A 271,246-nucleotide genomic window follows, 5' to 3' on the forward strand; every position below is an offset into this window, starting at 1 on the left:
CTTTTGATTTCATTGTTTACAACCACCTCAATCAGTCTATATCAAACTCAAATCACTAATGCAAAGTACCAAACTGTGATCTAAACATTACAGTTGCCAAAAATAAGCCAAATAAAGCTATGTTCTGAAAGTGAAATTTATGATAATAGTGACTACATGTACAAAAATTAGAAAACTCTTGCACCACTATGAAGAGATTGAAATTATACTCCAAATAAAAAATAAATTCCTCAAAGAAATGAGTTTGGGTGACTAAGATATTGTTGTTTGAAAATTGTCTGTGTAATTATGACTCCTAAATTGTTGTCGCACCCCCAAACTTCAAATGGCTCTAGATTCGGCCTTCAAAGTTGGATTTGGATAAAACAAAAGGCAATTCTGACTTTCTCAAACCTCTTGAATCCAATGGTAGCCTCAGATCTAACTGAGCAAGATCCAATTTTGACTTGCAACAAAAAAACCACAAATCCAAAACTCCAAAATGCTAAAAAATACTCTCCAATGGCAAACCAATGGCACTCTATTAGCTCTGATGCCATGTAAGAATTGGCTATGAAGGTAGCCATCCAAGATCTAGAGGCCAAATAGAAAGCACAACAACAAGAGAGATAGAATGTGACAAGAATAAATTGTATTCCTATCAATGATACAATACAAATTGGATTATTATTAAATAGGAGACCCTTGGTTATATAGCCAAGGTGATAACATAGGAGTGCATAATATTGTGACAAGTGTCATAATCTTATGACATGAGACAAAAAATGAAAAGTTGTCATCCCACCTAAAGTGAAAAAGTAATTGTGTGATAACACCACTAAAGGTCGATCACCTACCAAATGTGAAAAAGTGTAACCATGAAAGGTGGATATGATAATGTAATAAAGGCACTAAAGGTGGAGACACCATATAAAGTGGAAATGACAACATGATAAGTCCACCTAAAGTGGAGATGCTCCAACAAATCATATGTGGTTCCCTAAGTAAGCTTAAGTGATGTGTAATTAGGACCTAAGTGAGAAATAACCAAGGTAAAATACCTTAATTACACCAACACCAATAAATAAGTTGAAGAAAAATATGGGAGAAAAATAGACAAATGATTTGAAGAGGGATATACAATCAAAATTTGATGTGGTGTTGCAATGAGGTTCAATTCAAAAATCATAGGTGAACCTCAAAAAGTAGTTGTTGAAGTTTTAGTTGATTGTAATGGTATTGAAGGGAATAAGGAATTGTGGAGATATGAGGATGATCATAAAATATCTTTCATTAATATGATAAAAAAAATTGGTAAAAGTGACTGCCTAACTCAATATAAGAGTAGTGATGTGAAGTGTGATTGGGATGAAGGACACGATTTCAAGTCTACTAGTGATTATTTTGTGGATTCTACGTTAAAGAATTTGTATAGTTTTATTGTCCCAACTGAATGGTGGAATCAGCACTGGACTCCTCACTACAAGAAGACTAGGGTTGGAAATTTTGGTGATGACAAACTTATTTTAAGGAATCCAATAGACTATCTTGATGAGAAGCTTACTAATAGTCTTGTTCCCTCATGGTGGTGGGAATGTTGTCCAGTTCTTCTAAACCAAGAGATTTAAAAAAAAATAAAGATGGGAAAGATAATATAATCTAAGATTCTCCTCACTTGAATTTCCTTACATTAGTTTCCTACAATTTGTGATTTTTTACTTTGGGCTATTTTTGTTGCGCCTCTTTTCAATTGATGTAAGTTAGTTTGTGGTGTTATGTGCTTAGAGTTATGGTATTCTCCTTTATATAGGAAAATAAAGTATTTGTTTTAGTTAGGTAATAAGGGGCTATGAAATGAGATGAGAAACTTCACTATTATTTTTGTAATCAATTTTTATTTTCTGTTAAGTAAAATACAATGAATTTTTTTGTTTGGTTATTTTAATTGGTATGTTTTCTTAGATAGCAAGGTACCATTATCTTATTTTTTTGTCTCCTTATATATTAAATTAGTTCTTATTGAATTTTGCAACACAAGCCTAGAAGATCAGACAACAAACTAGAACACCTTCCACAAATGAGAGAAGCGAGAAAAATATGACATTTTCCTTAAAAGCAAAGATTACATGATAAAGTTACAATGCATAATTATATGATTATATAGAGAGCACGAGGATACCCTAAACTAAATTTAGGAGAACTAAAGAAAAGCATGGAGAGCTAAATAAAGCTCAACTACAACTAAACTAAAGTGAAGCTAATAATAGCCTAATTAAATAAAAACTAAAAAGAACCTAAGTTTAGCTTAAGTGAATAAAGTAATTAAAGGACCTAATTAATTAATAATTAGATATTTGTTGTAATTACTCCAACAACCTTCCTTATCATTAACTTAGGGAGTAGCTAAAGAGCTAATGGGAATGCATGCATGAATGATTCTTGACAACTAGGTTTGATTAGGTGCTCATGCACAAACCAATGCAAAACAAAACACATGCAAAACAATCATTTGCAAGCAAAACACCTGTCACACAAAAGAGACCAAGCAAAGGGAGTAGATAAAGAGCTAATGTGAATGCATACATGAATGATTCCTGACAACTAGGTTTGATTAGGTACTCATGCACAAACCAATGCAAAACAAAACACATGCAAAACAATTATTTGCAAGAAAAACAGCTGTCACATAAAAGAGACCAAGAAAAGATAATACTCCATAACAAGCTGGGAATTTTGTATTATTGCACACAAGAATCGAAGATACAATGAATGAAAGCTTGATTTTATAGAAAACAAGAGATGCCATAATCCTAAAATTAGTAGAACTAAAGAAAAGCAAAGAGAAGCTAAATAAAGCTCAACTAAACTAAAGCTATAAAAGCATAACTCTAGATGAAAAAAGCACCTAAGTTCAACTTAAGTGAAAATTAATCAAAGAACCTAATTAATAAATAATTAGATAAATGTCCTATTTACTCCAACACCCCCCTTAAGATTAAATTAGGGATAAGCTAAAGAGATAATGATGAATTCAAACTTCATGCATGAATGAGTTCCAACAGCGAAGGCCTGATCAAGTACTCAAATACAAACCAATGCAACTCTCACAAATGAATAAAGGGAGGAAAACCCAGTGGGAGAAAACTCTTCTCCAAAAGAGAAAATATAATAAATGTACTAGTGAAAGAAGGAAACTTGGAGGAGGACTCAATGTGACACCCCAAAGATTACTTCTATCACAATAGTATAATGAATATCCCCCCATAAGAGAGAAAATGAGGATAGGAATCCCCCAATAAAAAAGTAGCTCCTATACCAATCATAAATGTCTGAAGACATGACATGATCCACTACTTGCAAACAACATTTTTGCCCCTAGGAAGAAAAAAATCCACTAGAGATAGGAGAAGCCACTTTCATAAACTAGAAGATGTAGGAATCCAAATCCAAATATTTGTGACTTTGGAAATCACTCAAATGTTTCTATTTTCATGATAGATGATGATTCCTTAAATCAATAAGGTACATGCCCAATCGATGTAGGAGGTGAAAAATTAGGACTTTTCAAAAACTGATGAAGAACAAGCTCCATGGGCGATGAAGATGAGCCAACAACATTGAAGTGGCTATCAACAAATAGGATATGAATGTCCTCAAAATAGTTCTCCAAATCTGCAATACAAAACTCCATAAACAAGGATGGTATGTCTATAATATAAGAATCCCAAGTGGATGTGTCTGGAAGAACAATGGTCTTTTGCACTAAATCAATGGGGTTTATGCATAATCTAATTCCAATATGATTAAGAACAATAGAAGATGAAGATAATTGAGATGGGATCTCAATGTGAGGAGTAGAAACATGAAGATCGGCCTTTGATCCATCGGAACTTGCAAGACCTCTAATATACTCAAGGTCCTCCAAAGTATCATTATCCAAGGGTATGAAATCTGCATGTGCAAGGCGAAGAAGACAATCTACTACAAGATCCTCTAGGAATGGAGAGATATGAGGGTCTCCATGCATCTCCCAAAGTCTAGTCCAAAGTGCATGGGGACACTAAAGGCTTGATGTAGTACACATAGTGTCATAATCAACACTAGAACAAATCACACCTACATCATGGTTTGGAATATTACCCCAAGTTGCTTTACCTCTTGGAGTGACTGGTTCAGGTATAAGTCCATACAAATAAGGAAAAATATCTAGCCACCTGAGATGTGTCAAGATGCCATGACACTAAGATTCATAATTTCCCTTTGCTAGACCGATAACATAAGGGTGAACAAAAAAACCAATGATACCTGCTCAAATAAAATTATTATGCCCCAAAATCTCTAAGATATGTAAAGCACATCAAATCCAGTCCTCTCCAACAAATAGATCCCCAAGTGCCAAAACATCTGAGTAATTGACTAGATGGTGAAAATACAAAAATTTGAATAAAATGTAGTTGGGGCAAAATCTAGAAAAATAGACCTAATATTTGGATAAAGGACTCTGAATGCTAATTTCTAGTGAAATCTAACAATAAAAAACAAAGTTTGGATGTGCAAGATATGGCCTCATAAGCACAAAAGTAAACGCTAACTTTGGAAGCCTAGTATGAAAAATTGGTGTAGAATCTATCAAATCACCTACATATTTGGATTAGTATTGGAACCAGTTTTCCGATGATATCTTGTTTGCACAATTTCAACTTTGTATGAGCAACTTATGGCCAAAAAACCAATTGCATGTCAATTAGGGCTTGGAAGGCATGAAGGGTTTCCAAAATAAAAACTTTCCAATATGAAAAATTTATAGAAATAGAAAGATTTTGAAAATAGAAAGTTGTCAAAAATAGAAACTTTCTAAAAATGAAAATATTCTAAAATTTTTCATGCCCGTTTTTCTCCAAAAAATTGCCCACTTCCATATCCACACAAGAAGGCAAACCTAGTGACCCCACAATGCTTCTAAGAAAATAAACCCTCAAAGCTTGAGAAGTGGTTTGTCGAATCTATGATCTAATACCATGTTTGATTTTGCAACACAAAATTTTGCAATACGAGCTTGCAAGATCAAACAACAAACTAGAACACCTTCACAAATGAGAGAAGCAAGAAAAATATGCCATATTCCTCAAAAATAAGGATTATAGGTTTAAATTACAATGCATAATGATGTGCTTATATAGAGAGCACAAGGATGCCCTAAACTAAATTAAGTTGAACCAAAGAAAAAGCATGAGGAGCTAAATAAAGCTCAACTACAATTAAACTAAAGTGAGCTAATTTTAGCTTGACTAAATAAAAGATAAAAAACGCTTGTTTAGTTTAAGTGAATAAAATAATTAAAGGACCTAATTAATTAACAATTAGATAATTGTCCTAATTAGTCCAACAGGTCTTTGAGTTCTCTATTAGAGTTGACTTGTAGGTATGAAGGCATTTATTTGCATTATCAATTATATTAGTTAGATCCTCACAAATGAAGTTTTCTAGGGAGTGCAAATTAGTATCTACAATGGCTTCCCATATGGCAAGTGGAACTAGTGGTATTAATGGATCTCATTTTCCACATGGGAAATAACCTTGGTGGTTTTTGTGTAGCCATGTCAGGATTCACTTGAGTGGTTTGTTAACATGGTTGTGACATATTCGTGATCTTCTTCTTAGGATCAAGACAAGGGGTTGCATTAGATACTTGAGTTGGAATTTGTTGTAAATACTATAGAAGTTCTAAGGTTCATAGGCATCTAGGTTTACTCAAATAAAGTCACCAAATGATAAGAATGCTTAAACAATGAAAGATCAAGAACTCATATAGACTTGATCACTTGTGTGTTTAGGTTCCATCAAGTGTGCTAGAATCTATTAATAGGTCTAAGTGTTAGTTAAGGATGCATGCACAATGCAAGAACAATAATATGGAAAAACTTATAAAGTTTAAATAGAACATTGTTTCAATCTCTAGGATTGTAAGGTCAACTTCTTAACTTTTTTACTTAAGGCTGGTTCGTAGTTGGGGGAAGGGGAAAATATATAAAATAAATTAGCATATCCTCTTGATCAAAGAAAATTTTCACAACTCATAATGTAAAGTCAATAGAGAATATTAGAAATATGATATCCATGCATTAAACAACCCATACACATTAATAGGAATTGAAACTTCCAAAGTAGAAATGTTTATCAATACTTTTGAGAATCATGAATAGATACATACAATACTATATAACTAATTTTGGACACATACATAAATGTTCCCTTATAAAATTACAAAAGTAGTGAGATAGTGTTCCAACATTAGGATTAAAATCTTAGTTATGCCAAACAAAGTCTAAAATGTAAATATGCATGTAGACCCCTATTTATAACAAAATTTTCCAAGTCACATTCAATAATTTTCCTCCAAAAGTTTAAATTTTCATTTTTGAATTGTGAAGATTAAAAGGTCATCCTACAAAATCGACAACTTTAGTATTTTTATTAGTGGTAAGATCTTCTTGAAAGACTAACAGGTTCGTAGATCAAATCATTTAGTGCTATATTGGTTCTCTTTATGTTGGTAAACTTTCTATCTTATGCATTACATAGGATGAGGGCTATTATAAATGAATGATGGAAGGTAGCCATAGGGAGAATTTTGATTCTCTTGGATTACAATATATCACCCACGTGATTCTATATACAAAAATTTCCTAAAGGCATCATGAAGGATTTAAAGGTGTGAAAACCAATATACCAAGAGGTATCATGACAAGGACATGTTGAAGAATGACCACAACCCTTATGAATAGTAAAATTAAGTTTATGTTATTAGGTTGAATGGCATGTACTATCCCAAGAAGAGATTACCTCTTCATTTTTTTGAAAAAACCTAGGAGCTCACCACATGGAATTTTATTGGAAGCTTGTGGCCAAACAAAATACAAGATGGGTACCACTCCTAGTATGTATATTTTCAATATTGTAAATAAGACAAAGCCATATTAGGTGATGTGGACCTATTGTAAGAATTGGTAACAAAATATCTTCTAATTGCACTTCTTATTAGATAAGATCCATCACAAATATATTTGATAACATACATTTGTTTTAAGTCTTAGGAATTTTGTTGTATTACTCAAAGCATCATAAAAATCAAAATTTATAAAGAAAAATCTAATTTGTTAGTAGTCACGATTTATCTAAGAAAATGGATTCTACCGTCTATTGTGAAGAATTCACTATGTCTAGCTTAGCCAAGAATGACATCTCTTTTGAGAATATTTGAAAACCCTCGGCAAAAGTTCTCTAGCTTAAAACCAAAATTAAAATATCAGCAAGGAAAAATTTTGGTAGATTTTGGACAAGATTTGATCCCCAAAGATCTTCAGTGAGAAAGGTAAGTGCATATAATGGACAATAGTAAAAATAACTATAATAGGACACAACCTTAGAAAGGGATTTGAAATCAAATGCTATGTTCGTTGTTGCAACAAATAATTCAAATAATAAAATATAAAAAATATGTGCTACAAGTAAAACAAAAAGAGCAATATTATATTCAAATCATAAAATTATATTTTAAAATATCATGAACATCTTAGAGAGAGACCTACTTTGCATAAGGATCAATAAAAAATTCAATGGATGATCCTTCCTCTTGCTTGTGCCCTTTATTCAACTAATTATATTAAAAATAACTATCACTTCCCATACATGTGGGATAACCACAATTAATTAAAATGATGATTACAAAATATATATATGCATCCTATATTTTATTAATTATGTCTTATAATAAAGTAAATATTTAGGATGAAGGGTCCTAAATATTTATTTATCATGATTAATGTTCATCACATCCTTTATTCTTATATCACCTAAATGTGGAGAAATCGTTTTGATATGCACTCTCACAGTCATATTTTACATTGGTAAGCTCACATGACCTAAACATGTTTGAGGAGTCAACTTACCACATTGCGGGTATCATGTAGTATGCCTTCCCTATCACATTGTATGCCTATGTGATCTAACCATGTTCTAAGTATCATAAGTTAGGGACATTATAACCTCTCTTGCTTTTTTGATCGTTACATGTTATCTCATGTGTCAAGAGTTTCCTTACCACTAAGTTCTTATCACCTTACCTAATCCATTTGTAATCATACTCTTAAAAATCACATTTGAGGCATATGTTAGCCTAGTGTTAATTTGATTACATGGATGTTTCAATCCATTAAGGGCCACAACACCATTATTTATTTTTCCATGTTGGGAGCAACGTCATGCCTAAAGATTAATCTCTAGATGATTTGCTTACTAAACTTATTTTTTGAGATATTTGATTGCTTGTTACACAATATGATTATTATAGTTATCACTTTAAATAATTTACATGATTAGCTTACATTTATATTTTATATAATATTTTATCTCTCTTATAATCCTATTTATTTGTTGGATGCAACCAATTGAAAAGGGGCAATATTATATCACTTACACTCATATTGAGATTATGAACACATATAGATCCCTAAACGGAGACTTGTCATGATGTCTAGATAAAACATTATCATGAATCATGATACAACACCCAATGTGTCATCTCATCCCATGCCAATTGTATTAGGTGAAACATTACCACTTTCAATGTGAGCATAATTTTTCTATGCCTACTTTAGCTCTTACTTTCATGATCAATGATATTAAATTTTTTATTGCAATCATATTTATTTTTACTTGAGTAATAGAAGTAAATAGTTATATATTTTCCCTCTATTTTGTCCAAAATCTACCAAAATTTACTTTATTATTTTATATGGACCTATATATTCTTTTATATGGTCTATTTGTTGGGAGTGGTTGATGTTGCACCAAAACATCGACCTATCAATGCCCGATACAACCACTAGACTTATAGAATCCACAGGAGGTGGTTAAGTCATGTCGCAAACACACTGCTTTTGTTGTACAGAGACCAAGGGCGCACACCTTGCAACAATCCCCCCCTCAATACAAGTGGGGTTTGAACCTGTGACCCAGCTCTGATACCAATTGTTGGGAGTGGTTGTCGTTGCACCAAAAGATCAACCTGTCAATGCCCGATACAACCACTAGACTTATAGAATCCATAGGAGGCGGTTAAGTCATGTCACAAACACACCGCTTTTGTTGCACAAAGACCAAGGGCACACACCTTGCAACACTATTATGCACTTATGTGTCTATTATTTTATATGGACCTAGATATTCTTTTATAAGATCTTTGGTGAGCAAGGTAAGTGCATATTATGCGTTTTCATTCTTCGTTTTCATTCTTCGACATGTAACATCTAATAGGGTCTATTATTTTATATGGACCTAGATATTCTTTTATGTTTAAATATTTACTTTGCATGCATATTTGTGAGTGTTACATACTTGGAGATACATGATCATTCTATGATTCACATGTAACTCAAACTAGGGGAAAATGTAATGTTGAAATTTACACACTCATGTCAGTTGTTTAGTTTTGGTGTTAGAATTATTAGAGAGTGACCCAATTCAATTACATATCAATAAATAGTACAATCTTGTGTGAAGTTGAGCCATTTTACCATTGCTTATCCCTACTTACATATATTTTAATAGATTCATCTCCATTGTATTCATATACACAGATAATCAAATAAATTCAGCCTAATCATCCATTTATCCACTTCTTCCCAAATCTTCCATCTCCACCTCAATTCTAGCGCTTTCTTGCCCTAGGTCATCCTTCCAAGCATGTGACCAATCCCACTTCCATAAATTTGACCCTTAAAACTTTAAAATTTAAATTTAAATCCAATCAAATCCCACCTATTTTCATAGTCATTATGAGTCGAGTGAACTCATGTTTGCATAATTTATTGCTATGTCTTTGTATCTAAGATGGCATTCACTTTCATTAATATATCATCTTCTCACATTGAAAGTCATTAAATAAAAATTTTATTTAAGAAGGGAGCATGCTAGGAACATTTCAATTAGAATATTTACAAAGAATCTAATCTTGCATCATATCCTTCTACAATATCTACATGTGTGGAACTTGTTGTCTTCGATTATGTTCATGATTGTAAAGTTAGTCTTATCAAGGAAGTCAACCTAGGAAAATATGACCCTTACCATTTGGTGATCTCCCCTAGTTTGTTTTTTTCAAATGGTGCTAGTAATAACATCCATAGAGGAGTAGACTTCATGGTGGACTATAAAGTAGTGTGTCGACTTCAATTTCATCCTCAGAATGCTACCTGCAACATGTTAGTTTCACAAAATACAAAGGAAATGCTACACGAAATCCAAACTCAACCAATGAAACTACATGAAATTGATATAAAATAAAAACACCATTATTACCTTTATGATTTATGTCTCATTGTGTCCTAACTCCATTGTTCCTGGTTGCAGATGGTGTGCTCTTAGACAAGCACTGATAGCTTCCAAGATGGCATATGAAGAATGGACTGATAACTAGTAGTTAACTGATACTATGATATGCAATGGTAAATGATTATGCTAAAATAATTATGCTAAATGATTATGCTATTTGCTTCAAGATTAAAACTCACGGATGCATAAGTTTTACAAATGATTGGCTTGCAAATTCACTTGAAGTCTAACTCTCTCTCAACTCAAACTCTTGATTTTATAGACCTTGAGAGGATAAGATAATGTGGCTCAGATCAACGGTCATGATCAGATTTGCAGATTTGGATGGTTTTGAGCAAAGGTGAAGGTTGAGAAAAAGGGGGAAGCAGAAGACAAGTGTCACTCATCTCACCTTGACTGGGTTGCTGACTGAGGGAATCTAGGGATGGCTGGAGAAAATTTAGGCATGAGAGGACAAGTGGACTCAAGTCCTTCCTAAGATGTAGGGATGTTGGATAGAATATAAAAGGAGGTTATGAAATATGTGTACGTACACAATATTTCATTAAATTTGGAGGTTGAGGATAAGTGGCTAATAAATGATTTATTTATTTTAATTTGTTGAATTAATTTAGCCACATGATGAATGAGTTGGCAAAGGGAAGATGAAGTGGAGATGGAAGGTGAGTTGGATAAGGGATTAAATAATTTAGAAATTATTTAATATTTGAGACTATAGGATAGAAGAATAACCATTAAATATTAGATATTCGAATGATTGGAGGAGATAATTAAATATTAGATATTTAATTAATTGATCAGAAGAATAATTAAATATTAGGTATTTAATTAATTAGAGGAATATGATAGATGAATTAATTAATAAAATATTTTAATTAAATTAATTAATAGAAAGACACGAAATAAATTAAATAAATCAACTATTTAATAGAAGAATAAATATTAAATATTTATTTAATTGCTCATAGCCAATTTTTATGTGTATACATTTTGCCCCTCTTTGAAATGATATCAAGACAACATTGTTTCAAAGATTAAATTAAGTCTCGATAATCTACCTGATAGAGATAAAAATCCTGATTGTGTGCCCCAGATATTGATTTTTGGATATTGATTTGATGATGATGCCCCCTCGAGAGATCGTTTGTGCATTAAAGGCATGTATGATCTCTCGATAGAAGAAGAATGTTATATGAAAGATAGATGAGTGAATAGATTGCAGATTGATTAGATGAATTAGATTGATGAGATTGGTTAGATTGATGAGATTGATTAGATTGAGATCAAGTCTGGTTTTAGGAAGGACACGTCTCATATAAGACAAAAGATGATCAAAACATCTAGTTTCAAGAAAGATACATCCTGTATAAGACATGATAGATGATCAAAACGCCTAGTTTCAGGAAAGATGCATCCTGTATAAGACATGATAGATGATAGTTGAATGAATAATGAAGATATTAAATTGAAGAATGATTCCATTGGATGATGATGTTGGTGCAGGTGTTGCAGGTGATCCAGATGTTAGACCCATAGGCTCGAGAGGCAGTCATGATTCTTGACTTGATTTGTATTGATGGGACTTTGTAAATTATTGATTATTTTTGTGATATCATTGTATACTTGGACAATTTATTGTTTTATGATGATATGCAAACATGGACGATGATGATCTATATGCATTGATGATTCTTTTCTTTATTTTCCTTATGATTATGATCTATATGATGTAATGATAAAAAAATTTATTTTTGACTTTGATAACCTTGGATGCAACTGAAAATGATTACTTACTTCTAATGATGTGTAAATAAAATGATCTAAATGCAGTGATCTATATGCAAATGAATGATTATGCAATATGTTTTTGATGCACATGGATGCAAATGAAAATGATGTGAAAATGCAAATGTTCTATTTTATATGCAAATAACGATGAATGAATCTATGTGCAAAGATGCAACTAAATGAGCTTAAAATGGAACTAAAATGAGAATGATCTTAATGCAAATAATAATGATGATTACTAGATGATTAATGAAATGCAATTAATTGAATGCAAACTAAATGCAATTTTTGAAATGATTCTAAAAATGAATGCACCTATAATGATCAAATGCAAATTGTTTTTTTGTTTGTCCAAGTATACTCAATCTTTATTCATTGACCATTGATTTCTGAATGAAATGAGATGTTTATAATGCAACTGACAATGAATGCTTATAATGTAGACGAATAATGAACTAATCTAAAATGATCTAACTAAAAATTATACTGTCATTCTTCATATGTTATCTTGTAATAGTGCTTGATTTCATCATTGAGCTTTAAAATGTTGTAATAAAAATACAAGCAACTTGACATAATGATCCAAGATGACCTGAGTATTTCTTACATGGATTTTGATATAGCAAGTTAATACAAGCAACTTGATATAATGAATCAATCTGACCTGAGTATTGCTTGCAGAACAGACAAGGAATATCTCCTTTCACGCATGACTTGGAACATCCTCCTTGATCTTTTGTCGATCATATCCTGAGACAAGTACATACCTTAATAAGAGATAAACCATAGACAACAATCAAATAAAAAAAGCATGCCCCATCATAGTTTCTCTTGTCATGGACATCCTTGAGTCGCATAGAGTACATGATTAGCAATAAAATCAAGATATAAACATTGAATCTTGTATGTCATTCACATGTTATAATGGTCATTAACTGATATAATCATCTTGATGAATGATCTTTAATAATCATTTATTACTTGTTGTTTGATTCTTCATTTTCTAAATTTTACAATTCAATTGTCATAAGATGGCTTGATCTGCATTGCTTTGTGTCTCGTTATCTGTTTCAAAACCCTAGGTGTTTTTGGTTTTTCTAGGTTTTCCGAATGTTTTTTATTTTCAAAGATTCAAAAGACCACCTTAACAAAAGGAATTAGGATTTTTCCCCCAACGGAAACAAAAATTTATTATGGATGTATGAATTGATCAAGATCCAAACCATGGAGGGATACAAATGCAGATTGATTGATTCTGATAAAATCTAAGACAGTGACTACGACAAGTATGTCAAAGATTGATAACTGTTGGTAAGTTGCATACTAAATAGTTCAGAGCAATAGATGCGAAAGATGGAATGGATAAGCTAGGATAGATGAAAGTGATGGATGCGATAGGATGGAGTGGATAGGTGTGCAAAGCGATCTGATAGAGGGAAGAACTCACTTTTTAGATAGTGTCTGTTTACCAGGTTTTCACCACTTGTTTTTTATTTTTATTTTTTTGTCTTTCTTGATTTTTGAGAGATGAAACATGTCCTGCCATCAATTGATAAAGATAAGACTACCCAGAACATAATCCAGCAATCATACTAATCTATGTCATTATTTTGATTTATTCGATGATTGATAACAATGTCTGGTTTCAAAGAGTGAGTACCCAATATAAGACCGATCTGTTTGGTTTCGAGTGTACCTATCCCTATATAAGACACGTTGATGTTGATAGATTTCAAGTGATGAATTGATTAACAAGACATGTGATCAGTTTGATTACAGAATTCGATAATTTTCCTGTTGTTGATTTGATTTGATGGATGGGCCATGTGCTCATGCTTTGATTTTCAATTTTTTATTTTATTTTTTTAATTTTTAGTTTTTAAGACATTTTTGTGATTTTTTTTTTTTTTTTAATTATTTTTGGAGTTTTTTGGATTAGAAGAAGGATGTATTTGGTTGCCCCAATGTATAGCAAGCCAAGGAATGGATGAATAGATGACTGAACCATTGACGTGTAAATGGATAGGAGAAAGAAGAAAGTAGCTTATGAGGAGACACATCAAGAGCTTCTTAAAATCATTTTTTTGTCCTTAGTTTTGATCAAGATCAAGGATGGAAAAGGGGATATGGATAGAGATAGGATATGTATAGGAGAAACAAGATCATAGATAGTGATGGATGATGGAATAAATGAATAGTTAGGATATATGGTATAGATTAGCATGAAGCAAGATCGTAGATAGAACTGGATGTATTTAGATAGGGTAATGGATACTAGAGGAAGGATAATGGGAGATGTGGTATGAATAATAGAGTGGATAAAACTTTGACCCCAAGTATAGAGGTCTCCATTTGTAAAAAGGTGAAATGTAAGATTGTCACAGTATTTAGCACCACCTGAATAAGTGTTCCTGAACTTTTCAAAGATAGAGACCCAACGCACGCTTAGAACCTCCAGAAAAATTCAACCAAACATATCTAGCAACTAGGAAGTAGACTCAAAAGGGAAGAAGATCCCAAATTGGATCAAGGTACTGAGTCTTTGATTACCCATGTGTGTGTAATTGGGTTCATTCTGGCTCATATAATCATTGTAATCTTCAGAATCCAATGTGACTAGCTACATGAGTTACCCTGACTTCAAAAGCATCTTGGATAGAGCCTCGATGCCAACAAGCATCCATAGCTCCAACAAGGTTATCGTTGTAATATCACAAATATTGCTCCATTGCCTGCCAAGCATCCATAGCCCCGATGGAGTTACTCGCATATTCCCATAGCCAAGCTTTTGATATTTCATTTTTTCTTTTCTTTTCTTTTCTTTTCTAGATATTTCTTTTCCTGATCATGCTTTGGATCTTTTGATATTGTCTTTTTATTTTATTATTTTGATTGCATTGGCTTGTAAGTAATGAAACTTACATGGGTCTGATAATTACAGTGGCATTGAAGTAAGATTTTAGATTTTTCACTAGCCATGTCTTCGACTAAGAGATCACAATGATTTAGAGCAATTGATTAAATGTATGAGATATAATAATCAAAAGATGGCGGTACCAAAATACGATAAGTGGTTCTTTTCTGGATTGAGTGTGTATCCCGACCAAAAGATAATGTTAAAGAGGAACAACCTTGGATTCTGAAGTGTATCATGAATAGATATCTAGGAAAAGGACTGAACGTGAGATTTGAGCATGGGCAAGCATGTGACAAAATGACACAAAAGCCTATTTCACAAATGATGAATTTATGCAAAGGATTGAATGAAAGGGATGGAAGGATAGAAAAGAGGTGTTGGATAATAGATAGAATGTTTGAAGACTTGTGTGAGGATAGATGGAAATGTATTCAAGATGAGTGTTGGTACACAACTTAAGAAGTGATGAATAGATGGAGGAAAATTAAATTTTGGGACATAAGAACCCAAAATAGATAAAGAAAATGATGGAAGTATAGTTTTGAAAAGATGTTTAGATAGTTGTTTGAAATAAGTTCAAAGATGTGTGCCTTTGTTGATCTTTCTTATGGATCATTTGAGGTAATGGAATGGTGGATGGTGGGAAGTAGGGACCCAAGATGGATGGAAGGGATGGAGAGTTTGAATTTGGAATGAAAGGACCTAAAATGGATTTGGAGGATGAAGAGTTTGACTTTGGAATGAAAGGACCAAAAATGAATTTGGAGGATGAAGAGTTTGACTTTGGAACGAAAGGACCTAAAATGGATTTGGAGGATGAAGAGTTTGACTTTGGAACAAAAGGACCTAAAATGGATTTGGAGGATGAAACGTTTGACTTTGGAATGAAAGGACCTAAAATGGATTTGGAGGATGAAGAGTTTGACTTTGGAACAAAAGGACCTAAAATGGATTTGGAGGATGAAAGGATTCCTTGATCTTGATCTTGATCTTGACTTGGAGTAGGATCATTTGAGTTTGTGCTTTTCTCTTGATTCTGAATTAGATTAGTGAAGGAGATGGAAGGGATGTCATGCTCTTGCTTAGGAGGTAGATGTTTAATGGGACTCTGCTCTTAAGATAAAAGGGGATCATAGTGGATGGAATACCAAAATTTTAGGGGATCATCATAAGATTCTTGATAGGTAGGATCTTGATAAAAAATGGGATTAGATTGGAGAGCCATGATATCTTGATCTTGATTTAGGTTAGGACTCATTTCCTTTGAATAACCTTCTTCTTTTTCAAGTGACAAGGGATGGTTGCACGAGTGATCAATGTTTCAGTTTAGATAGGTTGATGTTGTTGACTTGATAGATACTTCATTTCGGATACTCAAGCTCACTAAGTCGAATAGAGGGTTTGTTCGATAGGCCCCTATGACAAAGTACATCAAATGATATGGATAAAGTCTCTTGATATGGAAACTTGATTTGACTAACTTGAATACCTATCTAGGTATTGTTTTCGTTGAGATAGTTGGATGATAAACTCTTGATCACTTAGTTTGATACTCCCCTAATTTTGTTGGATGAAAATCTTGCCTAAAGATAGTTGAAAAATTGATAACCACCTCTAAAAAGTGTTTTGTTGGATTTGGAAATTCTTTTCTCTCCAAGTTTGCTCTTTTCTCTTTGTTTTGATTTGATTGTTGTATTGGTTGATTTGCAAGATATTTCAAGGTTCATAACAAGAAGACATAGCACACATGAAAACAATGATCATCCATATGCTAAACATTGAGTGTATGTTTTTGTGAGGATATTTTCAAATCCCCGATGTTTTCACTGGTTTGATTTACAATAAATGACACATCAAATAGACACTTTATTCAAAGGTCATCAAAAATATCATAGCCCACTAGTCTCGAAACTCTATCAACTCAAACAGCCTTGTCACCCCCTAGAGGGCGCCCATTTTTTTGTCTTTTTCTAAAAATTAACCCAAAGAGAATTGCTCCTCAATTGAGTAGTTATCTTGGGAGATATATGGTGAGTAATCTTGGGGGCGCATTCTTCCCCACCCTTGCACTATGATATTGCCAATGTATGGCAACTAACTCGGCTCAAAGCTTCACTTCTATGGGTCGTAGTAAGGATTTTGTTCGGTGCGAAAAATGATAAACTCAATTAAGAGGCTTCCCAACCTGAACAAAGGCTTTTCACATCACAAGGATACTAGGGGAAGGCTATCAAATACACACTTCCGTTGGAGGGGATTTTCATCAGCCTCCACATTTGATTATAGTGGGTTGGTAAACTTGGCGATAAAGTTGTTGCCCACTTGGGTCGTACCCTTCTCACTAGCCCTTTTGAGGCTTCAAGAAGGTAGACCCTCTAAAGGATTTAATGCTTGATAGTAAAGAAAGCATAAAAGAGTGGGTTTGGCTTTTTGGTCATCCAATTAAGGGGAGAGCATATGCCTACCACTTTCAAGACACAAAGTATAAGTGTTCTTTTTAACATTTTCAAAGCAATTGTTGGTTGTCCTATTTGGAGATGTTGCTCCAACAAGCATGGTGTTTATTTTAGCCCCACATAGCAAATGATTTTCTAAACTAGGAATTGGAAATCCTGGTCAACAAAATGAAAATTGTTGCAAAAAGTAACTTGCTTTGTAAGAATGGACAAGTTGATTGTTCTTTTTAACTTGCAAAAAAATAAGATTGATTGTGTTTTTTACCTTTGCAAGAAAATGAAAGATTGTTGTTCTTTTTAGAGCCCAAAATCTGAGGTGTGAATCCCAACTTTGCAAGAAAGTAAATGTTTGATTTGTTGTTCTTTTTACCTTGCAAATGTGATTATTTTTAGAGACCAAAAACAACAAAGGTACTTTTTAGAACACCAAAGTGAAAAATGAAGTTCTCTTTACCCAAAAAGAAATATGAGTTCTTTTTAACCAACTTTGAAAAAGCTAGAAAAGAAATCACTAAATCCTAACTTAACTCCTCCAAATTTGCAAGAAACTATTAGAAACCTGCAATAAAAAAAGAAGTTAGTGAAAATCCAAAACCTTAGGTGGGCTTCCACAAGCCTAATTTCAAATCCTTGTTACAAATTTTTCACTCCTGATCCTGAAATGCCCTGAAATTTGACTGTTTGAAATTTGGAGGATCTTCCAAAAACTAGATTTTGCATTATAACTCCTAGAGTTCTGAAACCCCTCTCAAACATCTTGACAATATATATGGAATATAACTTAAAGTATAAGAAAGAGAACACTTATACTTAAATGTTATATTCCATATACATTGCTCTTCCACAAGCCTAATTTCAAAATTTGATTACAAATTTTGCACTTTGTTTCAAATGCACTATCTTAGAGAACATATGTGCTAAAACAATTGTCAAATGCGCTAAACCATCTGTCAAATACGCTAACCTACGTTACAAAAGCGTTAACCTGCGTTACAAAAGCGCTAATCTATGTGCAAGAATGCTAACCTGCATCACAAAAGCGCTAACCTGCATTACAGAAGCACTAACCAATGCTACAAAAGCGCTAACCTATTGTGTGAATGCATGGATTCATGATTAAAAATGTTATTCTATTGAAAATAGGCGCTAACCTAAGCAACAAAAGCGCTAACTTACTCAACATATGCGTTGTCAAATTTCACAGATGCGTGAAACTGACTTACAAAAGCGTTAAATTGATTTCACAAGAATAAGACAAGATATTAGAAAAGGTAAGTTCGAGGCCTGAGCCCCACGGTGGAAGCCAAAATGTGTCAACTTGAATTTCATCCTCGAAATGCTACCTGCAACATGTTAGTTTCACAAAATACAAATGAAATGCTACAGGAAATCCAAACTCAACCAATGAAACTACATGAAATTGATATAAAATAAAAACACTATTATTACCTTCATGATTTATGTCTCATTGTGTCCTAACTCCACTATTCCCAGTTGCAGATGGTGTGCTCTCAAACAAGCATTGATAGCTTCCAAGATGGCATATGAAGAATGGACCGATAACTAGTAGTTAACTGATAATATGATATGCAATGCTAAATGATTATGCTAAAATGATTATGTTATTTGCTTCAAGATTAAAACTCACGGATGCATAAGTTTTACAAATGATTGGCTTGCAAATTCACTTGAAGTCTAACTCTCTCTCAACTCAAACTCTTGATTTTATAGACCTTGAGAGGATAAGATGATGTGGCTCAGATCAACGGTCATGATCAGATCTGCAGTTTTGGATGGCTATGAGCAAAGGTGAAGGTTGAGAGAAAGGGGGAAGGAGAAGACAATTGTCACTCATCTCACCTTGACTGGGTTGCTGACTGAGGAAATCTAGGGATGGTTGGAGAAAATTTAGGCATGAGAGGACAAGTGGACTCAAGTCCTTCCTAAGATGTATGGATGTTGGATAGAATATAGAAGGAGGTTATGAAATATGTGTACATACACAATATTTCATTAAATTTGGAGGTTGAGGATAAGTGGCTAATAAATGATTTATTTATTTTAATTTGTTGAATTAATTTAGCCACATGATGAATGAGTTGGCAAAGGGAAGATGAAGTGGAGATGGAAGGTGAGTTGGATAAGGGATTAAATAATTTAGAAATTATTTAATATTTGAGACTATATGATAGAAGAATAATCATTAAATATTAGATATTCAAATGATTGGAGGAGATGATTAAAAATTAGATATTTAATTAATTAGAGGAATATGATAGACGAATTAATTAATAAAATATTTTAATTAAATTAATTAATAGAAAGACACAAAATGAATTAAATTAATTAATATTTTCAAATTAACTATTAAATAAAATAAATATTAAATATTTAGTTAATTGATCATAGCCAATATTTATGTGTATACAAGTAGAAGCATGCATTCAACAAAAATCAAAATTGTGTTACAAAATGGATCCATATATGTAGAAATGATCTATAGGTGCATTAAATGTAAGAAATAGTGACAATTTAGTACAAAATCCAAGACAATGAACACACTCAATTGGCTTTTTTTAATATTATAATAACAAGTTACATGCCTACCAAATTGTATTTGTCTTCATCAAACATATAACTTAGTGCCTCATCTATTGTATTTAGTTTCTTAACTTAGCTTCTACAACTTAAATAAATTGATCTAGGTTTACTTATACTTATTTATGTGCATTGTATTAGATTAGCCTAGATTAACCTTAGGTTATTTCTTTTATGCAACTTTTTTGTACCAAATTTCTAAAAAATATAATTATGTAGCCAAGTACCATAATATATATAACAACCATTATATCCACTCTTCTTTTATGTGTGATTCATACGTAAGGCTAAGTTTTTAGCAAATATTGAACCCTAAAAAAAAATGAAATGGATGAGCAAATGGAACACCAATTTGGATGAAATAACAATAAAAAGGCATTTGTTATGGATAAATTCAACAAATCTATGTGGGAAAAGCCATTAGAGAGAAAGAGGAAATATCATCTTGATAGAATTTAACCTAGGTATGATCAACACCAAAAGGCCGATATGGGAGCTTATATTCCTTAGAGAGCAAATATGTCCATAGCATAATTGAGGACTGATCCATATCGCCTTTAGTGTGAAACAAATCAATAAAAGATACCAAAAGAATAATGAAAGGAGAGAGCATGTGTCTTTTGCATAGCTAGAACAACTGGGTGAGAGAAGTCATTGAACTAGTTAATGTGGATTCTTTATTTTCTAATTTTGAGTAATGTTTTTTTCAAATATTTTATTTTTTATAATTGTAACAATTGAACTAGTTAATGTAGATTCTTTCGTTTCTGATTTTGAGTAATGTATTTTTCAAATATTTTATTTCTTATAATCATCAATGCTCTTCTAATTTTAACAATTTTCAACATTCCCCTATAAAAACTTGACTTGCTTGACCATCTTCACATATATAATTTTATTTAATATTATATTTTAATATTCACGATAAAATTTATTTTTGTTAATCTAAATGTTTTAAAGTTAACTAATTCACTCTTGCACTATTTAGAAATTATATTTTAATATATACCTTGAGATGATTCTTCACCTTTTAAAACACAAATTTATTGACAAAATAAGTAATAAAAAACAACAATACAAAAAACTAAAATAACTTTATACACGGTCTCTTGAAACTCTCTTTGACTGCATGAACGTTTAATATATTTTGTTCTATTCTCGGTCCTTTCATCGTTACTCAGATTCTGAAAGCCATATCACAACTTCAAAGCCTTTCATGGCGTCTTCAAACGTTGAAGAGCATAGAGTGTCTTAACCTGCTACACAGACATACTAACTTTAAACAAACTACGAAATCTAAGGGTAACAAGAAATAAAAAAGCATCTAATTGTAATGCAGGTATTGGACTGCACTTGAAAACCAAACCCTATAGCACAGAAATGTTAGGAAATGGCTGACAATTTCAATTTAAAATGCAGACTAAATTATCAGCATCAGCAACAGTTCACGCAACAGCAATGGCTAAGAACGAGGAAAAAACGGCCTGTATTCTAAAATTTCAAATTGCAAAAAATTCCCCTAGAAAATATCTTCATACAGAAACTCCTAATTACAATAAAAATCCCATGGATTTGAGCAGAGATGCAATGGCACTATATAAGCAGGGGCGATTGAATGAAGCATTGAGCAGTCTAGATAAAATAGATTCGAATGTATTCAAACCCAATTTATTTATAGGGAATACTCTTGTGAGTATGTATTCCAAGGGTGGGAGATTGAGAGATGCTCACAGAGTTCTGGAAGCAATGCCTATACGAAATGTGATCTCCTGGACTGCCATGATTGCAGCTTCTTGCAAGCATAGACATTATGACGAAGCCTTGAATTTGTTTTGTCAAATGCAGAGGGAGGGAATCGAACCCAATTACTTCACTTTTTCGAGTGTTCTCCCAGCCTTTGCAAACTTGGGGAATCTGAAACAGGGTAAAGCAATCCATGCAGACATAGTTAGGAGAGGATATGAGACAAATGTTTTCGTAGGGAGTGCGCTTGTAAATATGTATGTAAAATGCGGAAACGTGGAAGATGCACGCCAAGTGTTTGACAAAATGTCTGAACGAAATTCTGTATGCTGGACTGTGATGATTGCAGGTAATGAAATTCAGATATACCCAATTGGTGGTTTGTACATTTCTCTCGTTAATTTTTGATTTAGGTTATAGGCTGTTTATATGTATTGTAGGGCTTAGTTGCAAGAAATCTGGTTGAACATGTTTTTAGTTCACGAAGTTTTTCTGTGTTTACCAATTACTAGTTGAGTTACCGTTTGGCTGGTCGAAGCAAGGCCAATTCTCACATACTCTTTGGCTGGTTGAAACAAGGCCAACTCTGACTTATCTGATGTTTGTTTAACTATTAGCAGTGTGCATGATTGATGAACTCCATAAAAGAATTGTGAGCTTGGCAGCCATGTAAACAAGGGTTATGCTTAAATATACCCTAATTGTTGCCTGGTTCACAGGTCAGGGCAAGTTGTGGGCCACCTGATTAGTTCAGTGAGGGGATTTACTAAATTTTCTTATGAACTTGAGTGTCCTACCTACCATTACACTACAAATCCGTGGGTTTTTCGGATTTGTTTTAAGTTATTACCAAAATAAGTTGAGAATCCAATATGAAAATAAATTTTCGAGGAATTATGAAGTGGAAATATGTACGTCCATAATTTTTTTTTGGTAATTACAGGATATGCCCGGAATGGACTGCTTAACGAGGCGCGGAATCTCTTTGAGAAGATGGATGAACCCGATATTATTTCTCGAACTACCATGGTTGCTGCATATGCACAGAATGGGCGGATAGATGAGGCATTGGAGATTTTCAGGAAAATGACAGAACGGGATGTGGTGGCCTGGACTGCAATGATATCAGGGTATGTGCAGAATAGGAATTTTGACAGCGCTTTGAATCTCTTTCGTGAAATGCTACTGGCAGGTGCAGAGCCAAATTCAGAAACATTTTCAAGTTTGCTTCCAGCATGTGCAAATTTACGAGCTTTGGAACATGGCAAGGAGGTACATGAAAACTTGATTAGAAGTGGTTCGCAGTCTTGTGTTTTTGTGGGTAGTGCTCTTATTGATATGTATTATAAGTGTGGAAGGATAGAGGATGCGTGTAAGGTGTTTGACAAGATGGCCAAGCGAAATGTGGTCTCATGGAATTCAATGATTGTAGCATATGCACAGACTGGGCGCCTTGATGAAGCCCTGAAGCTCTTTGAATCCATGCCTGAACGAAACGTGGTCTCTTGGAATGCAATGATTTCAGGATATGCACAAAATGGGCAGGTTGATGAGGCAACAAAGTTATTTCAAGAAATGCCTGAGAAGGATGTGGTGTCATGGACTGCAATGATTGCAGCATTTATACAGAATGGGAAGGTTGATGAGGCAATAAAGCTTTTTGACAGAATGCCGTCAAGAAATATGTTTTCATGGAACACAATGATTGCAGGATATGCCCAGATTGGAAATATCGATGGAGGTATGACACTCTTTAAAAAAATGCCAGAGCGAGATTTAGTCTCTTGGAATACAATGGTTGCAGGACTTGTGCAAAATGGACTTGTTGATCAAGCCTTGAAACTCTTTCAGGAAATGCCAGAAAAAAATGTGGTCTCGTGGACGGCAATGATTGCTGGCTATGCACAGAATGGCCAGTTCTATGAGGCTCTGAAGCTCTTTCGAGAAATGCAATTAATAGATATAACACCAAACTCAGATACGTTTGCTAGTGTCATCCCAGCTTGTGCCAACTTGGCATCTCTGAATCATGGCAAGGAGATTCATAGTAGCATTCTTAGAAATGAATTTCTGCCTGATGTCTTTTTGGAAAGTGCCCTTGTTGACATGTATGCCAAATGCGGTACCATTGGCCATGCATGTACAGTGTTCCGTAAAATGTGTATACGGGATGTAGTCTCGTGGAATGCAATGATTATAGGATATGCAATTCATGGGTTTGGGATGGAAGCCATCCAACTGTTTGAAGAAATGCTTTTGTCTGGCTTAATCCCAGATGATGTCACTTTTGTGGGAGTTCTGTCCGCATGCTGCCATTCGGGCCTAGTGCAGGATGGTTTGCAATATTTTGATTGCATGAGGCAAATGTATCATATCACTCCAACAACAGAACACCTGTGCTGCATGGTTGATCTTCTAGGGCGTGCTGGTGCTCTGAATGAAGCAGAAAACTTCATCAAAGAAATGCCAATTGAACCTAGTGCGACAGTGTGGGTATCTTTGCTGGGATCCTGTAGAAACCATAATAACATAGAACTTGCAGAACGTGTTGCAGCCCGTCTTTTTCATTTAGACCCTAACAGTGCTACACCATATGTGCTACTATCAAACATTTATGCTGCAGCTGGCAAGTGGGATGATATTCAGAAGGTGCGAAAGATGATGAAAGACAATAATGTGGCAAAGAAGCCAGGATGCAGTTGGATTGAAATCAATAAAAAGACATATGCTTTTGTTGTAGCAGACAAATCAAACCCACACATGCAGAAAGGTTATGATAGTTTTCCCCAGAAACACATCCCAAAACTAGTACCTTCAGGAAATGACAATCGGGGAACAACTAGGAAATTATCCATAGCCATGCCTTTGGCCTGTGCTGCAGAGGAGACTCCTTCCTTGTCCACAAGTTGCCCCTTGGATTGGGGATTGCCAGCCTGGGGTATGTAGAAGAGCTCAGATCCCACAGGAGATGTCTAGAACTCTGGCGATTTTACAGGGAATGCCTAGAAGCCCACGGATCACATGGGTAATCTCTAGAAGTCTGCTGATGCCATATGGTACATCGAGAAGTCTTCTGATTCCATGAGGACTATCTATGGAGAATCCAATTCTACAAGGGACTGAAAGCTACAAATGACTAAAAATACCCTGATTCTGGAGGTGATTATGTGTTTTTCACTTAATGGTCTCATTGATAGGATTATATAGGTACGTGTAGACACGTATATTGACATTTCTATTCTTCTATTAGATAATGAATTGATAATTGTTAATTCATATATATATATATATATATATAGTACCATAACAATTCTTGATGTACAACTGTTTCCAGTGTTGTCCAGAAAGATGATGAATTTTCGCACTGCAAAGTTGTCCCCGAGTTTTCCTGTCCTCTTAGCCTGGGTACTTGAGGAAGCTTCGTGTTAGCAAGATTGGATAATTTTTTTGTCCAAATGGAGGAGGCAGGCTATATATTCAGCAGAATATTTGCACAAATAAGAAGCAGGGCAGAAAGAAAAACATTTCTGCTGGCATAGCAAGTACTTACACTGTTTACACCAACATACTGCCGGGAGACTTATCTGAGTCATTAAGAAACTTCAAGTGTGTAGAAACTGCCATTCCTTCATCAAGTTCATTTCCAACAATGTTGTGTGAGGACTTGATACGATGACAACCATTTACATCATTTCAGAGGTGGATGGTGTTCGTGTTGGAATTATTGGTGAAAAATATGAGCTTGTTTGAGAACAAATAATTGACTAAGGAAATTTGCAAGTAAGGACACAATTGAATCCGAGCTTGTTTCTTGTACTTTACATTATACGAGATCATGTTCGGAAGCATCAATCACATTCAAATCTCCCTAAGGATTTGGAGTTCAGTTTGATAGGGTTTCGTAAGATTAAAGACTCAAATACTCATATTCATATATATCTGTATCCATCTATTGTCATATCCTTGAAATGTTGCTTTAATACTTACGTTTATTAAATTCAGTGCCACTGTAATTTGGATAAGGGAAGTGCTTTATTATTTCTGTTATTCTAGATAATGATTCATTATATATATTTTTGTTCCTTATATACCCAAGGGTTGCTTAAAAAAGAGTATTGAAAAGCTCGGATTACTGATAAATGCAAGGCTCACCATACCCATTATGAAATTAAATGTACTTCTCCAAATCCTGAAAAGAAAGCCCCTTCTCAAAATATTTAAAAAGAAAAAGGCAAATCATTTTAAAAAACTCTCATACAATTGGCTATCACCCACTATGTCAGCTAAGAATTCTACCTCCAAAGTAGACGAAGCCATAAAAAAACCTTCAAAATTTTGATTAATCATTTTAATTATCAAGCCCAAGAAAAAAAAGTCAAAGCCATAATTTCTTGCAGCCCACCTGCCTTGTGGGATGAGACGATCTCCCCTACTCAGCTTTCGAGTCCTTATCTCAGCAGCACATTGGCATGTTGAAGCAAGACTCTTAAAATTTTTTTACCTTCAAGCCACTTGCCTCACTCAACCCATGAAATAAGCTTCTGCCTAGTTCTCCATACCACCAATATTCATGTGCAATAGATACATCCTCATAATGTAAATAACAATGATGCACAACTCAAAGCTTGAGCCATGTCAAAAACATTTGTTCTGCTCACCTATTAATTAGGATCTAATAATAGCATCCTAGCCATTGCTACAATGATGCACAACTCCCACCTATTAATTAGGATTTAATAACATCCTAGAGTAATTAGGACCTAATAACATCCTAGTCATTGCTACTTTGATGCCCACACAATGTTTCCCATCCATGTCCTTTGCTAGTTCCCAGATTGTTATCACCCATGGCCTTATGTCTAGATTTATTATTCTTTTCTTTAGGCGAGTTGTAAAGTTCTCCAGTATGTCTTTTGTGCTCACCTCCTTGTGCTTCCTCACACTAGTTATTATCTTACCCATAATACTTGAACCTCTCTTGCCCTTCTCACCCCTTGAAAATGAAGCCATTGTTGTAGCCTAAGGGGGAATAATGAATATAAATCTACTAAATATCTCCCTCAAGCCCAAAAGAGCTTAGATTAAATTTCTTGTTTAACATTTTTATTCAAGCTATCATTAATATAGAATGTACGGGCTAATGATATTGACCACAATCATTTTAGTAATTAAAATTTCACCACCTTTCTTCTACACCTCCTAGCACCTTCCTATCAATTCACATGCTTACTTATCATATCATCTCACTTAATCATTAAAGCACATCAACTCCACCCCTTATCAGGCATCTTTGCCCTTGAAGGTCTCCTACTAACAATAATCAAGCTTCCTTAAGTAACTTATTAATCCACATCTTTTTCAACCATTATATCTTCTATTCTAAATCCTCTTCTTAGTTAGCTACCAAATCTACTTGCAAGTCCCTCCTTACCTAATATATTTGAAGGAAATTTGATCCAGGTTTCTTTGCCATTTCCAACCAGTAAGAATAGAATCCAACAACCAACCCTTACACTTACTACTTCTCATGCATTCTACAATAATTCTATAATCCCCCCAACATCAACATGTTCACACCTTTTGTCTCTTGCTATGCTAACTCCCCTCACTAATGCCCTTGCCTCAGCCATATTATTTGTGATTGTTCCCAAATCAAAAGTTGCTACCAATAGGGATTGTCCTTCCTTGTCTCTAAAAAATACATCCCTTAGGTTCCTTTTGTCCGCCTCATCCTTTGAATCGTGGTTACTATTTCACTAAAGCATCCTTTGTGATCCCTACTCCATTCATATCTTTAATCATCCATTTAATCCTTGGCCAAACTTTAACCTATTAAGTTCTTCCTCCACATAAGACTTAATATATTTCCTTCCTATTTTCATCCAATTCTTCTAACCAAGATTCAATCTTATCCCAAAATCGCTCTACAGTAGCTTCCTAATCCATTAAAGACCCCTCATTCATTAGCAAACATAGATTCCAAATAGCTAGCAGAATAAATAACTCCTAGATCATCCTCAAACTAGGTGATTTAATTTTGAGCATCCAACTATTTAGTATATCCTTCACTCTCAATGGAAGGGGAGACACAATCCCCCATCTTTGAAAGAAACATATCCAAATCTTCCTAGCATACATGCAAGGAAGCACAATGTGCTCATTTGTCTCATCATCTTCCTTACATAGGCAACATCTTAAAGGGCCTCTAGCTTCTTCCTTGTTTTAACCAAATCTTAGGTGAGAGCCCTTCCTCTTATTGCCACCCATAAAAAAACACTTTCCTTTGGTAAATTATTGTCCAACTAAATTTTGTGACTTGCCCTTCCTCTTTGTGGTTGGTTACATTTTAGGCTTCCTTCACCATCATCTCACCATATTTCCCCTTACCCCACATTATTCTATCTTCTCCAATTTATTGACCACTTCTTAACAATCACTACCACCCTTTAACAAGCTTCCTCCAACTCCAAAATTAGAGTGTGAAGCATCTCCAAGAATTTGACTCTCACATTAACCACCATATAATCCTTAACCTCAATTCATATCATATCTTTGAAATGTGAAACCAAAGGTCTAAAACTATCATACTTCACTAGAGCATGCTTGTCTCCAAAATTCCACCTCATTTCCCTTACCTAATCTCCATCTAAGGTCCCTTGCAATTCAATTCTTGCATATTTGAAAGTTCTATGTCCCTAGCCCCCTCCGGACTAAATGTATAGAGAATGTCATCTACCAAGTATTTTCTTTGAAGAACTCTACTTTACAACCTACCTCTTTCTATTTACATTCTCCACATAAATTTCATTCTTTTCATCAACTTGCAATCCTAGAAAGATAAAACTCCCTCCCATAACTTTGCCAAACTTATCAAACTACATTTCTTATGGTCCCTCGTACCACTCCATAGAAAGGTGTGTTGCAAGTTTGAAATAGCATTTGCTACTTTCCCAAGGATGTGGAATATTGACATAAAATAGATAAGGATTGTTGAAAGTGACACTTTTATTAGTATAAATTCTTCCAACAATAGAGATTCATCTTCCCTTCCAAGAGGACAATTTCTTTTGTATCATGTCTATCACCACCTTGTGTTCTTCAAAAGAGGCATTTTTATCCACCAAAGGCATCCTAACATAAAATCTTGATAATTGCCCCTTATCATACTCAAGACTATCATGAATGCCCAATGAATCTTTGTCATGCTCTTTTATGGGAAAAAATGCTTGATTTCCTATAGTTAATTTTTTGTTTGGCTTTCTTTCATACATGATAAGAACTTTCTTGAAGACTTTGGCTTCCTTGGTGGTGGCTTCTTTGAACATCAAGGTGTCATCTAGACATTGTAGATGTGTAATATTATCCAATCTTGAAGATATCTTCAAACCAATGAGAATTTTATTATTGGCTTTTGGTTTTAAATTCTTCCTAGCACGTTAACTATTATGAGAAAAAAGAAAAGAGAGAGAGAATCCCCTTGTCTAATCTCCCTACCCATAGAGAAAAAAATTGTATAGACCCCATTAATTAATACTAAAAAGGAAGGAAACCAAAGCAAGTGTTAGTCCACTTACACCAATCTTTTCTAAAAGTACACTTCTTTAATATATTCATAAAAAACTTCATGAAACTCTATCATATGCCTTATTCATCTCTACTTTCAATATCATCCCATCCTTCGTCTTCTATTTAACCAAGTTGATATTTTCATTGGCTATGATTTTTCATCCAAAATCTATCACCTTTCTAGGAATCTACTTTACTCCTCTAATATAATCCTCAATAAGACCTTAAACCTAAAAGTCATTAGCTATCTTGTCTATTGTATTGCAAAACGTAATAAGTTTGTAATTATTAATGTACTTTGGGTTCTTTGCCTTTAAAGTGGATTTTAGAAAGGTGGGATTCCACCCTCTAAGCATCACTTACCTCCTATGACATTCTTCAACTACCTCTAGCATATTAGTTCCCACAATGTGCTAATTTTTTTGAAAAATTTGTCTTGAAATCCACCATGACTTAGAATTTTTTTAACTCACACAAAACACATAATTTCATCCATTGAGAATGGAGCCAACAATGCCTCATTATATTCCTAGGAGATCAAAGTTGGTATGTCTCTCAAAAGAGTATCCTACACAACATGATCCCTATCCTAACCATGCCGCAATAAAACCTAAAAAAAATTGTTCTTTTCAGCTCTTATTACCTCTATCTTCGTCAACTCTTCTCCTAAAGGTTGAGTGATCTTTCCAATTTCATTAATTAGCCTTATAATATTTGTGGACAAGTGGAAATTTTTTGTATTTTGTACAATTGACCTCTTTCAACCATTTCACTCTTAACTTTTAAAGCCAAAATGATTCTTCTAATCTTCAAATATTTTCAAACAATTTTGTAAAATGATTGATTTGGATTATTTTTTAACAAAAAATTTATATATAAATTAATAAATAATATATATATGTAACTTTGTATGATTAAAGAAATAGATTTTCCCAAATAAGATGCATGATTTAAGTGAATGAAACATGGAATTTTTTAGGGAAAAAATAAAAAACCAAGGAATATATAATGAAGAAGGAAAATAATTGGGAGGATGCAAATTAAGAGTTTCCATGTAGCACTAAATAAGGAGGATTGAATGGGTATTCAACTAGTTCAAATTTCTTAGATTGCAAGAAAATTGTGAGTTAAGAATAAAGAGGTTAAAAAAAAGGAAAAGAGGGGTTAAAAAATAATTCTCATTCTTATAGGAAAAAGAAGGAAGGAGAAAAAGAATAGAAATGAGCTAAGAGTAGGAAGAGATATAAGTGTTTTCAATAACATTGTTGACAATAAAGAGGGGTAAAAATTTATTCAAAATAGAAGAAATACATCAAAAGAAGGCTAAGAGCCCATCAAAGAGAGGATTACATAGACTTGTCCTGATTAACAAGTTGATCCTATTGGAGTTGGGGAAAAATCAACTCTACAGCTCCCAAAGATCACCTACATGCAAACTTGTCACAGAAAGAGAGAAGCAAAATAGCTATGGAGGTCAGAATTCAGAGATCCAAAAAAGAGGAGTCATATTGATTGTGCAACAAGAATGCAATTCAATAATTACAGTTGTTATGAAAATACAAAGAGGGGATCCTTATAAAAGGATACTCGAAACCCTTAAAGCAGAAAACCCTATAGAATTATAAGATTCCTAAGTTTATCTTAAGCATAGAGTAAAAAAAACATGTAAAAAAATGCAGGAAAGGAGCAATGGGTCCCGACAACTAGGGTCTGATGAGGTACCCAAGTACAACAAAATCTCTGTAAAGTGGAGAAAAGGAGAAAACCCTGTGGGAACAAAACTCCTCTTCAAGAAGAGATGAAAGCTCAAGTGAAGGACTAAGAAGCCTCCAAACAAGAGTGTTCTAGAAGATAGGAACAAAAAAAAGAGCAAGAAGAACACCACAGAAGCATGAAAATAGCTGCAAACATTGTCGAAGAGTAACTGATGATCTGAAGAACCTCCACTAAAATAGAACATGACCAAGTAGAGAAGATTGTAATCTACATGAGTGCCCTCAAATGACACTACTCGAATCAGATAGCAAACAAAGGCAAACAACTGAACTCGAAGATACAGATGACATGAAATACCAAAGCCTGAAGAGCTTATCAATCAAACCAAGGAAGCATTAGAACAACAGGACAAACCTCCCCATAACGCTGAAAAGGGAGAGGGACAAGTACACTAAAAAGAACAACCAACAAGAACTGCACGATGAAGAACCATGAGCATCGAAGGTGCGGAGAAAGTACATAGTATCGTGGAAGGAACACTCACTTGACACACATCATGAGGCTAATGTCGTAGAAGGAACACTCACTTGACAAAGGTAGATGACAAAGGCAAACATCAACCCCCCCATGGCACTTTATAAGTAGTGCATGTACAATAAGGCACAAGATGTGCAAGATCCCATGTATACAATGCATGGTGGCACTTTATCTCAGTGTGTTTGCATAAATAAAATTCTACAATGATCATAAGAGACAGAAGACTGGAAATAGAAAGAACAACCAAAGACGAGACATCCTACTCAAAGAAAGAGATCTCAGGACCTGAAACATCCAAGATATTCACCAGAGTGCTGAAATCAAAAAATTGAATAAAATATACCTGGAGAAGAATCTAGAAAGAAAACTCATATGAATGAAAAGAACATAGAATAATCTTTCCAACAATATAAAGTTTTCAAAAAGCGGAGTTCAGATGCTCAAGTTATGTCTCCCAGAGTGCAAAAAAGAACCTCTGGCTTTGACAGCAAAAAAACACCATCAAAAAAATAAAATCAAAACTTCAAACCTCTAGATCTGGATAGAGCTCAGAAAGAGTTTTCCGATGATATAAGGTTTTGCAAAAAATGACTCTGTTTGCCCAAGTTATGGCAAAAAGAAAAAAAACCCTCTTGCAGGGCATAAAGAGGGGCATTTTTTTTTTTGACGAAAATTTTTAGATGCATTTGCAGGTACAACCGTATGGATTTTTGTGCCTCGAAAAATGTGCCAATAAAAAATATGTCCCAGATGCCCCTATCACCGAAAATAGGCAAATTATATATCAAAATTCATGGAATCAGCCTTCTGAATCCAATTGTGAGGTCCTTTTGGCACCAAAATGTACCAAAAAAGAAGCTACCCCCAGAAATGAAAAAAACAACGGCACAGACCCCTGAATACATAGGTCTGAAAAACAAGGCCCAAAATCTCTCATGAAGAGAACAACAGCATGCATATCTAGAGCTTTGATACCATATTGGAGTTGAGAAAATACAACTTCAGAGATCCCAAGAACAATGAAAAAGCTCTGAAAAAAACTTGAAACCCTCCTCCAAAAAATCTTCTAAAAAATCAAGAACAAGTAGCAACAAATGTAAGCTCTGATACCATATTGGAGTTGAGGAAAAATCAACTCTACAGCTCCCAAAGATCACCTGCATGCGAACCTGTCACAAAAAGAGAGAAGCAAAATAGCTATGGAGGCTAGAATTCAGAGATCCAGAAAAGAGGAGTCATATTGATTGTGCAACAAGAATGCAATTCAATAATTATAGTTGTTATGAAAATACAAAGAGAGAATCCTTATAAAAGGATACCCGAAACCCTAAAGGAGAAAACCCTAAAGAATTATAAGATTCCTAAGTTTATCTTAAGCATAGAGTATAATAGACTAATAATTAAATAATTAATTATTAGCTAATAAAAGATTACTCTAATACCCCCCCCCCCTTATGAGACAATTCTGGAGAAAGTTGTCTCCTATCCTCAATAGACCAGCCCACCATAAAGACAAAAGCCCACTTAGCAAGACAATCTGATAAATAACCAACTGTAACTGCCAACTAACACCATCAAACTTATGCTAATTCAACAAAGTCACCACAGCCTGGGAGTTTGATTCAACAATAATCTGTTGCCAATGAAGATAACAACAACACCTCATTGCAACCAAAATAGCAAGAGCCTCCATATAATTATTCATGTGAAAACCTTTGTAGATATAAAATAGAAACTGGACTTGCCCCAAGCTATCATGCCCCACTCCACCGATACTAGCATGTCTAGGATTTCTCCTTGAAGAACCATCAGTAATAATTTTTGAAACACCAAGAGAAGGTGGGCTCCAATGGCCCACTCTAGAAATCCTTCGTAAAGGATGACACCACCTATTTCTCATAAGTTGCCGAGTCATCTGCACTCCCGGACCAGGAAGAGAAAAATAAAAGCTATTACATATGTCCATCTCCCTAGGAGCCACTCCCCCAGCAAGTTCACATTTCACCAAGACTGTCTCCCGAACAAAATGCAAAATTTTTTGACCACACATGTTGAGTAGCAAGCTTGACATCTTGGAAAATTTGGCGATTCCTCTCTAACCAAATGTGCCAAATAATAAAAGTGGGACCTAAGGACCAAGCAACCTAAAGAAAAGGAGTACCAACAGGAGCATGGCCCCAACAGTCCCAAAACTCAACTAGAGAAGAAACATGCCAACAAGTACGGTTCCAAGTGTCCCACCAAGAGTGACAAATACTCCTAGAAAATGAGCACTAAGAGAAAAAGTGGGAGACCGACTCCTCACTATTACAACAAAGAACACACATAAAGGGCCCACATAAACCCTACTTACACAAGTTATCCCAAGTAAGACATTGATTTTGAACCACCAACCATAGGAAAAAAATACATTTGGGCCAAGAGAAATGATTCCAAACATACTTCCACCAAGGCACCTCTTCACCTCCATAAATATGATGAACAAGCTTCATATAGCCAACAACAATTGAATATTTCTCAGATGACTCACTACCCCATGCTAAAATATCCAGTCCCTCTAAGGAATTACAATTTCGGGAAGCAAGAATATGGGCTAACTCTTGTCGAGACTCCTCAGAACCCCTAAGCGGCCACTCACTAGGACCCTTCCATCTGTAACCAAAAGAAGGTCCAAAATTTTGAATCGTATTATAATGTCATATTGAATTCCACCTAGCAACCAAAAAACTATCATAAAGAGGTTGTAAATGAGGATTCATAGAAAGAATGGGAGGATTACCATCCCAGGAATCCAACCAAAAAAGAGCCTCTGAGCCCTTGTTACATATCCAAAAGAGACCCTCTTTAATCAATTGTGCCCTAGTTTTTAGAGTATGCCAAATCACAAAGCCTTTCCCCCCCAGCTGGTATCAAGGAACATTCCAATCATGAATGGTACCCAAATACTTATGAGTAAGGATACGCGTCCACATTTGATGTTGATTGGTACACCACCTCCATTATAATTTTGTCATCAGATCCTGACTATTCAAAACGTTGAATGAAGACCAAGGCCACCCTTTGTTTTAGGTCGGCAAACAAACTCCCACTTAACCAAACTCCACTTAGAAGACTGCAAGTTACCACTCCAAAGGAATTGACAAGACAAGGCATCGAACTCCTTAAGGAAATACATTGGAGTAGCCCGAACAAAGCCCTTGTAAATAGGAAGATCTTGAATCACAGACTGAAGAAGAGGAACATGAGCAGTGGTAGAAAGCCACCTATGAGTCCAATGGTTAACCTTCTAACGTAGCTTATCCAACAAGTCTTGCCAAAAGGATCTAGTTTGTTGACCAACAACAATAGGAATACCCAGATAGATGAAAGGAAGAGAATCAATTTGGAACCACAAAATATTTTTAATTTGCCTCTAGATAGTATCAAGGGTATTGAAGAAATAGATTGAAGAATTATGCTCATTCACCCACTGCCTCGAAGAAACTAAATAGACATCCAACGACTTCCTAAATGACTCAGCCTCCTAAAGGAGAGCAACCCCAATAAGAGTCGTATCATCCACAGACTGAAGATGTGAAAGCTTAGTAAATCCAATACCCCAAGTACACCCCCTGATCAAAACCTGAGAAACCTGAGACTTGATGAAATGTCCCAAGCCCTCAACCATGATGATAAATAAATAAGGAGAAAGAGGGTCACCTTGTCACAAACCCCTTGAAGCACCAAATAACTGTTAAGGTTGGCCATTGACAATAACAGAGAAAAAGCGGAGCTCACATAGCTCATTACCCAACTGGCCCACTCTAAATGGAAGCCAAAAGCCAGGACAACCTTACTCAAAAAACTCCATTTAACCCTATCATAAGCTTTAGCCATATCCAATTTGATGAACATACCTCTCTCCCTCGACACAAACATAGAATGAATGGCTTCATAAGCTATAAAGTGGAAAATTTGAGCTTAGCAAATTCACCACATGGAAGGGAGAAATCACTAAGTCAATTTTCATTTAGAGGACTTTACATTCAAAAGAGGAGATGAATCCACTAGATCCAATCCTAAATGAGACAAGGACTAAATACTGAATAGATTGGATTAATTTGGGTTTTCCTCTTTTGTAAGTTGAATTGTTCAAATAAGTAGAATGTTGAAATTGAAGACAAATTATGCGAAAATAGTGAGCTACAGGTTCGGGATTTTGTCATGCACCTGGATTTGAGAAGTATGAGATGATTTAGAACTGCTCTACGTAAACTGCCAAAAGTAGCAGGAGCCAAGATGCCCCCTCTTGGTCCTTTGAGATTTCTAATTGCCGAAAAGGGTTTTTTCGTCTCCGTGTCTGAGGCTTATTTCTAGAAGTACAACCATGCACCTATTTCTTACACACAGAAGGAAAGGGAAACGTGTTGGGGATAGGGGTTTGCCTAAGTCAAACCCCAGTTGAGGAATTAACCTTGAATGAAATATTGCAAATACTGAACTAAATAATGGAAAGGTATACCTTAGATCTACAATGATTGATAATTATGCTTTACTTCTTGAATGTAACCACATATGTTGTATGAAATGGCATGAACATGACAAAACCCCAACACACACACATGCTTGCAAATGAATGATGTAATGTTGCTCCACAATGGATAGATGTAGAATATGAATCCTTGAAGACATCTAGAAATGCTTGATGATGAATGCTTCAATGCTTGATTGCTCGAATGTAATCTCCCTCCTATCCTCCTATATCCAAATGAGAGGGGAAGACCTCCTTATATACTTTCCTGTCATCAAACTTATTAATTTTCCAACATAGGCTGACATGAAGAGGAAATTCCCGCTCATATTTGAGGTAGGGCCTAAGGGCCAAAATGGGACCCATTTGGGGAGGACCAGGCCCTGGTCCTACCTCAAATTGGGCCAAGGTTAAGGGCCTATGCAAGGTGTAGGATGGGAAAATGAAGCGTGATTGCATCGGGGAGGCACAAATAGGTCCCAATAAAGCATGGGGATGAGACTACTAATATGAGGGCCCCAAATGCGATAAAAATTGAAAGGGTGCAATTTTTGGACACTACAAAAGCAATAACAACCCTATCCAAAAAAGTTTTGTCAGCCACAAAACCCCCTTGTTCATCAGAAATCAATGAAGGCAACCAAATTTTGAACCTTTCTACAATCAGTTTAGTGATAATCTTATACACAAAATTGCATAAAGCAATGGGTCTAAAGAAATCCAACAACTTAGTCCCCTCTTTCTTGGGGATAAGAAACAGGAAGGTAGAATTCAAGGCCCAAAGCATCTGCTTATTACTATGAGATTCTTCAACAACTTCAAATAGATCTAACTTAATAATTTCCCAAAATTATTGAAACAAATCAATTGGAAAACCATCTGGGCCAGACACTTTACCTTTAGCCATCCCAAACGCAATTTATTCAAGTTCAGAAATGGTCATTGGATGAATGAGAGACGCATTCATCATATGAGCAACTAAAGAAGGTATGCAAGCCAAAATATGATTCTCTTCCTCAAGAGCCGAGGGCATATCATCAGAAAAAAGGGTAGAATAAAATTGAGTTGCCTCATGCAACATCGCCTGAAGAGAGGTTAGGCGAATGCCATCTGAATTAACCAAAGAAGAAATAACACTCCTCTACCAACATGCCTGGACAAACTTATGGAAAAAAGTTGTATTACGGTCACCTTCCTGAAGCCAATCTATCCAAGCTTTCTGCTTCCAAAAGATCTCCTTACGAAGCTCCCACTCCTCCAAATCTTTCAAGGCCCGAGACTTAGCACAACCCAACACAACAATAAAACCATAATCTCAAATTTGGCAAGTAATACCATCTAGGCACTCTTGAGCTCTTCTTTTCCTATGGGAAAGGTTACCAAAACACAACCTGTTCCATTTTTAAGTTGGAATTTCACAAACTGCATCTTTTTGACAAAAGTATACATAGTTGTACCATAGGTAGGGCCCCCATCACACCACCATTGAGCCATGAGATCGTGAAGAGAATCATCCCAAAGCCACATGAGTTGAAACTTAAAGGGGGGATTCTTAGGACCATTAATAGAACCAGCCATTAACTTAATTGGCCAATGATCATATTCACACCAATCTAGGATCTCTGAAATAGAAAGCACCCTATCACCAACCCGATAGCATGAAACCAGAAAACTATCTAGTCGCTCAGAAATAGCATCCTCACCACACCGCCGCTTAGACCAAGTGAAGATCCCATTAGACGACTTCACAAGTCAAGAAAATCCACATTATCTTGAAAAAGAATAGAAGCAGGGCCCAATCTAGCAAGTTTGCCCCTCTTCTTTGCTAGGTGAAGAATAGAGTTAAAGTCACCAAATAGAGCCCAAGGTAAGTAAGGGGCACAAGACCTAACATACCTAAGATGGGACCAAAACTGGGCTATACCTCGGATATTAATGGGAGCATATACATTTGTAACGAAAATAATCTCACCAAATTCCAAACTAGAAGCAGCCAAAGAAAGAGAAGACTAGCTAGAAAGCCACCAAAAAGGAGCAATCTTGTGCAAGTCCAAAAAGAGAGCCAAACCACTTTAGCAGCCTAAGGAACCAATACACTGACACTGACCATTACCCTAAATAACGGAAGCATGCTGAAGCATAAGATTGATAGAAACCTTAGTCTCCTGGATACAAAAACTATCAGGAGAATGAGTACCCACCAAATCACGAATAGATTTTGCGAAGAGGGGATACTCAACCCTCGCACATTCCATGAAAGAATGATCATTTAAGGGGTTTTGAAAAGTGGGCATCAATGGGTTTAACCACCCCCGACTCCGCTAATAACTCCCTAGCTAAATGAAGTTTCTCCTGATCTTTTTTACACCCAACCTTAAAAAAATCCAGAGAGCCTTTCTTATGAGGTTGTTGGAGTAAACCTAAGGCCTAAGAAGAGCCCTGCCTTAACTAGATTTCAAAGCCTATTTGGTCAATTCTGCCAAATGAATATCATTTTGCATGATACCCGAAACCACCTCATTATGCACAGTTTGATTTGAAAAGTTTTCTTGGGGCAACTGAGGGCCCTGAGAACCTAGAACCTCAAAGCCAACCCCCTCAACCCAAACTATATCCATAGCTCCAGAATAAATATATATTGCTCCATTAGTTATGTCAACTGGGATGCCTTCCTCTAACACCAAAACCTCAAAATGGCTAAAATCTTCCTCATTCTGCCCTTCCTTGAAGGACGCCTTTTTCCCTCATCCCTTAGTACGAGGTTTAATTGGTAGAAAACCATCCCCGACAGAACCCCCATCCTCTAGAGGATCCCCATCCAAGACTGGATCTTTACCTTTAGTATGAGGTTTAATTGGTAGAAAACCATCCCCGACATAACCCCCATCCTCTAGAGGATCCCCATCCAAGACTAGATCTTTACCTTTGTCACCCTTGTCATTCACCACAAGCGAGGGAGAAAAGGAATTATTACCAGGGGCCAATCTGGAAAAGTGGGAGCACTGACGTTGAAGGTGACCATATTCATGACAAACTCTACATCTGAAGGGAAGAGACACACAATCTAGCTGTTGAACCCAGGAAGAGGATCCTAAACAAATTTTCAGTGAATCTGGAAGAGGATTATTCAGATTAACCTCAACACAGATACAAGTGAAGGAGATTACATTTTTGTCCAAGGTTTGTTGAGAAATGCCATCCGATTTACCAAGAAGCTTAGCAATCCGATCCAAAATATCCTCTCGCCAAAACTCCAATGGCAGTCATGGCAGACAAACCCAAACAGGAACCTACGAGAGCAGATCTTCAGCTGAATTAAAACCCATATGCCATGGTTTAATGAACAGACCAACCCGATTATAAAAATATGGACCCCCTTCAAAAACCCACTTCTTGTCTGCCATGGAAGAAAAAACTACCATGAAGTATCTATTGGTGGCCAACATGACCTCCATTTCCCCTTCAACCTTCCAAGTTTGACGAATCCATGAATCTAATGCTGTCAGAGATATGTGCATCCCAAGGAATTTGCATATCAAGGCATGATTACTCCAATATGAAACATCCTCCTCCACCAAATCAGGAGAAATAACCAGCATTGGCTGATCATTACTATGCTACAGACAACCATTCACTTTCTTAAGCTTGGAGCCCTCACCGACATAAAAGGAAGTTGAAGATAGCACATGCACACCTGAAGAGGAACCATTACGCCCCCCATTACCAACAATCATCAAGCTAGAAGACTTTGGTTTCTCTGCCATAACATGCAGCACAAAAAACCCCCACAAAAGACAAAACTCCTGAAAACCACACTCAACAAACCCCCAAACACCAAAGGCAGAAACAAACAAAAAAAACCCACATTGCACAACCCACACCAAACCAGGCACCACCCACACTACTCCTTGCAGACGACCCCACACCACCAACGCAACAAACACCCTCAAACAAAGAAAGAAAGGATGCACGGCTAGGGTAGAACCCTAGCTCGCACAACACACACCCACCAACCCATGGTGACAAATATCTTCGTGAGCATTATTTCAATAACGTTGTACAAAAAAAATTTGAATGCTGAGATTTGAAACATTGTGTGTGACATTTGAATTTGTTTTATATCTATGTGAATTTATGATTGTTGAAAACTAAAAAAAAAATCTTAGATTTGACGTTTCTAAAAAATTAGAATATATCATTTAAACAATGAAAAACGATATTACATACAATCATATTTGATTATAGGAAGTAGATTTGGGAAAATTCTAGGAAATAATATCTTAAGAATTTATGTATAAGAAGTTAGGAAATGAAAAAAGGATTGTGCTATTATCTATGATTATTACTAAAGGATAAGAGAGTTTTAGATTTTTATTATTATTTTAGAAAGATTTGTCAATTTCATGATAGAATGAATTTAGAAGTTTGATGACACGATTGTGTTTATAAATGATTTAAAAATAAATTATGTTTAGAAGAATTTAATAAGAATGAATTACCAAGAAAGATATGTGTTTTTGAATATTATAATTGAACATTTTCTATTTTTGAAGACATAAAGCTAATGTTCCATGGGAACACATCCTAAGGATTTGGATCAGGTCTTCTACATCCTAGACATCCTTAAGACTTGAACAGGACATCCATCTATTTATATCCAAACAACTTGTTTCAATTTCTGTATAAAATAGAAGATTTTTTTTAATAGAAAATGTTAAAAATCCTTAAAAATCTAAAAAGAGAAAGTATTATCATTGCAAGTACAATGCATCACATTCTTTTTTTAAATTATACTTTAGTTTAATATGTTTAAGTTGTAATAGTTGTCCCCTTGTTAGCCCTCGCCATCCTTAAAGATTTTGAAATTTCTTTACTATTTGTAAAAGCTCATCCCCATGTTCTTGCACTACTAGAAACTAAGAAAACCACTAGAGAAAACTATAAGAATTTTAAAAAACCATTAACATAAAATGGTCTACCTTTGAATCATTCACTATGGTATAGTTAGATTGGATTTTTTTTTTAACGATGTTGTTCTCAAATAAGTATAGAAAATGAATATATCATATAAAAGATTAATTAGAATACTTAAACTTAGATTTGGGAAATAATAATTAAGCTCTTGATAGTAATAATTCATCACATATGATAATATATGTCTCGAGAATTTTGAAGTGAACTTTATTAGTTAGTAATATTGTTATGATACATGTAGTATGTTTAACCATGGATTGTGTTTTATTACTAATACATTAGGAGGAAATAATTACTTGTTAATTTATTGATTTGATAGTATAGAAAATTATATTAAATTAAAAGCCACTACAAAGAAGTTAAGATAATCTTCTAGACAAAACTATTGAGAGACTGGAATTTGTTAAGGAAAGATAGGATTCCCTTAGATAATAGTTTAATAATTTTATGTTAATTCTTATTTAAAGAAATAAATTTTAGATTTGCATACATTTATAGAAATTATTCATGTATCTATCTCACCTTGCTTTTCAACATTTTGTATTAGAGCTAATAGTTATGCATGGAGAGGGATTTATTTTTCCTAAGTGTTGAATATTTTTTTGACAATAGTGAGATCTTTGGCATTGTGTAGTATTATATATTTGAATAAAAGATTGTAAACCACAACTTCTACTCCTCACATGTATATTGAAAAAATTAATGATATCAAGATGTAGAATTTAAAGATGAAATATTTCCTTGAAGAAAAAAACATTAGTTTATTGTTTCACAAGAAAATAAGGCATGTAATACTTTTGATGAAGATTGGTCAAAATTAGACAGGAAGACATGAGGAACCATCTGAATGTGTCTTGTAGATTATGTCCTCTATAATGTTTCTAAAGATACTATTGCATTCAAATTATAGAAGATAGGTAATATCTATCAAACCAAAAGTCCTATTAACAAGTTATATCTCAAAAGATGGTTATATTCATTAAAATTTAAAGATGGTGATTCTATTACAAACCATTTGAATGTTTTTTATTTTATTTTAATTCAACATGCTTTTGCAAATGTTAAGTTGGAAGAGCAAGATCAATCCATCTTATTGTTTTTCTCTTTACATGATACTTGGGAAATTCAAATCATTTCCTTTAATGGTAGTGGTGTGGAGTTGAAAAAGGACAATCTTATTGCTACTTTTCTTTAAGAGAAAATGAGAAGAAAATCTATGAAGAAAAGCTCAACGAGTTTTGTTTGTATGAGGAATGTTCAAAGAAAAATTGGGGCCTAAAGAGGATAAGAAAAAAGATAGACCTAATTCTAAAGGATATTTTGAAACCTCAAGAAAGATCAAAGTGATAAAATTGTGGAAAAAGGAGACATGTCAAGAAGTAATGCATAAACACGAGATGATTCAAATTCTTCTTCATAAAATTCATTTAATGATAATGAAAATGATGCTTTATTTTTTTTTATAACATTAGTGATGATGCTTCTCTGATTGATTCACGATGCTCCTAATATATAACTCCTCACAAGAAGTGGATTCTCCATATACAACAGATGATCGAGGAGAGGTTTTCCTTGGAGACAATAGTACCAAGAGGATTGTTGGTAGTGGAAAGGTACAATTATGTTTCATTGATGAAGGGTTAAAATCTTTGATCGTGTTTTACATATTCTAGATCTTGTAAGAAAATAAATTTCTATATGCAAGTTAAATAATTCTAGAGCGCATGTGGCATTTGGCAAGTCTAATTGCAAATTGGTAAGAGAGATTTTGGTGGTTTCTAAAAGATCTTAGATACAGACTCTATTTCAGCTAAAAGCCTCCATATTTTATAATTTTTCAACGTAACTAGCACTTAAAATGAATGTATATTATGACACCAACAATTGGATGACATAAGTGAAAATGTTCTTAAGACCAATGTTAATATAAATTTGGTTAACCATTTTTTTTTGTTGGTAAGGATGACTTCTATGGGAATTGTGTTTGGAAAATAGAAACCAATCTTCATTTCTCGTGTATTTCAAATCTATGAGATTAATATACATATTCATTCAAATGTATTTGGTCCATTGGATGTTGGTTCTATGGGTAAATTTTGTTAGTATGTTACATTCATTGATGATGTCTCCAAAAATATCTAGATTTATTTCATGTATTTTAAATTAATTTTTTCACCAAGTTTAATAAATTTAAAGCCTTATTGACAAACAAATATAGTAAAATAAGAAATTTTGAGATTTGATAATGGTCGAAATATTATTCCAGGAAATTTGATGAATTGTATAAGCATGCTTGCATTATTTTTTTTGTAAAAAACCACCTTATACTCACTAACAAAATGTGTTAGTAGAAAAGAATAACCAAAACCTTAATGGAAAGATATAGATATAGAAGTATGTTAAGTGGCATGTAGTTAGATTGGTGCTTTTGGATAAAGGTTATAAGTACTTTTTATTCAATTAATTGGTATTTCTATTTGTCTCTTCTTGATAAAACTTCATATGAAGTGTGGATAAAGAAAAAGCCTTCAGTTTCAAAATTGATCTAAATTGGACCCGCAAGCTCGAAAAATGCAGCTTTGTTGGTTATGGTAAAAAAATTAAAAGTTAAAATATTGGAAATCCTCTAGCTTAGAAAAATGATTTTTTTAAGAGGTGATTTCTAGTGAGTTTAAGATTGTTAAGTGAAGAACCAAAGGAAAAAGAACAAAAATAATATACTTGAAAACAAAAATATTATAAAAAAAAAATGCACTTGTGGAAGAGCACTTAGATGGATTAGAGGACACAAAAAAATATTTAGAGCCCCTTAATCTTACATTGAAGAGTTCCACAAAACAAAAAAAATAGTTAATCAATATAACCCTTTCAATTTTTATTGTTTATTACTAACTATAATCTTATATCTTTCAAGTAGGGTCTCTCTTTAGATGATAGTTTGTCATACTATAAGCCATGCAGAGGAGATGATGGCCTTGAATAGTTGTATGTGTGGGATCTTGTCAATTTTCTTAAGGAAAGAAATCACATTGGTTGCAAGTGGATGTACAAAAATAAATTTGGTCTAAATGGTCAATTAGAGTGGTATAATGCCAAAATAGAGGCCAATGGTTACTTCTAGGGAGAGGCAGTTGATTTTAATGAAAGTTGATTTTAATGAAATTTCCTTTCATGTTGTTAATTTATCTTTTATTAGATTTATTTCATCCATTATTGCACCTTATGATTTTGAGATTGAGAAAATCAATGTTTAGATCAAATTTCTTGCGTGGGGATCTTGAGGAGGATATTTATATGTGATAACTTAATGGTTTTATAGTGAAAACAAATGGTTGGTTTGTAAGTTGAAAATATTATTATATGATCTAAAATAGTCACTTGAGATATATGAAAATCTTGATGCCTTTGTATTGAAATTGTATTTTTTAGAGAATGAAATATCATTATGTTTGTATTAATATTATTAATAATTAGATACTAATCATTATCTTGTATGTGGATGATAAAAAAAAAAATTGGTAATAGTAAGATGATGATCAAGGAATTTTGGTACATTTGACATGAAGGACTTGGCAATTGTGAAATTTATTAATTGGGATAGAGATCAACAAGAATTGAGTTAAAAAAAATCTTTTGTTGAGTCAAAGTATGCAGATACCATTCTGTGACAATTTAGTATTCATGACCATCATCCAATGAGCATTCAATTTTGTATTGGTATTGTGATCACTTTAGACATTGATCCTAAATATAATCATGATTTTTATAGAATGTATATAATGTGACTCATGTTGGTGCTATTAATAGTTTGGTGTATACAATAGTTTTCACTAGACTAGATACTTTTCCATTAATAGGAGCTTTGTGTAGGTTTATGTCTAACCTTGGTAAAGAGCATAGGACTATTCTTAAGAGGGTATTTAGATATTTACATGGAACTTCTAATTATTGTTTATGTTATCATGGTATTGATGATATGGATAAGTAATTAGACATATAGGGATTTGTTGATACAAATTGGGTAGGTGACTTGGATAGTGAAAGATCCAACTAGTGGCTATGTTCCCTCTCTATTTGGAGATGTAGTGAGTTAGATGAAAAAAAGTAAACCCACTATTCCTTTGTTGACACTGAAGTAAAGTATGTGACTATTACACATGCCTCTAAGGAGGAGGTTTGGTTATAGAGACTCAACACAAGTATTGGTTTTGATTGCAAGATTGTTAGAGCTGGATGTGATGTTATTGTGTGATTTACTTGGCCTAAATATCCTATGGATCATGTTTGTACTAAAAAAATTTATGTTTAGTATCACTTTATTTGAGAAGTGGTTGAGAATTGAAAATCTTGACACTTTGGATAGTGTTATAGGTTCACTTATGAATCTAATGAACACAAATAAATTCGCTTGATGTAGAAAGGTTGTGGGCCTTAATACTTGTACTTAATTATATTTATATTTTATATGGGTGTATTTATAATGTGTAATGTAAATTGGGAGAATATTAGAACTAAGTTGCAACCCTTGTATTATTCATGTGTCTCCGACACTATTGGAAAATATTGGTTTAACTTAGATTTTTCAAGAACATTGGAATTAGTCACATGCATTCATGAAATAGGTGAAGTTGATAGTGATAATTATAAAACTATTTTAAGAAAATTTCGCAGCTTAGATATGAGAATTGAGTAGAGGAGCATCTTAAAAGTTGTTTGTGAGTCCCATATGAATTGGGATATGGGCTATTATAAAAGATTTGCAAGTCAAAGGTACAATCTATTATTGGTATGGAGGTCAGTACTTGATATCATTTATAAAGTTACTAATCGATAAATATTGATTATATTGAAATGAATGATAAAACATACTTTAAATTAACTTTTTACAATTTAAAATTAAATGTTATAACAATATTCACTTTCTACAGAGTTCAAAAAAAAATCATAACTTAATGGACGAATCTTCTTTATATAAAGGACCATTTTATAATCATAATTGATAACTAACAAGTTTCCACAATAGGAATTCATTCTCTAACTCTATCTATTACATATAATTAAAAAGAGGCAAAAATAGATATAAATTATATTTCAAAGATAAATTATAGTCATAAAAGAACTAACATCACATGAAAGTACTTTAAACAAACCAAATTTGAATAATTATAATAAAAAAATTATATGACAATAATCTGAACACTTCATAGGTGAAGCACACTAGTATCTATTATAGCTAACTTTGTGCAACCACAGATCCTAAACGATACATCAAATTTCAACATTTTTGGGGGTTGTCTCCATATGCAACTTAACTGCTTATAGCTATCATTTTGGCTTTTGGGTAGTAACAACGCACATTGTGGAATTTGTTATGTGCGCAAGGGTTGAAAAGTACACATTTCAAAGAGTTGACCAATACATACTTAAAGGTGCCCCAATAACCCTACACTTAAAATTGTCAATACTTATGAACAAATATCCTAGTAGTCATGCGCAAATGGGCCAATTATGATCCAAAAACGCTAAAAGGTGGGTGGCTATTGGTACATGTGAAAATTATTAATGGGCTTTTAATTATCATTCTTTAGATTTCTAAAAAGTTCGCAATCGAGAGGTTGGGAGCACAAAGAGTAAATAGTTATTGGAACCATAAAGACTAATGATGTTCTTCCCTTAGAAATGAAAAAAACTAGGAAAAACACGCATTCTATAATTTAAAGAAATAGTCCAATATTTTTTATTTGAGAATGAAAGAGAAATTTGTAAACAGTGATAACAATGATTCAAAAGGAACTTGAACTAATCCAGTTGCATTTCATTGTAATTATATTTTTATTTTGAGGTTCTTCACAAAACATACTACATTAACTTAATATAAATATTAACACCCCTTAAATATGTACATATTATAGTTAAAAAGCCACATATTTTGGCATCCATACTCAAATGAATGCCATAGGTCAAACGATAACTTTTGGGTTATGTTCAAAACTCACAAAATGTCCATTTAACCAAGGGTTATCATATGCCAATTATTTAATAAACCTAATATACATGAATAGATACATAACACTCATAGATATGTTGACGAAGAGAATTAGGAGACCTCCAAGTGCTGCTTAATATCTTTCTGCAATCAGAATAGAAGAGATTAATAAAGTTGTATTTGAAGAATACATCTCACCACTCGTCTAAGTTTTTAATGCTAAATGTATGTCCTGATGGGCAGGCATCGCTATGAATATGCAACCCAATTAAATATGTAAATTAATTGTAAATTGGGCGTACAAGTCAAAAGTTGAAAATAGGATGAATTCACATACACCAGTAAATTTACACATGCAATAAAAAATTTGAAAGGTTCAAAGAATTAGAGGGTGAAGATTGTAAAACCTCGATTTTGAGTGGAGAAGTTATTGGAGCATATCGGCTGACAACATTCCCATTTTTGTCAACTAGAAATTTAGTGAAGTTCCACTTTATTTTATTCCCCAAAAAGCCACCTTTACTTGCTTTCAAGAACTTGTAGATGGGTGCTGCATTATCACCATTGACTTCAATCTACATCAAATAATTGATTTCCAAGTGCTTATGAGATAACTTCTTCGAGAGTTATATATACGAGTTCCATTATATTAAAGATGGAAATCTAGATATCATCTAATAGGGACGTTTGGGAATACTCTGTGAGTGACGGACCTTATCAAATATAGGGAACTCGGATTTGAAGCGAGTGCAAGCTACTTCCTCAATCTGATCATTATTACCTGGCTCTTGTCCACCAAATTGGTTGCAAGGAAATGCAAGTATTTCAAATCCTGAAACAGTTATCGAGTGACAGATAAAATGTGTTAAAGTTGACAAAACACAACTATTAAAAACAACCCTCCAAATACACACCTTGAATGAGAAACTCAAGTTTGGAAGGCAACAAGAAATATTATTCCATTTGGAAGAAAGAGGAACAAGCACCACCACTGATGATGTGCAGAAGGAAGTAGGGGAAATGCTCCTGAAACCATACTGTGATGAAGACCCTGGGGTTAGGAGATGGGACTGCATATGGCCCTTTGGATATGAGATTTTTGTGTAAGGATTTTTCGCATTAAAGATATGATGGTTGAGGTTAAATAAAGATCTTTTGAACGATTTCGCTTCAAATTTCCTTGATTTTGGGTTGGTCCTTTGTTGAGTATTCTATTATCCCTTTAATCTGTTTTTAATTGTGATGTAATTTTACTGTCGATTTCTCATGGTTGCTCTTTCATGTTTTGTTGAGCTTTATTACTTTATTCCTTTCTGTACAAGGATCTGGATTCTTTCAAAATCCTTGTTTACCTTAATAAAAATTATATTCCTCATTTGTATCCATGCAATTAAGTGTTTTGCCTTGAACAATAGCTTCTACTACCCTCTTAAGGGAAACTAATACAACTCCAAATAGCTCATCTCTTCATTATTCAAAAATCTTCAAATATCAAATTACTATCTGACATACTGAAAAAGGTAAAGATGAATTCGGAATATAGCGATCCCCTTTTCTTGAGTTGGATGCTGCCAGAAAAGCAGTTTTAGAAAATATCACATAGCGAAAAACTACAACTTCTGTAGAGCCCGAAAATGTATTATGGATAAGTACCTTGATCTTTGTACTTTTCATATAACTGGTTCAGCTCTTTGTAGTTGGAATTAGTCAGCCCACTGCACGGTGCACAGACAATCAAAGAGTCAAATGGCAATTCGTTAAGACATGCTGAAAAAATGTAAACCATAAAGCGCAAGAAAACTGTACAGCGGGTGTTCACAATAATTAATCTAATTGAATTAAACGAACATAAAGTTTATGACCTGTCAAACACCCTCCAGATTTTCAAACGATGCAGAAAAGTGGACTGGCTAGTACTAGTGTTTATATCAGTGATAAAAACAATTGTTTTACATATATAATGCCTTCGACGGGATTTAATTTTCCCTCTTCTTTGTATCTTTGTTTGCGAGTTTGCATAAACACTCTTTTCTTAGTAGCCTCACTAAGTTCAACCTCAGATTCCATATGTATATACACATACATACATATATATGTATGTATGTATATATGTATATACACATACATACATATATATGTATGTATATATAATATACACATATATATACATACATACACTCACATATATATATATATATATATATACGCACGCACGCACACACAAGCAGAAATGAAGAAAACATAAAATGACTTAAACAAACTAAACGAAGCTGAATTTTTAAAACCATGAACATTTAAATATACCTTTTAAGTGTATAATTTTTTAATACTCATTTACAATTGAAAAGGAGCAACCTAGAAGTGTCTAAGTCAATGTCAATCAGAAATGAATTCAATTATGTCAGCAAATTTGACTTGCTATAAGTTTGAATGTTCTAAATATTTCCTCCAGGAAGCATAGGATCAGAATCTATGCGTGTGAGTGGCCTCCCATGCTTTAGCAGTTTACTGTTAGATTTACCTCCATCTAGAACAATGCTCTTAGCCGGCACTGGAATCAGATGAGATCACAAGTTTTCTTTCCATTCGACAGGTCCCTGTCTTTCATCAATGGCTCTGTTTTATTCGTTGCTTCTAACCAATAATGCCTTCCTGTCCATATTGGGTACCAAGGAATTGATTTTTGTCTTTGTGCATGGAGTTTGGTTCAACTGTATTTGTCTGAGGTAGGAAAAGCATTGATGTTGTTCAAGAATAAGCTTGGCAAAAAAACACTCAATTTGCTTACTTCAGGGAACAATTCTTCCCTGTTCTCTTGTGAATTGAATGGAATCACATAAGACAAACTCCACCAGTGATCACTATCAATTTCGCTTTCGCTATCTAGAAGGCTACCTATATTCTTCACTCTCCTCTCAACTCCATCTGAGAAGGCTTGATCTTTGTCAGGACAAAAAACCTTCCACATGTTTCTTTCATTGTACAAAAGTTGCAGGTACGGGAGACTGCTAGCTTTTTCCCAATTTTAGGAAAAAATAATGGGGCATTCTAGTCTCATACTAAAAGGGGAGCACACGTGACATCTACATATGCACAAAATTCAGCACACAAAACTTTTTGGGGTCAAGCCAAAGCACTGCAAGAAAATTAGACAGCAAAACTGTGTTTGGCCAGATATATTGTTTGGCAAGAAAGTTTGTTGTTTTTAAAATAATGCAAGATGACAGTTTTGTAATGACAAATTTAACAGGTTGCAGATTTACCCAAGGGGGGCTGCAAGTTGGCAGAAACTGGTGCAACTTATAATGCATGTTGACAAGTTTGCAAATATGGCAAGAAATGTGTAAGTTGTCCTTTGACAGGAGATGTTGAGTAAGATTGTTGTTGACAAGCTTTAACAGGTTATAAGTTTGTAAGTAAATATGCTGCAGGTTGACAGTTTGCAAGAAATATGTTGCTCACTTGACAGACTTTGAAAGACTCTTTTGATAAATTAGTTTGATGCAGTGGACAGCCAAAAGACTAGTTTATGTTTGCAATGCTTGACTGATTCACCGAAAAGATTTAACTAATGTTTGATATTTATAGCATAACAGTTTGAAAAAGAAAGTTTGCATAACAGGAAATGAACTTTGACAAAATTACTGCTAAATTGATCTAATTACACTAACACTAACTGCTGTGATTCTAAATTAAACTAATTAGTAATGAAATCTAGCTAAAAAACTAATCTAAACAGATTTTAAATGCAAAACTGACAAAAACCAATCCAAACCTGAAACCAAATGTTGCAGATTTAGAGCAAGAGTTTGAAGGGTTTTCTCCCCCAGACTGACACCTTGATTTGAATTTGCTGCAGTCAATTGACCATACAGAAATCCTGGACAAGGCAAGGGTATAGAATAAGAGATAGAATGACAAAACGAGGGGAAAATCAGCTGATTGTGGCTGTAGAGAAGGTCTGGTAGAGTTATGGACTGTTTTCTCCTCCTTTTCACCTATTGCAAGTCAAATTTAGATACCTAGATTGTTTGGATGCTATTCTAATGTGTATCAGACATGTGAAATGGAGGAGGTTGAGTTATGGGAGAAAGGGACATTTTTGGGAAAACAAAGCAAAAGGACGCAACAAATATGCATGTTTACAATAGAAGAGCCCAAGGCGCACAAAATGGGTTTCACAAGAAATGGAACAGCCAAAAGGAACAAAAACAGCACAACTGCAACCAGGTTGTTGGTCACAAGTACAACACAATAACCATGGATCTAGCCTAAGCAATGCCAAACCCAGATCTAGTCAACCACACACCGTTAACCATGGTGTGCGATTGAGAGGCGAACTTGGGAAGACCTTTCTTCTGTATTTAGACAACAATCCATGAAACATAGTTCTCCAAGTCCTCAAAACAAGGAGTGGGGAAACCACCGTAGATGGCCTAAGGTGGGACGCCATAAGGGGAGAAAAACACTTGAACAAAGATGCCGAATGTCAAGGAACTACAACAAGAACTGTCAGGCATCATGTCCAAGCAAAGGACAATCAAGAGCAATGGAATCAGCCCCTAGATCAGGAACTAGGAAGACACCTCAATGGGAACTATGGGAACCGTAGAAACCTCAACAAGCCCAATAGGGACTAATGGTAGGAGTTAGGGTGCCAAATGAGAACCAAAATGAGTTGATTCCCCTATTTTGGAGTCAAAGTCCTAGGGATACACAATAAGGTGGTGGGGGAGGGCATTCTGCCACCAAGTAGATGAAATTGACTGTGGATAGCAAAGAACAATCCAAAGCCAAATATCCTACAGCAAAGAAACGTTTGCAATAAAAGGGGATACCCTCGTAGTCGATAGATTAAGTCCAAGATTGACCACCTACAAGATAACTCCCCCAAGGGGAGCCTTAGATAAGTCGATGTACACCAAGATGAGAAAAGGTGTGCGAGTAGTCCAAAGTAGTTGCGTCAACCTTCAAAAAGCAACCCAACGCATTGTCAATGGCCTCAAAAGTAGTGTTGCACCAAAACTAGAGAAGCAAATAAGGCGATCTGATAATCTAACCCAAACCGGTGTAATATCAAGACTTGGTCAAATGGCAGCAAAAAGGATGGATACCAAGGCCAAAGCAAAAGAGAATTCTAGCCCCACAGCCAAACTTTAATATCCAACATAGTATCCATGTCCTTTGATGACTCAAATGTCACCACAAAAAAAACCCTAGCACAAGGGTAAATCTCCTCTCTATCCTCTTAGATAGGTGGCCAATGTTCTAAAATCCAATGATGCAAGTCTGAAAGGGAAGGCCACAATACTCTTATTGGCGAAGAAGACCTTGTTATTCACCACCCAAAAACACCATGGCAGCAAACAAAGCACAAAGGAAAAGAAATGACTTAGCCCAAGAATGAGGGCAAGAGGAAAGCACAATGGCATTATTGTTCACAACTACCAAATATGAACGAGGAGAAGGAATGCCCAGGCCACCACCAAAATTCCCAAGCATGATCCTACCTGGAAGAGATATTCCATCTTGAGAAAGTATTGCCTCCAAGGCTCCAACAGCACAAAACCCCCCTTCAACACCACTTGAATATCCTCCACTAGCACCAACAAAACCTTCTCACACATATAGATATGTATGTTATCATTTAATAATTTATTACATAACCTTAGGATGTGAATGTGTATGTATTAAGAGTTAGGTTATGTGCGAACTATATTATTATTTATTGTGAATAATGTTAAGATAAATTTTTGAATATTTATTACTAATTTATTGAATATATAACTAATATAATTATTTTTATTTATTCATATTGTTATTATAATTCTATGTTCCATAGAGTTACAACAATGGGAGACAAGGGGATCATACCCAAAATTTGGAAATCGTTCTTGGCAATAGAAATATATATATAGAACCAAATCTTTACTCTTTAGAGAAAAAAGAATGCTAGAGAACCTAACTTATCTAAATGATGAGATTTGCATAGTTGCAAATAGGAATATCACCGTTCTTGAATTTTTTTTATTTTTTTTTCTATGCTTTCTAGTAGATGAGTTTTTAAAAATCCATGGTTGCCAGGAGACCTGTCCTAGTTCTGGTACAAGAGACTATTATACCAGTATTGGTATGTCTATTTTTGGAAAATAGGAGACGAGGGTACTTGAAAACACCTTTTTTTTAATCTAATTTAATAATTTATAAACTTGTTTTATTAAAACTACTAATACATTCATTAACATCTACCAAGCATTTATTTCTTAAGGAAATGAAAATATGCAGCACCAGCATTGCCAAGAATTATCTAACTGCATATACATTCTCTGCAAAAGCCTTAAAATTTTCTTATTAGATATACTAGATTTCAACCAATAAACTCAAATGTTATTGATTACAATTTACATCTAGTTCCAATCATGAAGTTAGATTACATGGTCATTGTGATTTTTCTCTTTATTCTAAGGAATGACATTGTGTATCGGTATCCATAGCCAAGTTTTACAATATAGAATATCTAAATACCTGTTAGATTCCACACTAACTTGCTAAAAATACAAATGAAAGCAACCAGTCACTTGTGTCAACTCCAAATGCGTAAGCAGCTTTTCCCTCGCACTCCCCCAATAAATGCAACAACTATAGACACGTTGCAAGGAATTGTAGAAGCTTTATGAGTTGTTTTGTACTAGAAAACAAAGGAAATAGTCTGGTAAGTCAAAAAAGTGATTCCAGGAAAGTTTGGATAAAGAAAGTGAAAGAGCAGAAATCCGAAAAGTATTTGTCGTTCAAACTGCACTTCATACACAAAAGGAGAAGAATTTGTGGATTATTGATAGCGGATGCTTGAGACATATGACCGGAGATAAAAGCAAGTTCATAGATCTCAAAAAGTATGACGGAGGAGATGTTACGTTGGTAATAATTTGGTTGCCCAGATTGCCAGAAAAGGTACATTGAGTCTTGATAGTGACAAGACAAAAACCAATAATATTTTGTATATAGAAGGTTTGAAACATAATCTTCCGAGTGTAAGTCAAATGTGTGATAATGGATATAGTTTATATTTCAATGAGAAAGGTTGTGAAATCAGGAAGAAGGATACCTAAGAATTGGTTGCCGACGGAAGCAAAACTAACAGTCATGTATATCATCTAAGTGAAGTAAATGGACAAAATTGTTTTGTCATACAAAGAGAGGAAACCTGGGTTTGGCACAAAAGGATGGGACATATCGATTTTGGTGACCTTGTGAGAATTAGCTCAAAAGGAATGGTAAGAGACATGCCTAAGATAAAGAAGCTTCCATCATCTACAAGTTACAAACCATATCATGAAGGAAAGCGGACAAAGACCAGATTTCCTACTAAGGAATATTCTACCGCAAAGAAAGGAGTTCCAAAATGCTATGCAAAAGGAGTTTGAGATGTCAATGCTTGGTGAGTTTTATTTTTTTCTTGGTTTACAGATTTCTCAATCAGAAAAGGGTATATTCATTTTTAAGACCAAGTATATAAAGAAGATGTTGAACTAATTCAAGATGGAAGATTGCAAACCAATAGGAACACCTATGGTTACTAGATGTAAGTTGAGCAAGGATAATGATTCAGCTTCGGCAAATCAGACATTATATAGATCAGTGATTGGAAGCATGTTGTATGTGACTGCATCCAGACCAGATATCATGCAGGCAATCGGAATGGTGGCAAGATTTCAAGCAGTGGCAAAGGAGACTCATGTCAAAGCTACAAAGAGGATTTTCTGGTACCTAAAAGCTACAATGAAATTTGGTTTATGGTACCCTAAGAGTGCATTTCAATTTGATTGCATACACTGATGTAGATTGGGCCAAATGTATTGATGACTGGAAGAGTATAAGTGGAGGAGCATTATATCTTAGAGACAACCTAGTTTCATGGTTGAGTAAGAAGCAAAATTAAATATCCCTATCTACCGTAAAGCAAAATACATTGCAGCAATTTCCTATTTTATGGATGAAGGTGAAATTTGATGAACCTATTTCACTTTTGTGTGATAATACAACGCTATCAATAGTTACAAAAATCTAGTAATTCACTAAAAGACAAAACACATTGCAATTAAGTATCAATTCCTAAGAGAGAAAGTTGCAACGAGGTAAAGTTGGAGTATGTTGAGACTAAGGAACAAATTGCAGATATCTTCACAAAACCCCTTCCGAAGGTTACTTTTGAGTATCTCCAAAAGAAGTTGGGAGTTGTAGTTCCATCCTCTTAAATCAAGAGGAAATACAGGTGTAGGGGAAATGTTGACTCTCTGCTGCAAGAAGGCTTGGTGGTCTTGCAAATTGATAAAAATACATATCTCACCAAGATTATTGGTATATGGACTCAAGGGGAGTCTTTCTGTTGGATGAGCAAAAAAGAAGTGAACCGATTCATAAAGGGGAGAAATTGTTGGCCTTTGCCATTGATGTCAAAGGGGGAATAAATGGACTCAAAATGTTAAGAAGAATGGAGATAAGTTACTGAAGATAGGTAGGGTCACTCAGTCCTAACATATTAGATTTCTCTAACATATGTTGATGCACCAACAACATTTTGTTGTTTGCCATCAATGACAAAGGGGGAGATTGTTGAACAAAAGTTGTCATTGATGTCAAAAAGGGAGTTGTCTCAAAGAGAGAATGTGTTGCAGTCATGCCGCTTACTTCTATTGTATCTAGATGATTGGAAAAGTGTGTTACTGTCATTGTCATTTCAGAGCATTTTGAGTAGTGGCACACTTATGCAGTCCCATTGATTGATAGGACTACAAAATTGGTCAAGACATGTTTGTATTATCTTAGAGCATCCTTTCATGTTGATAGAAGTCTGTTTCAAAACGTTGGTTGTAGTTATCCAATTTGTATGCTTGCTCTGGTAACTTGCAAAGAGTTGCATTTGCTAATACTTGAGAATTGGGACGTGTGGTTTGAATGAAGAGTATGCCTACAAAAGTTTGACCTATATCCAGCATTTCTAGAATTCTGGTGTGGCAAAAGAGTGTGTTTGTTTCACCAGTTTGTTATTGTGTTGCTGACAAACTCAATTTGTGTTTAGGAATGGTGCGGTTGTTTTGAATGTGTGCTGCTGGAAATTAAAGGTGGATGTCCCTCATCATCAGTTTGATCCTCAATAGGATCCGCATGATGTGATTCCTTGTGTGGAACCATGTGTGAGCTTTTAAGTCAGACATATTGCACATTTGTTTTGGTCGACCTGTGGATGGAGTGTAGTGTGTGCTTCTACCAAAGATTCTACATGGACAATCTTTAGGACCTAATTAAGCTTCCTTGAGAAGTGTGTGGCATGTTCCTGTGTATTGATGTGTGTATGGGCTAATTAGGACCTAGCCTATTACACGTTTGATAAAGTAAATTTGTGTGGCCAACTTGTAATTGTAAATTGTAGTTGTGACACATATATATGAGTGTCCTGAATTTATTTCATCAATAGTTGTGATGATGTTGATGTACTTCTGAGGATACAAGTTCATACTACGTGAGTTGAAGAATGAGATAGAGCGTGATTTCTTGATTCAAGTGCACCATTATCAAAATATCTTAAAGTGTTAGAGGAGAGTGAGCTGAAGTTGATTAGAGGCAAGTTGTATGTTGAAGGTCCTAAAACTACATAATTCATATTGTTGAGATTGAGTTCCTAGCTACTGAGTTATTGCTCAGATCTAGGCATTTGAGATTGGTGTCTCGAGTGGCTCGGTGCTCACAATACATAACAGGGATTGTTGTCTCCAGTAGGTTGGTGCCTACTCTATCTATGTAAGTGATTCATTATTTGTGAGGCTGAATTTGGGCAGTAGATCCAAGCAGCTATTCTCACTGTGGTTTTTCCCATCCTGACTTTCCATGTATATCTGGTGCTCATTGTGTGAATGTGTGTTGATTTACATGTTGTTTGTTGTATTACTAGGATACTTAAGTGAATCTATTTTAGAGTATTGAATGACAAGTTATTTATGGTAATTAATGTTGAGCATTAATGTCGACCCATTCATCAAATCTTCATTACATTTATACCAAAAAGTGTGACGAGGCATTAATGTTGACCCATTCATCAAATCTTCATTACATTCATACCAAAAAGTGTGACAAGAGAAAACCCTAAGCTAGAACTTCCCAAAAGATCTACAAATGGAACTGTAAAGACATTCAGATACAAGAACTATTTACCTACAATAATCTCCTAGAGATTTACAAATGATGCTGCTCTAATGGGAATTGGATTTGCAAATGACTAACCTTTGATATTCCAAATGAACTCATACTTATAGAACTTTGTCTAGTTGCCTAAATCCTTGCAGGAAATCGACTCAAAGACGGATGTCATTAATGTTGCATGTTGAACAAGTTGAAATTTCAAGAAATCCATAGAAATAGCGGCCTAGAGCTTGTGTGGAAACCATTCTTGTTAGGAGTTCAACCATCACATTAACAATTGAATGGTCATCTTCATCTTTCATTGTTGGAAATGCGTATGAATTTGCATTCTTGAGATGAACAACAATTTCTAAGCAAGTAAACTCCTTTAGAGAAGTTGTAACGTCAAATTTAGTCATTAATGGTGACCTAGGTTGTGCAGTGAGGCAAGTAGGGAAGAACGATGCAAAGTGTGGGAGATGTGGAGCTTCGGGATTTGAGATTGAGGTTACCATAGTTTCATACAATTTGTTGGGGATCAAGGATCGAAAGTACCTTATAACCTATACCCAAAAGTATCATGTTGGAGATATTCTCTCATCCCAACTCTAAAAAATGTATATGAAGGGAAAAGTCAAAAGTCGAGGATTGGGGAAACCAAATAACCTATGTTACCCTGAGTTTCCGGGACAGGGATGGCAGGGGACAGGGGTACGCATTTCCAGGACAATGATTTTTTTTGCCAATTTTGGGGACGACTAGGGAACGGCAAAGGGGACGGCTATATAAAAGATAGCGAAAATTAAAATATATAGGGAAATTTAAAATATTCATATGAAATCATGGATAAAGCATGCACATATACATTATAGAACCTTAACATATAAGAACTAGCAGGGTTCTTATGCCAAATTTGTGTTAAATTGAGTGTCAAAATCAAATTGCTTCTAGAATTCATTGTCAATATGCAGAATTTATGGGGACGTCCTCTGTCTCCAGGACAGGGATGCCTACAAAAAATACTGGGGATGCATCCCTGGGTAACATAGCAAAGAACACATGCTACAAAGGATGCAGGAAAAGAGATGGCCAAAACTACGACTCAAAAAATAGCACAGTAAAGGATTGGGGATGACAAGGAACCTATCCTTCAAGGCATGCAAGCAAAAAGATGACCAAAACCATGACTCCAAAAGGTAATTTAGTGTAAAGCATCAGATTGTAGGGGTCCAAGGAAAAGCATGCCAATAAAAGAGATTTTGAAACTCCAACAAAGACAAGGGAAAAGGTGGCAATCGGAGGAATGATATGCTAGGCTAGAAAATTGCAAAACTCCAAAAATTTCCTCAAGCCCTAGGAAATGACCAGAAACACCCAAACTTATAATTTGAGGGAAACACGAGGAATGATGAAGGACAACACTTTGTGCAAATTTGATTGATGTAGACACAGTCAAGGATTTCTCAAATCGGTTATAACTTTTAAAGAAAAAAATCCATAAAGGGGCATGGATCATGCAAATTTAGGCACTACAAAGTTGGGCACCAACAAAAGCTACAATAACCAATGTTCCAAGACTTGTCTAGACTCAGCAAGTCCTAAGGTGAGCCACCCTGGGCAAGTTTGGGAGAGTTGATAGCCAAGTACTCACCAAAAATGCCATGTCTAGGCGAGTCTCAACTTAGAGACTCAACCATTTTAATTTATTTTTTCAAAACTTACAAAATTTCAATGCTTATTTGGTTTATGGCATACCCATCTAAGATTTAAAAAAAAAAGGAAAATAGCATGCACCATGATGGTCTGTGTGGTTTAGAAGGTCTTCATTTGGGCTTGGTGGCAAGGGCTCCACCCCTCAACCCTGCCCTGTAGCGCAACAAGGAACACGCCTAGGGCACTACCCCCAGATCCTGCAAGGGGTGTTGCCCCTTGACCATGCTGGAAGCACTACCCCCAGACCCCTGTGAGGGGCGCTACCACTCAACCATATTTTGGTATTGCCTCGAAACTCCCATCAAACTATAAGTCTAAGCAAGTAATAGGCCAAAACTTCATGATCATAAACATCTACAAAATACATATCCCTTGTTGTAAGATGCAAATCTCTGCATCTTCATAGTCAAAGCCACAATCAAGGATTATCTTGTTTCATACATTAGACAACTTGTTTAGTATACAAGGACACCATAGGCAAAGTTGGCGTGCCATAGTCATTGTACTATTAAATACAAGTCATAGTTGACAAGAAATGCCATTTTCATAATGCAAAATGTATCAATCATGCCTTGCATAGACAACTCATAGAACAATCCCATCTATTAGTATCCTAGCTAAGGTCAAAATAGAACATAACCATTTATATTTTACTTACCATTCCGCTTTGTTAATGAGCTTGTCACCAAAGCATGCAATCTTGAAGGCTTCAAGAAAAATTTAATAATGAATTCCTCACTTTGCACACCAATCACTGAGACAACCAAATATTGTGGCTACATCATCATAGAAGACCTGTCTTAGGCACCAATGCATGAATTGTCGCGATGTTGGGATGAGTAATGCAAGCTCCTCTAAGCCATAGACTTATAATTTTAGTTTTGATGCCATGGACATCATATTCCATAAGTTTTATATACAATTGACAATATTTATATATCTAAATATGTTTCCTTCAACTAAAATTTGTGTTCATAGTTATTTGATCGATGTATGCTTGTATATATGATCAAAGTATCTTCTATTTGATGAGGTGATTGTGTCTTTAAGGCTTATTTATTAAGGGGTACATGAAACAAGTTTTAAATCGTTAAATATCTCTGAGTTTCTTGGGTTTTTCAATTTGCCAAGTCTGGGCGCTGGGTCTAAGTCCGAGTCCAAAATCAGCTTGCCAAATTTGAGGCGAGTCTGAGGCTTGTAACTATGAAATTTTACAATTAAAAATAAGAAAATACAGATTTGAAGCTGAGATATTGTTCCTATTCTGCCAGCTTTTGCCTGGTACTTATAACTGACCTTGTCTGATAAAGCCCACATTATCACAGCTGCTTCCACTGGAAGCATGTCTTGTTGGTTCTTGGACAGGGATTATTGTCATGTCAATAAGCCTACCTTGACACCAGAAAATGGCCCTCTGGAGTATGACTAAAACTTTAATCCAATGTTTAGTGAATCAGAGACCATCAACTACCAGACATCAGTTATCCAATCACAATGAAAGGCTGGCTTACTTGGCCACAATAAAAGGGCAGGTACTGTAATTTGCTTCCCAATCTCTATGGGGATGGGAGGGATAGGTCCACGAGCTTGGGTTGTTATATTAAGAACTTATATGTAAGATAATAAGACGTCAAGAGGGGAATTTTCAGTTTCACTCTAGCACTAGAATGCTTTCATGTCCGAAAATTCTTAAAATATCTATCATTATCCACTCATAGGTATAATTCATGCTAGATCGAGACGCAACAAAAGGGAAATCAGGGCCTCAATCACCAAGGAAGTTCAATCTAGAACGTTTCATAGATTTCTTTTCCAGTATCTCTGTATAGTTGAATAGCTTAATAAAGACTACTAAATATTAATTCCAAAAATTTTCCAGAACTTCGTTCTTATGCCAAATACAGATCCATTACAGACAACCGGATTGGAAAAAGGAAAACAAATTCGCCAGAACATAGAGCTTACTACGAGGATAATTTGTGCATATAGCATGACTAGCAAAACTAAGAAACCAGAATCAAAACGACGTGGCAGGATCAATACCACTGAGAAGCAACATTGACAATAAGCAAAACCTTGCCCTTATACGCGCTCAGATCCACATCATTACCCTTTATGTCCTGTAATCCACCAACTATACCCACATAAGAAAAGGGAAAATGCAAACCTTTTGTTGATAAGTTTGATAGCAATTCATTTTAAGAGAACAAACAAAACGCACCTTAACAGTAAAGTTGTGAACAGTGTTTGCAGCCATGCTTGAAAATGAGAAAGGCAGATAGTGGGTAGATAGCAGCGCACAGGTAACAGCTATGGCTAATACAAGTAGCGATGCTATGTGCAATACAGACAAATGGGAAGGAATCAAATATCCCATTAAAAGATACAGGTCATGGAAGTATCTGTTTGACAATTAGACATGTTGAAGTTGCCATAAAACGTCCTCTATTTCGTTCAGACTAAGAGTTTAAAATGAATGAGGTGGTCTGGTGAGTTTTCGGGAGGTTTAACGTGGGTGTTTTTCTTGGTCCCATATGCTGTTCAGTCATGTGGACATCAATAAAATCATTCATTTTATTTTTTTATACTTTTGAAATTATAGAGATAATATGTTAAATAGTAATTAAAATGTGTGAGATGTTGTAGTTAGGTGAGTCATTAATTGGGGTCATAAGGTTCAATGGATATGGACACTTTTTAATATTTAATTTGACGCTGTTCTTAATAAGAATTTCATGGTTTGCTTATATATTCAAATAATATAAGTCAAATGTTTATTTCTTATTTTTAAATTTTAAATATTTTATTAATATTATAAAATTATTGATATTATTTTATCAATATTAAAAAATATAAAAATGATATGGATAAAAATATTTAATTTTATATGTACATTCATTTTATGTTACAATTTTATTTTATTTTTAATATATTTATTTCTATCTTTAAAAAGTTTTAAATTAGTAATTTTTATTTTTTTTGATTGGTAAAAGGCCGAAGCCAGATATTTTATTATTTATTTATGAAATTATACATAACTCCACTCATGCGGGCGCCGGTAGGAAAGAGTGGAGTCGAGAAAACTTCCGGCCTAGCCCGGGACCAAAGTCCGACATATTTCAAGATAAATTCCAGTTTTGATACATGAAAAAAAACCCCAGGCCAGGGTTATCAGGTGGGAAGGTTTTTAATATTTCCTTCCCTTACAAGCCCAGAAAGAAATGTTTTCATTAGCCAAATGCTCCCTCTCCTCTTTAATGTTGTAGTTGTTCTATAGTGATTCAGAGTTGCTCCAAGATTGCCCAAGATCACCTGGTAGCCTGCAATAATAGTTATTCATACACTCGGCAAATTTGTTAGTAACAACCTGTTTGACCTGCAATGTCAGTTGTTCCACAGCTTGACAATTATGTTAGTATTATTGCCTGATAAAACCTAAAATTATTTCCAAAAAAAATAGTAAGGGTAAAATCAGTCGATAGTTTATTGCCTGATAAAACCTAAAATTATTTCCAAAGAATACATATCTCCTAAATTTTTAGAAAATAGTAAATTTTAGAGACAGAATTTTAAGTACCAGATATGCTTAGGATAGAGCATAATTGCTAAGAGGTCCTTCCTACCATAAAACCTCAGTCCTCCGACTCTTGTTTATGCTCCTGGACATTATCCTTAGTAAGGGTAAAATCCAGGCTACAACAACAAGAGTGGGAGAGGGAGATTCATATAAACCATCCTCCCTTGCCCTGAAGTTTTATAGCATAAGGAGTTCACAGTTTGCTAGGTAGCCACGTAAAGTTGGCCAGCTTAAAATTGACATAGAGACATCAGAATATAGAAAACATCAACAGATGGCATTAAAACTCCAGCAGATGTCCCTCGAAATAAATCAAAGTGGATACCCGAAGTAGTATGCTATCTAGAAGATCTATTTAACTATTTTAATAGCAAGTTTGTGATGTATATCTATATAGTAGTTGTTCCTACATGTTCCTTTGGTAACAGTAATTTGTAAAATATCATACTAATTAAGTCTTTTTTATATGATGCTTAAGTTTGTCTGTTAAAACTACTATACTATTTGCTATCTCAAACATAATACAGATAACTATAATTGTAATATTACTTTAAGTCCACGTATATACCAGCCTCAGTAGTGCTATATCAAAAAAGGAAGCAAGCTCCCCCTGAAAGCAGAGTCACTTCACTCCTCCCTAGAGGACGGAGAAGAAGCCCTATCCTCCTCCAGAACTAGACCCTTAGCTCTGAGGTAGTCTTCAAACCATGTCGGCTTAGGAGGGAGTCGCACATGGAATAAGAAAAGCAAAAAGTTAACATTACGGCTAATTACCTCATACCTATCCGCGGATACTGGCTCTCCATCCATGGAGATAATGGGGAACCGAGGCACTAGCCTATTATTCCGAATGAGAATGTCGTAATTCCTTGGCCGCGGAATAGTCCCATCATTGTCAATATTAACTAAAACCCTCTCAAGGTCGCCCAGAATAGAGGCATCGAAGACCTCTCTGCACAAAGCACTAGTATCTTCACGGCTTTTGGTATAACTCATAGTGACAGCAAGAAACATGGCGGCCACGTCTATATTGGCCCTGGTTCCGAGTTGGTGAGGAAATCAGGGCCTAAGATATTCTCCATAGCATCAATTACCAAGGTGTGAGGGAGACGCATAATGCGCTTAAGGCGATCCCGAGTAATGGCACCTTCAAAGGCCATTTGTCTCTTTGAACTACACAGTTTAATTGGGGTGTCCATTATCTCAAGAATCACCACATGGTTTCGTAGGAAAATAGTAGCTTATCCGCTTGACAGACCTTAAGCTGAGGCTTGAGGTTAAATGTTTTAAACTCTCCGGAGAATCATAATCTGAAAATATGAATTACAAAAACTCCACTTTGGAAGGAAGTCATTGGTTTCCGAAAAAATACATAACCAAAAATGATACGATCACAGAGGTAAAATCATGAGAAGGAGCCCGAAATAATTTTGAACGTAGAGGCATTCGCATACTCTACAATCAAGATCTCTGATAGCTCATAATTAATAAGATAACAGGGGGATCTCGCATACTCTACATTTTAATATTATTTAATTCATAATTTTGGGTTGATTAATCCTTAATCTAGGGGACCCCGCCCTCCCCGATAATGATCGGCCATATTTTAAGTTATGGACCAATTATTCCCGTGACAGAGATCTTCGAGAATTTAAATGCAGGGCATAATCATCAGTGGTGACTGATACTATCTTTGTAATTTATTGTGGCAAAGATAGAGATCCGATTAATTATTGCTATTTGCTATGGGTGATGATCTCAATTATTATCTTATAAGAGTTTTTTTTTTCCGTCTTCTTTTTCCTTTTATATTTTTTAAAAAACTAAAGTCTCGTCATTGTTATATGATTGTCTGAAGATATTTGAGGAAATCTTTATAATTGGTCGGGGTTCATTTTATTCCTAATTTTGGATATTTGAGTTTATAAAGGTGGTGAATATATTTGTTTTTAAATGGATGGATTATATAGATACCTGTGTATATATATATAACCTTCCCCTTATATTTACACACAGGTATCTTTATATACCCAATTCATGAATTTTAGATGGATTGCTTGATTCACTGTGTAGTGAATAGATTTTATACTAGTATACGAATATATATATATATATATATATATATATATATATATATATATATATATATATATATATATATATATATATATATATATATATATATATATATATATATATATTTGTAAATGTATATGGTTATGTATAAGCATGTTTAAGGTATGGAAACAAGAGTCTAGGGTTTTAATTATGTATCTGAAGTATTAGTGTTTCTATATGAAATGAGGTAGGAGAGTTTTGAAGATTCGGTTTTAGTTATAGAGATTCATATGCAGAGTCATCTGTTATATCAGCTTATTGATTAAGGGTTGATTTTGGGAACAACATGAGTCAATGTCTTACCATCAGCTCCCAAATTGGCAAGGAAGTCAGCTCTCCTATTGCCCTCCCTGTAAATGTGGTTAAAGATGGTCTTATCAAATGTTTTCATGTTTGTCAGGATTTTTTCCAAAGAAGCATTAGGTTTCCAGTCAGGCATAGACCCCTTTCTGAGGGCATTGATGATAATAGCCGAATCACCTTCAATGACAATCTTCTTAATATTGAGTAACATGCTTAAGTTAATCCCTGCATCCAATGCTTTCATTTCGGCCATGTTATTGGTACTAGAACCACAGGGTAGAGCCATGAAGGCCACCTCTTCCCCATTTGAATTGTGGATGCTACAGCCAAGACCCGCCTGTCCAGGGTTACCTCGCGAGGCACCATCAAAGTTCAATTTAAACCATCCCTTGATAGGAGGGACCCATTCACAGTTCTTACGAGATAGCTCATTTGCTGGGGAACCCCTGCCCATGAAGGGAGGGATTTTTAGGCCTTTCCATCTGAGTCTCATTTTTTCATCCCAGTAAGACATGTTGATGTCTCTCTAGAGATTTAGGGTTTGGTTATTTACTAATTCAACTACTAAGGCTTCAATTTTATTGACCAGTTGATACCATTGCATTTTGTTGTTTTTGAAAATCCTCCTATTTCTCTCTTTCCATATTTCCCAAATCGTGATAGATGGGGTTATAACCCATAAATGTTCAAACATGCTACCAATGTTCCTGATTGGCCAGGCATAAAAAAGATCCAAAATGCTATTGGGGATGGGGGAGTAGTAAATCAACTGCTTTCTTAACCAACCTCAGCAATTATGAGCATAATCACAAGTCACCAGAAGATGATTAGAAGATTCTTCTGCCTTTTCACATAAAGGGCATCTACTTGGCCCTTCATATCTGAATTTCTTAAAAGTTTCAGAAGTGAGGATTCGGTTTTGAATAGCCAGCCAAGCAAACAGACAAGCTTTCGGAAGGCACCTTTTGTCCCAACATAACGATAAAGTTAGGTTGGAGCAAGGGGTATGTTTTTTGTTAAGAATATGTTTGTATCCCTCCTTTGATTCATATCTTCCCTTTTTAGAGCCAGCCCATATCAATTTGTCAGAATCATGAGTCAGGGCAATATTTCTTGAGGCCAAAATCTGGGATAAGGAGGAACTTTCCATGGCCACAATATCAGGAAGCATTACCGATTTCCATCTCCATTTTTTCAAATGTCCAATGCTAAATTCTTCAATGTAGTCTTTTACATGAGATCCCCACAGTCCTTCCAGGGTGGGAATAATTGACTTTAGGTTAGGAAGAGTGATGAGGGGCGGGAAAGCACCCCAAGAGTCTCTCCAAAATAGGGCATCCTGTCCATTGCCAATGGACCAAGTTAATTTATCAGAAATGATGCTTCTACAATCAAGCATAAAGTTCCAAATTATGGAGCCCTTAGGAGGGTGGGCAGTTCTGAAGATGCTAATTGGGTCTGGGTTGTGCATATACTTGTTGAAAAGGGTACGGGCCCATTTAGCATTGGGGTTAGAAAACATTCGCCATACTAACTTGGCCCCTAAAGCTTTGCTCTGAATAAGAAGGTCTTTGATGCCTAATCCACCCATTTCCTTGGGTAAGCAGATCTTGTTCCAGGCAATCAGCGGAAGTCTTGCTTTATCTTCCGAACCTTGCCAAAAAAAGGTCCTAATATGACTAGTTATTTCCTTCCTCTTGGAAGCGGGTAGGTCCATACATGACAGTTGATAAATAGGCATGGTCGAGAGGACCACCTTGATCAAAGTGGCCTTTCCAGCAGATGAAATCCATTTGCCTTTCCAAGAGGATATTCTGTTTGTAATCTTGGACACAACCTGGTTCCAGAGACTGGAGGATCTAGTACCTTTGTCTAAAGGGAGACCCAAATATTTACACAGTAGTTCTCCTTCATTAAATTTAAGGATTTTTAAGAATGCTTGTTCGAAGTTCTTTGTTTGTGTTAAAGAAAGTTATATTATACTTAATAGTGTTGATTTCTTGACCGGAGATATTAGTGTAGTTATTCAGAATATTTTTAATTCCATAAGCCTCCATATGGCCGCTTGAACCAAACAACATGGTGTCATCCACAAATTGTTGATGGGTGATAGGCTCCATGTTAGAGGTGATTTTTATTCCAACGAGCAGAGCCTTTTCTCTGGCCCTGTTGATCAACCTCCCAAGAGATTCAGCCATTATAAGAGGAAGGGGGGTCCCCTTGTCTGAGGCCTCTGGAAATTTTGAAGAAGCCCTCCGAGGCCCCATTGACAAGGATTGATATCCTTGGAGTTGCGATACATTCGAATACCAAATTGATCCATTTCTTATTAAACCCGAAAGCATCCAAACATTTGCATAGAAAGTACCAATCCACTTTGTCATATGCTTTCTTGATGTCAAGTTTTATCAGCATGCTCGGAGATTTGTTGTTTTGTATTGAGTGAATAGCCTCCTGGGCAATGATTATACCATCATAAATGGATCTGTTTGGCACAAATCCTGTTTGCTCCTCACTGATAATAATGGGGAGGAGGGTTAGTAATCTATTTTCCATTGTTTTAGTGAGTAATTTATATAGAGTATTACATAAAGCTATTGGGCGGAAGTCCTCAAAACTTTCCACGACCTCCTTTTTGGGGATAAGGGCGATGAAGGTATTATTAAGTTCTCTGAGGATTTTCCCAGAGTTTCTCATCCCTTCTAAGGCCTCAGTGATTTCCCCACCCATGAAGCTCCAGCATTTTTGATAGAAGAGAACCGGGAACCCATCGAGGCCAGGGGCCTTGTCTGGACCCATTTGAAATAAGGCTAATTCTACTTCTTCTTTTGTTAATTTTTTGTTGAGAATTAAATTGTTTTCCTCTGATATTAATTTCGGAATATTTTTTAAGAATTCACTCTCCTTGGCCCATTTAGAGCCCTCCCAATTATTAAGGATAGTCTCAAAATATCCCACAACAGTTTTAGCAATGATTTCCAGGTTGTCAGTAAAGTCCCCTGATGCCAATTTGATTTTGTTGATTATGTTTAATGCTCTACGGTGTTTAGTGCTATTGTGAAAGAAACTCGTGTTTCTATCACCAGCATCAAGCCAGTTATCCCTAGATTTCTATTTCCAGAAGATCTCTTCACGAGCTAAAATCTCCTCATAACGAGCCAGATTGCTTTTTTCCTACTGATATAAGAGGTCATTCATCCCATACTTTATCACTTCCTCATTAATAATCTCCATCTCCTTTTCAATCTCTGTTTTTTGTGAAAAGATATTTCCAAAGTGCTCTCTGTTCCACCTTGTTAATTGTTGCTTGATCTTTTTAAGTTTAGTTACTATTTTGAAGGTTTTGGAGCCAATGACGTTGGTATCGTTCCACCATTTTTCAGTGAGTTGTAATAGATTTTCATCTCTGAGCCACATTTTTTCAAAGCGAAAGGGGGTTTTAGTCGGTTTAAGAGCTTCTGTTATAGTTAATTGGACCGGGAAATGATCTAATTCGGAGATGGGAAGGACACTGGTATCAAAGGATTGTGATAGATTTCCAAATAGAAAAAATCTATCTAGTTTTTTTGCAATATTGCAGAAACCTCGTCTTCTGTTATTCCAGGTAAAGGCCTCACATTTGGCAGTTAAATCTAGCAAGTTGCATTTATGCATCCAGTTCCTAAAGTCTAAGCATGTTTGAGTCATCTTGTTGATACCCCCCCATTTTTCCTTGGGGTCCAGAATTGCATTGAAATCTCCACCAATGAGCATGTTTGATCACATTCATTAAGAAGGTAATTCTCAATTTCCTCCCAGACTCCCTTTTTTGCATGTGTTTGTGTAGGACCATACACATTAATTAGTGTGAAATTTAAGTTGCTTTTGAGGCTCACAACTCTACCACACATCCAGTTCGGGGTCTCACTTATTATGCTGAAGGAGACTAGCCTCGGATCCCAAATGATGGCTAGTCCACCAGATGCTCCAGAGGCAGGTTGCCCTTCAAGTTCTCTGATACCTATTTTTTTCTTTAAATTTGTTAATTCACTGCTATTGAGTTTGGTTTCTTGTATTAAGAATAATTCTGGATTGTATTTGGCAATGCATCGTTTTATGATACACTGTTTGTTAGGAGCATTCATGCCCCTAACATTCCATGTAAGGAGTTTCATGGTTCATTGGGAAGGATCTTCCCTTCCCTGCCTCAAAAATATTAGTGATTTTAGTCTGGCCAACTGCACATCAAGCCCTAGAGAGTAATTCAATCATAGTTTTCCTACCCCTCTTCTTATGGTCGGTGGCAAAGTCAGGGGGGGAACAATGCTCAATAGTGTTAGCTATTCCCAGGTCGTCCCCGACATCAATTGCCGCATTACCAGAGGGAGGGGTGATCATAACCTCAGAGAAGGGCGTACACAATTCTCTGGCTAGCAGAGATTTCTGTAGTGCAAGTTCTTCCTCATCAGTGATTTCATTAATAAATAGCTCCATAAGATCATTTGTAACAGAGTTGCCCACATAATCAAGTATACACTTATCTTCAAGGGCTCTTCTGTTATCATCATCCTTCATGATGATGCTCTCATCTGTTAATTGGTTTTTTTCCTTTTTATTCTTTCATTTTTTGTTTCTATCTTTGCTTTTTTTGTTCTTTTTCTTCTTCTTTTCTTTTTTCTTTTTGTTTTTATCCCTATTTTCTAAATTTAGGGTCAGATTGCTTGGAGAGCCATTCTCCCCCAAAGTATTCTTAATATGAGTTGATAGAGTTTCCTGGTGACTGGGGATGGTTTTGAGAATAAGGGGGGCTTTAGATACGTCTACAGTGTTCAAGTCATTAATAATTTTGTTGGCTGTAGGTATAAGGATCGGCGAGAGACTCTGTTCGTTCTCAGGGTTTCTCCTCCTAATATCCATTACAGGATCTTTGAGTGAGGTCTCTTTTCCCTTGCATTCTGATAACCTCGGTGTGTTGTTTGAAACCATTGATCCCAGATTTTGTCTATTTAACATGAAACCTCCCTTAGGGTTGAATTTAATGTCCAGAACCTCCCCCATTGGAGCTTTAATGCATGTTATTTTTGACCCATAATCAGAGGAGAAGCAAGTCCTAGGAATGAAATCATTCGCCTTGATCTCTGGATTGATTTCATAGATTGAGTGATTTGTAATAATTTTAATGGGAACAAATGTTGATTTACCTATCTCTATATTAGCTAAAATATTGATATCAGAGGATTCCAGGTAGTTATCCTCCAGACCCTCGAAGCCTCCTAAAAATTCTCCTAGTTTTTTAAGGATCTCTTTGTGGATTAATTCAATCGGCATGTTAGGGAGTCGAATCCACTTTGGAACCCTAATTTTCTCGACATCTTTAGGGGAGAAATTAGGTTTCCAATTGAAAAATTTAAAACAGTAACCCTTAAAAAATCTTAGATTATTTTTAAGTAAATTCTCTTTAAGATCCATCGTGTTGCAATTGATAAATAAAAAATCATTTTCTAAGTTCATGATACTTATCTGGTTCCCCGTGAGGGATTTCAACCATTGTTGAATCTCCGAGGACGGGACGCCATAACCAAACCATTTGCCAAAGAGCCCATGAGCGTTGTAACAATCCCATAATTCCTCGGTATGATTATTACTTATAATCATAATATTATCTGTATTGAAGACCGGCGGCTTCTGAAAGTTAGAAGGGCCATACTTGGGAAAGATCTCCTCCCCTGTTCTGGTAATAGAAACTGGATTAAATGAAGAGGTTTTCCTGACCCCAAGTGTGGTTCTGTTAGCCTCCGAAGCCATGTTTCCCTGGAACTTTGACAGAGTCACGGGGCGTAAGACAAGAGAACTTTTTTTGTAAGGGCCACCCATAGTTGATCTCTCTCTTGAGAGGAAGAGGGGCACATGCTTATTCTGAGCAAAAGTAGATTTCTGATTTATACAGGGCGACCCTGCCCTACTCATAGGGTAAGGCCAAGCATTCTTTGCCGAAGAAGCTGAGGGGGCTTCTGAAAAAGGTAGACAGTCGAACAACGCCCCCAAGGCTCGTCTGCTAATATTATTGAGCTTTAAAGAAGTTAGGTTAGCCCCTGTAGCTTCAGGGATTGGGGCCTTTAGATCATTCTCCAAGCGTGTGTCTATAAATTGTACTTCCAGAGGAGCAAAACTGTTCTTCCATCGCCCCAGATGCCTTCCAGACCCTGGAAAAAACCACTGAGGTTTCGCAGGAGGGTTTCTGCTTTTCGCAGTTTTGCCTGATATTTTCATATTCGCTTTTTTCATTTCAAATCTCATTTTAAATTGATTATTCCCTATTCTTCTATTAAATTAGTAATTTTTATAATAAATAATAGTGAAAAATTAAATATATGTTCCAAAATATATCTATGAGAGATGATACAAAAGTTGTGTAATTTTTAAATACTTTTGAATAAAAATTATTATGATAAAATTATGAAAATTTTCATTATGATCTACATATGTTAAATTATAAGTAAAATTTATATAAAAATAAATTTAAAGTTTATTATGAAGCAATAAAAAATATACAATTTTATTCACTTAGATAATATTTTATCAAATAATCCATAAAATTTATGTTTTTCTAAAATTAAGAAAATTTTCTCTATAGATAAAACTAAATTATAATTCCAAATCATTTCAAATTGAAATATAATAATTTAATTTCAAAAGGGATTTTTTATAGACATCTTTTTGAGATGGTTCTTTTCTTGCTTACAAAGTTGATGTAGACAATGTCCTTGACTACAAATTGCATGCTAGGTTCTAATAAATATAGAATAAAAAAATTAACCCAACAAAAGAAACATAAAATGGTGAATGAAGCAAATTTTCATTTTTTTTGGGTAGAAAATGAAACATATTTATTTCTTAGATTGAATACAACTCACAAGCCTTCTCATGGCTTCCTCTGCTCATTCCACAAACTATCTTCTACATACACACTCCCCTAATAAACATCAAAACTAAAATAAAAAAGGAAACACAAAATTGACCACCACAATAGAATAATTACAACCCAAAATTATAAAAATATCTTAGGGAAAGGAAATAAATGAATAGTGGAGGGCTCATCATAAAGAGCAATTACATCATCATCTCCATCTTTTACAAATTCTAAACCTCTAGGTCTAAAGGAATATGACTTTGTAAGCTTCTTCCAATAGTCTTGTTTTCAAAAATATTCTCTTAGGATTCCTTGACACAATTTGAGCTACCACTAAATCTTCCAACCTCTACCATTGTAAGGTCTAGGGGGGTCTAATGTTGATTCCACCATTCAATTTGGCAAGAAAAGCTAGTCAAAGTCTCTAATTGCAAATTAAATCATTTCATATTAAGTTGCTCATAGTACAAGTATTTACTATCCCTTTTTGTCCAATGAAAAGTATTTGTATGATCTTCTAGTGTTTCCTTCAAACGGAGTTCACAATCAATTGAAACTCCAATGCATGTCTCTTGGGATGCACCTTCAACCTTGCCAATTGAGTCTTGTTGCAACTCCACTACTTTCAAGTGTCATTGTCTATTATACTACACTCTTCATTTATTTGCACTTTTGGTTCATAGACATGCTTTTAGCTTACTTTGTTGCTTATCTAGGATGAGGTTTTTTTCTTCAAGATCAAATTTGGATTTTGTTAGAAGAGAATAAGTTGTCATTTCAAATGACCCTTCCACTTTTCATAGTTAAATCTAAGTGCACTATAAATACACCTTGTAGAAAGGATGTCACAATGGTGCTCATAATGCCTCACAATTTTATTGTAGACTTATTACATTATTGATAAGTTTGTTGAGCAATGAGAGATCACTTTCAGTGAAATTATCTTCTTTGTCCATAGATAGAAAGAGAGAGAAATGTTAAATTGGATCTCATACCAAGAATATTCATCCAATATATTTAGCAACTCATAGTGGGCCCTTGTCATGCCCTATTATTTATTTGCACCATGCATATGCCATTTCCTCCCCATTCCTACTAAAGGCACTCAAAATCGACAACTTGTCATTACACAAGTATTTCTTCTATAATTGATTGAATATAACCTCAGTTATTCAATTAATAATTTATTTTTCATCCCTTTATTAATTTATAATATTTAATTTTTTAATTAGTAAATTGGTGTTCATCAGTATTCACCTATATCCTATTACTAGCATAAATAACTTGATCATCCTTTTTCTATAGTCCCTCTTAGATAAATAAATTCAAATATTTATTTATCTAAATCCTTCATCCTCATCCCAAAAATTAAATAAATATCTTTTTTATTTGATTTCCTATTTTCTACAATTTTCATTAAGTGGACTAAAACCACTTAGCCTCTTAACCCCTCACTTGAACATTCCAAAACCTAGTCAAACCCCCACATTCTCTAATGTGTATAAAGTTACCAGGCCTTTAAACACAAGGCATTAACCTTCGTACATGTGGCATGGTCTTAGTACCATGTGATATGGGTCAAAGGACTTGCCCATCACTAAAGTGTATTCCAAACCACCCCTTCCATCTTGTCCATCCAATCTTACCAAGGAGAATCTTCTCCCTTGATTTTTCTCCTCTATCCATCTTTCTTTGTTTGCTCCAAGAAAATGAGGGTACTCATCCTCTCATCTCACCATTGCTCTCAACCATTATGCGTCATTAATATTGTCTTTTAATCCTACTCGTCCTTTGGTTTCTCTAAATATCTATAAATTAGAGACCACCACTAGCAATTTTAAGAAATTATCTCTTTAAGCAACCTTATAAGTTGTAAGAATGACCACTCGCATACAACCACCATTCCATGGCCCAACAAGGGTTAGTTTGGAGAGAACCTATTCTATTTTCATTTACATTTGCTAAACATTTTCTTAATTTGAATGGTACATCTAATTATGAATAAATTGGTTAAGTTAGTTCATTTACATGCTCATCTTTCATGTCGACACCTACATATTATGTCTTATTGTTGTATTTCACAATAGTTGTGCCATGATTTCCTTATTCTTATTCTTGTATTTTCTATCCTACCAAAAATGAACCAAAAAATCTATCTCATGCGACTATGCCTTTAATTTTATATTTTACAAGTTTCATAAATTTGAGAAGAGGTCAGCAATTCTAAAAGGAAGAGTTTGTTTAATAATCTTCTCATTTTTCTTATAATTAAATTACACAACCACAACACCTTTAAAATTTCATTTTCATATTTAATATTCTAAAATAATAGTGTTGGAATCATATTACATTCCGAATAATCTATAGAAATATTTAACTTAAATAAAATTATCTTAATAATCAATAAAATTAATTTTAATAATCATCCAAACAAACAAACAAAATGTGTTGAATGCATTATCATCCAATCTTCAAACCCTAAACCCTTAAAACATTGAAAAGTATGACTAACTAAATGGTTCATAACTTCATTGAAATTGTTTTGTTGCTTCCCTTTCCCCCTTCTCCATCTTAATTAGAAGTGAGCAACCAAAACCGTAACTCAAAGTTGTCATCATAAATAATATTTCTTGTATTTTTTTATAAATTTAAGAATGACACCAACATCTATATTTTGTCAATTTCTATTTCTTTTAGCATGCAAACAATCTTCCAATAATATTTTTAATTTAAATCGTTTGCCTATAAAAATGTAAAATAATATACCAAATGCTTTGGCAATAGTACAATGGTCTATTTATTAACAAAACAAGTTTTTCTATTGATTTTCTTGATCATAGAATAACCATACATACATTTTCCAATGGAAAGTCAAAACAAAACAAATAGAATAGAATGAAATGCCTCATATATTGTTTCTAATAGACTTACATATCATATATTGATATAAATTGTGGGTATTAATTGACATCATAACTTGACTCGATGCACTTTGTTTTGACATCATAATTTGCAAGCTCCTTTTTTATAACTTATATTATCCTCAACATGTATTGTATACTTTTATTTATTTTTAACATATAAGATCATAAACATTGATTTAGGTGACCAAAATACAATATTCATGTAGAAAAAATTAAAAATAAATAACTGGAATATTGAAAAAATGTCAATCCATATACATATTATTGATTTAGAAAACTTAATACATTCTTGATTTTTTAAAGATATTGCTAGCAAGAAAATTGAGAGATGCAGACCAGAGTTCTATACCCAAAGAATTTCTAATATATTGTAGTTTTATACCCCAGACTCAGTCCTATTAAGGCAACAAGGAAAGTATTTTGGATCCTATCCTAGTTGTAAATTAGAATAAAATCACACACACACACACACACAATAGATCAAGAATCAAAATTTTGTATTCATATATCAATGTATATCTATTATATTACTCTATGTATGTATATATGTATGTATGCATGTGTGTGTGTTTGTATGTATGTGTGTATGTACATATGTATGTATGTATATGTATATACATACATACATATGTACATACACACATACATACATACACACACACATACATACATATGTCTCGCATCTATCTCATCTATTCTTCTCTATTATTGTGAATAGATCCTCCCTATCTAGTGATATCTAATATGTATGTATGTATGTATGTATGTATGTATGTATGTATATGTATATGTATATGTATATGTGTATGTGTATGTGTATGTGTATGTGTATGTGTATGTATATGTATATGTATATATATACATATACATATACATTCATATATCAATGTATATCTATTATATTACTCTATGTATGTATATATGTATGTATGCATGTGTGTGTGTATGTATGTATGTGTGTATGTACATATGTATGTATGTATATGTATATACATACATACATATGTACATACACACATACATACATACACACACATACATACATATTTCTTGCATCTATCTCATCTATTCTTCTCTATTATTGTGAATAGATCATCCCTATCTAGTGATATCTAATATGTATGTATGTATGTATGTATGTATGTATGTATGTATGTATGTATATGTATATGTGTATGTGTATGTGTATGTGTATGTGTATGTGTATGTGTATGTGTATGTGTATGTGTATGTGTATGTGTATGTGTATGCGTATGTGTATGTATGTATATATGTATATGTATATGTATGTGTATGTATGTATGTATATGTATATCTATGTATGTTTGTATGTGTATATATACACATACAGACATACATACATATACATATACATATATATACATACACACATGTGTGTGTGTGTACAAACACATATACATATATACACATATATTCAAGTTTTCTAAATATTACATTTTAGCTATACTCCAAGTTTTTCGATATATAAAATGAAGAGAGTAGACGATAAGAGCACCCTTGTTTGACCCCAACGTCACTTATAAAACTTTTTGAAATGCATATCAAAATTCTGATTTTGATTTTAACCTCTTCATAAAGCCTATGATCATTTGCTCTTAAATGCATAAGAATTACAAGTTCTTTCATTCTACATCATAGATTATCCCTTGGGACTGTGTCAAAAGCCTTTTTGAAGTTATCAAAACAAAACAAGCATCTTCTTTTTCTTCCCAAACTTTTCAATGATGTGCCTCAAAGTGATTATGTGATCAACCATAAAGTGTCTAGGCCTAAAACTTGCTTGACCTTTTTGCCCATTTTTCTTTTTCTTCTCCCTATTTTTTTATTCTATTTTCAACCATACTGCCAAAAAATTTATGAACAAGGGGTTGATCATTATGGTCCTATAATTGGAATGGTTGTTAACATGACCACTCTTAAAAAGAGGTATCATTAGGTTGTTTGTTCAATTTCTCGGGAACCCTTGTAGAATGTTGTTTGAAATTCTCATAACATGTGATGCGAGAGATCTCATCCCTCATCTTAGAAAATCTTCTTGATGTTTGATCAAGTCCTTTGCTTGTCCATCCCCTAATTTTTTAATGCCAATCTCAACATCATCTAAGGTGAAACTATTTGTGGTGGTGCTAACCAAGGGAGAGAAATCCACTTCTGAATCATGCTCATAAATGTGTCTTGCATATTCAAACCACTATATAGCTGAAATGCTACTTCTAGTTTGTGTCTTTCTTGGTTGAATCTCATTTCAAAAAATCTTAGAGTTATTTTCTAAAGTAGATTAACTCTTCTCATCTTGTGCTCATGAATTCAAATTTTTTGTCTCTTTAAATTTTCTTGCACAACTTAATATGTATCTTCTTCTTAATTGTCTCTTTCAAAAATCACCTTGAAATTTTGTATTCCTCATCAAATCAAGCATTAACCAAAAAGAAATCAGCTTCTATTCTTATTTTTAAATTCTTTTTTGCATTCTCCAAGAGCTCCTTGAATTATATTTGTTAACTCATAATTGTTGTGGCCTTTTAGATGAATTTTATCCTTCTTAATTTACCTCTATAAGGTTGCCTTGAAATTCAAACAATTTTTCTTGTGTCAAAATAATTCTACCCTTCAGAGGATGTTGCCAAAGACATTGATTTTTCCTACCAAGTTGCCTCTTCTCATGTCAAGATAACTTTAAGTATATTGGACTAGGGTCTGATTTTAGATCCCAAATATGCTCGCCAATCATAACATCCTATCTTTTCAATCAAGCTTGCTAGAAAAACGCTTAATCAATGACACTTGCTCAATCAAGTATGTATTGCATGTAGAAATTCTAGACTTCTCCCATCCATCCAAATCATTACAAATAAAAAGTCAAAGGCATCACACAAAGAAAGAAAATCCTCCCCAAAGTGGTTGCTAACTTTATAGTCTTGCAAACATCTTATCCACTAGTGATATCTCTTTTATGTGAGCAAAATGGGATCACAATCATCAAAATACTAAAATTGAAATAAAAAAGCTAATATACCAATGATACTTTTGAGTAAAAAGGCTAACTAATTTAAACTAGTTTAAACAAGTTAACTTCCCAAGATGTGTCTCATTGTTTTCTATCTCATAGGATCCCTTAAGTCAATGTTTTGCTCTCAAATCATTAACCAAATGACTTAGGAATGACAACTCCAAGAACGAGTGATTAAATAATCTATGTGCATGAATGCATCTAAGATCTATATGATGTGTTTAAGATATGATACTAAGCTATGATTATGATGAAGCTATGATAAAGATATTAACAAACTATGTTAACATGATTCATGATTTAAAAGCTATACTATATGTTCCTAAGTGATTAAAATGCTATGATAACCAAAGAAAGGCAAAGTGCTTGATCGAATTAGACTATAGTGTAGATGCATAAAAGACTTGGATATGGATTATGAAAGAAATGAGTCCTATTTATAGATAAAATAGGGAAATGGATGGTTAAGATTGAGAAATCTTAACAAGGGCTAGGATTGAAAATCACTCAATCCATGTTTAGAATTCTCACCAATGAAATAGTAACAATTGTCAACAAGAGGTGGCTTGAGAGGAGATGTAAGAGGCATTAAATGCCTGAGAAGACATGGGGGTCACCCTAGGAGGGTGTGGTGAAGGTTAGGTTAGGGTTAACCAGTAGATAAAGCTTTTACCCAAAGGGTAAACTCTTGTGCAAGGGTTAATAGGATAGCTAGGGTCAAAGTAATGAGTGCTTGATGAGACCCCTGGGTTAAATGAGGGTTAAGTTAGAGAGGAAGTCTCTAAACATGAGTGAAGGTTGGATTAACCATTAATGGTTAGGAAGACTTTGAAGGCTAACTTGTTGAGGACACAAAGCCTTCAATGCATTTCAAAGACTTTGAGGTATTTTTTAGAAGCGACCCTTGTTTGGGAATGTGCAAATGTTTAAGAGATGGTTTAGGCTAATTAGGGTATTTAGAAGAATCTAGAAGAGTCTAGAAAGGGTTTATGCATGCAAGTAGCTTTGCTAGGAGAATGTAAGTGGGAAGTATTTTTTGATTTATTTTTGAAATAAAGTGATATATTCCAAAAAGGTGGATGATAACTTGCAATTTGGGGGATATTTAAATAAATTTGATTTATTTAAATTGGAAGGAGATTTTTAATTAAATGTGAATTTAATTAAAGGAAAAGGGGGTTTTAATTAAATAAAGTGATTTATTTAATTAAAAGCTAGAAAGTGGCTAGATGGATAAATTGAATAATCTATTTAACCAAATAGATGAAAGTGGGGGAATTAATTAAATATAATTTAATTAATAGAGGAATGTGGTTTAGATGAATTAAATAAATTTATTTAACTAGATGGTCAGATTTATACGTCTACATTTTGCCCCTCTTTGAAGTGGCATGTGTGCACATGTTGATTCAAAGAAAAATCACTTGATATGTCGTTAAAATTTCTGATTTTGTTGTCGTCACCAAAATTTTTGATATGATGCCCCAGATATGAATATTGTTATTGAAATAATGATGATGTCCTTGGGAGATAACTCAAGGGTTTTTAATTTTTTTTGAAAAAAAAAAACATGCAAAAAATTTCAAATTGTGTTGACTTTTCGATTATTGTTTTGGATATGATAATGTTGACGATGTTGCATTTCGGGTACGCACAATTTGATTCATCTCCCGAAAAATGATGTTGATAAGGTTAATCAATGAAAAAGTGGAAAATATTACATGCCCACTTATTAACCCTCTCGTTTACCCACTTAAAAGGTAAAAAGTGAAAATGGAAATTAATTTTACACTTGTCTTCTTGTGATTTGTGCATTTGGAGTTCTGATGATGATGTTGATTCCCTACCATGCTCACCATTTTGAGCGCATCAAGCAACACCGGAGACCCTATTGGGTCTCAAATCAACAGATTGGATAGATTCTAAGGAAATGCCAACTCCTATGATCAAACCCTCCAATTGACTTGGCCAACTTATAGAGTGAACTTATTTGGTTACTAACTCTCACACTTTAGGCTCTGCAGGACCTAGGCGGGTATACCTACTCACTAGCTGTTCCTTCAACTAATGCTTTTTATAGCAGATTTAGTTTCTTAATCTGATATCTCCTAGTCTCAGAATGGCATAAGTTCCTAGAATGGAGATACAGCAGATGAGTTCAAGATTGTTGTTGTAGAAGCTATTCGATCTATGTTTCCTAATTACTTCTGTTTGCTTTTAAAATAACAAATGGTGAAATATAGTGATGAGTGTAATCTGTTTTTGACCAGTGCCTTCTTTGCTATTTGGGCTACAGAGTCATTATACTTTCTTCAGGACTTATTATGCGAGCCTGTGAGACAGTTTTTTAATCCACCCTTGTATAGACCTGTCGGTTATTGTTTCTTTTGAGATCAATTTGAATGCTTATATCATATGTTGATTGAATGAATTTAACCCTACCTTTAAGGGACCAATCAATGAAGTACTGTGAGGAACAATTACAATTCGCAAGCAAAACTTTTGTTTCAACCTTATAACATGAAGCACAAATTTGATTTCAAGAATATGAATAACCTTATCACTTTAGATAATATCACAGACGATTGCCAAAACAAAGTGAAATAATCCACAACACATACGCAAAGAAAAACAACAGTTCATAGCATGTATTCCATCGAAGTTTGTAAAACTTACAGGCTGTCATACATCGCCATCTTCTTATTGTGTATTTTTTTTGTCCCCTCTTTTACTTTACAAAAACCATTCTCATATATATATGGGAATGAAAGCTATTCATGAAAAGACACGTCTTTTCGAAATGCTAATCATTAGTTTAAACGTTTCTAACAAACTTAAGCAAAAAGAGATTAAGAATTCCTAAATGATGAATATAATCATCATCTTTAAAGATTTTGATTTTAGCACTCTGTTTCTTCAATTCTTCTCCTTGTGACAGATATTTGAATATCATCTGGTTGACGGTAGGGGCCATGTCTTTACTTCGATCCATTTCTGACAAAGCCCAATCTTTGACGCTGATAAGCTCATTCCGCAAGTCCTCCAGGGATATTACATCTCCTTCTTTATAGACCGAGGGCATTCCAATAGGTCTCCCATCATCCAATTCCTTGAGATCTTTCCTTAGCGCATCTTCGAGTTTAACATGATTCTCCATGTACGCTATCCCTTCAGTCTTCTCCTCTGGCGTCATTGTATCGACACTATTCAGTACTTCATGTAGTCGTGCTTTTAATCTCTCATGCTCTGTTAATGCCTTTATAGTTCCATTATATACCTTCCAATATGGTTCGACATGCGAAAGCATGGTGTTAAACCGATGTCCGATGATATCATTGACCAGTTTATCCATCTTTTGTTGGATACTATTTGCATGTTTGGTGGCTTTATCTGCTTGATACTTCCAGTAACATCATCCAAGCTACGTCCTGTGGGATATGAGGTGTATTCGCTTATGGGAGTCCCTGTCTCAAGTTGCAATATTTTTGCTTGCAACTTTTGATTCTCCTCTTTGGATTTTTCATACAACCCCTTATATGTGACATTTTCTCTGACCAAAAATTTTGTCTGGTCCAGGTTTAATCTGGCAATATCCAAGTTCAATTTAGCAGTGACCCTAGGGTCAGTCTTTCCAACCTGATGAACCATGAGGTGTCCAAAGGTTTCTTCAATATCCACAATGATAGGCCTCTTCCCCTTTGGATATAATGCCCATTGTAGGAGAGCCTTTTTGTCAGGATCATATCCAGAGCCTAGGAATAATTTGTCTATCTCCTGAGGCAACACCTGTTGATTCAAATCTCGCTTTTTCAGGAACCCGTCAAACAGAAGTGCTGAGTTTATATCCCAACCAGAAAAGATGATTACACCGGCCTCTTTTAGTAATTTTCTCCCTTTCTCAGGGGTCATATCTTTCATGAGGATATCAATCTCATCCTGCAATTTCTTCATCTGTTCTTCTTCTGGTCTTCCAGCCATGCTTCGTTTAACATGTGCTCCTTTGTACTGGTACAAAAATGAAAGGAATTCCCTAGAAGAGGCGAATCCATCATCAGCAACAAAATCTTCATGTTCAGTCATCCTTATATCGGACATCCTTAATATTAATTTCACCAGTGTCCATATTCATCTCTGCTTCAAAACCAGGAGGATAATCTTCTCTAGGAGAATCAGCAAGGATACTACTAGCAGTTGATTTTGGTGACATGTGAGCTAGGGGTTGACTATCCTTCTCAGTATTAATAAAATGAAGGAATTGTGGGGGCACTCTATGCATGATCTCTGCTTCATGTTGAAGCAGCCTTTTAGCCACTTCCAAAGGATCTTGGAGATTTCCAATTAGATCTCCATCTATCATTCCCCTTGCCCTTTTCCATTTGTAGGCCTCCCAAGTCAATCCACTCTTTTCTCTCAAAACCCTGGCCTCTTCTCTTTCAAGATTTTTAATCAGGTCATCTAGCATTTTGGCTACATGTATTCCAGCTTTGAGTTTTTGTGACGCTCTGGCAGCTCTTATATACCCTTCAGGATCGAAGTTCTCTCTAGGCTCACCCAGAGTCATGCCATAGTAATCTAACTTATTCTGTAGTAACTGATAGCTTTTTGAACTTTTAACAATAAAGTCAGAAAAAACCAATAAACCTGGAACGATGGACTGCTTACCAGAATCTGTAAGGTGTTTGGCACTGACAATAGATAATTGTCTTACAATCTCCAGGCTAGCCACCCTGTTTGGTACTGTAATTGGAAGCATGTGTGGTTTTCCTTCATACCCAAATACCCTGATTTCTGTGTGATTATCATGGCAATACCAATCACCCCAATTATGATCAATTTGTGACTCTGGAGAGAAGTCCTTTGGCCTGAGGAATCTCTTAATTTCAGGGGACAAAGTATAATCCCTGTGTTGCCCAAAAGCTGCACTAAGAGGTTTCACAAAATATTCTTGAAAGTGCCAGTGCTGGTTGTTCATGAACCTCTGGTCCCATGCAGAAACCCATAACTGAACTGGCTTCTTCAAACCATTCTTATCATAAGATCTAATGCAAAAATCATCTGACCAGAAGTTAATCTCTTGTCCACAATAAAGAATAATATGCATTAACAAGGAGTACAACGAAAAATGAACATTCACAAGGTCCCCTTTCAACTTCTCCAACCCATGATTTAAGGCATCTGCAACATAAGTGGCAAAATCAAATGACCTAGGGTCTTTTGACTGTAAATCAGCACACAGAACCATAACCCCAATATCCATGAGTGGATGAGCCTCTAGGCCTAATACTTGGGCTGCAGCATAATATGTATATTTAAAATATGGATGGAAGTGGTTGACATCAAACGACACCTTGTCATCTTTACTGAACGGAACAAATGACCCACCCACTTTTGGCCGGTGAATAGGTAGTCTCCAAGTCCTGTAGATGTTTTCCAAGCTAAAGAATTCTTGTGAAAGTTTCTGCATATCGATTCTCTCCTCCACCTCCCAGTCTAAATCAAATACCATATCAATAGTTTGTTTGTTAATCACCACTAATGGATTCCCTCTGTAATCGCATATGGTTTTGGTTCTCGGATTATAACAATCTACCAGAGCTTTCATTAATTCAACATCTACAAACACGTTCGGGACTACCAATTTCCCTAAGTTTTTCTTCCATAGATTACTTATGGGCTCAGGAGCATCCCTTCTTTTGTAGCTAAATAAGAACAATTCATGTCCTCTGATTTCAGTCCAAATGTCTCCTAGATTTTCAAATCTATCGTCCAATCCTTCTTCTTCGCTTTTGATCTTTTTAGACCTTACACTAGATGTGGGACACTGGTCTAACAAATCCTGAGTCAGAGCTCTCCCTTCCTTCTTTTGTCTTTTGGGCTTCTCTTCAGGGTTTAGTTCTTTTCCTTTCCTACTCTTTTTAGAAGAAGAAGAAGAAGGTTCCATGATTACAGCAAATACGAGAGACAACACTTACTTGGAGAAATGCCCAGCTCTTCTGATTGTCGTTCACAAGTTTCCGCAAGTTCTTCGCAATTTTCAATCTTTTGGCATTGATTTGGCTCTTATGAAAATTCAATCAGTTCAACTGTAATCGTATGGGCAACTTGTGCACAGTTAATGTTCTGCGTCTACAACGGCTACTCAAGTGTTTAAACTTAATTGCAGATGTGACATTCTTGACTTGGGCCTTTAACTCTTTCATGGGAAGTACAGTTCGACCAGAATAATCGTAATTCAAGTTATCGATGAAACCCTTGTCTTCGGCCGAGTATTTAAATCTTTCATCGAAAGCCCATTCCCTTCGATATTATTCTTTCGGTGAGTAGCCCATGTCGAGAAGCCACTTTCAAGACTCATCAAAATCATTTTTTCATCGACAAACCTCTTTTTCGATAGGTCACTTGCAAGTTTCATCGAAATCATATTTCGATGAGTTCCTTTCTTCGGTGAAGGTTCATGTATGTTCATCGACAGTCCTTTTCCATCGATATCCTCCTTTATCGATAAAACACCTTTACTTTTGTTCGACATTATGTCATCGATGAGATTTTGCATTTCGATGAATGCTTTATGAGTTTCTTCGGTAGTTATATTTCTTCGAAATCACTTTTTGCCTTTTGCCTTTTGTTTTTCACTTTTTCGATGTAACTTGGAGTATCGATGAGCGGTTTTCTGTATTCATCGAAGGTGACTTTTTGCCGAAATACTTTTGTTTGGTGCTTTACATACTTTATTTCGATGAAATTACTCTTTCGATGAAGCTTCTTTTGAAATACTCGATACAATTTATTTGCCGAGAAATCTTGTAACCTTTACGCTTATGGAAATATATATTTTTTTTATTTCAAATATACTGTTCAACAGACCCGTCGCGTATGGACCACTAGTAAGTGTCAAAAATCCTTGTCTTTTTGTAAAATTTTTGCAAAGTTTTGTCACTTTTTTAATAATTTTTAGGGTTGGATTTTACGTTTTAGCACGTAGAACTAGGGATTTAGTACACACACAATGCATAATAGTGCATTCGAACCTAGGGTTAGGATTTAGCGCATAGCAATGATAAGTTAGCGCATAGACAAGTTTTAGCGCATACGCAAAACATAATAGTGCATTCGATCTAGAATTTAGCGTGTAGGATAGTTTAGCGCTTAGGTTGCCCAGTTTAGCACAGTGGATGGAAAGATTAGCGCATAGTTTCCCTTTAGCGCATTGATTGGGAAGATTAGCGCATATAGGGCAAGTTAGCACATTTACAGTTTGTTTTAGCGCATAAGGCTGAAAAGTGCAAAATGTTTGTTTGTTGAGACAATTTTTTATTTTGAATGAATTTAGATATGATGTGATGGGTATGTGTAGATTGTTTTAATGTTGATATGGGTCTAATGGAGTTATTTTTGCCTGATATGGGTCTTTGGATTGAATTTTCTAATATGTTGCTCTAATATGGTGCACTGATATGAGTCACGATATGGACTACTGATATGGATCTTTGTTTTGATATGCTGATATGAGTCACGATATGAATCATTGATATGTTTCTCTCTGATATGAAATCCTTGATATGAGATACTGATATGGGATATTGATATGTTATGCGTTATTGATATGGGGCACTGATATGGGATACTGATATGTTGTGTTGATATGGAATCACTGATATGTTGCTTGGTTAATATGGATATGATGCTCTCTGATTTGTTTGAGTTCCCTAATATGTTATTGATATGATGCTCTCTGATATGCATTATTGTTGATATGATGCTATATGATTCTTGATATGTTTATGATTTTGTTGATATGATGTTGATATGATTTCCGATATGATTTTGATTTTGTCGATATGATGTTGATTTTGATAGAGTTAATTTTATTGATGATTGATGATGGATCTGTTTTATTTGCAAGCAGAACTGGGTGTGCTACAGTCTCAGGAGATATTCCCGAAGACATGGAGACAGATCCCTCGACTTACACAGGCCGAGAGAGATATTATTGAGAGATGTGGATTATCATCTCTTTTGGGTATGCCCTGGTATACTATTAATCGGGGTATTATCATCTCTTTTGGGCATGCCCTGGTATACTATTAATCGGGGTATGCAGAGAGGTGGCACAACAACACCAATACCTTCCATCTAGCAACAGGGGAGATGACGATGATGCCTGAAGATTGCTACAAGATCCTGTGGATTTCGGTGGTAGGAAATTTATTTCCATATGAGCAGATTGAGGAAGGTGGTACAAAGGCTTTACGTTAGGTGTTTCAGGATGAGCATATCAACGAATATGAGATTGCATGGCAAGAGATAGCAGACACTTACGCTCCTCTACCGTCTGTACTGGCAAGTTTCATTGGTGCTTTCTTATGTCTCGACCGTCGGTTGAAGGGACTGGTTGTTGGATGGGGTTTGGTGCTAGAGGATATGGTGACACAGGGTAGGAGGTTTGCGTGGGGTTCATGTATGTTGGGCCACCTATATAGGGAGCTACACCAGGTCGTGTATCGAGGATACATGAGTTTATCAACAAGGGTCACATTGTTACAGGTGTGGGCTTGGGAGCATATAGCGGTAAAATGACCACTTGCAAATAGGGATAGACCAACACGTCGACCTTATGCATATAGATATACAGGTGTAGTTGTCTAGTGAAAGATGAGCAAACTAGAGTACTGGTGGAGAGTGTTGGATGATATAGACACGATCATCTAGAGGTCGCATATGGATTGTGAGGTATGGGCAGAGGATGGGCTAGAGATATCCTATGTATATATGTCTAGATATTTGATCGAGCAAACACCTTTTATCATTGAGAGATTTTTGCACAGTCAAGTTTATAGACAGTATGGGCGACAACAAGGGATACCACAGGGAGCGTGTTTATATGCTCGTCATCAACAGGACATACCCGAGTGGGGGCCTACCATTGATTGTGTTGCAGTTGTGGTTGAGTATATGAGTCTAGCCAACTAGATTTGGGATTACGGAGCCAGAGTGGTAGACACAGGTATGACTGAGGAGAACTTTGTGTACTGGATTGCACATGTTGTGGCCTATTTATTCGATCCAGCAGAGCCAATGTCGGTTTTTGATGATGAGGAGGATGAGCGTCCACAGAGTCAGGGAAGACAGAGGTGCAAAGAGGATGATGAGTGGGATGACGATGATGAGGGGGATGATGGGGGTGGTGGTGGAGGTAGTGGTAGAGGTGGTGGTCTTGTGTCAGGTGCAGTGGGAGGTAGGTGGGCTACACAGAGGAGGAGATCAGACATTCTCCCTCCACCGGCTCCTCGGATAGGGACAGGTACAGAAGGGACTTCCTCTCAGGTTCCTATTCACATTAGGGTACCTTCTCATCAACAAGATGCACATATTAGGGCTCCACAGATCTCAGTGCAACAGTTGCAGGCATAGGTTTTGGCATAGCAACGACAGATTACTTAGCTGCAGACTGAGAGAGATACTGCGATAGAGCAACAGGGATGAGCGGAGGCCCTTGCCGATAGATTAGATAGAGCAGTTGCAGGTACCCCACTCTGAGATACACTCAGGGAGATACAGTACTTGGCCAAGGAGGTCGAGTATTACCAGCGTTTAAACAAGGATTTGGTCCCTCGAGAGCGGAAAGCACCTAGCTACGCTGCAGTTGCATCCACCCGATTTGGATGTAGTCATACCAGGATGGAGCGCAAAGGCGTGATGGGACCTGTACGACGCGATCCTCCTAGTGGAGATCTAGGAGTGGGGACATCTACCGCGAGACCTTCTGCCTCTGGAGATAGTCATACTTGATTGTCCCATTTTGTGATATAGATAAACTTTGATGTACTCATATACAAACATGATATTTATTTATATATTTTGACCTTGTTTTGAGATTATATGAGATATGACAACGATTTTCCCTTGATCCACATTGTGATGTTCTATGATGATGATTAATGTGATGAGTTCTATCTTATGATGTTTTATGATGTTTTTATGATGATGTATTGAGCATATGTATGGATGCAAATGTTTTTCTTGATAGCGTTTTATATGCATGATTTGATGTATGGATGCAATGGATGTTATTTATATGATGATGGTTATCTATATGTTTTGAAGGTGATATATGCTTACATGATAAAAAACTATCGATATGATGATGATGATAATGATAAATGCATTTATGTGATGGGTATATGATATACATAGGATATGATGATAATGATGATGATAATGATGATGAATGCAACTAAATGCACCAATGATCAGTTTAATTGTGTCTCGTTGTCATTCCTTTTAGCCAATTGTTTGCGCCCTTTTTGTCATCATTGAGCTTTTGAAATGTTGAAAGTTAATACAAACATCAATGGTATAATTTAACCATGATAACCTGAGTATAACTTACATGATTTTAGATATTACAAAATGACACAAGCGTCAAGGTATAATTGAACCAAGATGACTTGAGTGTTGTTTCCATAAAACAGACAAGAGTTAACAATTTTTATGTGCAAAAATGTTAAATATCTTCAATGATATGTTTCCAATCACGTCTCGATACAAATTTGCATCATATGAATGATCGCCTCACAGATAGAAAACCAAATAAAATATCAGACTCCTTTGCTTCTCTAGCTCAGTGCATCCTTGAGTTGCTCAAGAGATCTAATAATTCAAAAATCAAGATACAAATAGTCAAACTTCATGCTAAGATTAAACAAATCATGATTCATAATAGATCATCCATCATGGTTTTCATATTGATTCTGAAAGTGATTTTGATTTTAAGTCTGACGGTTAGTTTTGACATTTGTCGTCGTGGTATGCCTTAATCCTTTATTGTTTTAATTTTGTTTGTGTGATGAAAACTTAAAGCGGAATGCCCTCACTTAGATCAAGATTTTTGCCCCTAGCTATGGACACCTCTTTTGATGTGGATATATACATTGATCACCAAGCCATGGTGAGAGATTTATGTGGATAGTTGTTCCGATAATCAAGGACAGTGCCTACGCTAAGTGTGTCCAAGATTTTGCTATGTGTTTACAAAAGCTTTGTGATGACCATAGGCTTAGTGTGAATGGATGCAAAAAGATATGATATGGGTACATGTAGATGAAAGAGCCGATTTATCACAAATAGCACCTATTGCTAGGTTTTCACTAGTTGTCTTTATTGCACCTTTTTTTTTTCTTTTTTTTCTTTTTTTTCGGTTTTTTCCCTTATCCATGCATTGGATAACTCAAGTGCAGAAATTTTAAAGATGCACACTTTTTGATAGGTTCGTCAAACAAGTTCCCTTTTGATGTAGATAACTGATATGCCCTTGATCCATATGTGGATATGATGACAAAAGGACCTAGCCAATTTGGTTCAAATTTGCCCTTCTTTTCCCCTTCCTGTTGATTGCGGGGGTTTTCTTTCTGTACTAAGTCACCAATTTGAAATGCTCTTGGTTTTACTTTGTGATTGTAGCTTCTGCACATGCATTGTTGATATGCTTTGAGATGATTAAAAGAACGTTGTCAACATTCATTTAGCAGTTCTAACTCTTGCAATTTGTTTACCCGATACTCCTCATCTAGAATGAGTCCCTTTAGTGATACTCTTGAGTGATGGAATTTCAACCTCAATAGCTAGAATAGCATCTAATCCATACACAAGTGAGGATGGTGTTGCTCCTAGAGGTGTGGGGATGCTAGTTTTGTAAGCCCATAATGTTGGGTTGAGTTGAACATGTCAATCATGACCAACCTCGTTCATTGTCTTTTTGAGGATTTTCAAGATGGTTTTGTTTGAGGCCTCTGCTTGGCGATTCCCTTGTGGATAATATGGAATGGAGAAACGATGATGGATATGTAATCGTTCACTCAACTCTTTCACATCTTGATTCTTGAAAGGTCTTCCATTGTCTATGAAAATGAAACTAGGGATGCCATACTGGGACAAATGAGATAATTCGGGATAAAAGAGGATATTTGCTTGCTGGTAATAGTAGTCAATGGGATAGCCTCTATCCACTTTGTAAAATACTCAATGGTCGCGATGATAAACTTATGTCCATTTGATGAGGAAGGATGAATCTTTCCCACTAGGTTGAGTCCCCATTGACAGAATGAACATAATGTGGTGAACGGTTGCAACTCTTGTGTTGGCGCATGTATAAGATTGCCATGAATTTGGCATTTTGGACATTTTCTGGCAAACTGATATGATTCTTTTTCCATGGTCGGCCAATAATAGCCCATCCTTAGAAGGCTTTTGGAGAGAGTAGGACCACTTGAATGTGTGCCACAAATACCTTTGTGAAGTTCATGCAAGGTGGTTTCAGATTCTTTATGATCAAGACACCGAAGAAAAGTACCATCAAGACCTCGGCGATAAAGTGTGTCAGCAGTTAGGGTATAACCGGCTTCTTGACGAACAAAGTTGTGTTTCTGGTTTCGAGATAGGTCTAGTGGAAGGATATTGTCTTTTAGGTATGTATAGATCTTTCCATAAACGAGTGAGTCGGAACCGACTATGTGGTATATGACTTGGCATTCAAAATTTTCATAGGCAGGAGAAAACAATTGTTCCACCAGGAACTCATAACGATTTTGTTGGTCTGGTATTTGCATGAGTGAGGCAATAGGTGCCATGGCGTCCACAACTTTGTTGTCTACCCTTGGAATCTGCTCAAATTTGATGTCAACAAAGTACTTCTTGAAATAATCTACCATGCGCTTGTAGGGCATCAACTTGTCATCCTTTGTCTAATAATCATCATTAACCTGATTAATGATCAATTGTGAGTCTCCAAAGACTTTCAACTCCGTGATTTTCCACTCTACGGCTATCTTGATGCCTGTGACTAGAACTTCATACTCAGCAATGTTATTTGTGCAAGGAAACATTAATCTGCAAGATTTAGGGATAGTGTGTCCTTCTAGTGTGATGAATAGAACATCGGCTCCTGATAAATGTTGTGTATACGATCCATCAAAATACAAGACCCATGGTTTTGTCGATATTGTGAGAATATATGTATCTGGAAATTCAACATGGATTGGATGACTGACTTGCAATGGTTCTGTTGGAACCCTAAAATTTGCAATTTTTAGAATTCCAAATTCCAAGACAAGGAGCAAGAAAATTTTTATATATATATATTGAATAGGTACAAGTAATATATTTTATATTTGTTGCACAATATGAAACCATAACATAAACACAATAATGGGCATAAAAAATGGAGTGTGAAGCACCAAAGGGGGTATTTATATCATTTAAAGACCATTTATCCATTATATACCCATAAAATAGCCTTAAAATACCTCTAATATGCCTAAACAACTTGTAAAGTGACAATTAATTACATAAACTAAGGCAATTTCGGGATTTGGAATTATTTTTATTTAAAAGGGGGGTGTCTTTTCACCCAAAGGGGTATGAAAACCATTCAAACACATATATATGTGTGATGTAAAATGTAAAGAGAGAAGAGGAGAGAATAGAGATAGAAGAGGTGGAGGCAATTTTGTACTTTTAAACTTTTTATCAAAAATAACCAGTTGCATTTTCTTTCTCATATGTGTTGAGAGTTAACATATTTTTAGAAGGCAGTTGCTTATGATATTATCTAAAAGTGGATAAGGCTATTCGTGTTCTTCCAGTAAAATTTTGTGTTTTATATTGTAGATTTGGATCAAAAAGATTTACTCGCGAATTGTAATTGTTCCTTGTATTTCTTCCTTGGATGGTCTCTTAAAAGTTAGGGTTAAATTCATTCAAGCAGTTTACAATATATACATTGAAGTAGAGCTCATAAGAAACAGTAACTGACAGACTCATCGAGAGGTGGTGGGATTAAAAACTGTCTCATAAGTTTACACAATAAGTCCTGAAGAAATATAAGACTCTGTAGCCCAAATAGGAGGAAAGGCACTGATCATTTGTAAACAAACCCTTTAACCATACCAATTACCCTTTACCTTTAAGCATTAGGATTAGTAGAGTAGGTATAGTAGGTAATTTAGCCAAAGTGTAACATATATACTTTTGTAAGATACATAGATCAATACACACATATGAAATCAGTCCGTTTAAGAAACTTATGCCATTCTGAGAATAGGAGATATCATATTAAGACACTAAATCTGCTATAAAAAGCATTAGTTGAAGGAACAACTAGTGAGTAGGTATACCCGCCTAGGTCCTGCAGAGCCTAAAGTGAGAGAGTTAGTAACCAAATAGGTTCACTCTATAAGTTGGCCAAGTCAATTGGAGGGTTTGATCATAGGAGTTGGCATTTCCTTAGAACCTATCCAATCTGTTGATTTGAGACCCAACAGGTTCTTCTGCTAGTTGATCAGTGATAGCTTGACCTTTGATAGCCTTTCTATCTGTGTAGTGAATGTCAAACTCACTTAGAACCATGACCCATTTAGCTAACCTTCCTGTGAGAGCGGCTTTGCTGAGTAGATATTTTAATGGATCAATCTTTGCTACCAGTTTGATCATGTGAGCTAGCATATAGTGGCAAAACTTTTGAGAAGCAAATACCACGACTAAACAAGCTTTTTCAATGAATGTGTAGTTGAGCTCGTATCCATTTAATGTCTTGTTGATGTAGTATATTGCCCTTTCCCTGCCTGTTGAATCCTCTTGTGCTAACAATTCTCCTAGTGATACCTATGTAGCTAATATGTAAAGAATGTGAGGTTTGTCTGCTATTGGTGGTATCAAGATAGGTGGATTCATCAGATATTGCTTGAATTGGTGGAATGATTCTGCACAACAATCTTCCCATCTAAAAGGAACATTCTTGTCAAGTAGATAAGTGAACGGAAGGCACTTGTCGATTAGTTGAGAGATGAATCTTCTTATGGATTGTAGTTGTCCTTGTAGAGACCTTAATTGACTGATATTTCTAGGAGGTGGCATCTCCATGATTGTTTGTACCTTTGAGGGGTCCACCTCAATTCCTTTTTCTGAAACTCTGTATCCTAAGAGTTTGTCAGATGTTACACCGAAGACACTTTTTAGGATTCAGTCGTACATTGAATTTCTCTAGCCTCTGAAAGATTTTATCCAAAATCTTCAAATGTCCTTCTCTTGTGAATGATTTAACCAATGGGTCATCTACATAGTCCTCCATGAATGTGTGCATCATGTCATGAAAGATTGTGATCATTTCCCTTTGATAGGTCGCTCATGCATTCTTCAAACCGAAAGGCATAACATTCTAGCAATAAGTACCCCATGAACAGGTAAATGTTGTTTTATCTTGGTCCTCTGATGCTATTTTGATTTGATTGTAGCTTGAGAAACCATCCATGAGTGATAAGATAGCATGTCCTGGTGTTAGATTTACAATTGTGTAGATGTTGGGTAAAGGAAAGTCATCCTTCAGACAAGCCTTGTTGAGATCCCTGAAGTCTGTACAAATCCTGATGCTTTTATCTGGTTTGGATACAACTACAATGTTAGAGATCCATTCTACATAATCTATGGGGAGAAACCATACATCAAGTAGCTTCTTCAGCTCTGCCTTAACCAATATGGCGACATGCGGGTTCATTTTTCGCAATTCCTGCTTGATTGGTTTAGCTCCAAGAGCTATAGATAAGTGATGCATGACCAAATCTGGATCTATCCTTGGCATATCTGCATAAGACCAAGCAAAATTGATTTGCTTTTCTTTGAAGAACTTTGTGAAATTGGGTCTTTCTTGTTCTATTAATGACTCTGCCAGGTTTATGGTCTTTGATGTTGCTTCAGTGCCGATATTGATTGATTAAGTTGGTCCAGTCAAGATTGGTGATCTCTCCTGATAATGTTCAGGAAGAGTGTCAAGTCTCTCATCCTCAGGCGCCTCAGAGAGGTTTTCACCATTGGATAAGTCCTTTGTTTTTACTTTTTTATGATCTAGTACTGCCATTAAATGCTTTTCACCATTAGATCAATTTTTTATTTTATTTATTTTGCGACTAAGAGACTTGGCATTTTCCTAATTAAGAACTTTGTTATGATATTCACTGGTGGAACACCCACTAAGATAACTTCTCCTTGTTGAAAATGCATTGTAATATCCTTTATTTAAGCCACAAATGGGTGTTTGTAATCTAACCCATTGTTTTAATATTTTTTTAAGACTTGTGGAGAAAAATAACACATTGTGTTTCATTTTGTATAACTTTTGTTTGTATCTTATCGTTCTAGCTAAATGATATGCCCTTCTTTTTCTTTCACTAAGATCATTATACCACCATAACCTATGTCATTCTTCGTTGCTTTATCCCAATCTAATAACTTCATGTAACCTTCAAAAGTAAGGGCCTTATAATCTTCATGTTCATGAGTTACGATAAGAAAAATTATATCTCTACTTTCTTGTTGTGGACGATATTGAGGATAAGACCAATCTCATAGCCAACTTAACTACTTTGATATTAAAACCTTGAACAATTGAATCTTATGACAACAAATTACATACATACCAACATCAAATTCTTTCAAACTGAAAACTATTACAATAATGAATTTAAACCTACTATTGAAAATGTATTTATGTTATTCTTTAGAGATTACACTCTTCCATTGAATTTTGTTTCTCTATTGCTTTTCCCACTCATATTTTCTTTTATTATGCACACTTATTCTCTTTTATATGATGCGCCACATGTCTTCTTATAAATTTGCACTATAAAATTCTTTCCTCACTACCTTTTCCTTTTAGTTTCTATGCATTATGTTGCTAACCACCACATGTCTACAAATTTAAAATATATCTTATTTTATTTACATTGAGCGCTCCAACTCTTCTCTTCATATTTTCCATGTCACTTCTCTATGCATATTTTCTCCTTTGTTGCGTAGCTTTTCTCTCCCCTACAACACCCACCTTGGAGGATTCTTCCTTTATGTTGTTTCTTCACACCTCCATTCAAATTGGCATTCATTCTCTTTTCCTATAGTTGCTGAGTTTTCCCCTTGGCGCTTCCTTTCTCTTCTTCTTCTGACAACCCCATCTCCTTTAATATGCAATCTATGACTTTTGATCTTCTTACACAAGAAGAAACCAATCTTGATGTCCTTCCAAATTCTCTTTTCTCTTTAAAGCAACTTAAATTGATATGATTAATATATGGATTTATTTGACTATTTTTGTTTTCATTTTAGGTTTGCAATTTTAATATTTCATCTTCCCTAATGTGAAGGAACCAAATATATCAAAAAGCTTTTCATCTTTTAGGTATCCTTACGCCTACCAAATGCAACTGCATCAAACACGCTAGGTAGGAAGTTTGTGAGCATAGCTCACAAATTGGAATTGAGTAGTTGAAGTACCCTTCCAAATTGAATGCAATTTGCAACTAACTCCTTCATTGAAACAATTACTGCAAATTCAATTTTTCATCCTCCTCTTTCAACACCTAGCTAGAACAAGTATTCTTCTCCTCCAATAATTGTTCTCCACATTCCTCTTTCTCAACATGGAATCAGTTCTGCCATAATCTGACCACCTCCACCAATTGTAACCCTCAATCCATTCTAATCTTGTGAGACCCAACCCACTATATACCAACTACCTCCACCAATATGAATTTGCACTATCATCATACAAAGTGTTCTCTACATACAAAATAAAATTCATTTGTGTCAATTTTTCTTAACACTCACTAATTTGTTCATCACAACATCTATATCATATTTCTTTACCTCTTTCTCCCATTCCTCTGTACTACCTTTTGTCCCTTCTACACACGAATCAACACTCAAGTCATCATCACAAGCATTAAGGAAATCAACAATTCCCATTTTCTTCCTTGCTCTCAACTACATAATTTTCTTTAGTATGCCCTCCAAAGGACAAACTATTGCTACAATACTATTTTCTTCGTCCTCCAACATGAAGATTTATTCTTCACTAGTGCCATCCATGACATGGTGCTCCAACTTCTTTGCTACCTACATTCACAAGAATGTTAATACAATAATGAAATTTATTTTCTACAATTTGCTCTTGTTTCCTCTTTTCATCTATCCTTTATTCTTCAATAAATTGGTCTATGGTTCTCATCTCTTCTTTTAATAGGGAATCATTCTCATCCTCCTCAACTTCCATATCAAAATTAGGACCCTCTAAGTCCACTTTTTGAACTTCTTCCTCTTCTACCTCAACCTGTGAGGTATTATCACCTCATTTACATTCTCTACTTTCATTAGATAACTGATGATTCACAATGACTGTTTTCTAATCTCTTTTCTCTTCATTTTATTTCTTCTCCTTACTTGTGCTATCTAAACTTATGTGGGTTGTTCACCTCTTTCTCCTTCCAATTTTCTTTTATCCAAGGGCTACAACTGTCCTCTTTTAAGGGGATTTTCTTTTTTCTCATATATCTCTCCCATTTCAATCACTCTTTCGAGTATGTCTAATGTAGCCTAGATCTCTCTCAATTCTTCATGGAGCTTGCTATTTCCTTCTTCCCAATATTGTGCCCAAAATGGAATTGTCACAAATCTCTTCATGACCCAACTAATCATCCCTAATCAAAGCCATCTTCTTCCTTAGAGACTCTTGCATCCTTCAGTAGCTAGATGACTCTACCTACAACAAAACTCACACAATCTTATCATCTACCCAACAGACAAGTTCTTAGAAGAAACACTTTTCTCTTGTGTACCTTCTACCCAACCTTAACCTCTATTGGAGGATAAATAACTTACACACATTCTACAAATTCCTTATTTGAGGATGTTTCAACTACTTTGCTCTTCTCCATTTTTCTAAGCAATAACTACAACTCTATCATTCCATGATTTTCTCCATGTCAATAATCTTCTCGCTTTGATACCATTTGACGTAGATGAGATTGGGGATAAGCCCAATCTCAACCAACTTAACTACTCTAATATTAAAACCCCAAATAATTGAATCTTATGACAACAAATTACATAGATACCAACACTTTCTCTATTAGTAAGGGATTATACTTTGCTGTTGAATTTTCTTTCTCTGTTGCTTTTCCCTCTCATACTTTCTTTTATTCTATACACACTTATTCTCTTTTCTGTAATGTGCTAGACCTCTTCTTATAAATTTGCAATATAAAATTATTTCTTCCTTACCTTGCCCTTTCACTTCCCATGCATTCTCTTCCTAACCCCATGTTTGCAAATTTAAAATATATCGTATTTTATTTACACTAAGCACTCCCCCTCTTCTCTCTATATTTTCCACGCCACTTCTTGATGGATATTTTCTCCTCTACTTTGTGGCTTTTCTCTCCCCTACAAGGCCCACCTTGGAGGATTCTTCCTTTATTTTGTTCATGCACACCTTTTTTCAAATTAAAATTCATTCTATTTTTTAAAACTCTAGCCTTTCCTCCTTTCTCCATGTGCACTTGCTAGATTTTTTTTAACTTCTCTTTTCCTACTATTACTGAGCTTTCCACTTAGTGCTTCCTTTCTCTTCTTCTTCTTGTAGCCCCATCTCCTTTAATTTGCAATGTAAGACTTTTGATCTTCTTGCACGAGAGAAGACCATTCTTAATGCTCCTCCAAATTCTCTTCTCTCTTCAACACATCTTAAATTAATATTATTAATATATGGATGTATTTGCTTATTTCCCTTTCCATTTCAAGTTTGCAATTATAATCTTTCATCTTCCAAGCATGTGAAGCATCAACTATGCCAAAAATCTTTTCATATGCTAGGTACCCTTACACCCCTCGAATGCCCTTGTATCACTTCTATGATAGGTCCTAACCCAAGTCCCCTCTTCCATGGATATACTCTATAATTCCAACAAACTAAAGCTAATTAAACTAGGGACATCCTTGATTGCTAGTCATTTTGACACATAAGACTCAAATTTTAGTTTTCACTCTTATTTGCCCAAAATGACCTTGTTGCTTTCCTTCCTGGTATCAAATCAAAAGCACTTTCTTGCTGTCCATTTGCTGCCCTGCCTTACTACGGGACACAAAATTAGCAATAACAGCTTTTCCATTGTAGAACCATGCTCATTTGCCTTCATCTCTTTTTGCTCTTAATTTTGACACTTCTTCCTTCTCTCTGCTTATTTCCTATTGGTTAAATCTTCATCTAAGAAGAAGTGAGTCCTTCAAGAGCTTATTTTTGCTTAAAAGGGGTTGCTTATTGTGTACACCCGTCAAGATGACTTTATAAGGCCCAACCCTTTCTTCACAAATCTTTCCCCCTTGGCAAATGTTTCCTCCCAAAACAAATTTTCTTTTAGAAAACCACTTCCAAGATTTAAAGTGATTTCATTTTTTCATAATCTCCTACTCTAATAATTATATTTGTTTCTCTAACTTGCCTTTCTTTGAACTCTATTGGTTGCATTTTTTCAACTTGTCTTTCCTTCCTCTTCAATGTTAGAAGGATTGTTATTGATTTGAGACCATGTTCTCCCTTCATTTGAAAAACCTCTTCTTCCATTTCCTTTTAAAAACACTCCTTAACAATTTGTTTGCTAGATTGCTTACACATCACCTTGGGTTGCTTTAGATTTTTCCCCATCATTACTAGCTATTGTTGAACATTTCATTTTTTTTCTACTTAAGCTTCCTTTCTAAAAGAGCTTATTGCAACATGGCCACATGTTTCTTTAAAAATTTACTATCTTCCACTAAACATTGGCTCGATACTATGATCTTGTGTGTTTTACAAATTTTTTTCCTACTCCTTGACTTCCAAAGCCACTAATGTTGCCTTGGTGTTTAAGAGCTCTTGCACATAGCGACCTAAATACTAGTTAAGGGGTGTAGAAGTGGGGCTATGAGTGTTTGAATCTTCTCTACTTTTGTTGTCCTTAAACCTTTTACTATTTGACAAAGATTTCAACTTATGACTAAAACAACGTTCTTTTCCTTAAGGGATATTTTTTCTTGTTGCTTGTTCCCATTTGAAGTGGATAGCTCTACACTTTAACATACCTTGAAACTGCTTTGCATTTACTCAAATCCATTTTTCACTTTTTTTGATGATTCAATTTTTACTTGACCTAAGTGATTTGTTTCAACAATCCATTATCTCCACCATTAACTACCTCCACCAAATGAACCTTGAAATATGTGCAACACTATTGACTATCTCTGCTCAAAGAACCCCGAAACCCTCACAACCTTATTAACTATATTATAGAATTTTGTATAGATATCATTAGAGCTCCTTCCAAAAAATTTAAAAAACTCTCAAAAAGTTACAAGGTCATATATAAAAATGCAAATTTTTGGGCCTTCTAAGTGAAAATATTCCATGTGGGAGCCGCCAATATCAACTTAAAAGATCAAACATTCCACAAACAAGAATATGCAAGATAAATATTATCATACAAGTGTGTTATAAAATGTACAAGTGTTAGGGTTTAGGCAGATCCGGAGCAAATACAAATTAACAATTATATGTAGATACAAACACAAAAGATGAAGAAAAATGCATAACACAAATAACATAGAGATTTAACGTGGTTCACCCAAGATGAGCTACATCCACCAAACACAGTCGTCCAATCTTTATTATCCAGTAAATCAGTACAACACAATTACAATGCCTTATGCATTCCAACTGCTTATAACATGTAATTTTAGGGCAAAATACAAAGTTGGCTAACAAATAATAACCCTAACCCTAAAGGAATATTCTCGTGATCTTCTTCCCGTACACGTACTCTCGTATTCTCGTATTCTCGTATTCTATCCACAAACAACAGTAAACAATAAATGCAGCAGATTTCATAATCAGTTTAATACACCCTTCTTGGATACTTCAAAAGATTTTAATGCCACCTCCAAACAAATTTAAACAGAGATTTCAATGCTTTAGCAGGTTTGAAATATCATTTCAGCATATACACACCCATTGAAGCAATCTCCAACGCCTTCGATTTACTCCAAGAATTCAACACCAAAATGCATTCATCAAGGTCAAAATACATTTAGCCACAAACTTTCAACACCCACCATGGTAAATCAGAACTTTTTAGAAACCTTTATGTCTCCCAACACCTCAGCAAATTTAGAAACAACAAATTCAATGCTTCAGCGACTCGAACAATGCCTATTCAGCAGAATTGCAATGTCATTGACAACAATATACAGCAGAAAAACAATGTTCATTTCAATACTTGAGAAATAGGTTTCAAATATATTTCAACCTCTCCAAAAATATTGTCCATACCCAGAAGCAAAGCCAACAATTCTTCGTCTTCATTGCTTCTCCACAAGCTTGATATCATGAAAACTCTGATACCGCTATTGGAACATAGGCAATGCCACAAAACCATGTTATGCAGAAATAGTTTATACCGCAGAATTTTATTAATCAGAAGTTTGGTTGCATCATTGCATCAAAACTTGCTAAGAGCATGTTGATAATAGAAAAGTAGGCCGTTATTTGCATGGGATTCAACTGCCTAGCTGTACAACTACCCACTTGACATTACTACTAAAAAGAGATAAATAATCTCATAGTACTAAATAAGGGTGGTTCTCATAACGAAGATGTATACCCCTTTAATTTTATTTCATTAGAAACTAAACTACATTACTTTGGATCACTAGCCTCAACATAATCTGATAATCATTGCGTCGTGCACATTCTTTGATGTGCTATGCTATGTTATTCACTGTTATATTATTTTGCTGCTACAAATCATATTTATATCAGATCTATTGCTGATTTGTAACAACCTCACATTGCTCCTCCATTAGATTATTTGTAATTTTGTAACATTATATACATTAACTTGGCAAAACTTGACAAGAATTGCCAAAAACTCAGCGAAACAAGTTAATGGGCAATTTAATCATTTTTTTAACTTGCAGCAAAAACTAACAAAGTTTTTTAACTAACTTAAAATAAACTCTGAAAAGTTGATATGTACGTAAACAATTATGCTTGAAAATAATGAATTCGGAAAAATCATGTTATAAATATTCAAAATGAAGAACCCTGTGCACCTGTCTTATGAATGTTTTGTAGGCTTTGCATAAAACTATATCTCTTTTGTGTGGGGTGGGGGGTCCCATCTTCCAAGGTGGAGCGTTAGAGAAAGGCAAGGTGAAACTTGTCAATAAGGATCCCCCAATCGTATTAGTTGATTTTGTCTTTTCACTTGTGGAGTGCAACTCCCTGTTTCACCTTTCGTTTAGAGGTGCAACTTCATGTTCATATTTTAGCTTAAGGGTTATTACTCTTCGTTTCTCCTTGACCTTAAAATTTGCAAATTCTTGTTTGTATTATAGCTTATGAGATGTAGCTTCTTGATCTTATCTTTACTTGGAATTGGGTGTTCAATTTCATAGACCCATAGGCACTTGTTTTGTAAAACCACTTTGGTTTTATATGAGTTTTGTGCTTATAAATACAAGCACATGGAATCATAAAATAAATGCTGTTGCCAGAGGACTAGCACAAGAGAAAGTTTACTGTATTGATAACATTATTTGTCAGTACAATGAGAAATTATTTTGCAGCCTTTTTATCACAAAACGGTTTCTCGGGTTAAACCATTGTAACCTTTGAATGTGCTATTGTTTATATTACATTTCAAATTTTGTTAGCACAGCTTCTCTTGTAGAAGTTTATCAATCTTTTCAATTTGACCTGTTGCTGTAAAAACTTAAATGTTAACTAGGCACATAGTTGTAATGTCAAAAGTAGGAACTCCATTGACTATAGTAACTCACCTCTGTAAATATCTTCTAATAGAAATTGCCAAAAATTGTGTGAACATCAACTTTTATTTAGGAATTTCAACACCCAACACTACTTGTTCAAACAGTGGTTTCTATTATAAACTATATATTTGACATTTATGGCATGACAAATAAATTACATGCTACCCACACTAAAAAAATAATTGTGGCTCATGTCGTTGTGACAATAATATATGGCTTTATGAGAATGCAAGTAAAAAATTTCATAAACCTCACATAGGATGGCCACAAAGTGAAGGTACCATGAAACCAATTGAATAAACAACAAAATAAATAGATAATCATTAATCAATAAACTAATTGCTAGATGGAATATGTCATAAATTGCTTTCAGCCTAAAATTTGCTCCATTAACGCTTGGCAGCCCTGCCAACATATAGCAAATATCGTCAATAACTGAAATCATCAGAAGTTAATGTGAAAATTTACATAGAATTTCCAAAAAAAAAATACAAATTCAAATCATTTTAACTTATCACTTACTTTTTGCAAGATGAGGTAGGTTAGGATACATATTTCCCAATCTCATAAAAAACAAATTGAAGCATTTAAGGAGTTTGAGGCTATGGCGAGGAACCATTGTAGCAAAAGAATAAAAAAAATTTACAACAGAACGAGTGGCCCTATAATACATTTTCTAAAAGCATGTGGCATCAAAGAGATGATGCAATCCATTTACTACTGTACATCAAAATGTAGTACAAAGAGAAAATGAACACTATGAAACTGGCTTGTTCACTTAAAATCTACCAAGAAAGCCTTTTTAAGAGATGCAATTATGCAAATTATGTAAGTTATATTTTAATATAATTGATAAGGAAGAAAACAAAAAAATATATTAATCTCCAAAATAACTTAAATTGCAACACGAAAAGCAAAAAAGTGCTATACTGAAGAGAACACCAGGTTTTGAATAGTAACAAAAAACTAAAAGACATAGTTATAAAGGGTAAAACTAAATCTAAAGCAATTAACTCCAAACCACATTAGAATTGAACACAAGTCTAAACAAGAGTGCAAGAGAAGACTCATCTAATAAAATTGAACAAAGAAATGAATAAAAATGAGGATAGAGGCCAAGGCTAGACGTTGGTGTTGTCACATCTGTAGCAAAGCTTGGGCTACAAGAACCAATGGCCTCATCATCCACCACAAAAGAGGACCAATATAAGACTAATGTCTAGAAGCATGCTTAGACGCTTAGAACATAAACACAAGTTGCTCAACTCAAGTGGCAATAGACTTACTCTTATTGCATCTAATATTCACATCAGCTCCATTGTATATCTTGACATCAAGTAGTACAGAATTTCATTGAGGGAAACAAACATGGGACATTTATCAAAGCTGAAAGCAGCCATTCCAGTTCTTACCTTACCCAGTTTAAGGGAAGCATTTGAAATAAAAGGCAGATGCATCGAGCTTTATTATACAGGCTGTTCTAGGGCAAGAAAGATCACAATTATATGCACTTGTCCTAGCTGTCAGGTGGTGGAAGCACTTTGTTTTGAGCAAATAAGTCGTCACACATATTGATTGTGAACTACTCCAATACCTACAAATATACAAAATAAAGGCTAGTAGAAAACAAGGCATTTCAAGTAGATAGAATTTCTACAATAGTTTCTCTTAATTTATCAATGTAATAAAGAGTCACTAACAAAGTTGTTGATATGTTGTCTAGGCCTGAACCAACAATTTCAGCTTCCATCACAGAACTTGAGCCATATGGGCATGGACCATACAAAGAAAAAAAAGAAGAAAAGATTTTAGTGAGAATTTTCAGATGTAAGAATGCACAAGGGAAAGGGCATGATGGGGCCCAGTTGAATTCTACATCAAAAAAATAGTTCTATATAAGATGGGTAAACCTTACAAAACAAAGGCAGAGGATGGACTTCATCTCTTGAGGGTAACACTTCCACAGTAGCTGATCACTGTCAAGTAGGGAAGACAACTGCCCATCTCCAAATGTAAGTTCGTTGGTCCAATATACCAAACAATGCTAGATTCAAAAGAGTTGCATACTACACACAACAACTACAAGTATGCCAAGAAATTGACAATGGGAATGCACTTGCAATTGCCAGTTCCACAAAGGCATTGGCAAAGCAGATCATTGGATTTTCTAGGAAGGCTACAAAGAGCAATGAATAGTAAAATACTATCTTCTTCTTGTCGATATATTTACTAAACTGTGCTTTATCAGATCATGAACAAAGAACATATATGATCAAGAAGCTACTATAAAGTTCTTGAATCATGTATGGGTTTGCTTTGGCTTCCCAAAATCCACCATTCCAGATAGAGACTCCTGATTCTTGAGCAAGCCTTGGATCACAATGTGGGAAAAATTGGACACTACATTGAAAGATCTATTGCCTTCTACCCACAAATGGATGGACAAAACAAAGTGGTAAGCCAAACATTGGTGAACATTTTTAAGAGATATACTAGAAGGAATCCAACAATTTGGGATGGGATTTTTGCTGACACTCAGCAAACATACAATATGGCAGTCCATACATCCACTCAATTGGCTCCATTTGAGGTATGCTATTGATACTTGCCACAAATTTCATTTGTTTAAGACACCACATGACAAAGAGTGCGGACAAGTAAGAATATAAGGTTGAAAGGTTCATTAAGGTAAAACAAATTCATCAAGATTTGCAAGAGCTAGAAAAAAAGAACATAGTATGCAGCACATATTTAAGTCGAGATATGATATGGATATATCTTTGCAAAACAAATCTCCAAGGTGAAGTTAAAGAGCTCAAACAATATTTTTTATGGTCCTTTCAAAATAAGTAATTAGTGGCGATGCTTTTGCAATTGAATTAGCTCCTTAAATGAAGATGGATTCAGTTATAAATGTGTAAAACTTACAGTTGTTAAGACATTCCACACTTGATAACATGTAAGGGAAGAGACAAGCACTTTCACCAATTGAACACCAGAAACCCAAAAACTACAAAGAAGTTATACACATCATCTTCAGCACAAGATAAGGCTTACAAACAAGGGTAATCAAGAGTATTGGCCAGTTTGTATGAAGGGTCAACATTTGAAAAAGACAACACAGCTGTTCACTTAACATCTTTCTGATTGATTTTTTGTGGCCAAACCTTGGAAATATAATTTATAAGAATCTATGTAAATATTGTAGTTAGTTTATATTCAGTGTTATAAATAAATGTAAAAGTTCAGTGACTGGGACAGACCTCTTGTTCCTAGGATATGAATAATATGTTTGTCTTCTATAATTTAATGGTTTCGTTTAGCTGTCCTTCTCCAAGGCAGCGAATAAGATAGTCTTGTAACTGTCCGCAATCTTCCACCCAAATTCATCAATCAGAGGTGATTCCTCAAGCCAAACAGCAGATGAAAGTATGACAATTGCAGAGCAACGAGCGAAAAGAAGTCTAGGAGGGATAAGGATTGAGTTCCAATAGTACTTGCTTGATATTGCTCATTCAAGAGCCATAGCCCCATTGTATCTTGTATGCTTGTGCTCAATTAAGAAAATAAAGCCCCATTCCTTCCAGTTCTCCAACACTGAGTTTAACCTAGGTAAATTCTGATGTTGATGTGTGACAAATAAATTTTTCTTATCTATTTTTTGTACACTTCATGTAGCTTGGAAGGACACGTTTTCACACTTTTAAAGGCAATTCTCAATGCAGAAGGTAACAATCTTCCATCTAACAATTTTATGTTCACAAATTAGGTCTGAAGTTATTTTTCTAGATCATATGTTGATGTGTGTGATGTTTATTTGCAGCAACAAATATAGAATTTGGAGCAACACTATGTATGGCATAAAGTACAGCTAATTGATTACCTCAATCAACTCTTATAACAAATACAACCTCCCTCTGACTCATCATTTCATCAACCAAGAAGCTGTTTGGCAGCCAAAAAGCATGTACTGTACAAGTAAATTAAGACATCCAAATGTTTGAAGGTAAAGTAGATGCTTATGCTTTAGCTATTTGGCTTAATCTTGTAGAATCCTAAAATACCATGAATTCCTTCTCTAATTAGGAAAGATTACCTCTGCCCTTCTGAGAGTTACCTAATCTCTATAAAAATAGTGGAAGAACTATTGTTCTGTAAAGATGTCCTTACCAGGTTATAGGAACCTCAAATGATTTTGTTGATGGTTCATAATTTGAAATGGTAAACCAGGGTTCAATTTGCTGAACATTTTCTACAGCTTCTAAATCACTTAACATGATGAGGATCATTTATATAGATAGGTAATAAATCTTTAACTTGAATACCCTTCAGATAGCAGGATTATGGTTGCTAGCTCAAAACCTCTTGAATCATAGTATGAGACTTGCAAAATCTTGAATAATATTATCACATTTTCCAGGTCACACGTGTTGTTCTCCTGTTTACCACTTAGGCACTCTCTTTTGCTATGATAATTGTTTTTATGAAATACAAATCATTTCAGTTCATAAATCATATTACATTAGAATCCCTTTTGATGTGTTATCCCCTGAGTCACTATTGGAACCTGAATCAATTGTGCAACCAAAAATAAATTTGACGCATATGTACATTCACATGACTGCAATAATATATACAGACAAGTAAATGCACCTAAATACTCTTGATAATTAAGAACATACATTTTCTGTTCTACATACCTTCATTTCATTTATAATCGACAATAATAATCATAATAAACTCATACAAGTTCAATAGGGTAATTCTATTTACCTTGATTTCATTCTTATCTTTCTTATGTTCTAGATTAGATAGAACATACAGCATCGTTTCCACATACAATATCCAAATTCAAATCAAATACATAATTTGGGGCCCAAGGAACCATTACCTTTCCAAGTAAGTTTCCTCGATTGTATTCACAACTATCTTATCACCAGCTTCCAAATATGTAGGTCCCTGCACAAATGATGTGAAAAATTATGTTATGGGATGTGTCGTTAGCATCAGTCAGCTTACAATAAAATGTAAATTAATTTTTAAATGAGATGCTGCATATAAACACACACATTAGGATGAGAAACTAAGATCTATCAAATCTATACAAATCTAACTACAAGACCTTTCCTCAGCAATAGAAATAAACTATCTGAGTTCCAATCAAAAACAATGTGCTATGCATGAAAAGCTAGGTTACCGGGTTCGCCTCTGGGCCCCCTGGTACGGGTCCGGTTCGACCTGGGTTCGAAAAACCCAGAGTGGGTTCGACCCTGGTCGAACCCAGTCGAACCCGGGCGGACCCAATCGAACCCGGGCGGCTGGGCAGCCCGTAAAGTCAAAAAAAATAATGCAAATTTAATTTTTTTTTCAATTCCGCCTTGTAAAAAAGGAGAAAATTGATGCACACCATGGAGTTCCGTGTGGGTTTGAAGGTTGTGATTTGGTGTTGGCGGCTGCCCTGGGACCCTGCGAGGGGCGCTGCCCTTCGACCCCGCAAGGGGCTCTGCCCCTTGACCCTGTTGGGGGCGCTGCCCCCAGACCCCTGCAAGGGGCACTACCCCTTGACCCCGTTGGGGGCGTTGCCCCAAACCCCCATTAGAGAATCCATTTAATGATCAAACTTTAAATTGTTGAAAGTTGAAACAATGATACTTGAATATTTTATCATTTTGATATTAAACTTGATGTATATGATGTTGTTATGGTATAATCATGATGCTATGATTACAAGTTTATGTTGGTTTTGTTGTTTATATGATGTTATGTGACATGCTAATCTTAATTCATGCTTATAGGTTGCATATATATATAATTTACATGTTTTTGTACTAACGAACCCAAACCCCTTTCCAAAATTTTGCCGTACCGGCATACCGGGTTCTTCGAACCCGAACCGGTGCCCGAACCCGAACCAATAACTTAGATGAAAAGTAGTACAAACTTCTAATTGCTCGACATAATAAACCAACATTTAAGCAGCCCTACATGCATTTAAAATGATTTTAGAAAGATTCCATTAAGACAATGAATTCCAAGTTCCATAGAAGCCCAATTGATCAACAATTTTACAGGTTTCCTATTCTAAACATACAATAAGCCCAACAACACAATTGAGTTACAATGAGAAATGTGAACAATGCAATACACAAAATAGAAAGCAATATAATATAAAAGCAACATTAATTGTATTATAATAAAGCAGAATACATCACAATAAGGAAAATTGGACACACAAAACCCCTCTCTCAATCAAAACTATGACCATATATACACTTAAGGCCGACAGATGTGGCAGTCAATATAGCCATCACCAATCACCAAAACCTAGGCTAACAATTTTTTTTGTAATAGCTGTTCAATCACATACTTAGACTTGACAAAAAAAACTAGTGTTTCTTTATTCCAAACACAAATTTATTTAATGCACATGGTCAACTTCATACTATTGTTGAGCCATCTACCACCCTCAACCCTCTTGTGGAAGCAGAAGCATAAACCCAAATAAATTAAATATTGCAGGACTAGAATTAGTTCCAAATACGTAATGAAGAAAATATACAGAATATCAAAGAAGACACCCTTGACAATATGCCAAGGAAACATCCACGGGACAAGGTATCGGTATTCTTATTGCTCAAAGAAAACAATTACAATCTTCACAGTGCTGCTATCACAATTGCTATTACAATTTACAATAACTTTGCCTTCGAGGCAATAGAGATATATAGAATGTCTTCAACATAACAACCACAACTAAACATAAAAAAAACCAGTTTTAATCATTGAAAGAAATTAGGAATTTCCTCTCAAAGATATGATTTGTTTGATTGTTTGATTGTTTTATTGTTGTCATAATCCAACAATCTCCACCTTGACAACAATTTACTTGATACATGCCTATGCCCATTCATCATCTTTTTTGCAAGCCAAGAGAGGCAAAACTTCACTTCAGTTTCTCTAAAAATACTAGTCTAGTAAACATATTTGACAATTTTCTGGTGTATGAACTTTTTCAAGAGTTACTCCCCCTCCATCAATAACCTATCTTACAAAATGGTACTTAATTTCGATATGCTTGGTCCTACTATAATAAGTTGGATTTTTAGCCAAATGGATAACACTTTGACCATCACAATATACAATGCCTTTGTCCTACACTTTTCCAAACTCATTCAAAAGATCCTTCAACCAAATTGCCTCTTTACATGCATGTGAAACAGCCATGTACTCTACCTAAGTTGTGGATAAAGAAATTGTTTCTTGAAGCTTTGACATCCAACAAATAGCTCCACCTGCAAGAGTAAAGACATAACTTGAAGTAGATTTCCTTTTGTCCAATTCACCCACAAAATCTGAATTAACATAACAACATACTAAATCACTACAACCATTATAGGTGATGCAATAATCACTTGTGCCTCTAAGATACCGGAGCACCCATTTCACTATTGTCCAATGCTCTTTACCTGGATTTGCCATGTATCTACTAACAACATGTGAAATATCCAATCTTGTACATGCCATCGCATAGATTAAACTGTTGAAATGGATAGCTAAGTTCGGATTATATTTTAATGTTGCCTAGTGGCAATTAAAATATTAATCATATTGTAATAGTTTAAGCGATTACATGTCTATTGGGGCTAGGCCCAAAATGAAACATGGTGTAACTTGTAAATTATGTAGGCCCCAAATTGAGCGCTAAAGGCAAACTCCAAAATTATGTAAAATGGCGGCAATCTTGTTAAAGCCGACTTGGGGGAAAACATGAACACGAATCTTGTATATAAACAAGATTCATTTCACACTTCAAGTACAATCATCTTCATCAAGCAAGTATACTATAAGCCTTATGCGAATTTAATCAGCAAACTTGGAAAGATAGTAGGTGATCTAAGTCTTCATACTGCTGCGAGCTTATCTGATCATTGAGCAAATCTATTGGGCAGCTTGCTGGGCAAATTGGTGTCCTTATACTTCAGCGATCTTCTTCTCCAAGTGATGTCGATATTTTGTCCCCTCTAAAAATTGATATACTGCAGCTACATATACTTGGTTTGAATCTGCCCTAGATTGACACTACAATCAGATAAATAATCTGATATATATACTGTTCATGTAATCTGATAATAAATAAAGGATCTGATCTGAATCTTTGATGCTAGGTTTTTTTCCTCCAAGAGGGAGGTTTTCCCAGGGTATTTGTGTCTTGTGTCTTGTGCTTTATTGTTATTACTGCTCATTCACAATCTGATTATAATTTAATTAGTTAGATTATCTGATTGCTTAAAGTTAACATGGTATAGGAGCTTTACGTTCATTCAAATAATCAGATTATTAGTTGCCCTTCCCTTTTAGTTTGTTGTTTTAGTTTTGCAAGATGGTTACAGGTCTGAAAGTAGAGGATAGACTTGAAGGCAGTGTTCCATGGGTGTCGGGGACGGGGGGACGCGGGGACGCGTCTCCGGGACGGGGGGACCAAGGGTCTAAATTTGGGGACGGCGGGGGGATGGCGGCGGGGGGGGTGGCGGGGTGGTGGTGCTCATATACTTATACATATACATATAGTACTTGAAAAACTAGTTTTGAAAAGATGTATAACAGTATAACAGTATAAGAATTAGATTTCAAATGAAACTATAGGAAATACCAAGATTACTTAGATTAGTGATACGTGACTAATTGCTAAAAGTAAATAAAATTTGACAAATGAAATTGTCAAATTGGAGATATCTCATTTCTATCATATGAATATCGAAAAAGGAAAACGAAAATACGAATATCTGATGCCATTGCAAAGTCTATAATAATAAAGATGATTACATGATTCATCATTACAATGAGTAGCCAAATACAAATACGTGTAACAATAGCATTACAAAAGAGACTAGAGTCAAATACAAAATGACAAAACTGAAAACTAAAACTGTAGCTAATGAAGGCCCCTAATCATCTGCGAACTCCTCCTCACTGGAACTGCTGGACTCCTGAGGATCAAGGTCCCTCAAGCTCACACCAACTAGCCCTGCATCTGAAGTGGTAGGATCATTCTCATCAATTTGTGAAGGCTCCTCTGCCTCTACATCCCATCGTGCCGCTGGACTCTTCTTGTACACAAGTGTCTTGCGGTCCATGAGACGCAAAGCACTGTGTACAGCCACAAGCTTCTTTGCTCTCTTAGAGGTAAGTCTGTTCCTCTTAAGAGAGTGGATGAAGCTATATGCAAACCAGTTCCTCTCAGCAGCTGAAGAACTGGAAACTTGGGATAGCAGACGGATGGCTAGAGTGGTGGTCAAAGATTTCGGGCCATGACAATTCTACCATAAAAGTGGGTCCTCCTGTGCCATTCTGTCTATATCCATCTTTGCCGCATCTGAATAACCTCTAAGAGTGGCAAATCTTCCCCACTCAATGCGCATTGTGCCGGCATCTCTAGAATCAAACATCTTCTCTATGCACCTAAAGAAACCCACCTTCACCTCATCATCCTGAATCGGTGTCAGTCTACCTGGTCTAGCCTTGTACCACTTAGGATTCAAGGCAAAGGCAGCCATATGCAAAGGAGTGTTCAACTTGTCCCATCTACGCTGAATGATAGGCTGGATTTGCTCATTGCAGAATGCTAAAGAGGGGTCCTTCACTCGCACAGCAGCCCTCATCTGGTCAAGCATAGAGTCAATGCACTCATACACCTCTCCAAGGTTAGGTGCATCCCCATCCCCATATCTGATCACCTGGAATACTGGAGAAATGATAGAGACAATGTATTTCGCATCAATCCAAAACACATCACTCTTCACTATCTCCTTCACCCTTCTCCCTTGCTCTTTCTTGGCCTCAGCCCACCTATTCCACTCATTAGTCATAACCATGAGTTGCAATGCCTCTTGCAACTCAATCATTCTCTCCAAGAGAATGAAATAGGATGCATATCTAGTCTCAACTGGTTTCAAGAACTCCTTCTTCGCGAAGGTCCTGAAGAGTGCATGTGAAGTGTGGTGGTTGCAGATAAACATCTGCACATCTCTCGCATCGATGACCACTCCTCTAATCCAGTCTATCTTCCCCATGTCCTTGAGTGCATTGTTCATGGTATGCACACAACATGGGGTCCACCAAATGTGTCTATAGGCTGCCTCAATGAGTCTCCTTGCTGCTCTACACACATGGGCTGCATTTGTCACTACTTGGACCACATTTTGTGGCCCAACCTCCTCAATAGCCTCCCTAAGGACCTGAAACTGGAAATCAGCATCTTTACGATGCCCTGTACAATCAACTGCTCTAAGGAAGTATGGGCCCTCTGCACATGTGACCATGACGTTGATGAGTGGACGATGGCTAATGTTCATCCACCCATCCATAACTATGTTGCACCCCGATGCCACCCAACATGCCTTCATCTTCTCCATCAAAATATTGATCTTGGAATAGCATTTATCCAAGATCGAGGTCCTCATTTTCGTCTCCCCTGGTGGCACATAAGATGGTTCTCCCTTGGCCACCATAGCCATAATCTCCCTATAATAAGGAGACCGTGTAACATGAAATGGAATGCCATTGGCAAAGAAGAACTTGCCAATGGATTCATCTATCTCATCTCTCAGCTGCACATTAAACATATCAGTAATGGGGTTGCTCTGTGGTGTCTGCAACTTACGTTTCCCAGCCCTGGCGGCAGTAGAAGTGGAAGTGGATGGAGATCCAAACATCATTCCTCCCGTCTGCGAAGCATGAGAAGTATGAAGTGCTGCCCTAACAGACAAAGTAGTAGGCATTGAAATATTTGTGTCATCTGGAACCCCCCAAAGCCTGTTAAACTCAATTTTGTACTGTACATTTTTGGCTTCCTCCAAAAACTTACAATGTTTCACGCCTTTTCCTCTCCAAAACAGAAAGTGTGCATTCACCCTACTAATGCTACCGAACCATTCTGTGTCACAAATATTGCACTTCCACTTCCTTGTTCCCCCACTTGAATGTGATGCAGTGCCTTGTACTGATATTCGTGAAGCAAACTATTTTAGAGGAGACTTAGGATCAAAATGACCCCTAGCATATGGTGCCAACAACTCTGAAGGGCAACATGTACTAGCTGGTGCACTTGCCATAGAGCTAGATTGGGCTCTAGGATCAGCCCCATGGTCACCCCCCTCATTTTCAGGTTCATATTCTGAATCATTCTCACTATGAGAATGGATTTCCATGTCATCTTCACTCATGCCTTGGGAGCTCATTGTGAAATTGACACTGCATTTCACAAAATAAAAATAAAAATAAAATCAGCCTAGTTTAACAATATATTTTTAAATTTTTTTCCTATTCATCTCAAAATGAGATTTGATGTTGAATCTTGAGGGCAAAATGATGCCCTCAAGATTCAACATCAAATCTCATTTTGAGTCTTGAGATGAATAGGGAAAAAAAATCCAAAAATGACATAGAACAATGAAAATCAGAAAATATTCAAAATAAAACAAAAAAAAAAACAAGAAAAAGTTGAAAAACCCTACCTTGTGCTTGAAAAATCTCTCCAAAATGTAGAAGAATCTTCTTCCTCCTCTTCTTCTTGCTTCTTCTAGCTCCTATCACACTTGCAATCAGCTTTTCTCACCCCTTCAATCAGTCTTCTTCAAGTTTTTCCTCCTCTTTAGCTTGCTGGAAAAAAAATCAGTTTACCAAAATGAGAGTTAAATCTAAAAGAAACATGCTTTTGTGTTGTTTTGGGGGGTTGGGTGGGGCCCACGTCCAATTAGGGTTACCCCTTAATCCCTCCAAAAGGCACATGTTTTTTAAAATGTGGCTTTTTCAGTTTGTTTAAACGTGCGGACGCGGGAGACGCCCAGACGTCTCCACGTCCCGGCGGCGATTGGGTGGCGGTGGCGGGACAGCGGGGGACGTCGCATCCCCGTCCCCCTGTCCCCGAGACGTCCCTGACGGGGGAACGCGCCCAAAAAGGGGGGGGACGCTTCCTCGTGGAACACTGCTTGAAGGTGCCCTAAACTTTACATCATGGAAGGTCCGTGTCCTCCTTGCACTTGAAGAATTAGAGTTGTTACAGTTTGTGGAAGATATGGATCTAGCTAAACCTTCGGATCCGGAAGAGCTAAAGCAATTCAAGAAAAATGCTCTCAAAGCAAAGAAGTTCCTTATTGATTCTGTGAAGGATCATCTTGTTCCAGTCATCTCCAAATTGAAGATAGCCCGAGAGATGTTCAAACATCTAGAAGGGATATATGAGATAAACAACGTTAGTCGGACACTCACATTGAGGCAACAACTTCTCCAAGTCAAAATGCGCAAAGGAGATTCAGTCATGTCCTTCATGAAGATTTCAGAATTGAAGGACCAACTCAGCGCCATTGGAAGCGAGGTTGTGGACAAGGATATTGTCATGATTGCCTTGAATGGTCTTCCTAACTCTTGGGATCCTTTCATTCAAAGCATAAGTGGAAGAGCTGAATTCCCTTCCTTCGATCGCCTCCGGTCAGATTGCATTCAAGAGGAGTCACGCCTTGCTGCCAGAGAAATGCATAAAGGCTCGCATGGAGGAGATCAACATGTGCTTGCATCTCAACATGTTAGAAGAAAGGGAGGCCATTGAAAAAAGAACTTCAAAAGAGATAGAGACTTCAGACCTCCTGCTTTCGATTCAAGGAAGAAGCCAAGGGATCTTTCACGTGTTCGTTGCTTCAGATGCGACAAGTTTGGACATTATGCTAAAGAATGTCAGAATCCGCCTATGCAAGGGGAGGCCAACCTGAATGAAGTTACAAACTCAGAAGACAATGAAGACTACCTCTTCGTTTCTGCCTTGTCCAACAATGTGCCAACTGATAGCAACACTTGGTTAATCGACAGTGGTGCATCTAGACACATCACGGGATATCGACAGCATCTCTCAGACTTGATGGAGAAAGAGTCCAACCTTCATGTGGTAATTGGTGATGATGCTCAATATTTGGTAAGAGGTTTTGGTAGCACTTCTTTAAATTTAGAATCTAGTATGTCTTTGCATCTTAGTGATATCTTATTTGTACCTGGAATTAAGAGGAATTTAATTTATATTTCTGCTCTGGAAGATAAAGGTTATCAAATAGCATTTTTTGAGGGTAAAGTACTTGCATGGCCTAAGAAATCTAGTATTAAATCTGCTCGTGTTATTGGAAATAGATATGATAGTTTGTATAAGCTTTCAGCTAACCCCATTCGAGCACTCATTCATGAAGCTCCTGAATCTAGAGAGCTATGGCATAGAAGGCTTGGTCATCTTCACTATCAGGCACTTCCTTCACTTGAAAAGATGGTTAAAGGTATGCCTAAACTTAATCAATCTCATGATGATGCTTGCAAAGGTTGTGCATTAGGTAAGAACACTAAAAGTCCATTTCATAAAAGTGAAAGTAGAGCTAAAGAAAAATTAGCACTTGTTCATTCCGATCTATGTGGACCTATGTATGTTTCTTCACCTAGCGGATTTCTATACCATGTTACATTTATAGATGATTTTTCTAGAAAGACTTGGATTTACTTTCTAAAATCTAAAGAATCTGATGAAGTGTTAAGTAGGTTTAAAGAATTTAAAGCTCTAGCTGAAAATATGTCTGGTAAAAGGATTAAAGTGTTAAGATCTGACAATGGAGGTGAATACACCTCAAGTAGCTTCAATGAATTTTATGTAGAAACAGGAATTAAGAGGGAGTTCTGCATTCCCTACAATCCTCAGCAAAATGTTGTAGCTGAACGAAAGAATAGAACCATCGTTGAAGCTACCAAAGCTACGATTCACAATCAGGACCTGCAGACCTTCTTATGGGCTGAAGCATCCAAGATTGATGTGTACATTCAGAATAGATGTCCTCACTGTGTCCTGAAGAGCATAACTCCCGAGGAAGCTTTCATAGGAGTCAAACCAGATATTAGCCACCTAAGGATCTTTCGGAGTCATGTCTATGTTCATGTGCCAAAGGAAAAGAGTACTAAGTTAGAGCCTTCCGGGAAGAAGGGTATCCTTGTTGGGTATAGTGAATCTTCCAAGGCATTTCACATCTACACTCCTGGTCAAAGGTACATTGAGGTAAGTAGGGATGTCATCTTTGAAGAAAATATTGCTTTCAAGAAATCTAAAGGTTCTCTTCTTGATAATGATAAAGAAAACGATAATCAAGATATGGATATTGATTCTAACCCTGAGATTCAGAGGGAGCCTATTGAGCCTCTTGAACCTATTGAGCATGATGATCCTCCTGAGCCTCCGGTTCCAACTGATGGACCTAGAGATATTGCAGTTAGCAAGAAAAGACCACTTTGGGTTAGAAGCACAATTCAAGATGCAGAAAAGTTTGCAGCTCCTAGTGGCACTTTCAGAGAAAGTAAGAGACCTCAGAAGCTCTCTACTATGTTGCAATGATGTGCAACATCATTGAGACTGAACCATCCAGCACAGAAGAAGCTATGAACCAGCAAGCTTGGAAGCTAGCTATGGACGAAGAGTATCAATCCATCATCAAGAATGATGTCTAGGATGTTGTGCCTAGACCTAAAGGTAAGTCTATTGTTTCTTCCAAATGGTTGCTTAAAATTAAACATGGTGCTGATGGTAGTATAGAGAAACATAAAGCTAGATTTGTAGCTCGTGGTTTTTCTCAAAAGGAAGGCATAGATTATGAAGAAACATTTGCTCCTGTTGCTAGATATACTTCTATTAGAACTGTTATAGCTATTGTTGCAGCCAAAGGTTGGAAATTACATCAAATGGATGTACAGACTGCCTTCATTAATGGTGTTATTGAGGAAGAAGTCTATATTGAACAACTTGAAGGTTATGAGATTCATAATAGAGAGACTCATGTGTATAGATTGAAGAAAGCTCTCTACGGTCTCAAGCAAGCCCCTAGAGCTTGGTATGAAAGAATTGATAAGTACCTAGTTAGTTTAGGATTTTATAAGAATGATGTTGACCCTAACATTTACTTTAAAGTATTTAATGGTGAAATGCTAATATTGGTTTTATATGTTGATTTATTTCTAAGTTTCAAACTGGTGAAGATAGTCTCATCATTAGGTGTAAGAAAGAATTAGCACTGAATTTGAAATGAAGGATCTAGGACTAATGCATTACTTTTTAGGGCTAGAAGTGTGGCAAAGACCTAATGAAATTATTCTAAGTCAAGGTAATATACTATTGATATATTGAAAAGATTTGGTATAATGGATTGTAAACCTATGTCTACTCCTATGGAGACTAACTTGAAGAAGTTGAGTATTTTTGTAGCTAACTCTAATTTTGCAGATCCTTTAGAGTATAGGCAGTTGATTGGATCCTTGATGTATCTAGTCAACACTAGACCAGATATTTGCTATGCAGTGAGTGCTCTTAGCCAATTCATGAACCAGCCAAAGCATCTTTACTTGGTGGCAGCCAAGCACATCCTGAGATACTTGCGTGGAACAATTGGCTATGGGTTGAAGTATCCAATCAACACCGTAATCAATTTGGAAGGCTACTCTGATTTTGATTGGGCTGGAAGTGTTACTGACAGGAAAAGCACTTCAGGAATCTGTTTCAGCTTGGGTTCCACTATGATCTCTTGGGCCAGTAGAAAACAGTCCTCAGTTGCACTAAGTACTGTAGAAGCTGAATACATTGCTTCAAGTGTAGCAACTAGAAAAGCAATTTGGCTTCGCAAGCTCCTTGCTGGGTTGTTTGGACCATAGATGAAAAACTCGGCGAGCAATTCAAAAACTCGCGAGTAATCGCGATCCATAATCCCGCGCGAGTTAATCGCGGAAATACTCGGGGCGATTTTTTTATATACTCGCCGCGATTTTTTGGGCAAATAATCTCCGTTAATGGCCAAAACCCGCCCGAAACGCGGCACAAAATGCGAGAAAAACGCGACTTAAGTCGCAGGCAAAAAAAAAACCGAAGTCTTTATTCCATTTCGCGGCTCGCGCGACTCCGGAAGGCAAAAAACGCCACGCGATTTGCATAGGGTTTGCATTTGCACGCACGACCAGGTATCTTTTTGTATTGTTTCATTTCGAATACACAGTCATTTTGACTGTGTAATACACAGTCATTTGAAATGACTGTGTATTACACAGTCAAAATGACTGTATTGTTTGCATTTGCACGCACGACCAGGTATCTTTTTGTATTCTTTTATTTCGAATACACAGTCATATTGACTGTGTAATACACAGTCATTTGAAATGACTGTGTATTACACAGTCAAAATGACTGTATTGTTTGCATTTGCACGCACGACCAGGTATCTTTTTGTATTGTTTTATTTCGAATACACAGTCATTTTGACTGTGTAATACACAGTCATTTGAAATGACTGTGTATTACACAGTCAAAATGACTGTATTGTTTGCATTTGCACGCACAACCAGGTATCTTTTTGTATTGTTTTATTTCGAATGACTAAGACTGTGTAATACACAGTCATTTGAAAATGACTGTGTATTACACAATCTTAGTCATTTCAAATGACTGTGTATTACACAGTCACAGTCATTTCAAATGACTGTGTAATACACAATCATTAGTAATTAGTAATTACAATTTACAGTCATTTCAAATGACTGTGTATTACACAGTCATCAGTCATTTGAAATGACTGTGTAATACACAGTCATTTGAAAATGACTGTGTAATACACAGTCATTTGAAAATGACTGTGTATTACACAGTCACAGTCATTTCAAATGACTGTGTAATACACAGTCATTTCAAATTTTCAAATGACTGTGTATTACACAGTCATCATTACACAATCACAGTCATTTCAATTTTCAAATGACTGTGTAATACACAGTCATTTCAAATTTTCAAATGACTGTGTATTACACAGTCATCATTACACAGTCACAGTCATTTCAAATGACTGTGTATTACACAGTCATCATTACACAGTCACAGTCATTTCAAATGACTGTGTATTACACAGTCATCATTACACAGTCACAGTCATTTGAAATGACTGTGTAATACACATTCATTTTCAAATGACTGTGTATTACACAGTCATCAGTCATTTGAAATGACTGTGTAATACACAGTCATTTCCAAATGACTGTGTATTACACAGTCATTTTCAAATGACTGTGTAATACACAGTCATTACAGTCATTTCAAATGAGAAATGACTGTGTATTACACAGTCATTTTCAAATGACTGTGTAATACACAGTCATTACAGTCATTTCAAAATTTCAAATGACTGATGACTGTGTAATACACAGTCATTTTCAAATGACTGATGACTGTGTAATACACGGTCATTTGAAATTTTGAAATGACTGTGTAATACATAGTCATTTTCAAATGACTGATGACTGTGTAATACATTAATCATTAATGTACATTGTAATTAATGACTGTGTATTACACAGTCAATTGTGAAATACTCATAGTCATTTGAAATGACTGTCAACTGTGTAATGTCAATGTGTATTAAAGTATTTCATTTAAATTTAAATTTGAAGTTAAAAACTTAAAAAAATACACAACCAATTAAAAATTTTAATTTTAGAGAGTCATCTATTTTGACTGTAAATAAAATACAGTTATACAGTCATTGTAATTTTTGGATGTTTGTGATTTTTTTTGGTAACAATGTTATTTATCTCTAAATGTTGCCTCTCTTTTGCTAGGTTCTTTTCCACATCTTTTTGAAAGAAAATGGATTCAGCTTCTACAGTTAAAGTTGGTGGCAAAAAGAGAGACCCTTGTTGGAAACATGGGAGACCAGGTCCAAAACGAGGAGATGTTTTTTGCAACCATTGCAAAAAAATTGTAAAAGGTGGCATTAATAGGTTCAAATATCACCTTGCAAAAATTCAATGCCGAGATACCACAAGCTGTACGGAATGTACTGAAGAGGCTACGAGAGATGCAATAGCAACGCTTGAAGCATATGATCAAAGGAAGGCAACAAAAAAGAGAACAGCAGAGGCAATGGCAGCCCCAAGGGCAGATTTGAGTTCCATGGGGTCACATACAGATGTGGGGACATCTGGTTCTTCCCTTGGGCCACGGATACGAGCAAAGGGAACTTTGGACAGCAACATGGAAAACTTCTTTATTCCACGTAACACTCCTGGTGCACAACCTGGATTGCTTGGCACTGCATGGAATAAAGAGGCTCACCAACAAGCCAAGGTGGCGTGTGCTAGATTTTTTATCTACAACGATGTTCCGTTCAATGCTATTTCTAGTCCATCTTGGGACCAATTGGTCACCGCGTTGACTGTGGCAGGTAAGGGGTTCAAATCCCCAAGCCGTTACGAGGTAAGTGGACCGTTATTGCAGGATGAGGTCCAAAACACTCATGCATTAGTGGAAGAGCAAAGGACTATTTGGGAAAAGAATGGCTGCACCATTCTTTCTGATGGATGGACAGATGGTAGGAACAGGACACTCATCAACTTTCTAGTTGCTTCAGGAGGACAGTTAGTATTTTTAAAATCAATTGATGCCTCCAATGAAGTGAAGAATGCGGAGACCTTGTGCAACATGTTGGATGAAGTGGTGATGGATGTGGGAGTGCAGAATGTCATCCAAGTTGTGACTGATAATGCAGCTGCATATGTGGCAGCCGGCAAACTTCTAATGGCTAGACATCCGACATTATTTTGGAGCCCTTGTGCTGCCCATTGTCTTGACTTGCTCCTTGAGGACATAGGGAAACTAAGTTGGGTAAAGAAAGTGGTTGAAGATGGAAGGAATATCACCAAATACATCTACAATCACACATGGGTCCTGAATCTTATGAGAGAACACACTGAAGGTAAGGATCTTGTGCGGTCGGGGGTCACACGCTTTGCTACCAATTTCCTCACCTTGCAGAGCATACTTGCTACATTGCCCAACCTGAAGCGGATGTTCGTGAGTGAAAGATGGTTGGGGAGTCCTTATGCTACAAAGCCTGAAGCAGAGAAGGTTGTGATTGCCATTTTTGATACTAATTTTGCCAAGATGGTGGAGGAGATCATCAATGTAAGTTTTGAAACTTTAATTGATGATTTATTATTTAATTTTCTAATATTTCAATCTGCTGATTTTGTTAGATTTTTTATATCTAGGTGTCGGAACCGTTGGTGAGGGTGCTACGAATGGTGGATGGGGATCATAACTCCATGGGGTATCTATATGAGGCCATGGATAAGGCCAAAGAGGCGATTCAACACTTGTATGGGTCAAACAAGACCAAGTATGAACCCATATGGCGCATAATTGATCGGAGGTGGAACCATCAACTCCACCAACATATTCATGCTGCTGCCTACTTCTTGAATCCCAAGTTTTTTTACTCTCCGAGTTTCAAAGCAGATGCAGAGGTTAGAATTGGCCTTGACACATGCATTCGGAGATTAGTTGATGATGAGATCCTTCGAGACCTGATACTTGATGAGTTGCAGAGTTATAAGAAGGCCTTAGGGGAATTGTTTTCTTCACCTGATTGCAAACGTAGGAGAGCCACCTTACGACCAGGTAAAAAAAAACATATGTTTAATTTTTACCATTTATTTCTCTCTTTAAGATTATTGAAATCTTTACAAGTTATAAATCACATTTTGTATCCTTGCAGATTTGTGGTGGGAAGATTATGGTGCCACAACGCCTAATCTTCAAAAGCTTGCCATCCGCATATTATCACAGCCTTGTAGTGCTTCTGGTTGTGAGCGCAACTGGAGTGTTTTTGAGAACATCCACACAAAAAAGCGCAATAGGTTGACTCAACAACGCTTGAATGATCTTGTCTATGTGCGGTACAACATTCGATTACATGAGAAGAAGGTGCTAGGGCAAGATTCACATGAAGCACTTGACTTGGATGACATTGATCCATATGCAGCAGAATGGGTTGCTTCTCCTGATGATGTTGATAATGATTTGGATCCATTCCTTACTAATGAGCAGCTGAGTGAGTTGGAGAGGGCAGGAGAGGAATGGGATGCGGAAGTGGCAGCACGTGAGGAGGAGCAGGAGGTTGATCATGCAGAAGAGGCACCTGTTAGTGTTGAGGATGTTGCCACTACTTCAGCACCACCCACCCAGCGGCCACAATCTATTTTGAGCTTTAGTCGTAGACGCAATTTATGATTTCTTATTTTCATAATTTCATTGATACCAAACTTTGAACTTGATATGTAATCAGAATTTCAGAGGTTCTTGTTTTGTGGTCTATGACTCTATAACTCTATGAGACTGTCACTATGATACGTTGATATGTATTGAACTCTTATACATATGTTGCACTTGGTTTTTGGTTTATGCTATGATACTTGCATTTGTTGCTATGTATTACCAAAAAAATTTGATTTATATATCATGGAAATCATATATGTTATACAAATTTCGTGTAAATGTGTGTTTTTGAATTATATATAAAAAAAAAATGTATTTTCAAATGTTCGATAAAGTTGCCGAGTTTTGCCGAGTTTTTTGCCGAGTTTTGGCGAGTCCCGAGTTTTTAAAATTTTTTGGCCTTGCCGAGTTATTGCAAAATCCGAGTTTTTCATCTATGGTTTGGACAACCTTGGGAATCCACTGTTATTTTCTGTGATAATCAGAGTTGTATTAAAATGTCTAACAATCCCGTGTTTCATGACAGGTCAAAACATGTGGAAACTCATTATCACTATGTTTGTGATATGGCACAAAGAGGTGCCATCCAACTGAAATATATCAGCACTGATGAACATGTTTCAGATGTTCTCACCAAGCCTCTAGCTCGAGTGAAGTTTGAGTACTTCAGAGAGAAGCTTGGAATTGTGGAGAACACATCATTGATTGAGAGGGAGTCTCAATCTCAGTAATGCAATTTAGCTTGCATCCTCCACACTCTTTTTGCAATGCAAGGTGACAGTATTTCCTTCTCTAGGAGAAGGTTGAGGTGAAAGACCTCTTCCACCCTCTGCGGGCAATGCAAGGTGGATCCATCCTTTGCGGGCAATGCAAGATGGGAAGTTTTGTTGGTTTCTTGCAGGTCACCCTTCATCCTCTGCGGGCAATGTAAGATGAAGAGGTTCGTGATGTATTATTACAATATGTGATTGCTTGTTATAATCCTCCCTAGCTAAGAGGGAGTGTTCAAATGGATAGCTAAGTTCAGATTATATTTTAATGTTGCCTAGTGGCAATTAAAATATTAATCATATTGTAATAGTTTAAGTGATTACATGTCTATTGGGGCTGGGCCCAAAATGAAACGTGGTGTAACTTGTAAATTATGTAGGCCCCAAATTGGGTGCTAAAAGGCAAACTCCAAAATTATGTAAAATGGCGGCAATCTTGTTAAAGCCGACTTGGGGGAAAACATGAACATATAAACAAGATTCATTTCACACTTCAAGTACAATCATCTTCATCAAGCAAGTATACTATAAGCCTTATGCAAATTTAATCAGCGAACTTGGAAAGATAGTAAGCGATCTAAGTCTTCATACTGCTGCGAGCTTATCTGATCATTGAGCGAATCTATTGGGCAGCTTGTTGGGCAAATTGGTGTCCTCATACTTCAGCGATCTTCTTCTCCAAGTGATGTCGATATTCTGGCCCCTCTAAAGATTGATATACTGCAGCTGCATATACTTGGTTTGAATCTGCCCTAGATTGACACTACAATCAGATAAGTAATCTGATATATAATGTTCATGTAATCTGCTTATAAATAAAGGATCTGATCTGAATCTTTGATGCTGGGTTTTTTTTCTTCCAAGAGGGAGGTTTTCCCAAGGTATTTGTGTCTTGTGTCTTGTGCTTTATTTTTATTACTGCTCATTCATAGTCTGATTATAATTTAATTAGTTAGATTAACATCTGATTGCTTAAAGTTAACATAAACTTCCTACTGCATTAGCATATAGTACATGAGACATATAATCCTTTTTATCTTTATTACTTAGACATAAACTTGAACAAAGCTTAAAATGGGAAGCTAAAGGGATATTTACTTGTTTCATATTTTGCATTACAAATCTTATAAGGATCTTCTCCACATATTTTTGTTGTGATGACCAAAGCTTACCATGTTCCCTATCTCCATGTATTTCTATGCCCAAAATTTGTTTTGCTGCTCCTAGATCATTCATATCAAACATTCTAGCCAACTGAGTCTTAGACTTATTAATTCTAGCCATGCTTTTGCTTGGTACAAGCATATCATCAACATATAACACCAAGATAATCAATAAACTATTTTTCAATATTTTAAAGTAAACACAATGGTCATACTCAATTCTTCTAAAGTTTTGATCCACCGTGAAGGAATCAAACTTTTTGTACCATTGCCTTAGTGACTGCTTTAGGCCATACAATGCTTCTTGAGTCTGCAAACAAATTTTGAGTCACAATCCTAAACAAACCCTTCCGATCGTTCCATATAACTCTCCTCATCCAAATCTCCATGTAAAAATGCAGTTTTAACATCTAGCTGTTCTAACTCAAGACCAAGTAATGCAATTAATGCTAATACAACCTGAATTGAAACAAGCTTAACAACTAGTGAAAAGAAATCATGAAAATCAATACCTTCCTTTTGAGAATATCCTTTTGCTAGTAGTCTTGCCTTGTACTTTTCAATTTTATCATCAACACCTTCAATTTGTAGACCTATTGTGACCTAATCACACATCACCCCATTCCAAATGGGGACCCCTACTTTTTAGGTCCTTTGAGTCTTTTGGTTTTGGTTCTTGGGGTCTTTTTACAACAATCTCTTCGGTCTCCACGGTTTGCAAGTGTTTTGGGTGAATTTGATCAAGTCTGCAAGTCGTTTGGGCAAATTTGGTTAAGTCTAGAACTCATTTGGTCCATTTTAGGGTTTCGCTCGTCTGACTTAGATTTGAGGTCTTTTCCCTAGGGTTTTGAAAAAATTGAACATTGCACTGGAATCATGACCCTTCAAGGAAGCTACCAGTGAAATTTGAGAGAATTCTGAGCAACTTTCTATTTTTAGAAAGTTCTTGTTTTTTATAAATTTCACCGCCTCCCGGATTATCTTTATTTCGACAAAAATCAAACTTACTATTTTTAGCAGTTTCTATTTTTAGTAAGTTTCTTTTTTTAGTAAGTGTCATCTCGTCATGATTTGCCCTAATTTTGACATTTTGAAGTGCTTACTATTTTTAGTAAGTCTATTTTTGGTAGGTTCAGCACAAGCAGGATGAAATATCCCCTGCAATGTATAGACTGAATTTGCAAGGAATATTTGGCTGACTGACTGTGTGTTATGCCGTTTAAGAAATTTGCGTGTTATGCTGTTCTGTCTGATGCAATACTTCAGACTAGTTTTGACACTATTCTGATATGAAAATCGCCTCAAGGAATATTGTCAAACACTTCATATGCAACTTCAAGTTTGCTGGTCTGATTATACAATCTGATAATACTATATTGAAAGGTGTTTGAGTGCTGCAATTGATGTTAGATCTGCTTCTAGAGATCGCGAGATTGATAATAGCAATGATATGCTAGCTGATTTCAACTCTTACATGCATATAAGTGACTGAGAATTAATAGCTACAGCTACTTGACGAAATATCAAACACTTAGCATAATCCCTAAGTGACTGAAAACACTTCAAGGAATAACTATAGACTATTGACATTCAAACAAACAGTTCATATGCAATCTTCATATGCCTATAATCACCTGTAGCTGCAAGGCATTTCAACAAACAATTGATATGCAAGACTTGCTTAATAACCTTCATTGCTGAAGTAAAATGGACTTGTTACAACTCTGATTACTATGCTAAACCAACATAATACAATGACTGTTTTCAATGCAATGAGATGTCAAACTCCTGGTTATGCAATCACTGAATGTTTGAGTACAATGGCAGTCATGAATGATGTTCAACAATCTGAAATGGATGCAAAACAACATGCCAAACCTGGTGGGAATAATCACCTATGCTGGGAGATTGGAAAGTCACCTAATGTCACCTCAAAGTCACCCTTAGCAAGCCAAATTGAACTCTTTCTTCTGCCGCCCTTGTCTGAAGTATTTTTCTGATGATAATAATGTGCAGTCCTTCACACCCTCTTCTAGCATGTGAACCAATGTAGAGACTTCAAGGATGGAGCGCCCTGACTTAGACAGTGAAATCGCTGCCCTTAGAAGCCTCCAAGATTTAAATCGACTTCCTCAATGTGTCTGATGTGAAGATTGAAAACTGTATCAGACCTGATGCTCTCCAAATTGACATGGAAACCATGATAAGAACCTGATTACAAAATTGCCCCAAGGGATAGCTGAAGAAGCAAGCAATATCTGAAAGAATGAGACCTCCTTAAGCCCAAATTGTGGCTTTTCCCAAACCGCCCCTGTTCTGAGGTATCTCAGACTTCAATAAATTAATAACAGCTGCCACAGTCTTCTTTTCACACCCAAAACCATCGACCTGTCCTTAGGATGAGACCACTCTAATCAGAAGATGAAATCGTGGCTTCAATGGGGTTTTATGTAAAAAATCGTGGTCCATCCTCAGCCATGGCAATGTCTGCAACACAACCAGCTTTCCTCCAAATTTACCTCCAAGAGATCTTCAAACAAATCGTCTTTCCTTTCCCAAAGTGCAGATTGCTGATGTAGGTCAAAGGGAGCCAAATCGTGGCTCTTCCCCAATCTATTGTAAATCTGAAAATTACTGAGAGTGGCACCAATCCTAATCTAATATAAACTTGAGAAATTACTGAGATAACTCAATGAATGGAAGTGCAATCAGCTCCAAATAGCAGAACTGTTGAAGACACTTGATGCTGTAAATGTCTCCAATATGAGCCCAAAAGAAACTGGCCTTTGGCCACCAATGAAGTCCAAGTGAGATGACTGAAATATCACCTCCTCAATGCAACCCCTCAAGATATCTTTCACTCCCTCAGTTATGCCATCTATGGGAGTTTTCGTTCCCAAAGACAAAATTCTGCAAACACCTCTCGGTTCCACAAAACCCAATCAATATCCAAATCAATAACCAAGCTGCCTTGAAGCTTCAATTAGATCCCTCTTTATACTTTTCTCATTCTATCTCTAGAAGCTTCTAGAAGTGACTTTATTATATAATTTTTAATTAGCCACTTTATTAAATTAATTAAATATAAAGTCATCTTTTATTTTATTTTTTTATTTTATTTATTTGATAACTTTATAAATAATTAACTTAATATAATTAATTAAAATAATTAATTAAGTTATCCATGAGAAATAATAATAATTTGGACAACTCAACTAATTAAATTAATTAATTCATTCCTCTCCAAAAAAGGGGACATTACACAGGACTGAGCATTCCTGAATATTTGCCTAAATCTGGAAAGTATTTTAAAAAAGCAGACAGTTGATCAAGAATGGCTAAGTGTGGAATCCATTCCAAAAGTGGAAAGGCATTGAAAAATCTCCAAAGGCACGAAATTCCACTTAAATCCAAGATGAAATCCCAAATCTGGAAAATGATCAAAAGTGGCTAAATCAAGGAAGAAATTCCCTAAGGCAATGAAATCCTAACCATGGCATTGGGTGCCAAAGAGACCTCATGGAGGAATTTTCCTCCTAAGCAAACAATCTTGCACACCATGAAATTGGCGCACATGCAAGGGAGTTGCATGCTAGATTAGGGTCATGGAGGAATTTTCCTCCATGACCAAAATTCCTGCAAGCTAGTAGTTTAGTGCCCAAGGTTAGGTGATGAGCGCCAAATGAAGGTTGTGGAATATTTTTCCTCCCCAAGTAGGAATCCTGCACACCATAATTCCAGTGCCCAGTCAGGGGTATAGGGCACCAAAACTAGGGTCCTGAAGGAATTCATTCCAAAGTCAACATTCCTCCACAACACCTAAATTTTGCCCAATCCAGGGGAGGGGCACCAAATGGAGGTCAAGAAAGAAAAGTTAACAAAAGTCAAAATCCTCCATGACAGTGAATTAGCGCCCAATCAAAGAATGGGGCCCCAAATGAAGGTGTGAAAGGAATTTTCCTTCCAAGGTGAAATTCCTCCACCACATGAAATTAACACCTGTAATGTCCCCTTCTCGTTGATGTACTTCCAGTGGTCCATTGTCCTATTCCTAAGACCCGTAGGCTATGTGGAATGAAGAATTAGGGTCAAACATTGATGAGGCGAGAACTTACTATTTTTAGTAAGTCAGGGGTTGGCTGTTTTGGTGATACTGTCCTATTGAGCTTTCCATGCTTTGTCACTGGGTGCGAAAATCATGCTTTTCGGAGCAGTAGTTCATGACTTACTATTTTTAGTAAGTGGCAGTATGGAGTGTTTCTATTTTTGGCAGTGGACAGGGTCTTGATCCTGCAGCAAATCAGTGGTCTTCCTTGCTCAGCTTCATCTTGGTTTTTGTTAATAATCAGTATTGGAGTCATAAGTGATGTAATTAAATATTATTTCCTTATCCTAAGGTTTAATATTTAATTAATTTGATTATTTTTACTATTGATTAATGACTTTGGAAATTGTGCAAAACATGATGTCTCCTAAGTGCTAGGCAAATTGTTTATGTCTAGAAGGGGGACGCCAATATTAAAATGGGAGATGTTATTTTATTCAACAAAGTATTTGCTAAGTCATAAATCGTGGTCCTTGCTTGCTTGGCATGATTTTTGACTTTAAGTATGGCGCCATCCTTGGGTCCACTTGGGTAAATGAAATGCAAATGGGAAAGATGAATTTGAGCATATTTGTGAGCATTTGCATTTGGATTTGGTGGAGTAAGAAGTTATAAATAAGAGCCTTGGGCTCTCATTTTGGTATCTTATGAAAATTGCATTGTTATGCTGTCGGTTTGACTGAAAATCTGAGCTTCGAAGTGTGACTCCCTAGCTAAGTCTTAGTTTTGTACTTGGAAGATAGTACCTAGTTGTGTCCTGGTGTTTCCAGTGTTGTTGGTGGGTGAGTTTTGCAGATTGTGGGTGTTTTGTGTGGGATTGGAGTGTTTTCTGGTTGCTGGTCGCGGAATTGCTGACACTGTATTTTGCTCATACCTCTTGGTAAGGCGATTCTATCATTCTGAGTACCGACTCATTCATCTTTCCTACTACTGGCGATACATTCTGTAAGTTTGTGGCCCATTTTATTGAGCATTGAATTTATTAGAGTAAATCGAAATTCTTTGGTTAGGCGTGGGGTTTAGGATGTGCATTGGGATGTGTGCCAAATAAATGAGGGTGTTTTGATGGCTCACCTTGGGTTTGTTTTCATCGTTGTTGGTATAGTGTTGGTTTAGAATTGTTTTGGGGTGAATTAGGTGTGAATTGAAAACAACAACTCTAGGTGTGACTGCAAACAAAAGACTAGTGCAAATGTTCGCACAACAACTCTAGGTGTGACTACAAACAGACTGCAGCAAAGTACAATTTTTGAGGAAAAAATCATAAACCCTCCCATGATTTTTTTTTTAGAGGGACCAAAAATATTTAAAAACCCAGAGACTTTTTTTAAGGGAAAAAAATATTAAAACCCATTAGAATTTTTTTTCAGGTAAAAAAATATTAAAAACCGAAACAAACATCGATGCCCATAAGCCATCTTCACGCTTTTCGAGGCACAAAAAACAAGGTACTGAGAAGATGCTAAGTGCACAAAACTTGACTGCCTTCCAACATCAAATTGGTCAATGACGCCATCTTGCACGTTTCCCAATGCACGAAAAACAAAAAAACTGAGAAGAGGCGCTGGCACGAGATTCAAAAAATTCGAATCCCAATGTAGAAATAGAGGCAGATGCAGGTACAGACTTCAAAAAATGAAGTACGACAGGCACGAATTTCAACCAAAAAAATTTCGGCTGACCCAAAAAAATCCGAAGACAACCCAGAAATCCTTGCGAAAAACCCAAAAAGAATCTACTGTCAGAATTTGGATCCACTGGCATGAAAATCGAGGCACCCAGAATTTTCTAACAACAACCCAGTTGAGATCTTGAAAAACCCACCACGAATCTATGCTCAAAAAAAAAATTCGACTGAATCTATAGGGTTAAAACCCTAGCCGAAAATGCAGATTTCCGTCCAAAAATGGCAGAAAAAAAATTGCATCGCGTGGTTGCGCGAAATGCAAGAGAGACGGGTTGCGGGAAAGGGTAGAAAATAGCCAGAAAACTCTAGTAGCTGCAACCAAAACCAACTGCCAAAGTAGTAATTTCGAATAAACAAAGAAATTTTTCAAAAAAAACTATTAAAAATTCATGACGAATTTTTAATTGAAAAATTATTTCAAAAATAATCAAGGCTCTGATACCATAATACAGATGCAAAAGCATATGGATTTCAAAGAATCGACGTTGTTCAATTAATCAAGGAGACAAAGCTCCTTTAAATAGAGTTACAAATACGATGTTTCTAAAAGAAACAATCGTTAACTAGAGGTGAAATTAGAAACAACTTAAATGACCATTAATAACACAAAGAGAAAGATATTATTCTAATAAACAAATTGTCTGATCATATTTCCAAATCTGCCAAAGACAAGAAGGCTCATGATTGTCCAAACTTTTCCAAATCCACCAAACACAAGGAGATGATTATCGGAACTCTTTCCAAGGCATAAAACAGATTAAGGCAAATTGAAGGATGATTGTCCAAGAACATTCCAAGTCCAAGGGCAAACAAATTGACACGAAGCATGCCAAGGCATGAAAGAAAGATTAAAGCATAAACAAAGGTTGGTTGGACTTCATCCAAGTCTGCCATGCCAGAAAGAAAGAAATTTGACAAGACAAGCACATGAATCAAATTCTTCTCCAAATTCAAGGCACCTAAAAGAGTCTCCAGGCATCAAGAAGGAAAAGTCTTCACACTTGGCGAAAGTATGGAAAGAAATTCCAGATTTCTTGAAGGATTTCATTTCTAAAGAGTCAAAGACAAGCTCCCACACGCAACATAAATTGGCGGCAAGAAGAGTATTCCAGCCAAATTTCAATACTTAGGCAAATTTTTCGGCACAAATTGGGGAATTCAAGTCAACATGTCCAGGTTCATTGAACACACAACTTCTTAGCAGAAGAAGGGGTGCAATCCTAAAAGATAGCATCTTGTGCCACTTGTCTCTTCTCCGATGGATATTTGATCTATTTTGAGAAACTTTGATTAGGGTTAGGTTGTTTTAATCTCGACTGCTGAATGGAAATCAATCTTGGCCATTGAATTGTAATTGGGGAGCCTATAAATTGAGCTCACCCCTCATTTGTAAATTATGGGAGCATGTTGCAAAACATGTTGAGATAAGCAATTGTTGCTTAGGATTGCCAAAATAATAAGTAATACATTGTTCGAATTGAAGGTGATTATTTCCCTTATTTTGGAGTCTGCATGGTTCTTATCCCTCATCATGGTTTAGATTATATTTCATGTATGTTAGATGAATGAAGGATTTGATAGTTTAGATTGGTAAAACTTTTTGCTCATACTTTTGTTGGATGGATGATTTTCATTCAATGTGTAAAGTTAGCCTAAGCTTTGATGTGGATGCCTAACTTCTACATTGAGTAATATTGTTCAATTGTTGGTATTATTCATAAGTGTGAAAATCTTAAGCACAACCATAGAAAATTGCCAATGCTTTGCGTGGTTGTCCTAAGTGTGGCAAAACAAAGTGTTGTTATTAGTTTCACCCAGTCTTTATCGTCTCTGGAAATCTTAGGAATAGATTAGAATTTCTAAACCTTATCCCCTTTTCAGTTTTCTTGAAGTCCATGATCCGAATCCAAACGATAGATCGTCATTCTGAATTGAATAGGCCAAGCGTAAGTCCCCTTGTGTATTACCAGCATATCACAACGCCCATTAAGCTTATCCACACGTCAAGACCTGACAAAAAAAACCTTGGAATCGCCATATGATCTTCTCACAATCTTAACATAAGCAATGGTTTTTCAAGAGAGGATAGAGTGTCATGGGACATTTTATTCTAATGTTCGGTATATGATAAAATATACACCAACAAGACCCAACTTCAAATTCCCAATAAATGAGATCTAAGGTTGAATTCCAAGTGGCGAATCTTGCTCTTCCATTGTTTGGCTTCTAGCAGTGATTTCTACAGATGTTATCTAAATGCTAATACTCTTAGGAAGTAAATATTATATTGCTTGTAAGGCACTAAGTATTAGTATTAGTTGGGTCAAATGCTCATTTGAGCTATATTTGTAAACTGTCTGTAATATTTATTTATTTTTAAGCAACGGGATGGAACCCTTTTTCCCACCTAGAGATCTTATATGAAGTAGTTAAATTCTACATTATGTCTTGGATAAACATTGACATTAATTATCAAAAGGATGTGAGATCACCTCAAACTGCCTTATTTTTATCTCATTATCCTTCTCTAGAAATCTAGGGGCAATAGTACTAAATGTCTATCGCACCCTATAAGGTACATCTTCTCTATTGCCTGCACCCCTTGACCAATACAGCCGGATTTGATAAAATTTGTCACCAAAATTTATGATCAGATCATTAATGACCCAATTACCACATCCCTTGTATTCTTTTGCCCTAAATCATTCTAATCACGTATAAATCAACCTGTTGATGGGTGTTTTATGACCATACCAACACAAAATAAAATACCCAGGTATCTTATCCTCTTTTGAGCAAAATCCCATGTATGCTAAGATTGTGAAAGATCATACAAGTGACTCCAAGGTTCTTCTTTGTCAGGTCCTGATGTGTGGATAAGCTCAATGGTCGTTGTGATATGTTGGTAACACAAAGGGACTTAAGTTTGAATTGTTCTTCACTTCTTCTGCAATGTTGGTTGGAACTTCTTCATCGAATATTGCAACCTTGTGATGCTTCTTCTTCGAATGAACACAACTGAGATGAACTGAAATTAAAAGGGGAAAGGGTTAGAGAAACCCAATTCTAACCCTAAGGAAAATGATATCAGTGGATAGTGTTCTAATGGATGAATTCCAAATAAACCAAGTTTTGCTTCGCCAAGCTTAGCAACAAATCCATACGACCAGTGCAATCTTCCAAGGGTTATGTAAAGAATTTTCATATCATAATGAACACCATCATAACGAACAATGTACATTCAATGATCGAACTTGAGCATCCATATAAAAAAAGGCTCAAACTAACTTTACACTACAAATAAAAATCATCTAAATGCAAAAAGTATGAACCATTGAAATTCATCAAACATTGTCACATTCTCCATTAACATCAATGCACTTCTAACAATTTGAGAAATCGAAGGAACACCATGCAATGAGTTGAAATAAACATGAATACACCATATCTTCAATGAAATCAAATTTTATTTCTCCAAGTCTTACAACAATGTCTTATCCTCCTCCTACTCTACTTCTACTCTAAGTAGAAAGAGCTCTTTGCTTCTAATAAGTTGTAATGTCCCCTTTCTAGCTAGTCATCAGATGATATGTCGTTAGCCCGTTTTGCTATGGTCTCAAGGGCTAACCAGGACACAGAAGGGATTTAGGAGGATTTTGGCCTAGGCAATTTCAGTTTCAAGCCAAACTGAGCTCGTTAGATGGATTTTAGGAGGGACTTACTATTTATAGTATGTCATTAGTTGGCTCGGTGAGTCCAAATTCTCTGTATTAGATTTGGAGCATGTTGGCGAGACCTTCCTGAAGAGCTATTGCACATGGTATTCTGAGTTTGATTGATAATATATTTTAATACCTGAATTTTATTTAATAAAGCGACTTTAAAATTGAAAAAAATATAATATAAAGTTATAAAGTCACTTTATATTATGTTGAAAAGTAGTCTCCCTAGGCTAAGTCGACCTAATGAGGGGACATGGGACTCAAGTAATTAAAAATTATAAAATATTGAGCTTGTTTAGTCCCACATTGCCGGTAAGATGTAAAAGCATCTTGGTGAAAAGGATAAATAGAGGCAGTGAGTGTTTGCTAAGAATGCTTGGTTGATTTATATTTCTATTCTATTGGACTTTCACTGGAGAATCTGATTGTAGGGCTTTGAGGATGAAATTCCTCTTTGCCAGCAATTCCTACGCTGTTGGGAGACACAGTCTGGGAATTTAATTGAAACAATAAGGTAAAATCAGAAGTTTTGCATTGAAGTTTTCATTGTTGCATTTGCTGGGAGGTTCGATTTGTGTATTGAGGTTTGGTTTCCAAGTGCGTTTTCTGTTGCACACTCCTTATAGCTTTGGGAGACACGGTCTGGGAATTTAATTGAAACAATAAGGTAAAATCAGAAGTTTTGCATTGAAGTTTTCATTGTTGCATTTCCTGGGAGGTTCGATTTGTGTATTTGAGGTTTGGTTTCCAAGTGCGTTTTCTGTTGCACACTCCTTATAGCTTTGGGAGACACAGTCTGGGAATTTAATTGAAACAATAAGGTAAAATCAGAAGTTTTGCATTGAAGTTTTCATTGTTGCATTTCCTGGGAGGTTTGATTTGTGTATTTGAGGTTTGGTTTCCAAGTGCGTTTTCTGTTGCACACTCCTTATAGCTGGCCATACTCATCACTAATGGGTTGCTTGACCTCTTGGCTGAGCTGTACACACCTGCAGAGGCGGATTTACATGTGCTGAACACAGTAGCAAGCTGGGCATAGAGATTTGGAGAGAATCGGCAGGGTTTCTGGGCTCATATTATCTACTGCACACTACAGCCGTACCAGTCCATTATACTGGAACAGTGCCTTGGGCTTCCCAACACACAGTTGCTGATGTATCAGCTGGGAAACTTACATTCCAGCGTGGCCATTAAGGATTTGGAGATTTTAGAGACATAAATATCATTTCCAGAATTTGCACTTGACATCTTGGACGCCTAGTTGGTGCTGGTCTGATTTTCTGAGTGTTATTCTTCATGGTGGGAGACTATTCCAGGTCTGCTAATCAAATAAGTCTAATTTTCAGAAAATTGTTCATTGATATCTGATTTGTAATACTTGAGCAAGCTCTATGAGGTTTTAAAAGTTTATGTGTTGTCAGCCTTTAATTTTCTATGATATGTTGCAAGTATCATGCCTATGTTTAGCATACTATTTTGAATGCAAATCTGAAAGTTTCGATCAGCAAAAACAAAAAACAAAAAAACTCAGAAAACAGTCCTAACGCTGAATGCATACCAAATGTTTGACGAAATGTCAAACCACGTTAACTGAGGTTTGAAGTGCAGAAAGGACAGGGACCATTTCATGAGCTAACTATCTAATGAATTACAAATGAGAAGGCATGGGCCTTTTATAGAGATCCTCCCACAAATGAACAGCCAAGATTGATTTGAAATCAAGGGCCAAGATTACACCATGCAAACCCTAATTAGGGTTTGACCAAGAATAACCCTTGAGGCGCAAGGTAGTCGGTCTGGCAATTAATGAGGCTTCACGCCCACCAAGCATTTAATAACTCATCACCTAAAATAGCATGCCCACTATCCCTCTCCTTGGTGGCAAATGCAATGAATTTGGTCATGACAATTTGGAAACACGTGATTGGCCAGAGAAGGTGATGGGGCACCACCTCAGCATGTTGGACGCCATGTGCACCCAGTAACTCATCACGAAAAATATTCCATTTTGACTGATTGTGATGGAGTATATTCCCAAATTGCATCATTTGGACCAAGGTTCTAACTTTGATCAACTCTTTTGAAATTATCCTTCTTTGATCATTTTCTTCTTTCCACATAATTGGGTTTGAGAATTCACCTTCTTGGAATATCTTTCCTTGTCGACGACTATCATTCCTTGAGACTTTTCCTTCTAGCTTGTGATGTTGTAAATTCTTCTTCTCACTTGCAATTGAACTTTGGATCCTTGGGGTCTAGAACTAGATTGCCTTGAAGCCTGAATGTTTGGAGTTTGAATGTCCTCCGCGACATTTGGAACTGGAATTCTTCCTCCATGAACTTCCTGAGATTGGGTTTCCTCTTAAACTTGGATGTCATAAACTTGCTCAGCTTGGATCTCCATGCCTCTTGACGTCCTGATGTTGTATTTGGATTGGATTGATGAATCCTTGATGTTTTATCATTTTCTGACATTTTGGGAACAGCATTTGGAGCTTGGAGAAGGAATTTCTCCATAGTCAAATTTTTGCCATTTCCAAGACTTGGGCGCCTTTGGAGTCCACAAGAGGAAATTTCCAAGACTTAGCCATTTTTCACATTTTCCAAGACTCTTGGCATGCTTGGGCACATTCTGGACCCAAAGAAGGATTTTTGGACTTTTTAAAAAATTCCTCAAAGAAAGATTTTTGGATTTTTGAAAAATTCCTCAAAGAAAGATTTTTGGATTTTTGGAAAATTTATCAGAGAAGGATTTTTGGATTTTTGGAGAATTCCTCAAAGAGGGATTTTTGGATTTTTGGAAAATTCCTCAGAGAAGGTTTTTTGGATTTTTGGAAAATTCCTCAGAGAAGGATTTTTGGATATCTGGAAAATTCCTCCACTTCATGTGATTTGCACGCAAGGAGAGATTTATGGTGCACTGTAGTGGTAGAGAAGAATTTTTTGGATTTTTGGAAAATTCCTCTTCTTGGGAATTGCGCCCAAGAATAGATTTTGCCATGCTCAATCTTCCCGAGGAGGATTTCTAGACTTAGTCAGAATTTGATAACCTGCTTGCTCATTTACTTTTCTGGATTTAGAACTGGATGCTCAGGATCTTTCTACAGTTAGTGCTTCACTTTTTGCCAAGAGTAGACCTTCCAAAAATAGACTTACTAAAAATAGTAAGTTCTTCCAAACACCAAATTAGGGCAAACAGGGACACAATGAAACTTACTAAAAATTGTAAGTTTGTCCAAAGTCAAAATTAGGCCAATCGGGCCACTGTGAAACTAAAAATAGACTTACTAACAATTGTAAGTTCTCGAAAAATGCTCAAATTTCACAAGTAGGTCCTTTGAAGGATTCTCTTTTCAACACATAGGTAAAATTTCACTATGTCCAAGGTTACTGACCTCTTACACTTAACCAAAATTTCACTATGTCCAAGGTTACTGACCTCTTTTCTAAGTCTGTAAGATAGAAACCCTGAAATAGACACTACTTACTTCCAGACTTGGCCAAAATTCATCAAGACACTACTGCCTTCCGAATTTTCTTTATTTTGCCAATAATCAAACTTACTATTTTTAGTAAGTTTTTATTTTTAGTAAGTGTCATCTTGTCCTAATTTGCCCTGATTTTTTACATTTTGAAGTACTTACTATTTTTATAAGTCTATTTTTGGCAGGTCTACCACAAGCAAGGGTTCCAACACTAAAGACTAAACATTCCTCAATATTTGCCTAAATCCGGAAAGTCCAAAAAGCAAGCAGTTGATTGAAAAAATGACTTAAGTGTGGAATTCATTCCTAAAGTGGAAAGGCGTGACAATCTCCTAGGGTAGAGGAATCCACTTCAAAATCCAAAATTGGCATTCCAAGTCTAGAAAGGTGAAAATGGCTCAGTCTGGAAGAAAATTAAGCAAGAATCCTTCGCCCCAAGTGGAAGGAATTCCAAGAATAGGTTGGCCGCCAAAGTGACTGTAATGTCCCCTTCACATTAGACTTCAGTATTTGACGGGATTGGCATATTATCAGACCCTCGTAGGCCAAGAGGAGTGTTTTGGGGGTCATGTTGTGGCGATTTGAGGCTTCACATCTCATTATCTATTGACATTTTGATGATTTAAGAGATAACACGTATCAAGGGACGTGTCGGTGTTTATCAATTAATTAATTAAAAAGGTATTGTTGTCATTTTATGACACCCTTGGTCCATCAACGAGAATCGATCAGAGATATGTTCCATGTACCAGCGCTGCCCCAGTTGATCAAGGAGAGAAGAATCGTGAAGTGTGAAGTGTTGCCTTGTTCGGAGGCAGTTCCTCCCTTGGCCTTTTCTTCTTCCCCGCAACTCCGGAATCCCAAGGTTCCGAAGTTCTTTTCCCTTTGCCTTCTCTTATTCTCCTTATCCGAAACTCCAGAACCCTGAGGTTCCGAGTTCTTTCTCTTTCCCTTCTCTTGCTTTTCCTTCTCCAGAACTCCGGAACCCTGAGGTTCCGAAGTTCTTTCTCCTTCCCTTCTCTCACTTTTCCTTCTCTGGAACCCCGAGGTTCCAAAGTTCCTTCCCTTTGCTGCCTCTCCTTTCTTTTTCCCTTCCCCAAAACCTCGAGGTTCCAAAGTTCCTTTGCACAGTTCCCCGGAACTCTGAAACCCCGAGGTTCCGAAGTTCCCTCCCCTTCTTCTCTCCAAAACTCCACAACCCCGAGGTTCTAAAGTTCCTTCCCCCTTTGCCTTCTCTCTCTGGTTCCTTTTCTTCTCTTCCTCTCTCTATCCCGGAACTCTGGAACCCCGAGGTTCTGAAGTTCCTTGCTCCTTACCTTGTCTTCCTCACTTCGGGAGTCCAAGCTTCCGAAGTCTTCGGACTTCCTTCCGACTGGCGACACTTCCGGATGGCGTGATCGACACTCAAGGCTTTAAATGCTCCGACAGTTTTGGTGACTTGTGCACTTTCTTTTGTGGAGCCACAAGGGTGCATTAAATGTTTTTGGCAGGATTTCCATCAAGGGAGGTATGGGGCCATGCTTGGTGACTTATGTCATGTCTGACTTTGGAAGGTCAATCAATCCACCTTCTTAGGATTGCCCTTTGTGGGTATGGCTAGGTTGCTTGCATGTACAAGTCAAGTGCATGCACTTCCCTGCACTTCCAGACTGACATGCAGGGGTCATGATCACTCTTGTAACCATTTTTTCTAAATAAAGGTTGTTAAGCCTCATTGTAAAGGGTTCTCTCCCTGCTGGCTTGACCTATTCCATGCTCTCCCACTTCTCTTGTATTTATCTTGCATTTGTGCAACTGTAAGTTTGGCCATTGGCCTTATAATTAATTGAAATTACCATTCTTGCCTACTTTTAACTTATGTATGTTGTGTATGTTTCCTTACCTTCATCATAGGTGTATGTTTTGTGGTTCTTCTCTCATATATGTTGTGTTAAATTTATTTCTGAGTGTGACTTGTGGGAAACCTTCTCCTCTCTTGGCATTCAATGAATTCTAACCTTCATACATGCATTGGGGTCACTCATACAACTGAAGTTTGTGCATCTCCTAGGTGTTTCAGTTGATTTTTTGTGTCATTTCGAGTAGGGAGAGGAATGATCTCTTCTTGGTGCATCACCTCCTTTTATTTCAAGCATTTCTCTCTTCCCTTTACCTCTGCAATTTGTTAGGATAGGCCTAGGAGTTAGTTTTGAAGTGTTGAGTTGGTTCAACACCTGCACCTAGATTGAGAAGGAAGTCGGCCTTCTCCAGAGATTCAACCCCGTTGCGCAAGGTCCCACACTTCGAGGTTGTTTCCATGTTTCACAAGGTTGCTAAGTTGATAGCTCAGCAAGGGTGCGAGCTTTTGTGATAACGGGTACATTATAATGTTTTAATAAAATAATATAAATTGTACCTACCCTTATCTTCTAGAAGGTGATTGTGACGTGTCAAGTAATGTATAAATAGAAAAAAGGGAAGACACATTAGGCATCAGTTGTTTGGTTGTTATCTCTTGTGAGTGTGAAGACACTAGTTGTCCACAGAAGATCTTAGGGAACGATATCTCCCTATTGGTCAAGCATAACTGAGGAGGTGAAAGATCCTCTAAGGGGTTGCTAAAGGAGTGAGAAGTACTTCAGCTTCTCAATTTGTGCCTAAAGAGTTTTCATATCAGACCTCATGTGCGTCAGACTTCAGAATTTTCAGATTTGGCGAAGATTGACATTGGAGGCATATTTTTTAACCAAGAGGATAGCGATATTCCTATTTGAGGATTTGGAGATTGATTGGAGTCAGATCGTGGGTTTTTGGCTTGCTATTGATAGAGGTTGCAGACCTCATGGTTGTTTGCCACATACGGGTAAACCTTAAATGCAGAAAGTAAATGCACATAACATAATGGAAATATATTAAATAACCAGTCTCTGTATTAATTCAACAGTCCATGTACATCAAGTGCTTATAACATTACATCTGATACAACTATTATGATTCACTTCGAAGGAAAGGTACGCAATATATAATACCCGAAGAGGTGCGACCAACCGTCACGTCCAATTGCCCTTCGGGACGACTAACTAACTGACCACCGTAACTCATTATTACCGACGACAACATAAACATAATATGACAACATAACATAATGATTATTCCCGGCAACATCATCCCCCCCAAGAAAAGAAGTCGTCTCCGGACGACTTAATACAAAATAGAGATGAACGGCAGGAACTGTTGATGCCAGTCGCGCCCGGAACTTATACACTTGCTGCGTCCTCACCTGAAAACCCTTTTCTGCTACCATCCAATGCTCAAGTGCGGATTGCACCATTATTGCTTCCTCTGACATCACAGTCCTCCTGTGCTTAAACCAAACTTGTCTGCAAAACACGCTTTTCAGTCTCAGCCTCCACCAACTGCTACTCAAATGATACTGTATCCCTAGCCAATTTGTCCTCGATAGCCACCTGCGCTGCCCTTGCGGCATCCAACTCTTGGGTACGCTGAGCGAAGTCTCACGCTACTACTGCCTCCAACCTGGTGGTCAGCTCCTCCTGAGCCCTCTTGCATCCACCAAGGCAACCTCACGTCCAGCCGAGACATACTCCAAGTTCCTCAAGCATACCATTCCTACTTGGAGGTGGCCACAACCCTCTGGCACAAAGGCTAGGAGACACCTCAAATCCTCCATCACACTCCCCAAAGTTTGATAACTGAACTGAATAACTCCCTGGTACCGTACGACTTCGCGTGTCGGCAATGCCTTCCCTCAGACTCTGTTTGTTCGCAACCTCCAAATCCGTCTCCCTCTACGGCTTATGGCTTCCCCACCAATGCTTAGCTGTAGGCTTCTTTCTCACAGTACGGGACAACCTAACACTTACCGTGCCTTCTCTGATGCCCTTCACCCAACTCAAAAAGTGTATTGTAGCTCAAAAATAAACTAGGGGTCTGGGGGCAGTGCCCCCAGCGGGGTTTGGGGCAGTGCCCCAACGAGGTCTGGGGCAGCGCATCATTTCTGTGATATTTTAAGATGTCAAAACCCTTCTTCTCCACTCTAATATTTTCAGCATCTTGGCTCCAGGTGTCATCGAATGATTTTTCAATCTGGTCGTCGTCGTTTTTTTTTTTTTAATCCACTGTAATGTCCCCGATGGCACCCCGGCCATACAACCTCCCCGTACGGTCAACAACAACACTGACACCTCCAATCGTACGGCCACCTGCCCGTGTCGTCAACACCCCTCCACCGTACGGATCACCCCATATGGAATATACGACCAACCGTCTACCATACACACCGTACGGGCCTCCTTCTGCACGTCGAACACTTGACTACCTCCTGGATGGCTATGTATGGCTGTGTATGCCTTGCGTGTGCCTGCCCTGTGCTTGCGTGGGCACTGCGTTGTTGGGCGGAGTACGTTTGTGTGTCTGTGCATTTGGGCGGGGGTTGCTGCGTGTGCGCGTGTTTATGTCTTTGACTGTGCTTATGCCTTGCGGCAGCGGTGGTTTCCACTGCCGGTGGTCCCACCGTCAATGTTGCCACCACATGGTGGTGCTACCGTACAGTGGTCCCACCGCCAGTGTTGCCACTGTTGGTGTTGCCACCGCACGGTGGTGCTACTGTATGGTGGCTCCACCGTGGCTTTCTTCTTTTTTCTTTTTTTTTAAATTTTTTTCCCAATCGTACGGTCAACTGTCGTACAAACCCGTACAGGCGTACTCTTTTTTTTTTTTTTTTTTTTTAAATTTCCTAATTTAGTTGTCTAGAGAGTCTTCGGCTCAGGTCCCCTGTCTCTGGGATCACCCTTCATCCTTCTTGATTTTCCTCGCCCAAGAATCTCCCGCGTTGGTCCCGTGTCTCTCAAGTCGCCTGCCCGACCTCTCGAGTCCCCTTCCATCCTATCGGGTTCCCCTCCGAACTCTCGGGTGTCCTTCTAGCCTCTCGGGTCCCCTGCACACTTCTTGTGGTAGGGTTTCAATTTGGACCCGTTGGTGGCAAGTCTATTTTCGATGGCCATCCGAAGACCTGGAACCACAAATTCTACAAGAACCACGGTCTCCTTCCCGTACATAAGAAGAAGAAGAATAATAAAAAATTTGAAGGCTGCGGCCTTCCACACAGGGTTCCAATCGGTGCCGACACGAATGATCTTGGGATTATCTACGTCACCGCGGTTTGGGCCGTCTCCCTTCCAAATTTCTCTGTATTCCAGCAGGTACACCTCATCTGTTGCTTGCTCTAGTTCCTCTACTTCGAGCCTGTAGCTTTGGAACATTTCATAATCCTCCATCTGCCAATGGAAGAGCCCGTTCAATGACCCTGTCTCATCCCCGGAGCACTCTCCTAGTTTGAGAATCCCTTCGTCATTGGGCTCCCTACAGCCCCGTCCTTCGTCCCTCGGGTCGCCTTTTCCTTCACCCTCCAATTCCGAAGATGATGCCAGTTCCTCGTCGACAACTTGGGTACTCAAATCAATGGTGTACTTCCGCCCCCCTTTCTCCATAGAAAGGGTGTTCTTTTTCCAGTCGTGGTTCACCTTTGCTATAACCAGCCATCCTCTGACTAAGATGGCGTCGTACCCCTTCTTCTTGAGTGGGATTACCACAAAATCTAGTATGAAGGGTTGCGTGCCAATGGTGACCGGCTGAGCCATCAGGGTGCTGAGTGGCTTGATGCCGTGTTGGTCTGCACCTACCAAGTTGAACGTGGGTGGCCATAGTGTTGGCTTCCCCAGCTTCTTCCACATATCCTCTGGCAGTACATTCACCCCCGAACCTCCATCCACAATGGTGTCCTTGAAGATAGCCCCGAGAATTCCCATCTCTACTACAGCAGGATGCTGACCACTATTTAAGGCCAACAACATTGGGTCAACCGAGGGGCTGACCGGAACTTCCGCCCATGTGGCACGCAAAGGTGCCTGCGCAGTGGTTTGTATGGAACTAAAAATGGTGGTTCTTAATTGTGGCATTGTTTCTAGAAGGTCCTTTACCCATCTACAGTACTTGCCCAATGATGTTATTTTCAGCTTCCGTACGGGATGATGTACTCGCCACCTCGTTGTCCCGTCGTTCGGTCGTCATCTCACGTTCAATATTGGCCTTTGCCTCCCGTAATCTCTCCTTCTCCGTACGGGGGTCGGGATAAGTGGCCTTTTTCGTCTGGGCACGGGTGATCGCCAGTACTTCTTTCTCACCAGTCTTCTCAGCCTTCTCAATGTTGAGGAGATTAACCCTTGCCTTTGGGCAATTTGCGTCCTCATGGTCGCCTGGCCCACACCATCGGCAGAGGTGCTGAGGGGTGGCTTCCTTCGTGCAATCACGGGCGAAGTGCCCCCACTGATTGCAGGCCTTACATTGGATCATTGGCTGGCCCTTGGCGTCATACTGGATACGGCTTCCGTTATTGTTATTGTTGTTATTCCTTCCGCCACCACGTCTGTTGTCCCGGTAACCTCCAGATGATGCCATTGTGTTGGTTTGCTGGGCCGTACCCGTTGGTGCGGATGTTGTGGCCTGCTCCATGAACAACACTTGGCTCATTTGCGTACTTCGGGTTTTCATGTTGTATGGGCATTCCTTGATGGAGTGTCCCATCACTTGGCAAATCTCACAAAAGGCCTTCGGGCAGGTGCCTTTTGTGTGGCCTTCTTCCTTACAATCAGTGCACCACACGTCTTCGTTTTTGCTCGTGCTTCCTTTCATGTTCTTAAATTCCTTCAACATACGGTGCATATCCTTTTGAAGAGCTCGCACCTTCTTACTTGATGATTCGTGGCTACTGCTTTCTTCCGAGGACTCCTCTTCTCCAGAGGACTTGTCCTTTTTCTTCCGCGATGTTTTGTCTTCACTTTCCAAATCCATCACGCGGTTGTATGCGTCATCGTATGAAGTGGGCGGTACAATTTTCATCTTCCTCCGCAGGGATGACCGCAACCCCTCCATGAACCATCTCTTCTTTAGTCCGTCAGCCGGCTGGTTCTCCATCTTCCCCAGTAACTCCTTTAACCGTCGGCTGTATGTTCGCACTGTTTCGTGCTTTCCCTACTTTGTGCTTAATATCTCCGCCACAATCTCATTATCATCTCGAAGGAGTCAAAACTCCTTCTCAAAAGCTTTCTGTAGGTCGTCCCATGTTCCCACCTTTGTTTTATCCACATCAGAGTACCAATCAATGGCTACTCCTCTCAGGGTGGCAGGGAACTGCACCACCCAATCCGCTTTGTCAACTACCCCGTTGGCTGACCATATCGTCTCACATGTACGACAGTGCCGTACGGGGTCATCGTTGCCATCTCTGTTGAATTTAGGCAACTTCTGTTTGCTCGCCATTGATGGGGGTCGTCTTCCTGGAGGTGGCTGTGGCTGTGGATGTGTCTGTGCGCCACTCCCTCTGGCGTCGGTGGTGTGTCCTGCATGGGTGACTGGAGGTACGATGCTTTGCCTGCTGTGTGTGGCACCTGCAACCGTATGGTTGTCCTCCCCTCCGTTCTCACCTGCACCCACTCTTGGCTCCCTCTGGTGATCCTCACTTCGTGGCGTAAGGGATAAGTTTCTAAACTGATCCCGAGTCTCTTCGACTAGATTCCGCCGTAACCTTGTTTCCTCCAGAAACTCTTCGTGGCTCCTCACCCTACGATGTTCTGGCGACGCATAGAAATTTCCCTCGACTTTTGCACCCTTCGTGACACCGCCTTGGTTCCCTTCGAGCCACCCCTCGGTAGGTCGTCCTTCGGCAAGTTGCCTCAGCCTCCGTCTACGTTCTACTTGCTGTTCCAGAATCAAGGCCCTCTGCGCGGCCTCCCACTCATCCGTTTCTGCTTTTTTTATTTCTATCTTTATTTAATAGGTTGGGCATTAATTCCCATACATTTCCATAATTCACAACACATAAACCAGAACACGCCTTTATTAATTCATTTCGTCAATACAACTCGTGTCCCTATTATGACACCTTTATTTGAATATAAAATGTTTCGTTATCCCTATGGGATTCAGGGTTCAATTCCTTCCTGGCCTCGTGCCATCCCGCTCCGCTTCCTGACGGCTGCTTTCTTCGTACAATTGAAGAATTTGTTGGCGTCGCTCTTCCTGGGCAATCTCCTCCAGGCAAGCTTGTTGTGCCAACGATGCCTGTGCAAGCAGCCGGGGAAGATGGTTCATCAACCGATTTACTATCGGGCTCACCTCCAATGCTGTCCACACGACACTTGGTGGGATTTCCGCCTCCGTGGCCTCTTGTTGGACGTAGGTCTCGATGGCTACCTGGAGCAGAATTGAAAATTCCCTCGTCGCAGTGTCTTCTCCATTGTAGAGCTCTGTTTGCGCGTCGTCGGCCTCTGAGTTTATCTCACCAATAGGTAGGCCCATCGTGTCCGTGCGCCATCCGCATCTCCTGTTCCCGAGTACGTCTATGCAACGGCGCCAAATGTTTGCCACATACGGGTAAACCTTAAATGCAGAAAGTAAATGCACATAACATAATGGAAATATATTAAATAACCAGTCTCTGTATTAATTCAACAGTCCATGTACATCAAGTGCTTATAACATTACATCTGATACAACTATTATGATTCACTTCGAAGGAAAGGTACGCAATATATAATACCCGAAGGGGTGCGACCAACTGTCGCGTCCAATTGCCCTTCGGGACGACTAACTAACTGACCGCCGTAACTCATTATTACCGACGACAACATAAACATAATATGACAACATAACATAATGATTATTCCCGGCAACAATGGTACCCTTGTTTTCACTCATATCACCCCATAGTTGCATCGATTCCACATTTTGATGATTGCAGATTGGAGGTGTGACTTAGGCGATATCTTTTGGTGCATTTGTTGGTGAAAAGAGTGCTCATATAATTAATTTGAAGAAATCGAACCAGACCAGGTCCACCCTTCCTAGGACCCACGATTTCATGCATTTACACCTCTCTTTGCCCAAGGATCATTGGAAGAGGCTAGGCGCTGTCATAAGGCAGAAATCCAATCAGTTTTCAGGCATTTTTGGTGGCATTCATCAACAGTGACAATGGCAGATCTGAAGCTCCATCTACAGCAGTTATGGTGATCATCTCATGAGGCATACTTTGCTGTCAAAAGGCCTAAATGACTACTGATTTGGCTTCCCACCACATTGCAGATTGTACAGGTTCATTATTGCCCATGCTATGTCACATTTTTGAGGTTAGAATAATAATTTCAGTCCATGTTTTCAGACTAGATCTGAATATGTATGTGTTTCAGAATAATGTCCAATTGTAATCAGCTCTTGTAATGAAGCCTTTATCTCATGAATAATCAGTCAAAAGGTCCTTGCCTGTTATCAATATTAGTAGATGGTGCGCCAACTGTTTGTAGTAATGTATATCTGCTGTTCCATTGTTTCATGATCTCTTTATTTCTCATATGTTCATACATCTGAAAGTCGTATTAATCAGTCATTCCTTAGCAGTCACATTGAGACTAGAACAGCCCTCTTATTGTTAAAAACAAGTATCTTTTGATGTTCCTTGAAGACTAAAGTGTTTGATCAGTTGTATGCCAAGTGTTTGACGAAATACCATAGGGGTACAATTTGAAAATTTCAATCAGAATTGGAGGGGGTTCTTACAGTGACCTCATGGAGGAAGAGCAAGAGAATGAAAAATCCTCCACATGGTATGATCCACACCCAAGTCAAGATAGGGAGTGCCAAAGTGAGGTCATGGAGGAATTTTCCTCCTTGACCAAAATTCCTTCACCTAGTGGATTCAACGCCCAAGCATGCGGAAGAGCGCCAAAATGGAGGTAGGAAGGAAAAAATTTCTCACCACCAAATTCCTCCATGAGGTCGAAACAACGCACAAACCTTGGAGAGAGCGCCAAAACTAGGTCATGGAGGAATTCTTCCTCAAATCCTAAATTCCTCCATGATATGAATTCAGCACCCAGTCAGAGGTGTAGAGCGCCAAATGAAGGCAAGGAAGGAATTTTCCTTCCAAGATGAAATTCCTCCACGTGATGAAATTGGCATTGGAAGAGGGGAATGGAAATCCCAGTCAAGGAAGAATTCAAAATTTCTCTCCTAGGCATGGAAATTCGCCAAAGAATGAAGAAATTTGAAGGCACAAGAAAAATTGACTAAGTGATGGAAATTCCTTTCTTCAAGACAGAATTCCAAGAAAGTGAAAAATTGACTGTGTGTTGGAAATTCCTTCCTTCAGGACAAAATTCTAGGAAAGTGAAAAATTGACTAACTGTTGGAAATTCCTTCCTACAGGACAGAATTCTTGGAAAATGTGAAATTTGGCTAAAGCATGAAGAAATTCTTCAGGGGTAAAGTAGAATCAAGGTCAAGATTGGGCAGTAAAATGAGGTTAAGGAGGAATTTTTCCTCCACGTCAAAATTTCCTTCCTCTCTGAAGAAGTGCGCTCCAGGAGAAGTAGAAAATGCAGAAACAAAATGCAGGAGGAAAATTCAAGAATTTTTTCAAGAGCTGACCACAAGAACCTTGGGGTGATAATATTTGAGTCATCAAAGAGGATTTCCTTTCAAGAGAGAATAGGATACTTAGTGTATTTTATTCTGTGATAGAGAGTGCAAAAACACCCATCAACAGGACTGTCATGTCCCCTCTAACTTGAAGACTGACCTTAGCCCCACAATAGTGGTTTTTAACAGTAAATATTAATATATATTTATTAAAATAATAAATAATAGATATAAATATTAAATTAAAAAATGTGATGCCAATTGTTGGGCCCTATTTGCTCTATTTCTAATAGGTATATATTTTGCTACAACTGGCTGGGCACTTCATTATGAAATTGGTACAAATTTTGGGAGAAATTCCTGAGCAGATTTAGCTGGGACAAAAACCCTAGCTGTCCACTAAGATTGGGACGCAAACCCTAACCTTTTCTTATTGATTTCTTTACAACTCCACTAATAAATTATGAATAAAAAAAAGCCACTAAGGTTGGGACGCAAACCCTAACCTTATTGATTTCTTTACAACTCTACAAATAAATTATGAATAAAAAAAAATTGGATTAACCCAACAAGAATATTTTAATCAAGTTGAGGTGACATTCATAGAAGATTAGAGGAAAGTCCATATTGCTAGGCCACGGGCCACCCATTTCATCAACTAGGCATTCTCACCTACAACCTTTCATAATCTTATTGGCAATCAGACCTAATTCAGAATTACAGAGCAGATTTTCATTAGTTGTAAGGGCTTAAGGAAGGGGTGATTTACATGACAGGCCTGTCCCAGTCAAGCGGTCTTCACCTACAGAATTTCAAGGCTTGAGAGACATCTTTCTAGGGCAACCACATGATTCCAAAGCCCTAACTGCAGCAGACTTCTCTAAGGCAGAAAAGGGTCTATGGGCTGGGTACTCACCAGGGAAGGACCCCCCTTCAGATCTGCAGCAGACCTCATACAATTGAGGAGCATAAAGCTACATCCCATCCAGCAGTATATGTAGCAAGGGCGTTTGACTCTGATCCCAACAAACTAACCAAGTGAAACCCTAGGTCAGTTACAGGTTCAATTTCAAGGTTTATTCGTATCAGCAACATTATTTTGGGAATTTAGACACAATTCCAGTGGACTGTATCAACTAGGTCAATCTGGCCTGAATGGTGTTATTATATGTTGTTGTCATCTTTCTTTAATACAAAGTGGTTTTTAAGTGTCATTCAGAATTCAATAGATTTGAATGATTTAATCGATGTACTCTGAAATAAATAAGATCAGAAAATTTGCTCACCTATATCCACGAATCTTGCATGCCATGATTTAAGGTGTTGCATGGCCTTATTGTTACTTGTTGGCAGGTCAAGAACCACGAAAATGAAAAAAATAGACTAATAGCCACCAAAAGAACACTGCAGTATTTTTTTATGGGATGCTGTACCGATGAAGCATTTGTAAGGCATAAGAAAATGCAGGAAGACATGCCACTATACTTATAGAGGGCTATATGATTATCCAGACTCAGCACAAAGGAAGAAAAGGAGAAGGAGAGATCGGAATAATAGAACTGAAGTGAATGAAAGAGCGCAGAAAAGAATAGCAAGACAGGGTGTACGGGGTGTACGCCTACAATCGCATGCCCTTCGGGCTATGTAATGCACCGGCAACCTTCCAGAGAATAATTTTACACGTCTTTGCCAAAATGTCAGTAGGGAATTTCAAGGTGTTCTCTGATAGCTGGTCTATTTTCAGTGACCCGGGTACTCATCTGAAGGCACTCGGAGAGTGTATGGAGAGGTGCCAGAGAACCAGACTAGCTCTCAACCCGAAGAAGTGCAGGTTCATGGTGCCGCAAGGAAAGCTCCTCGGCCACATTGTTTGCAAGGAAGGACTAAAGACAGACCCGGACAAGGTAGGAGTGATTATCAATATGTAGAGTCTGATGGATGTAACAGGGATGAAGTCATTCCTAGGCCACGTTGGCTACTACCGGAGATTCATCAAGGCTTTGCACAAGTTTCCTGTCCCCTGAACAAGCTAACAAGGAAGGGGGAGTCGTTCGTATGGGGTACGGAGCAGGAAGGAACCTTCAGGGAACTAAAGGATCGGCTGGTGAGTGCACTGATCCTGGTGTACCCCGATTGGAATAAAGAGTTTCACGTACACGTGTATGCCTCCAACTTCGCCATTGGTGCCACCCTCGCACAGGTGGGGACGCAGGGACTGGATCATCCCATCTTATTCGTCAGCCGACTTTTGTCGAGGGCCGAACGGAACTACAATACAACGGAGAGGGAGGCACTAGGAATGGCGTACATCGTACAGAAGTTTCGCCACTACCTACTAGCTACCCCGTTCACGTTCTACGTGGAGCATCAGGCACTGATGTACTTGGTAAATAAACCGATCATCCAAGGTCGGGTAAGTAGATGGCTGCTTCTCTTGCAAGAATTCACCTTTACCATTATTGTGCGGCCAAGGAAGTCTCATGTGATAGCCGATCAATTGTCATAGATCAGGTCAGGGGAGTCGGCTCAAGGGGTGAACAAGGACTTTCTGGATGCACACTTGTTCCAGATTGCAGTACTACCATCATGGTATGAGAAGATCGGCCAGTACCTCTCTACTTCCACATTTCCACAGGAGATGCCGTCGGGGGAACGACGGAAACTGGCATTGAAGAGTAAGACCTTCCAACTGATCAATGGTCTTTTGTATAAAATTGGACCTGATCAAATCTTGAGGAGATGTGTCATGGAGGAGGAAATCCCCAGTGTCTTAAAGGAAGCACATGACGGATTAGCAGGGGGACACATGGGACCGGATGCAACCGCATGGAAAGTACTTCTAGCCGGTCTGTGGTGGCCAACTCTACACACTGATGCTCGAGAGTGGGTGGTCAGGTGTGACACTTGCCAACGTGCAGGGAAACCACTCAAGCGGGACTTCATGCCCCTATTCCCCTCCCAGCCGCAGGAACTATTTGAAAGGTGGGGTCTGGATTTTGTGGGACCCTTGAAGCCAAGCAGTATGCATAGGAGCAAATATATTGTGGTGGCTATAGAGTACCTAACCAAGTGGGCAAAAGCAAGAGCCCTACCAAATAGCACCACTCCTAGTACAGCATGGTTCTTGTACGAACAGATTGTCACCAGGTACAGGATACCCCTTCAAATCACAAGTGATCGGGGAGTGCATTTCGTCAACCAAGTAATCCGTACCATGACCATTGAGTTTAAAATTTTCCACAATCTCTCTAACCCGTACTACCCCCGAGCAAACGAACAAGTAGAGGCGACCAACAAGGTGTTGGTGTCAATAATCTATAAGTCATGCGGGGTGGAGCAGGAGGATTGGGAAGAAAGGTTGCCAGCAGTACTGTGGGCTTACCGCACGACCTACAAAGTCACTACAGGGCATACTTCGTTCCATCTCATGTACGGGCAGGAGGCTGTGGTACCTGCCGAGTACACCGTACCAAGGTTGTGGGTGGTGGTGGACAATAGACTTGGTGATGAAGAGAGTCTGAATGCAAGGCTTGAAATCTTGGTGAAATTGGACGAACGGAGGATAATGGCATAGTGGGCAACGGAGTTAGCGCATCGGCGACGGAAGTTCTGGCATGACGAGCACCTACGGCGGGTGAACTTCCGACCTGGACAGTTGGTTTTGAAGTATAACGACCATAACAAACTGCGACCAGGGAAGTTCAAAGTTCGTTGGCTCAAACCCTATAAGATCAAGGAGGTCGGGAAGAACGGAGTAGTAAAGCTATCTACCTTGGACGACAACCCAATCAAAGACCCAGTGAATGGTTCGAAACTAAAAGTTTACAGAGAACGAAACAAACCTATGATAGCGATCAACATGTTGGGATACGCCACAAGAGGAGATTGAACCATCGAGCAGAGTAGGGAAGTGGAAGAAGACCCGGTGGTGAAAGCAAAGCCCTATCGTCAAGATGAAGATTGGGCCAAACCGCTCACATTCATGGAAGAACGAAGCGAGTGGAAGGTGTTGCGGTTCCAAGGATCCATAAACACCTGACAAGTGCGTACTTTGGGGACCCGGTTGTGTGGGTATGGATTTCAGGTCATTGGAGGAAGAGGGCTCCATGTGAAGGCCTTCAAGAGGGGTATGTAGCATAAGATATCGATGAAGAAGTCGAAGCCAAGAGGAAAGCCGATAATGCCAATGAGGAAGCAAAGGAAACAAAGGAACAAGAGAGTGGGGATGAGGGATCTGCATGGCACCGCACAATGTTGGAGGAGAGGAAGAAGAAGAAGCGAAGTCACAGCAACAGGAAGGGGAGGAAGGAGAGCAGCCGGAGCATGGAGGGTTGCGAGTACGGTGGAGAAGCACTCGGGTGAAATTTACACCCCCCAAATTGCCTCCTTCCATGCACCTCGTACCCAAGGAAGCACTCATAGTAGCTAGTCCGGTAGGCGATGTGAGACCCGGAGTGTTGTTCAGGAAAGTTGACAAAGGGGCGCCTCCAGCACAAAGGCGGGTGATGCTGCCAGAGATAAGCCTGGTCGCACTAGAACCACAAGTCATACCAGCAGCGGACCGTACGAGTGGAGACTTAGGCGGCACAGTAGTGGTGGACCGTACGGTGGTAGGGATGGACGTGCAGCATGCCAGGGAAGTGGATACCATGCGGAATGATGAGACTCGGGAGGTAATCGTACGGAAGGTAGTCGTACAGGAGGCAAGTACTGGTATGGCATGTACTAGTATGGAGGAGGTGACCATAGTAGTTGAGGGCAATACGGCACCCCCCAGAGGGAATGAGTCTGTGGACGTACTGATGGCAGACACAAAAGGAGGGGATGGCTAGGAGGAGTTGGCGGTGTTGGGTGCACTAGTTGACGATGATATAGACGCATCCTTGGACGGGTGGCTCGGGCAGTTTGCACTTGCACCTCACCTTCCCACTTGGCCTTCACCACACGACATGGCAGTTGGCCAAGGCGAGACATAGCACAAGGCCGCTCCTATCATAGATCAAGTTCAGGATGAGATGATGTCCCCACACCACTTCGAGCAACGGGGGTGTGAGGAGGAGTTTGCACACCACTTCGAGCAACGGGGGTGGCCCGACAGTGGTACGTCGAAGATGGCACAGGAGTGGAAGCACATGCGACTGGTGGAGGGAGTTGGCACCTTGGGAGCCACCTTGCGCAGTATGGAGGGGTTGTTCCAAGATGTCTACTTGCAGATGAGACGAAGTAAGATGGAGCAACAGGAACAACAATTGTACGTCAAGAGATTGGAGGAGGTGGAACAGCGTGCGCAATTGGCCACGATGGAGAAGAACTTGAGGGTTGAGTTGGAGGAGAAGGTGGCTACTTATAACGCCCGTTGCAACAGGCAGGAGGCAGAGTCGAAGGCACTCACAGCGAAGGTGGCTGACTTGACTCTGCAAGTGGAGCAGAAGGACAAGAAATTATTGGAGGTTGCATATATGGTCAAGAAGGCACGCGAGCGACAGCTGACTGCTGAGAAGAACCTCCAGCTCCACACGGGACGGCAGCCTTCTTATTTGGCCACGACAGGGGTGCCTCCTCCCCCTCATAAGTCTTAGTGTCTTTTGTTTTGTAGTTCCAGGTCCTGTTTGTTCTAGTCGTCTGGAAGACGACTACTTTTTGGGGGGGCTGATGTTAGGGGTTAATAACACTTGTTAGTTTATAGTTTTTTGGGGTGTTTATGTTTTGTTGTGTATGGGTTGCCGAGAGATTCCCGTGGGGTAGTTGGTAGTTGATAGGTTGTGACGGTTGGCAACCTGGCCAACCATCGGGTCTATATAGTGTATGGATGGAACCTCGGCAAGCTAGCATTGTACTGGCATATTTGGAATGAAATAAAGATGCCATAATTCTGCCATATCTGTGTTTCCTGTAATTGTTATTTATGCTTTAATATACATTAATGTTTTTGTTACATATGTTGTTGGTACGTGTTGAATACTTCTATTTATCCGTGAGTTTACCAACCTCACTATAGGGACTAAAAAGTCATCAAGCTGTTACCTATGATGAGTCAATCATAGTCTATCCAGACTACAGTCTATAGAGCTCATAATAACAAATGATTGCCATAAGTAAACCCAAGTCAAATGACCTACAAAAGATAGTCATCTAATATGGATGGTGATGATGATATTTATGATGACCCATATGATATGATTAATGATCAATGACGGCCGATTGTTGACACTTGACATTATTATTTTTTAACTTTAAAGTTTAATATATATCATGACATTCGAGTTTGACTAATATTTGACTATCAATATGGTGGTGTATTTTAAACTTAATTACCACAGCAAATATCTATATATTTCTGATATTTATATGCTTTTTGTATTGACGAACCCAAAACAAACCCAACTCCCAAAATTTTTTGGACCAAAACCGCAACTGAACCATCAAACACAAACCCGATCCCGAACAGGTAACTTAGAAGTCTTAGATTGCATGTGATATGAATATATAAGCAGACCTATCGTATGTTTCCTATGAATGTATAAATTGCTTGAATCAATAAATTATGCATATGCTATCTACTGTACAATTCTAACTTCCTTCTTATCACATCACCATGGCATTGATTTATCTAACATAGATAATCTAAAGTTGAACAACAAACATTTAACTGGTTCTTAATTCCATAGTATAACAGATATGCAAACTACTATGAAATATATATCTCTACAAAGGTATAGATAAATAAAAATGCAATAGTAAGAAGACTACAAACAAAGAAATTAGAGCTTGTAAATGGTTATGAACATATACCATTATTGTTCGCCCATTCTCTAGCACAAGTTTTTTATACCTGCAATTTGATATCAGGCATAAGATGCTAATGTCTTCAAAACAAGAATTATTAAAAAAGCCTATGGCAGAAGTATAAATATACAACTTTTTCTAACTTATGATGAGTCTAGGAAGTGATAGAAGTTGCTAGTATCAGCAAAGGAGATCTATGGAATCACATCAAAATAGAAATGAGGGTCATGAATTCTCTAATTTAATAAAACCATTCAACCAAAATAAATAGATGACATGACAGAGATATGCAAATAAGTTAATAACATCCCAATAAAATGTTACTATGCACAAAAGTCATTGAATTCGCAAAATAGTACTGCCTTTAGCATCACCATAAATAGCATAAAAAGTACCAATTTTACAGGTAATCCATATTATATTCATAGGGTCCATGAGATACAGCAAAACACACCTCCATCCTAGATGCACTTCTAAGAATGATGGTGGTTCTCTCAAGATGAATAATTATTTTTAAAAAAATCACTAACTTATACCAGACAGCTTTCTATCAACATGAATTGCAACATAGACCCTAAGCTGGACCGCAATGCAATAGAGGGAAAGCAAGTCAGAGGGAAAGCAAGTCAGAAGTTCAATGTGTGACATAGCATACAGCAGCAATTACAAACAATACATGTTACATAAGTCCATATTAAGGTACACTTGCTACCAGCTTCCCTGAAAAGCTCACTGTCATCTCTGCGGACCATATGGACACATTAAAACAAGTGCGCTTAACATTTGACAGTCCCATGTGGTGAATTGTGGAAGCTTAAAACCTAAAAAAATGGAAACCTTTTTAGCGAATGGTTAGTCATCAGGATTGAACTCATGACACAATTCGTCCAAGTCCATCCTACAAGGCACAAATGATAAGTCAAACTCTTGAATATCCACAATAACAGATTTATTGGCATGTCACTATTGTGTTGCCAATAATCCTGAATAAGTATTGTCACAGAAGAGGGTGACATAAAAAGACAAAACTATTGTCTAATTTAACTCCATCAACAATGGATTTAGAAAGGATCCAAGTAATGTTCAACCCAATTCTCATCACCCTTAAACAATCACTACTAAATGTTGAACATGAACCTCTATCCATTTGGAAGACTTAATCAAAATGAAAAAGAATGGGATCATGCGGAAGGAGATCAACATTTGCACCCAATAAACATAAGATCACATTCAATACACATTATGTTCACATTCAGTCCACCTTATGTAATAATCTGCTGCTTTAGCATCAAAGAGGAAGGAGAAAAGGGGTTTGAAAGATGCAAGCACTAAAAATATTTTTGGCAGCCAGTTTGCTGAGTTGTGGACTAGATTTCCATGTCACCCGTCATTTCCCAAAGCACAGTAATTTTGATGACATGAATAGGTCAGACAACAACCTTTGAAACCCTGCAACAATGCCATTGTGGCTTCCAGTTGAATATGATTGTGCTCACCTATGAATGTTCCATATTCAGCTGGGTTTATAAATAAATGTTCTTCACCATCATACACCATCACTTCATGGTTCCACCTCTGATCATCTTCTTGAGTCTTGACAACCTTCAAATACAGTTCACTTGTTAAACAACTATAGGCAATACTTTGTGTTTATTTTGGATAATTAATGATTTGACATCACTATTTGGAAACCCAAGATCAGGTTGATCATGGGAAATCAGGAGTCTTAGGTTGTTGAAAAATTAAACATACATTCCCTACCACAGGTCTAGTAGGGAGTTAAAAATGTCTCAAAGCTAACCAACAATCACCAAAAACATACATAAGGAAGATAGAAGGGTGTGACAAGTTAAGTACAGAAGGAAAGGAAAGATCTCAATTTGATGTTGAGTAACCTGTCACCATATTTCTTGATGAGGAATGCAAGGGTGAAAACTTTCTACTCTGTAAAGTTCCCTATCCTACCAATCAATGATATGAAGAAGAAAGGTGAAGACAATTGTAATATCCCACTAATTTTTTTTTTGTTTTTTCAGGCCAATAGCAATTCATCCACAACAATTACCCGTTAAGGTTAGAGTAATAAGCAAAACAACTAAAGGGAACCCTTCCACCTTTTGTTCACCGAGAGCCCAGACTGGGAGGGTGAGAGCATACGGTGTTCCGGGGATCGTCAGCATCAATAAACAAACTGAACATTACAACTGCATGGGCGACAAGCCATCCCCTTCTGCTTATCCAGCAGGATAGAAACTAAACTTCTTGGCGGTGAACCGACCAAGGGAAAGATTACAAGAAATAGAAGTTCAATCACTCTACCGCGTATTTCAGCGGGAGGACATTACGTTAACAATCACTCTACCGCATATTTCAGCGGGAGGACCAAAACATTGAACTTTATCACTCGACCACTTATTCAGCGGGAGGACATTACATTAAAACATCACTCTACCGCATATTTCAGCGGGAGGACTATTTATCAAAGAAAACTGAATTACAAAACTGTGAAGGCGGCAAGCCAGCCTCTTCCACTTATGCAGTGGGAATTACAAATAAAAGCAGATAGAATGGGATGCTCAGTACTACTGAAACAATCCTTACAATATGGAGATGAGATGAGAAGATTAACTGCAGATTTCTACACAATACTGTAATTTTCTGTTACACTGCTCTGCAGGCTGAAAGTACAGTTCCAGCAGCCCATGAAAACATGAAAATACTCATAACTCACTCAATTTTTACCCGAATTGATTCAAATCAAGCCCAATCCCACCATACATCCAATACAATGACAACCAATCACAGCCACAACCCAAACAACCCTCTTTTTATTTTGCACGCATCCCAATGCAACCCAAAGAAACCCACGCCTAGACTAGGAATTTTGATTTTGCATAATTAAATCAATACTCAAACAAATGTGCTAAAAACTTACAAACTTATTTGCCAGTGCTGGGGAGGAAGATAGGAATAATACCCATAACTATCAGACGCTCCAGCAGAGAGATGTGAGCAAAAATGTGTTTCAGCCACAGGCAAAACCAGCAAGTCCAGAATCGTTGCAACACCAAGATGTCTATGGCAAAGCTCTGAAAACGATAGAAGAATACAAGGCACAGCTAGGTACTGTATTTCAAGTACGAAACCGGGTAGCACTAGGGAGACGCACTCCGAAGCCTCAAGTTCTGTCGCCAATCCGGCAGCATAACATTACTGATTTTCAAGATACCAAAATGAGAGCCCAAGTCACTTATTTATAACTTTTTGCCAACCAAATTCAAATTCAAATGCACTCCAAATACGCCCAAACCAAATGCAATTCCATTTCATCCACATTTAGCATTGCATTTCATTTCATTTCCTTGCACAAGTTCGCCCTTTTTAATAAATATAAGTGTCATAAAATAAAGTGTAAAGTGGGCGCCCAACTATGACTTCCAAATAAAAAATATTACTAAGGCAATATACTTAGAAAATCGCCCATTTGCCTTGAGTTATAATTTACTTATTAACACCATGACGACCCCCTTGAAGTCATATGCAATTTTCGCCCAAATAGACTTAGGATAAAATTAATATTTTCTCCCTTCCTAAGTCGTCCATCCATAAAATAATCAATTATTAATACCTCATCCCTAAGGTATAATATATATTAAAATACCTTCTCCTCAAATATTGATTATTGCCAAATTGAGCCGGAGACTGAAGTGCTGGAAATCACCAAAACTGAACTGAGTTGGGGCTTTGAACTGAACTGCCAAAAATAGTCATCTGAGTTGAGCTGTAGAATCCCTGCCAAGAATAGCACCAAAAAATGCCGGAAGACCAACTGCTCAAACTGACCTGCCAAAAATAGCCATTTGAATAGGCCAGCTGACATCCTGCTAAAAATAGTACTTACTAAAAATAGCATCCTGCTAAAAATAGTAAGTGTTTCCAAAGTGATTTTAACCACATTCTGAGCAGCCGTCGCACTTACTAAAAATAGTAAGTCAGGAAAAAGTCACTCGATGCAGATGCATGTCGAACCATCTTGAAGCTCTCTGGAAACCCAGAAAGAATCCAGAATCCAAACTGTCAAACCCCCACATATATGCCCTGAAAACACAAAAGAATCCTCCTATAAAATAGGAAACCCTAATTCTCCTTTCCAAATAGCCTACGAGTCTCCGGAATAGGCCAATGGACCACTGAATGCACATCACTGAGAAGGGGACATTACAACAATTAATCGTTACTTAGACATTACCCAAACTTGAGGCAAACGTGAACCCACACAATTATGCTTGGATTTGGCATCCTAGAAACACTCTATTGTATTTAGAAAGAATTTAAAAAAACTAAATTATAAAGGCAGCACATTTTTTCCCAATTTTCATGAAGTACTCTACATCTATAAATAGAATACAAAGGCTTAATGATGTTCCCAAAATCAACAAATATGTGTGAATACTATTTTCCACATCCCTCTACAATGCATTATTCTACCCACGATTTTGAAGTTTGTTTCATTTTTAAATTTTCCTACTATTTTCTACTCCCTAGCCTAACATTTTCCTGTAACATAATTTTCACTTTGGGGATAGTTAGACCTCCAAGCAAATTACTAGCAAATTATTTGAAAAATAATAACAGAGGACTTATGCCCAACTCATATGCAAACACAACATATTATTTAGACTGGCCCCACAACAATGGAAATCACAAGGAGGACCTCCTTTTCAACATATTCAACTTAATCAACTTTATTCAACTTCGAAGCCACAATGGAATTCCAACTTAAGATGTTAGTTTGGGGATTCAACCATATATCTCCATCTTGACAATCCTGTGGCCTTGCCATTTTAGCACAACCTCATAGACATTTTAAAACATTTTAATTTATATTTACTTCATTTTATTTTAATTTTTAATTTACCTATAAAATAAAACCTAATTTTTGTTTTCCCTGTGATTTCTACTAGTCTGTAAGTCCTGGCCCATATCTGGGATTTAATACATGAATTAAAGGTCCATATTATTAAAGTAATATTGAAATATTTAGCTTATAATGGTCATTTAAGTCATTTAGTTAGTTTTTAAAAAATTTCTATTCTGTAGGTCATTAATCCGATAGGCTTTTAGTGGGGGCATTTATGCCCGAAAAATTGTCAGTCTCCTGGAGCTTTTTTTTCACAAGAACGGAAAATTGGCTTTACAGTGAGCATTTGTCGGTGACGGTATGTGAGTTGTGAGGTGGTTGTACGTGCATTTGATATTTTAATTGCTTTCTTTGAAAATCGCACCCATATGTGACAGGTTTTCCGTCGGTTATCTGCACTCCACATTTTTGTCGGTGAAAATGCCTGACATAGCAGAGCTTCTGGAGGATTTAGCTGCCCTTTCAAATGGCGGCCAAAAATGCCCTGCAAAAGGTCCTTCAATACATCATGTGAGGGGTTGTTTAACGCGTGAGAACATTGAATGCCATTTATTCGCATTAATGGCTATGTTTCACCCTTCGCTTGGCAGTAAGCTGTAATTTTCGTTCGTTTGTTTTCATTTGGTCAATGAAAAGAGGTAACGAAGGAAGCTCTGGAGATTTGGGGCAAATTCGTTTTCCATGTTTGCTCGAACCAGTTTCGTGTTGCTTACTGTGATGTTGCTAATCAAACGGGTCGTGTGCTAGGGTTTGCTTTCCGAAGAGAACATTGAGTCATGCTTGCAGCTTCCTGTTTGTAAAATTCCTTATTAAACGCATAGTGCATGTTCCACATTATACAGAAATGATTCCAGACAATGTGTATGCTCAGTTTATATAGAAGAATGCTTTGCAGTTTTGACTGTAAAATTCCTTATTAAACGCATAGTGCATATTCCAGATCATACAGAAATGATTCCAGACAGTGTGTATGTTCAATTTATACAGAAGAATACTTTGCAGTTTTGCCAGTTGATTCTAATCCCGCATATGAAATTCTTAAATGTACTCTTATAGCATCAATTCAACCCCCTAAACTTGTTATTCAACACAAAAGATGGATAGTCTTCGTACAATTCATTTATCAGACAGTTAAGCTTTTGACGGGCCCTAGTACTTCGGAAATTATAATTTCCTTGGTGCATAATCAACTGAGTATTAAATTTTCATGAAGTCTCAGTACCCTACAAGCTGGCAGGACACAAAAGCTCTGATACCACTGTAAAATTCCTTATTAAACGCATAGTGCATCTTCCAGATTATACAGAAATGATTCCAGACAATGTGTATGCTCAGTTTATATAGAAGAATGCTTTGCAGTTTTGACTGTAAAATTCCTTATTAAACACATAGTGCATATTCCAGATCATACAGAAATGATTCCAGACAGTGTGTATGTTCAATTTATACAGAAGAATACTTTGCAGTTTTGCCAGTTGATTCTAATCCCGCATATGAAATTCTTAAATGTACTCTTATAGCATCAATTCAACCCCCCTAAACTTGTTATTCAACACAAAAGATGGACAGTCTTCGTACAATTCATTTATCAGACAGTTAAGCTTTTAGTGTGCACCTTATAAATTACGATGACCTTAGTGTCAACTTGCTAGATGCGGTCCTCTGGTCTCGACAGCGTTCGCCCCCTGTCTGTCCGTGCGTGAGCCCTCTGTCCAACCGGTACCCCTGCCTTTCCTCGGAGATGGATTCGTTGAATCCTTCGTGCCAAGCCACGGTTTATAGGATGATTACAACCTTCCTGTGATAGCCATTGTGACTTGCTATTCACGATGTGAAACACTGGACTCCCCCCAGGTTCTCTTTCCCGATATCGACACCTCCCGTCTACCAAAGTGCCATGAAAGTATTCTCCGTCTCCTTATCCAATATGTACACCCGGTTACAAGCATGGATAGTTCCACTGGTTTCGTGCGTGTAGACTATGAATAATATCATCTCCGCAAACGATGATGCCCGATGCATTCATAAGACTTTAGAGAATGTGCTATGGTCTCCGTGTCTAAAATCCGCAAGCGATTTGTCTGTAGGAATTATGATGATTGAGTTATGCTATCATAATAATCCACGGTAGCATATCCGCACAACTTCCACCAGTCTGCTATTCCCCGAAAGTATTGCCACCAATAGGTCAGTCTTCACTAACGAAAGGAGCCTGAAATCTGTTTGCAGTCCGCCAAACATAGAGATGATCTTCTCGTCTCGAGATTTTATTGAATAAAAATTCCTGTCTTCCTCTCGGATATTACCATCCTTAAATTGTCACAATTTAGTTAGGAATCCCGTACTAGTTAGAACTAGTTACGGTGATGTTGTGACCATTTCACACATCGCCCCATTAAAATGGGGACCCCCTCTTTTTGCTCGTGTTGCCTGTTCTTTTTCTCTGCTTTTTAGGGTTTTGGTAGTTTGTCAGTTGTCTGGATTTAGGGTCAAGCCTTAGGGTTTCTGTTTTGTCGTTTTCAGGCCAAAGTCCAGTCAGTCTTGAGAGCTTTTTTTGAGCTTCCTCTCGCAGGATGCAATTTTGAATAAAGTGAATTCGCCAGAGGCTAAGTGAGTTGGTCTATTTTCAATTGGAATTTTGAATGAATTTGTCTAAGTGTTGATGATGAGATTTTGATTTTTGTCCAATTGAGTAATTTTGACCAATTTTTGAGAATTTTGATAACTGATCCCGGGCATTGGAAATGACTTGTTTTTGCCTTGTGAAGTGATTAAAATCCCAAAATCTTGATATTTTGGCCTGTAGGAGCAAAATCGCTCCTGTCCCTCAGTGAAGGACCGGGGCTCGTTTTCAAAAATCTTACTATCCCTGCAGGATCAAGATGATCTTTCGAGTGGAAGTGGTAAAGGGAGGCATGATCTTTCCGTTGAATATAATTTGAAGAATTTCATGAACACGGAAATGCTCCAGGAGTAAAAATCGCTCCTGTCCCTCAGTGAAGAACCGGAGCTTAAAATCAAACATTGCCTTGTCCTTGCAGGATTTGAACAACTTGACGATTTGAAGAGATCAAAGGAGATATGTTTTATCAATTGAATATAACTTTAAGTGCCTTCGTGAAGGAAAACGGACCAAAAATGCAAAGTTCGCTCCTGTCCCTCAGTCAGGGACCAGGGCGAAATTCAATGTAGCTCCCGTCCCTCTCCCAGGGACCAGAGCGAAATTCTTCATAGGGCAAAATTCAGGCAAAAGCAAGAAAGTTTTGAGTTTGAAGGCAAGAAAGGAGGATGAAATGAACCCGTTGAATACAAATTGAAGATTACAAGACATCAATAGGAGACTCAAATTGGCCTAGGCGCTCCTGTCCCTCACCAAGGGACCAGAGCGATTTTTGCCTTAGGACAATTTCTCGCCAAGTTTGAACAAACTCCCAGCCAAAGATGAAGGGAAGGGGACACAATGAGTCCATTGAAGATAAATTTTGAAGTTAGCAAGTTGTGATGGAGCCTACAAGTACAAATTCGCTCCTGTCCCTCAGTCAGGGACCAGGGCGAGATGTTTGTTATTATGTCTTTCACTCAAGTTCAAACCACTCCAAGTCAAGGTGAAAGGTAGCAAGGACGTTTTGAAGCGTCTTGACGAAGAACGAAGTATCAAAGGTTGCCAATGTTGAGAGAATTGCACCAAATATCCAAGATCGCTCCTGTCCCTCAGTCAGGGACCAAGGCGATATTTACCATATTGGCCAAATCCTTCAAAAATCACGCCAAGTCAAGGTTGTACAAGGTTGCACAGGGTCTAAGGTGTCTTAAGAAGATGATATGCAAAGAAATCAAACGTCAAAAGGTGATCAATTGAGCCAAGGAGACAACATCGCTCCTGTCCCTCAGTCAGGGACCAGGGCGATTTTCACAAGATCATCCATTTTCCTTCAAAATCATGACAAGGCAAGGATACATAAGATCAAGGATATCGTTTGGAAGGCAATGAACAAGAAACAAAGGTTACAAAACGACAAATTTAGGCTAAGATACAAGGTTCGCTCCTGTCCCTCACCAAGGGACCAGGGCGATAATCCTCCAAGCATCAAAGTGCCTTGTTAACGACAAGTAGAACAAGCATGGAACGAAAGGATAACGTTGTTTCTCCCTCATAATGAAATTTGGTGATCATAGAAACGAAGGTCAAGGAGAAAACACATAATTCGCTCCCGTCCCTCACCAAGGGACCAGGGCGATAATGGTCATAAAAGGCACTCATCCACAAAACCAAGTTAATCAAGTTTGAAATTCGTAGCAAAAATGTCAGTTTCAACATGAAGATGGAGGTTTCGAACGTCAAAAGCACGAGATTCCAGGCTAAAATGGTAATTCGCTCTTGTCCCTCAGTCAGGGACCAGAGCGATAATGGTTTGCATCTTTCCCTCCTCCAATTTTGGCGCTAAACATTTTTTGAATTTTTATTAAATGCTAAAAATCGATAAATTGGAATATTTAATTGATAGCATTTAAAATTTGCGCAAAACATTTATTTAATTAATTTTGCCTATTTAAAAATCGAAAAAATTAATTATAAAGGCAATTAATTAATTTATTATTATAGAAAATTGGAGCGCTTGGATTCATTTTATAAATGTTGGCCCTTGTTATTTATTTAAAAATCATTTTAATTTCTTTATTTTGGCAAAGTCGGCCTAGAGGTAAATGAGAGGTGAGCGCTTATAAAAGGAGGGTGAAATTTTTCATTTTCACATTATCATTTTATCATCTTTCATATGCAATTTTGGAGAAGTGTGATTGGTATTCAAGTGGAGCGAATTTCCATTCCAAGGAAGGTGCGAACATCATCTTCAAAGGGGAGTGCGAGCTTAGTTTCAAGTGGGGCGAACTTGCCAAAGACTACGTCAAAGGCATCCCAAAGGTGGCGAAGTTGCTAGCTTGAGAGAGATCACGTTGAAGTCACCAAATATCGATTGTTGCCTAGGCGAATTTCTGGTTTTGCATTTTAGAGTTAGCTCTCAAGTGAGGTATGGCGACCCCGAAGGCGGGAGCATCCACCAGTCGTCCAGCTCTCATGAAGGAAGATCAAAAGACCGAAGAAGTGGAGACCAAGATCGTGTCTAAATGGAGCAACATTGGAGATACCAACTTGGGCAACTTCAGTACGAAGAAGTTTCGAGAGGTCCCTTACATTGGCAAGCCATCACCTGTCGCCCGGAGGATAATTGAAAGTGGCATCATTAAGGCGGCCGGCTTCCCTCCAGCAATACAGTGTCATGAGTTGATGATCGAGTGTGCTCGTCATTATGATCCTCAATCCAGAACGATCGTGTCCAAGGAAGGAAACACTTTAGCTTATCTTTCAGAGGATGCTATAAGTGAGGCTTTCCATCTTCCAGAGCACAGAGATATGGTCTACAAGAGCATAGAAGGAGCCAGGTCCATGTACGAAGATGATCCAGATGCTTGCCTAAGCATCATCAACAAGAACTGGTTACTCAAGAGTCGTCCTCGCCTGAGCAAAATACCGAACACACCACACAGGATTGATTTCCAGGAGGAGTACAGAGATTTGATTACAATGCTCAACCGAGTCACAGGTGCACCTCAAGCTTTTTACTTTGAAAAATGGATGTTCTACTTCATCCAGGTGATAGTTCAGGGTAAAGGAACAATACATTGGGCAAGAATGATTAGCCATTGCTTGGACGTACAGTTGAGGAGACTCAAAGCTACCAAGTCCTTCCACATGAGTTCATACGTCATCTATGCCTTGATCAGGAGCTTTGAGTACGCAGGACTACCTCACAGAGGAGTGATTGGAAGAGGACTCGGCAAGGTCAGAGTTTGTGATTCCTATATTCACTTGCATCATCCGCCAGGAAGCAACTACAAGTTAGTTAATGATACCTTCACTATGAACATCACAAGGACGTTGCAAGGCGGGATTCACAACAGATTATCTCAGGATGCACAGGAACTAGTAAAGAGGTACGGTGCTTGGTTTATCCAATTTCCGAAGTTTACTTATATCAGAGTTCATGGATGTCCTTCACCTCCATACATGTTGCCGAGATATCCGACAGACAGAATAGTGTTACTTGAGGTAACAAGACAGTTGGCAGCTTATGCGAAGGCGTTCAGACACAGGCATGGGAATGGAGCTCCGATACCTATCATATTGGGCAATTCAGTTGAGGTATGTCCTAATGCTTTAGCCATGGATGACGCAGAGAAGGAGTTGGCTTTGTATTCTTTTTCATTCTTTGCCTTAAGAGAAAGCTTTGATCCACATGGATATTTAGAGGAGACAGTCGGTAGGAAGTTTAAGCATGAGTTTCAAATAGAAGATTTTATGATGAATCTCATAGACGATCTTGAAGTGAAAAGAAAGATGCATTCTAGATTGCCTTTGGATTTCATCAGGAAATGCAAGATTTACAGAGTGGCCGACCAAGCTCAGGACAGTGGCAGACATCTCCAGTCATCCTATGATCGAGAAAGCAAATCAGTAAGGTTAGATTGGAATGAGCCCGAGGTTGTGGATCTAGACGCTTTGATGGCTCCAGTCTTGTCTTGTACTCGCAGATGGGTTGATGTGCAGCATCAGAAGTTGAGAGAGCAGGGCATAGCTATGACTTTCACCTTGGAGGAGAGACCAGCTGAAGGAGGAGCAAGTGTAAGCGAGGGCAATCCTAATCCTAGAAATTCAAGTGAAGGCAATCTTCGAAGTGTAAGTGAAGGCAATATCCATCCAAGAGGCTCGAAGAGGAAGGAGAGACCTGGAAAGAGAGAATCTTCCAAGAAGAAGCAAGAGGCCAGCCGAGATCGTTCATCCGGTACATCTTCTCGACAAGAGAAAAGGACACTTGAAGTAGAGGAGTCTATGGAGTCGATGGTACAGAATGATAAAGAAGGACAGGTCCCTCAAGGGTCACCAAGTGGATCTCTCCAAGATTATGAGTTACATGAAGACAAGAACAATGACGAGGTAACATCCCCTCCTAGAGAAGAAGAAGCATTGCATAAGGAGATACAAGTTAAAGAGACAAGATCGGCTATCCCAGATTGGTTGAAGGAAAGATTAACGAAGGTGATTGTGATCGAGGACGAAGACAATGTGATTGATTTAGAGAGCCTTGTTGGACATTCCCAGGAAGTGACAGAGAAGAGAAAGGCTACCAAGATGTCCAAGATGATTAGAGATGAGACTGGATCCAGAAAATTACAGATAGCTACACCAGCCGTGGACAAGTATGAAGGTGAGATCCTAGCAGAGGAATATGATGTAGAGACATTTGAGCTAGGTCCATCCACAGCCGAGCAGACACTAGATGATGCCACCGATTCGTTTGAGGCGTTGAAAGATAAGCTTAGGGAAGAAATGGAGAAGAGTAGAAAGCTTGAGAGAGAGAGAGGTGCATGGAGAACATATTTCAGCCATCTCAATCAGCCTTTAGGACGTCAGGATCCAGCAAGATCACCCATACAGGCACTTCCCCTTCAATCAATTGGTGAGGCAAAGAGATTCAGAAGTATGGTCCAGCGTATGAGTACTTGGATGGATAAATCTCATACAGTCGCCACAGAATTTGCAACAAGGATGATGCAGACTATTCATAGGGCTATCCAGGTTCTCGAGATCATCCACAACTTGATGATAACTGTAGCCGCTTTTGCTCATACCAAAGATGTTATCATCCCTGTCTTGCGAGTAATCGGACAAACATCAAGGAAGGTCTTAGCGCAAGAAAAGATCATGGATGGAGGACCTCACAATTTACTTCAATGGTCAACCTTACTCCAGATGAAGGAAGTTCTCTTCGAGGACATCAGTACTAGATGCAGTCATGTTGAGGAGGTGATCAACCCGATCCAGGACAGAGTATTTGAGGTACTACGTACCATTCTTGGCAGGAGGATCGAAGTTGAGACAGATGTGGATTTGCAGGAATTGGAAGATAGAATCAAGGTCATCTTTTGCAAGGACGCTAATATCACAGATGAGCAACAGGACCAGATGTTTGCTACCATGCTCTTGATTGAAAAGACTAAGGAACTTGAACCTACATGGGACGCAGCTCTTCTAGATGCATTTGATCAGGTCATCCACTTGGAAGAAAGAATGAAGAATCTTCCCGAGATTCCAATTGCTGAGATCGAAGGAATCGTATCAAGATTCATTGCATATGCTAAAAAGGCGCATTGGAAAGGGAATAAGATTCTAGATGAGAGGTTGTTATAGATGACATGGCATCTTAATTGTCATTGGTCTATGTCTCCTAGGTTTTTGTGCCAAATTTAATATTTGGCTATGCATTTAATATTGTTCAGTAAAAAGGAGGCTATTTGTAACAAACCCTAATTAGGGTTTAGGTGTCATGATCTTGACCGTTGATCTGCTTTTTGATCTGGACCGTTCATTGTAAGTGAGGATGCTATTTATACCCTCATTTCATTTCATTTTGTAATAGCTAGAGAATCAGAGAGTTAGAAATTATTAGAGAGATTAGAGTTTAGAAGCAATTTACTTTTGTAGCAAGATTGAGCTTTGAGAAAGGAATTCAAGCAATTGTTGTATATGATGGCTTTGAGATCAATGAAATATTGAAGTTATGGTGTTTTGTTGCAATTTTCTTGGTTATCTTCATGGTTGTTCATTTTCCTTGAAACATTCTCAATCAAAGTAGTGTGTTAATTCGAAGGACAAAGTGTTGGACTTGATCTTTGGTAGGATTCGCTTTCCAAACCACTAGCTTCTTGCTGATTGTAGGAGCGCCTTGCGTGGTCGACTGGAGATATTTGAATCACTTAAATCTTCAATCGTTATTGTATCTTGGATATGTACCTTCGTGGTAGTGTCTTGATCTTTGATGTATTGAAAAATCATTTCTTACCTTAGAAGATCGCGTCAATTTCAATTGAGTTGTTAATTTATGGCAAAATTGAAGTTGGTAGAATCTCACCAAGTCTTGTCCACATCAAGTCATTCTTAGGGTTAGACTAGATTAGACCTCTTGTAAACCCTATCCTTTTGATATTTTTGAAAAGCTTGTTCAGTTTAGCAAAAAACTTCGGCAACGTAAGGCCCCTTGATGACACAGCAATCACAACGACCACTGGTGCTTATCCACACGTAGAGACCCTACTAAAAGAACATTGGAGTCATCCTAACTGATCCTTCTTGCGAAATCTTCAGCAGTTAGCGACTTTATTCAAGAGAGGATAAGGTACCTTTAGGTATTTTATTTTGTGTATGATTGTGTACAAAATACACGTCAACAGGTGATAAATAAAATTAGAGATATTTTACAAGTATTTAATTATTTATATAAACGGAGAGGAAAATTTATATAAAATAATTAATACATTTTATACTTTACTTTTAATGTTTATTAGGGGGACATGACAGTCTCCCCTGCCTCGTGTTGCTTGCCCTCAAGCAACTCCAAAACTCTTTCATTTTCCCGAGTAGCATCATCCTGAGGCAAATTTTTCCATTTAATGAGGTACTCTCTAATAGTCCTGTTCCGCAGTTGCCTATCCCGTGTGTCCAAAATCACTTCTGGTATCATCTCAAGCTTACCTTCATCATTCAAAGGAGGTAAATCTGTTGATACTAACACTTGCTGTCCCAAAGCTTGCTTGAGACAAGACACATGGAATACATTATGTATCTTACTATTCAGTGGAAGATCAAGTTCATAAGCAACTACTCCAACCTTCCAGATCACCTGATAGGGACCATAAAATCGCGGTTTTAATTTTTCAGAACCACTCCGTTTGAGAGAAGTTTGCCTATACGGTTGCAACCTGAGAAATACCAAATTCCCCACTTCGAAATGACGTTCAACTCGCTTTTTGTCTGCATAGATTTTCTGTTGATTCTGGGCACATTGCAAATTCTCCTTAAGGGCTGACAAAATGTCTTGGTTTTCTTGGAGCCAGTCGCGAGGTTTAGGTACATTGCTCTGTTCAAAAGCCAGGTCGAAAAAAGAGGGTACATCGTAGCCATAGAGTGCTTTGAAAGGAGACATGCCAATTGACATATGAAAAGTAGTATTATAACAATATTCACCCAGATATAACCAACGAACCCAAGCCTTTTGATGTCCGGCTACATAGTTACGAAGATACCCTTCAATCCACTTATTCGCTATTTCCGTCTGTCCATCGGTTTGCGGATGATAGCTGGTGCTATGATTCAACTCTGTACCTGTCAATCTGAAAAGTTCCCCCCAAAATATGCTCAAAAATCTGCTATCTCTATCACTGATTATAGTTTTCGGTAAACCATGCAAGCGAAAAACCTCTCGGAAAAATACTTCGGCAATCTGAACTGCTGTAAATTCTATAGTGATAGCAAAGAAGTGTGCAAATTTAGACAATCTATCAACCACAACAAATATACAATCTTTACCTTGGGATTTCAGTAAACCTGTGATGAAATCCATGGATATACTTTCCCATTTCTGATCTGGTATTGGAAGTGGCTGTAATAAACCGGCAGGGTATGTTTGTTCTGCTTTATTTCGCTGGCAAGTGGTGCATTCTTTGACATAGCGTAGAACATCATTTTTTAAGCCTTTCCAAGTGAACCTTTCTCTTACTTGTCGATATGTTTTGAAGTATCCAGGATGCCCTGCTAGAGGAATATCATGCACAGACTGGAGAATTCTCTCTTTTAACTTCGATCCTGAAGTTAAATAAATCCTGTCTTTGTAATAAATAACATCATTAATAACTTTATATTTATCATCCTGTAAATTTCCATCTAACAAATCACAAGCAAAAGAATCCTTTGAATACTCAACCAGCAATAAGGATTTCCAATCAGTTGTTACGACAAATAACGCATTGATTTCAGGCCTTCTGGATAAAGCATCGGCAACAACATTATTTTTACCTTTCACATATTCAATCTCAAAATCATAAGCTTGAATTTTACTGATCCACTTCTGTTGCCCGTCATTCAGATCTGTTTGTCCCAAGAAATATCTCAAACTATTATGGTCAGTTTTCACCACAAATCGGCTACCAACCAAATATTGTCTAAATTTTGTCAATGCATGCATGATTGCCAACATTTCTTTATCATAGATGGAATATAATTTCTCAAGTTTATTACGCTTCCTGCTTTCATAAACTATAGGATGTTTGTTTTGCATTAAAACTGCCCCTATTCCATCACCGGAAGCATCACATTCCAACACAAAAGGCTGACTAAAATCTGGAAGAGCAAGTACTGGACAAGAACTCATTACCTCTTTAAGTTTCTCAAATACCTGTTGAGATTCCTCAGTCCATCTGAATGCCCCCTTTTTGGTAAGATCTGTCAAAGGTGCCCCAAGCTGTGAAAAACCTTTGACAAACCTCCTGTAATAACTACATAGACCAAAGAATCCCCTCAATTCTGTAAGGTTCCGCGGTGGTGGCCACTCCAAAATGGCTCTTATCTTCTCTTGCTGAACCTGTACCCCTGTTGCACTGATCATATGCCCTAAATACAAAATTTCAGTCATTCCAAATTCACATTTAGATGCCTTTGCATACAATGATTGTGTTTCCATAATTCCAAGAATTATGTCAATATGTTTCAAATGTTCTTCCCAAGTTTTGCTATAAATCAATATATCATCAAAGAATGCTAGCAAAAATTTCCTTAAGTGTTTGTTAAAAATATGATTCATACAGGACTGAAATGTTGCTGGAGCATTTGTGAGACCAAACGGCATAACCAAGAATTCATAATGACCATAATGACAACGGAAAGCAGTTTTATGAATGTCTTGTTCTCTTAACTTAATCTGATGATACCCTGATCTCAAGTCAATTTTAGAAAAATAGATAGCACCATGCAATTCATCTAGTAATTCATCAATTCGAGGAATTGGGTATCTGTTTTTGATTGTTTTCTTGTTAAGAGCTCTGTAATCAATACACATTCGAAGAGTTCCATCCTTCTTTTTGACCAACACTACAGAGGATGCAAAAGGACTAGAGCTAGGTCTGATGTGCCCCATATCCAATAACTCCTTAATTGCCTTTTCTATCTCATCCCTAAATGTTTTAGGGTGTCTATAAGGAGTAGTAATCACTGGTTTAGCACCTTCTTCTAATTCAATAGTATGTTCGAAACCTCTATCAGGGGGGACTCCTGGAGGAATATCACTAAAAACCACATGATGTGAATCTAATACTGTTAACAAATCATTTCCATAAGATTTGGATTCAAAAGCTGGTACCTTATTGGAGATTAAACATTGTGCTGACCATGCCACATCTCCATGTCTGAGAATGGCTTCCATTCGCTTCGCACTGACAATCCTGGGACCACTGTTAGACATACCACGAAGAACGACCTTCTTATCATCAATTTTAAAAGAGAATTCCATTCTTTTAAAGCTCTGTGTATATTCATCTAAGGTTTCCATCCACTGTATACCCAATACAACATTAGTGTCCGCCAAATCAATTACATAGAAATCATCAGTAACTGTATAATTTCCAAGAGTAATATTCAATTTAGGGACTTTATGAGTGCTAGACAAATTAGTTCCACCTGCTACTCTAACATCAAAGCCGTCATGTTTTTCAGTCTGCAACCCACGTTTTTCCACAAGTGCTGCATCTATAAAATTATGTGTGGAACCACTATCAAGCATAACAATTACCCGTTGTCCATTCAAAACTCCTCTAACTCTGAAAATATTATAGTGTGGGGTTCCTGACATGGATGCTATTAATCCTTCTCTTTGTTTGGTACCTGATTCAGTGTTCAATGGTGCTCGTTCTGTGTTAGGATCAACATTCTCTTCATCCTCACTGTCAGACATAACCTCAATGTAATGAATTTTCCCTTTCCCTAAACATCTGTATCCAGGTTGCCATGCTTCCCTACAACTGAAACATAGTTTTTTCCTTCTAAGCTCTTCTCTTTTCTCTTTTTCTAATCTGATTTTAAGGAAATCATCTTTGTTGAAGGGTTGTTTGTCTTTTTCCGGTTTAAAAGGTGGTCCTTTGTTAACAAATTTTCCTTTAGACGACGGTTCCAATTCTCTGGCCCTTTTGACAGCTGTTTGTAAAGTAGGGGGATTTAAGGATTTAACCCACCCTTTGAGGGAATCAGACAATCCATCTATAAATATCACAATCTTGTGCCTTTCAAAGATTTCAGTGACTAAGACTGCCAATTTCTCAAATTCAGAAATATACTGCTCAAAGGTTCCAGTTTGCTTAAGTTGAGTTAGATCCTTAAGGTGTAATTCCGGATCCTTAGAGTCAAACCTATCAATAAGTCTTTCAGTGAACTCAACATAAGTGCCTATCAAATTATGACCTAAGGTTATTTGTCCGTGATGCCACCATTCATGTGCTACTCCGTCAAGGTGTAACAAAGCATATTTAATTGCCTCTTCTTCCAACATAGGATTTAATTGGAAATATGTATCTAATTTTTGCACCCAAGCCCGAGCAGTTGTCTTACCTGAACCATCAAAATAAGGAATGGACATTTTCCCAATTTTTCGTTGTAATTCACTGTTATTTCCTCGCTGTCCTCTTGGCCTATGTTTCATTCTGACATCTAAATATTCTCTAAATGTCATTGTTGATCGGAATTCTTCACCGGAATCTAACCAATCCTAATGTATTTCTGCCTGTATTTCTCTTATTGTGGGTTCATTTTCAGGTGGCTGGTTTCTAACAGTAAATGTAGGCATAAATGGTCTTGTTGTTCCTGTTCTTTCTTGCTGATTATTAACTAACTGTTCATCTCTACCCCCATTGTTTCCCCCATTATTTTGATGTTGTCTCCCGTTATTTTGATGCTGATTCATATTATTAGCCATAAACTGGGTCATCAAGTTGGTCATTCTATTAACATTATCCTGCATATCTTGCTGACTTCTGATCAGTGCAGCCAATAAATCCCTATTATTATCCGGATCTCACATGTTGGTTTCAAAAATAAATTCCTCATCTGTCTCTGTGTGGCTATCCTCAATTTCAAATGGAATCGATGACCTATTCTGTGCTAAAAGAGAATTTGGAAACCTATTTTGACGGGCCCTAGTACTTCGGAAATTATAATTTCCTTGGTGCATAATCAACTGAGTATTAAATTTTCATGAAGTCTCAGTACCCTACAAGCTGGCAGGACACAAAAGCTCTGATACTACTGTAAAATTCCTTATTAAACGCATAGTGCATCTTCCAGATTATACAGAAATGATTCCAGACAATGTGTATGCTCAGTTTATATAGAAGAATGCTTTGCAGTTTTGACTGTAAAATTCCTTATTAAACACATAGTGCATATTCCAGATCATACAGAAATGATTCCAGACAGTGTGTATGTTCAATTTATACAGAAGAATACTTTGCAGTTTTGCCAGTTGATTCTAATCCCGCATATGAAATTCTTAAATGTACTCTTATAGCATCAATTCAACCCCCCTAAACTTGTTATTCAACACAAAAGATGGACAGTCTTCGTACAATTCATTTATCAGACAGTTAAGCTTTTAGTGTGCACCTTATAAATTACGATGACCTTAGTGTCAACTTGCTAGATGCGGTCCTCTGGTCTCGATAGCGTTCGCCCCCTGTCTGTCCGTGCGTGAGCCCTCTGTCCAACCGGTACCCCTGCCTTTCCTCGGAGATGGATTCGTTGAATCCTTCGTGCCAAGCCACGGTTTATAGGATGATTACAACCTTCCTGTGATAGCCATTGTGACTTGCTATTCACGATGTGAAACACTGGACTCCCCCCAGGTTCTCTTTCCCGATATCGACACCTCCCGTCTACCAAAGTGCCATGAAAGTATTCTCCGTCTCCTTATCCAGTATGTACACCCGGTTACAAGCATGGATAGTTCCACTAGTTTCGTGCGTGTAGACTATGAATAATATCATCTCCGCAAACGATGATGCCCGATGCATTCATAAGACTTTAGAGAATGTGCTCTGGTCTCCATGTCTAAAATCCGCACACGATTTGTCTGTAGGAATTATGATGATTGAGTTATGCTATCATAATAATCCACGGTAGCATATCCACACAACTTTCACCAGTCTGCTATTCCCCGAAAGTATTGCCACCAATAGGTCAGTCTTCACTGACGAAAGGAGCCTTAAATCTGTTTGCAGTCCGCCAAACAGAGAGATGATCTTCTCGTCTCGAGATTTTATTGAATAAAAATTCCTGTCTTCCTCTCGGATGTTACCATCCTTAAATTGTCACAATTTAGTTAGGAATCCCGTACTAGTTAGAACTAGTTACGGTGATAACTAAAATTAGAGATATTTTACAAGTATTTAATTATTTATATAAATGGAGAGGAAAATTTATATAAAATAATTAATACATTTTATAAATTACTTTTAATGTTTATTAGGGGGACATGACACTGTTGGTTCTGAAGTTTGCAAAACAAAACGGTCGGTAAATGGGTACATTTTTCCAATTTTATGTGGTTGTATTCAATGTTGTTTTGAAATGTTGTTTTCGAATTGTATTCATAGGTTGATACTAACTGGGAAAAATAGGAAAAAGATATCGTAACAGAAGAGTGGGGGCATTTATGCCCAGAAAATTTTCAGTCTCCTGGAGCTTTTTTTTTTCAGATCATTTTTGGGCATTAAAATTATTTTTCTTGTTGAATAAACACACATGGGCTAAGTTAGATGTGCCTGTACAGTGAAAATGTTACATGGAAGCACGGGGAATACATTTTCCGCTTCTGAGTTTGGTACTGAGTCTCGCCCAGAAATTGGCATAATCGAAAACTTCATGCAACTTCAAAATTTCACCCACACAGTTAGCTCTGCTTACCCTCCCAACTTCTGTAAATTGTATCCGATTTCCAAAACAATAATTCCTTTCGACGTACAAACTTTAAAATCAACAAAAACTTTCCGAAGATTAAGATTAAAGCGCGAATAAAAGTCTTGCTCAAATAAATGCTCTCTCCAGATTTAAAGCCGAATATAAATAAATATCAGACCTATCTACGACCTTCCCGAAACAAAGCCTGGAGATAATAAATTTCACAAAGATCCTCGTCTACTATAAATTAACCCTAATAATAATAATACTACGACTGATAAGAACAATAACTCCTCTTGCATTTCGTATATTTTTCCCTAAATCTCAACGAGAAAACACTCCCCCTAAAATGAGAAATCCGAACAACCTTCCCGAAACAAAGCTTGGAGATAATAAATTTCACAAAGATCCTCGTCTACTATAAATTAACCCTAATAATAATAATACTACGATTGATAAGAACAATAACTCCTCTTGCATTTCGTATATTTTTCCCTAAATCTCAACGAGAAAACACTCCCCCTAAAATGAGAAATCCGAAGAAGGATTTCGAGTTTTAGGGCAGTATATTTACTTTATTTTGTTATTCACAGTATGATAATGCAAGTCGAAGTGGGTGGAGGCATAAAATCCGTTTCAATGGTAGTTGTTCTTATGGTCTTAAGCGTGCTAAGTTTTTTGTTTCAATGGTTGTTGTTCTTATGGTCTAAAACGTACCAAGTTTTAGGGCACTGTATTTATTTATTTCATTTTCCATATGTTTGTGATGTGATGGAACTTTCCATTTTGTATACCTATAGGAAGAGCAACTATTGAAACAGTGAATGTTTGTTTGCATTTTCGAAACCATGATTAATATGGGTTTTTTTTAAACGAAAATTATTGAGTTGCCTCTACAGCGGGATGTAAAACATAATTTGGCAGTTTGTTTGCAATTTTTTGAAAACGAGCTTTGCCTCTTCCTTGCTAGCCGTTTAATATTTTTTGAAAAAATTAGTGTGTAGTGATTGATTATCACCTATACGCACACTGTTTTTTTTAAACAAAGTTCCCACTTTCAATGTCAGAGAAAACAAATGTTCTAGGTTCATTAAATTAATCATTTCCTGCTGTTGGCAAAATCTAATTTGTCACTTAAGTATTTTATTGACTAATTATAAATATGCCCGACTTGTCAACTGCAACGTTAAAGACATGGCAATGGAGATATTTTGTCAGCCTACCATGCCAGCTCACAGAATAAACACTGTTATCGTGGCTTGCCATCTTCATTTGCAGAACTTTCATCAATGCAGGGAACAACTTGATAACAAATTTGCTAAGTTAGAATTTTTATGATAATTGTTAATGCATGGTAGCTTATGCAAGATAAGATCTTCCTAACCTTCCTTGTTCTGTTATTTATCTACATGCTTCATGTCTGATTTATATTAAATGCTATAAGTTATCGGGTTAAATTCGCCGATACATCCTTGCTATCAGATGCATAAACATTGGCACTGATTCACATCTGTTATTGGGCTTAATTATATCAAGCATATTTGTTATCGGGTTTAACGAATACACCGCTTCATTTGGCATTAACATTGGTTAACAAATGCACCGGTTGGATTATATTCATCGTGCACTTTTAATCATCGGTGTTTTTATGAACCGATTCATTAAATTGATCAGTCATTATATTATGATATTACAATATGCTATCGGGGGTTTTTGAACCGATAATCAGCATTGTGTTAAATGGTATAATTGTAAAGGCACCGATCAATGGGTGCATTGATCGGTCATGCCTAATGACCGGTCAATACACCAATTGACCGGTTACCTAAATAATATATATGGCAATTGAATTCATTTGGAGAAGACATAGAAAAATATTAAAATGATCTCTCTCCTTCAGACCTGCAGATAAAAATCAGATTTATTAGACATTGACATAATTCCTCATATCCATATATAGCATTCATAGTTCATAACTTATTCTTTAATTAAAATTGAAATAACTTTACATGGTATCAGAGCCAAGGTAATCGAACCTAAGGCTATTCAATTTTGATAAAATTCAAGGACTAAGTTACAAACTACATCACATTTCATAATGGCCAACGCTATCAGATTCGAAGATAGACTCGGAGGTAGCGAAGATTTTTCAGCTTGGAAGTTTAGAATCAAAATGATTTTAAGAGAAAACAAAGTTGATTCATATGTCCAAACTGAAAGTGCACAACCAGAAGATGAAACCGAGAAATCCACATGGATCGAGGGAAATGATAAGGCTATTAAAATAATAGTGGATGGGGTAAGAAATAATATAATGCCCATCATTAGAAAGCAGGAGACGGCTTATAAAATGTTCAAGGCACTTGAAAGGACATTTGAGATATCAAATGCAAGTCGTACTCTAGCACTAAAACGAGAAATAAATCATATCACCATGAACAAAGGGGAAACAATCAACGCCTACTTCATGCGGATATCAGTTCTAAAAGATGAACTTGCAACTCTGGACTACGAGATCCGAGGCAAAGAACTAACACTCATTGCTTTAGATGGGTTGCCTAGTGGATGGAGCACATTCGTCCAAGGCATCAATGCAAAGTCCAAATATCCTAAGTTTGAAAGACTAAGAGATGACTGTCTACAAGAAGAATCCCGATTGAACAAGGTAGGAATAAAACAGAAGAATATAGATGAAGACCTGCAAGTCCTAAATACAAACATCAATAGGAAGTACAAAAAGAAGCAATTCAGGAAAAGAAAAGCTAAACAAGGCAAGAACACTTCTAAGAAAGACCTATCACATGTTCAATGTTATAGGTGTGACAAATTCGGACACTATGTTGCAAACTGTCCGGAGAAAGGGAAGCAAGCCACATTTGCAAAAGTGAAGAAATCTAGAAAAGAAAATGACTCCGAGAACTATGTCCTCTACTCAGCACTTACAAGCCATACTTCAAACAAATCTAACTCATGGGTGATCGACAGTGGTTCATCCAGACACATCACCGGCTTTAGAGAAATACTAGACTCCATGATAGAGAAAGATGATGGGGAAGTAACCATCGGAGACGATTCTTCACATCCAGTCAGAGGAATTGGAACCTGCACCATCAAACTGAAGACAGGCATGTCACTACAACTTGAAGAAGTACTATATGTTCCAGGCATCAAAAGAAATCTAATCTCCACATCAACACTAGAAGATCAAGGATACAGAGTGACCTTCATGGAAAACAAGGTGTTGGCTTGGCCAAAGAGATCCTCCATCAAAGACGCTAAGGTCATTGGTCGAAGACAAGGCTATTTGTATGAGCTATGTACAGAGCCCAATCTAGCATTGATCCATGAAGCAACTAATGCAAATGAAGTATGGCACAGGAGATTAGGCCATCTGAATTATAGAGCTTTGTCAACCATGGGAAACCTTGTCACAGGTCTACCTAAGTTGAAGCAATATCATTCAGAGGCATGCAAAGGGTGTGCCTTAGGTAAAAATACCAAAAATGCATTTCAGATAGTACTAGGAAAACTAGCAAAGTTTTGGAGTTAATTCATTCTGATGTATGTGGACCTATGTCCGTACCCTCGCTAGGGGGATTTTTGTACTATGTAATTTTTGTTGATGACTACTCTAGGAAGACGTGGATCTACTTTCTGAAATGTAAAGAATCAGAAGAGATCCTAAGTAGGTTCAAAGAGTTTAAAACATTAATAGAAAATCTCTCTGAAAACAAAATTAAAACCTTAAGAACTGACAATGGGGGGGAATTCACATCAGGACTATTTAAAGACTTTTGTAGAAATTCTGGGATTAAGAGGGAGTTGACAATACCTTATAATCCACAACAAAATGGAGTAGCTGAAAGGAAAAATAGGACCATAGTAGAAGCTACCAAAGCCATGATACTAGATCAAAATCTAAACTTGAACCTTTGGGCAGAAGCAACTAACACTGCTGTGTACATACAAAATAGATGTCCTCATTCACACCTTGAAGATAAAACTCCTGAGGAAGTCTTTACCAAGACAAAACCAGATATCAGCCATCTTAGGATATTTGGGTGTCCGGTCTATATTCATGTACCTAAACAGAAAAGACTAAAACTAGAACCCTCTGGAAAAAGGGGAATACTTGTAGGATACAGTGAAACTTCTAAAGCCTACAAAATCTATGTACAAGGGCAGAGAAATATTGAACTCAGTAGGGATGTAATCTCCGAAGAAGATTTAGCCTTCAAAAGGGCCCAAAATACAATAGAACCTGAAATTCATAATCCTACTCCTAACCTAAAAGAAGAACCTACTCCTGAGCTTCAAAGGGAGTATCTTGAGGAAACTATAAGTGAAACACAAGACCCACCTATAGATAATCGCAAGAAAAGACCACTATGGGCCACCAAAACTATAGCAGAAGGTCAGAAGTTCGCTGCTCCTTCAAGAACCTTCAGGGAAAGCAAGAGGCCTAATAAATTCATCAACTATGTTGCACTTATGAATGATCTCTCTAAAGCTGAACCTAACAATGTTTCAGATGCACTCAAACATCAAGTATGGATAGATGCCATGACTGAAGAATATCAGTCCATTATGAAGAATGATGTTTGGGAGATTGTTCCTAGGCCAACCAAGAAGTCTGTCGTGTCTTCTAAATGGTTGTTTAAAATCAAGCATGCTGCAGATGGCAGTATTGAAAAACACAAGGCCAGATTTGTAGCTAGAGGGTTCTCACAGAAGGAAGGAATAGATTACGAAGAAACATTTGCACCTGTTGCTAGGTACACATCAGTAAGAGCTGTCCTAGCCATTGCAGCAGCAAAGGGGTGGAAGGTACATCAAATGGATGTTAAGATAGCATTCCTAAATGGCGAGATCGTGGAAGAAGTCTACTTAGAGCAACCTGAAGGGTTTAAAATTCATGATGCAAAGTCTCATGTGTGTAGACTCAAGAAAGCTCTTTATGGGCTCAAACAGGCTCCCAGAGTTTGGTATGAAAGAATTGACACCTATCTCTCAAAGCTGGGTTTCTCTAAGAATGATGCAGATCCTAATCTCTACCTCAAAAGAAATAAAGGTGATATGTTAATATTAATTTTATATGTTGATAACTTATTAATTACAGGAGATGATCACCTAATAGATCAATGCAAGAAAGATCTATCCACAGAATTTGATATGAAAGACTTGGGGCTTCTTCATTACTTCCTAGGATTGGAAGTATGGCAGAATTCTGATAATATTGTACTGAACCAAGGGAAGTACACCTTGGACATATTGACAAGATTTGGAATGCTAAACTGCAGACCCATGACCTCTCCTATGGAAACCAACTTCCATAAACTTAAAGAAGCAACAGCAAAATCAAGACCTACTGACCCCACTCAATACAGGCAGATGATTGGATCCCTGATGTATCTAGTAAATACAAGGCCAGATATCTGCTATGCTGTTAATGCCTTAAGTCAGTTCATGTGTGAACCTAAGGAGATACACCTGATTGCAATAAAACACATAATGAGATATCTACAAGGTACCCTAAAGCTTGGTCTTAAATATGAAAAGGTTGACATAGATCTACATGGATTTACAGATTCAGATTGGGCTGGTAGTGTGACTGACAGAAAGAGCACTTCAGGGTGCTGCTTCAGTTTAGGGTCAGCCATGATATCCTGGATCAGCAGAAAACAATCTTCAGTAGCTCAGAGTTCCACAGAGCCTGAATATATTGCAGCTTCAATGGCTGCCCGAGAAGCAGTATGGCTAAGGAAATTGCTCATGGGATTATTTGGAGAACCTATGAAACCTACAGTCATTCAGTGTGATAATCAAAGCTATATAAAACTTTCTGTAAATCCAGTATTTCATGACAGGTCCAAACATATTGAGATTCCATATCACTATGTACGAGATATGGTTGACAGGAATGTGATAAAGTTAGAATATGTGTGTACAAGAGATCAGACTGCAGATATTTTGACCAAACCACTTTCCAGAGTGAAGGTTGATCACTTCAGAAAGGGTTTAGGTATGATAGAAAGGTAATCTGCTTTGTAATCTATACTTACATATATTTAAGATGTTTAAGGTGTAAACTTCTTTGTCATGTTTGGACTATCTCTTGGCTTCTTGCCACCTGTGTTCATATCTAAGAGGTGACGATCTCTCAGATACTGAACACTTGTATGTAGACATCATAAGGTGACGATCTTATGATGGTCAAACCAGTAATCATGTTGGATCACTGGTAAGTCATGGATGTGCCATGACTATGTTGTGATACAACACTTGTACAAATGTTATTGCATTATCACAACTTGGATATGATGAGAACTTAAGCACTTCTCATATGGTTATCCTTGTATTGCGTGTTAGGCAATACTGATATCACGTGTAGGTGATATCTCAACCATTGATCATGTTGGATCTCTGGTAAGTCATGGATGTGCCATGACTATGTTGTGATAAACATTTATAAATGTTATTGCACTTATCACAGCTTGGATATGATGAGAAACTAACCTTTCTCATAGACTTATCCTTAAGTATTGCGTATTAGGCAATACTGATATCATGTGTTAGGTGATATCTTGATGAATCTTACAGATCACTTGTTTTGGTGATTTCTCACATGATCAGGTGATGATTCTCTTATTTTTTTTAAAAATAATAATACTTTATGTCACATGCTCAAGTGATGTTCTTCTATTTTGTATCATATGTCTTGATGGTACTTCTCATGTATAAATGATTTTTGCTGACTGACATTATCTTAGTTATGAAAAGGAAATGTGATGCAGGTTGCCTTATCTTCCAAAGCTAAGAGGGAGTGTTAATGCATGGTAGCTTATGCAAGATAAGATCTTCCTAACCTTCCTTGTTCTGTTATTTATCTACATGCTTCATGTCTGATTTATATTAAATGCTATAAGTTATCGGGTTAAATTCACCGATACATGCTTGCTATCAGATGCATAAACATTGGCACCGATTCACATCTGTTATTGGGCTTAATTATATCGAGCATATTTGTTATCGGGTTTAATGAATACACCGCTTCATTTGACATTAACATTGGTTAACAAATGCACCGGTTGGATTATATTCATCGTGCACTTTTAATCATCGGTGTTTTTATGAACCGATTCATTAAATTGATCAGTCATTATATTATGATATTACAATATGTTATCGGGAGTTTTTGAACCGATAATCAGCATTGTGTTAAATGGTATAATTGTAAAGGCACCGATCAATGGGTGCATTGATCGGTCATGCCTAAAAGGCATGACCGGTCAATACACCAATTGACCGGTTACCTAAATAATATATATGGCAATTGAATTCATTTGGAGAAGACATAGAAAAATATTAAAATGATCTCTCTCCTTCAGACCTGCAGATAAAAATCAGATTTATTAGACATTGACATAATTCCTCATATCCATATATAGCATTCATGGTTCATAACTTGTTCTTTAATTAAAATTGAAATAACTTTACAATAATTTTTAACACTATACACTACTTTTGATCTAACTTGTTCCTGGTCCTTCTGGTTGTTACTGATGGTTCCCAAAAGAATTCTGTTTTGTGTCAACTGATTCATCATTATGCCTAGACTGCAATTCTACCCATACATGTGTAATTTCCTTGGGTGGATCTGTTTCTAAATGTAAAGATATATACAGTAAATATATTAGCTATGAAGTTGAAAATATATGACCCCAAACCATTTAATATTATTTACCCTTGCATCAAATAAAGATAAATGAACAAACAAACCACAATGTATAAAAATTGAGAGGCACTATTGATGTCATGCAAAGAATCATATAATTAAATTTTACAAAATAAGGCATACTCCTGAGGTGTTTACCCCCTCTGGGGCATACTCTGTTGTAAGGTGAATGATTTACCTATCTAATCATAACCAAATAGCTTTATAGAAAGATTATTTTGAAACAATTATAGATGCCATTTATCGCCCATCATTACAAATATTATCTAAAACATGTTTACTAGAAGCCAAAATCCTCAATATTTTAAAATTTCTAAGTTATTTTTCAATGGGTACAAATAATCTTACAATGCACTCCACTTGATATCTATGTTGACAACCATTACATATGTGGGAAAGCCTTGTTTTTGGCCCCCAATCATAGCAGAATGATGTTGAGGTGTATATTTGTGTGCAAGTCCCTGGCTCTATTTCAGTACTCTCTACTTATAATAGATTAAGATTGCAAATGTATGTATAACCTTGTATGTATGTGTATGTATATATACACGTGTACATATATGTGTTTGTGTGTGTGTACCTGTATATCTGTATGGCTTATTGAGGTTGCGTATGTGCCAAATACTCTTCTCTTTCATTATGTGACATGCTGTAATATTCGAAATGTATAAAATTCGAATTAAGTTCGCCATATGTATAAATATGCCAGATATATTCTATAAAACAACCAATCTTTCATATGGGGGATGGTTCCATATGAATTGCTAATAAGGTTTATTGTAAGTAACATCTTTATCTCATCTTATGAGAATAACAGAATCACCAAATACTGGAATACCTCACTGATTGGGTAATCAATTATCATCTTCAGCATTTTTCTCATCCTAATTGAGGGTTCTAACAGACATAAATATCCTGAAGAAAGAACGGGTTAATGGGTTTTAATCAAAGAAAAGAAGATGTGTTTAAAAAATATTAACAGAAGAAGAAGGCCAAAAATTTATTAAAAAAAAAAAAAAAAAATTTTAATCAAAGAAAAGAAGATGTGTTTAAAAAATATTAACAGAAGAAGAAGGCCAAAAATTTATTAAAAAAAAAAAAAAAAATTTTTTTTTTTTTTTTTTTTTGAAGTTCGGCGAATTTTAACGATTTTTTTTTTTTTTTTTAAGTTCGGCGAATTTCGAACTTCAAGGATGAAATTCGGCCGAACCTGGTGACTTAGGTTACGATCATACATTTCAACAAACACTTCAAGTCAATATTGATAGCATTGCATTTTTTATCTGCATATATACACACACACTTTGCTGATATGTGCATCTTTGTACATGCAGACATAGGCAAGTATGAGAAGAAAATATTGAAATTTGCCTACACACACTAATAGTAACACACATATATATGCTAAACTATATTTCTGTGTGTTGTTGTTTGTATGTGAAACGAGTTGTATTATTGCTCCTACCTGCTCCTTAATTCATATGTTTGCATGTGTGTAGCTGCACATAGACCTCATTGTAAAGCAGTGTGTATATGCGCATATATAAATGTTCTATCTAATAAGGTCTAGTTGAAAATTAAGTATTTTGGAATTTTTTATATTCATTGTTTTAGTTAGCAGTGTATTTGTATTCATTTATGTTCTTTTTAAAAATAAAAAATAAAAAAAATTTAAAGAATTTTAATATCCTGTTTGGTTTTATCTGCCAGCTATGTTCTAATTTTATCTTTAACAAAAAATTGCAAAATGTTTTCTGTGTTCCTTTCCTCTTAGTTGTAATATAAAGAAAATATATCCATCATCTTGAGCTGCTCTCTATGCATTTTTAAAAGATTGGACAATATTTCGTTCCTAGAAACATTTTTCCACTTTTGGTAAACAATAAGTTTTTAAGTGTGAACATTTTTTCAAATATAGAATTGCGTTTTGAAGAGTGCCTAAAATTATCTACATTGTTTTCAGAACCATTTTATACACATGCATATCTCCATGTTTTTTGTATTCTGTTCAATACACAATTATATCTATAGTTCGATGGCTTCTTTTCAATGTTTACATGTTCTTTGCACATTACCTCTATTCATTTGCTTTCAAAAAAAGTAAAAAAAAAAGATTGACTCCACTTGCACAACTGTAGGTCCATGTAAATATTTTCTATTCCTCTATTGGAAATTGGTTTTCATTCAATTGTTCACACCCTTCATATACATAGTTAGTACAATGCATACTTACAATTTTATGTGCAGTTTTTGGGCTTCCAAATCTACCTATATTTGCATGCATTGTTTAAGATTTCCTTCGATCTAGGCAATGTTAATTACCAAAATACAAAACACCGACAGTTTAAAGTCTGCACCCTCCAACTTATATATATGTCTGTATGCATATATGCTTATACACACACACATATGTATATATATAACTGTTTCTCTGTGTGTATCTGTCTGTGTATGTACATATATGTTTGTATCCGTATATGCTTATATACACACACACATGCACACATATATGTATATATATAAGTGTCTGTCTTTGTGTATCTATGTGTGTATGTATGCATACATATATATTTGTTTGCAAGTGTGCAACTATATATATATATATATATATATATACCCTTAGGGAAACACACTTAGTTGAGGTGCGCCCCTTTTTAGGGTGACATGCATACAACAATATTTTCTTGTTCTTCAATCGGCGGAGGACAGTGGAGAACCATTGGAAGGGAATTGGGGTTCTACCAATTGAGAATTGTTAACCGTATTTCAATGCACTTCTTCGGAAATAGTGTAGTGTAGAAATGTGACACATAGTAAATAGCACTACATACATTGCTTTTGCCTTCATCACTCGTCATGCTAAGCCATCTTCATGCTTCAATATCTCTCACATTTCCAATCAGACTGTTCTGCAACAGTCTGATTTAAAAAAACCTAGAAAGAAAGAATAGAATAGGCTTTATTATCTGCAACATAAAGAAGAGATTTCAAATACAAAATATTTCTTCTAAACAAAGTTTATTGCCTCTTACTTCTTTGTTCATTTCCATGTACAATATACACCTTTGTCTTTACCTTTGTCTTCTACTTTAGCTTCTTGCCTCGCCAACAAAACCGGGTACACTTCTCCACCATTTCACTTATAGTTCTTCCATTTTTTAAAAATTATCTTCTTTAGGTACTTATATGTGCAACTGCCACTACAAGTGAATTCCCCTTCTTTCTATTTCCCTGACTATACAGATATACGTACATGTTTACAACATTTCACAATTGTTCCTGTCCTTGCTTTTACTACACAGTATAGCGCTAAACCTCCTCCTGCCACAATCAGGTATCACACTAGTATTAAATTGAACAATTGCACCGCCTGTTCTTTTCATGCATCAACTTGCTCCTTTCTTTCTAATCATGTCTATATCAAATATAATTAGTCAACATTTTCAACACATTTTACAGAGCTGCCCTCCTTTTCTATCCAACATTTCTTTTTGTAACTAGCAGCTGGAGATGCTTTTCATTGGTTTTTTTTCAAGTAGGTTATTTACCATCCATTTACTAAAGTTAAAATTGCTTGGGTGTTTTTTTGGGATCCGTCTTTACAATTAACTAACAAATGCTGGTAAAGCTCCACACAATTCTATGGAACTGCACTCTTCTTCATGGTAACACTTCTCTCCTTCCCTTTTTCAGGTTGTTCCACAGTACACGCTTTTCAAATCCTCACTTATACTTTCATTTCATCCCTTCAGGTACTATGCCCAACATTACATTCCACAGACACTCTTCTGCGAAACAAAACTGCCTGTGGTTCTAATTTGTATTTCTCACAAAAGTTGTTCCAAGATTTTTCCACTTCTATACAAATTCTACTTTACTTGCATTGTTGTTGTATAATGTTGTGTTCCAATAACTTTGCCTATCGGCTTCATGTTGCATGCACATAGCTTGCAACTGCTAGTTTAGTTAGTTATTAGTAACTTTCTATTCTATCTGTCAGTCAAATAGTATTTAGAATCTTTCTATTCTGTATTTAGTTCTCCATTGTTTCCGTTATGGAAAGATCTTCTGTGATTGCTTATATAAGGAGTATTCTTCTCCTTTGTTAATATAACAATTAGTTATATTTTCACATATTACCATAAAACTACAAGATTTTCAAACAATTCAGAATAGATCTGAAAGCAAATCAAACTATAAATAAATATTTTATTTGAGTATAGAAAAACAAACGAAGAGAAGCCAAGTTTTCCTATAAAACTATGACCGTTCAGGATCTAAGAGTATGAAAGCTTACTGAGCTGAGACAGATTGGCCTCTGAAGGAAGGTTCAGCTTCAGCCACAGTGCAAGTCATACGAATTGGCATCTGTCCAGAGAGTGCTTTTCCTTCATGAAAGCTCACAGTAATTGGTATGCCATCTGTTTATACAAATGCATTAGTAACATGATCCCAAATAAAACTAGATAAACTTTTACCAAGCCCCAACCATGAGGCAAATAGAGATTACCAAGGTGCTTGGTTTACAATTTATATATACAAATTTATTACAGGTCTTAGCTATAGATCCCTGGCAAAACCACCTAAAATTCTATTAAAATCCACAGATACAACCACCAGATATTCACAACAAATTAAATTAAATGCATCTTCTGCTTTCTACCTCAGAAAATAAAGAAGCATCAATTTAACAAAATGGTAAATTTTATAGTAAGATTATTATCTCTCAATTTAATTTGAATTTATTAATGTCAATCACATATCTTCAAAATCTTTTATTTTCTTCTTCTTCCTGTGGACACCTTTTGAGTCATGTAATTGAGGAAATGTTCTCATAAATAATATTGCACGAAGGAATTGAACTTTTAAAAATTTCAAATCCACAAAAACTCATTGATTCTTCCCTGCATTTGTCTGTTGTCTGTGTGTGATGTATGTGTGCACACATGCACATGCACAAAGACTAAACTCTCACAAACCACATCATTTCAAATTTGAAAGGTATATATCGAATATAAAAAATATAAAGCTGGACAAAATAAGAAATCTTGATTCAGTCAAAGATAGAAAATCACATCATCTATATGAAATAATGGTAAAATGACAGAAAAATTTGCCACCACCTGTAAGATATGCCGCTCGTTTGCCAAAAATACTTTTGGAAAGCTCTACTTGCTCAAAGGTTTCAGGGCTGTTCAGTCACAATACCGATGGACATTATTAGAAGAGAAAAACATGCACAGCAAAAATTCTTAAAAGCAAATTATGTCTCAGTCTAGAAGTGGCTGAATTGTTGAAACAAACATGCATATGATGCCAAGAGTCAATTAAGCATCTCCATTCTAAGAAAAAAGTAAGGCATGACAACAAATCAGACCACTTGTACTTCAACTTACTCCATCATAAATACAGTGTCACCTTCTTCATACAAAAACGTAAAAGTTCTATCTTCAAGATGAACTTCTGCATGCCAAAAAAAGCAATTCGTTATGATCAAAGAATCAAATCCTAAGGTAAAATCTATAATAAAATCTTCAAGCAGAGTCCACATGTTATATTCATATGAAGATAGTTCTCTCTCAAAACAGGCCAGACCAACTGTTCTCGCGGTTATATCTTTTCAATATGTAATAAAAAGTACATTAGGATAAAAACTCACACATCCGCAGAATTTCTTGATTTGTCAGGGGTATGTACATCAAAATTGAAAATCAATTCATCAAACCGATCACACACTTCTATAGCATTGAAGCAATGTTAGACTAGTGAATCAAAATATGCATATCATTTTTGGAGCACCAAAGTGCACATTGGCATTTATTTTCTACTTGCAGCAATGGGAATGAAGAAAAGAATGCAGGAACACTACAAACCATGGTATCCACAGAATAAACAACAAATTTATGTGGAGAAAATCTCATGGATATAAAATTTAATCCAGAAGTAACTCCTTTGTTGCAAAAGGACATAGATTGTTGTGGGGTGTTTAAAGTAATACCGGCCCTTTATAGTTGGAAACATACAATTTTTCATTCTGGGTCTGAATACTGTTCACTTTTCCACATGTCCCACCAGAAAGTTTGCAAAAAAAACCTTTGCATGTGTTCAAATGTTTCCATGAAGGTGGTGACCTTTGACATGCATCATCTTCATTTCCCAAGAATTTGTCATTTTAGGCATTTTATCACATAGACACTGTTTCAGGGCCAGGCCTCAGGCCTATATTTTATTGTCAACGTTACTCATTGTAAAGGAAGGCTAGAAGTTTCCAGTAACCACTATTCCTATTTGGGAAATCAAAGCATTGTGCTAAGAAGAGGATGGAAATGCTTTTGGGGGTTCATCTAAATGCTCTATATCCCCTGGTCCAGCCCAGAGATTTTGTTGTTATGCTTTTCATTTACAGTTGAACTAACATATTTTCAAATATAATATTGAGGTTGGTTATCACAACATGCATGCATATACACATCAGACATATATGAGGTTGGTTATCACAACATGCATGCATATACACATCAGACATATATGTATATAGATATGAATGCATGTATATATACATGCATATATAATTACATATATGTATATGTATATGTATATATATATATATATACATATACATATACATATACATATATATGTATATGTGTATGTGTATATATATACATGTATGTATATATATGTACATATATGTATACATACATATATACATATACATGTATATGTATAGATATATACCTACATACATACATGCAAGTATATACATACATACATGTATATGTATAGATATATACATACATACATGCATGCATATATGTATATAGATATGTATGCATGTATGTATATAAGTATACATACATGTTTGTATTTGCCAATGTTACGAGAATTGCTAGGACTCGCCTATAGTCAACAAGTCCCAAGGCGGGTGATCCTCGACAAGTCTGGGAGACTCGCCAAACTTGCCAATTCTAGGCAAGTCCCATAGGGTAGACTTGACTATTTTAGTTATTAAAAAACAACTTACAACTTTCAATGCTTGTTTGGTTTATGACTTGCCCATCTATGATTTACAAAAAAATATGAAAATGATGTGCACCATGAAGGTCCATGTGGTTTTGAAGTCTTTATTTGGGCTTGGTGGTAGGAACTCCACCCCTCAACCAAACAACGCTCATAGTGTATGCAAGTTTTAATGAAAAAAAACACTCCGCTTTAAACACGCAAATTTTATAACACTCGACTCCCACTTTGTTTTCTTTTATTATCTCCTTAATAGGCTTGGGGTATTTTTATTTTACCAATATTTCGGGAGCCTGAGGATCTCGGTTTTTGTTGGCATTTAAAGGCACGAAATAAAATAAAGAAGTCTTTATCGAACTTAAATCGACATCCACCCTCCTTGGTTACTTTGTTTGCATTTTGGAGATTTAGGTGAACTTCTCAAGGTTTGGCTCGGCGTTTTTATCAATTAGGAGATTTAGGTGGACTTCTCAAGGTTTGGCTTGGCGTTTTTATCAATGCCTGAGGCATGATAAAAAGAAACAAGTGGCTGCTTAATGCATACGAACTCAATTCTCCTTCGCTGCTACCTAACTAGAAACCTTGGGCTTTTATTGGTGAATGCAAACTCTCATTTTATTTAGGCGTTCAAGTTCACCTTATAAATTTTGACTCATTTGGTCTAGCGAGCCAGTGCTCACAAGGCTAAAAGAATGTCACGTACTTTATCTTATGCATTTGAAACCTTGTACTATCCCCCTCTTAACATCTAGATCCTTGCAAGGCTCATTTTGGGGTTTGCTGGGGAGTATCTAGACTCTCCTAGGACGTATAAAGGTTCTATTGAAATGATCTTTGTTTCTCTGCAAGCATTGGTCATCCCAATGCAGTCCTGAGCTCTACAAACGTTTAAAATGATAGCCCAAATATCGCTTCTCGAGCTTGATGGCATCTTGAGTATATTTTCTCTCTCTCTGCTTCTTACTCTGCCAACTTATCAAAATCCTACACAGGGCCTCGACGAGGCAAATAAGGAAAGGAAAGGGGGTTCATGTTCTCGACAGGAAGTGTGTGCAAGGCACAACATAAGTCTAATCAAGTAATAGGCCAACGATGAATCATGATCATAAAATCTACAAAATATATATCTCCTATTGCAAATCTTTGCATCTTCACAGTCGAAGCCATAATCATGGATTATCTTATTTCATGCATTAGACAACTTGTTTAATATACAAGGACTACCCAAGGAAAAGTTGGCATGCTACAATCATTATACTACTGAATACAAGAAATGCCATTTTCATAATGCAAAAATGTATCAAACATGCCATAGACAGACAACTCATAAAACAATCCCATCTATTAGTATCCTAGCTAAGGTTAAACTAGAAAGTAACCATTTATCTTTTTAATTAATTGTTCCTCTTTATTAATGAGCTTGACAACAAAACATGCCTTCTTGAACACTTCAAGAAAAATAACAAACCCCTCACTTTAATGTACACACAATTCACTGAGACACAAGAAAATAGCATGGCTACATCATCATCCAAGACCTATCTTAGACACCAACGCATGACTTTCAGTGATGTTGGGATGAGTGATGCACACTCCTCTAAGCCATAGACTTATATTTTTAGTTCTGAAGCCATGGATTTCCTAATCCATGAGATTTGTACACGTTTGATAATATTTATAATTTTAAATTTATATATCCACTAATGTTTCCTTCAGCTAAAAATTAAAATTCATTTTTATACCCATGATCAATGTATATTTGTGTATATGGTCAAGGTAGCTTCTATTTGATTATTTTATTGTGTCTGTAAAGTTTATTTAATAAAGGGTGCACGAAACAAATTTTGAATCCTTAAAAATCTCTATATTTCATGGTTTTTCAATTTGTTGAGTCCAAAGTCCAAGATCAGCTTGTAGACTCCAAGGTGAGTCCAACTCTTGTAACATTAGTATTTATACATATATACATGCACATAGACATACACACATATGTGTGTGCATATATAGATACATACATATGTACGTACATGCATGCATACATACATACATTCATATATGTATATAGATATGCATAGTTTGAGGACTTGACGAGTTTTGGCAAAGACTCACAGGACTCGCCGATTCGATTCGCAAGCTGACACCTGGAGAGTCTCGGCTTGCCAATTCCTAGCATGAGACTAGTGTGAGTTCTGACGTGGGACTCTCATGTCCGGCCGGGATGTCCAACAGCTTTAAAAATTGGGCTTTTTTCACTTTTTTTGCACTTTCTTGTCCAAAACAGGTCTGCTGCAACTCAAACTCGTCCATTTCTTCATATTTTGGCTCAAACTCATCAATTTTCAATCATCCAAAAATAAAATTTGGGGGCATAGCCCTCGAACCCCCATTTTCAGCCTGTGGGGAAATGAAAGATCATTTCCCGCACCCCTTCTATTGTTAGGTTTTTCTCATATCTAACACCTTGTGCAGCTTATCATTGCTGCTCCTCAAACCCATTAGGGGCTCTACTCCCAAACCCCCACTAGTTATTGAGCATGAATTATGAAATTTCAAATATTAAGTGTTTAAAGATTATATCACATGTGTAATGTTTGAATAATGACAAATTAATAGTCAAATTAGACTTTTATGTTCTCTAAATGCATTAATATCTTTTTGTTATTTGTAAAACTACGATTTTTTTTTGCTGAGTACCGAGTCTGAGTCCTATTTTGGGCTGCCAAGTTTGAATCTTAAAATTATGCAAATTGTATGCATGTAGCATGTGAATGTATATATATATGTATCTATCTATCTATATACATACAAACACATACATGTATGTATATGTGTATATACATGTATAAATTTGTATATACTATATATACATATATGTATGTACATACATATCTATATATATATATATATATATATAGATGTTGTCCTCATTTTTGTTTTCAAAAATGAAAGACCACTACGGGAAAAAATTTATGAAAAAATTGAAAAATTTTACTCTGTGGCACGCTTCCCGAGGCAAAATTTCGACTAATCCTTGGACTGGCTCGATCCTCAGTCCATTCTCGAACTACGTTTCAAATTTCGTCAAATTCTGGGTTCGTTTGCTATGCCTTTCCTTCAATTTCGGGTTTTAAAACCCAGACTGCAGGTGGAGAATTTTCTTCAAACTGCAAGTTTTAATGATATTCATTGTTATGGTCTTTGTAGGGGAATTTTTGATCAATTACATGTGCACTTTTATTTTAAATATGTCACTTGTAATTTATTTTAAGTTTCCCCTTTGTTGTTTTTATCTTTTTATTGTTTTTTGGTCATTTTTAGTTAAAATAGGGATTTTTTGGCTAAACTGCAAGTAAACTTGCAGTTTGTTCAAAAAACCCCTACTTTAATGGTTTTTACATGTAATAGGGATTTTAAATCTCCATTACATATGTGCAAATGTTTTAAACTTGTTGTAGGGATTTTATTTCCCTTTTACAAGTATTTTTAAACTTGCAGTTTGCTCTAAAAAACCCGATTTTGACATGAAATTGCATTTTTGACAATTTTAAACTTGTCATTTGTCCAAAAAAACTCGATTTTGGCTTGATGAGTGAAAAAGTGAAAAATTAAACTTGCAGTTTGTCTTAAAAAAACCGATTTTGACATGAAAGAGGAAAAAGTGAAAATCGAACTTGTTGTTTTCTATCTAAAACCCGATTTGCTTCATTTTGGACAAATCCAACTTGTCATGTGTCTCCCAAAACCCTATTTTCATGCAAAATTGATTTGTTGAAGATTTCAAAGCAATTTTTTGTGGAGATTTTTTAGGGAAGGAAGGCGTTTTTGCTTCTACCCTATTTTCATGCAATCATCAACATCTTTCATGCCAAATGGAGGTTATATTGACTGGTTTTTGGAGCTAAATCAGCAAAAAACGTGGTTCTTTAAACCCACATTTTGGGCGTTTTTACTTCATAAATCTGCAGTCTCCTTAAGCGTTTTGTCTTCTTCTACCTAGGCGTGGAGGGTGAGAGGGTTTTCGCACCATTTAATGATGCCGTTGGAATTTATTATGGTGGCCACGTGATTTCCTTTGGCCACATTTTCTCCCTTTGGCAGTGTTTTCAATCATTTGGATCATTGCTTCTTCCTCTACCTTAGGCATTTTGCTTGGATGCACACTCTCATTCGCATTTTGGTCCTCCAAGTTTAAGATTGCTGCCATATTTGGGGCATTTTTACAAAAAACGTGATAAGGGTTTGATATTCCGGTTGTGCTTCTTCATCTCAAGAATTGTTGCATTATTGGAGAAGCATTTTGCATTTTTAAAAAAGGTATGTTCTCCTTCCTTTCTTCTCTTCATTTTATTATTTTCTTGTTTTCTTTATTTTTCGTTATTTAGTTACATTTTTTGGCATGTGATGTTCTTCCCCAAAAAAAAAAAAAAATTGGTTTTCGTGAAAGAAATCTTCCCCTTGAAATGCAATTGTTGAATTGCATTGTTCTTCTCAAAATTCCTTCTTAACTTGTATTTGGGATTTTTAATCTCAATTACAAGTTCGCTGGAAATTCTTGTTCTTCCCCTACGGTTAAGGAATTTAACCATTTTTGGTTAAAATTCCAAGCTTGAAAAGTGTGAAATACCCCTCCCTTGCAAATTCGGGTTTTAAAAACCGGATTACATGTTGAAGAGTTCTTCCCATTTTCATAAAAATGACTTTCCCGGATATTCCCATTTCTATTCATTCACGTTTCCCATATCCGTACTTTCCATTTCCATCATTTCCCGCAAGTCAGAATCTCATTTTACGTCCATTTCTCCATTTTCGAATTTACAAGTGTACTTGTATTCGGGTTTTAAAACCCCGATTGCATGTATGTCCTTTCCAACTTGTATACTTGCGAAAATTCTCCCAAGATCCGAAATTGGTCAAAGTCAAGATTTTCCCATTTCTACATATCTTCCCTCTTCCTCTCACAAAACCGTGAAATTCAGAGATCAAAGTTTTACCCATTTAAAGAAGGAAGAATGATATTTGCAGCTGATTATGATGTTGCCTTAACTCTTTTAAGTCTTCATCACAGCATTCCAGGTTCACAATCGATGTCAGATTTGCCGACATCGCCAACTCCAAAGAAAATGAAATACAAATATGACAAATACCAGAATGAGGTTGCACCTTCCTAGGTTTCTTCTCCTTTGGATCGCATCAGGGACACGGAAATAGGGCACATTGATATGGCAGAATTCATCAACAGGGTAGAAGATCCACAGGATAACAACTTACAGCGGCTGTTGGACAGCCATATCCATCATGCATCTTCTTTCCCAGTGGCTGCCCTAGAACCTGAGTTCGTTCTTGCATGCACCCATCATTTTGACAAAGAGTCAAGAGTCATCAAAAATGATGATGGTGAAGCTATAATTCGACTTGATGCGGATAAAATCGAGAAGGTCTTCAAAATACCTCCTGCGCCTGTTTATATGGAAATCACCAAAGAAAGTGCAGCAGAGTATTATGTGAAAAGGGAAAAAGATTGCAAGCGACACATCAATAGATGGATCCAAGAGCCTCGTCCTTCCTTCTCAAGATGGGCAAAGTTGTACCGTTGTGATTTCAAGTGGGAGATAGGAGACACCATCACTCTTCTCAGCAGGATGATGGGCCTTGAGCACTCTAATGTCTTTGAGCCATGGATGTATCAATTCATTATGTTCATACGGCAGTCGCATCACATTTCATGGGGTGAAATCATCAGCGATGCTTTGTGCGAACAACTTGCAGCAGTTCCTACCACTATGACCACCTTCATGAATTCTTATTTGGTATATTTAGCAGCGTCACTTAGACACTTTCCAGGTCTTTCTACCAAGGGTGATCGCTCGCTTATACCAGTTTGAGAATATTATGACCAGTTGCCATTGAAACCTAGCAGACTGCATTTCAGAAGAGTCCAAGATGCATTCTTCGGATATTTCATGTGTCAGTTTGACGTGGATCTCAGAAACAAAAGAGTATCAGATGAGGCGTGGGTCAAGGTGTCTGAGTATGGGTGTTTATTCCTGCAATTTCCCACCTTCACCTATATGAGGATTGGATGCTATGATGGACAGCCATACATGCTTCCAAGATACCCAACCGATAAGATAATTCTTATGGAGTTGGGAAGACAGATCATGGCTGTTCATACTTTTCAGTCTGCTAGACACAAGGTTGGAATGGGGATCTCTAGCACAAACCCATTGAAAATTGGTCGATACTCCCTTGTCACATTTGTGAAGGCTAAGGCCATGGAGGTTGAATTGTAGGAAATCAAGCTTAAGAGGTTCAAACCTAGAGCTGATTTTGATTATAGAGGTATGAAGGAGAAGATCAAGAAATCCTTTGTGCATGTTCATCGCATTGAAGACATCTGGGTAGATCTCCGCACGGAAGTCGAAGTTCTGAAGATGGATTACTGCAGGCTCACTGTTGAGCAAATTGTTGACTTGAACTAGCGGATATCCCACAAGGGATGATCGATGACGGGCATATACTTGATCCTGAATACATTTCACGAAGGGTTGAGGAAGCTCCACTTCCTTTGATCCAATGGTCACATAAGGAGTGCGTCTCCATCCTTGACAGATTTCAGCCTATCTTGGCCAACACTAACGCATGGCTGAAAAGTAATGCTGTTAGACTTATCAAAATCAAGGTTAGTAAAGAAGATGATTCTACAGGGCCTCTTGGACGGAAGTCTGAGATTCAGATTGATAACAAGGAGGGTGCTTCATCTTCAGGCACAAGGATCAAGTTACGAGTTAGTCGTGCAGTAGTGCTTCCTCCTAAGGAGACGACTACTCGTGGGAAGGAGAAATCACGGTTCCATGTTCGGGTGATCGATCTGGATAATCCAGAAGAGGGGCAGCAATCTGACGATGCGCCTAGGTCTCCAATTTCAGACTCACCTCACGAGGTCATTCCTCCAGTTTCCATTGAAACGCCTCTTTCTCCTCCTAATTTGCTCATAGATGAGTCTCCTCAGAATGCAGTTCCCATTTCAGCATACGAGCCTTCTCCTGATCAACAACGAGAAAGTGTGTTGAAAGTACCTGAAGATAATCCCACTTGCATTCAGTTATCAGAAATCGATACTTCCACTTCTGGTTTTGAAGAATTCATGAGGCAATCTTCATGTCCATTGGTAACTGAGCAAACCGTGGTCGCTATTCAAACAGATATTCCTCCCAGGGTTACCACGGTAATTCAAACAGAAACTGCTTCTCCTTTGCCTACGGCTACTGCTGGAAGTGAGTTGATGACTTTGCCTCCATGGCTTAGTTCTTTCACCCCGAAAAGAAAGAAGCAAGAGATCTCACCTGATGCCTTTGACTACCAGCAACTCAAACAGTCCAGATCCAAAGTTGCTAAGAAGGCAAAGACTATCTCTAGGGTAACTGTTGATAGCAACAAGATGAAAGTAGCTGAAATTGTGGAGCCTATTGCAGATAAACCACTTGATGAAATGTCAGTTGCTGATTATAGGGTTACAAGGGTAGAATTGGGCAAGCAAACACATGAGGTCATTAAACATGATGCTCAGTTTTCTGTTGCTTCACTAGTGCAAAGGTGTGACGATCTTCTTGCAAAGAAAGACAAGCTAGAAGAAGAAAACCGACAGCTCATGGCAGCCATTCATAAAATCACAAAACCTGCTGCTGAAGGGAGTAACTCCATAGGTTCTTCTGGTTCCCAAGAATCGATTCGTGGAGTGGAAAGGGCTGCTCAGAAAGTACAAGCACTGGATTCCTGGGTTGATCAGCTTCATGATCAATATATTCAAGTGGTAAAAGACATTTTTCAAATAATGTCTAAGTTGGAAACCATTGAAGAGAAACTGGATCAGACTTCTAACACTTTCAAAAAGAATCTGGAAAGTGTTGAGAAAAGTCTGGCAATCTGGCGTACCATGCCCCAACAACAGCTGAGTGTTTTGCAGGAGCACGCCATCATCTCTTCCAGAGTTATGTACTTGGAATTTGAGGAACTCATGGAAAACAAGACCCTTGTTCTTAAATCCCCCATTGAGGAGATCAGTGATGCAAGGAGATTCCGGGATGAAGTCTATCGAGGTATTGTCTCACATTGTGAAAGGGCCTCTTGCAATATAGTAAGTCAGGATGGAGAGCTGATTCCAGAAGAAGAGGTTCTTGCTGATTTACAGATGAGGATTCATAATGAATGGAGAAGTGAACAATTCTCGGCAGCTTCAATTCAATCATTGACGAGACACCAAGCCTTTTTGCATGAGATCCAGTCTATCCTGGATAAAGACAATTCTGCACTCCTCCGCTGTCATGACACTATTGTGAAGACTATGGTTGTTGCTAAGAACACCCATGAACCGAATCCCGAGGAACTACAAGCAAGCATCCGGAAATTTCAAAGATTCGTGTCTTCACAAAATACAAAGTTGAATTTTCCCTCTTTTGTAATCTTTAGTTGTAATTTTGTTTTGACAAGTTACATGTAAAAGTAATTTTTGTAAAATGCAAGTTACACATTACTTGCACTTTTGTAATTACATGTAAGGCAACTACAAGTTGTGTCCAATTAGGACTGTAGTTGGAATAAGTCTTAGTTAGTTAGAGTAACTCTTAGTTAATTAATGAAGTCTCAGTTATTTATTAAATGAGTTTTGGTGGTTGAGAGAATCTCTCAAGTTAGTTAGGATCCTCCCACCTTTTTCTCAAGGCTCCTCTTCTATAAATACTTGAGAGGTCCATTGTAATTATCATCTTTTGGAAGGCAAGCAAAAACTCTGCCAAATTTACAGCAAGAAGTCTTTGAGCTTATGTATGTGGATTGAAAGTTTTTGAAGAATAATAAAGAAGGATTACTCAAGTTTTGAAGTCTTTGAGCTACATGTTTGAGTTTGAATCTTTTTATATCTTCTATGCAAAGTGTTTCTAAAGGAGCTTAGTCCAATCTGATTTGAAGTCTTTGAGCTGCAAGTAGAGAAGATTAATTAAAATAGGAAACCCTCTTGAAGGAGCAGCAAGTCTTTGAGCTTGCGTCTATTCTTGAGGAAAAATTACTGTTTGATAAGAAATAGCAGCAAGTCTTTGAGCTTGCATTAGTTCTTGTCTTTGTGTTAAAAGAATAGATTATTTCAGTCTTTGAGCTGTTATCTTTTATTCGTTGTAAAATTTAGTATAGCAAAGGGTAGATAGGACTTCCAATAGTCAAATCTTTGAGCTTGATATTGCTGTCCCGTCCCGAAGGAAGTGACGGAAGTCTTTGCGCTTTCAGGAAACTTCATTTCCTTTCTCTCATTTCACTTGAAAGTAGTTACTGCTGTTCATTTTCAATCGCTATCCTTTTCTGTGAAGAGAAAAGGATATTGTCTTTCTTGAAGAAAGAAGAAAGATTGTTGTTCCATCCCATTTTATTTTCCAAGTTGTAGTTAGATAGGGGGAGCCTTCCCTTAATTAGGAGAGTTTTTACTCATGTGCTGTGGTTGAAACCACAATTTTGTATATTTCCCCAAGTGTACAAAATTTTCAACCAACGATAGACATACATTCATACATACATACATATATATATATAGACATACATACATACATATATATAAATAGATGTATGTATGTATGTATGTATAAATACAAATATTTATGTAATGATCGACATCAAACCATTGTATGACAACATTTTTTGCAAACTATATGACATCTTCCCTCCTTCCATCCCTCTTCAAGTCATACATCAACGGCGCCCTCTCACTCGACATGTTGTTCGGCGAAGGACAAATTTTTATCCTACGACAACATTTTTACTTCACATGTAGCAACATATGGCGTTGAGCACATAATAGCATACAATGGATCGAGTAAGTTGTCAAGCGGATTGCACAACATACCATTCATATCATACCACAACAATATCATCACATCATATGGCCAACTCTTGCAATTTTAAGCATACAATGAGTGCTTGTCATTCATATAGAACGGCATAGTGGTACATATTTGTATTTATATAGATATATATATATATATATATATATGCATATACACAAACACATACATACATATATGTGTATGTATATATATACCTATATGTATGTATCCATTGTATGTATACATAATTATATACATACATATGTGTATATAATGTATATATATGATATATCTATATATACACATACATACATATATACATACACGTGTATGTATATAGACATCCATATATACATATATAAATATATAAATACATTCACACATTGCATGCATGTATATGTACATGTATGTATGTATACATGCATACATACATTTGTGCATAGATGGAATACTCGGCAAGTTTTGAAAAACTCCCGAGTTTTTTTGCTCGGCAAGTATTTACGCCATTAACTCACAAAGTTTTTAGCGAGTTTTACACAAAAACTCGACTAGTCTCTGGCAAAAACTTGGCTGCATAAAAAAAAGAGGCCCGAACACGTCAAAAAATTATCTAAATTTTTTATCAAGTCAGTCTCATTCTTTTCATCAGAATATATACATGAAATATAACATTTAAGTTTTCCTTTCGTATACTTAAGTTATATTTCATGTATATATTGGCAAGATGTTTGAGAGTGGTTTCAGATCTCTAGGAGTTTGTTGATGTGTATTTTGTACACGACCAAACACAGAATAAAATACCTAAAGGTACCTTATCCTCTCTTGAATAAAGTCTCCGAATGCTAAAGATGTCGCAAAAAGGATCAATCGGGATGACTTCAAGGTTCTTTGCTGTAGGATCTCTACGTGTGGATAAGCTCACTGTGGTATGATGTGATTTGTTGGAATCACAAGGGGACTTACACTTGATGACTAAACGTCTGATTTGCTGGAATCACAAGTCCTACTAACTGACTGGAAGACAAACAAATGGCAAAAGATGCAAGGTTCAGGAAGTCTACTCTACTACCTAGAATGCGAGAAGATGGATGAATGACTAGGTGGATTCCTACTGGGCTGGGTCTTACCATCAGGCTGAACAATTCAACACCAACTCAGTGCGATCTTCTAAGGGATGCTTCCAATATGTTTAAATCGTACACCATCTAACAATGATCACCATTCAAGAAAATGCATGAAACAATAGACGTGTAACGACTTATGATTAAGCTCATTTCATTCCAGTTGACCACACAAGGCGTTCTTACAATCAGTAAGAGGCTAGTGGTATGGATTAAATGGATTCCACACAGGTGCATTCAACAATTTCCTTCATTCGATCTAATCATCTACCATCTAGAATTGAAGATTCAACAAGAAACCATGCACATTGCAAGAAACGACACACTTCACCATTACTTCAATGAAAATGGAGTTTGTTTACAATCAATGGCAACAATTTCTTGCCTTGTCCTCCTATTCTACTCTAATTGTTATTCTATCAACTGACTAATCACCTTCTAACTACTCTCTATTCACTAACTCCTTTCTATTCCTTCTTCTATTAGCTTTTACAAATGAAGAGCCAAGCTTATATAGTGCCCTTAATACAATTCAATGGCTAAGATCAATTTGAGATCAATGGCCAAGATTCTACAATGAAAACCCTAATTAGGGTTTGTTACAACAAACTCAATTCTGACCAATGAAATAATTGTATTAATTGGACACATGTCTTCTCTGGAAAATTCGACCAATGGATAGCTGGGGTAGTGTTGACGTGTATTTTGTACACCATCATACACAGAATAAAATACCTAAAGGCATCTTATCCTCTCTTGAGAAAATAGTCTCTAACTGCTGAAGATTCGCGTAAAGGATCAGTTAGGTAGACTCCAAGGTTCTTTGATGTAGGGTCTCTACGTGTGGACAAGCTCCAGTGGTATGATGTGATTTGCTGGGATCACAAGGGGACTTACATCTGATGATTGAACTTCCGATCTGCTTTGCTGGACACAGGCTCTGACTAACTTGGATTGAAAAAAAATGAAAAAAGGAAGGGGGGGAAGAGAGGATCTATTCCTAATACTAAGAATGTAGGAGCAATGATTTGATTTTTGATGAAACTCCAACTAGGTCTTGTTTTGACATCAATGGAACATCTACACAAGGCTAGTGCGATCTTCTAAGGGAAGCTTTATGATGTTCAAATCATCACCACAGGCATAGACACCATCAAGTTGATGCATATCAATGAAGAAGCGACAAATTGAAATTGAGCTTAGGCTGAATGATTCCAATTGACTACGCAAGGCAAGTCTGCAATCAACAAACTGCTAGTAGTATGGATATACGAATTCCACCATCAATCAATCACATTTCCTCCATTCATCTAATCATCTACCATCTAAGATTGAAGACTCAACAAGAAACCATGCAAATTGCAAGAAACGACACACTTCACCATTACTTCAATGAAAATGGAGTTTGTTTACAATCAATGGCAACAATTTCTTGCCTTGTCTTCCTATTCTACTCTAATTACTATTCTATCAACTATATTCTAACTCTTCCAACTATTTACATGCTATCTCTAACTTATTGCTAAATAAATTTACAAATGAAATGCCTGGGCTTATATAGTGCCCACAATACAATTTGATGGCCTAGATCAATTCAAGATCAATGGCCAAGATTCAACAATGAAAACCCTAATTAGGGTTTGTTACAACCATTACATAACATTTAATGCTCGACCAATGACAAAATTGTATTGCTTGGACACATGTCCCTTCTAGAAAAATCGACCAATGGATAGCCGGGGTAGGTACATCGGAGTTTGTGCCACCTTCCATGAGTTAGGTACATTGACTCTGGACATGCTGAGGTGGACCACACTGACTGGAGGAGTGATGACTGGGATGCCACCTCATCTGACACTTGTAGCTTGCTAGATATTCAATTTGATGTCGTTGAGAGGCTATCTTTAATTAACCCTTGTCCTAACTCCTTGTGTCCTTGATGTGCAGGATGATGATGTACCTCGCCTTGGAACGCTGGATTGAAAGAGGTTGCCCATGTCCTTACTTGATCGTCCTGGCGAAGACTGTCCTTGATCCGGCTTGATTTTCCTTGATGAGATCTCCATTTGATGCCTACACAACATTTCAAAATTAGTAACATGATTTTGCAATACATAACATAAATTAGAGAGCAAATTTTAGGAAACTTAATGATAAGTCCTTTATTAATCATTTCCTAAAAACGACTATTGAGCTATGAATTCAAAATTTCAAAATTTAAGGCTATGACGATCAAAATTCAAAATCAATAAAACAAATATCGCCATACCTCAGTTGAGAGCTAACTCTAGAATGCAAAACAAGGAATTTGCCTAGGCAAAATCAAAATTTGAAGCCTTTGACTTGATCTTGAAGGATAATGAACGTCCTCTTTATCAATTTGCCACCCTTGGAGTCTTTGACGTGGTCTTTGGCAAGTTCGCCCAACTTGAGACTAAGCTCGCACTCCTTTGATGATGTCTGCGCCCTCCTCTTGAATGACAATTTCGCACCTCCTTGTCTTCTCCAAATCGCATGCTAATGAAGGATGTTAAATGATGATTTGAAATGAATAAACCACCTTCCCTTTATAGGCGCTTACCTTCATATTGATCTTAGGCCGACTTTGGTAAATAAGACAAATCTAAAAATAAACTTAAAAGGCCGACCCTTGTAAAATGAAACAAATTTTAAATCAAGCGCCCCATTTGATTTTTTATTAATTAATAATTAATTATTAAATGCCTTTATTATTTAAATTAATAAATTTCGATTTTTATAAAGGCAAAAATAATTAATAAATATCAAGCGCAAATTTTAAATGCCATTTTTAATTAAATTTGCAATCCATCGATTTTAGCATTTAAAATAAATTTAAAGAAATGTGTTTGAGCGCCAAATTTTTGAAAATGAAATAATACGTACCTCATCGCCCTGGTCCCTGACTGAGGGACAGGAGCGATCCATCAATTTGGTCTTGATTCTTGCAATTTCGACGTCCAAAGTCTTCATCTCCACGTTCAAATCGACATTTTTGTTAGGTCCTTCGAGCTTGATTAACTTTTCCTTGCAATTGAATGTCCTTTTGTGGTGATATCGCCTTGGTCCCTTAGAGAGGGACAGGAGCGAATTTGTGTTTTCTCCATTTCAAGCACAAATTGGTAATATTTAACGTCCATCTCCCTTTGTATCGCCTTCCAAATGATGTTTAAAACCTTGTACAACCTTGTTTTGACGTGGTCTTCAAAGGATTATAAGTGTTTTGGCAAATATCGCCCTGGTCCCTTGGAGAGGGACAGGAGCGATCTCCATGTCCTGACTCAAATTTGCAAACTTTTGATCTTTGTTCTTCGTTCATTGTCTTCCAAAGGACGTCCTTTACTTCGCCAATCCTTGCATTGTCTTGATTTTGAAGGAGCATGAGTGTTTTTGTAAAAATCGCTTTGGTCCTTGTCCAAAGGATAGGAGCGATATAGACTCCTTAGCTTGATCGATAACATTTGGACGTTCCAAACTTTGATATATCACTTTCAAAAGACGCCTTGAACCTTGTATGACCTTGTGAAGCCTTGTCTTAATGTGATTTTTGCATGAATCGGTCAATACCTTCAACATCGCTCTGGTCCCTTCCTGAGGGACAGGAGCGATCTCCAACATTTTGAGCTTGTTCTTGTTTTGATCAACTTGCAATTATCTTCAACGCGTGAAATAAAGTCTCTTTGATCCCCTTGGTCACTTGAAACTTGCTTAACTTTTGAAATCTATGCCTTTATGGAAATATCGCTCTAGTCCCTTGGAGAGGGACAGGAGCGAACTGGGTCTTAGAGTGCAAATTCCTTCAACGTGGCGACCTTTGTAACTTGTGCTTGATCGAAATGCCTTAAAATGTCTTTGCCACCTTGTACTTCGCCTTGAAGTGTCTTGAATTTGGAGGAAAAGGCAACATAACTAAGATATCACCCTGGTCCCTTGGAGAGGGACAGGAGCGAATTTGTACTTGTAGTCTCCATCACACTTCGCCAGCTTCCAAATTTATCTTCAACGGTCTCGTAATGTTCCATTCCATTCATCCATGCCTTGGGTTTGATTGTAACTTAGCAAGAAATTTGTCTTAGACAAAAATCGCTCTGGTCCCTTCCTGAGGGACAGGAGCGAACTTAAGCATTTTGGTCCTTTGTTGGCATTTGGTAATCTTCAATTTATCTTCAATGAGTTCATTTCACCTCCTTCCTTGCCTTCAAACATAAAACTTGCTTGATCTTTGCCCAGATCGTACCTTATGAAGAATTTCGCTCTGGTCCTTCAGTGAGGGACAGGAGCGAAATTGACCCTCTAGGCAAAAACTTCATCATTTCATTGTTTTTGATCAAGTCTGGATGTTCTATCATGCTCATTTCGTCCTTCACCATGCCTTTGATGTCTCGATTCGTCCAAACAAGGTCAGGAATGGCTCAACTAAGCATTTTCGCTCTGGACCCTTGGTGAGGGACACGAGCGATTCGCCTTGGTCCCTTGGAGAGGGACAGGAGCGCTTTTCGCTCTGGACCCTTGGAGAAGGACACGAGCGAAATTTGACTTTTCGCACTCTCTATCAGGATAATTTTTATGGAATATAACATTTAAGTATAAGAAAGAAGAAACATAGATTCTTATACTTTAAGTTATATTCCATATATACTTTCAGGATGTTTGAGAGTGGTTTCAGACCTCCAGGAGTTATATTGCAAAATCTAGTTTTTGGAGGTTTTTCAGTTTCCAGACTTAGTCAAATTTCAGGATCAGGACATTCCAGACTTAGCCAAATTTCAGGATCAGGACCTTCCAGACTTAGCCAAATTTCAGGATCAGGACCTTACTCAAGCCGGACTTACTTATCCATGTGATCCCCTGGGCGACGTTCAAAATGCAAAGGCTAGCTAACAAAACCCTAAAAAAAGCAAAAAACATGGGTCCCCATTTGTAATGGGGCGATGTGTGAAAACGTCACAACAGGTAGGTACATCGAAGTTTGTGCCACCTCCCATGAGTTAGGTACATTGAATCTAGACATGCTGAGGTGGACCACACCGACTGCAGAAGTGATGACTGGGATGCCACCTCGTCTGACACTTGCAACTTGGTAGATATCCAATTCGATGATGTTGAGAAGCTAGCTTTAATTAACTCTTCTGAAACTATCTCCTTCTTCAACGAACCCTTCCTCTGACTTCTTTTGTCTTTGATGTGCAAGATGATGATGTACCTCGCCTTGGAATGCTGGATTGGAAGAAGTTATTCCTTGATGATGTTAGTCCGAAGAAGGCCGTCCTTGTCAATGCTGGACTGGAGGAGGTCGCCCTTATCCTTGCTTGATCTTCTTTGATGATACTGAGCTGGAAGAGATCATCTTTGTCCTAGACCGGATCTTCTTTGATGAGAGCCTGCCGACTTGTAGATCCTCCGGGTTTGGAAGTCGCCATTTGATACCTACACAACATTTCAAAATTAGTCCCTGAGCATTAAAGGGTAGAAAATAAGACTCAAAAGGAAGATTTAAGATATTAATTAGGAAACTTCATGATAAATCTAGAGTTATCATTTCCTAATTAATTAATCAACACTTAGACTTTTCTAAAAAAAGTGCCCAAAAATCAAGTCTTGAACAAGGATATTAGGATAATTTCGCCATACCTCCTCTTGAGTACTTAACTCTAAGACCTTTTGAAAATGATGCAAGAAAAATGGATTTTGCTAGGCGAAGTTTAAATCATAGCCCTCTCTTGGATGAATTGCGCCTCCTCTAGCTTCAAAAGAATAAATTCCACCCTCCTTAGTCTCCACACTTAGCAAAATTTCGCCTTCAATCCTCTGGATTTCGCTCCTCAAATTGCTCCTCAAATTGCTCCTCAATTTCGCACTTTAGAAGGGATGAATGAATGATTTGAACTTGAAACAATGCCCCCCCTATTATATAGAGCGCTCACCTTCTTTCCATGAGGCCGACCTAGTTTTTTTTTAATAATAAAATAAGATAATAATCCATTAAAAAGGAGGCCGACTTGCTTGCAAAAGCCAATAAATGTGCTTGAGCGCTCAATTTGTATTTTTAATTTTAAAAATTAATTTTAGTGCCTCCAAGGTGGATTTTTTAATTATTTCAAGGCTTAAAATTAATTTATTAAATGCAAAATGTTTTTAAATTAATGCGAATTTTCATTTTCCAAATGTCTCAAATTTAGCAATTTTGGTGATTTAGTGCAAACTGGAAAATATCAATTTTTTGATCAAGGTCTTAATGAGGTTTGCTAATGATTTCGCCCTAGACCCTCTCCAAGGGTCAAGAGCGATTTTCCAAATTTAGTTCAAAATTGACATTTTTCAAAGCTCAAAATTTCTTCAAGGCATCTCAAATAGGTCTTCTTACTGAATTCCAGTCTTAGTTCTATCCATCTTAGGAGAAAAAGTGTGATTTTGGTGTTTTTCGCCCTGGACCCTCAGCAAGGGTCAGGAGCAATTTTTGCAATTTTGAATAAAAATCCTCACTTCCTCATCTAAGAACTTCTCCACCAAGCAAGATCATGTTTATGCCTCCAAACTAAGCAAGAAAATGCTCTTTCCAAGTTTTTCGCCCTGGACCCTCAGCAAGGGTCAGGAGCGATTTTGAGTTTTTTGAGCAAATTCTTGATTATTTTGACTTCAAATCACCTCTAAGGCATAACACATCACGTCCTTCTCCTATCCAAGTCATAAAAACCAAAATCCAATCTTGAAATGCAAGGAAAATAGGAGGATTTGAATATTTCGCCCTGGACCCTCAGCAAGGGTCAAGAGCGATTTTTCTTTTAGGCATCTAAATCTGCATCTTTAGCCATCCAACCCAACTTCAAGGCAATTCAAATGTCATTTTTCACCCATGCCTAGGCTTAGCTTTGCTCACTTCTGGAGGAAAAAGTCCAATTTTAGATTTTTCGCCCTGGGCCCTTAGCAAGGGTCAGGAGCGATTTTTAAGTTTTCAACAAAATCCTTCACTTTTTCAAATTGACACTTTCTCAAGTGGGTAAAGGGAGATGTCCTTGTTTCGTCTGTCCAAAACTTGACTTTTTTCGTTGCAAGATGAGAGAAATTCAAAATTTCGCCCTGGGCCCTCAACAAGGGTCAAGAGCGAATTTGCTTTTATTGCTCAAAATTCATCATTTTTCATGCGTCCAAACCTTTGAATGATGTTCAACCTTCCTTCCAGGAGACCCTACACATAGAAATTTAGCCAAAATTAGTGACAAATAGGCTCAAATAAGATTTTCGCTCTAGACCCTCGGCAAGGGTCAGGAGCGAATTTCACAATCTAGGCTAAACTGCTCAATCTTCAAGTTTCAAATCACTTCATAGGGCAAGGTAAGATTGTTTTCAAAGCCAGGAACAAGATTTCAAGCTCAAACAAGGTGGCAAATGAAGTTTATGATGATTTTCGCTCTGGACCCTCAACAAGGGTCAGGAGCGAAATTCCTAATCTTGGCCAAAATTCATCATTTTCTTCAAGGTTTTCAATCAATTCCAAAGTCCAAACAAAATGCTTTGCAAATCAAAATTTGGTCAAATAAGGCAAGAAATGAGTCCTAGATTGATTTTCGCCTTGGACCCTCTGGAAGGGTCAGGGGCAAGATTCGCTTTGGACCTCCTAAGAGGGTCAGGAGCGAAATTCGCTTTGGACCCTCAGGAAGGGTCAGGAGCGAAATTTGACTTTTTGAACTCTCTGTCGAGATAATTTTATGGAATATAACATTTAAGTATAAGTGGTTTAAGTTATATTCCATATATACTTTCAGGATGTTTGAGAATGGTTTCAGACCTCCAGGAGTTATATTGCAAAATCTAGTTTTTGGAGGTTTTTCAGTTTCCAGACTTAGCCAAATTTCAGGATCAGGACATTCCAGACTTCATCGCTCACCAACTTGACCTAACTCAAGCAGAACCTACTGTCCAGGTGATCCCCTTGGCGACACTCGAAATGCAAAGGCTAACAGACAAAACCCTAAAAGACCTAGAAAACAAACCCTAAAAAGCAAAAAGCAGGGGTCCCCATTTGCAATGGGGCGATGTGTGAATACGTCACAACAGAGTTATAATGCAAGTTCTAGGTTTTAGACGATCTTTTAAATTTTCAGACAGTCAAATTTCAGTAATTAGTAGGCTCCTATCAGCATTCTCTCGCTCTCTCTATCTCACTTTATCTACTCTGAATTTTAGACCCATCTATCTCCCTATCACTCTTCCTCTATCCCCTCTCTCTACCACTCTCTATCTCACTCTCTCCTTTGTCCCCAAGATCTAGACCTATATCTCTACAGGGTGGACAAGACCAAGCGATTAGGTGATCCGCCAACCCTCAGCCAAAGGGAGCACAGGGACAAGTAAAAGCCTGGAAGTACCCAGAGTGTTGGGGACGCTAGAGGTGGATGTGTAGAGGACACGCATGTGGCCGAGAGTGCAAAGAAAGCACTGGAACGTAGCAGTCAGAATAGTCCACCCAAGTCCAGCACGCAAGGGAGTAAGTGAGCGAGAAACCAATTTTCACCGTATAGGGAACTTGTCCCTCGCGGAAGAACCGACAATAAGGGGGACTAAGCCGAAGACTCCGAGGAGGAGTGAAAGATCCCCAACACAATTCTAACCAAATCTGATCCAAACCAACTATTTGTTTTGCTGATAAGGTCTTTGGCTAGCGTATGTTAAGTAGGGATTTGACTGATTTATTTGTCTTGTTTGGGTTTTTGAGAGTTGTTTAATAATGTTTTGAATAGTAAGTGAAAGAAATAGCTGATACAAGATAGAATAATGCATAACACATTAAAAAGGCAATTAAGATAACTTTCTTTCACTTAAAAAGACGGATGTACATACCTTTAACTAAGGGGAGCCATATGTGGTCATGTCGTACCTGAAGTCATAAATGAAGTGAGGGGAGCCGTGCGTGGTCATGTCGTACGTGAAAGACACAAAAAGCTGATGGTAGGAGTGAAATCTCCAATTTTTGGCTTCATCAACAATGTTTTTGGTGTCCCAAAAAATTAGAAAATTGATGTGGACCATGGAGTTCCATGTGGGACCCCGCAAGGGGTGCTGCCCCAAAACATATCAGATATGATGGAACTCGACACATGTTCCCAATGTATGATGACTTATACAAATAGACGGAGATGACTATCAAAGCACCAATCTATAACGACAAAGAACATTAGTGTACAGTGATAAGAACATTATTGGCAAAGTAACAATGCAACATTGTCTCTTTATCAGCACAGTCTGCATATCTTCTCCCGTCACACGCCTTTCTCCATAGTCACGCCTCACAACATTAATTCGACAATATTGTAACTTGGCAAATATAGGCCCTTTGATTAGAGAGTGAACCTTGCGTGAGGAATGAAGACAGCTCAATATGGATCGCGGTGATGCTTTCTCTGTTTATTATTAGCGATTCTTCTCTAGAAACAGCAAATGCAAACCAGAATTGATCGGACCTTCAATAAAAATGGCATCAATCATCCTACAGATCAATCATACATGGAGACACAAGTAATCAGTAAGATACTACGTTAAAACAAAATATATTATTGACGCATGATTAGGATGGCCAGAGACTAATGGATAACGATTAGTCTAAGAAGATATTTAATAAACCATCGAGTATGATACGATGTGTGATTAGTCTTGACGAACAACTTGAATGACAACAACAATTAAGTGATAACTATCAAAGCATATCAACTAAGACCAGATAGCATATGCGATTGGAGTCATTAATGGAAGCTATTAGTTAAGACTTAATATAAAGTCCTTAATCCGGAAGAGACACAATTTGTGTATTAAATCAATGTATTTATGTTATGAGGATATGTAAATTAATCATGGGGAGAGGAGACTTGTCCCTCAAAATGCACCCATTCCCATCGTGCAAGGTATAAGATGGAGATTGAATTCATCCAATCGAAAATATGGGGGGAAGATCCATGGAAAAATCAGATCAGAACAGTTCTTAAGTTCCAGGCAATAACATCGTTGTTCTTGATGATATGAATGAGAATGATATTGAACATACTCAGCACTCATATGGGGGAAGTTCTCATTCCAGTTTAGGAGAGCTCAGGTTGAGCAAGGCCGTGGGTCCATAATCATATCTGAGTTGGTCCCATCAGCATTCACCAAGCAGAATCATATCTGAGTTGGTCCCATCAGTATTGCACCATAATAATCATTGTTGCAAGCAGATACACTCATGTCAGAGACAGCAACATATCACTGTGAGTGATACAAACATACACCTTTGCAGATAAATAGACAAAGCTTTACATCAAGTACATCCAGACAGATGATAAAGATCTACTGAGCATATTCATCAATTTTCCATTTTTGAGATAGCAAGATAAGTCTTACCTCTCGAACTAATTCTTAGAATTTTAAATCCAATATTAATGAAATGTCCTCATAATTGATAAAATTATATTCATAAATGTATTTCAACTCTCACATTAAATTTAAATTGTTGTCTTCGGACTAAATAAAAGCAAATCCTGAACGGGGACATTACATAGAGTCATCAACAAGAAAATTCTCCCACTTGATGAGGTACTCCATGATTGTCCTAGCCCTCAACTTCTTTGATCATGTCTTGAAAATTGATTGGGGAGTGCATATGTGTAATGTTCCCAGTTGGGGATTGGATTATTGGGTGTTCAAGTCCTGCAAACAAACGTTAGTATACAAACAATATGAAAGATAATTAAACATATATATTTATTTGTGCAATCATACAAGGAAGAATGCTATACGTTATTCTACATATTTAACAAATAATGTTAACTGATTTATTGTTATCTATAAAAAAGGATACAATACTTAGTTGGACCTTACCTGGATTGACCCAACCCTCTATTGAGAAATATTTCTCAGTTAGGAGCAACCCAGGATGTCGTCCTCCTAAGGTCTCTATTTGGGATCTCTATTAATGAGTTAAATCATTAATGTTCTCAAAGCTTGGCAGAGATCCCACCCCTGCTCAAGCTTCTCTATCTCTAACACATGCATATGGTTAACTTCTACAATATATATATTGTCTCTAAGAGATTCCCTATGAATCTCTCTCCGGATTCCTCTTGGAATCTTGGCATTCAATTATGCCCTCTGGTCTCTATGGCTCCTTTAAAAGGAGCAATCATCGTAGACATTATCAGGGACTTAAATACAATTCTGCTCTGAAATGCCTCAATGATCCCTAGCTCTGTAAATTGCCTCTGAAGCAATCTCTATTTCCTCTGTTTTAATTCTGAGTGTATCTCTACAATCTTATGGTAATTGTTATTTAACATCACTAATATATCACTATTATATTATAATCCTGAGTGTATCTCTGTCTCTAGAAGTGGCATTACAATTCTGAGTGCATCTCTATTATGCTAATTCTGAATGTATCTCTGCAACTTTGATTCTAAATGCATCTCTAATATATTAATTTAGAATGTATCTCTGTTATTTACCGGCTATTCTACTTTAATTTATCTTGCGGTATGATTCGAAGTCCACGGCATTATTCATGAAGTATTTACTACGGTTTAGGGCAAACCACTTACCGTTCACTTGCCGGTGGTGTATCCTGGATATGCTGGGTACGCTCTACTCCTTCCACGGTTTTTGCTTCCAACGTGGCTACCACTGTTAGCACTCTCCCCCCTTTTCCCCCTCCTTTGCTCAGCGCAACACCGTGGTTTTATATGTTTGGATCGGTACCCGTCTAAGGGCGTGACTCCTGTGCGGGGCCTTTTGCCTATATTAATTTAGTCATTTCGTGACTTAAGGTTTTAATTTAATTCATTGTCTCAATTCATTGTCTCCATCAGCTCTAAAGCTGTTCTTACTACTTAACATTATTTGTTTATCCTTTATAAATTACGGTTTACTTTCTTATTTATTTGTTTTATCATTATTAATTAGTATTTATCAAGATTTATCCCTTATTTATTATTATTATTTGTCACTCATGTTATTTGTAGCATTTGATTAAAAGGTGATATGAAAAATGAATAATAATTAATAATTATTTATTTATTAATAATTAAAATTGTTATGTATTTGACAAGAATAAGGTATCAGGATATCACATTTACATTAATCGGGGGTCATTGCACATATTGATATTGAACATACTAAGCACTTAGATGGGGAAAGTTCTCATTCAGTTTAGGAGAGCTCAGGTTGAGCAAGGCCGTGGGTCCTGTTGTGACGTATTCACACATCGCCCCATTGCAAATGGGGACCCCTACTTTTTTCGCTTTGTGGGGTCTTGCTTTCTGGGTTTTTGGTGGTTTGTCTGTTAGCCTTTGCTTTTTGAGTGTCGCCAAGGGGATGACTGGATAGCACGCTTTGCCTAAGTCAGGGAGTGGTTGAGCAATTTGGCTAAGTCTAGAATGTCCTGATCCTGAAATTTGGCTAAGTCTGGAATGTCCTGATCTTGAAATTTGGCTAAGCCTGGAATGTCCTGATCCTGAAATTTGACTAAGTCTGGAAAACTGAAGAATCCTCCAAAAACTAGATTTTGCAATATAACTCCTGGAGGTCCGAAACCACTCTCAAACATCCTGAAAGTATAAATGGAATATAACTTAAAGTATAAGTGACATTTCCTTCACTTATACTTAAATGTTATATTCCATAAAATGATCCTGGCGGAGAGTCCAAAATGTCAAATTTCGCTCCTGACCCTTCCAAAGGGTCCGAAGGGTCCAAAGCGAATTTCACTCCTGACCCTTCCAAAGGGTCCAGAGCGAAATTCTCCATAAGACATTCTACTTTGACCAAAACCTAGAACTAACGCATTCCTAGGCTTGAATGAAGGCAAAAGCACTTGTTTGAATGAAGAAATGCGAAAAAATGAAGTCAGGATCATGGCCTAAGGTGAATTTCGCTCCTGACCCTTCCAAAGGGTCCAGAGCGAAATTCATATTTCCTCTTTTTTTCTCCTTAGCTTGACCAAGTTTGTAGAGTTTTGAGGCATAATTGAGAAGGTTTGATGCAACTTTGCCTTGGAGAGGAGATTTTAGACCTTAGGATGATGGATTCTAGCCTGGGAGAGGAATTTCGCTCCTGACCCTTCCAAAGGGTCCAGAGCGAAAATCCTTATAACCCTCATTTTCCTTCCTTTTTTTGGATGGGCGTTGGTTTATTAGGCATTGTGTGTGAGTCTTGATGTGTTCTTGCCTTGAGAAGTGTTTTGAAAAGTGAGGATCTTGTCCAAAAATAGGAATTTCGCTCCTGACCCTTCCAAAGGGTCCAAAGCGGAATTCTTCATAAGCCTCATTTGCTCCCTTGTTTTGGATACCAACCTTGTTCTATGGGCGAATTTGGGAAGGAAATAACATGTCTCTGCCTTTTGAGGTGATGGAATGTAGAAATGTGAAGGATTTTGGCCAAGATTACGAATTTCGCTCCTGACCCTTCCAAAGGGTCCAGAGCGAAAATCCTTATGCACCTCGATTTATCACTTGTCAAGACCAATTTCATAGTTCCTTAGGCATGTTTAAGGGATTTTTGACATGTTCTGACCTTAGTAGGTGAGTAAAGGTGGATGAGATGAAGATTTTAGCCAAGAATAGGAATTTCGCTCCTGACCCTTCCAAAGGGTCCAGAGCGAAATTCACTACAATCCTCATTTGCTACCTTGAATGGGCTTAAAACCTGGTTCCTCAAGTGGAAAACAATCTATATTTGCCTCCAGGAGAAGATTGAAGTTTGAAAAATGTGCAATTAAAGCCTAAATCAAGATTTTCGCTCCTGACCCTTCCAAAGGGTCCAAAGCGAAAATCAACCTAAGACTCATTTCTTGCCTTATTTGACCAAATTTTGATTTGTAAGGCATTTTGAAGGGAAGGGTAGACATGTTTGGATGTTGGAAATGTTTGAAAGCTTTAAAAAAATGAAGGATTCTAGCCAAGAAGGTGAATTTCGCTCCTGACCCTTCCAAAGGGTCCAGAGCGAAATTCCTTGCAAGCCTATTTTTTTGACCTTGCTTAGACCACAAACCTTGTCTCCTGGGTGAAGAATGATGTTTTGTTACCTTCAAGAGAAGATTGGAGTTGAAAAGATGAAGGATCAAGTCAAGAATGAGATTTTCGCTCCTGACCCTTCCAAAGGGTCCAGAGCGAAAATCCTCCTAGACCTCATTTCTTTCCTTATTTGGCCAAGTTTTGATGTCCAAGGCATGTTGAAAGAGAGAATGGGCATATTGAAACCCTTAAGGACGTTTGAAGGAGTTAAGGAATGAGTGTTTTGGCCAAGGAAGGAAATTTCGCTCTTGACCCTTCCAAAGGGTCCAGAGCAAAATTCCTTACAAGCATATATTTTTAACCTTGCTTGAGCTTAAAACCTTGTTCCTAAGGCGAATAGAGATGAAATTTCACCTTGCAAAGAAGATTGGGATTGAAAAAATGATGATTTTGGGCTAGAAAAGGAAAATCGCTCCTGACCCTTCCAAAGGGTCCAGGGCGAAATTGTGTAAAACCTATCTTTTCCCTTAGGTTCATGCCAAATCTAGTGCGGATCATGATTAAAGAAGTCCTTAGGCATGTCCTTGAATGGTCAATAATTATTGAGTTTGAAAGAATTGAGCCAAAATGAGAATTTTGCTCCTGACCCTTCCAAAGGGTCCAGAGCGAAAATCCTAAAACCCATCATTTTCTCCAAAATTTGTGCCAAGCCAAGCCTAGACCAAGGTAAAAGATGCCCTTGTGATTGCCCTTGAGTTGATGGTTGTCTCCAGAAGTGATGATTTTAGGCCAGAGGAGGAAATTCGCTCCTGACCCTTCCAAAGGGTCCAAGGCGAAAATCCTTCAATCACCTATTTTGCCTTGCAAAATCAAGATAAACTTGGGTTGGATGAGAGAAGAAAAGTGTTTCCTTGCCTTGTGAGGTGGATTGAAGTTGAAATGATGAAAAAATGAGCTACAAACAAGAAATTCGCTCCTGACCCTTCCAAAGGGTCCAGAGCGAAATTCTTCATCTGCCTATTTCCTCCTTGTGTCAAGTCAAGACTAGGAGTCCTAAGGCGTAGTTGAGGTTGAAATGATGTTACTTTGCCCTACAAGATGAATTGAAGTGAAGGAGATGAGGAATTGAGACCTAAAGCTTGGATTTCGTTCCTGACCCTTACAAAGGGTCCAAAGCGAAATTCCCAGTATCACCTAAATTGCTCACAATGACGATCAAGAAATGGATTCCCAAGCCTTGGTGGAGAAAAGACTGGTGTATGCTTGCCTTGGAAGGTATTTTGGAATAAAAACATGATGGAATTTGTCCAAAAGTGCAAAATTCGCTCCTGACCCTTCCAGAGGGTCCAGGGCGAAATTCTTATAGGGCCTGTCCCTGGAAAGACTCTTGAACAAACTTAATTTTGATGTCTTCTTGTTGATGATTTAAGGTATAAAATGCTATGTTGAAATGAATTTATTGTGTCCTTAATCATCTTTTGATTTGTTTTTGCAGATGAAAGAAGATCAAGCCAAGACAAGGACGACCTTCTCCAGTCCAGCATCAACAAGGACGGCCTTCTCTAGTCCAGCATCAACAAGGACGGCCTTCTCCGGTCCAACATCATCATGGACGACCTCTTCCAGTCCAGCATTTGAAGGAAAGGTACACCATCCATCCTGCACATCAAAGACAAAGGAGGTTAAAGCAAGCGTTCGTTGAAGAAGCAAACAGTTCCAGAAGAGTTAATTAAAGTTAGCTTCTCAGCATCATCAAATTGAGCATCTACCAAGTTACAAGTGTCAGACAAGGTGGCATCCTAGTCATCACTCCTCCAGTCGGATTGGTCCACCTCAACGTGTCCAGATTCAATGTACCTAACTCATTGGAGATGGCACAAACTTCGATGTACCTACCCCGGTTCTCTATTGGTCGAATATTCCAGAGAAGACATGTCCAAACAATACAATTGTTTCATTGGCCAGAATTGAGTTTGTTGTAACAAACCCTAATTAGGGTTTTCATTGTAAGATCTCGGCCATTGATTTCAAGTTGATCTGAGCCATCGATTTGTATGGAGGGTGTTATATAAGCCCTGGCTCCTCATTTGTAAAGGCTAATAGTTAGTCATTAATAGCTAGAAGGTTAATAGTTAGTTCATAGAGGTTAGAATAGCTAATGATTAATAGCAAATAGAATAGCAGTTAGAGTAGAATAGGAAGAGAAGGCAAAGATTGTTGCCAAGATGTTGTTGTAAAAGACTTGTAAACTTCATTGAAGAAATGGTGAAATCTATGAGTCGATTCAACAATTTGCATGGTCTCTATACTTCTCAGATTTGATTTCATGTTATTAGATGAGTGGAAGAAATGTGTTTGATTGATGGTGAAATTTGTATATCCATACTACTAGCAGTTTGTTGATTGCAGACTTGCCTTGTGTAGTCAATTGGAATCATTCAGCTTGAGCTTAACTTCAATTGTCGCTTCTTCATTGACATGCATCAGCCTTATGGTGTCTATGCCTGTAGTGATGATTTGAACATCATAAAGCTTTCCTCCAAAGATCGCACTAACCTTGTGGAGATGGTCCTGGGATGTCAAAACAAGACTTAGTTAGAATTCATTGCTCTTACATTCTTAGTGTCAGAATTAGATCCTTTCCTCGCCCTCATCCTTTTTTCTTTTTTCAAAATCTAGGCTAGTGAAATCCTGTGTTCCAGTAATATTCAAAGCAAATCAAACGTTTAGGTCGTCAAGTGTAAGTCCCCTTGTGATTCCAGCTAAATCACATCATACCACAGAGAGCTTATCCACGAGTAGAGAACCTACATGCAAGAACCTTGGAGTTGCCTCGACTGATCCTTCGGCGAGATCTTCAGCAGTCGGGAAACTTTGCTCAAGAGAGGATAAGGTACCTTTAGGTATTTTATTCTGTGTTTGGTCGTGTACAAAATACACATCAACAGGTCCATGATCATATCTGAGTTGGTCCCATTAGCATTCACCAAGCAGAATCATATCTGAGTTGGTCCCATCAGTATTGCACCATAATAATCATTGTTGCAAGCAGATACACTCATGTCAGAGACAGCAACATATCACTGTGAGTAATACAAACATACACCTTTGCAGATAAATAGACAAAGCTTTACATCAAGTGCATTTAGGCAGATGATAAAGATCTACTGAGCATATTCATCAATTTTCCATTTTTGAGATAGCAAGATAAGTCTTACCTCTCGAACTAATTCTTAGAATTTTAAATCCAATATGAATGAAATGTCCTCATAATTGATAAAATTATATTCATAAATGTATTTCAACTCTCACATTAAATTTAAATTGTTGTCTTCGGACTAAATAAAGGCAAATCCTGAACGGGGACATTACATAGAGTCGTCAACAAGAAAATTCTCCCACTTGATGAGGTACTCCATGATTGTCCTAGCCCTCAACTTCTTTGATCATGTCTTGAAAATTGATTGGGGAGTGCATATGATCCTTTCCTCTTCACCAAGCTTAGGTAACACTGTTTGTATTGGACACATGCACCCGATGTCATCCTTCTTATGAATCATAAATATTGGAGAAGAATAAGCACTTGGATTGGGGCAAATATTACCTACATCCAACATCTATCGCACCAATTTATCATTCTAACACTTTTGCACATGGGGATAATGATATAGCCTAATATCAAGCAACTGCCCCTCTAGAACTAAAAAAATACAACAATCCTAGTCTCTTTTGGGTGGTAGACCCTTTGGCATCTCTTCAAATATTTATAGTGCATGGATATTGTTGGTTTAAACACTTTTAAAAATTCCTTCGATGCCACATCTATCTCTCTGTCTTCTTTATCCTCTCTATCTTCTCCTTTCTTGTTCCCTCTCGTGGTTAGACTAAGGATCTTAGAACCTATACATTAGATCTTGAGGTTCCAAATTTCCTTGGAATCTCCACTCCCACCCTTCACAACCTTACCCTTAGTCTTATTGGGCCTTGGGTCCATGAACAAACTCAAAACCAAGGAACTAGCTCCCAAGCCCCCATGAGGACTTGATCCCCACAATGTATTGTCCCAAATTTTCGAAACTCTTGACTCCCTTTGTGTTCCCCCCCCGAGTCATGGAGCCCTAGGCGAATGTCCAAGTCTACCAAAGGTCCCCAAACCTGCCCTACAATGTTGTGTTTTCTTTCAAAACCTAGGACCAAGGGGCATATAGTTCCAATGACCCTTGTAGGGTCCTGTTGTGAGGTATTCACACATCGCCCCATCGCAAATGGGGACCCCCACTTTTTCGCTTTCTAGGGCTACTCCTTTTTGCTTTCTAGGTTGTCTTAGAGTCTTTGTTGTTAATCTTTGCATTGAAAGGATTGAGTTTCTCATCAAGTCAGGTGGGTCTCCTCAAGGTAGAGTGGAGGAGGTCAAGTCAGTTGAGTGATTAGGGGTTATTTAGATCATTCCTCGGGTTTTGTGAGCGAGCTGCACTTTAGGTCCCATCCTCACGAAGGTCGTAGAGCAAATTTACTTCTTGAGTCTTGTCGTTGAGAAGGACAGTGAGCGAAATTTTATTTTAGGTCCCGTCCTTCCGAAGATCCCAAAGTGAATTTCTTATAGAGGTGTTCTTAGAGGGCTGAATTGATGTTGCTTTTAAATCGATGAAGTAGTAAGTTTCAAGTCATGTCTTTGTGAAGGACATAAGGCAAGTTGCCAAATCTTGTAATTTAGGTCCTGCCCCTATAGAGGTCACAAAGCAAATTTTGCCTATCTTGACCCTGTCCTCATCAAGGACACAGAGCGAACTCCCTTGTGAATCTTGTCCTTGGGTTGGTCACATAGCGAATTAGGTTATAGGGCTTGTCCTTGGAAAGGACATGGAGCGATTTGTTTGTTTTAACCTTGATCACCTAAATGGCATGAAACGAATTGATGAGAACATGCATTACAAAGCTCCGCAAATGAATTTTGATCATATAGGTCTTGTCCTTAGCAAGGATAGTGAGCGAAATTTGTGAAGTGATGTACCTTCCAAGGGTTTGAGAGCAAACTTTTTCATGTACCTTGCTGACCTTCTAGAGCGAATCCATCAAACCTTGCACCTTGCTGGCCTTTCAAAGCAAATTGTTTTATTAATCTTGTCCTTAGGCCGGTCCAAGAGAGAAATTTGCACTTTAGGGCCTGTCCTCACCTTGGTCTCAAAGCGAAATTTGGAGCTTGTCCTTAGGCTGGTCCAAGAGGGAAAATTCCATATAGGGCCTGTCCTTAGAAAGGACATAGAGTGAAGTATTTTTTTTAACCTTGGCCACCCAAAAGACATTAGGTGAAGTGATGAGGCGTACCTTGCAAAGGTTTTGGAGCGAAAAAGTGTTGATAGGTCCTGTCCTTAGGCTAGTCATAGAGCGAAAATGCATTATAGGTCCTGTCCTTAGCCTGGTCTTGGAGCGAATTCACCTTTTGGAGCTTGTCCCTAGGCTGGTCAGACAGCGAATTTTACAATAAAGGCCTTGTCCTCATCAAGAACTTGGAGCGATTTGATGCTTTCTCCTTGCTTATCATAGAGTGAACTAGAATGTGCCTTGATCCGAACTTTGTTCTAAGAATCATACCTTCTCCTTGCTGATGGACATTGAGCGAGCAGGTTTATAGTCTTAACCTTGTCCTTAGGCTGGCTGTTGAGCGAACTTTGAAAGAACATAGACCAAGTCCACATTTTGAACATTTGGTACGAACATTTTGAATTTATCCTTAGGCCGATCACCAAGGTGAGTTCGATTTTAGGTCTTGTCCTTGGAGAGGACATAGAGCGAAGCCCTTGCCTTGATTTTGATCACCAAATAGATGAAGCGAATTGATAAGAATGCATTCTTCAAGAGGCCAGACAGTGAATTCCATATAGGTCATGTCCTTAGGACGGACAAGGAGCAAAATTTCTAATTTTGATCTTGTCCTTGGAGAGGACGATGAGCGAATTCCAAATAGGTCTTGTCCTTAGGACGGACAAGGAGTGAATTGATACCTAGACCCTGTTCTTGGAGAAAACGAAGAGCGAATTACACCATATAGGTCCCATCCTTAGTAAGGTCAAGGAGCGAAAATTTCATATTTGTCTTGTCCTCTCAAAGGACAATCAGCAAAATAAATATAGGACCTATCCTTAGAAAGGACAGAGAGCGAATTTCACATCTTGACCGTATCCTTACCAAGGACAATGAGCAAGCTGCACTTTAGGTCTTGTCCCTAGCAAGAACAGCGAGTGAATTTCCAAGTTCATGTACCTTGCAAGAGTTTTAGAACGAATTTCCTATTTCAAATTCCAAGAAGAGAAGTTCAAGGTAGGAAGTCGGCTATCATAAAGAAGCTATTTGTTATTTATTTTACCAAGTCGGCCTATTACTCCCAAGGACATGTCTCTTACCCTAAATCGCATATAAAGGGAAGGTCAAATCAATCATTCCAAGCATCAATTCAAACATTTTTCTCTCCATCAGTGTTAGGTCAGCGAATTACTCTAGCATGACAATGAATTTGCGAATTTCATCCAGCATATAGGGGAAATTTATTATTGAGGATGTGGGTCTAATGTCTTGAGAAGGCGAATTTATCATTTAAGTATTGAGGAAAAGCGAATTTGCTCAGCTACGAAGCCTATCAACAAGCAAATTTGTCTTTAGACAGCCTAGATTTGCCCTAGGATATTCAAATTGCCCAATGAACTTAATAATTGCAATCATTCAAAATCAGAGATTGTGTCAAAATTAAGAGATTATATAAGCTATATATCATATGAGTTTGATACTATACTTGCATTGCTTTGCAGATATAAAAGGGAAGATCATGTAACCACCATAAGGCAAGAGACACAAGCAAGGATGGAGGGATGACTCGATCATGACAAACACTTCCTATCATCACTATGCAAGACCAAGGACAAGATACAAGGGGACTACTTCAAGAAGCTTCATCAACATCAAGAACACCTCAAATGCATGAAGAAGACTCAAAGTACTACTAAGTTGAAAAACTTCAAGTGTTCAACAATTGCAAGCAATAGCGGGTTATCTTCAAGGTTTTCATTCTATCACATTGACATGGAGAGATCATACGATGGCGAAGGAGAGATCATGCAATCACTCCAAGAAACGCAAGTGAGGATGAAAGAAGACGAAGGAAGGACTCAGCTCCCTCAATATATCCCATCGCCACTACTTCGAGCAAGCTTGTAATGTCGAGTATCGAATCAACTCAAGTCTACAAATCACAAAATTGAGGTGGCATCCCAGTCACTACTTCACCAATCCGAGGGTTCCACATCAACATGTCTAGATGCAATGTACCTAACTCACCAATGATGGCACAAACTTCGAGGCACCTACCCTTATCATCTATTGGTCATGCCAAAGTGCTGTAATTATTTTATTGGCTGAACTGAGTTTGTTGTAACAAACCCTAATTAGGGTTTTCATTGTTAAATCCTGGCCATTGATCTTAAATTGATCTAAGCCATTAAATTTTATTGAGAGAACTATAAAAGGCTCAAGCTCTTCATTTGTAAAGGTTAATAGTTAATAGCTAATAGTGAGTTAATAGTTAGTAGATAGTCTTAGGAGAATAGAATAGAAGTTAAAGTAGAGTAGGAAGAGAAGGCAGAAATTGTTGCCTAAGTTGTAAATGAACTCCATTTTCATTGAAGTTATGGTGAAGTGTGTTGTTTCATTACAATGTGCATGGTTTCTTGTTCGATCTTCACATTAGATAATAAATAAATTAGATTGAATGGAAGTTGTTGAATGTATGCATGTGGAATCCGCTTAGCCCATACCACTAGCCTCTTACTGATTGTGAGCGTGCCTTGTGTGGTCAACTGGAATAAAATGAGCTTAACCTCGAATCGTCCTACACTCATTGTTTATGCATTAACTTGAATGGTGATCAATGTTTGGCGGTATTTGTTCAAATATCTTTGCAACGTCCTTAGAAGATTGCACTGAGCTTGTGTCAAATTGTTCAGTTTGATGGTGAGACCTCGCCCGGTAGGATTCCATATAGTCATTCATCCATGTTCTTACATTCTAGGTCTTAGAATAGACTCTCTCAAACCCTACCTCTTTTGTTATTTTTTATCTTTCAATTAAGTAGATAGGACCTAAGTCCCAGCAAATCAAGCATTCGGGCATTCGAATGTAAGTCCCCTTGTGATTCCAGCATAATCACATCAAACCAATGAGCTTATCCACACGTAGTGTCCCTACATTCATGAACCTTGGACTCGTCTCAAATGATCCTTAAGCTAATCTTCAGCATCCGAGAGATTTTGTTCAAGAGAGGATAAGATACTTATGGTATTTTATTATGTGTTCACCTGTGCGTAAAAACACATCAACGGGTCCCAATCCTCGAGTTCATTGTCTCTCTATCCCCCCAAAAGCTTGAACCTCCAGGAGGACCCTAGACCCTAACACCATGTCCCCGATGCTAGGTTTGCCCTGCAATATCCATTCTCCTAGTGCTTGTTATGAATTCCCCTCTGCAATCTGATCCCTAGTGTAATGTCCCTTGTAAGATGCTTCCTAACATGTAATTCAGTGAAACAATTATAGCAGTGATCTGATATAAAATGTAATTATGAAATCAAATATAGATTTGATATATAAGGTCTGATTATATATATACAGATATAGGTAGAATTGACTGCATTTAGGATTATATTTTGTATCTGCTATTAAGACTGTTGCTGTGTGTGATATGTTCTTTGTAACATGCAATGTATTATTGAAATTTTGATAAGGAAATCAGAATTCTGATTGCCTTACCTGTCGAGGAGGCTATGTCTGCTAATCTCACTATTGTTTCCCTGTGTCTTTACCTAGTAATGGGCGGTTATAACCCCCCTCCTTACTCAATTGTTGAGGCTCCTTTGAGCACTACAATATGAAATATCAAATAAACTACTCCAATGCCCTTGAGAGAATATGTGATCACCCTTTTATAGGCTGTGATGAGATAAGTGGTGATAGGTGTCCATTCCCATGAACATTGCAAATAACTACTCATTATTACCACTTCCTTACAACCTAATCCATCATTAGTTGATTGACTAATGCAGGTCGTGTTCCTTCCCTTTGCGAGAGTGATTATGTTTGTAATGTCCCCTTCCCAGATTGAATTACTTTTACCTAAAGAGAACATGAATTACAAATTAGGGTTAGGACTTGAACTTACCAAATAATAACTTGCTAAGCAAATGAACTCTTGCATGTGGATCCTGCATATAAAACATCAGAACAAATACAATACATACTCATTTCATAATTAGGGTTAGATCAAATAATAAGGCTAAAATACATAGAAGCTTGGAGAGAGGGAGAGATGAAGGCTTGCTTGGAGCCATTTCTACACCAAGCCCAAGAAAGGATGCCTTCTACAACCTTCTTGCTTCACTTGGTGGCTCACCTATCAACTCTGCCTCTCTTACTTTCAAGCAACCGGGTTCCTTGACTCCTCCGTGTAAGGGCCACCCAAGATGCCACTTTGATCATCCAAGGATGGCTTACTTACAAGCCCCTCGATACCCCTTCATCACATCCATACCCTTCCTCCACAAGGATGCACAAACATACATAAACATTATCTAGAGGACATATCTTGCATTTACAATAAATGATGCACATCCTAGATATATATTATACACATTGTAGCATGACTGACTATTCTGGTCATAAAACTATTTCTTAAGAAAACATAATTAAATCTGATATGATACCAACATGATCTATTGCAGCTGAGAGTATTTAATGCTATTAAAATTATATTAAGCAGATATGACAGAAACAGATCTTAATGATTATACTGCAATAGCAATAGTGTTACAATAACGAAAGGAGTTCTCAGATATTTGATCCCATACATTACTAAGGATTATACTCAAACTGTTATTCTATTCACTAGCTACTAAAACTAATATATCGATTTGCCATAGACTAAGAATAATCAGCAAAATAGGCTATAAAGCATAATCAGACCCTCAATATACTATAAATGTACAAAATGGATGTGAAGAAGAGATACAGCATACCAGAGAATAGTTGTGCAAGCCTCCTATTCTCCCTCTATGATTTTTAATGTCTTCTTCCAAGGGTTCACTGTGCAGGTTGACACCAGATTCCTTCCTTATCTCCTTATCACTTGGTGGTTGGTGGATGGTTGAAGTCTGCTCCAATCTTTTTCCCTTTTTCCTTCAAAATGGTTTTTCCTTCCTGCTTTTATTTCTTATCTTAATGATCGATGGTGATATCCCTGGAGGTTTTTTATTCCTTTCCTTTATATCTCTCAATGTGAGGGAGAGGTCACACCTCTCCATCATGTATGCTCCTTGGAAAGAGACACGCCTTTTCACCATTACCACCCTTTGAAAGAGGGCAACTCTTTATTATTTCTGCCCTTTGAAAGGGACACAACCTTTCACAATCAGATCTGCACTTCTGATTCCCCAATTCCCCCTTTCAAATGAATTATCTTCTCCCTTTTATACCTCATATTTGGGGGAGTCGCAACTTATCATTTAATGTCTCTTGACCATTCCTTGATTTTAATTTTATTTAATTATATTCTTTTATATTTTAATTTAATTTTTTTTTTTTTATTCTTTTGTATTTTAATCTTATTATTATTGTTTATTATTAAATTTAAATTATATTTCAAAGTGGGGACTCTTGAATATTTTACCCCTTTGGGAGAGTCGCAACTCTTCCTGTTTAAAACTAGATTATATTTTAATTTCTAGGAAATCGTTGCCTTTTGATATTAATCATAACTACTATTTTAAATTTATCGCTGCCCCTTGGAAATATACTTAACCTTTATTTGATAATTGCTGACTTCCTTAATATGCCTTCACTAATATGGAATCATAGTCTTTTATGCATTCGTTGTTCTTCTTAATATAATGTTTGCCCATTAACTAATGCTATTTCCTGACGCAACATCATAATTTTTTATGCAAGTATAACGGAACAAAATTGGACACTGTTCTGACATCCTCTGTGGGTTGTCTGCTTAAAGCAGGGAGTCCTTCAGGAGAAATGAAATTGGCTTTTATGTTCTCACAAAATTTTCAACGGTGATTACTGACAATCTGAAGCATTTGTTTCAAACTGGTGGATCCCAGATGCTGTCTCGGGAAAAATACAGAGCTTATAATTAATTCTCTATAAAAATAAAACTTTTCACCAAATAAGTTGAAAGGCCTTTATCCTCAATTTGATGAGACATGACAATGTTAGGGGATCCTTAACTTGTTTTATGCGATCTGCCTGATGAAAGGATGGAAATGATCATGGCTGTGATCAGATCTTTCTTCCTACCTTCTTCCTATATTGCGAATGTCCTTGGCTTGCCACACCTTCGACCATTCCATACTTGGTTATTGATTTGTATTAGTTTTTAGATGGGATTATTACACCTAGACCTACCTTGATCCATGTACCCATTCTCCTTATGGACTTGCAACCCATCTCTTCGTCCACTCCCCCATGTCCCTGGTATGCAATCCCTCCTAAGATCCAACCCCCAACTTTTCTCAATCCCAATTCTTTATGCAATCCCAACCTCATGGGTTCTCTTTCCCATGTTATTCCAAGTTCTTGTTCTTTCCCTACTCTCGACTCCAGCCCTCTCCTACTCTAGTCCTCAATTCCCTCCAAACCTGAACTCCCACCAAGCCCCATAACATTCTAGATTTCACACCAAAGCTCGACACAGACACACCCAGCTGCCCCAACAACTTCTAAATCATCATCAAGGCCTCGATTCAACCCCGAGAGGTGTTTTCACACCCAAAATGTGATTCCAAATGCATTTTTCAGTGCCAGATGATAGGACCTCGTGCAAATCACCATTAATGCAATTGGTGAGTTTGAAATGCCAGATCCCGTCCCCCTTTTTGCAAGTTGTTGAGCACCAATACAGAGACATAAATATAGAAGGTTCTCCCTCGTTCAAAAGGTTGGTCTCTATCGTTTCCAAACACCTATACGTGCCAGGTTGCTTCGCAGTTTCAAACTATGCTAATCCAATCCATTTTGGGAGCAGCAATATCTTTGAAATCAAGAGTTAATATTCTAAGTGATATTTGTCATGTCATTCTCCATGATAGTTTGTGCATTTTTAGAGGTCTTTGCAACATTTATTGGCATGAGTGTAATATTGGATTTAACAAATGTAACAGCATTCTAATGCATTGCAAGCCTTGTAATGGTCTTGTCAGTATTGTACATGGATTTAAGCAATTCTACAATGGATTATTAAGCATGTTTTGTTGTTAATATCACCATCTTTGGTGCATGTAAATGCATTGCTCATTGTTCCTTATGGTTTCAGCTTGTTTTTCCTTTGATAGACTGATTCTATTGCCCAATGGATAGGCAGCGCTGCAGCGGTCTTGGAAATATATGACCAGTCACTCTCAAAAATGGACAAATCATTCATCAGTAGTTTAGGATTGGGAGTAAAATTCTATGTAGTTCATGATTCAACAAATTTAAACAGGGAAATATCATTTGTAAGCTTTATAATTTTATCTATTTTAGTGAATCATGTCCTTGTAGGCATTTCCTGCAATGATGTTTTCATTAGCTATATAAGAGGTCATAGTAGTGGGCAGCATAGTTGAACTACTCACCAAGGCCCAAAAAAAAAACTCAGCAACTTAAAAAATTGCTTAAATATTATTAGAAATGCATTTTTTTTGCAAAATTCAATGAGGAGATGCATCCAATGAGTCAATAAATGAGTACACAAAAGAAACAAGCTAAGTCTAGATATATTTGATTGATTTAAATGCAAATTGGGTACAAAATGGCATCCTCTTGTGGAATGCCGATGGTTGACAGACTGAAACAAAATGAATTAGCAAATTGTTTTTGTAAAACTAAAAGTAAATATTACATCAAAACGTTTTACATCTTCCTCTTCCCAGCAAAGTGAAAACCAGGGGAGACATAGAACTAGAGGGTCTATTCCTAGGAGTCCGATGTGGCTCCTCCACCTCGCCAAAATGAGGTTGAGGGTAGCATCCCTCACGGGGGTCTAAGGGTGAGAGAGTGAGGGGTGGAGAGAAAGGTCTAGATCTCGAGGGAGAGAGGAGAGAGTGAGATAGAGAGTGGTAGAGAGAGGGGATAGAGGAAGAATGATAGGGAGATAGATAGGTCTAAAATTTGGGTAGATAAAGTGAGTGAGATAGAGAGAGCGAGAAAATGTTGATAGGAGTCTACTGATTACTAAAATTTGACTAAGTCTGAATATTTAAAAGATCTTCTAAAACCTAGAATTTGCATTAGAACTCCTAGAGATCTGAAACCACTCTCAAAATATTTCATGTATATATTCTAATAAAGAGAGTGAGACCGACTTGAAAAAAAAAGGATAGTTTTTGACATGTTTGGGCCTCTTTTAAACAAACTCGCTGAGTAATCACCGAAATCTCGCCAAAAAACTCAGCGAGTTTTGGCAGCGAGTCAATGGCGTTATTACTCACCTGAGCCAAAAACTCGTGAGTTTTTAAAAACTCACCGAGTTTTCGGCAAGTAATGCATCTATGGTGGGCAGTTTTGGTTTGGCGACAACCTTTAAGATCAAAACCTACATTTAGATATCACTACAATTTGTTTATTACACATTCATTTTTCAGCTATAACGAAAACCTTATTCATGTTCACTTCTAGGAATACCCTCCTACGTTTGGCTGAGCCCAAAGTGCAAGAGATTTTATTCACTCTCATCAATTGGCCTTTAATACTCCTCAGTTTGTTGATGAACCTCTATTTTGCCTTCAAGATGACAACCCTTGGCCTTGAAGGTATGAGTAAGTTCTCAGATTGTGGAGCAATTGTTTCGGTAACCAAAAAGTGGTTGAAAATCAGTTGGTCCATTCAATCAACCCAAAAAAATTGAGGTGTACAGGTCAACAATAAAAGATAAAACAGATGAACTAGCAATAAGAAAATATCTGCCACAATTTCCATTCTTAAATTATTTAGAAAAGACATTAGCATAGAAAACAATGTAAAATCAAACAAAGAAGGCAAGTAAACATTTATACATACTTTCAATAGGCTCTGATGTTCGTAGTCTCTCAGTTAATTTAAGTCCACTCTCCAGGTCACGCAGTTCAACCTAAATTCCATAATTAAAATAAGCTAACATACAGAATAAGAACTCTCTCTACCTTGATAAAAATGAACCTAACAAAGCCCGAATATGAGTGACCAATAATACAGTACAATGGTAGTCCAATGTAAACAATAAAATCACAAAGATTCCTGCTGTGTCCATTAAAGCATTCCAAGTTTGTTTTACCCCTAGAATCACAAGTATAGCTTGATTAACTAAATTCATTAATCATAATGTACAATTTGAGAATAGCAACAACATTGGTAAAAGTGCCCCACTGCTACATTTAGTTTTAAGACTGCCACCCAAAAATTTTGTTGACATATCCTACTCCTATAATCAACTAACTCACTCTTATAAATCATCAATTTTGTCCTTGTGAGTTCAGTTCCAACTCTATGATTCAAGCATAGAAAGAATGAAGAAAGTGTCGAAATAATAGCTAGTTCGGATCAAATATAAGTATTACGTGTATTGGGCTGGACCCAAACGCATTATGTAACTTGTAATTTGGTCTGGCCCTATAATGGGCGATGTAACTTGTGAATAGGGCTAACCCTATAATGACTAATGTAACTTGTAAATGAGTCTGACCCTATAATGGGCTTTGTAACTTGTAAATGGAAATAGGGCAGACCCTATCACATGTAACTCAGAATTTATATTGGTCCGACCCTATAGTTGTAACTTGTAATTTTGGGCGCTAAAATTATGAATGTATGCAAGGCCGACCTAAGTCAATCTAGGCAGACAAGTCACCTATATATACAGATCATTCTTACATCAAATGCATACGCTGATCCAGCGAATTGTCTCCACTATTCAGCAAATTATCTCTGCACATATTCAAGTGAATTTATACCTTCAGCAAGTGACCTGATCCAAGAGGCAGCAAACTCACTTTCAGGGACAGCGAAGGTGTTTTGGGGGCAGCAAATCATCTTCTCAGACAGCGTGCTGTCAAGTGGATGTTTCACACCAGCAGATTGCTTTACTTCAGATTGCTTTACTTGATTAGCTAACCATCTACAGCAAGAATATTCAGATAAGTTTGCCCTAGCACTGTCATACTGCTGTATGCCCTAGTTTGGATTATACTGCGCTGATATATTGCTTCAAGTGTTGAAGCAAAACTTGTAAGAATCATACTGATTTGGTCTAATACAATCTGAGATTTTGATTGCTGGGTTTTTCACCTCCAAGAGGGAGGTTTTCCCAGGGTACCCTTGTGTTCTGTGTGTTCTGTGTGTTGATTTTCTGTCATTGCTATCTGTTGATGTGTCTTTTGTACACGACCAAACACAGAATAAAATACCTAAAGGTACCTTATCCTCTCTTGAACAAAGTTTCCCAACTACTGAAGATCTTGCCGAAGGATCAGTCAGAGTAACTCCAAGGTTCTGATATGTAGGTTCTCTACGTATAGATAAGCTCTTCGTGGTATGATGTGATTTTGCTGGAATCACAAGGGGACTTACATTCGATGACCTGAGCGTCTGATTTGCTGGAATCACAAGTCCTATTTACTAACTGGAAAATAAAGAAATAGCAAAAGATACAAGGTTCAGGAAGTCTACTCTACTACCTAGAATGCGAGAAGATGGATGAATGACTAGGTGGAGTCCTACTGGGTTGGGTCTCACCATCAGGTTGAACAATTCAACACCAACTCAATGTGATCTTCTAAGGGATATTTCAAATATGTCCAAATCATACACCATCAGATACTGATCACCATTCAAGATAATGCGTGAACAACAGAGGTGTTATGACTCGGAATTAAGCTCGTTCTATGCCAGTTGACCACGGAAGGCGCTCTTACAGTCAGCAAAAGGCTAGTGGTTTGGACTAGGTAGATTCCACGTGAGTGCATTCAATAACTTCTTTCATTCAATTTAATTACCTATCATCTAAAATGAAGATTCGACAAGAGACCATGCATATTGCAAAGAAACGACACGTTTCACCATATCTTCAATGAAAAGGGGGTTCATTTACAATCAAGGCAACAATTTATTGCCTTCTCTTCCTACTTTACTCTAATTTCTATTCTATTCACTATCGATCATTAGCTATTCTAACCTCTATGAACTAACTATTAACCTTTACAAACAAGGAGCCAAGGCTTTATATAGGGAGCCCTTTACAAACAAACGGCTCTGATTGATTTAGAATCAATGGCTAGGATTACAAGATAAAAACCCTAATTAGGGTTTGTTACGACAAAATTCCTTAGCCAATTCGAAAACTACATTCCAGGAGTGAGGACCAATAGGAAGTAGGGGTAGGTGCCTCAAGGTTTGTGTTGTCCCCAATGAGTCAGGTACATTGAATCTGGACATGCTGAGGTGGACCAATCCGACTGGAGGAATGATGACTGGGATGCCACCTTGTCTGACACTTGTAACTTGGTTGATGTTCAATTTGATGAGGCTGAGAAGCTAACTTTAATTAACTCTTCAGAAACTATCTACTTCTTCAACGGACCTTTGCTTTGACCTCCTTTGTCTTTGATGAGCTAGATGGATGGTGCACCTTTCCTTGAAATGTTGGCATCGCCTTCCTTTATCATCTTGTGGTTCCTTCGTGTGGCAAAGTGAAGGTTCTGGAGGTAGCTGGCAATTCCTTGAACACCTTGAATCTTCCCTTTTGCCTGTGGAACGTCCTTGACGATGATGGACTAGAATTGGTCGTCCTTGCCTTGGCCTGGTTTTCTCCATCTACAAAATAAACCAAAAGGTGATTAAGTACATATGACATGTTCATTTCAACAAAGCATTTTCCACCTTAAATCATCAACAAGAAGACTTCAAAATAAAGTTCGCTCAAAATCCTTCCCAGGGACAGGCCCTATAAGAATTTCGCCTTGGACCATTTGGAAGGGTCGGGAACGATTTTTGCATTCCTGGCCAATTTAGACCTCATTCAACATTATCTCACAACTAGCTCTTCGCCTGGCCCAAACAAGGTGAAAAATAGGAGTTTCAAAAGATTTCGCCCTGGACCCTCTGGAAGGGTCAGGAGCGAAATTCACTATTTTGCTCAATTCCTTCAAATTCTTGGATCACTAGCAACTCAAAGTCATTCTTAGGGACATCTCCTTCTTGAACTTACCTTAGCCCACACTTGATCTAACACAAAGTTGAGAGAAAAGAGAGGTTTTGAGAAAATTCGCTCTAGACCCTTTGGAAGGGTCAGGAGCGAATTTCTCATTCTTGACTTGGTTCTTCATCCTTTCAATCTCATTCTTTATTACAAGACAAAATTTCATCGTTTTCACCCAAGGAACAAAGTTTTAAGCCCAAACAAGGGAGCAAATGAGGTTTATAATGAATTTCGCTCTGGACCCTTTGGAAGGGTCAAGAGCGAAATTCACACTTTGGGCAAAATCTTCACTTTTCAACGCTTTCAATCATCCCCCAAGGCAAGAACACAACAATCTACCTTCCAACATGCCTTAGAGACCAACACTTTAGCCAAAATTAGGAAGGAAATGAGGGTTATGAGGATTTTTGCTCTGGACCCTTTGGAAGGGTCAGGAGCGAAAATCTTGATTTATCCAATTCTCTCTCAAACTTGATCAATTTCAAGGTCCTTTCAAACTCTATTCATCATTTTAGGCAAGATAGAAGGTCAAATGGGAGATTTCACTCTGGACCCTTTGGAAGGGTCAGGAGCGAAATTTCCATTCTAGGTTGATTTTCACCATTTTGTAGTCTTAAACCTCCTCTCTAAGGCAAACATGCATCCAAGTCTCCTCAACTATGCCTCAAAAATCCAAAACTTGGCTATATGAAAGAGCAAAATAGAGGAAAAGGTGAATTTCGCTATGGACCCTTTCGAAGGGTCAGGAGCGAAATTCATGCTTTAGACAAAATCCACACTTTCAAACACCTCAAATCACTTCCTAAGGCAAGAATATGTCAATTTGCCCTTACCATGCCCAAGGAATCAAGGTTTCTAGTGCAAACAAGGAGAAAAAAGGTGTCTAAGGAGAATTTCGCTCTGGACCCTTTGGAAGGGTCAGGAGCGAAATTCACATTTAGGCTCAAATCTTGACTTCATTCCTCACTTTTCTTCATCCAAACAAGTGTTTTGCCCTCAATAATGCCTGGGAATGAGTTAGCTCTAATTTTGGGTCAGACTAGAATGTCTTATGGAGAATTTTGCTTTGGACCCTTTGGAAGGGTCAGGGGCGAAATTTGACATTTTGGTCTCTCCATCAGGATTCATGTATGGAATATAACATTTAAGTAGAAGACTTTAAGTTATATTCCATATATACTGTCAGGATGTTTGAGAGTGGTTTCGGACCTCCAGGAGTTATAATGCAAAATCTAGTTTTTGGAGGATTCTTCAGTTTTCCAGACTTAGTCAAATTTTAGGATCAGGAAGACATTCCAGACTTAGCCAAATTTCAGGGTATTTGAAGATCAGGATGACATTCCAGACTTCATCACTCACCAATTTGACCTAACTCAGACCTTCAAGGATGATACTCACTCACCAAGCAAGACACAATTAGCAACAAGAGCAAAACCATGCCCTAAGGAAGATTCTCAAAGAAACCCTAATTTTGGGCCCTCGTGGACTCACCCTGGCTCAAGCAGAGCCTGCCATCCTAGTGATTCCCCTGACAGCACTCATCATGCAAAGGCTAACAAACAAAACCCTAAAAGACCTAGAAAACAAACCCTAGAAGGCAAAAAGTAGGGGTCCCCATTTGCCATGGGGTGATGTGTGAATACGTCACAACACTATCTAAATTTAACAGTCTGATTCTAAAATTAACAGAAAGAAAATTAAAACCACAACTGTATTTACCACTGATGAGTATAGAACTTCCAAGACACTAAAGCCATAAAATGATAAGATGAAAAACGCCAAAAACACATTAAATTTTCCAACTATGAAAATGCGAAAAAGGAGAGGAGTAAAAATTTAATTTGAAAATGGAAATAGCATAGAATATCATTACAAACAATCGTTTCATCTGTAGAAATTGATCTAAACATGTATTTATATTCCCTGGGCCATTTTAAGTCAGTTTGGGCCATTTCAGCTAAGTTAAAAAGGAGCTCACACAGACAAGACTTTCCTCCCTCCCCCCCCAAAAAAGCAGCTTTCAAGAATCAAGAAAATAAATACACTGCACATGTTGACATTTGAGTCCTTAAAATTTCTGGTACACTTTTCTTATTGTTACCTGCGTTCTTTAGTTCTGTGCTCCTATTTCATAGTATTATTTAGTTACCTTTAAAATTTTGATTAAAACAAAGTTCCTGCTTAAATTACTTGTTCTCAAATGCATAATATACGGTAATCCTTGTTCTTATTATGTCCTACTTGAAACTGCATCTTCTCCTTAAGTTTACTAAAAATTGCATATACTTTCCCTAGAAATGTATAGCTTCTAGTTTTTCAGTAACGATTCCTGTAGCATATCACTGTTTTGCTATAATGACACATCCAATAAAGCCACAAGTTACAGAACATAGCAGGAAACTTCCAGAATGCCATGTGAATGATACTATTTTCAGGAGCTAGGTAAACACCTTACCTAGCTCAGGGACAGAACCTGCTAGAAAGAGAGTGTATTTTCAATTTTTCATAATGAGAGCTAAGAGGTCAAAGCATACCCTAGATCTCACCTGTACATCTCTCTTGGCCAATTCTTTGTTCCTCTGTGAAAGTAGACGTCAGGCACAGAGAGGATATAACAAAAAGCCTAGCTCATAAATCCTGAACTAGCTGATTTATCCTTATTACTATCCTAATTCATATTTCTCTCAAAGATAACTGCAACAGCCACTTATTTGGCACACCCGTTATATTTAAACAATAAACTTTGCAAGTTTAATTATCACCACTAAATATCCTTATAGCCTTTTAGGGGACAGAGGGGAGGGTTTATGAAAAACAGGGAAAATTTCAAATATAGGGAAATTTCAAATTATAAATGTATTCATATGATAACATTGATAACCGAGAGTTGCAATTCATAAATTCATATACATGATGTAACTTAATACGATGTAACTATAGTTAATTCAAATTGCTTTCAAATTTTCAATTTCATACATTCATAAATATAATTCATTGAACCTGGAATCAATAATCACTGTCAATATGGATTTTTTTAGGTGGACCAGTGGGGTCAAACTGCAAATCAGCTACAGCAAGTTACATGGACACCTGTGGTGATGCTGCAAGTTCACCTACATTCATTTGCCAGTGATTTGTAGTGCTGCAAGTGCACTTGCAGAAAGAGCCACAAGCATTTCAGTCTAGAACAAGTTCACTTTTAGCAATGTTTACTCCCTACGATGTGGTTTCTCAGACTACCAGAAGTAAACAGAAATTAACAAGTACATGAAATAATGATACAAATGATAATGCATACCAGACACAGCAGTAAAATATATCTTTATTCGCACATGCAATTATTACAGAGAAGAGACTAGAGATGGTCGGTCAAGGATTACAATAGACCCGACTATACCGTCCTACCTTCCTTGGCGGTACACAATATATTTAAAGAACCCAACAGTTGCCGAGAGGTACACAACCGTCAACCAACTGACACATAACTACCTGAGTGACAACCCACTTAATACAATTAATTAATACATTGTCAGGTAACCAAAATTATCAAACATAACAATACGCATTTTATGCCAACTACATTATCCCTCCCAAAAGAAAAAGTCGTCTTCCAAACGACAAGCAAACATCAAGTAATATTCAGGAAGACTAATGATAGACAATGACTTGGACTAGACAAGCCCAACTTGTAGTGTACCTATCAAATCAAATAGGGGTTTGGGGGCAATGCCCCCAATGGGGGTCTAAGGCCAGCACCCCTCACAAGGTCCCGGGAAAGCGCCCTCGTCGCCAATGACAAATTAAGACCTTCAAAACCACACGGAAATCCATGGCACACATGATTTTTGTGATTTTTTAAGACGCCAAAAACAATGTTGATGAAGCCAAAAAATGGATATTTCACAGTGTTTAACCACGGCCCAAGGGGCATTTCCACGTACGACTCATTCTTCACATACGGGCTTGACTAGATTTCTACGTATTGTTTAGTGTTTCCGTACGGTGTCTTTGAATTCAAGTACAGCTCCTCTGTATCATACGACTTCTCCTCTACAGACTTGACTTCTCTACTATCACGTGCGGTTCCATGTACAGCCTCAACCCATGCATAAAAAGTAGACTCACTAGAGCCAGTCGAGCACTGGACATAGCTGTCTAGATGATAGGCCTAATGAATGGCATCCATAATGGAAGGGTTTACAATTGGGCCCAACTGCTCTCTAACAAGATTCAGAATTTCTTATCGCTGGAGCACAAAACCTTTTACATGTGCCAACACGCCATTGGCCTCTTCCTGGAAGTCGTACAGACGCAAGTACCACTTGAAAAATGGGGTAAGTTCCAACCTCAAAGTAGGGTCAAGCCCAACAAACCGCCAATGTACTATTGGATACATTGGGACACACTTGGGAGTGAAAGTGCACAACCTACCAAGAAGAGAACAAGGCAGGAGAATAAACCTAGCATGGAGGAAGAGGAGAGTTCAAACAAGACAGAAGCTGAAGAAGAGGACAAAGAGGATGTGGAGAGCAGGAGTGGGGACGACGGGTTCAGGCTGGCACCCCACGACACTGACTTGGGAGAGGACGTGGAAGAAATAGAAGGGCCACGCTTGGGAGAAGGAGAAGAAGAGTCAACGGCAACGGAGGCGACACCTGTACGGCCTGAAGAAATAACACATACTCCTTCAACAGAAAGAGTTATTGCGAAAGTCAAGTTTGCAACGGCAAAACTACCCTCTTCAACACACTTGGTACCTCTAGAATCACTCATGATAGCTACACCCCTCGAGGAGGACACTCCCATGGGGGTGTTGTTCCAGCAAAGGGAACCTGAGGGGTCCCTGCAGGCACAGCAAGCAGGGCACCATGTGGTGTCTTTCTCGCAGAAAGTCACAATTGCACTGGAGGGGGTGGTACAAGAAGATAACCCTACGGAAGATACCCCTAGGGCCGAGGGAGTGGTACGACAAGTGACCCCTACGATTGAGGGAGTGGTAAGAGAGGCAGCCGAGGGAGTGGTACGGGATATCCCTACGGCGGAAGATATTGATGTAACACAAGGCAAGATACCAGGGAAGGACGTGGATGCATCCTTAGATAGCTGGCTAGGGAGATTTGTTGTAGCAGCACATGCACCCCCAACCCCTTCACCATGTACAATTGCGGCTGGCCAGGTTGGGGGTGAGGTGGTCGTGGAAGTAGGGCAACAAGCTAGTAAGGAGGAAAGCCAGAAAGAAAACACAAACACAATTATAGATGTCAAGGATGAGAGCATCCAGCTGGGAGAGGTAGGGATGACTGGTGTTGAGTTCGAGCGAGCTGAGAAGGACCATGCAAACAATGGTGTACGAGTGTCCAAACCAGACCCACAGGATCCATTGGGCTCCATCCAGAGATTTTTGGCAAAGTTGGATGGTTTCACAGATGTTGCGCGGGGGATTGCAGACTTGGCCCTACCAGTGGATGTAGGCACAATATCTGAGGCAGAAAAGCTCTTGGATTTCATGAGGATTGGATGCCAGGAGGAGTTTGCACGACATTTCACACAACATGGCTGGCCAGCTGAGGAGCCTCAGGTGATGGTGGAGAGTTGGCGCCAAACGCACACCATGCAAGGATAGGGGATATTTGGGCCCACGCTCCAAGGCATGGAGAGTTCTTTCTGAGAGATCTTTTTCCAAATGCGTAGGGCCCAAGCAAAACAAGAAGCTGCCAAGGAAGAGGTTGTGGGCATCCAGAAGGAGTTGGACCAACGAGCAGAACTCACAGCGATTGAGCAAAAGTTACGAGCTGCTCTAGAGGAGGAGGTGGCGCACCAGAAGACCCTTGTGGTTGGGCAGAGAACCAAGGTGGAGGGATTGAAGGACCGTCTGGCACTACTGATGAGCCAGCTGGAACAGAAGGACAAGGATATTATGGAAGCAGTGTGCATGGTGAAAACAGCCGGGGAGCACCAACTTGTTGCAGAGCACAACCTGTGGCTCCACCTGAAGCAACTTCGGCACCTCCGATGATAGGTTCCAGCATCCTCCACTACTCCAGGGACGTCCTCTCACCCTCCCTGTTCTCAGTAGTAGCATGATAGTGTTAGCCCCATTTTTCTTTAGTCGCCTGGACAACTTCTTCTTTTTTGGGGGGGCTGATGTAGATGGCAATTATGCCACAACTAAATAAAGTATGTTTTGTTATGTTTGAAATGGCAATGTAATGGGTAATTTGTCCCCGTAGGTAGTTGGTAGTTACCGGCAGTTGGCCACTCCACCAACTGACCGGGTGGTATATATTTTGGCATTGTACCGGGAATAGAGGATTATGATTGAAGACATATTTTACGTACTGTACAGTACTATCCATTACATGATGCAATAAAGTTATATCATTCTGCCTATGTTGTTATGATTGTTATTTGTGTTTTATGCACACTATAGTTTCTCTGTTTATTCCATGAAGTTAAAACATATTCACCATAAGGAGTAAACAAGCAACATTGAGAGTGATATGTTTCACTCCAACAATCAGTTTGACTATTTTCTAGCACTGTTGTTGCTCCAGTTTAGTCTGTTAGAACGCTCAAAATTTTGAATTGCTTCGATTGGGGTGATTTTATTGCTTGCAACCGAAATCGTGTTGAAATTTGGGGGGACGGTCGAGGGATGTCTGAGACGTCCCTGACCGTCCCCAGGACGGACAGCCATCCCCCCAAGTTTCCAGTGTCGTCCCCGTTTGCAAGAGATGTTTCTGCATTTTTTCTGAGTTTGGAAATGGGGGGGAAATATCCCCGTTTGCAAGAAATGTTTCTGCATTTTTTCTGAGTTTGGAAATGGGGAGGAAACATTCCCCCCCCCATCCTCAGACCCGTTTCCATCCCCAAAACACCTCTAATTCACCACATACCACTAGCTTTATCCCAACCCATTGTTTCATAGAGGTTACCAAAGGGGAGAATTACACCATTTGTACAATAACATTATTAAATAATCTTCTGTCAAGATATGCTGTTACTGTCTCACAGTGCATTGCTATAATAGTTCAATATTTGTATATTGGAGTGCGTTTAACTCTAGAAATCACCCTAACACCAAGAAGCCTTTACTAAAGTTTCTTCTTCCAAGGGAAAAAGTTTTCAGTGCCATAGAACTTAGCAGAACATACAACATGAAGCAAAAACATCCAAACTTCTACTAAGAAGGAAGCAATAGACAAAAAATTTAAGTTTACAAGAAAATTCCATGCTTTTGCATGTAACCTGCATAGTTGCTCCTCCTCTGCCATGTTGAGTGTGTTGTGCTTTTATGACCTGATTAACCAAGGTCAAATCTTCAATTCAATACGGTACAACTAGTCTATCAGAAAAGGCATTGCTCAAACTGAATTGACTAGTGTATTCAACATCAAATAAATACCATTCATATTAAATCCTTATAAGCTACTTATAGTTCACACTCAAGTCTTCCTTGGAACCTATAGCGATGGTTGGCAGAGGAAGAGGTGAATTAATCAAAAATAATTACCTCATAAAGGCACCCTGTCATGAAAAAGTCCAAGCCCAGTCAGCAAAGAAACTAAATAACCTCAGTCGTTATATCCAAAGAACACTTATTTCAAATCTGAATAAAATTGGAAGTTGACATAAGTTCATTCTAGACACATGGTATTTTAGTTGATACACTGACCATTTTTTTCAATGACATTCCCAACCTTCACCTACACACAACACACAAAAGAAACTGTCAGTTTTCAAGCAATGAGGTCGAAACATACCATAGTAAATGGTAAAATGACAGCATCAATTAATCTAACTAGTCTAAACCAAAAGAATGGCAATCAGGTGACTACGAGATAAAAAGTTCGAGCATATGAAATTCTTTATCTAAACACATGATTTGCAAAGTTCATAAATATTCTCTTCCATTCAACTTTTCCAATATATTTCCCCAGAATCTCCATTAAGATTTAATTCTACACTGCTTTACTCATGCAATCCAGGATGAGAAGCTCAGTGAAAGGCACTTGATCCTAGCGGCCGCACACATTATCACTCACAGAAACTAGTCAAATCAGACATGATAAAAACTTATACCCAGCTCAAACACACATTATGGAAGCAATAGCAGCCTACATTATCTTTATTAATAATAATTCAGACAACATACTTGCCTCACAGGTACATAGTCCAGCAATAGGGACTTCACAACCCTCCCAATCTCATATCTCTCTCTTACATACACAGCAGCAGGCTTATACATCAGCCAACCTTCTTACGTTCTCCTATCTCACAGCCAAGGAAAAGGATAGATGTATTTTATAGGAACAATCACACCAACAAAAGCTCTTCAAGCATTCTTTTCTCTTGTTTGACGCCGATTAAGGGTAGGAAGTTGCTTTGAGTGTTGGAAACTCAATGTTTAAGGGGTTGGCTCTCCTTAGAAATGACTGGATGCTTGTTGGTGTAAGACCTATCAAGAACTGCAAGCATTTTCTCATAGTTGAAAAGGCAGAGAAGGGCTGAAGAGATCTGTTCAAGCACTGAAAGCATTTTCTCATAGTTGCAAAGGCAAAGCAGGGCTGAAGAGATCTGTTCAAGCATTGTAAAGCTCCAAATAGCAATGATGGCAATGTAATCTCGGTAATGAATATCCAGACAGAGACTAGGTGCTTGGAAGCATCCTCTTCCTGGAATTTTTCACCGAATTTGGGGGTTTTCCCCACCTGAAATTGGCGTTTTATGTGTTACTGCATTGTGTATGTGCCCTCTTTTGATGATTCATATAATTATGGGTCATCTTAAGCATATGTTACTGTAACTTCCATGTGTTTTGGAGTAGTACGCAGCGTAGGAGATAAATTTATTGTTGAAAGTTAGCATTAAATCCATCTGTTTATGCTCGCTAGGTTTATTAACCCAGTGTTAATGAATCAACAAATGTGTTCAAACTTAGCTTATTTTTAGTCGAAAATGACCTGCAATTGCAATGAGATTATGGTGTAATGCTAACATAGAACAAATGTGGAATAATATATATGGTTATAATTGATTTTTAAAAATCTAACGATGGGTCAAGCTTACCTACGTTTTAATCGAAACTGACCTGCAATGCCCAAGGGATTGCGATGTAATGGTAACAGAAAATGGATACGGGTAAGTAGATATGGATATGTTGGACCATAACTGGTTCTTACGAATCTAATTGGAAAGCCTATAACTCCAGTAGACATGTGGCCAGATTCCCTTGTCCAAATCCTCGCTCCATAAGGACGGCTTGTTACAATTAGTAGACATGAAGCGAGTTTGTGGTGTTTGGAACTCCAATCCATTAGAACTGCCTATAACCCTAAGGATTCTACCTTGCATTCGAGATATGGCAATCTTCAATACGATTTAAGCTTACCCAACTCCCTTATAAAACTTGTTTTAGGAAATTCACTCCAACAAAAATTAAAAATCACAAAAAATATATGTAAATATTTTTTTTAAAATGCAATGCTTATGATAACATACATCGGTGCCTGTAATTTTAATTCCTCTGCATTGAAGAGCTAGCCAGGGGACGCCCAGAAGATTCTGGAAGGGTGATTCTCTGGGCTTAACTGATCTGCAGACACTCCGTTTACATGACAATGCAACATAAGAATTGGCAGCATTCCATATTTGTTTTGTTAGTCGCCTGCGAATTCCCTCCATCCTTTCTCAGCATATCAAAAGTTAATATGACCGTGAATGTCCCTGACGAGACAGTTCATGTACGTTGCGTACCGTGTTTTTCATCTCTTAAAGAAAACTTCGGCGTACCATACCTTTTTTGTATCAGGACATTAGGGGAATAGCACCGGCCGCAGTCATAGCTAACTTAGCTCACTTACAGATCTTAAATTCTAAGTCCGATTTTGATTTTTTTTAGTTGTCTTTGTATGCGACAACTAAAGATGTTCCAATAATCATAACTCAAAATCATTAGTACTTGTTGACAAATGTCTCAATAGTGGTGCACAAATGGGCCAATTATGAACAAAAAATTATAAAAAATGATCAGTTAATGGTACAAAACAAATTTATTAATGGTGTTTTCACTATGATGGCTATTTGGGGGTCAACATGACAATAAGGTGCCCTCTATTGGAACTATGTTATCTATTGGTGCTCTTCCCCTCTTGCATCCAAGATTTCTTTAGTTGTTATTAAGTTTACCTTCTAAGGACAGGTTCATAATATTTAATTTGCTTATAAATAATCATATTCAAATTTATTTATAATATGTATTAAAAAAAATATTCTTTTGTTAAATTCGAAATATAATTCATTTTTTATATTCTTATATTTATTTTTCATTTATTGTTATATGATAAGTAAAATTTTCAATCCAACATTAGATTATCTATTTATTTGAAACGGATTTGATTTTGGAGAGGTATATTCGTAAACAAGATAAAAGAATTTTATATTTGGCCTACTTGCATCACTATACCATTTTTAATAGACAATTAATCTCACTTCTCATTGGTTTTGATTTAGATCGAGAAAGTTGCAATAATATTTAGGTTATTCTAGTCTATTACATATGAGAGTAGAATTGGATAACAATAAAGTAGAAAAATTATATTGATGTTTATGAAGCTTGGAGCAACAGCTTCGCTCGATCCAATGAAAAAACTAGACAAATAACTAGTGTATAATAGTGAATATGAATGTAAACAAATACAAATGAACATCGCCAGGGCATTAGCCGTTTTCTATACGCAACATGCCCCCAACCCTACTAGCGGGATGGCCCATAGGGCGAATAGGCCGGGGCTACTCGGGGAGGTGGGAACTTAGGAGAACCGCCCGCCCCAAAACATAAATTCATTCACACATAGGAATCAATAATTCAAACAAGAATTGTAATCATAACTAAAATAATTAATGTCTTCATGAAAATTTATATCATTACATATATGAATAAAAATATTAATAATAATTTTCATAGGTGAAATTTGGAGGAAAATTGAAGGTAGATGAAAATGAGGAAAAAAAAATTGTGGAGCCCCATGTGATTTTCTTAGCCTCTCGTTTTTTTCAAAACCTATTTTGAATTCCTTAGCAATAAGCACTCCACTTAAATAGAAAAATATATCAAATTATCATTTTCTTATTAAAATTTTGAATGTAACCCTCCAGTTGCTTAAAGATTTCAAATTATTCTTTTCCCATAATTAAAAATTTGCATGGGAACACAAAACTCCTTAAAGATGTCAAATTATCCTTTTCCCATAATTGAAAATTTTCATGGGAACGACCAAATTGCTTAAATTTAAGCAAAAAAATGCACTTAAGTAGCTCCATGGGGACATGGAGTTAGTTTTTTTTTTCTATGTAAAGCAAATACTTATCTTCTGTAAAGTTAAGATGTAAATTTTTTAATTAAAAATATTCTATAATTGAATTATTGGCACTGTGATTCGTTGAGAAGTTTCGCATCTTATTCCAACTTTCAAATGTTGATCCGATGGTGTATATTTTGGAAGAGTGAAGGACATATCATATAATAATAATAAATATGTAGTTTGTCTCTAAATAAATTCTTCACATTCATGTCATTTTGATAACAAATTAGTTTGTACATCTTATTCTAGATTAGTTGCCTTGCGTAAATTATATAGTGCAAAGAAACTTTTTAAGAATCATAATGGTTCTTTTAAGATTTGAGCACAGTAATAATTGAAACATTAGGATGTTCTTGGCCTAAATGTTCTCCACTTAGAAGTTTTGGATTGCTTGTGATTGGTGAAACAATTCAATTCATTAATGATGACAAATTCAAATTAGTTGAGGTTTATGCAGAGAGAATAAAGGTTAAATATGTACCATAATAATAGAATTTGGATTGGATGTACATCATCCAAACAATCTTACTATGTACCTAATACAAATTGCTCCTCAACAACTAAAAAAATTGATTGAAGTACCACCACCAATTATTTTTGTATTAAGTTGTAGGATACACTGAAATAATAGACAATTAAATGAAGATTAATACTAGCAATCACAACTTTTTGTGCAATTGGTACATTTAAGAGGTGTTGAAGGTGGGCAAGTTCCAAAATAAAGAATAATGACAAATATTGAGCATTTATAAACTATTTCAATTATTTAGCGAGTAAACATTTTTTGCACTACTAAAAATGAGTTTGGTTATAATTTTGGGCTTTTTTTATATAATAGGTTTCCAATATATCTTCTAAGTGTTTTTATGAATACTGCTTTTGTTTTCTTTACAATAATCTATACAGGTGATTCATAAAAAACTATGTTGCATTTAAACTATATTACATAATTTGGATGAGAGTTTGGTGCAATTATATATCAAAGGTCGTATGTTGTTTGTGTTGTCCTCTCTTCAACCAAGGATCTCTCCAATAGTGGTAGGTTGCATTCTTTGTCATTTATCATGTACCCCTGAGTTTGGTTACCAATTTGGAATTTTTCTAATATAACGAGTTAAAAATATCCTTCAAAATTATCTATAAATGATCCTAAGGAAGTATTTGTTAGTGTAGGCTCTTATTTTCCAAGTGGGATATTTATTTTCCCTTAGTCCTAGTCACTTCCTACACTTTTATTAAGCTTTCTTAGTATCATAAAGTGAGTGTGTCTACGATATGATGTTGAGGTGTCCCTTCCTAAAAAGGTGGTGTCACAACAAAATCAATCTATTTGTATCCTTATTCGAACAGAGAATCAAGGGTTGTCCAAAAAGAATTTGACAGACAAAAGGCACATCACGAGAAAACAAATTGCATACAAGAAAACACACAAAGACAAAGAGAAATTGCATATGCAAGCTGGACTATAAAAAATTTCCTGCCTCCCAATATTACTCATCATAAAGAGATTGTGAGCTAGATGCCAAAGGAGCTACAAATAGTACAGTACAAGGAGCCACATCTACTTCCAATCATGGAATATTCTCTAAGGAAGGGTCATTATGTGTATCACTAGGAACTAGAGGCAATGCCTTACAAAACATTAAAGATAACTTGGAATCACTCTCTACAGTTTTCAACCATATCATATGAATCATCGGGCACATTTGTTAGCATAGGTGGTGCAATAGCGTTATTGGTATCACCACAAGCATTATGAGCAACAATAGAGGGAAGAATAGAAGAATCCCCTAGAATCAATAGCTTAAGCTTTATATTAGGATGGGAAATATAAGGGTTAATTTTAGGAGTGTGTGAAGTCAAGGAAGGTTGAGAAAGCGTGGACACATTAACATCCAACTTCTTAAGGGAAGACTCACTTCTCACAAAAAATTTATGAGTCATAGAACAATGTATTCTACTCTCTCTCACATTGTGATTTTGTTAATTATAGTTTAGGGCTTTTGTACAAAAAGGTTTCATATCACTCAAAACTCATTCCTTTTTTTCCTATGCTCTAAGAACAAAAGGAGAAACAAAAAGAATCTCTACAAGTTGATATATAGGAGGAGGTCTAGATGGCATTGGGAATTTGCTTCATTTCCCTTTATAGGATGGTGGAGGTGGCATTTCAACATACACATTAGACACTTTAGGAAGGGGAAGGATTCCCAGTCCAAATGTGGTTCACTTGTTACTTGTGGAACAGGAAGATTTACTTTAATATCCATAGATGTTCTTGGAACCTTCGGGGTAGCAATCAAAGTGGGACCTGGGGAACTACCTAAGGATGAATCAACTATTCTCTTGGATTTGAAATTTTTTTAAGGAAGGAATAAGGAGTCTTCGTGAGGTTGAATGTGTTGAGGTCCTTAAGGCTAAAATTAATCAAGTGTAAAGTTTCATGTTTAGACAAGGATTGGAACCCACTGTGAAATATAATATCCACTTGTCCTGCAAATGGAAACTTTAAACACTTGTGGACTATGGAGAGACTAATTTCATGTAGGTGTACCAATGATGACCCAGCTTCACATAAAATTAGTTTGAGACAGGAATTATAGTAAAGGGCACATCTAAGGTTCTAGGTTCAACTTTAACTTGAAGGGATATGGAGACAATAGTGGGACAAGTAAAGACTTTATTTTTATCATAAGTGCCTTAATACAATTCAAATGAGTAAATAAATTCTTCTATAATCACATTCACCATGCATACTAGATCAATGAGCACCACACCTATGTGTTTGTCATTAATTCTAACAATAATGTATATTGGTTCATCAACTCCATGTATTGAGTTATCACTTTGGGTGAATGTGATACTATGCTCGATATTAGTCTTAGATCTCTCTTGTTTAAGGTATGGTTCTATCACATTAACAAATTTTTCAGCTTGGTTGGATTGGGAATCATTGTATATGTGATTAGAATTAGGCTCTACGATATTTGTGGAATGGGAAAGCAAAGGAATAGTGAATATTTACAATATTTAATTATGAGGTGTTGCAAATTTATTCTCTTTATCATTCACACCAATCATTTGTACTATAGCTTCCCTTATTTCATTGGAAGTGGCTTTATAGATAGATTTTATATTTGTTGAGCCATGTACAATTTTTTTGTTACCCATGAAGTAGTGTATTTTGTTGGAGTAATTTTAAGACAATTACCTAATTATTTATTAATTAGGTCATTTAATTGTTTTTTCACTTAAGCGAAACTTAGATGCTTTATTTTAACTTAAGCTAAACTTAGGTGCTTTATTTTAACTTAACCTAAACTTAGGTGATTTATTTTATCTAGGTGTTATACCTTTTTAGTTTGGTTCACTTAGACACACTCCTAGTTAATTTTTTTAGCTTGTAGTTGAGCTTAATTTAGCTCCCACTTTGCATTGCTTTAGTTCTTCTAATTTTAGGATTAACGCATATCTTGCTTCCCATAAAGCAAGTCTTTAGTCGTTGTAAGGGTAACTCCAATATTATAGCTTCAATATTGAATATTTAATTCTTTTGTGTAGTATTACAAAATTCTTTGGTTTTTATAGAGCATACAATCTTTGCTTGATCTCTTTTGTGTGATAGGTGTTTTTCTTGTGAATGATTCTTGGCTCTTGTGGTTGATTGTCAACTTCTACATATTATTAGAGGACAATCTTAGCTCCTACATGGTATCAAAGTTATCGTCATATGGAGTCAAAAATGGGCAAATGAGATATCGTTGGAAAAGTTGGCTCCAACACCAATCTTATTTTATAGGTGGTTTGATCAAATTTTGCACTATTTTTTTTATACCAAGCCTCCAAAGTCAGCCTTCAATTTTGCTCTTTCAAGGTCATATCTTACACATTTGGACTCTATTTTTTGACTTCCATACATCGTTGGAAATATCTTAGAGTTCCTTAATCAAATCTTAGGTCCTTTTTTGTAGAATTTTTATCAGGTACTTAGAGATCTCAATCTTGTCCTTTTTGGGCTACATGCAAATCAGGTCTCAATTGTTTTGAGGGTTTATGTTTTTGTATCATTTTTTGAGATTATCTTGAGGAGTGAATCATGTATAAGGGTTGTAGGTGTAAATATTGTGGGATAAATCAACATGGACATGACATGTGTCCTAATTTCTCACACTTTGTTTTTCAACTCTTACTCAAGTGTGCACTAAAATCTCAAGTTGCTCCTTCTCCACCAGCTGAGATAATTGTTTTACCTTCGTTGATTGAGACCATTATTCCTATTAAGCGGGATAATTCATCTATTTGTCTTCCTAATTGTGATTCCCATTTGATAAACCTTTCTTCATTATTTGTGGTGTCTCATATTTCAGATTTAGAGGACACATTTGAGGGTTTATCTCTCTTATTTGATGATAGTCATAGCACAATTGTTGTCACATCATGTTTGTCTTTGGAGCTAGGTATGTGCACCAAGTTGTGGTACCAAAAGGGGGTCTTAAGATGCCACTTTTTTCTGAAATCAACAAAATTTGAACTTCAACGACAAATTGAAGATAGTTAGACTCCAAATTTGAAGATGCGACAAGAACAAGAGTCAGAGTGCTTTGAGTCTACTTTCTAAGCTACTAATTTTTTTTGAAAATGGTGGAGATTAAGGGCTTCAAAAAGGGGGGCCACAAAAAGGGGTCCTGTTTTTATGCAAAAAACATAACATAGCGTCTGTTGTGGCCCCCCTAAAATGTTAACTTTTTTTTTGAATTTTTAAAATCGCTTCAGTGAGAAATTAGCTAACACCTTGTAGTTTATGCCAGAATTTTCAGCTAATTTTTTAATGAGTATATGATTTTTTACTAATTTTTGAAGTGGACACATCCTGAAAAACAGAAATTTGAGCATGCTCCCCCCTAAAATCATTGATAACTAATCAAAAATGAATTTTTTTTTTTTTAAATTGTGTAGAATGGAGTCTAGTTTCTAAAAATGTAAGTTTCTTCAAAATCCAATGAACGTGTAAAAAAACATACCCAAAATAGTGCATGTTGGTTTTTGACCAAAAACGAACACACTAACAAAAGAAATTATAGATGAAAGCCTTAACAAAATCAAAATGTGAAAAGAATTACATGCTTGGATAGCTAAGAGAGAGATCGAGGTCTCTATGGTATTTTTTTTCAGTTTTATTGAAACACGTGCAAACTTGATGGACAGCATGGCCAAAAATATGTGAAAATTTTCTAATCCTCTAATAAAAACACGTCTCAGGCCTGAAATGGTCGTCCAACCCTTTGGGTTGGATGCCCAAATACAATCCAACCCAAAGGGTTGGTAGTTCCCAATGCAGACCATTTGGTGATTGCCAAATATGGCGCTTGCCAAATGAAAAAAATTAACTTTTCCCATTTGGCGCGCGCCAAATTTGGCGTGCGCCAAATGAGAAAAGTCAACTTTTTTCATTTGGTGAGCGCCAAATTTGGCGTGTGCCAAATGTCTTGCATTGTCCAATTTGAAGGTTTTGTGATGCAAATATATACATGAAATATAATATTTAAGTATAAGTCACTTTAAGTTATATTTCATGTATATATTGGTAGGATGTTTGAGAGTGGTTTCAACTCTATAGGAGTTATAGTGTAGATTATTGTTTTTATAGGATCATATTGACTTTCATACTTAGTCAAATTTCAATAATCAACATTCTCCTATTAACACTCTTTAGATCCGTATCTCACTATCTTTATCTTCCCTAAACTCTACACCTATCTCTCTCCCTCTCATGTCTCTCTCACTTCTTTCTCCCCTCTCTAGGTATATCCTACCCTCTCTACCTTTCATCCCTTCCTTGTACCCTAATTTATATCCTTGACTCCCTCCCTCTCTCTTCTCTCTCACTCTCTTATTATTTCTCTCTCCTCCGACTCGTTTCTCTTGTTCACTACCGATCCCTTCTATCCTCTCTCTCCCCATATCTAGGGCTCTCATTCCCTCCCTAGTCACCTCACTACCTCTCCCTCCCTATATTATTACCCACCTCTCTATCCCCCTCTAGGTTTCTCACTTATCTAATTGTCCACCCTCTAGTTATCTCCCTCCCTCTCCACCTTTCTCCCCCTTTCCCTTGCCCCTATCTATTTATGAACACTCTCCCTCTCTTCTCTCTCTACAAACCTAGATCCATCTCCTCATTCTCTAGGTATCTCGCTTTCTCCATTTCTACCTCTTCATCCATCCCCTCTTACTCATCTCTTTTTTCTTCTATCTCTTCTCTTCTCTCTCCCTTACCTCTCTAGATCTCTCCCTTCCTTTCTTCCCCTCTCCATTTATATATCCTTCCCCAACTCTCTCGTTATCTCTCTATCTCTCTTATTCTCTCTCTTCATTGTCTAGTTCATTAACTCTCCAACCCACCCTCTCTCCCCTCTCTGGGTTTCTCCCTCCCTTCCTCTCCACCTATCTACCTTTGCATATAGGTCTCGTTACCCACCTCTCTTTATCCCCCTCTATCTATCTCACTCCTCTCTTGAAATCTAGGTCTCTTGCCTATCTATATGTCCCCTCTATAGTTCTCTCTCTCCCTCTCTATCTCTCTTCCGCTCCTCCTTAATATACAACCCACAACAACACCAAGTGGTGTCCTAAGGGGTCATAAGACACCATATGACCCCTAACAACACCTAAGGAATCATATGGTGCCCTAAGGGCACACCATATGACACCTTAGGACATAATACAACCCATAACGACACCATATGATGTCCTCAGGGGTCATATGGTGTCCTAAATGGTCATAGGACACCATATGACCCCTTAGGATATAATATGACCCCTAATGACACCTAAGGGGTCATATGTTGTCCTAAGGGGTCATATGACACCATATGACCCCTTAGGACATAATATGACCCTTAACGACATCTAAGGGGACATATGGTGTCCTAAGGGATCATAGGACACCATACAACCCCTTAGGACACCATACAACCCATAACAACACCATATGGTGTCTTAAGGGGTCATAGGATACCATATGACCAATTATTACACAATATGATCCCTAATGACACCTAAGGGGTCATATGGTGTCCTATGGGGTCATAGGGCACCATATGACCCCTTAAGACACAATACCATGCATAACAACACCATATTGTGTCGTAAGGGGTCATATGGTGTCCTAAGGGGTCATAGGATACAATATGACTCCTTAGGACACAATATGACCCCTAACCACCCCTTAGGGGGTTATATGACACCATATGACCCCTTAGCACACTATACGACCTATAATGACACCATATGGTGTCCTAAGGTGTCATATAGTGTCCTAATGGGTCATATAATACCATATGACCCCTTAGCACACCATAAGACCCATAATGACACCATATGGTGTCCTACGGGGTAATAGGACACCATATGACCCTTTAGGACTCCATATGACCCATAACAATACCATACGAGGGCTCATATGGTGTCCTACACCATATGACCCCTTAGGAAATCATATGACCCATAACGACACCGTATTTTATCCTAAGGGGTCATATGGTGCCCTAAGGGGTCATCGGACACCATATGACCCCTCATGACACCATACGACTCATAATGGCACCATATTGTATCCTAAGGGGTCATATGGTGTCCTAAAAGGTCATAGGACACAATATGACCTCTAACGACCCCTTAGGGGGTCATAGGACACCATATGACCCCTTAAAGCACTATATAGCCCATAACAACACAATATGGTGTCCTAAGGGGTCATACAACACCATATGACCCCTTAGCACACCATACGACCCATAAAGGACACCATATGGTATCCTTCATCTGACACCATATGACTCCTTAGGACACCATATGACCCATAAAGACACCATATGGTGTCCTATGGGATCATATGGTGTCCTGAGGGGTCATAGGACACCCTATGACCCCTTAGGACACAATATGATCCCTAACAATACCTAAGGGGTCATATGGTGTACTAGGGGTTCATGGTGACCTTGAGAATTGAGAGAGACAATAAGAGAGTAAGGAATATATATGAGAGAGTCATATGGTGTTTTATGACCCCTAACTACACCATATGGTGTCCAAAGGGGTCATATGGTTTCCTAAGGGGTCATATGATGTCCTAAGGGGTCATATGGTGTTCTATGACCCCTTAGGACACCACATGACCCCACATGACACCATATGACCCCTAATGACACCATATGGTGTCCTAAGGGGTCATATGGCGTCGTTAAAGGTTATATGGTGTCCCATGGGGTCATATGGTGTTATATAACCCCTTAGGGCACCATATGACCCCTAACAACACCGAATGGTGTCCTAAGGGGTCAGATGGTGTCCTTTAGGGTCATATGGTGTTCTATGACCCCTTAAGACACCATATGACCCCTAACATCATCATATGGTGTCCTAAGGGGTCACATGGTGTTCTAAGGGATCATAGGACACCATATGACCCCTAACATCATCATATGGTGTCGTTAGGGGCATATGGTGTCGTAAGGGGTCATATGGTATTCTATGACCCATTAGGACACCATATGACTCCTAACAACACCATATGGTGTCGTTAAGGGTCATATGGTGTCCTAAGGGGTCATAAGGTGTCCTAAGGGGTTATATGATGTTTTGTGACCCCTTAGGACACTATCTAACCCTTTAGGACACCATATGACCCCTAAGAACACTATATGGTGTCCTAAGGGGTCATATGGTGTTGTTAGGGGTCATATGGTGTCCTAAGGGGTTATATGGTGTTCTATGACCCTTTAGGACACCATATGACCCCTAACAACACCATATGGTGTCTTAAGGGGTCATTTGACATCATTAAGGGTCATATAGTGTCCTAAGGAGTCATATGGTGTTCTATGACCCCTTAGGACACCACATGACCCCTTAGGACACAATATGGTGTCGTGAGGGGTCATATGGTGTCGTATGGGGTCATATGGTGTCCTGAGGGCTCACATGGCATCCTAAGGGGTCATAGAGCACCATATGACCCCTTACGACACCATATGTTGTCATTAGGGGTCATATGGTGTCCCAAGGGGTCATAGAACACCATATGACCTCTTAGGACACTATATGGTGGCGTTAGGAATTATATGGTGTATGGGGTCATATGGTGTCCTAAGGGGTCATGGAATACCATATGACCCCTTCTGACACCATATGACCCCTTAGGAAATCATATGACCCCTTAGGACACCATATGGTGATGTTAGGGGTTATATGGTGTCCTATGGGGTCATAGAATACCATATGACCCCTTAGGACACTATATGACTCCTTATGACACCATATGAAATATCCTAAGGGTTCATATGGTGTCTCAAGGGGTCATAGAACACCATATGACCCCTAAGGACACAATATGACACCTTAGGACACCATATGATGTTTTTAGGGGTCATAGAACATCATATGACCCCTTAGGACATAATATGACCCCTAATGACACCATATGACTCCTAACGACACCATATACCCCTCAGAACACCATATGGTGGTCTTAGGGGTCATATGGTGTCCTAAGGGTTCATAGAACCATATAATCCCTTATGACACCATATGACCCCTAACAACACCATATAGTGTCATATGGTGTCCTAAGGGGTCATATGGCATCCTAATGGGTCATAGAATACCATACGACCGCTTAGGACACCATATGACCCCTAACGACACCATATGATCCCAACGACATGATATGGTGTCTTAAGAGGTCATATGGTGTCCTGAGGGGTCATATGGTGTTCTATGACCCCCTAGGACACCATATGACCCCTTTTAACATCCTAGTACATGACATGACCACTTGTGACACCATATGACCCCTCAAGACACAATATGGCATTGTTAGGGGTCATATGGTGTTGTTAGGGATCATATGGTGTCTTAAGGGGTCGTATGGTATTTGATGACCCATTTGGGCACCATATGACCCCTTAGGACATCATATGACCCCTAACGACACCATGTGACCCCGTAGGCACCATATGACCCCTAATGACACTATATGGTGTTGTTATGGGGCATATGGTGTCATAAGGGGTCATAGAATACCATATGACCCCTTAGGACATTATATGGTGTTGTTAGGGGTCATATGGTGTCATTAGGGGTCATATGGTATCCTAACGGGTCATATGACGTCCATAGGGGTCATACAACACCAAATGACCCCTTAGGACACCATACGGTGTTGTTAGGGCTCATATGGTGTTCTAAGAGATCATATGGTATCCTAAGGGGTCATAGAACACCATATGACCCCTTAGGACACCATATGACCCGTAGTGACACCATATGACCCCTTAGGACACCATATGACTTGTAATGACACCATATGTTGTCCTAAGAGGTCATATGGTTTCCTAAGATAGATAGTAATGGTTTCCTAAAGGGTTATATGGCCCACCATGCTCCTACACATACCTAGATGGGTTATATAGAGATATAAGATACCTAGAGGGGGAGAGAGGCGTGAGAGACCTAGATAGGGTGAGAGAGAGAGAGAGAGAGAGAGAGAGAGAGAGAGAGAGAGAGAGAGAGAGAGAGAGAGAGAGAGAGAGAGAGAGAGAGAGAGAGAGAGAGAGAGAGAGAGAGAGGTTGAGATAGATGGAGGGGGGTAGAGAGAGGTTGGTAATGAGATATGGATGGAGATGTAGAGAGGTGGAGAGAGAATGAGGGAGAAACCTAGAGAGGGTTAGAGAGGGTGTGATGGAAAGCTCATGATGTAGACGATAAAGAGAGAATAAGAATTAGTAGGGAAGGGAGAGAGAGAGATGGGATAAGGAGGGAGAGGGAGATAGAGAGGGAGAGGGAGATAGAGAGGGAGAGGGGAAGAAAATAATAGAGATGCCTATAAATGGGAGGGAGGGATAAGAGGAGAGATGAAAGAATAAAGAGAGAGAAGAGTACAAGGGGATTGAGGGAGAGGTAGACATGGAGGGACTACAAGACCTAGGGAAGGAGATGATGCAGAGGTGGGGGGAAAGCGAGAAGAGGATGAGAGAGTTAAAAAATAAATAGGGGTAAATGGGGAGGGATGTTGAAATGTGGCGACTGATCAGCAAAGTACTGTACACTCAACATGTATCCTCGCCGGGGTCTGGGGCCGGGCAGGGGTTTGGGGGTGATAGCCCCCGAGAAAGCGGGGGTTCGGGGGCGGCAGCCCCCGAGAAATTTTTTTTTGCCATTTTTTGTTGATGAAAACCGACATTGTAATAAAACCCTAAAAAAGGCCGACTTTGTTTGTTGCCCTAAAAACGCATGTTATAAGCGGCTGGGATGCTTAAGGCATTGTAAGGTTGATGTACTGTTTTTGCTGGATAATAAGAAAGATTGGACGGCTGTGTATGGTGGACGTAACCCATTCTGGGTGAACCACGTTAAATCTCTGTGTTATTTGTGTCCTGTTTTATTTCTTTATCTTTTGTATTTAAATTTGCATATAATTGTTAGTTCATATTTGCTTCGGATCTGCTTGAAACCCTAACAAGGGAGATATAGGGGAAGAGAGAGGGAGAGAACTATATTGGGAAAGAGAGATGAGAGACCTAGATGACAAGAGAGAGGAATGCGATAGATAGAGAGGGGAGAGAGAGGTGAGTAATGAGACATGATGCAGAGCTAGATAGGTGGAGAAGAAGGAAGTGGTAAAACTAGAGAGGTGAGAGAGAGTTGATGACTTAGAATGTCGAGAGAGAGAATTAAAAAGTGGGGGAGTGAGATATATATGGGGGTATGTATGGATGGGGAGGTAGAGAGGGAGAGGGGAAGAAATGAAGGGAGAGACCTAGAGAAGGGAGGGAGGGAGAATAGAAGAGATAGAAGAACAAAGAGAGGAGTAAGAGGGGATGGATGGAGAGGTAGACATGGAGAGAGTGATATACCTATGGAAAGAGGAGATAAAGAGGTTAGGGGAGGAAGAGAAAAGGAGGGAGTTCATAAAGGGATAGGGTTGAGGAGGAGGGAGTGAGAGGTAGAGAGGGACGTAGAGAACTATAGAGGGGGCATATAGATAGGTGAGAGACCTAGATGGCCAGAGAGGAGTGAGATAGATAGAGGGGGATAAAGAGAGGTGGGTAACATGACCTATATGCAGAGGTAGATAGGTGGAGAGGAAGGGAGGGAGAAACATACATAGGGGAGATAGGGTGGGATGGAGAGGTAATGACCTAGACAACGAAGATAGAGAATAAGAGAGGAGGACAGAAGACAAGAGAGATAGAGAGGGAGAGAGGAAGAAAGGAAGGTAGAAACTTGGAGAGGGGAGGGAGGGAGAATAGAAGAGATAGAAGAACAAAGAGATGAGTAAGAGGAGATGGATAGAGAGGTAGACATGGAGGGACTGTAAGACCTAGAGAATGAGGAGATATAAAGGTTTGGAGAGAGAGAGATAAGAGAGGGAGAGAGAGTTCATAAATAGATAGAGGTAAGGAGAAGGGAGAGAAAGGTGGAGAGGGGGGTAGAGAACTAGAGGGTGAACAATTAGATAAGTGAGAAACCTAGAGGGGGAGAGAAAGGTGGGTAATAATATAGGGAGGGAGAGACAGTGAGGTGAATAGTGAGGGAGGGACAACCCTAGATATGGGGAGAGAGAGGATAAAAGGGATAGGTAGTGACCAAGAGAAAGGAGTGGGAGGGGAGAGAAACAATAAGGGAGTGAGAGAGAAGAGAGAGGGAGAGAGTCAAGGATAAAGAAGCGAGAGAGACAAGAGAGGGAGAGTGATAGGTCTAGAGTTTGGGGAAGATAAAGAGAGTGAGATATATAGCTAAAGAATGCTAATGGGATCATGTTGATTACTGAAATTTGACATGTCGATTATTGAAACTTGACTAAGTCTGAAATTTTATATGATCCTCTTAAAACTAGAATCTACATTATAAGTCCTATAGAGCTATACTTAAATTTTATATTTCATGTATATATTCTCCTTCGGGGATGGATTTAACATGTGTCAAGATTGAGAAATCTAAACACTCACAAAACCTTCACATTGGACAATGCAAAACATTTGGCGCGCGCCAAATTTGGCACTCCCCGAATGCAAAAAATTGACTTTTCACATTTGGCGTGCGCCAAATGTGAAAATTCAAATTTTGCATTTGGCGAGCGCCAAATTTGGCACGTGCCAAATGTGAAAATTCAAAATTTTCCATTTGGCAAGCGCCAAATGGTTTGCTTGAAAGAATACCAACCCTTTGGGTTGGATTTGCCTTGGGCATCCAACCCGTAGGTTTGGACGACCCTTTCATGCCAATGACGCATTTTTATGAAAAAGTAAGAAGTGGCACCTTTTTGGTACCACAACTTGGTGCACTTACCTAGCTTGTTCAAAATAAGTTTTCATTGATGCTTTGTTTGTCAAATTACATTGTGATTAGGCATGTACCTGATTGGCTTGTGGCATCTTCATCATCCAAGGACTTGGTGACACATGAGAAACTTTTAGAGACGTCATCATATATTTGGATTTGGATTCCTACAGTTTATGGGATTGACTTCTCATATCTCTAGTGGATTGGTTTCTTCCAAAGGACAAACATGTTGTTTGCAAGCAGTGGATCATGTTTTGTCTTCAGATATTCATCATTGGTACAAGAGCCACTTTTACACTAGGGGGGATTCTTATCCTTATTTTCTCTCTTAGGGGGGGATATTTATTGTACTTCTATGACCGATTGTGTACTTGGGAGCCACTTGGAGTCCTTTATCTAAGTCACATGTAGTACCTTTTTCATTGCATCTCTCACTTTTGGAGAGGGGTTTTTTCCCATGTGGTTTTTCTCCTTTTCTCCGTTTAGAGAGACCTCATTATTGTTAGTTGCATTTCTTTACATTGGTTTGTACATGAGTACCTAATCAAGCCTTTGTTGTCAAGACTCATTCATGCATGCATTTTGCATTCATCATTAACTCTTTAGCTTATCCCTAACTTAATCTTAAGGGGGGGTGTTGGAGTAATTTTAGGACAATTATCTAATTATTTATTAATTAGGTCCTTTAATTGCTTTTTCACTTAGGCTAAACTTAGGTGCTTTATTTTATCTAGGTGTTATATCTTTTTAGTCTAAATTCACTTAGAGACACTTCTAGTTAGCTTTTTTAGCTTGTAGTTGAGTTTGATTTAGCTCCTACTTTGCATTGCTTTAGATCTTCCAATTTTAGGATTAGGGCATCTCTTACGTCTTATAAAGCAAGTCATTCATTGATTGTAAGGGTACCTCTAATATTGTACCTTCAATATTGAATATTCAATTCTTTTGTGCAATAATACACAATTCTTTGGTTTTAATAGAGCATACAATCTTTTCTTGATCTCTTTTGTGTGATAGGTGTTTTGCTTGCAGATGGTTCTTGGCTCCCATGGTTTATCATCAACTTGTACATTGTGTCAGAGCACAATCTTAGCTCCTACATATTTAGCATGAAGTAAATGGGTTTTTGAAACATATTGCCCTTATTCTTTTTTTGCCTGCTTAGGAACTATAAAGTTATTATATGTTGTGATCATTAAAAGCATACATATATCAATACCTTGGCTTAAATTTCATAGCATATACATCTTGATGTTTTCTAGGTCTTTTATCTTCATAAGTTGTAGGGTAGAAGAATACATAAGTAGCTACTTTGGATCAACTCATATATTTTTTGCTTTTCTATTTGAACCTTGTATAAGTCATATATATCCTCTTTGTGATTATATTGTTTTATAATAAGCTCTATCACTTTTTACTATTTTGTCTATACGTACAAATTTAACACATTGACGCAAAATAAGAACTTCTCTACACTTCTTATCGATGGTCTACCAAGTAATACATCAAATCTAAATGGAGATGGTGTTGGTGTGAACATGGTATATTACCTAACCAATTTTCTATTAGGTTCTATTCACACTTGCATACTTAATATTAATTAGTGCATTTAATTTTTTTGTCTCATATTATAAGATTAAGACACTTGGCATGATCCTAGTATATCCTAATTTTCATCTTTGTCTTTCTAACAAAAGTTACCTCATTGTATATTTGTACCATTTTCATTTATGTATCTAATGAGTTATTTGACTTCATATAATTTACATTACTTCGCTCTTGTGTGGAAGGTTGTTTTGCTTGCCAGCGGTCCTAGTCTCATGTGGGGTTTTTCAACGACTCTTATATATTATCTTATCTCCGCGTCTTTAATGTATTTCCCTTGTTTGGAGATTTCTCACCAAAGAAATTTCATATGATACATCCTAGTACAAAATTAACCTCTTAGTCAAGCTCAAAATTATCAAAAACCCTATAAATCGATATAAAACTTGATAGAGTTTGGTTTTGAAAAAAAATTAATAATTTTTTAAGGGTTTATATAATTTATTAGTAAAACAAATGTACAATCATATAATCATCATCTACGATTGGTGCACCTTCAAAAATTTGTAGGTAAATTTTTCTTGCATTATCTTATAATGATTACATGGATGGATAATTTGTGGATACATACACAACACACTTGATGCCACTATAAGCATCAACAAGTGACAATTTAGAAAATAGATTTAACTCCAAGTCATATCAACAAACACGGGCATTAGATTTAATATATAGGAGGTTTTAAGCCCCATATTACTCTCAAACTAGAGACCTACACTATAGTAAGCATTGCAACCATTAGTCACAAATCACCACCCCAAGACTTTCTATTATTGTCGTTGCCAAACCTCCACCCTATGGCCACTTGAACAATACCATAACTTATTTTTTGTGTCACAAGGGACTTTTTTGGCAGCCATAACTTGAACATACAATATCAAGCTTTCACAAAAAATAAGCATTAGAAAACTATTTTTGTATATTTGGAATAAATCTATTTATTTTCTCTAAATTTTTCTCCAAGTAGTTATAGACCCAATGAGACCCAAAGGTGATAGACCTTGATGAGGGACCACTTAGCAAAATGTTGTTGTATGTAGTGTGTTGACAAAGCAGGATGAGGACAAGCAAGTGACCTTTTGACTCAAGTTTAGACAAATGTGAATGTAATGCAAGGTGTAAAGCAATGATGAACTTTGTGAGGCCCAAAGATAGGTTGAATGCTAGATGAAAACTCAGAGAAATAACTTAGGAAGGTCAAGAATTCTGAAACCGATTGCTCTTGTTTGTTGGACTATAAATTTTTCCAATTTGTGAAGTTGTTTGTTGTGACCAAATTTGTAATGGTCTTTTCCCCTATCATTCATTAAGTATTTTCAACGGATTAAATAAATCAAATATCAACTTAAACCTAATGTAATTAACCTTTTACCTAAGATAAACAATTTAAAAGGAAAGTGTTCGATTTATTATATATTATGAAGTGTTTGCACAATATTTTAATAAAGTTTCAAAAGTAATTATTCATGGCAATGATAAACTAATCACTCATAAAATTTATACTATTTTATATTGAATGAACCTTCCAAACATTTATAGAACAATTATATTAAAGATAAACTTTTATAAACATGAATGTACATCAATAATCAATAATAAAATATTGAGATAATAATTTGCAGCAGTGAAACATTAGGGTAATGATTATAAATAAAATTAATTAATACATATCTGTAAATCACAGAGAGGTTGCTTTCCTGCACGTAGAGAGAGGATTAGTTATAGGTATAGGGTTTCCAGGCAAGGGAGCACTCCAGGAGGACACGGTTCTTACACAGAACCCCACATGCCTTCACGACATGAAATAAAAACGGTTCTTACACAGAACCCCACATGCTTTTACAACATGAAATAAACACAGCCCTGGCCAGGACACTCCCGGGTGTACATTGTACCCCGAGTTGGACACACACTGTATGCCCCTTCTCCAATGCCCAATGCCCAACCACCATACCTTAACTATCCTCTCGCTTTTGCTTCTTTCAATTTATTTTTCTTCTATTATTTTCTCCCTCTCTCTCGGTGTATCCTTCTTTATTGATTCATAGGTTTTAAATAATGTCTCAAGGGTGGTAACAAAAGTCATAACCCTTCATAATAATTATAATGTCCAAAATTATATTTATTTAATACTATTTATTATAACTCCATTCCACGGGAAAAAGTCCCATAACAAAATCATAATTTTTTTGACTGTTTTTCGTGACAAGATGACACAATGTTGATGAGGACTCAATGTTTGCAAGTGTTTAGACTCAAAATGACTCAAAGAAAAGTGTGTTGTTTGATGTAAAAAATGTTTTGCATACACTTGAAGACACAAAAGACGCAATGTTTTGATGTTTGGTCTTGAATGTTTGAATGTTTAAAAGAAGACAAGCACAATTCCTATGGCTGGCTAGGACAATAGTTGTTGATCCCACATGAGGCTACGCTATTCAGAGTGGATACTTAGATGCTTGACCCCATTGGTTCCACCCTCGACACTCACTTCTTGAGGTAGCCAAGCATCAGTCCCCATGAAAACTCCTCGTGGCAAACTTTGTATCTCTACTAAGAACCGTATGTGTGTGGGTCGCTCCAGAGGTCTAACCTCCTGCCCCAACAACTAGAAGGATTTTGGCTTCTAAAACAAAAAGGTACTAGTCAGGGCATCCGCTCATGTGGCCATACATGCGGCACTTTCAGCTCTATAAATACAGAAGGCTCCCAGCCGGTAGGGGTTACACCCTACAAATGATCAAATAAATTTGATCAAACGGGTTTATGAGGAGACATAGTGTCGGTATGAACTAATCAATACACATTGAATACATTTGTTTATAGTGGTTCGGAAGAGGTGGGTTTTCCTCACTACCACTTGGGTCGTTCTCTCCTCACTAGTAGTCCTAATGATGACACGGGGAGATAGACCCTCTAAAGATTAAACAAAAAGAGCCTATTGCCCAAGACACAAAAGACACCGGTTCAATTTTAGTGCACCAATTGAAGTGGTTGATAATCTATGAAAACAAGGCACACAATAAAGATCAAAAGAAAATCCTTGTCAAGGTCCTGCAACAAAGATTTGTTAGTAGTTTGGATTGTTTCAAATGATCACTCCTTCCTGCAAGCACACAAGTTAGGTAAATTTTAGATCCAAAAGACTTTGTGAAATAGGAGCCTTCAACAATGTGTTTTGTTGACCAATTCAAAGATATGATTCATCATAAAAAAAGATCACTTGTAAAATTTCAAGAGATTTCCAGAAATATAAGAAAATCCAAAATATTTGCTAATTTGCTCCAAAAAATATTTTTTATGAAAAATCATAAAAAATTCATATAAAATGCAAAATTGATCCAAAAAATCTGAAATTTTTATTGGAAACTTCTTATTGTCTTTCAAACCTGTATGAACAAATTTCTGTAAAAAAACCAAGCAGTTTGTGAGATATGAGCAAAATATTACAAAACCCTAATTTTCAAAGATCCGATTTTTTAGGAATTATTTTGCATCAAATTTAAAATCACAAAGAACATATCTTGTGTATAATTCTAAGATATTTCCAAAAATGAAATAAAATCCAAAAAATTCGCTAATTTTCTCTCAATTTTTTTTTTTATGAAAATACATAAAAAATTCATAGAAATTTCATATATGCTCCAAAAAATCTGAAATTTTTACTAAGCACCTCTGATAATGTTCTTAACTTGCAAAAAAATTTGATGTCACAATTCAAATCCTTTTAGGATATCTGATCAAAATAATGAAAAACCCTAATTTTTAAAGATCTGATTTTTAAGGAAATATTTTGCATAAAATTAAAATCACAAAATACAGATCTTGTGTATAATTATGAGATATTTCCAAAAATGTAATAAAATCCACAAAATTCTCTCATTTGCTCTCAAAATTATTTTTTTATGAAAAATCATAAAAAATTCATAGAAAATGAAAAAGTGCTCCAAAAATTCTGAATTTTGGATTGAGAGCTCTTGATACTCTCTTCAACCTGCCAACAAAATTTTGTACAAAAATTCCAAGCCGTTTGTGAGATCAGATCAAATCTCTCCAAGATCTTGATTTTGTGTCCAAAACTCTAGCTGCACAAGGTTATTCTCCAAATTGTTTTACAAAACAACAATATATGGTTAGGAAAATCTGCCAAAAGCACAGATCTAACAAAAATCCATGTCCCACCGGGCATGCCAAAATGTTTATGGTGAAAGTGGATACAACAATATTGAAAGGCTAAATGAATTCAACCACAAAACCCTAGCCTAACAACAACAAAGATGCACCATAATATATGAAGATTACCTAAGATAATGCAAATCAAATGAAATCACAAAGATTATACCATCACATGTCCAATAGGGTTTGGATCTCCATTCTTCCTATCTCCATTGATCTTTCTTGATATATTTGCTCTCAGACTTTATGTGTGCACAAGAGCTCAACAAAGAACAGAAATGTGGTTGCAAGTAGGCTTGATCGCATATGAAAGTTCGAAAGCGTAGTCAGCGGGGGGTTTGATAATGAAGGAAACATCTCCTTATATAGAAGACACTATAAGAAATGGAGGAATAAGATTGAGAGGTGTAAAAGATAAATGGTCGACTATGATTAAAGGGTAGGTAGAGAAAATAAGAAAATAATGAGAGGGTAGGTAGTGTAGGAATCAAGAGATGAATGACATGTGTCATAGGTAGAAAAAGTTAATGAATTAATTAAATAAATAAAGATTTATTTGATTAATAGAAGAAGTGGGATCAATTAAAATAAATAAGATATTTATTTAATTTAAGAAAAAGATAATTTAAATAAATACAGGTATTTATTTAAATGAGAAATAAGGCTAGAAGACGGTAAATAAATAAATTAAATAAATAAGGATTTTTTTAATTAATAGAAGAATTAGGTTAAAATAATTAAATAAATAAAATATTTATTAAATTAGACTAGACAATTTTAGGTGTCTACAGTATGAAAGTGTAATGGCACCAAAATGTAATGGTGGGTGAAAAATGTGTGAATGAGAGATCAAGAGGAAAGCTATCGTTTCTCTCCAAGGAGAGATGAGAGTTTCACTATGGATTTCCCTTCAAACACTTTTCACACATTACATTGGAAGATGGGGGGAAAATTCACTAGATTCAACCTCCAAAGAAGAAGATAGAATCTTGAATGAAATGAGAATGATAAGTTAATCCCCTCTTCTACTCGGAATGGAAAGGAATTGATTAAATTATGTATAGAGACTAAGTGAAAAGAGACGAAGAACTGATAATAACTCAAGATCAGAGTGTGGGATGAAGTTGTGCACTTGGATCTAGCAGTAATATGTCGAGACGAAGCCGCCCTGCGAATTTGAGGAAAAGTTGCCCAAAGCGTGGCGAAAGTGTACATGGTCCTTCGAAAAATCCGCGAAATGAAAAGGGTTTTTTCGCCTTTGCAAATGGAGTCCAAATCCAAAAGTATAGCTACGCACCTCCAACCTACACAAAGAAAAGAGAGGAAAAGGGGTTGGGATTGGGGGTTTGCCTTCAAGTCAAACCCCAGTTTTGGAATTAACCAAGTAATGAAAGAAAATACTTGCAAGTAAATGTAAATGAAAGACTGCAATTTAAATCACCTCAAGGGAGGTTGTGATAGAAATGTTGATAGAAATGATTGTATGAAGTTGAATGTTGAAATGGATCTCCTCTTCAATGGTTGAATCCTTGACTTGAATGCAACACTTAGCCTTGAAGGGACACTTGAGATGCTCAATGCTTGAAAGGGATGCTTGAATGCTCTAGAATGCTTGATCACCAATTTTCACCTTATTGAACTTCTCCTCCCAAAATAGGAGAGCAAATGCAACTTTTATACTTGTCAATTAGGGTTAATGAAACTGATTTTCATCACATGCCGACATCGGGGAAGTTTTCCCGCTCACTGTACAACCTTCTATGCAAACTTGGGAAAGGTCCTGCCCCAAAATAGGGCAGGGACAGGGGTGCCACGCCCTTGTCTTGGGAGGAAAGGGGCACCACGCCCCTATCCTAGGGAGGACAAGGGCGCCACACCCCTATCCTAGGGAGGACAAGGGCTCCACGCCCCTATCCTAGGGAGGACAAGGGCGCCATGCGCCTATCCTATGGAGGACAAGGGTGCCACGCCCCTATCCTAGGGAGGACAAGGGCGCCACGCCCTTGTGTTTCTCTTTTCTCCAAGGCAGAGTGCAGACAGGGTGGTGTGGAGGGCAAGGGAGAAGCAGTTTTTCAGGGGTTGAGCAGTCTCCGGTCTCCGATTAGGCTAAAGGATTCAATTTTGCATGCTTGAGGACCCTAATGTGGTCGAAAATTGCTAGGGTCACAATTTATGACACTACAGAAAGTTATTTTGTGGGATCTTGTCATCACAAAAATATGATAAATGGAACAACATGAGAAGAAGATGCATCTTTATAGTGTATCATACCCACAATTTTTTTTATATGTGATTGTACATTAGAATACATATAACAATCATCTATAGAATTTAATTCAATATGTGAATGTCATAGTAAAAGATACTTGTTCAAGAGATGCATTGTTGTTATTAGCATGGGTAGGGAGTGGATTATTGTAAATCTTCAATTTTTTAATTCAAAGGAGCAATTGAATAATTGCTCCCCTCCTTAACACACTCTATACAATAATATTATTATCAATAAAATCTACCTTATGTTCCAAAGCCATGCAACCTTGAGTATGATGCCCATGAATTTTACGGAAGTTATAAATATAGTGGCATTAGAGTTCTTAGGAAGCCCTCTATTTGGATATAATACATGCATAGATAGTAGAGTAGCCTAATTGATTTTCTACAAACTTTGAAGCAGTAGTTTCAAGTGCTCTTACAACTTATTAAACTTCCTTAAGACACAAGGCTAAAAAGAAGGCGCATCAAAAGTATAAGCCACATGATGTACATTCCCCATTTTATCTTAAGAACAATTACCTATGAAAAACTATTATTTTATAAAATTTGAAAGGATAAGAAGATATAGATGTGTTGGCATAACTATTGATGATATTGATGAACCAGTATAAGGACTGCTAGTGATGATATAGTTGAGATGTTGTTTGATGACTTCATCAGTTTGTGTTGTCATTGATAGCAACTATGGTTACATTGTTCTATCACATTATCTAAGTCATCTACGATTGACTGAAAAGCTATTAAATGGATTTGACAGTTAACTGGCAAATAGGACTTTAACCGGTAAATGTGAAACTGTGTTATGCTTTTGTAATTGGATCTAGAGATTGATGAGGAATTTGGTGTTGTAGTTTGGAATATGTGTTTGTAACATTGTAATGAGATTATGACCAGAACTGCATCATGTTTTGGTTACTAGAAGTCATGTTTGTGATTGACTGGTGTATTTTTCGTAAGGTTTTAGTAGGGTTTAAGAACCGGTATTCAAATCTTAGAACTGGTAATGATTTGAGCTCGACGTTGTATTACATTATGTTTATAAAATGGCGATGATGTGGTTGAATCCACATGAAGTGTTTAAATGTTATTTTGGCGCGATCAAAGAGAGAATTTCTTGGGAATGAACAAAGTGCTTAGTAGAATGAGCTAAGGGTTTGAGAGTGTATCAGATTGATGTGCGGTGATCATTTAACGGTTGTAATTGACTTGTAATTTGTTGTAATGATCCATATGATGATCTGTAATGATTTGTAAAGATCTGTGATGATCTATGATGTAAATCTTAGTATGAGGTTAGGTTTTTGTAATCGACTAAGTATGAAAAAGAAGTCTTGAAAACTTTTGGCATGGAAGATTGTAAACCGGTTGGTACTCTGATGGTGATAGGTTGTAAATTGTCAAAACAAGATGATTCATCGTATGTGGATGAGAAAGAATATAGGTCTATGATTGGAAATTTGCATTGTGTTGTTCATAGTAGACCGAACATTGCACATGTTGTTGGATTGGTTGCAAGATTTCAGAAAGATTCTAAGGAGAGACACATGGTAGCGGTAAAAAGGATATTCAGGTATTTGAAAGGAACAATTGATTATGGTTTGTGGTATCCTTACAATGATGATTTTTCTTTAATAGTTTTCACAGATGCAAACTAGGATGGAAATATTGATGACCGAAAAAGCACAACCGATGGAGATTTCTTTTTAGGAGAAAGATTGGTGTCCTAGATAAGCAAGAAACAATCTTGTATTTCACAATCTACAACTGAAGCAAAATATGTGGCAACTTCAATGAATTTTACTCAGGCTATATGGATGAGACATATTTTGGAAGGTTTTAAGGAAGACATGTCTGAGCTGGTGACTATTCATCATGATAACACTAGTGTTATTAATATTTCAAAAAATCACTTGCTACATGCAAGAACAAAGCACATTGAGTTGAAGTATCACTTTTTAAGGGAAATAGTATAGGAGAAGAAAGTAAGAATGGAGTATGTGTCTAGCAAAGAGCAGTTAGTAGATATATTCACTAAACCTTTGCCTAAGACAACCTTTGAATATCTCAGAGGTAGATTAGGGGTTGTACCCCTGCACAAGATCAACTAAGATGTTGGTGATGCATCAATCCAGTGAATTCATTAAATATCTTTCAGTTTTGGATTGATGTGAAGTGGGCTACTCCTCAGGGGGAAAAACTATGATGAGATAAATAGAGATGACAGTAGCAAAGATGAAGACAACAGAGTTATTTGCACCTTTGGCATTACTATCAAAGGGGGAGAAGAACTAGTTGAGAAGAAGAAGAACTAGATAACCAACAAAAGAAATACAAAAGAGATGTTGAGAAGGAAGAGAAAGTACATAACATATCAGTTTAGTTCAACATGATGAGGTTTTTCAGTGTTGCCATCAATGCCAAAGGGGGAGAATGTTGGCATATTGGCATAACTGTTGATAATATTGATAAACCGGTATAAGGACTGTTGGTGATGATATAGTTGAGATGTTGTTTGATGACTCAATGATCAGTTTGTGTTGTCATTGATGACAACTATGGTTACAATGTTCTATCATGTTATCTAAGTCATCTATGATTGACCAGAAAGCTATGGAATGGATTTGGTAGTTAACTGGCAAATAGGACTTTAACCGATAAATGTGAAACTTTGTTATTCTTTTTTAATTGGATCTAGAGATTGATGACGAATTTGGTGTTGTGGTTTGGAATATGTGTTTGTAGCATTGTAATGAGATTATGACTGGAACCGCATCATGTTTTGGTTACCGGAAGTCATGTTTGTGATTGACAGATGTATTTTCTATAAGGTTTTAGTAGGGTTTAAGAACCAATATTCAAATCTTATAACCGATAATGATTTTGATTTTGATGATGTATTACAATATGTTTGTAAAATGATGATGACGTAGTTGAATCCGCATGAAGTGTTTAAATGTTGTTTTGGCATATTTTTGAGTGAATTTCTTGGGAATGAGTGAGGTGCTTAGTAGAATGAGCTAAGGGTTTGAAAGTGTATCAGATTGATGTGCAGTGATCATTCAATAGTTGTAGTTGATTTATAATTTGTTGTAATGATCCATATGATGATCTGTAATGATTTGTAAATATTTGTGATAATCTATTATGTAAATCTTAGTATGAGGTTAGGATTTTGTGACCGACTAAGTTGTAAAGTATATTTATGGTAAGTCTATGATGATTTACTATGTCGGCGATCAAAAGAAGAGTGTGTGGCTAAACCAATGTGTGTGTCTGCAAGAGAAAAGCAGATTGGAGCAGAAAAGGATTTGCTCAAGCAAGCAGAGTGTGTTATTTTCAGACCATACATATGTTGTTCCCTAACAGTTGCAGCGGACTCAAAATCCCTTAACCAGGTAGGTCCCGACAGGCCTGATTGTATAAATCCCTTCACCGGGTGACTCATTAGCGTGGGTTATAAATCCTTTCATAAGGTTACTCCTAATAGAGTAAAGCTCCTAACAGGGTTGAGGCAAATCCCTTAACCGGGGGACTCCTAATAGGGTCTGCTCCTAATTGAGCATAATTATAAGCTCCTAACCAAGCTAGGTTCCTAATAGGGCTCATTCTGAAAGAGTGCAAAAGTATTGTGGTTACCAATTCCCTTCATGGTTTTTCCTATTTAGGTTTCCACGTGAAAATCCTGGTGTTCATGTGTTGATTGATTTCGCATATGTTAAGTTGATATCTTTCTAGTACATGCATGTTGATGACATTTAGAATGAGCAGTTTGATAAATCTGATTAACAGTATGATTTTAGTTATTAGGGATACTGTTTATGAGTTGTTTTGAAAGAATTTTTTTGGTGGTTGTTAAAGTTTTAAAGTTGATTGTTATTACTGATTCACCCCCCCCTCTAAGTAATAATCGGTTCCTCACAAATAACAAGATGAACCATGAGAAGATAATCCATACTTAATCACATTGGATGCAAGAAATTTCAAATCAATGTTGTTTACATAAGAATGCATGTCCAGAAAAGAAGAAAATATTTTCAAATACATGTTATCTTTAATGAGAGGAAGAATCATCTCAAGAAAAAGTGGATAATAAATTATCAGTTGGTGTTTGTTTCATTTTGTCATATAAAAATTAGAAGAAAATGAAATAGTGATTGATATGCTCATTATTTCCTTGGGCAAATTTTATTTAACTTTTTATAGTTATTTTTCAAGAAACAAATTGACATGAAGATTTCATAAAAAATTGTGGCTCTATCATCAATAGAATGGATAGAATTGAATGCAAAAGACTAGAAGCATTGAGTAGTGTAATCCATTAAGGTTTGTGAAAATAATTTAGGTAAGACTATCTTCATATGCAAAATCTAGGCATGCAACATCCAAAGCTTGTAAATGAACACCGGGATCTCCTCTTCACAATATTATTTATATTTAGGTGCTACAAAACCAATAGATAGCTTCAAATGGTTCTAAATGAGCCTACTAAGATCGAGTGTCGAGGAGTATGAGGATCTAAGATTATAAAGGATTAGACCAAGATCATTATGCACATGAATTTGGTGGAATAAATACCCATCTAACCTTAGCTCTTAGCTGAAGAGGTTTAGCCTATGGGTCGTGCTCTCATGTTGAGTAGTTATAGAAAGTTGGATTTGTATAAAACTCCATAAAAAAAATGTAAGAGGCGTGTAATGTGCAAGATTATATATAATGTAGACACACAAATTTGTCCAATAAATTAAATAAATAGTTAATATTTGTTTAATGCACTAATGTTCTTCTATTAATTACATTTACATTTAAATAATTCATTTCAAGCCGTTCTACTATTTTAATTAAATAAGTTTTATAATTTTTTTAAAACTATTTTCCAACTATTAAATAAATCAATAAATTTATTTAATCATCCCCTTTTCCTATTATTTAAATAAATTAAATATTTATTTAAAATCCCCAATCAAAATCCCTATTTAAATAAATGAATATTTATTTACACTACTCATCCACTTGCATTTTACTACAAATACAAGTTGCATATTTAATTGAAATAAATGAATTTTATTTAATTATAATCCTATTTATCCTCACCCACTCGCATTCTCCTATAATGCCCACTTTCTCACTAATTTTTTTCTATACCCTTCTATTTTAGCTTGAACCCACTTCTTATCATTTGCACAATCCTAATCCCAAATTAACCCTCAACCCATCATCTCACCCATATGGAGTCTTGAATGCTTTCCTTCTTCAACACACTTACCCACATAGGTTTTGAACCTTTGACCAAGGCCTAACCATGGGTAAACCTTGCACAAGAATTTACCCATTGGATAATAACTTTAACATTCGATAAAGCCTTTATCCAATAACCTAACCACATGAGGTTACCCTCATGTCCCATCAAGCATTTAATGCTTCTTCCCCCTCCTCTCAAACCCTCTCATGATGCCACTTGTCACCATTGCATAGGTGGAAGTTGCAAGCATAGATTGAGGATCATGCCTCTCTCATACAATCGTAGCCCTTGCTAAGGAAGATTGATCCTAGCCATCTAATTGCCCATTTTGCCTATAAAAGGAACCCTCATCCTCAAGCAAAGGAGGAAGCATTTTTTAAGCATTGTTACTATATTGGCATAAATAGTCATACTTAGCTTTCTCATAGCAATTCTATTTGTACATTTTCAAAGCAATAGAAGTTCATTTTCAACCATTCAATCCTTCATATGGCATCCATGGCTACATGCTTTTAACTGAGAGCTACACTCAAGCATTTCATTTTGGATCTTGGAGAGGAGAAGAAAAAGGGAGAGACATCAAAGATCACAATAGGAGCATCTTAGGGAGTCTATAACTCTTATTTTTCATATGCTATGCTTCTATTGTTTGTTCTTTATCTCTTTTGGTATGCATTTGGAAGTTTTAGTTCATTTGGTTTTTAGTTTTGGTTGATACTAACATACTAACCTTCGAGCTTTTGTTTTGTGTGTCCCCCTTTCATGTGCATCATTTTGACGCCAACTGTGGGGTATGTGTCCCATATTCAACACTAACAAGTTAAAAAAATTACTATTTTTTTTGAAACTTGCAGACTTTCCACGCATAGGTGTCGTTTTAGCGCATTCGTTACATGGTTTAGCGCTTTTGTCCTGAGTTTTTTTGTTTTTTGTTTATCGGTAAAAGGCCAAAGCCATAATTTTATTAATTTTTGAAACCTAATACAACCCGACTCACTAGGGGCACCGATAGGAAAGAGCCGGGTGGAGAAAACCTCTGGTCTTGTCCCACAAAAGAATATGCAAATAATTATTTCTTTACAATTTTGAGGAATATACATTCCTCAAGCCAAACAATATTTGGCTAAATAGTTACAATACAAATCATATGTCTATGTACAAGGAACTACCATAAATTTGAGCTTATGAAGCAGCAGGATGCATAGCCCCAATTCGGTTATCCCCAATAAGGCATTGTGCTGATATTTGCTTTATCCATCCCATGGAAACTGAACTCTTGGATCCTGAGTTCTTAGTATGACTAGTTTGTGATAGATGTGATTCCCTGCACTTCAGAAGTCAAAAAACAAAACATCTTCCAAACTTCTAGACCAATTGTTGGGCAACAAATAAAACCATGCAAACAATCTATGGTTAGCAAATAATCTAACATCATGGAGTATTCCAAATAATCAGAGAGTTGAGAGGTGCCTTGACAAGCTATCTAGGACAATCCTGTCATTTGTAACCCTGTAAGATCTTGTAAAGCTGAAAACTTCATAGCTCAATAGTAGGGGTTAGGCATAATAGATATCATTATTCACCCTATCCATGTCATCTGCTATCCTTACTCAAGCTGAAATAAACTTATTGTCATCC

At 37.2% G+C, this 271,246-nt stretch overlaps 3 protein-coding genes across 9 annotated transcripts; 1 reads left to right on the top strand and 2 right to left on the bottom strand.

Annotated features, from left to right (window-relative positions):
- Positions 1-21,244: 21,244 nt before the first annotated feature.
- Positions 21,245-25,881, top strand: LOC131027476 (pentatricopeptide repeat-containing protein At2g35030, mitochondrial). Of its 3 annotated transcripts, none has more exons than XM_059220113.1 (3): positions 21,245-22,222; positions 22,817-25,080; positions 25,208-25,881. In XM_059220113.1, exons 1-2 carry the CDS (start codon positions 21,544-21,546, stop codon positions 24,817-24,819), a joined length of 2,682 nt encoding a protein of 893 aa, XP_059076096.1. In that variant the 5' UTR covers positions 21,245-21,543; the 3' UTR covers positions 24,820-25,080; positions 25,208-25,881. The 3 variants fall into 3 exon arrangements, with proteins under 3 accessions (XP_059076096.1, XP_059076097.1, XP_057813545.2); XM_059220114.1 differs by having other exon boundaries at positions 25,218-25,881; XM_057957562.2 differs by having other exon boundaries at positions 22,817-25,032.
- A 21,077-nt stretch (positions 25,882-46,958) lies between these two features.
- On the bottom strand, positions 46,959-61,617 carry LOC131027475 (probable phospholipid hydroperoxide glutathione peroxidase). Its single transcript, XM_057957560.2, has 6 exons — positions 61,273-61,617; positions 61,095-61,171; positions 48,816-48,877; positions 47,876-47,994; positions 47,570-47,737; positions 46,959-47,306 (listed from the first exon to the last, which is right to left on the bottom strand). Exons 1-6 carry the CDS (start codon positions 61,426-61,428, stop codon positions 47,274-47,276), a joined length of 615 nt encoding a protein of 204 aa, XP_057813543.2. The 5' UTR covers positions 61,429-61,617; the 3' UTR covers positions 46,959-47,273.
- A 40,002-nt stretch (positions 61,618-101,619) lies between these two features.
- On the bottom strand, positions 101,620-241,490 carry LOC131027473 (uncharacterized). Of its 5 annotated transcripts, XM_057957555.2 has the most exons (12): positions 241,109-241,487; positions 239,283-239,313; positions 239,121-239,134; positions 238,856-238,906; positions 228,436-228,505; positions 187,749-187,815; positions 187,476-187,543; positions 186,650-186,773; positions 153,874-153,913; positions 106,467-106,534; positions 102,988-103,169; positions 101,620-101,980 (listed from the first exon to the last, which is right to left on the bottom strand). In XM_057957555.2, exons 1-11 carry the CDS (start codon positions 241,289-241,291, stop codon positions 102,998-103,000), a joined length of 888 nt encoding a protein of 295 aa, XP_057813538.2. In that variant the 5' UTR covers positions 241,292-241,487; the 3' UTR covers positions 101,620-101,980; positions 102,988-102,997. The 5 variants fall into 5 exon arrangements, with proteins under 5 accessions (XP_057813538.2, XP_057813540.2, XP_057813541.1 ...); XM_057957557.2 differs by lacking the exon at positions 102,988-103,169 and having other exon boundaries at positions 241,109-241,479; XM_057957558.2 differs by lacking the exons at positions 239,121-239,134; positions 239,283-239,313; positions 241,109-241,487 and adding an exon at positions 239,013-239,103.
- Between the last annotated feature and the right edge of the window lie 29,756 nt (positions 241,491-271,246).

This window comes from Cryptomeria japonica, chromosome 4, assembly GCF_030272615.1.
Source record: "Cryptomeria japonica chromosome 4, Sugi_1.0, whole genome shotgun sequence".
Lineage (NCBI taxonomy): Eukaryota > Viridiplantae > Streptophyta > Pinopsida > Cupressales > Cupressaceae > Cryptomeria > Cryptomeria japonica.

Bases quoted from the DNA above. Each gene is read 5' to 3' on its own strand.
- LOC131027475 (XM_057957560.2), bottom strand. From the start codon at position 61,428: ATGGGATATTTGATTCCTTCCCATTTGTCTGTATTGCACATAGCATCG. The intron at 61,172-61,272 runs GTGCGTTTTGTT...GGTGGATTACAG, and splicing joins TTCACAACTTTACTGTTAAG to GACATAAAGGGTAATGATGT. The intron at 48,878-61,094 runs GTATTGATCCTG...TGCACCGTGCAG, and splicing joins GTCAATGTTGCTTCTCAGTG to TGGGCTGACTAATTCCAACT.
- LOC131027473 (XM_057957555.2), bottom strand. From the start codon at position 241,291: ATGGAGGGAATTCGCAGGCGACTAACAAAACAAATATGGAATGCTGCC. The intron at 228,506-238,855 runs GTTACATGCAAA...TATGGAATTTAG, and splicing joins GAGGAGGAGCAACTATGCAG to GTTGAACTGCGTGACCTGGA. The intron at 106,535-153,873 runs GTATATGTTCAT...TCATTTGTGCAG, and splicing joins AGAATGGGCGAACAATAATG to GGACCTACATATTTGGAAGC.
- LOC131027476 (XM_059220113.1), top strand. From the start codon at position 21,544: ATGCAGACTAAATTATCAGCATCAGCAACAGTTCACGCAACAGCAATG. The intron at 22,223-22,816 runs GTAATGAAATTC...TGGTAATTACAG, and splicing joins CTGGACTGTGATGATTGCAG to GATATGCCCGGAATGGACTG.